Source organism: Clupea harengus, chromosome 13 (assembly GCF_900700415.2).
Source record: "Clupea harengus chromosome 13, Ch_v2.0.2, whole genome shotgun sequence".
Lineage (NCBI taxonomy): Eukaryota > Metazoa > Chordata > Actinopteri > Clupeiformes > Clupeidae > Clupea > Clupea harengus.
Window position 1 is genome coordinate 3,705,985 of NC_045164.1, and position 235,314 is coordinate 3,941,298.

The 235,314-nt window shown below is 42.1% G+C and overlaps 10 protein-coding genes across 24 annotated transcripts in view; 8 read left to right on the forward strand and 2 right to left on the reverse strand.

Annotated features, from left to right (window-relative positions):
- The window catches only part of LOC105890924 (sorbin and SH3 domain-containing protein 1), a 58,162-nt gene extending 35,330 nt beyond the window's left edge, over window positions 1–22,832 (forward strand). Inside the window, exons 15-28 of the mRNA XM_042709484.1 lie at window positions 41–90; window positions 3,847–4,022; window positions 6,789–8,321; window positions 10,061–10,146; window positions 10,545–10,712; window positions 12,281–12,327; window positions 12,699–12,813; window positions 13,442–13,567; window positions 13,868–14,062; window positions 14,373–14,927; window positions 16,036–16,134; window positions 16,869–17,008; window positions 17,738–17,877; window positions 18,505–22,832. Coding sequence (XP_042565418.1) covers window positions 41–90; window positions 3,847–4,022; window positions 6,789–8,321; window positions 10,061–10,146; window positions 10,545–10,712; window positions 12,281–12,327; window positions 12,699–12,813; window positions 13,442–13,567; window positions 13,868–14,062; window positions 14,373–14,927; window positions 16,036–16,134; window positions 16,869–17,008; window positions 17,738–17,877; window positions 18,505–18,572 — 3,498 coding nt within the window. The 3' untranslated portion in view covers window positions 18,573–22,832. The remainder of the gene's footprint in view (window positions 1–40; window positions 91–3,846; window positions 4,023–6,788; window positions 8,322–10,060; window positions 10,147–10,544; window positions 10,713–12,280; window positions 12,328–12,698; window positions 12,814–13,441; window positions 13,568–13,867; window positions 14,063–14,372; window positions 14,928–16,035; window positions 16,135–16,868; window positions 17,009–17,737; window positions 17,878–18,504) is intronic.
- Window positions 22,833–23,279: 447 nt separating this feature from the next.
- pdlim1 (PDZ and LIM domain 1 (elfin)) lies at window positions 23,280–32,584 on the forward strand. The gene is made up of 7 exons (XM_012816966.3): window positions 23,280–23,494; window positions 24,200–24,351; window positions 25,058–25,142; window positions 27,075–27,259; window positions 27,767–27,909; window positions 28,488–28,605; window positions 31,784–32,584. The coding sequence occupies exons 1-7, from the start codon at window positions 23,402–23,404 to the stop codon at window positions 31,968–31,970; spliced, it is 963 nt and encodes a 320-aa protein (XP_012672420.1). The 5' UTR covers window positions 23,280–23,401; the 3' UTR covers window positions 31,971–32,584.
- Window positions 32,585–41,465: 8,881 nt separating this feature from the next.
- Window positions 41,466–53,927, forward strand: sgpl1 (sphingosine-1-phosphate lyase 1). Of its 4 annotated transcripts, XM_031578959.2 has the most exons (15): window positions 41,466–41,707; window positions 42,514–42,603; window positions 44,965–45,130; window positions 46,010–46,077; window positions 46,734–46,881; window positions 47,330–47,409; window positions 47,729–47,857; window positions 48,287–48,375; window positions 48,612–48,720; window positions 49,007–49,105; window positions 49,669–49,815; window positions 50,119–50,357; window positions 50,902–51,048; window positions 51,201–51,321; window positions 51,706–53,927. In XM_031578959.2, the coding sequence occupies exons 1-15, from the start codon at window positions 41,696–41,698 to the stop codon at window positions 51,841–51,843; spliced, it is 1,782 nt and encodes a 593-aa protein (XP_031434819.1). In that variant the 5' UTR covers window positions 41,466–41,695; the 3' UTR covers window positions 51,844–53,927. The 4 variants fall into 4 exon arrangements, with proteins under 4 accessions (XP_031434819.1, XP_012672557.1, XP_031434820.1 ...); XM_012817103.3 differs by lacking the exon at window positions 42,514–42,603 and having other exon boundaries at window positions 41,467–41,707; XM_031578960.2 differs by lacking the exons at window positions 41,466–41,707; window positions 42,514–42,603 and adding an exon at window positions 44,278–44,804.
- Window positions 53,928–54,329: 402 nt separating this feature from the next.
- On the reverse strand, window positions 54,330–57,875 carry pcbd1 (pterin-4 alpha-carbinolamine dehydratase/dimerization cofactor of hepatocyte nuclear factor 1 alpha). The gene is made up of 4 exons (XM_012816981.3): window positions 57,742–57,875; window positions 55,832–55,963; window positions 55,451–55,531; window positions 54,330–55,186 (listed from the first exon to the last, which is right to left on the reverse strand). Exons 1-4 carry the CDS (start codon window positions 57,742–57,744, stop codon window positions 55,094–55,096), a joined length of 309 nt encoding a protein of 102 aa, XP_012672435.1. The 5' UTR covers window positions 57,745–57,875; the 3' UTR covers window positions 54,330–55,093.
- Window positions 57,876–59,162: 1,287 nt separating this feature from the next.
- Window positions 59,163–92,404, forward strand: si:dkey-192p21.6 (uncharacterized protein LOC565246 homolog). Its single transcript, XM_031579009.2, has 18 exons — window positions 59,163–59,318; window positions 61,415–61,509; window positions 61,992–62,113; window positions 63,819–63,937; window positions 66,555–66,624; window positions 66,889–66,955; window positions 67,637–67,707; window positions 72,833–72,909; window positions 74,185–74,215; window positions 75,218–75,378; window positions 78,718–78,830; window positions 79,125–79,246; window positions 81,088–81,211; window positions 81,691–81,777; window positions 83,738–83,815; window positions 88,003–88,073; window positions 91,314–91,426; window positions 91,615–92,404. The coding sequence occupies exons 1-18, from the start codon at window positions 59,234–59,236 to the stop codon at window positions 91,794–91,796; spliced, it is 1,788 nt and encodes a 595-aa protein (XP_031434869.1). The 5' UTR covers window positions 59,163–59,233; the 3' UTR covers window positions 91,797–92,404.
- Window positions 92,405–99,729: 7,325 nt separating this feature from the next.
- On the forward strand, window positions 99,730–125,122 carry ret (ret proto-oncogene receptor tyrosine kinase). The gene is made up of 20 exons (XM_031579202.1): window positions 99,730–99,976; window positions 112,426–112,671; window positions 113,593–113,886; window positions 114,120–114,358; window positions 115,188–115,383; window positions 115,728–115,927; window positions 116,127–116,409; window positions 117,027–117,158; window positions 117,431–117,538; window positions 117,776–117,889; window positions 118,182–118,438; window positions 118,592–118,739; window positions 118,888–118,995; window positions 119,126–119,340; window positions 119,540–119,662; window positions 119,758–119,828; window positions 120,109–120,246; window positions 120,552–120,651; window positions 122,998–123,145; window positions 124,132–125,122. Exons 1-20 carry the CDS (start codon window positions 99,913–99,915, stop codon window positions 124,287–124,289), a joined length of 3,342 nt encoding a protein of 1,113 aa, XP_031435062.1. The 5' UTR covers window positions 99,730–99,912; the 3' UTR covers window positions 124,290–125,122.
- A 4,633-nt stretch (window positions 125,123–129,755) lies between these two features.
- znf451 (zinc finger protein 451) lies at window positions 129,756–136,527 on the forward strand. 9 transcript variants are annotated; one of them, XM_012817086.2, is made up of 14 exons: window positions 130,069–130,094; window positions 130,328–130,388; window positions 130,523–130,606; window positions 130,744–130,857; window positions 130,963–131,074; window positions 132,044–132,197; window positions 132,310–132,436; window positions 132,752–132,911; window positions 133,115–133,262; window positions 133,545–135,115; window positions 135,363–135,437; window positions 135,524–135,601; window positions 135,683–135,712; window positions 136,353–136,527. In XM_012817086.2, the coding sequence occupies exons 1-13, from the start codon at window positions 130,084–130,086 to the stop codon at window positions 135,700–135,702; spliced, it is 2,715 nt and encodes a 904-aa protein (XP_012672540.2). In that variant the 5' UTR covers window positions 130,069–130,083; the 3' UTR covers window positions 135,703–135,712; window positions 136,353–136,527. The 9 variants fall into 9 exon arrangements, with proteins under 9 accessions (XP_012672539.2, XP_031434995.1, XP_031434996.1 ...); XM_031579139.1 differs by having other exon boundaries at window positions 135,683–135,708; window positions 136,353–136,410; XM_012817085.2 differs by lacking the exons at window positions 130,069–130,094; window positions 135,683–135,712 and adding an exon at window positions 129,756–129,844.
- An 87-nt stretch (window positions 136,528–136,614) lies between these two features.
- Window positions 136,615–138,226, forward strand: bag2 (BCL2 associated athanogene 2). Its single transcript, XM_012816983.3, has 3 exons — window positions 136,615–136,923; window positions 137,456–137,565; window positions 137,771–138,226. The coding sequence occupies exons 1-3, from the start codon at window positions 136,799–136,801 to the stop codon at window positions 138,166–138,168; spliced, it is 633 nt and encodes a 210-aa protein (XP_012672437.1). The 5' UTR covers window positions 136,615–136,798; the 3' UTR covers window positions 138,169–138,226.
- Window positions 138,227–142,191: 3,965 nt separating this feature from the next.
- Window positions 142,192–150,599, reverse strand: rab23 (RAB23, member RAS oncogene family). 4 transcript variants are annotated; one of them, XM_031578694.2, is made up of 8 exons: window positions 149,493–149,685; window positions 149,345–149,386; window positions 146,376–146,611; window positions 143,934–144,019; window positions 143,251–143,407; window positions 142,916–142,998; window positions 142,662–142,751; window positions 142,192–142,461 (listed from the first exon to the last, which is right to left on the reverse strand). In XM_031578694.2, exons 3-8 carry the CDS (start codon window positions 146,528–146,530, stop codon window positions 142,322–142,324), a joined length of 711 nt encoding a protein of 236 aa, XP_031434554.1. In that variant the 5' UTR covers window positions 146,531–146,611; window positions 149,345–149,386; window positions 149,493–149,685; the 3' UTR covers window positions 142,192–142,321. The 4 variants fall into 4 exon arrangements, with proteins under 4 accessions (XP_031434554.1, XP_031434556.1, XP_031434555.1 ...); XM_031578696.2 differs by lacking the exons at window positions 149,345–149,386; window positions 149,493–149,685 and adding an exon at window positions 150,540–150,599; XM_031578695.2 differs by lacking the exon at window positions 149,345–149,386 and having other exon boundaries at window positions 149,493–149,686.
- Window positions 150,600–150,726: 127 nt separating this feature from the next.
- Window positions 150,727–212,118, forward strand: prim2 (DNA primase subunit 2). The gene is made up of 14 exons (XM_012817100.3): window positions 150,727–150,991; window positions 151,491–151,640; window positions 151,934–152,046; window positions 152,370–152,464; window positions 152,650–152,770; window positions 154,124–154,219; window positions 154,410–154,547; window positions 175,206–175,273; window positions 177,429–177,501; window positions 178,535–178,720; window positions 202,456–202,582; window positions 203,033–203,115; window positions 208,488–208,556; window positions 211,519–212,118. The coding sequence occupies exons 2-14, from the start codon at window positions 151,499–151,501 to the stop codon at window positions 211,762–211,764; spliced, it is 1,557 nt and encodes a 518-aa protein (XP_012672554.2). The 5' UTR covers window positions 150,727–150,991; window positions 151,491–151,498; the 3' UTR covers window positions 211,765–212,118.
- Window positions 212,119–235,314: the final 23,196 nt, after the last annotated feature.

Consider the following 235,314-nt stretch of genomic DNA (forward strand, 5'->3'; position numbering starts at 1 on the left):
CGGATTTTTATCAATGACTTCTTTGTTTGGTCTGTTGCAGAGTGCCCCTACTTTCACCCCCCTGGAGACACCTTCCGATCTACAGCAATAGTAAGTTCACCTCTCTACTCTTTTATTCCCCATCTTTTCACTGATCATTGTGGACACCCCCCACCCCCATCTTCCGTGTGCGCTGTGTAATGCCTGGCTTTTGTGTTTATTTCTGAAGGTGTATTTTAACCTCAGCAAAAGCTGCCAGACATTTTTTCTGTGAAACAGTCCGTTGAGATTTTTCTCCCCCCTTTTCAGAGGGAGAGGGAGGGTAGGGGGACCCCAGCTTCCTGCAGGGGCTCCTGTGAATGAATGCTAGCAATGGCAAAACAGTCGACCCTCTGTATGTGTCCACATGTGTATGTGTGTGCGTGTCTGTGTGCGTATGGTATGTATGTGGGGGAGTTTACACTAATGTGTGTGTGTGTGTGTGTGTGTTTGCATGTTTGTTTGTGTGTATGGAGGAGTCTACATATGTGTGTGTGTCTGTGTAAGTGTTTGGTGTATGTGTGGGGGAGTTTACGCGTGTGTGTATGTGTGTGTGCTCATGTGTGAGTGTGTGTGTGTGTGTGTGTGTGTGTGTGTGTGTGTGTGTGTGTGTGTGTGTGTGTGTGTGGGCCAGAGGGAGGGGTGGTAATGGAAATGGACGTAAGGGCAGGGACAGCATGCGCTGATATCTTCCATGCCCTTCCCATCTGAAAATAAAACCTGGACGTCTTTCGTGGAACGACAGGCCATGCCAGCGCCTCCCCTCCCCTCCTCTCCCCTCCTTTCCCTCCGCCGCTGGGGCAGTCCCCACTATCAGCACCGGCTATCTCCTCTATCTCTTGCATATGCATGAAGGTGTGAAGACCATTAGTTTTACTGCGGAAACATTCCCGTCCCAGCCAGGGGCGGGGGCTAGGGGGGGATGGCTTGGGGGCTCTTTACTACTCTGTTCTGCCAGACTAAACAGCTTTGAGCCTCTTGTTTACGTCTCTTGCACAGATTTATATTTGGATGAGATGCAAAGGACTCCAGATGAAACCATGCTGTCTTTTTTTCTTGTGGTCTTTTCATGCCTTAGAACTTCCCCCAAAAGTGTTTACATGGTCACTGACTCTTTTTGGACATTTTTAAAAACATGGCATTATCATTCAGTGTTTTCCCCCTGAAAATATTTCCCTCCACTTTGTGTTTGCTGAGCACTCGTGTTGAGTTAGAGGAGGAATCGGAGAATAAACTGATATGCAGATCCTACAGTTGGCCCTGGCTATCCACACCTCCTCCAGCCTCCGCGGGGCTTTTGGAGGGAAGAAAGAGAGAGATGTTTTTCGCAGCTCCACACTTAAGTAAGTCATACGTAGAGGAATCTGGTGAAGAGTTTAAGAGAGCTTTTTTGGGTGGATGAAACTGTCTACGATCCCCCTTTCTCCCCCCCCCCCCCCCCCCCACCTCCAAAAAATGGATGAATGCTCATCTGTTAGATGAGCTGCCAGAGAGAGAGAGAGAGAGAGAGTGACCCTTTAAAGCAGCGTCTCAATAATGCCCATGTCACAATCAAGCGACAAAATTATTCAGTCACATTGCTGCAATTATAAATTGTGACATGATGGTGAAATTAAGTCATTTGACCTTACAGAGACAGGCTATGAAAACAAATGAATGATGAAAGAGTTTTCCCTCTAAAACAGTTTTTTTCTTTTCTTCGGGGATCTTAGGACATCTGTTTGAAGAGGGAGGGGGTCTCAGTTTGTTGGTAGGAAGGATGTTTTGCTTTCAGGGGAGTTCCATTGTTTTTGCAGGACCATATGATTCGCTTTTCCTGCAGCATTCCAAAAGACCCTTGCTGTTTCAAAAAGACGTCTGAAAATGAGCCAGTGGCTTTCCCCCACCCGTGATCTGCCTTTTTTAACAGCAAAGGACATGCCACAGACTGTTTTGATGTTTTGATTGGTGAGGCTGCTCCACATTGTACCCAAAAACGGTAGCCGCACGTCAAAGCACTCTGATAGGTGGGACTAAAATGTCCCTCTCTTCAACTCTCATTTATCCCTTGCTGTTAATGCTAGCTGAATGTAGTCAGTTAGATAATACTGGACAGATCGTTTCCAGTCGTCAAGCTGGGGAGTGGGAGTGGGGGGTGCGGGGCTGTTATGCAACTGCCCATGCAGGACCCCCCCCCCCCAACCCTCGTCTGGGCCACCGGCGTCTATCGCGTGACGTGTTAATATGTCATAAGTGCCTTCTCTAGGGGGATCGTCTGGGATGTTCCAAGGAGTTATGTCACTTATGCCGACTCATATGCAAGCGTTACCGGAATATAAACCCCCCCCCCCTCTCTCTATTCCCCTTGCAAATATCCCCACCCAGTCATCCAATCCCCCCACTCACGTTGAAACAAAGTTGGCCACTGGCGGACTCCATGCAGGACCTTGTTCTGGAAAGCACAAAGCCACCATTGTGGAAGCACGGGAAAAAAAGGAATGCAAGTTGGACAGAACATTTGTCTGGAATTGCTTAAGTATGTATCCTGCCATATAAAAAGGACAGTGTGCTCTATAAATGCTCTCCAAGTGTAGGGCACTGAATTGGCTACTATGGAAGGAGCAGACCTCCAGGAATTTGGGGATTTTCACTTTGACCATTCATAAAACAATGTGCTGAAACTGAAGGTGAAAGCTGGGTTTCTGTCAAGCACAGCATTTCACGAGTCTCACTTACCTTCCACATGTGCACCCTTAAAGGCAAAAAAGCAAATTAAGTCAACTATTACTCAAAGTGTTTTGAACACAACTCATTCACTTCTTTTTGCCTGTGGAAAAGATTTGCAAGCCAACAATTGCTCATTTCACACAAGTTGCTGCATGCATCACATGTGACGTGAGTTTGATCATGTGAAATTAAGATTTAACCGGCAAAATGTGACTTTTATCCACATGTGACCTCCCAACAAGAAACCCCTTGTCTCTATACTATGTATTTCCACCACACATAGTTATGCCTTCTGCGTAAAAAGATCAGAGATAAACACTCTGCCGACAGTCAGGAGGAGTGGATGATATCTACCCTGTGAAGAAGTGCAGGTGCATAACCTCCGGAGCCGCATATGGGAAAGCTTAATATTTTTAGACCGCTTCCAATGTGGACCCTCAGGAATGCACAGATAAGGGGTTAACCTGGCTCGCGCTGTTTACTTCAGCCAAGAAAGTTCCCTATCACCAGGCCTTAGGAGAGATACATAAGCTAATTCCTTTCCAGCACGGCCCAGGACGTAAGACGATGAGAACAGATTCCTTTTCCCGGGGCTGGAAGGGCAAAGGTGAAGCCTCTGCTCTGTATATCTGTGTGTTTACGAGGAAGTATGGCCTCACCAGTATCACTTAAGTCATTGGTTCCTTTTAAGAGGGGAACTCTGGGTAATAAAAACAACACGTGACCTTTCGAAAAAAACTTGGTGTTAATTAACACTGGAGCGAGTTATCCTCTGACAGATTTTTATCCAAACAGATAAAAGTTCTCTCCGCTAATCAGGCTTATGGTCCGAAAGCAGCTTTACTTAATGCAGTGCTGGCATCTCTTTCTCTCCCTCCCTTCCCATTTTCTCTCTCTCCCTTCCTCTCTCTCTCTCACACACACACACACACACTCTTTCTCTCTCTCTCTCTCTCTCCCTCTCTCTCACACACACTCACACACACACACTAACTCTCTCTCTCTCACACACACACTCACACACACACACTAACTCTCTCTCTCTCTCTCTCTCTCTCTCTCTGTCACACACACACACACTCACACACACTTTCACTGGCTCTCTCTCACTCTCTGTCGCAGCTCCTCCTGTAATACAGACCACAGCGATGAGACTGAGAAGGACGGTGGGTCCAGGGACCCAACCGCTCCAGAATGCGACCGGCACATTTACAAGAGTGTCCTGGAGGGCGGAGACATCCCCCTGCAAGGTCTGAGGGCACTCAACAAGCGCCACCCCAGCTCGTCCTCCTCCAAAGGTAAGACCCTCCGACTAGCACACCCAACTAACCTGCAAACCTGCTCACCTTATCTCTGACGCAGTCAGTATCAGTGTCCCTACTCTAGGGCTGTTCTGAGGGACCCAGCGTACCGCTTGCTCTATGGTTTCTCTGTGATTCTTTTTTAGCTAAGCGTAGGTGACTGGAATCCATCAAAAGGCATAATGGTTGCCTGACGAGCTCAGTCAGGAACACGGTCACTCTGGTTCCCAGGAGCATTCCTAGCTAATGGAAAACTAGGAACTTTTCAATTTAGTCTGGGCCTAAAAATAAAGTGTTGCCCCAACCGCAATGCCAGAGCGAGAGATAGATAGAGAAAGAGAGAGAGAGAAGAAAGAAAGAGAGAGAGAGCAGAACCCTTTGAGCCCCATCCGCGTACTTCCTCATTTGCACGTCAGCTTTGCTTTGTTTTGTGTGGCTCTCACGCTATGCCCCCACCCCCCTCATCTCATGCCATTTGTTTTTAATACAGCCCATTAGAAAAGGTAAAAAAAGAAACATGGCTGGTTCATCCCGATTTAGCCACCTGCCCTCCATTGCGAAATTAGGTTGCCTTTGGTTTCCCTTGCGGAAGGCGGGATTAGCTGGAGGTTAGCGCTGCTTGTCTGTCTGTCTGTTGGTCGGTCTGTCTGCCTGTCTGCAGATAAAGTAGCTGAGGCTTTAGGAGCTTTGGGCCACGGCTCCATGGAGAATTCCAGGGGACAGAGGTGGAGATCCAGAGAGGGGACAGTCGCAGAGAGTGGAAAAATGGAGAGGAGAGAGAGCAAGTTAGAGGGACGGAGGGAGGGAGAGAGAGGGAGGGAGAGACATGATTGAGGAGGAGGTCTAGATTTTAGCTGGGCAAGTTAGGGTGCCGGCAGGGGTGAGATAAACAAGCTGGACCCAACACACACACACACACACACACACACACACACACACAGACAGAGACACGCACACACATGTGGGTGGTTAGGCATGAGGAAGTCAGCTGTCAGAGTGAGGTCAGAGGATGGAATGCCAGCACACGACCCCTCTAAAGAGAAATGCTGACCTGCTGGGGGAGGTGTGTGTCGGAGACGGCAGGGGGTTGGGGGGGAAGGAAAAGGTACGGGCTTGAGTGGTTGAGCTGTTTGATGGGAGTGGGGGGGCTGCCACAGGATGGATGACCCCCACAGCCTTACCCTGCCACAAAAGTGAACATTCAGCTTAATGCCTGATAGTGACAAACAAAAGAGAGTGACCCTTGAGGCACCTTTGGTCCTCAGCTGAGGAGACACTATTCTTCTGGCTCTTTACTAGGCCTGCTAATTATAGCAGGGTCTGGTTTGTCCATTAGTGATATCTGGCCCACTTTTTATGGCTCCTGCATTTGTGCACCTCTGACGCAACCATTTCAGTGGAACTCATTGAGATAGATGAACCTGGCTGGATAAATACTAAATACTAAATACTAAAGGAGTTGTACAAAAGTAAAGGGCTTCAAGTTACACAAAGGCTAGATTTATTTATTTATATTTAGGCATTGGTTTCAAATGGACTTAAATATAGAATTTAACCATGAACAGAGACTTACTTCATTTTCTGTAGCCAAGTTTTTAGGAAAGGCTTAAAACAGTACAGCAGTCATGTTTCTCTTCCTTCCAAACTAATGCTGAAATGCCTGGGCACTGGCTGATGAGGAATGCAGAGAAAATAGTTTCAGTCTGTCATCATGAAGTCCGTATCTATTTTACAGACCTGTTAAAAAACACACAGAGGGGAAAAAAAAGAACAGCAAATGCCTAAGCCAGCTGTCTTACATTTCATAGTCTTTTGGACTGTCAGAGGGGAGAGAGAGAGAGAGAGAGAGAGAGAGTTACCTTTGTTTTACATTCCCTTAAGCTCTATTCAATAGCCTTAGAAAAACAAAAAACAAAAAGACAATTAAATATAGCCATGTTGCATTCCATACACAAACTGTGCATGGCTGTTTTATTGGTTTGGATTGCAAAATGACTTTTTAGAACTCACCCTTGGTTTGGGACAGTTTGTCTGGCTAGACAATGCTCGGCCCAGTGCTCTTGTCTGTCTCTGCAGGGATATTGTGGTTTGTTTGTTAGCGACTAGACAGGCTAGTTGTTTTCCTGAGCAGAGAACCTTCAGTGAGAGCACTGTGCTCTAGTCACTTTCATCCCGAGACAGGCTGGTCCAGGGCTGAGTTTCCTATCCCAGTCTCTGCTTTCACCACCGTGGGCCAAACAGGAAAGCACGGGCCCAAGTGCACACGCTCACAGTTGTTTAGAGTCAGACGGAAAGCTAAGGGGTGTGAGAGCCAGGAGAAATGAGCTGAATTAAGTTATTTCGCATCAGTTTATACACATCACAGCATTTTTCATGCCAGTTTATGTTTTGGGTTCTGTGGTATTTGCCTCGGTGACTATAGCTATGAAGTCATTTTGTGGTGAAAATGATGTTGAATGTTTGATTGGCATGTCATTTTAAAAGCAGAAGATATTAGCTTTAATTTAGCCCTTAAAGCTAATCTGTGGAGATCTGTCAGTCCTCTGAGTGTTACTGTTGAACTGAAGTTCTTCTCCATGCTGCTTTCCTGGACGTTTGTACTTGTTGCTGTTGTTTGTGTGAGTCGTGATTGACAAAATGACATGAGAATTTGTGTTGCTTTAATACTCAGGCATTTTGTTGTTGTGATTTTTAGTATGTGCCAATGTGTTGCTGCCGCAATCTAATATCCTGTTTATTCTGTTATCCTGCATGCTTGCCCAGCGGATTATAAAGGTGGGAATGGCTATATAATTTCACCCTGCTCCTCTGTAAATAGTCGGTCAGTTCTTGCCAGTAATGCGCTAGGTCACCCCTGTAAGGGTAAGAAGCCCTTGTCCGCTGCCAAAGTCTGCATCCCCCAAATACTCCCCTCCAAGTTCAAGCCCAAACTGCTGCCACCTACTGGTGAGAGTCAGGAGAGGACTGAGGCCAACGGGCCCCAAAAGACCCCCAGCTGTGAGGGGTCACACAGGGTCACTAACGGGTGTGTGGAGGACGACGAGGAGGAGCTGGAAAAGGAGGAAGCAGCCGGAACCTGCTCGGCGTCAAAGATGAACAGACTGTCAGAGAGCGTGGAGGATCTAAGGAACGATCCGAGTACAGCTGCGAACCGCAGAAGCGCGGCAGAGTTTTCGGCGCTCTACCGGAACATGCACCAGATCCAGCGGCCGTGCTCGCTGGGCTCCAGCCCTCATGGGAGCGTGCGGAGCCTGACCTCGCTCTTCGAGAAGGTGAGCACGACTGCAGGTGGGGGCAGGGGTGAGGGCGAGATGGGCGAGGGGGGCATTGTCTCCCGAAACGCCGTGTCCTACAGGGTGACGGAGTTCGAGCAGATCATCCAGCGATCGGTGCCCTACACAGCCCCCGTTCGCTCTGCCTCCATGCCCACCCTCCACTGCAGCCAGAGTCCCTCCCACAGCCCGGCCCCTGCCTGCTACCTGCCCTCCGCGCTCTCTGCTGAGTCCCTGGTGGTCTCCGGTGAGGCCCAGCGCTTGGCAGGCTGCCTCCTGGTGGAGTCGGAGGCCAATTCACCTGAGGGAGATGACACCTCCTCGTACTCTGACAGCGAGACGGCAGAAGGCCTGTCCTGTTTTGAGCTCCGCAGCACGGCCAGGGCCGCTGCCGGGAGGCCCGGCTCACACTCGGGCACGGAGGAGACAGAGGCAGACACGGACAGCGGCTCCACTGGGAACGCTCCTACCGAGAACTCATCCTCCTGTGAAGAGGCATTGGTGCCGGACTCGCTCCCCCTCCCACACCTACAGCCAAACCACATTCACCATAACCACCACCACAACCACAACAGTCACCACCACCCTAACCTCTCCCCTCTCCACCTTCACCTCAAGCCAAGCAAATGCAAAGGGTCCTGCCCGGCCTCCTACACCCGCTTCACCACCATCCTCCGGCACGAGAGGCAGCAGGCTGGCAGCACCCAGCCCAGCAAGCTGCTCTCCCCTCTGGACAAGAAGCAGCACGCTATGCCTGCTAACCTCCTACTCATGGGGCCCGCACCCTTCCGCCTCCGGAGGTCACAGCAAGGCAAGCGAACAGGCGCCCTGTCGGCCACCAAGGCACTGGAGCCCCAGCCGCTGATCCCCCAGCGACTTTCCTCTCTGGAGGTGCTGGACCGGCTTAGCAACGGGGAGGGGTCGCCCACGGAGGGCGCCGGGGGCAACAGCGGCGACTTTGGTAACGGGGAAAGTTTGGATGGCAACAGGAACCACCTGTCAGCAGAGGCAACTCACCAGCGAGGTGGCTATCTTCAGACTCTGGGCGCCTGTGTCCTGCTCACACACACACACACACACACACACACACACACACACACACACACACACACACACACACACACACACACACACTCACACATGCACACAGACCCACACATATCACCATGTCTGTGGTCACTCACTTTTATTTCCCTTCCCTGACCTTCTTCTTTGGTTCTTCACGCCCTGGTGACTTTGTGAGACTCCCATCTGGGTTTGGTGTGGCATGCGACCCTGTTTGTTGTTTGTGTGCTGCTCTGCGACCGAGTGACTTCATGGCTCATGATTCATGACCCCCCCCCCCCCTCCCTCCTTCTCCATCTCACTCGCCGCTCTCTGTGTGACTTGCCTGAGGTGCCCGCCGGTCCTGCACCGTGTTTTTTTGTTCTTTATGGTGGTTCCTTGTTGTTCACACTGCCATGGTGTGTCATCTTCAGTTCTTCTGTTTTCACACTCAGCAACCCTCTCGCTCGCTTCCGTCAGGAAGTTCAATCACTTGGTGTTTTGAAGCGTTTACCTTTGTGTATTCATCAGCACCTTTCATTAGTCGCAGTGAAACTGGTATGACATCTCATATAAACTGGTATTCATTTCAGTGTATTAGTGCCAGTGTCAACAATATGTTGGAGCTGTGAATAGATCTGAGAGAGTGTCCACACAATGTAGGTCTGTTTCAAAATGGCAAAGGAGTCTAGAACAATCCCTCAAATACATTTTGAATCTATACATGTTCCTTCTTTATGCTGACTCTGTGCTTGGTTTAGTGTTTTGTCTTTTGATATCTTACAACTTGTTCATCTGATTGTTGTCCTGGTTCGGATATTATTTGGAAAAAAGAAATACATGCTGCATTTATTACCATAGACCTACCATTGGTGTTATGTCTTATGTTGTGGAGGGTATGAACTATTTGCCAGTCACACACTGTTAAATTGGGCAGAATAATTGTGTAAAATTCCACTTTGGGTGTGTTTTTCTTCAAGTGTTGTAATTTCTTGGGTGGCTGCCTAAGTATTTATAGCACGTTGTAAAACAATGAAGAATTTAAAAGTTGTTGCAACACCTCCAAGTAGTTGATTGGCACTGCACTGGAATCATATCAACTGTGTTTCTCCTTCATTTATCATACTTGTGTGTGTGTGTTTCCTGTTAGATCATTTAGACACATCATGGCTTTTACTGATGTCTTGTGACAATCATTATATTACAGACTAAATTAGTGAGTTGTTCCTTTCCTGTCTCAGATACTGAAATTACCCATGAGCCATGATGTGTCCATGTTTTGTGTTGCTGTGCCTTAGTTACGTTTGCTCATTTCAGTGTGCCGGTTTCATCACTCACTTTCACAACTGATGTCTTTGTAATGGAGAACATCTGTTTGTGAAGTCCTCGAATGATTCCACGTTCTATCTATGCTTAGTTGCTTAGTTTTTTTCTCAGGCAAAGCACCATTAATCATTCTTTTACAAACCTGGAATCATGACAGGACACAGTTCTGAGTGTATTTGTGTGTGTGTGTGTGTGTTTGTGTGTATGTGTATGTGTGTCTGAATGCGTGTGTGTGTGTGTGTGTGTGTGTGTGTGTGTGTGTGTGTGTGTATGTTGTGAGTCATGGCGCCTACTGTGTGAATGACTTCACGGTTTGGCAAAGTAGTTTCCAGTGAAGTTCAGCAAGGTCTAATGACAGCGCTGAAGAACTTCTGCTGCTTTTCCCCGTCACAGATTCGGACTCCGGTCTCCCGCCGAGTAGGACGGAGTTCGGGGACGAACCCGATGAGGGTGCAAGGAGGAGATACGGAGACAAAGAGGTGAGACGCCCCTCAGCCGCTGCCGTCTGCTCTCCCAGCTCTTTCGTAAGCCTTATGTAACAAGTCAGAGGCTGCCCATCCCACTCTAGGGCACACGTTGCCCAAGGAATGGCTTGGTTTGGGAACCAACAAGTACAGAGTTTCACAGAGTAATGAACAAACCAGACAGGGTGCTCACTAACTAAGACTGAAGACTGACGTTGTTGTACGTCGTTATATACTTATTAGCACAACTGTAAGAATTGAAATTCATTGCTAATGCTTTAAAGATATATAGCAGTACACTGCAGTGATACAATGATGAACTAAATAAGACCACTTCTTCTTTCTTTTTCTTTCTTTCTTTCTTTTCTTTCTTTCTTTTCCTTCCCATGTCTTTGTGCTTGGGGGGGGTGCAGAAAATTCTGGAGGAGCAGAGGAGGTTGAAGCGGGAGCAGGAAGAGGCTGATATCGCATCGCGGCGACACGCAGGCATTGTGCTGACCCACCACCAGTTTATCACCAACGACCGCTTCGGTGACCTGCTCACTATCAACGACTCTGAAAAGAGGAAATCTGGCCCAGAGGTGTGTGTGTGTATGTGTGTGTGTCTTCTGTGTTTGTGTGAGTCTTTGTGCGCATGTATGAGAGAGCTTTCATGCATTTGTGTCCATCAGCAGCGTCCATATCCAAAGCCCAGCCATTCTGGCCTTCATTACATGTGCATGACATGGTATGTGTATGTGAGATTAGTTTAGTGTGAACGTGTAGAATGGGTCTTGAACCAAGAGTAATCCCATAGTGTTTGTGGGATCAGAGTAGACACCGCTCAATACGTTTGCAGCATTCCTTCAGAAAAAAATGTCAGCTATATTTATACATTACGTGTCGGCCATTCAACCAACAGAATGCCAGGATGCTATGTTTACGGTTCTCAAAGTCTGTTACAATTAATCATGTGTCCTAAAGCCAGCTGCTGCTGCAAAGAACCATCCGGAACGGAAAAACTAAGACATGGACGAAAGAAAGAAAGACAGAGATTGAAAGAGAGAGACATAGAGAGAGAGAGAGAAGGACAGAGGGGCAGCGTAGACACGACGGCCGGGACATCCGTCATCCAGCCTGTCCTGTCAGTATCAGATTTTTATGTGTGAGCCCCTACAGTAGCAGGCCTCTGGTCTTACATGAGTGACAGAAGCACGGAATCACATGTTCTTCATTCCTCCCATTGCTGGAATACTCTCAATGGACGTGTGTGACTAAAAGGGCAGCACCCGCTACCGCAGTGAGCTCACATGTTAAATGCAGCGCAGAGACACGCCAACGCGTCGGGTCAGTTGAATGCGGCCTGCACGTTAGCGGTGCGAACTTGATAATGAAATAATACACACCGCCATTCGCATTCTTTGTTGGCCCACCGATGCGGGTTAAGGGGCGAGGAGTGAAAGAAACATCGTCGGCCCACGTGTCGGTAAACTTTTGTATGAAGTTGATTAGGCAAAAGCCATTGGGATGGGACCACCCAGTATGTTCGAAATGGGCAGCTTCAAAGGAAGCCTTTGAAATAGATAGGAGCGCAGGGTTTAAGACCAGGTCCATAATGTTTTTTTTTTTTTTTTAACCCTCTAATGAAGTGGTGGTACATTGGTGGTGGGACAGGGCAGTAAACAATGTAACAGTGTTTGTAGCACTGGATGATATGGTATATGTGGAGATTCAGTCTCTAATGATCAAAGGGGAGATGCACTTGAATGGTATTGAATCTGTAATCTTACAGGGAGTTAAAAGGCTTTAATTCCTCTTTTATCTTAAAGTTGTCATCTCTCTTGATAGAGGTATTCTTTCTAAAAAAAAAACATATGAAAAAGAAGCAAAAGATTAATCAGATCAATCTATCAGTGATGATTACAGAGACTTTGAATGCAATACATTAGCAGCCTTTAATTCGGAGATTAACATGAATCGGTTTTGAATGGATTTACTGGAGTTAGCTTATCTGATCCCTCAAGCTACTTCAAGCTATCTGAAGAAAAAGGTCTTGTAACAGATTTAAGATTCAGTCTGTGTTCAAATGTTTGTGCTGGTTGACCACAGAACCATGAGCGGATTCTATGTGTTTCTTGATCCTCACACTGGTGCCTCTGATTCTCTGCAGAGAACTCCTGCCTTGGCCAAATTTGACTTTAAAGCTGAAACCCTAAAGTAAGTCCAAACTTGTTGATGTTTTCTTCATTGAATTGCATACATCACTAAAACTACCTTTAGAGTTGAATGAACTGTAACAACTGAGACTACTGTTATCTAGGAAAGAAAATTATCATGGTAATATCGTAGTTGATAGTAGTTGATATTAATTTATAATATATTAATTTATAGTATTATAGTAATGTATTGTTATCCCTAATAACTTTTCATCAGTAACTTAATACCTTGATGGTACACTATCAATCTGCACAGGAATCCTATGCACTCACACTGGACTGGATTTCATGTCTGATTGTCACATTAGAACATGCAGTGTTTAGTTTGAGGTAGGATTGTAACTAAGTGAATTTCCTTCTCCTGGGCCTCAGGGAGCTCCCGTTTCAGAAAGGAGACATTGTGTACATCTACCGGCAGGTGGATCAGAACTGGTTTGAGGGTGAGCACCACGGTCGAGTCGGTATTTTCCCCAGGAGCTACATCGAGGTAAAACAGCCATTCTCTCTCTCTCTCTCTCTCTCTCTCTCTCTCTCTCTCTCTACCTCTACCTCTACCTCACTCTCTCTCTCTCTCTCTCTCTTTCTCTCTCTCTCTACCCCTCTCTCTGTTTTCTCTCTCTCTCTCTGTCCTCTCTCTCTTCCTCCATTCAGATAGGAGTAAAAGTTACACTTGGGTGCCCTCAGCTTATCAGAGCACACAGACAGACCAGAAATGATTCTGCAGGGCGCAGTGGGTGGTATGATGAGGGTAAACAATTCATTTCCATGCAGTCTTATCAGAAGATACACATGGGCTGCTGCTCTTCCTATTGAAAAAATCCTTCCTGTAGTTATCTGTAGTGAATATGTTAGGCTATAGAGAGTGAATGTTCGAGGGAGGGAGCATTCTATTGCACACCCAAAGCAGACTACAAAGTCCTTTGTGTGTTTTTTTCTGGTTTGTGAATCTTCAGAATTCATATCTAACATGAGTGGACATTAGTGGATATAATTTACATTAATTCATGTATTCTTTTCTGCTAACCTGTCTGCTAACCTCTTCTCTCTTTTAATATTCCCTCCTCTCCTCATCTGTTCTTTTCTCTCCTCTTCTTGTTCTTCTCTCCTCTCTTCAGATTCTTCCTCCCACTGAAAAAGCCCAGCCACAGAAAAGCGCTCCTGTTCAGGTGCTGGAGTATGGAGAGGCCTTCGCCCGCTTCAATTTTAATGGCGACACTCCCGTTGAGATGTCCTTCAGAAAGGCAAGGATGTCTAAGTGAACCTCACCATTAAATCCAGCACCAGTGTAAAGTTAGGACACACTTTTCTGAAACTAGATTAAGGTGCTTTCTCTTTTTGTCAGGGTACTCTGGACTTTTAAGATACATTTTACTGAACGTGTCTAAATTAATACCTGAAATAGTATAAAAATGTTTCTAGCTTGTGTTCTATTTTCTAATTGCTTTCTTGCTATTATCATGAATCACCCTGATGGCCAGCTAGTACAGCAGTGGCTGGTATGTGTGCTACTCTAACAGTGCTGTTCCTGGGTTGCCCTGCAGGGGGAGCGCATCATACTCATTCGCAGGGTGGACGAGAACTGGTACGAGGGCAAAATCGCCGGCACCAACCGCCAAGGCATCTTCCCCGTCACCTACGTGGAGGTGCACAGGCGACCCCGCGTCAAAAATGGAGTTGATTACCCCGACCCGCCCATCAGTCACTCGCCCCACCGTAGCACCAACGCCTCACCCCTGGTAAGCACACACACAGCTGTCTTACCACTGAGGTTCCTCCACAGAAACAGCTCAGGAGTCCCCGAGGGAATGAAAATCTGTGAATGTGTGTCTCATTATCTCTCTTTCTTTCTCTTTCATCTTTATCATTTTATTCTGTCTTTTCTAGAAGTGGTTTGTTTTCATAGATGCTTGTTTTTCACCCGTCCTTTTCTTGTGTCAATCTCTTATTCCTTATTTTTTCTCTTCTCCACTCTCCAACACTGCCTCCATCTCTCTCTCTCTCTCTCCCTCTCTCTCTTTATGGTCGGTTCTGGTTGGCTCCCTTTAGCCGATCCGTAACCGGCTCACCACCGCACCACTCCCTCTCCCGCGCTCCCCCGCGCGCTCCGTCTCCCCCGAGGTCCAGACCATCTCCAACGAGTGGATCTCCCTCACCATGGGGGCGGCAGGCCCCCCGACAGCCCCCACACCGCCGCTGCCCCCCCCACCCTCAGCCTCCTACCGCTGGGGCGAGTACCTGCCCCCATCCTACTCCGGCAGCCCAGTGCCCCCCGTGCCCCCCGTGCCTCTCATCAGTCACTACTGCATCTCCCCCATGGGCTCTCCGTCTGCCTCCCCCCTGCCCCCTCCCTACCCGCCCCGTCCCAGCTCCGCCACGCCCTTCCTCACCTTCACCCCGCCCACGGGCGAGGACTTCCTCCTCTCCCCTCCCTCCCCACGTCTCTCCCGGAGCCTGAGCCCATGCGGGGGAGCCGGCCTAGAGGGCTGGCTGACCGGGGTGAGCCCTCTGGAGAGGGAGCTCCACGACAGGGAGGGCCCAGAGGGTGGTCGATCTTGCCCCCCACGCGGGGGCCAGGGCAGCTGGGCCAATAGCCCTGCAGAGGTACCTCATGCATGGTGTGCGGTTGCTGCATCTCAGTGCTGTAAGGTTGGGGAGCTTGGAGGTCTGGGCTGTGTTGAAGCCGCAGCGATTTCTCCTCCTTGTAGCTCAGCCTCCCACAGAGGCGGTTTGAAATGGAATGACAGACTCTGTGAGCAGATGCGTGTTGTGATTGATGGCCGTGCTTTCACTTGAGAAACAGGAGGTGGCAGATTCCACAGTGCAAAAGCAAAGGCAATCATCCAAATGCAGTAAAAATTTCACCAAGTGGCACTGTATGACAATTCAAGAAATGATTAATTGATTTTGCGACATTTTGATAAACTAAATTTGTTTTTGTTTTTTCTGCCAAGATTGGGTATTTTATTCATGTTGCCTTTGCTTTTGCAAAACAGTTTGAAGGGAAAAAATGCTCCTGCTAATTTACAGTCTTTCAAACCATGAATTTTTGCAGACTTACGTGTGCTCACAATTAACTTGCACCATTTTTCAAAGTCCCCCGGAGGTGTCTTGTTTGTGAGAAGGAATGTTTTATTGCTTGTTCCTAACAACAGGAGTGAACTTGCATGGTGTGCATAAAGTTTCGCCGTAATCTCAAGTGCAGCTGTCCAATTATATGAAACCCAGTCTGTTTGGAGTGATCTTTGCACTTTTTAAAATTTTTATGCCAGGATGGATTCCAGTAAAGACAAAAGAAACGCTTGTATTTTGCCGATGAAGAAGTCAAGCACTAACGAGTGTTCAGTCCTGTGACTTTGTGTGGCAGGTTCAAGCTTAAGCATTTTATGGAAATGCAAGTAAACACGGTGATATTTATACGAATTTTCCTAAGGTTTAAAAAGTACCACAGGGGCATAGATGTTATTGCAGTATGTTGGAATGTGTGTGTAATATCTTTTTTTCCTGATATCTTTCATGTACCAAAAACATATTCTACCCAGATCTGAAATACTCTCCAAGCCCTGAAACGAGGGTTGAATTTGCCGTTACTAACAGCACATTTACTCCGTGTTTTCCGCATCCTAACAGGAATGTTTCCACCACGTCTACATGACTGTATGTTGCCCCTCAGCTCCTGACTCTGTGCTCCCCTCCCCCCTCTCTCCCTCAGCCTCTGAGAAATGAGAGTGACTACCACGGCCGCTCTTCCAGGAGTCCAGTCATGCTCTTCGACATCCAGGACAGCAACATGAACGCAAACTCATTCACGGTAAAACATTCCCCCGTAATCCTCTAACTACTGAAAATAATTCTCAAAGTTAGGTCCGTTAAAACCTTCTTCTGGGGAAATCATTTGAGGATTTTTAAGGGAAATGCAGAAAAGTACAATGATTTTACTCCTTACATTTGAAGTTTAAAAAATGTGCGTAATACATATAAACATGGTGAATGCAGAGGATAAAAAGTGTTCATGATCTCACAATCAGGCGTGCTCCCCTTAACCCACTGCTCTCCTTCATGTAACTGCCATCCTGTTCTGTCAGATAACCTTTACCTTATGACTAATCATATGACCACTTTAACATGCACGGTATACTCTCTGTTGTCTGTGCCCTTGTCAATGAGCATCATGTCTTCCTCCAGTGATTTCCACACTAATCGTTCTCTCTGTCTGTACATGCCCTCATTCTGGTGTCTCTGCCTCTACCATGCTTACCCACGGGACTCCATCCACCAACCTCTCCTGGTTTTCCTGCTGTTCCTCCTGGTGCTAACGGATTCCCATTTTCCCACCTCTTACTTACACGGATCCTCCTCTTCCTCCTCCTCCTCCTCCTCCTCCTCTTCTTCCCCTACTTCTTCCTCCACTTATCTGCAACTCCATCTTCTGCTAATTCCTTCTGCAACTGTCCCTGAACCTCCAACTCTTGCCCCTGACTGACTGACTGCTGCTGGGTGCCTGGTTGGGGGTTCGGTGGTGCACCTGGTCCTCCTTTCCACTAGGAGGCGGTGTGTAATGAGATCATGAATATAGCCGAGACCTCTGTGAGGTACTGCAGCACACTGTCTCGGCCCCTTGACTCTAGGCACAAGATGCCGCCTCATCCCAGTAAACACTCTCTCATCGTTTCCCAGCAACCACAGTCCCACAGCAGCAGTCCTGAACCTGGACGACTCAGCTGCGGAATGTGAGTACAGCATGCACACACACACACAGACACACAAATGCACACCCTACATACACCATGTGGTCATGTAGTCATTCATATCTGTATGTATTAGTGATGCAGTTGGCCAGAAACATACCATAGTTTTGTTTGATTGGTTTCCTTTCCATATGAACTCTGTTAGCATGAGGTAGATAATCCCGTAATTGAAACCAGACTGTGCTATTGATTTGAAGTATGAATGCCTGGTTGCTATTAACCCTGGGTGCAATCCTTATTATTATTATCATGGAAAGACCCTTTACAGTGTAGTGAAACTTCTATGATGGTGACATAATTTGTGGTAATTTCCGTGTATCTTTTCTTTATCTTTCCGTGTATCCGTGCAGCTTGTGGAACACATTGTTATCGCTCTATTATTCATAACTCAAAACACATAACTCCATTATTAATCTCTCAGACCATCTGAGAGGGAAGTTACAGATGTTGGTTAAAATATAAGTTGACAGTTTCTCGAAATTTCAGCATCCGTAAAAACAAAACAAAGCTGAGGTCAGATTCAGCTCCTATCAAAACTGACGCCATCTCTTTAGTACACGTTTAGTATATATAGTTAGTGATATACGTTTAGTATATATATTTAGAGATACGTAAGTGTAAGATGGTTAAATGCCATCTCTTAGAGTACGTTAGGTAAGACAATAGAATGAATGTAACTAGTATAACTCCTCTCTCCAGTTTCCAGGCCCTGTACAGCTATGTGCCACAGAACGAGGATGAGCTGGAGCTCCAGGAGGGAGACCTTGTCAGTGTCATGGAAAAGTGTGATGACGGCTGGTTCGTTGGTATGTGTCACATATCACTTGATAGATTTCCCACAGATAGCCAAATGTAGCATATGTGTCGGGGTGCATATCCCTATACTGTTACAATTGAATTACAGCCCATGTGTCCAGTGCCTATGTATATGGGTGTATATAGGAACCCATATATAAACACATCTTAATTTATATGAGGGTATTTTAAAGCTTTGGTATCAATTGCCATCACGCAGAAGCATTGCTGAGTTGGATTACAGGTACTGTAAACTACCTTTTGATTAGTTTGCAGACCTGTTGTTTGCTAGCTTAATTTCTGTTGAGCTATTTATGTGCATGCAGCATATGAATAGACAAGGTTCCCTTTTTTTTCACCTTCCTGGATACTACTTAACACAACAGTTTGTATAGCAGGCATTTCAGAATTCTCCCAAAATATACATTTTATTACACACCGATAGTCTATTGGAAAGATTACTTTTGTATTGACATTGGCTTACTAAACACAGCAGCCTCTCAAATGTCTGGAAAGTTATTGAGCTTATCATCACTGTTTTAAGTGCATAGGGCTTTCAAACAAGCCATTGTCATCGCTTCCTGACAGACTTCCTGTTTCTGATACCTCTTTTCTCTCTCTCTGTGTGTGTGTTACAGGTACCTCCAAGAGGACGAAACAGTTTGGCACTTTTCCAGGGAATTATGTGAAGGCCGTCAATGTGTAAAGTGTACAATTGTATAGTTTACCTGAGGTGATTCTAGAAGGATACCATGAATGCCTGTTTAGCTTGGGATGTCATTACCAACACGCTTGAGTTTAAAAAAAAATCTTGAACTATTCTTTTGTTTTACTTTCTTGAGGATTGTTTCCTAGCCAGGTGAATATAGTTGTCTGTGTATGTGATCAGTAAGGTTTGAGGTATGTCAGACAAGCACACTAGAGAGTCTATTTTCACATTCAAATGCATGGCACATACTTGCATAGAATCCTGTCACACATTGGCCTCAGCTATTACATTTATTTGCCTACATTTAGCATTTTCTGCTAAATATAGCACCATTAAATGTTCTACTAAGCTTAATCCAAGAATGACTCTACTGCCAACACTAACACAGGAGCAGTAAACGTTTCATTCTTCTTCTCCACACCCATACCATTTATCAGTCATAACAGGTTATCATCACGTAAGCAATGACACCAATTATTTACTCCAATTATTCATAATATTCTGATTGGGTAACCTGTGTCTGCATTTGCAGTCTGAAAATAGACCCTAAATGAATCAAGTGGGAGGTGTTGAAATGGAACATTTTAACCCTAACAGCCCGAGCGAAACCATGGCGTACTTCAGTACCTCTACTGTGTTGCACACCTGACTAAATCACATTGTAATCTAACTAGCTACATGGAATAGTGTGGTTTTAGTGATTTCTGAACGCCCCTCACAACTATACAGTGTATTCTTGCGCACAACAATAGCCTTGCCATATCATTGGAGGTATTACAGTAGATGTTGAAGTATGTCTTAGGCACATGAAAGACTGTAGGAGGCTTTTGTGGCGATATACAAGAGAACATTGATTGGAGTGGTCAAGACGACCTCAAGAGGAACCATGGAATCTGCCCAGAGTGGCCCTAGAGAATTCAGCAGTTCGTTATTCTTTGTTTCTTTATTACTTTTGCAAGATACCTGCTTTGATTTAGTCATGCGTTCCAACAACAATAACGAACTATACTTTCTTTTAAATTTACTAAATCAGAGTTAACCAAGTCCACTTAAGTGACTTGGCAGAATTGATAACGTATTTCCAAAGGAAAACCAGTAGCTGGTGGAGAGTAGTCAGGTTCACCGACAGACATCACACAGCATGTGGTGGCACATACTTGATGCTTGTCCAACAGACTATATTCCATGGTTTTGAATTTCAAAACTCATTGACCTCAAGTTGAACCATACTAACGTATGTGAACTTACAGGGACGCCTAAGTTTTAAAAAGTCATGCTATGGTTACATTCAAGGTGTGAGAGGAGTGTAAAATCCCGGTATAAATCTGTTCCATTTGGGTTTAAAAGTTTATAAGGTTACACTAAACATAAAAATCAAACAATTACCTCAGAGAAGTCCCTAAAAATTCCCAGTAACAGTTGACATATGGTCTTTGTCATTCTTACAAATACAATCTTGCAGACAACAAGTGCCGCACTAGTTCCATTGTGCCTAATAAATATGAAAGCCACAATCCTCATCATAATATCAGTCTACTCACTGATCCCACATCTGGTCTGGGTATACAAGGACACTGCCAGCTTGGCAGCTTAGTTCAGGCATTTTGTACAAATGATTCTCATTGTGAATGGTCAGATAAGCAATGCTTTACAACACAAAGTTGGAGGGCTAGTGTTAGCTGACACGCTAATGTTGTGACTAATCTGAGGGTTGCTGCAGCATGTTCCAACGCCTTGTGAGTTAATTTAACACGCCTAAATAGCTAGATTCAAATTCAGATTCTAACTTCCTGATCTAATTTCAGTGTCTGGACTCTGTCCACATCAGTTTTATAAGTAGGTGGACTGATAGACATAGCTACAGCGAGAATGTCGTTTTACCCATTCATTTGCTGGCAGTACATAGTACATTGGAATTTCATGGTACTCTGATAGCATTTCTTTAACAGCTGTAACAATCGTGTAATTGATTGTCCTCATTTAAAAGTTTCCCTGCTCCCTATTTGATAGCCTGCAGTGAAACCACAAAAATATATATATATTGGAAAGGAACGTATCACTGATCAAAGCACTTCTTTTCAACTGTACTCACATTTCCTGTTGATGTAGGTCAGAATGTATTCAATAGATCCATTGACTGGAGTAAATTAATGCGATAAGGGTTGATTTGTGGACACTGACTGGCATAATAACAAGCCCTTGTGCAGAATGTGTGTTTTTTTTTTTCATTATACAGCACTTCATGCAGTTGTTGGTTTGTCTTTTGCTGCCCACACCAAAGAGAGACAGGCAGGAATACCTTAAGAATTGCCATACGGATTCACTGAATTTATTTACATTGTTTAGCTGTGATATGGATACTGTAACATCACTTGTTTACATGGTCAGATAATATAGCTAACTTATGTGTGCATTTAAAAAACTACAGTTCCCCTCATGGTTAGAAATTGGTTGCCTAACAGAGATAGGTGGTTCTTGTGACAGCAAGAGTGTCAAAAGTTTAGTAACATAAGGGTTTTGACTTACAAAAGAATGGAAGCAAAGAAGGCACATCTGTGTTATTGTATGTATGTCTTTCTGACAACTTGTCAAACAAGTGGACAGTTACATTACGTTGTTATTTAACCATGTGAATTTGACTGTTGTTTTACACTACCAGATCAGTGTTTTTTCTTAATACATTAACATCCACTGCATTGGACCGTCCAGTGATATGATCTCTGTGAGAATGTTTTTATTTTAACTGCTCAAAATCCAGTTTTGCGTCTGTTCTTGGATCGGTTTGGGGCTATTATTGCACCATAACCACGCATCATTGTTCCATTATCACTTTAGAATGAATTGTGTAGGCCTTTGAATCTCACCGTTCCCATCAATAGTATCCCTTCACATCTGTTTTTATTAGCTTCTCTTCACGTCCACCTCAACAATCACTTTACAAAAAGTTTATTTCAGCTGACTGTAGTGTGACCCTGCTTACATTGCAGCTATCTATAACTGCCAAGCTGTGAAGGGCATGGGATTAGATCTTTCGAATAGTGTAACACAGAAAATGTAGATCATGACAAACATTTCACTCAGGAGGCCTTTCTTGACTATCTGGAGACATTGTGGGTACAGGAAGTTGGGTCACTGTGCATCAACACAATGATGCAATGCCTGTCTTTGGGCTGCACTAGCTCAAATCAAGTTTGAATGGCCATTTGAAGGCCTATGAAGACATACATCAATACATTTAATAAATGTTACAGCAAAGGGCGTAGGTAAGGTAATAGCCATTATAATACACTTTACGGACATAATTGTCAAGGACTTGCATGACTAATCATGTCACACCTTTGGCAGAATGTTGCGAATGACTCAAAACGAAAGAAAGAGTTACCCTAGTCCAACAATCTTGAAGTCCGTTCTGTCACAGACCACATATTACTGTCATACGGCGGGAGGGGATATTGATACTATTTTTTTGAGAGGGAAAAATGGCAGTGGACACCCAGCGAGTAATTTTACAGCGTAGAAATGGAAGGCATAACATTTATTTCTTTTTCTTTTGTTTTGGCTCCACAAAGCATCGGCTGATGTATGAATGTATTTATGTGGGGTTACAAACAGTGTCCTTGTATGTCAAACTGATCAGTACCTATTTCGGAGCATGAACTGATTCATGAAACCATTCATGAGCTTGTCCAATGAAATGTAAATATGTATTATATAAAAAAAAAGATGAGAATGCAAGTGATTCAAAGTCACACTAAAGCTCTATGAATATACCAGTTTATTTACAGGACCTAGAAGGATTTGTTTTATTTTTGGCAAAGCACAGAGTGAGAATTGTTGAGCACAGTCTGAAGCATATTTAACATTATGCTCACCATTGTCTATGGACTTATAACGCCTTATGTCACTTATGTGGTTTATTCAATTGTGCCTCATTTTCAGCTATCTTCCCAACTTCACAATAGCGCAGTGGGCCATGCCATGTTGAAGGATACTTTATTTGTCTTTATCACAGGTTTTAGCTTTCATGGAAGGAGAAAACGTTTACCAAGTACCATAGAGAGTGACAACACAGAGATGTTTATCATTGCCTCTATACATGATTCTTATAATTATGTGAACCTTTGAGGAGACGCACATTGCAGATTTTCTTTTGTTTGCTTATTTGCGGTGCTGTTACAATATTGAAAGAAAAACAATATTTACTGCTGTGATTTTCGGTATTATTATGCAATATTTAATAAACTACATTAAACTGCACAGTTGTCAGTTGTGATCTTTCATAGTTTATACCACACTTCTGATTCTTGTTGTACTCAGGCCATACTTCTCACCTTTTATGACTATAAACATATATATTAGTGAATGTCTAAAATCCCAAGAGTCTCTTTGTTAACAATAAGGCTCGACCTATGAAATTAACAACGAGAAAACTCCGGGTCGAGAATGTGACCCACAGTCTGCAACGGACATGTTTGGGTTTGCCTTGAGAGAATAGTCCCTGCCGCTTGCTGCCAGGAATCCAAAATTTGGGAGCGGCGCATTCCACATCCTGGGATTTGGCTCTACCATAAATGGTAAGCTTGCATCTAATCTAGTGACGTAACGTTACTCCCCTAAACAAACATTGGAGCCACATTCTTATCAGAGCACACTTCTGAGCAAACTATTCGCTGAATTCTCTTGAAGCACCGCCCCTTCCTACTGTGTTTTTTAGAACACAAGAGCAGCTCCCGGTTTCACAGTGGAGTTTATTGAAATCCCCTGCTTCAGAAAGTTGGCTTTATTTTTTTTGCAGTCCAGGAGATATTCAGTAAAGTTTTCAAATCATGCCCCTGCGGGTTGTTATGGAAGGTCCTGGGCCTTGGGGATTCCGTCTGGTTGGTGGGAAGGATTTTGAACAACCACTGACCGTCTCACGTGTAAGTGTCTCTTAACATGCTTGTTATTTTTTTAACAAGTTAGGCAGAGTCGAATTGTCTACCAGTTGAACTTGGCCTTGTGTGTGAGACGGCTAGTCCTGTACCGCGGGAAGCGTATTCACACACAACAGTCGTCTTTCTCTGTGTAACCGTATCACCCCCACCATTTAGTTTCGTGCTATGATGTTTAGAAAAGTCTTGTTTTAAAATTTCTAATGTGAATCTTGAATGACAAAAGAAGTTACGCTTTCTTACGATTTAACACAATCTCGCTAACTTTTCTGTAATTTACTGTAGTGCACTGAACAAAGATTTCGTGCCACTCCCCTGTAACATATGGATTAAAGCCTTCCGATAGAGTGCAACAACATCACGATTTCTCACATTCTTTGAGGAAATCGTTTCGTAAGAACTGTATTAAACTGTACATCCCGTTTATATAGTCAATCTTTGTAACGAAGAGGACCGACATATGTTTCTTTGGAAAGTGAAAATAAATCGTTAGCTTTGTATTGTTACATGGCCTTTTTTCAAATAAGGTGATCTGGGATAAAAAGGTTCAACGTAATGAGATGTCAGAAGTAGTTTGGAATAAAATAACTAATGCAAAAAGAGTTATTGTAATGATGTTGCCCTTGCAGATGATGATGATGATGATGATCGTGTTGTTGATGATGATGATGATGGTTCACCACGATTTACTAGGTTACCCTTGGGAGTAAAGCGGCCCTGGCCAACCTCTGTATTGGAGACACGATCCTGGCCATAGGTGGGGAGCCAACTGAGGGCATGACTCACCTGGAGGCTCAGAACAAGATCAAAGGCTGCTCGGAGGAAATGGCCCTCTCCATTGATCGGTATGGCATTACTAATGGCCTGATGGCTTGCACAGGCTTGCATGATTTCTTGTGTAGTCACTGTTGTAATGTATGTATTCTTTTCACAAGGGGTAAATGTTGTTATCAGTATGATATCACTGTACATTTGCATTCAAGTCATGCGATAACTTGCTAATGTATGTCCAAGCATTTGTTTTCAAGTGACGTTTTTCACTGAATTCAATGAGTGAGAAGAACTTAGAACTCAGTAACCACATTTCCTCTGCTTTCAAAAAAGTACGAGGATGATGCTGTAGCGGAACCCATTGGGTGTGTGTGTGGTTACAGCTCAGCAGTTCTGTAGGCCTATGTTTGCATAAGGTGGGAGAAGCTGGTAGCCAATGGTGAAGTAGACTGGTTGTTGAGGGCTTTGTACTCCCACTTCAGTTAATGGCTTTTGACGTTCTTTGTGTTGCTCCTGTGTTTTCTGATAAGACTTTCTCTACTATGCTTCAGCGCTTAGCAACTTTTTTCTGAGTAATGTGTGCTGTTAATGCTCTGTGCGAATTTCAACCTGGTTGTCGTAAATATAAATTTGACTCAACCTGCTGACGTGGGAACTGTGGAAACAGCCTGAAGTACATGAAGCTTTCAGTGTTTACAGTGTTCTGCTTTGGCACGAGTGCTGTGAATGGCGTGTTAGATGACGCTGTTAACGAGCACAGATATGCCTCTTTTATTGAAGGTCAGAATCCAAAATGTGGTCCCCGCTAACAACGGATGAAGGCAAGACCAACCCTTACAAGATGAACCTGGCGTCGGAACCACAGGTACACACCTCCTTTGTTAAGAAGACTGTTTCCTCAGTCATGCTCCCACTTTCACTGAGTCCCACAAACTGTCATCTCCCCTATTAGCACAGAGCTGTGCTCTGCCTCAACTGTATGTGGACATTAAGCAAATGCTTGTGTGGCCATGTACCCAGCGCTGATGTCACTGTTTGTGTCCTAACAAGAAATCTCCTAGGAGACCAGAAGGTCTATCACTCGCACCATGACGCAACAGGCCGCCGCTGCAAGCCAGAAAGGAAGTGGGAGGTCAAAGGCAGGGAGTGAATGTGTAGACGAGGGGGAGTTCAGGAAGTGTGTTCGGTCACATACTAGAGGGGAGGGAGGGAGAGAGAGAGGTGGGGCAGAGGAGGGAGGATTTTTGCTTTTCTATGGGGTAGTGCTTACACTAGAGGGCGAAAGGTAAAAGTGTTAATCAGCAGTTTGGTTATAGCTTGGCCGCAGCTCTCTGTAAAGATATGATTATGTGTCTTGCACTACACGGTTAATGTCATGTAATGCTAAAAAATGGTCAGTGGTTACATATCTTTTTTTTGGTCCTTTCTTGTGCGCCTCCAGTTACGCATGTTCTCCCCTACGCGCTCCGATCACGTCCACAGCACTTAACTTCAGAATGAAGGCGGGCTTGTGAAGGAGGCGTATTTAAAATAGAAGTTAATTCTGTCACAACCTCGTTTATTTTGGCTGTCGGGAAAACGTGGGGCATGGACTTTCGTATTTACCTTGTGAATGTCATTAAAATCCATGGAAAACATAAACCAGTATTACGAATAAGGTCGGACACTCATGGCCACTCGTGACAAGTGCTTTTCCATCTTTAATTGAACATTTTATTGAACTAACTATTTACCAGGTTTGTTGATAAGATCATGTGATTTTCCGTTTAGCAATGAAAAATACCCTAGACCTAATATGTTACCTTACATTACATTGTTAATAGAAATAATCTACTGCTATTTCACTAGATGAAAATCTAAATTTGACACACAAATATTGGGTTTTTGTACCTTTTTGTACTGGTACATGTACAATAATGTTACAAATGTGCCTACTGCTGTCATAAAAGGCAATATGGTATTTCGCCCTGTAGTGGTGCGTGACTAAAGCCCTCAGAAGCAGGTAGCTGAAAAGCGCATAGGTCAAGAGCAGCATACACATAAAAGGTGTTTACATAAGAAACACTCAGATTTTGAGTTTGCTCTTCCTTCATGGCTGCAAATCACAGACTTTAGGCAAGTGGAGAGTACGCGTAGGCTCTAGAGTGCGTAGCCGCACCCTTTTTTTTTTTTTTTACTTGCGCACATCAGAGAATCATGCTCATACTCACTAATGGCTTCCTTAGTCTTAGTGTAGCAAAATGGATGTATGCTTCAGGCAGGCTCTGTGAAGATGTATTACCCACCATGTGAGTTCATAATCATGCAGCTGTCTTGTCCTAAGGGGCCTGTGTTGTTAGAGAGCCTCTATTTAAGCCTCTTCTTCAGTTCTTTTGTGTACACTTTTCATAGACCGACAAGTTTTGTCAAGCCTCTGCAACAGCAGCAAAGCACAACAGCTTTTATTTTGTCTATCAGCTCATTTTGTGTTCAGCTGACAATACAGCACCTACCAGCATCAAGTAACAAAGCACAAAGACGTGGTCTTTAGTACATTTTGTGTCGTTTCCTCAAACCCCTTGTGTCAACCATCTGTTATTGTGTCTACTCGTCTTATTAATGTAAAGTTTTTGGTCCAATCACATGGTCCAATCTCCCTTGTACTAAGCTTTGGACAAAAGCGTCTGCTAAATGACTAAATGTATATATTTTTAACCAGGAGGCCAGGATTGGTTGAGAACATCTGGGATCTTGGTTAGTAAAAATGTGTGCAGTCAAACTCGCAGACTTTCATTTGTTTTGCCCAATCCTCTCTCAGGAGGTGAAACCCATAGGCGCTGCCCACAATAGGAGTGCCATGCCCTTCTCCCCAGCCGGCTCCAAGGTGGTCACCAGCCAGTACAACAACCCGGCTGGCCTGTATTCTTCTGAGAACATCAAGAGCTTCAACACTGCTGTGGATGATGTCCAGACGGTTGCCACCTCCAACGAATCTGGCAATGTGTAAGAACTTATACCTCTGTAATTGCTTTTTCTGTTTGCATTGTCCTAACTCTACAAGTAAGCTGTTTTGTATTTAGGGATAGACTTGTGTTGGCAGTTTGTAACAATTGTAAATGTCGAGCGCTTTCTCCTTGCTTGTTGTCCTCTTCAATACTAGCAGTGACTTTCATTTTTAGACATAGTTTGTGGTCCTATCTGTCCCTAAGACGAATGTTCTGGTAATTAGGGATGGACTGAGGGTGCTCGTTTTAAACATGAGTGTTTACTTGTTAGGTTAGTGGTCTGCTATTGACGTCATCAGCCAGAACTTATTTATCAATACTTTTACTGTAGTCCTCCCTTTTTTGACATTTCACATGGACCAAGGGGCTCTTAGAAAAGATAGAAAAGGCATAAGCACCGTCCTTATCCTTCATCAAGGAATGCTTGGGTATGTTCGGTATGTCTGGGTCGGTCAGGCTTATTTTCCCTCTTGAACTGAGCGGACTCCTCTGCCTTTTGCTGCAGGCCAGATTCCACCAAGGCTGCCGGGAAGCCTGGGATTCCCGCTGACTCGGAAGTGTACAAAATGCTTCAGGAGAACCAGGAATCCAACGAGCCGCCCCGACAGTCTGCATCTTTCATGGTGCTGCAGGAAATTCTTGAAACAGGTGTGCCACTTGGCTCTGTGAATTCAGCGATTGTTTGGATCTGGGTTTCAAATGCATTTCTGTATTTCAGGGTCCCTTAGGATAGATATGTTAGATTTTCAGTATCAGTCTCAATCATGAATAGTGATATGGAATAATGCTTTAACAATTATGAAGTGCTACCACTCCATTGCATATTGACATTAATCAAATCAGACTCTGATCTGTGGCATTTGCAGATCACACACTGGTTGGTTCAGCTTGTTCTTGTTTGTGTTGCAACATCAAAACTGCTTCAGCAAGTTTTTAACTGTATGAAATGAGACTACAGCACATGTTGATGTGTTTACAGTTGACACATTAGGCATGTATACTTCGCATTGAAAATGTATTTGTCAGGATCATTCTTATTCACCACAGGAGCTTTTTAAGAAGTAAGACTTTTGTGTGTGCTGTAATCTGAAAAGCCCTTTTCAACTGTGTAAAAACTGTACTTTCTGTACCAGAAAACAAGAACTCCAGCTAGAATAAGTCATTCACAGCAGTCTTGCAGCCACAGTGGTGCCATTTAGTCTGATGATGTCGTCTTATCACAACAGGAGACCCCGAAAAACCCTCAGGCTTCAGAAGTGTGAAGGCTCCCTCCAACAAAATGGGTGTCTCTGTGGGGAGAGCAGACAAACTGCCCATCTGTGACAAATGCGGCTCAGGAATTGTGTAAGTATCGCTCACCTGTGTATTGCTTATGGGCTGTCTACCTGTGAACTTCGAACTAGCCAACCGTGCAGGGTTTAGAGCGCACTATTGAAAAATAACTGAAACCTTTATTTACAAAGGTAAAGAGAACTGAAACCGTACTGACTTAGTGGTTGGACTAAGTTGTAGCTGTAGATTCATTGTAACACTGCAGAAGTGTACCCTTTTGGATTATCATTGTTACCATTAAAAAAAAAAAACACAGTACAGATGATTTCTTTATTGCACTAATTTTTGAGCCTTATTTGCTCATTTGTCGCCACCTTGTGGCTGCTCAGAAAGCTTTCAGCTGGTGTCAAGCATTCTTATGTTTGGTTGATATACTACCCTATTGGTGGAGGGAGGGTTGATATGAAGTGTTTCTGCCAATAGCTGCCTTCCTGGAGTGTTGATAACCCCATCTTATGAGGTGTTAAGGCTTAAGAGGCACCTTAAAGCTGTTCATATATGTCTGCTCAGAGACTCCCAGACCAGATTGTATGACAGTTGTGTCCCTCGTTACCAGTCTGGGTCCAGGATCAAATTCTCTGAACATCGTGGCAAGGTCACTGTATTCCTCACAGTCCCAACTCTCTGCCCAGTTTTAAATTTACCAGCAGCATAAAATTCACACCCTTGTTAGAATGTTCAGGGTTCCCACGGTCATGGAAATCCTGGAAAAGTCATGGAGTTTAAAATCCCATTTCCCCAGCCTGGAAAAGTAATGGAATTCAGTAAATGAATGAAAATACTAGGAAAAGTCTTCAAATTTGATTATGTTGTATGTACAGTGGGGAAAATAAGTATTTGAACCCCTGCCGATTTCGCAAGTTTGGCCACTTGCAAAGAAATGTGTGATCTATAATTCTAATGATAGGTGTATTTTAACAGTGAGAAATAGAATATCAACAAACAAATCCAGAAAACTGCATTTTATAACATTTATGACTTTATTTGTATTTGATGCAGAAAATAAGTATTTGAACCCCCAAGCAAACAGCAAGAATTCTGGCTCCCAATGACCAGTTATGTGCCCAAGAAGCACACAGATTAGTCCTCATTAGGCCTAACAAGGTACACCTGATCTCAACTGGTGACGTGTATAAAAGAAACCTGTCCAAAGAATCATACTTCACACCTTCAACCTCACCGCCATGGGCAAGACCAAAGAGTTGACCAAGGACGTCAGAGATAAGATTGTAGACCTGCACAAGGCTGGAATGGGTTACAAAACCATTGGCAAGCACCTTGGTGAGAAGCAGACAACTATTGGTGATTGATTATTCGTAAATGGAAGCAACACCAAACAACTGTCAATCGCTCTAGGTCTGGGGCTCCATGCAAGATATCCCCTTGTGCGGTATCGGTGATCATCCGAAAGGTGCAGAATAACCCCAGAACTACACAGGGGGAGCTTGTGAATGATCTCAAGACAGCTGGGACCACAGTCACCAAGAAAACCATTGGCAACACACTACGCCGTAATGGTTTTAAGTACTGCAGCACTCGCAAGGTCCCCATGCTCAAGGAAGCACATGTACAGGGCCGTCTGAAGTTTGCCAATGAACACTTGAATGATTCTAAGGAGGATTGGGAGACAGGATGTGGTCAGATGAGACCAAAATCAAGCTCTTTGGCATCAACCTGACTTGCTGCGTTTGGAGGGGGAAGAATGCTGAATATGACCCCAAGAACACCATCCCCACCGTCAAGCATGAAGGTGGAAACATTATGCTTTGGGGCTGTTTCTCTGCCAAGGGTGCAGGACGACTCCACTGCATCGAGGGGACTATGGATGGGGCCATGTAACATGGAATATTGGGCTTGAACCTCATTCCCTCATTCCCTCCCATTGAAAACGCAACCTTAAGGATTTGGAGAGGATCTGCAAAGAGGAGTGGACCAAAATCCCTCCTGAGATTGGTGTAAACCTGGTGACCAACTACAAGAAAAGTCTGACGTCTGTGCTTGCCAACAAGGGTTATTCCACCAAGTACTAAGTCATGTTTTGCTAGGGGTTCAAATACTTATTTTCTGCATCAAATGCAAATTAAGTCATAAATGTTATAAAATGCAGTTTTTTGGATTGTTTTGTTGATATTCTGTTTCTCACTGTTAAAATACACATACCATTACAATTGTAGATCACACATTTCTTTGCAAGTGGCCAAACTTGCGAAATCGGCAGGGGTTCAAATACTTATTTTCCCCACTGTAGGTCTAATGAAATGAAATGTAATGGTATTGTATTTTGCCATGGAGAATGTTTCAGTGTGTCTCTAGCCTATTAGAAAATGAATGGAAAAGGTTGTTGTTTAATTTTCATTCAATAATTAGGCCCAACCTGTGGAGTAAAGTACATGCACTTGTCGATGAAGGTCTTTGAAAAGAAATGGTGACGATGAAAAAGGTTGGGAACCCTGAATGTTGCTTTATGTCCCCTTGGTGTGATGAGCTGTTCGCTGACTGTCCTTCTGATCTATAACAAATCTAGTGTAGATCTGTGGAATGCACAGTAACTGATTGTCCTTATTCTGATGGCTGTTAATATCATGAAAGGGACAAACAAGACAACGTTTGTTTGCATGCCAGATCCATTTCAGTGGAGTTTTAGAATATTCAGGAATAAAATACAGTTTTAATCTGTAGGAACTAAAACAGCTTAAATGAACCACATATGGACCATCTGTCAGATTTAAATAACATGTTTCTCAGACGATGTAGTACATGTTAGTCTAAACCAAAGTACTCAGTTAGCACTCAAGTATGTTTTCCAAGTGATTTCAGGATACTTAAGACAAAGTGGTGTTCTCAGTGCAGGTTTAGAATCAGACAGTGCGGATCTCCCCGGTGCGGGGGGTGTTGATAGAGGGAGTAGTAAAGGGGCCGATCCATCTGGGACCGCCCAAACCACTTGACTCGAGTTGTGGCATGTAACTGTTTTATCTTGACAATGGAAAGCAAGTGAAAGTTGGCCTCAGGTCGAAAATGGAAGTGGTAACTATTTTTAAGCACTTAATTGCTCACCTTTGTGAAGTGAGATTGTTTACAGTCAAAATCTGTCATAAATCTTGTTAGATGAGTAAGTGGTGTGCTGCAACCATTCTGTTTGTTGATGGATGAGAAGTGTCTAGCAATTTCTTTTGTTTCCAAATTGCAGGGGGATGGTTGTGAAGCTGCGAGACAAGTTCCGCCACCCAGAGTGCTACACCTGCTCAGACTGCGATGTCAACCTCAAGCAGAAGGGCCACTTTTTTGTGGAGGACAAGATCTACTGCGAGAAGCATGCACGTGAACGGGTCACCCCGCCCGAGGGCTACGATGTGGTCACGGTCTTCCCAAAGTAAAGTGCCAATATGACTTCCCGGATATCCAACCTGGAAACGAGACTGGAGGAAATATCACAGGAATTACCTGAAAACATTCCAGAAAATGTAATGAGTTCCGTAAATGGAAGTGGTTGACGGCACATGGCATTGTCAGAGTGATCAGATTGGTGTCACCAGTCTTACGTATGACAGGATTATGATGTGTATTAATGCTGCCATTTAGTATGTAAAATGTTTGCACATATACTTTTGGAAAATGTATAAGTATAGAAGTCCACGGATAAGGCTTTCAGAAGGGTGCCACAGAAAGAAAATGGTTCAAACTTTGTGTATAGCACACATGCTAAATCAGAATATCCTTCAAGCAAATATGCCAAAAACTGCCTCAAATTAAGCCAAATCTGTGTTTGTACTTTTTTATATGATGAATTTGTAAATACGTCCAGGGTGTAAAAACACTGAACCAGTGTATGTCTCAGATTTTAAACCAGCATCAAGACAGGCTCAACCATCGCTTTATTTGATATAATAACTTTCTACGCCCTTCATGATGGGTTTATATGAATCACCAAAAACAACAGACTCTTGCAATACATGTAACTAAATAAATAAATAAACATGTTTTTACTTGAGTTGGTCTTTGCTGTTGCTAACTACTCAGGACTGTTCCACTTGTTTGCTAAGTGACCACTGATATAACTAAGAGAGTGGTCAAAATTATGACCTAATTTAATGATGGTAGTTGTTCATCGACGGAAATGCATCCCAGAACATACAGTGCCCTCCACAATTATTGGCACCCCTAGTGAATATGAGCAAAACAGGCTATAAAAAAATATGTCTTTGCTGTTTATCCTCTTGGTCTTTCACTCAAAATATTCACAAAAATCTTACCTTTTCATTGAAGTAAAATTATTGAAAGAAAAAAAAACTGTTGACATTAAATAAATATTTTTCCCCAAAACATGTGTGCCACAATTATTGGCACCCCTTAATTTAATGTTTTGTGCAGCCTCCCTTTGCCAAGATAACAGCTCTGAGTCTTCTCCTATAATGCGTGATGAGGTTGGTGAACACATGGCACGGGATCTGAGACCATTCCTACATGCAGTATCTCTCCAGATCCTTCAGACCACGCAGTTTCAGTTCACTGGTAATAAGCATTTTCATCATGTCATACGCACAACAACATCGCGCCATAAGCACATTATCTTAGGAACAATCTTTAAATGATACCTTTTAGTTCGTAAATGTCCACTTATTACAAAATACACAAGACACACAAAATGAAAATTAAACGTAATGTAACTGATTATCTTACTCAGAGTCATTCACTCATCAGAAAGATGAATTTGTTGCACGTGATTAGGTTATGAGTGACACATTTTATTAGTTTTTAAGTTATTTGGAAATGACAGTTCTCCACTAGATGGTGTCAGTGCCCAGAATGAATGGGTCATTCCTTTTTAAAAGAGGTATTCAAAGCCAGTAAAACTTTCTTTGTCATCTCCGCTATATATCTGCTATAATGATCCTCTGCTATAATGACCCTGATGACATGTTGCAAAAAAAGTAGCAAAATACATAGGGAACTATGTTCCGTATCTCCAACCATTTGCAGAACCCACCACACCTGTACTTTCATGGTCGCCCTCTCTGCTGGTCTGACCTTTGAAGAGTGTCTGTCAGATAACAACCGCCTATAACCGCCATCCCTGCAGTCTTCACTTATGGTACAAGGTGCATACCCTCAATGCTATGCTGAGCAACATCTATCAGTCTGAAACTGTCAGTGTTAAGACATGCGAAGCTGTGTGCTTAGAGTCCTTAATACATTATTTTAAAGCCAGAATTGTGCTGTTACTGAGCGCACAGAACTCCACAGTTTTAGGCCTCTGGATTATCAATCCTATGTTCCAAAGTTCATAATAGATGGACAGAGCTGTCTATCCAGACAGTGTATTATTTTATATATATATATATATTTAGTTTTAGTTTCTGTCCACAACTCACTGAAAAGAGCCCAGTTGTCTAGGCTAGAACTACTATTACTGATGAATGTTAAAGTCTGGAGCTGTACATTTTTAACTTTCTGAGCCATTGTATGGCTGATTCGGGTCTTGCAAGTTTTATTTGATGATATGATATGGTCGTCAATTGTTTGGTCAGTGAAGTCTTTAGAAATAGTATTCGATTCAACTATTTCCATGTGCCATAATTGCATTCTTTGTAAAAACCGTATTCAACGTTTGGATGTTGGACAGTCCAAGCATCTCTTTCAGGGACCATTCATTTTCATATGTTGACACCTCTGATGACTGCTGTTGTGGGATGTATCAGGGATGGACAGGAGGGTGAGTACAGGAGCCTGGTGGACAACTTTGTGCAGTGGTGCAGACACAACCACCTGCAGCTGAACACCTCTAAGACCAAGGAGATGGTGGTGGACTTTAGGAGGTCTCAGCCTCCTCTGCTACCAGTCTCCATCGAGGGGGTCAGTGTGGAGGTGGTCAACACTTACAAATACCTAGGAGTGCATCTGGACAATAAACTGGACTGGTCAGCCAACATTGATGCAATCTACAAGAAGGGGCAGAGCCGTCTCTACTTCCTGAGGAGATTGAGGTCCTTCAATGTCTGCAACAAACTCCTGCGCATGTTTTACCAGTCGGTGGTTGCCAGCGTCCTCTTTTATGCTGTGGTGTGCTGGGGAGGCAGCATTAAGAAGAGGGATGCGGGGCGACTGGACAGGCTGGTGAGGAAGGCGGGAGCTGTTGTGGGCACCGAACTGGACTGCCTCACAACGGTGGCGGAGAGAAGGACCCTGAGTAGGTTGCTGACTATCTTGGACAATGTCCACCACCCACTACACAGTACTGTCAACAGACAGAAGAGCATATTCAGTGGCAGACTCCTGTCACTGTCATGCTCATCGGACAGGCTGAGGAAGTCCTTTGTCCCTAGGGCCATTCAGCTTTTCAACGCCGCGCAGAAGGGGAGGGGGAGGGAGATGGACTTCTCTGCATGAGTCTACCTCAGTCTGCCCTCCCCTGCTCATCTCATCTCATCTCAGCCCCATGCACAGACTTTACCACCTACATATTCTGCACTATCACTTTGCTCTTTGCACTTTCCAAACACACACACACACACAAGCACAAGACCACTATCTTGCACTACCCATCCTCACAAGCACAAGAACATTATATATATTTTTGCACTCTCCACACCAGCAGCACAAGATCACTTTTCACTTTTCACTTTCCTCCTGGACACCGACTCTGTCAAAATCATTGCACTCTGCACAATAGGGTCAGACCCTTTCATGTACCTGGAAACACACTATGTTCTCCCTATGTGTATGTATATGTGATTTATGTATGTATGTCGGTGAGGTGTATAAGTGTATAAGTGTATTTGTGTATGTGTATAAGCTACTGGATGACCTAAATTTCCCTCGGGATTAATAAAGTATCCATCTATCTATCTATCTATCTATCTCCTTTTGGGCTCCATTGTACGACCTGTTTTCTATCCGCTATTTTGACCATGGGGGTTGAGAGGTCACTGTGTTAATTAATACAGGCTGGGTCACTAGCCTCTGTCGCTATAGCGACCTATACATAAAGGCTACTTCACGGCTTTTGTGGTATTTTGGCACTCAGTCAGTCAAGACACAGCATGATGGCAGAGTTTTGGTCAGAGGTGAGACAGAGAACTACTCAATTTGAAGAATACCAGTGTCTGTACAACATCAGTCAGGGAGCATATGTTAACAAAGTAGCACGAATTTACGCAATTCGACTGACTGTTGGCTGGTAAGCCACGTTAAGTTTGCTGACTAACTAACCCGCTAGCTAGTTCATGGCCACTCACACTCCCGGGAATGCACCAACCTCACAGAAAACATCACATATGTTCCAGTACGGTCCAATACAGAATTTACAATCAACTCTGCTTCTGTCGTATCAGAGTATTAAAAAATAACTGGTACATCTCGTGACATCATGCAATGAGTACACTTCACTAGTGAATCAGCCAAATGATAAAACCGATCTAATATTTAATATCTAATCATTTGATAATTTAGAATGTAATAATTTATATCTAATTACTACCTAGGAACCTCAATCAAAACATCATTACTGAAATTGCAAAAAAAACATAAGCCTATACAGCCATCAATGGTGTATAATTTGGCTAGGCAGTCTACATCTCTTGCAAATGTAACACGAAAGTATGAGTTTATTATGAAAACATACAAGGGAGGAAAATACAAGTTATTCAAGAGTAAATACAATGTATAAACTTTAAATCAATGACAGAATCAGTCCAGAACTTGTAAGGTGCTGACCAGTGACGATGGTCTTGGCATCAGTGACCTGACTGTGAAATTACAGTCCAAATACATTTGCAGGTACAGATCAGCGGTGCAGAAAGAGCAGGTAAGTCTATAATTTCAGAGCTGCGATCGTTGAAATCACCAGTTTTGATTTACTCTAAAAGCTGATGGCCCTGGGAAAGCACCGGTACCTGTCATGTCCAAAACATTTCCCAGAGCTTCAGAATTATGAATGTCACGGCAACCAAACTCCTCAAACAGCATACAGGTAGATTGCCCTCCAGCATCTTGCCAGCAAGGCGATGGCATGGGGGAAGTCCATCTGGAAGAACATGTGGTTGATTGGCTGCTATATTCATTGGCGCAATAGTCTGGAGACATTAGGTGAGTTTGGTATGCCTCGATGGTCAAAGTATGTCCCATATAATCTCCCATTCTGAGGGTTTCCGTCAATGCCCATATATAGTTGTGCGCAAACCTTAATGTCTCTATTTTAGTTAATTTGGCATCATCCGGCAAGGCTGGTAGGACATCTCTAAGTGCATCCAGCGCTGAGTTGAGATTGTGCATGCGGTCCCTCTCTCTGCCATTCGCCTTAATACGTCGACTCACTCGCCGTTTGATCCAGTGATGGTTAGGTTTGGATCGGAACCTCCCAATTTTTTTATTCTCATCAATACAAATCCGTTGGTCCTTGGAACTGCTTGAATCTGCCATTATCACACTGCTCCTTGACGCAAAGATGAGTTGCTGATTTTTGCTCCTATTGCGTCCAGAAAGTTGGGTTGACTGTTCATTGACGTCAGATTTACACACCGTAGGTCTGTCGGTGGACTGGCACGCCGATTTGGGAGACATCCTTTTAAAACATGTCTGGAGTTATTAAACAGTCAAATAATTTTACAGTTTGCAATAAAATCAATGAAATGTGTATTTGTTGCGTCACACACATGCTTCACAAAAAGCGTCAGAAAATTGGTAAAAGTAATAAAAACAAACAAATATTTGAATGTTAAAGTTTCATACGGATGCTCACCTGTTCCAGTTGCGCTTCACCAGATTAATTGAATGACAGAGTCCTTAATGTAATGGTTGTCAGGTCTCAGAGTAAGGCAGGTATTTCCGTGGAAGCAGCAAAGTCTGAAGTCGTCGTGCCTTTTTCAGTTTCAATGACGCATTGATATTCGGCTTGGTAATTTATGTATCTTTTACCTTATCAGTGCGCAAGGAGCGTGCCTAGAGCATATAGGGCTGGGAAGTGGCCAATCACCTTCTAGAGAGGTCTTTGAGAGGTCTCTTCCCAGTCAATACTTGAGTTTCAATCCCCAAGTGCAACAAAAGACAGCATGATCGTGAAGAGGGCCGTGTGGAAATTGGTAAACAACTCGTTTACGCAGACATTTGAACTGAGCCCCGCACACCTTTCATGCCAAATACTTCACCCTTGTTCACTCTCTCTTTTAAATTGGTTATCTGTCTTAAACAATTCAGCTGGACGTAATTATTTATTACTAAAGTTTAGCTTCCAAGAAAATAACTGCGTAACCCACAATGGAACTAGAGCGCACGCCGTGTAAATTGTTATTGGCCTATATAGCCTACAATGAAAAAGAGTTACGCATTGAGGACTAAAAGCGTATACTAATTGATTTTTCTTAATTTACTCTTGGAGAATTGGCATTCATCCTAAAAAAGTAATTAATAAGTTACATCCCCAACGACACTATAATAGTATTATATATTGCGCTTTATGCACTCCAAAACGAGCTTTCAGAGTAAAATTAAATAGTTTAGCGACTGGCTATTACAAAAAAATGATTTGGCCAAGCCTGGGTTAAACTGGGACACATTTGGAATTATCTGCTGTGTTCTCAAGACAACGCCAACGATATACATGTATTTGTTGTATATCAATACATGTTAACTCGTTTATTGAAATAATACGCATTTCCAAATTGAGACAGTTCAGTTGTGATTTACGCCGTGGATTATTTCGATGAAGAACTCCGAAAAAAGGAAAACAGATTTAGTTGAAATGCAACTAAGGCACGGTTATTTCGTTCAATTCTGTTATTAGTTTGTACAAATAAAATACAAAATATTTAACCGACCGTGGCTATTACGTGCGCCCTGGCGTCACCTGTTTGGAGCTATCATTGAAGCAAGAGTGTGTACTTTATATATTATTTTTACGAATGATCTGGAAAGCTTTACAAAACAAAGGGGCACACATGTTCACTTTCTTCTTTACGTACCTTGTATCTTAATCTTTTGGCGTTTATGAGACAAACTTAGTTTAACATTGGATGTTTGCCATTGTCCGCGCAGTGCCCAGATAGGTACTTCTCGACATTCTAACTAAATATGTATTTTGGGGGGCATCTGATAACCATATGCTTTCAATAAAATGGACAAATACTCCTAAGAGATAGGGGATGTTGTCATGCTGTTATAAAAGGCTCCAAATAGTACCGCTTTACAAATAACCATTCATGCCAAAACCATATTCGCGTATCGCGGACAGGTGTGAGTTTGAATCTCTCAGTTTTGTCTCCTGATTTTTTATCAGTGTCTTGTAATATCCTGCTTGTTATGCAAAGCATGGGCAAACATTTGCCACCAGTTGCTGTGGAAATCGCAGATATCGTCTGAGTTGGTCCGAAAGTGATTTAACAATATTTAACAATAACCCATACTAACTGGAGAGCAGGTGATAGGTGCCCCAAGTCTCATGATTAATACTTCCGTTACTACTTCACTTTACAGTCTGTTGCAATTATTTATTAAACGAAATCTATTTATTATTATTTTAGCAAACAGAAGTACCAGGTGGGGCTTTATTTTCATCCACAGCCTTTGTTTGAAGGACATTTGAAGAGGGCAATCAAAGACCAAAAACTCGCTGACCAGATTGTTGCCATCCATTTGTTCCAAACTCGCAAGCAAGCCATTGAATTCTTCCCCCTTGTTCAGCCACGGGAAAGGAACTGCGTACAAAGACGAAAAGGGAAACTTCACTCAGAAGAAAAAAACAACTTCAGAACATTCAATTACAAACCGTATGCCATATGTACACGTCTTCTAAAAACTCCAACAAAGCCATTGCTTTTATTTAGTACAGCGTGCGTCTTTGGAGATGTGCGCATTTGGAGAGGTGCGCGCGTCGTAACCAGAATGACCCCCAATTACACTTTACACAAAAGTAATGCAGTTTTAATGTGCTGGAGAGGTTCCCTTTGAAAATCCACGTATTGTGTCCCTGTGCATATGCTTTTGATGACCAAATAAACCAATTACAATTGAATAGAAGGTGGCCTCCCCATGAAACGTCTGTTTTCTTTGTGCTGTTGGGGTCATCCAAGTGAATCCGTTACTTTAGCATGTTAAATACAAGTTCAGTAAAACGTGTTTAGAGCTCATCTGAACTGGACCTTTTTTTTTGCAGAAAAGAAACACGAAACTCCTTGGAAAGAAGGTATTTTGCGAAACGTCAAATGTAAACCTAGGAACGAAGAGAATAGACACAGACAAAGAAAATAGACTATGTCTATTGTATAGGGCTATGTATAATATATCATAAAGCATATATCATGTTTCGACAGATCTATATGTTTGTGTATGACCCATAGCTTATAAGACACTTTGTTAAATATAAAGATATAGGCTACTGTTCATTAATCGTTTTATGCATATTTTTGGCCTGCCTATAATTCCAGTAGGCCTACCCCGAGAACCATCCAAATCTGTAAAGTGGAGTTAACCTACTTGATTAATTTTGTCTTAATATGCACTATTTGAAGATCACTCCGGATTTGTGTTTGGATGAAAAGTGTATTTTGGAAAATACAAATGGAAACACCTCGCATGAAACTAAAGACTTGTTAAACTACAAAGGCTGCATTGCCATAGTGGATGTACTGGGTAACACTAAAACATTTTATTGTCATGTTCAAATTTGCTTATGTTTGTTCACAGTTTTGACCGATTGTTGTTCTATTTTAGTTTCTTACCATGGGTACCAAAATGTAACTGTAAATGACAATAAAGTCTCAATTAACGATGTTACAAATCTTGAGAGTTTTAATTGCAACCATTAGCCAACTACTTTAATTAAAACAAGAACAAAAGAAAAAGTGGTAAATCTCATGGTCAATGTAAAAAATAAATAAATAAATAAAATCAAAAAAACATGGGAAGAGAAAACGCGTTGGGACGTTATTGCTGTAGTTACTAATTTGTTCTTGACTGGTCAAAGTTAAAATATATTTAAAAATTGAACATTATCTGCCTGTAATGGAGACGTGTTGCTCCCCCATGTGGCCATTCAGAATAGTTCCATTTTGATTAGTGGATTTTAGTTACTAAATATTATAGTCTAGGCTGTGGCCATGTGATGTCAAACGTATGTGCAAACGAACGTGAAGAATATTTCAGTTTTCAAGTTATAATGCAGCCTCATCTGGTCGTCTATAAATACCCTTTGAACGACCATGATGCCCTTTAAATAAAACAAATAAGAACAGTAGGCCTACACTAACGTCCATTTCTCTTTTGCCTGGTAGCCTAAATTCTGATAAAGCAAATTGCTAGGCCTAGTTTGACGAAACTTGCCATAAATTGTATCTAACATTAGCCTATGCTTGCCAATACCATCAAATTATATAGGCTAGGTCATATTACTGTCGTGTTGCTTGATTAAACAAGTAGACCTATCGTGCGCATCACAAGTTTTGAATACATTCACTCACAATTGGGTGATGGCCCTACCCTATGCTGGGCCTATAAGTTTATTTTTGCATTTTTCAAATATAGATAGCTTACAATTGATGAACACAACATGCTATAGATGTGCAGTTTTTATTACTTAACATACCAAATACTTCTCGTTTACTTATCAGTGATTTATATCACCACAGCCATGTCAAGGCTATGTCCTGTCAACACACTAGTGGCTGAGGAGAGCAAAATCATCCTTTTTCAACAAACATATTCTAAGCAATTCTTCCGGTAAAACGTCATAATGATGTGCGACGAAATCGCTTTGGTAACAGCTATGCTCATGGGTATGTAAACTGTGCGGACTGCCGCAGTTTCCCTGGAGGAAGTCTGTTTTTCCTCCAGATACATCTTGGACAGCAAAGCAGAAAGGAAATCCACATGATATAGAAAACCGGGCATGCGCAAACTCCACATCGGCTACACGTTTGCGAACAGCGATAGGTTGCTTTTTAGTTTCCAGTCACTTCCTGATACAAGGTTGTGTCTATGATTGTATCATGACAATAAGATCCCAGACACCAAGCAGGTCAAACAACGATCTTAAGAATACACTTTCTAAATATACTGAACTTCGTAAAAGACCTTTATCATATCTGCTTACGGATTGTGCTCAGTGAAGAACATGGACTACTGGGTAAGTGAATCAAATGTCAGCTCAAGAGCAAAGTGTTCTTTTTTAAACACCAGGCTTCAAAGAGGAACCTGCTAATAGATAATTTATCAAGGTCAGCGAACACTTAGCTAATTGATATGCGTATACAGTAAAGGATAGCTTGGGATATACAAGAGGCGACGATACTTGCTCAGTTCGTCAGTTAGATATAAAACCCGCTGTGAGCTCACGATACATTCGACCTTTTCTATTAAAGGCAAGTCTGTTTCACGAAGAAATGTTGTAATAACTTTGCACGATGTAGCTTGCGAGGCGGCAAACTTCCACAGACAAACATTGCAACATTACTGATGCGACCTAAAGTGAAGGAGCATGGGATACGGTCAGACAATTTTTTGGACAGACGAATCATGAGCCAGACAGTCTGATTAATACCTTCAGCCTATGCACAGATATTGAGAGATATAGCTTCTACGTTTTACGTTGTTCTGTGTCGTTCTTTCATTGTGTGCTGCATCATGTCTCTATCAATAGACTTCCTCTGATACATCACTCAGGGGAAGTAGCCCTCTGTTACAGCTGTAGTAACACGCAATGGGAAGGAGTGGGTTGACATGACTGCCTTAGAACTTGGCTGTAAGCCACATAAGGTCTAGTAGCTTTGTTTTGCTCTTCGCGAAGGTTTACATTCACATTTATTCATCTCCAGACAACATTGCGGGTAGTTAAGCATGTAACAACAACCTCAACATTTTCGCAGACAAGTTGTTGTGGAACGCTCCGCAGGCCACTTCTTCAGCTTACCATCTGTTGTTTGTGTTCTACAGTTCGTGTGGGCACTCGTTTGCATTTTAGGAACAACGATGAGACTCTTCTACCCTTCAGAATCAGAATCAGAATCAGGTTTTATTGGCCAAGTAAGTTTGCACAAACAAGGAATTTGACTTAGTAAAGTGGCTGTCAGTGTGCTTACACAAAATATACATTACAACACAATACAAAACAAACAGTGCAACGGTCTAAGAAGTTTAAGAAAGTATATTCAAGGCAGAATGGCTATATACAGTAGCTGTGAAATGTTACACAACAATAGTGCAAAGAAGAAGTGGAGAGTGCAAGAAGTGCATGGATAAATATGCTATATATGCTACAGTGGGTTAGCTGTTCAGTAGTGAGACGGCAAGGGGGAAGAAACTGTTTTTGTGTCTGGAGGTTTTGGCGAACAGTGATCTGTAGCGTCTACCGGAGGGGAGGAGTTTGAATAGTTTGTGTCCGGGGTGTGAGGGGTCTGCAGTGATTTTTCCTGCCGTGTGTAGAACATGATCAGCAGCTCCTGAGGCAAGTTGTACTTCCTAAGCTGGCGCAGGAAGTACATCCTCTGCTGGGCCTTCTTGATGACTGTGTTGATGTTGGGTTCCCACTTCAGGTTCCGGGAGATTGTGAATCCCAGAAACCTGAAGGATTCCACAGCCAACACAGTACTGTTGAGTATGGTGAGAGGGGGCAGTAAAGCAAAAAGACATACCTAAGCAAATCCGATCCTAATTAGGATGCAAACTGAGACCTAGACTTTAGTTTTGCCCCTCAACTCACTTGAATGGTTTCTATGCACACATATACTTCCAAAAGGGAAACATGACCTTCCTTGAGACAACAAAGGCCTCCTCACACAGCCCAGCTTGCTTTGGAAAAAGGCAGAGGCGCCTGCTCAACAATGGGGGGCAAGAAGAAAACAAGTGTTTACAGGCCACATCTCATGTGACATGAGACCTGACACTTCTTTTTTTATATTCCCTCCTTGTTTCCTCCCAATTCTTCTCACAGCCATAATCTGGCTCCCTGAATGCCTTCCCCATGGGGTGGGGGTTCTCACCAACGCACAGAGCTTCTTTCTTAAAGGCAAACAAATCAAACTGAGCTGTCACCCATGTGAAAAACATGTATTTGATAACTTTGCTGACCTCCTTGTTACAACACATTTGTGCCTTTCGCCCTATGTTAAGATAAAATATTTTAATCTCATCGCTTTATGGCAGAGGTAAAGAGATGCCGGAGGCGATGCAGATTCAGATAGCTGTGCTCAGGTTTTTTTGCAATGTAGTTTCCTGACGTCTGCATCAGGAGCTGTAGTAGTGGAACAGCGAGACTGGGTCTTCCCGACCCTGTTGAGAGTTATATTCTTACATAGTTTGTTTGCCCAGTTTCGCTGATCCACTTAGCTAACCCTGCCAAACCTGTCTAAGGTCTTGTCGTAAGCCAGCAGCTGTTGATGGGGGGATGTTTTTTTCACACTGAGCAGCCACATCCAGTCAGGCCTATTCATCTCCGCCCGTCAATCTGTCAATGAAGACATTTATCACCTACAGTGGCACCCTCAAGGGAAAGTTTGTATGATTTAACCAGAAGAACATGTTTGTTGAAAGGAGCTTAATCATCAGGTTGTAAAATAGCAGTTGTAGTTGTTGTTGCCAGGTCACTAAGTTTAATTTTTGTATTGGTTATTCAACACTTAAGTCACGTCAGCTGCTCGTATTATCATGGTTACTTAAGAAAGGGTTATGTGACGAGAAGTTTTCGTCATTACAAATGGTGTTTTTTTTTCACTATATGGCCCTTCAGCTTTTCTCTCTGATAACAGGAATGATTGTACCATCAATGCAGTCACCCCTGCCTCAAGTCATAAAACATACTGATAGATGTGTGCTAAAGCATATTATATATTGGACTGACTTTGTTAAATAATTGAAAAGGAATTATGCGTTTCAGGATAGACTAATCATGGTTGTATGCTTATACCAGTCAACGATCTGTTCTTTTGTTTAAGTTGCTTTAGACAAAACTAAAAGGTGTTCAGAGGTGGTTTCTTGTGTACTCCAACCAATAAGACTTCAGTCTATCCTTAGATAAAGACAGCAGCTATTTCATTGGTTAAAAATCCATTGATAAGCAGTAAGGTGGGGCCAGGAAGATCTCCTGTACAGACTTGGTTTCCTACTACTTTCACTCACTTGAATGTCAGACAGGAACTATTCAAGATTTGACTTGGCTTAGGTGACGTAAATCGTTGCTGTTTGGAGCAGAATCACCCAAATCTTCCGAAATGAGTCAGACTTCAAGTGTAAGTAATTTGAATGACTGTTCTACAGGGACATATGTTTGCTGTCTGCTCTACATGGAAAGAAAACACAAATTTGAGACGCTCTAAGTGGAGTTGGGTTAAGATGTGTGATACTGAAATTAGGACAGAATTCCCATTTTTGGTGTACTTATTTCCTCAGAGTGCCTTGGAGGTGTACAGGGAGATGATTCTTCTGTATGCAGAGGAGGGTCGTAAGCAGGTGAACTTGACGTGTGCTGACCTGGAGCCATGGCAGATCATTGCTGCCACCATACTCTCCACCCTAGGAGTGGTGTGGGTCAAAGGCTTTGTCTTTCAACAAGAGAGTAAGTTTTAATCTTACAACTCCAATATACAATATAGCACACCGTGTCTATAAATCTTAGTGATATTAGGTAAATGTATGCAAATAACGCTTTCTATTCTGACCATACCTGAAGTTATTTGCATTTCATGCCAACGTATTTTACATGAAAAGCACCATCACTGGCTGTAGTTAAAAATGTGGTGTTGTTTAGGGTCTTGCTAAATGAGATTTACACACACATCCAGATGGAACCGGACTCGGAACCTTGAGATTCCCAGATGTTTGCTCTACATTCTGTTTCTGTGTATCCATTCTTAATACTAAACTCCGTAGCCATGCTGAACATTGTGTATGAGACATATCTGAGTGCCCTGAGTGCCCCTAGATACTCTGTCATTTGCTGTGACTCAAAAGCATTATGTCAAAATTGCTGACGGAGTCATGATTAAAACGCAGCTTTGAAGACTTTAAAGACAAAGCTTCAACTTGTTGTTCTCCTTGTGATTGGCAGCTGATGCTTGATGGCAGTAGTTGCTCAAGTAATCGCAATATTTCTTGGTTTTGAATGCGATGCAGCCCACAATTTAATGTGTTGTGGCATTCACCCTGTTCTATATTAAGAACAGGTCTTACTAGTACCCCAAAGTTATGTTATCATTGCAAGCTCCTTGTTGACTGACGCTAAAGTCAACATGTGTGAACATGGAAGAAAATCAGGCTAATAAACCCTTATTAAGAAATAGCCATGCTATGCATGTCGATATAGAGAGACACAGGACAGTTTGGAAGGTTTTTGGTCACTTGAAAGTCTGTACTTCCCCCTGGTTCAAAAGGCTTTTTTAGTGCACTGGATGTGATGTGTTAACTGCTGTCTGTACTTTGATCTTGTGATCTACAGGTCTGATGTCACGAATGAAGAAGCAGTTCTTTCGCATTATCAGAAAAATACCCTTTGTTGGCACGACAGTAAGTGTACTGTGAGGGCAGTTCCCTTTCTTCAAACGAAGGCCTCATTGAGTAACAGAAGAGTCAGACAGTCACAAGCTATGAGGGAGTCTGTACCTTTGACCCAGTTCATCATTGCGACAAGATAATGACAGGGTTTACCCAAGGTCATTGATACCTGCTGTCTGGATTGAACCAACGGTTTGGTTTGTGTGTGGTTTTGTGCTCCGTCAACAGTTTAATGAAGGCAAATACATTTGACAAAATGTAATAAATAATGTAACCGTTTTAATGACTTTATCAAAGTAATGTCACTTATTACTTTTGATTACTTTTTGATTGGCAGACGAGAGGCAGTGCAAATTCTAACAGGAGAACCAAGGAAAAAGCTCTGTTAGATATAACTAGTTACTCCCCAACCCTGATCATAACAATATCATTTACATACTACAAGGTCTGTTAGAGTTATTTGAATACACCAGAGGTATCTCTGCCCACTGATATTATCATTCAAATTACCACAAAGTGTCTAATGCATTTCATGAGGTACTTATCATAGGGCTATTACATTGTGGAAACTCTACTAATAATAAGAACACTAGTAATCATTCCACTACAGTACACTAGTCATTTCAACAATGCTGATTACAATACACCTGCACCATTTTACCTTCCAGATTCAGGGCCAGCTAAACAAGGCCCTGGATGACATGTCTCAGAGCCTGTGCACCCTGAAGGACGGCATGTCCTACATCCAAAAGCTACCAGCACAGGGACTCACCGAGGAGCAAGTCCTGCAGCGCATCCGAGAGTACCAGACTCTGAGTGAGTGAACACCAACCTGGGCTAACTGAATATATTTGTCAGAAAAGGTTAAACTTGTACATGCATTAGCTTCAAATCTCATTGTTTTCAGCAGTTTCAGTCTGACAGTCAGAGGATTGTTGAAGCCATATTTAGTGACAACATTTAGTAACAATGCAGGATAGGGTCCTTGTCTGAAAGGTTATGAGGATGTTGAATGTACTATATTACACTAGAAGAGTATCCCTGGGTCAGCCATGAACCTACCGAGTTTGCAAAGAATGAAATGACTGAAATTCAGTTTTTATTAAATGAGAGATAGCAGCGAGCCCTCTTGTAACAGAGCTACAAAAATAACTGAAGGTACATTAGGTGGTTAAACACCAGATGGTGTCTTTCCACCCATTGTCAGAAATGGCTGATGATTAACCGTCAAACTCCTCTCTTGTTTCATTGCTTTGCTTTGCAGATGAGGTGCAGTGGAAGAATGGCAAGGTGTCCGGTGCTGTGTACTGGGGAGATGAGACGCTGACCAAGCTCCTGGTGCAGGTATACTCACATTTAAGACTCAGGCCCTTCTGAAAGACATCCTATTTGTCAGTTTAATGTAGGTCTTATATTTACACAATCTTTAGTTTGGGGCAGTATATCTGAATGCACTGTTCAGGAGACACTGGTAGAACATGTTTAGCATTTTACATCTACTCAAAAAGTGTGAAAACCCATCCGTTGTTCCAAATGTAACTTTTTCTTTAGCCATTCCTGTTCCATATGCTTGAAGTTCCTGAGCATATAATCTATATAACAGCTGTCAAAGCCTTACTAACCATTTAGTCACACAGTCTTTTTATGTGTTGTTGTTTTGCAGGTGTACGGGGACTTTGCCTGGAGCAACCCCCTCCACCCAGACATCTTCCCAGGGGTGAGGAAAATGGAGGCTGAGGTGGTGCGCATGGCCTGTGACCTTTTCAATGGTGGATCGGACTCCTGTGGCGCAGTAAGCCCTCATCCTGCCCAGTCTTCTCTCTCTCTCTCTTTCCTTTATCTATACATATATTCACACACACACACAAACACACACACATATTCTTTGAATGCCATTTTTCACATCCCATTCACTCCTGTCTAGTTTCAAAAACACACTTAAGACATGCTATCGCTGTTCAGACCACAGAGTTCCCTTCAGTGGCCCTGTAGGGCCCTCCCTTGGGTGCCATTGGCAGCCCTACCTCATAAGAGCCAAAAACGTTTTTGTTTTGTTTTGTTTGTCTACGCCCTAAAGCGGCTGAGTACCTAGATACAAAATTAAAGTACTATTATTATTATTATTATTATTATTATTATAATGTGATGTACCAAAGCTTTGGCTTTGTGATGCTGTTTTGCTGCTTGTTAAACTGAGTTTAATTTGTTTGTAAATCCTCAGGTTACGTCTGGAGGGACTGAGAGTATCCTCATGGCCTGTAAGGCCTACAGGGATATGGCCTATGAACGTGGGGTCAAGCACCCAGAAATGTAAGTCTCTGGCATAATTACCCCTATCTCTGCAAATGATGATCGAGTGGTTCACTATAGGGGTGATGTTTACACTGATTACAATTATAATTGTGCTGGAAATGCAATGAACGTGTGTAATAAACCAAGGTTTTAGCGGATAACATGGTGACTTAATGCTGCATTAATGATGTAATGAAGTTTCCCCAGCATTACTGTTAATCCTCTGTGTTTCTTCACCTCTCTTCTGGTCGTAGCCTTGCTCCAGTCAGTGTCCACGCTGCCTTTGACAAAGCTGCTCATTACTTTGGCATGAAGCTCGTCCACATACCTCTGGACAACAAGACCATGCAAGTGGACGTGAAGGTGCATATTCGGTTTTTAATTGAGGATGCCCCTACATTAGAGAATTACAAACGTTATAATTAGCAATACATCAGAACATTGTTCTACTGAAAATTCTTGGAAACACAAATGTGTTTTTAAAAACGTATGTAATTATAGATAGATACTCAGTGCTCTTGAAATGACCCCAATTCAGTTGTTTGTTTGTGTTGACGGTCATTCATTGTTTGTTCCTGTTGATTTATGGTTGTTGTTGATTGTGTGTCAGCCTTCCTAATGGTACTTTTGGTCTGGTTCTGCTCTGCAGGCCATGAAGAGTGCCATCTCTAAGAACACAGCCATGCTGGTGTGCTCTGCCCCTCAGTTCCCTCATGGAGTCATAGACCCCATAGAGGAGGTTGCGAAGGTAAGGCTTACACACACACACACACACACACACACTCTCACACATTCTCACACACTCTCACACTCACACACATACACATACTTGCTCGTTCACTCACTCACTCACTCACACACACACACACACACACACACACACACACACACACACACACACACACTCTTTCACACACTCTCACACACATACACACACATACACATACTCACTCACTCACTCACTCACTCACTCACTCACTCACTCACTCACTCACTCACTCACTCACTCACACACACACACACACACACACACACTCTCACACACACACACAGAGCTCTAGCTAGTGTTTCAGACAAGGATCACTCTTGGGCTGCCCTTTTGCTTTCGCCAATCTCCATTCAAAATGCTATTTAGTCGTGGTGCACTTCCCGTCTGCCAAACGTCCAAAATTGCCCTCATGAATCTGTGTTGCCTGTAGTCATGTTTTTTTTTTTAAGCATCCAGGAGGGAGACAAGAAATGAAGAATGAAACAATAAAACAAAAGACTGTAGCTTTAGTAACAAGTGGTATCTCTTGTCGATTTTTACAGCTGGCTTTACGGTATAAGATCCCTCTCCATGTGGATGCCTGTTTGGGAGGGTTTCTCATTACCTTCATGTACAAATGTGGCTTCCCTCTAGCACCATTTGACTTCCGGGTCAAAGGGGTGACCAGCATCTCTGCAGATACACACAAGGTAAGTTGCACAGAAGCAAGTGTCCAGAGGTTTGTGTGGACGGGATACATTATGTTATGTGACATAACTGTTATCTTGTACTCAGGGGTCAAAAAGAATGAGGATAGTTGCAAAATTGCGTAGATGTAATCATTTTGTATCTTATTTCATTTACAGGCCTTGATATTGTTCAAAGGATCTTGCTAGGTGTAACAAATCCTGATATGTGTACAGTTGTAGAAATTGATCAAAAAGAGAACGGTGTCATTTGCCAGAGCTCCCATGACCTAAAGCTAACTGATTGCCATGTCCCTCTCCTGGCAGTATGGCTACGCCCCCAAAGGCTCCTCAGTGGTGCTCTACAGCAGTAAGGAGTACCGCCACTACCAGTACTTCGTGGCCCCAGACTGGCAGGGTGGCATCTACGCCTCTCCCTCGATCGCTGGCTCCAGGCCGGGAGGCATCATCGCGGCGTGCTGGGCCACCATGATGTACATGGGGGAGAAGGGTTACGTGGACGCCACCAGGAAGGTGATCACGACGACCCGCACTATTGACGAAGAGTGAGTAGACGGCATTTGAATCTTGGGACCATAATGCAAAGGGCTTGAGTTCTCTCCAGTGCTCTTGCATAACAGGAATGAACACTTCTCTCTTAAAGGTGGACTCTGCTTTTTTTTAATCCAGTACACTTTTACTCAAATTCAGCAAACATCTCCTCATGGTCTTCTAGCCATCCGTTCTGTGTGTCTACTAGAATAAAATAAAGGGGTTTGTACACACACTGTAACTGGGAGAGAGAGTGGCTCAGGCAAAGCCATATACTATTCCAGCCAACACGTTTCAGGAGCACAGAAAGGAGGGGTGTCATTTGATTGGCTGTTGAGCTCAAATATCAACAACTTTTCACCAGTATCATGGATTGTGCCTTTAATCCTCACTTAAATCAGGAAAGGGGAGAGTAAATGACCACATGTGATTATTTTTTCCTTCTTGTAGTTTCAATTCAGGGCCTGGTATTCATTGGAATACAACATGATGTGTTTGTGCTACTAATCTATTTTGAGGTAGGAAGACCTAATTTGTTTGTGTATTCAATTTTGGCAGACTGCGTCAAATAGACGGAATATTTGTTTTCGGGAAACCCGAGGTGTCCGTTGTGGCGATAGGGTCGGATGTCTTTGACATCTTCCGCTTGTCCAACGCTCTCACGACCAAGGGTTGGAATCTCAACACACTGCAGTTTCCTTCTAGGTGAGTTCCAAGTTTGACCTGGTTGGCAATCACAGATCATTTTACAAGCCATATTGTGATTATAGAATAAATGCCAGCGCTCACATCAAAGGGTTAATATCATTGACATAATAGACTTGATATAGATGATAAGACTGTTTGTTCCTCCACAGCATCCATATTTGTGTCACAGTGTTGCACACGCAGCCTGGCGTGGCTGACGAGTTCATCAGTGACGTCCGGGAGCAGGTTGACGTCATCATGAAGAACCCGAAGGAGAAGACCACAGGAATGGTGAGATCACATGTTTACTCATCTGACTGTTGATCACATGTTTACTCATCTGACTGTTGTTCTTCAACACAGGCTGGTTTAACAGACTTCAGTTGTACAAACATAGAAATGACATGTTTGAACAGAGCACAAATCAATCAGTGGTTGAATCCTGCTCACGATCCTGCTCAGTGTTTTTTCTAAAAAATCTAAAAGCAGTTGCAGTTATATAAAAAACAGATCAAGGGCTATTTGGAAGAATATTTGTGTTTTCATTCTCAATCTAATTTCTACACTAAATGTCAAAAATGATAAAAAAAAAAAAAAAAATGCTAATCTAGGGGCTTCATTACTATAAAATCACAACGTAACTTTTTCAAAATCTTTTTTTGTCGTTATTTTTAGGGAGCTATTTATGGTATGGCGCAGTCCATCCCAGACCGATCAATGGTGACGGAGATTTCTCACGGGTTTTTGGACTGCCTCTTCAGCACAGAAGACCCCAAAGCCAAGAACAACCACATGAATGGCAAAGCCCACTGAGTGCTTCAGCGGTGGATCCTCGTCCACTCACTCGCTGCCTTACGCCTTTCTTCTATTAATCCGCTCTCTCCTAATGGCCAGTGTCTCTTTCAAGCACAAAATAGCAATAAGTGAGGTTCATTTTTTTTCTTTTCTTTGTGCACTCAGTGTGGGTTACCAAAAGACTGTCGTACAAATGTGAGTGCGAACGTCGGAAAGTGTTTCCAACCTGGATGTTTGTGGTGGAGTTGGGGTTGTGTACATAACGGTGCACCCTCATCAAGTGGAGCCTCCTGATTTGTTTGTCAACGATGACCTCTTAAATGGCTTGCTTTCTAGGATTATGATTATCATTCAGTTGTCTTTGACAAAACTACTAGATAGGAGATAGGATAACTACTAGGTTTGAGTCTATAAAGCGCCTTGCTCTACCTTGCTCTAAGTCCTGATTATGGTTGACAAAGAGGTGCAAAATTGTCATAGATATCATTCACTGATATAATTCAAGTATATTATTCTGTAATAACATTAATTAAACCACTCCTTTCATTATATGAAATATATGCAGCAGATGCTGTAAACATAACGTACATCTCTTATACAAATCAGAGACAATAACATTATTAAATACATTAACAGTAAGAAGCCCATACACAGGTCAGGCATTGATGTCCCCAGATGCCAATAGCCGTTTTACTCAAGAATAGGGGTCCATTTTCATAAACGGTTGTATTCTGTGTTTCTGTACTGACCAAACCAATGTGCTACTTGAATCCCTGTTTTCTGCCCCAAAGTCAGTTTATACTGTATCTCTCAAGCACAACACTTTTTGAAGCACTTATTCAACTGATGGAGTACATTTATTTGCTTTCAAACTGTAATACTTTCTCTACCTGAGGCCAAAGCGGACCCTTTGGCAACTGTTATGATATGAAAGGTTCCTCTGGGTTTTTGATTTTTTAAATTAATTAATTTGAGGGCTGTAGCCCAGAATGTATGGAGACCCAGACACGTTTCAGCATATGGTAATTGATCACTTTTAATTGATGAGGCTTGGACATCTCAACGTCCTGACTTAAAAACGTCCTTTAAAAAAATGCATCTTATGTGACTTTATACTCCACTGTAATCCGCTTTTATATCTACCTCAGTTAGTAACTCAATAGTATTAATTATTCATGTATTAGTCATTATTCATTCCAAATTAGTTTCCCCCTTAGTTTTTATTTCAGAAAGACTTTGACAGTCTGTCTCACTGTACTGTCAGATTCCCTATCTACATAACGTGTAGTGACAAACTAGTTCTTGGTTGCAAAAGCGGAGAATGGTTCTCCCCCTAATCCTTTAATTCATGCTTTGGCCTGTCAGCTGTTATCATTGTCCTTTCCTTTTAAACTTTTTTTTTTTTACTGTGCAATGAGTGATTGAGTCGTCATCGTTCCTTAGAGTTGCCCAAAGGGAAAAATCTTTTGCATCTCAAGCAGGGATGAAATGGCACAATAGAGTGGCAATATGGTACCATTGAATTGTAACACTAGGCCTCTTTAGCGGTATTTTATCTGAAGCCTTCATGATGTTTTGTGACCACTGTGTGTGTTTTACATAATATTATTAATCACTAACAACATGTCTTATTTCAATTTTTGTATAATTATTTGTCCATGTTGTGTTACTGTAACAGTTTTTGGTTTTTGTTTGGGGCACAATGGTGTGTGGATTCATCCCCCCCCCCTTGAAAACAGTACCACTATATGGAGAAAAAAATCAGGGTCATTTTGAAAATCTTTCCTGAATGTCATCATCCCCTATGCAATAATCGAGTGTTTGCTTCCTGAAATTATAGATGAGCTATCTGTCTGATTGTAACCATCCCTCGTATGAGTTCAGGCTGTGCAAAAGCACAATAGTAACCGTGATGCCGCATTCACCTGTATGCCTTCTAGTCAGTGTGTGCTTTAGGGCTAAAGACATGGGCACAGATCCACCTCAGGGATAGGGCTGTACCACACCACACCACACCACACCAGGAGACCAATTCAGTGCTCTTTTATATGTAATTGTTGTTCCTTTTAAAATCATTAAAGGTTTCATTTTTTCGAAACTCAGGTGTTTGTCTATGTACAGTCTTTTCACTCTAGACCAGATAACCAAGGGTGCAGGGGTAAGGGTAAGGGTTTTCCAGGGGAAACACCTTGTAAATCAATACATTCAGTCTCTGGTAAGCCTTAACAAATTAAACAATCGGCCCAGGAATACCCGGTGTCCACACAGGAAGCCAGGCCCAGCAGCACCGGCCTGATTAGGCCTTAAATGATGACATGATTACTGTCCAAAATAACACCATATTCTTCTTGACAACAGCTGCACTTCAAATTTGACCAAGAATGACATCAGAGGGGAAGTGGCGAATGTTGCATATTGTTGTAGTTCAGCCAGCTCGCTTATAATTTTAGAACCTAAAGCCTCCACTAAAGAATACCGAACAAGGACAACCAAACGCTTGCAAGTGGGTTAGGACATTTCCAATTTTATTTTGCTTCTGTTCACAAAAGGATCTACAAGGAAAGTTACAACATGGCCCCTACACATCACAAGTGAAAATTTCACAGGGGAAGGCACAACATTTCTGCAATAAAAAAAATGGACCCACAATAATACGTTTCAGTAAACCTTCATAAACTGCTATCCATCATTCAAATTCTTGGTCTCAGTGCCCTTTTAGCAAACTGTTTGGCACTCTTGGCAAGGTAAAGATTTGATCAGGAGTTTGATAGATTGCTTTTTCTTACAAGAAGGATCCCCATTCCCTTAGTTTGTTGGTTATATTTAAGTCCCGGGAATGTATTATCATTGTATTCCGGTCTGTGCCGACAACAACAAACACAGTTTTTTAGTATTATTTATTTATTTAGCTGAAAATGTATGACCACGCATTTGAACATGAGATGATGTTAGGAGTCTTTTGTGATAGTGATTTGCACTGTTATGAACCACGAGCCTGGACATATTGCCTTATAACTAGTGGTCCGTTTGGGGAGTAGTCACCATTTTGGGCAGGTCACTGAAATGGAGGTGAAGGCAGGAATGTCTTTGATCCCACAAATGAAATATCTTTTTTTCCCCTGTGGTAAAACAGTCACTTTGTTAACACCAGTCAATTATTTTGAGAATTCCACTGTTCAACAGACAATAACAGGCCTCTGAAAGTCGCTGCTGCGCCTCTTAGTCCCACAGATGGACGTTTGTCTGACATGCTTGTTTTGGCGGCTCCTCAGAGGACCGAGGCCTGGTCGATGAAGGTAGCTAGCGTGATGTCATGCTGTGACAGCCCTCCGCAGTCATGTGTGCTCAGTGTAATCTGGACCTGTGGAACAGTAGGAAGCAAGGAGCTGACAGACCTTAGTGTGTTGTATACACAAATAAGATTTGATATTAATTGACTATATGGAAAAGTCAAAGTATAAAAAAAGTTAGCCATCGGGACAGAACATCAACTTTAAGCAATGCAATCTGTGGATTATGATGGGCCTGCATGCCAAACCAAAAGCTTTTATCAAAATTGCGTGTGCTGAGATACTTGTTTATCTGGATGGAAACTTAGGAGAATTGGAGAAGGAGGATGTCATACCTTATTATAGACATTGAACCACTCTGGGTGATGGTCCATCTTTTCAGCCTGCAGTGCTACTCGTGACATGAAGCCAAAAGCCTATCACAGAGTGGACGGGAATTCATTTAGCTAGATAATTTAGTTCAAACAGGAGATTGGTCCTCAAAGAGATCAATTTACCCTCTGCTTTGTTTATTACACATTAGTGCACATAAACATTTCTTCAATAGAGTGAATAATATTTTCTTGTCACTAAGATATTTAGATTTCAAAGGTTATCTAAGTGCATGACGATAAATGGATAAAAATGACATGCTAATATGTAGGTTCATTTGTTCTATTGTTGATGGGAGTTGTGTCCTTATCATTCTATGGGAGGAAAGGTTTTAAAAAGTCTACCTGGTTAAAGTCTTTAAAGACGAACTCCTTGTAGATGGCATCCCTTCCCACCACCTCCACCCACTGTGCGTTCCGTAGTAGAGGGAGCAAATGATCTCTCTCCTCTGCCGTCAGGGACTGAATCTTACCTGCCTAGAAATCAGCAAATCCAAATGCCGTTTGATTAGGTTAAGATGAAACAGCTTGGTGTGATAGACATTTGTTTTGTGACATACATAAAGGAAAACATCAAATCAGTTGAAATGTTGATATTAGTGGGTTTGTAATTAAATCTAATTGCATCCATGATATCACATAAAGTTAAGCTGAAAGAGTAAAAATGTCCATTATGTAAGTATAGCACTGCCTACTGTTAATTAATTAATATTATGCATTCAGGTATATTTCATGCATTTGCACGTCAGAATATCTAAGGAACAGAGTTACTGTGACTGAATTACAAAATACTACAGTTGGACCTGCATTCTGTTAGATCATATTAATTGCACGGCTTATCAGTTGCATTCTTTACATTTTGCAAGCTTAACAACGCTATGCTTAAGGTGTTGGTGTGCTGTAAAAAATGCAGATCCTTCGGCAGAGAATAGCACTGGTAGCTAGGTTCAATGGCCAGATATCCGGCAGTGTCTTTATACAGGCAGTCTGAAGAGGGGCAGCTTCCCAAATAACAACTGTGATTGGTTACAAAGACCTCCATCTGGAAACAATGATGACTTGCATTCCCTGAACTTTCTGTTGCTGGTCACATAAAAGGCATTCCAGCCCCCCCTCCCCCTCCCAACACAGACAGCATCACATGGGACTCACAAGTGCAAAAAAAATCAGATTCTACATCTTTAAAAATCTTGTGAGACATAAGTCAATGCTTGTCGGGAATTATAGCGAAAACCTTTGAATATTGTGATTGTTACTGAACTGTTAGTAAGTTACATTCCATATTCATATACATGAGCAATACACAAAGTGGGCACAATCATTGTGCTTAATACAATAAAGTACATTCCCCATACAGACACATTTGTAGATTTAACAGATGCAAAACACACCAGTTGAATTTAAATAATAAAACCAAACCGAAAATCATTGTATTCAACAAGCAAGACCTTCTATAGCCTTTTAACATTTATGGGAGGGAAAGCTTGCTCGTAACAAAAGCATATTACTGATAGTATTTTATTATCTTAGTATTTTCAGTCCTTCTGTCCCCGCTTGAGCTAGTATCTCTGTTTCGACATCAGCACAAAGCAAACAGATGTCACAATGAAGCCCACTGTGCTGATAACGATGAATGACTTCAACGGGTATCATAGCAACCAGCTAATCTGCTCCACATTCACTAATGCCTGATAGGCTTTAGAGAAGAGCAGTGGTGACTGAGACAAGAGTGGGCTTGAACCTTCATTCACTGAATTAAACCTCACACATGTCTACATGCTTGAATAGACAAAGAGACTCTACAATGGGCAACACAAATAGAAGGATAACAACTGAGTGTATGTGGTGTATAGGTATATAGAAAGAAAACAATAATCAAACAACACAGCATGCATTATAACACTAGTTCTGCAGTGTAGAGCAGCAAAAGAGAGTCAGGTCAGTAATAATCATCAGAACACGATCCCTGCTTTTAAATGTCAAGTACTCCCATTTATATAATCAAGATTGCCACTGTACCTTATTTACTTAAGTGAGCACACTAAGACGTCTAGCTATTGTATGTCCCGTTCCTTTTAACTGTCCACCTGTGCATTGTAATAGGCATTTGCTATGCACATTTGCATAAAGCAACAGGTACACAAGCCAGAGCAGGTAGTAGAGTATGCAGCATGCATCTGTACTGTGTTTTGTCGTGTATCTTGTTATTTCTTCTGCTGTAGTATGCAAGAGTGAAGCCATTAAAGCAGTCTTACCATGCTGGTTGTTTTCAGTGAGGCAGCGCTGCTTGCTGGTTCAGCCGCGCTCAGACTAAGTCGCTCTGACAGCACAGGCAGCTGCAATCATGGGGCTGGAATTCATCTCAAGGCCCTGACAAAGGCTGCCCCGGCAGAAGCCTGAATGAAAATGTCAGCAGCTGAGAGGCAAGCCATCACCTGGAGGTAAATAGACGCCAGTTGAACCATGTGGGGGGTTTTTACTGGAAGAAAATCCAAAGGGTCATGAAATCAAAGAAGCCATGATAGATTTGAGCTGAAGGTAAATGCTAATTTCAAAATGCATTTACATGTAGCTTCTGTTGTGCACACATGTCCACAAATATAGTCACATACTCATATGTTCATATATATAATTTAAACATCCGAATAAACCTATAACACTGGCATTTCCTGTGTAAACAGAGATGCCTTTAAAGCTGTAACACAGAAGTGGAGCTTTTAACCAACCCCATTAAATCTGTGGTTACACATTATGTGCAGCAAGTTAATTAGTTTTTTTCCCTGCATGGGTAACAAACTGGCTGTGAATCAGGGAGTAGAAGGAGGATGGGTAAGCTTGGTCAGTCATCAGTGCACTCCAGGAAATAGAACTGATTCACAAAGGGGAGGAAGAGGAAGTGCTCAACAATAATTAAACTCAGGGGAAGAATGTAGTTCAACTATATGTTCCTTAAAGTTTCACTTTCATTAAAAAAATATTGTAGCCTTTACTTTAAATCTGTCTTAGTTGCAAGTATGGATGGTTTAATTTAGCCTTTTTGGATAATTTATCTTAGGCAGAAGTCACAACTGAATATATAAAGTATTGTGTTGTCATATTTTCACATTAGAGAGAAGACAATGGCCATATTTCATATCAGTACCAGGGGTGTGTGTGAACAGTGCTGCAAACAATAGCATTATTCCATGAGTGTTTTAACAACTACTGTCAATAGTCATAACCATTCTCATCATCATTACCATCATCATCATCATCGCCACTGTCCTGAACGTTTATGGTAGCTATAAGTCTTGGACACTACATGCTTCTCCTGGCTTTTTCATGCATTATAACATTAGCATTTTATTAATGTGTTCAGATTTGCCAACCTCAAACCTCTTATAGACGGTGAACATGCGTCTAAGTGATCCTGCACCAGACATGTGTCTGGAACACAGTGCACTCGTGATTGGAATTCATGTAGGCGCCATGTTATGTAACTTACTCATAAGAAGGCACTACAGTGTATCAAGTATATGACTGCTGTTTCGTGTCTGTGGCATAATGGACCACCGATGAGATTAATCTGATATATTTCTAGATATAAAGGTTTTGATATTTTATCCAATCATGCGTCAGTGTCCAAAGCACGTGCAATAAAAACACACAGTGCTCTTTGAACTCTGTTTATATTCATCTGAGTCATAAATTCTACGTGGGACCATTCTCATAGAGTGCTGGGAGACCAATCTGACAAGGCGATTAGAAATGAGAGACGTTAGAGGAATACTAACTAAGGCCCTATTGGCCGTCATTTTCTCAAATGGACTTTGCAAAGGATCGTCAGAAAGGGGTAAGTAGATTTATGTGGATGTGTGTGTGTGAGTAAATTACTGGACTACAGGTTGCGTAGTATTGAGTCACAGCACCCTACAATTTCATCTTTTCCCCTGTTTGCGCAGGCCTTTATTATTGAACTGAGCAGAGGGTACTACTTCATTTAGGGTGCTATTTTTAGATATGACCAATGATGTTCAAATGAATATGAATTCTCATGATATGGGAGAAGAACTCTGTCTGTCCAGTGGCAGGACCACTTTCTATGAATCAAGTGTCTATTGTAGTGTATTCTACCCAGTATGATGTGATCTGTTAATTACATGACATTACACAAGAACCTCTTAAATGTGTTAGTTTATCATGTATGTATTATTATGCATAATGTTACCTTTACTCTCATGCAATGTTATCAATTATTTACTTATGTCAAACATTCTAAGGTATTATGAATACCTAGCTTTATGTAAATCTTGTGGTCACTTATAATGCATTTTGTATGTTTGAGTCAATGTAAATTCAGTTACATTTTCTTTTGATTGTGGTTTCACTAACTGTCTGCCACTATTTCAAGCACTTTATCAGATTGTATATTTCAGCACTTTATTTTAGTAAAATCATTCCACACTGTTTGGGTTTACCCCCTGTCATTGCCACTAGCTAGGCTTGCAGTCCAGTTCTTCAGAAACAGGACAGGGGGCAGTTCCTCTCTGTCTATCGCTCCTTGACTAAACACCATCTAAACCTGAGAGGGCTGTCAGTCACAGTTTGCATTGCTCTCCTCTCACTTGGAATATTAAATATCGGCTTTCCATCCTCTTAGATTTTGGGGGAATTCAGGCATTGCTTTATACAGAGCAAATCATTCAGAATGCACTGATTGCACCATATTACATATAGCAAATATTTGTTCAATCTTTTGGGCAAGCTGCACAGAAAACATCCTGTGCTGGATGCACCTTGAACTCCATTCAAACTGGCAGCTTTAGTTGAAACCTTTCACCTTCTTTAGCCCAAAGGAAATTTTGGGGTTTTGCCTCAGGCAGGTGTTGCAGATGTTGTTGATATGGATGATATTCATAGCACCCCTGGGGTATAAACCCAGTCCCGGAGGGGAGAGGGCCAGTTTTAACATACAGTGTGTTTCTGAGGTTTTGATACAACCCTATGCAGTTTTGAATGACAACATGACGTGAGCTGTTGTGGACGTGCATGAACATGTTAGCCTAGAGCTCCCTTTATATTCGGCCACTCAATGCATCTTGTCCCATGACTGTCAGGACATCTACATGTTCTGGTCCTATGAAAGTTTTGGTCTTCTGAGTGAGTAGATCGGTGTTAGTTCATGTTTAAAGAGCAGTGTGTGGTTGTCAAGTGTTGCCCACATTCTATCATGAACATCTGATCTTCTCACCTGCAATGAATGCCCAGGGAAGGCTCAGATGACCTTCATAGAGCATATTTCTCTTCACTGACATTTACATTGGGGAGGTCATGTCTCATAGTCTCCAGTTCACATATTAGTGTGAAAAACAGAATGGCATTGTAAACAGGGGCAGCAGGAGCTATCAACAGCTATCAGATATAGGCAGTCTTTCGGATGGGCAGTAGGGGCTATCAACAGCTGTCAGATATAGGCAGTCTTTCGGATGGGCAGTAGGCGTCAAATTCTTACATAAAGCATAGCCAGGGTCAAATCTCATTATTCATGTATTCTAAATGTGTCCACTATCACCATCAGCCCATAATGCACTGTGGAAGGCCTAGCACATCAAATATATTGATTATTGTCCCAAGAAACATCACTAGTCAAATATATTGATTACTGTCCTAAGAAAACTATGGCTGGTTACAAATATACAGACTGTTTCCATGGTATTCAAATATGCATGTTAATTAGATCAGTAAAAATATTATATTATGGACATTCACAATGTCCTTAACCAAGTTCAGTCGGTAATGTTAATAATTATCATTTTGTGGTCCTCTGTAAAGAAGATAATGTTCATGCTGACTTTTAAAATCTTATCTGTGATGGATCTGAAACAGGTAATAAGGAACCCCATATAAAATGTTGTAATCTTATGTGGCATCTGCTGTCCCCACATGTAGAACATGTCTTGAAAATGGATGAAGCCTTGCTAACAGTCCACAACCAACTGCCAGAGGGCATCACCCTTCTCTTTGTCTCAGACTACTGCTACAAGGTATTCTTTAGGTATCTCAGCCTTCTGTGTAATAGTCACATACATTTTCATATTTAGAAAAATATCTGATGATTATTTCTTTCTTTATTTCGTTCTAGCTTATTCATATTAAACAGCATGGGATTTAAAAAGTAATATCACTCCATTATGATGAAAGTTGTAACAGAAATACACTATTTTCAAAACACTTCCTGTTTTCACCACATCCCATATGTCTGTAATGTGTTGCATAAAGTGCAGTTTTAGACGGGGCAGATAGCTCTACGGTGTCCAGAAGACAACTTGCAGATTATTGAACACACAAAGATGGCTCACCTTTGGCTCTTGGCTCCAGACCGCTGCTTGCTTGCAGCTACATTTATCAATCACTGTTTAAATGTAAAATTCTTGCTAGGTGCTTTTCATATGCTAACCTGATGGTCGTAGAAATACGATAGAATAAGCCTCCTGCAAAGACTGACATGCTGACTCTCATCCTGCAGTGTCTGTACCAGCCACTGGTCAGTGTTAGTGGAGGACAAAGCAATACGTCTGTAGTTGTGAGCACACTCTTCGCCCTCACTTTAATGGTGGAGCAGGACCCTGGAAACCGGACCTTATGCAGGTAAAGAATTCTACAGTTGTGAACAGCGTTAGCCGCTAAAGCGTCTCAAAGAACTATATGCACACTTCACTGGAGCTACACTGAGGCAGTCATAAATACTGTAGTCATTGATTTAATATCAATGGCAAATATACCTATTTGTTTTTATGTGGAAACAACCATTCGTACAATACATCATCAATACAATAGAATATCAAATATTTGAAATACATCTGATCATTGGTTTGGTAAGGCAATGTGCAAAAACAAGGGTGGTATTTTGGTGTAGGTATATGGGTAAGTGGACCATAAATCAATTAATTCGTTCATTTGTTCATTCATTCATTCATCCATTCACTTATGTAGCTTCAGTATGTATCTCTTAATCTATCCAGCTATCCATCTTTGTATTTACATGTATTTATCTATGCATGTGCACATCCAGTGATACCTTTGCTTCCAATCTGATAAAAAACCTTTTTGCCAGACATTGATCACGTCAGTGGACTACCCAAAGAGCCTTGACCCTGTGCAAAAAATACGGCCTGGGGGCCACATGCTAACCCCTCGGACTATTTACCACGACGTGGGGCGCTATGGTGACCTGGCCTCCGGGTCCTAAGAGCAGGCCCTTCAGGGGAGGCTTCTCTTAAGTATCGATTCCCATGCCCTTTTCGGGTTAATACAAGCTGACACTCCAATAATGATGAAAAGAGCCATTAAGGCTTCAGAGCCATGGTTTCACTCAGATCTCTTGTCGGGGATATTGGACTGGCTACTATCGTGGTGGATGGATGTGTTTATACCACACACAATACAATACAAACTGAATTTGAGACGGTGGGGGCAGCCATTTTGGGGACATACTTAAATGCCCAGTTGGGCAAGACAAGGTTCTCTTTTTTCCTCTTTCCTTCCTTTCATCCTTCCGCTAACTGGGGTCTCTTCATTGGCCTGCCTCAGGAGATCAATGGTGAGGTTTCTAACCAAACCGAGCCGATATCGATTTTCCCTCCCCCTTAAAACACGCGGGCCAGTATGTCATCCTGAGGTGGATCAATGCCGGCTTGTGATTGCACATTTTGGGGATGAAACTGGAGATGCAGGCTGCCCTTCCCGTGAGCTGCCACTAGGTGTCCTCCATGGGCTTCTTCATGTCTTACATGGATGCTGGGCTGAGTGCAGACCAGACATGCCCACCAGCTGAATATCCCCTTGCTTTTCAATGGCATCTCTGCCAGGACGGAGATATACCAGGAGGAGAGATATGGTCGACCAAAAGATGAAATATGATGTGACTGTCTCACACTGAAAGGAAGTGTTTCAGAGAGCTGCCCTCTGCAGTCTTCTAACCTTAAGAGAGAAATTCATCTGGTTTCTGCACATTCTGGTTCCCTTCAGTCCAGATATCATGAGCAATTTCAAAGTATAATGTATAATAATTTTATTGTGACCCCTGAAACAGAGTGACTTGATGGGTGTGTTGTAAATATCCGAATGCAATAAAAGCTTTCATCCATTACCAGAGTTCAGATGACAAAATCCCATTTGCAAAACAGAAATTACATTATCAGGTCGAAGCAAAGTCAAGAAAAGCATGAGGAAATTAGCATGCACGGTCACATCGAACAGTCTGTGTATTTTCCTCATCTTTTGAATGGGAACAAACACTTTGGCCTGGTGTATGCTCGAGTGTTGATTGGGTCATGTTTGCCATTGCCCCTAGGAGGATGGAGACTTTTGAGGAGGCAGGACATTACTCCCTCTGGGTCAGAGAGTCTGAGACACCGAGCGATGTGACCTGCTTTCTGTCTGTGGACAAGAATCCAAGCAACAGCTACCTACGTGAGTATCTGATCCCATAGAACATCTTAGTTATTTCTTGTGCAAGCACACATACACACGTTACACATTTATGGTGATTTATTAACAGTATACATCCTTCGTATCATTGTAGGTGTGAATTAAAGGCTGTATCATCATAATTTCAGATATGAACATCCTTACGTCATCTAATAAACTGTTTAATAATCAAAATCAATATATTTTTGAGGATCCATTATAACGTGCATAAAGGCAAAATCAGTCAAGTAGCTACTGTCTCAAAGAGTGAAGCCGACATAGAATGATGACATGACATTTTCAGTAAAATATACATAAAATGGCCACTGAATGTTATTCAATTACACCTAACAGTCCCTTTAATCTCACAGTCCTCTAAATTGAGTCAGCGAAGAAAGGAAATGTCTTGTGCTGTCAACTTCCACTGCAAAATGCTTCTCTCATCCCAAGGGTCAGATGCGCACTGTATTGATCAGATAAGCTGCACTTTTCTTCAAAACAGCTCCAAAAAGAAAAAAGCCCCCCCCCCCCCCCCCCTCCCATGTTTGTTGTCAAGGCTCCCCATGAGGAGCACACGGCTGGAAACACATTAAGGGAGTGCAGAGGATTAGGAGACATAATGGGCCTTTGAAAGCACCTCTCCATAATGTAGAGTCAGATTTACAACAGCGGAGATTATGTTGTAGATCGGACTTTTAAGGCCAAGTAGCTATTATCTGTTAGACACATGGGCAGTGTGACTAAAACTCCCTGCCTTATGATGATTCTCCATTAGTCGTCCAGTCTGGTGCTTATGGAGGGGTTCCATAGGGCTTTCACAAGGAAAGTAATGAGTCTGGTAATCAGGGAAGGCCCCCTAGGTGAGGATACAACAGGGAATTTACCTTTTAAGCTGACTGTAGGTAGCAAGGTGTGTACATAGACCATGTTTCTGTCACAGATTTACTTACAGTGAAGGGAGAGTGGGCTCTTGACCTCCTTTTCTATAATCCCGAGGCTGGTTTTAAGCGAAGTGGCCGGAGCTGTTCATAGTGTTAGCAGGCACAGGTGCCCATGACAATCATGACAGTCATGTTTCTTTCATCAGGGTGCCGAACCTCTACAGACGCCAGATAACATTAGAGGATGGTTCCGTCCTAAGAGGGGCCCTAAAGCCCACTCTGTAAAAGGCATTCGGCTCAAATCACGACGGGAATTATATTTCATCTGAAAGATTTCTTGACAATTTTCATGAAAATAACATTAGTACTTTAGATGATGATCATAGCTCATGACCAGTGTTAGAAACTAAATTAAAAACGGAATGGCCAATGGATAATATGATAAAATGATAATCAATAAAATAGATACAAAATTAAATGAAGAACAGAGAAGACACCAATGTCAGGTTCTCCCTTTTAATTCATTGAAATGAAACCCACGTAACTGAAGATGACACCATCTTTAACAACTATTCGCTGGTATTTCTCTGCAAACATAAATGTATTTTATCAGCTGTCCGTAATGAAGTCGATTTGGGTGAAAAACACTTAATGAAAAACAGACTAGCACTGTACATCCTTTTCATGCCATGCTGCATTCTCACCCCGCTGATTGAATGGACATTTCCTTGTTTGTTTTTCCACCCAACGCGTCCACCTGTCCCCTGCGGCACGGATGAGTCCAGATGGTAGCGAGGGGGGAAAATCCAGAATATAAGAGCTTTTAGCGTACAGCTCGGAGTTTCTCTCACATTGAAATGAGATTTATGTACGGTAAATACAGACTTGTCCTCTCCTCCCTCATTCATCTCATATCTTGTTATAGTCTATGCCCTCCTTCTCTCTTTTAACAGTGAATGATGCATTCCTTGGAGATAATTAAAATTGATTTGATCGTACAAGCCGAGCATTTAAACATCAATGCTGAGCGAGATCCAATATGCACATTTTCCCCGTGTTATTATCAGTTCTCCAGACAGTAATAGCAATAGACAAATATCTCTGAAAACAAAACTGAGTTTTCATACCTCAAACATCACCTCTGACACTGCATCACGCTAGGACCGACCTCAAAGGTTAAATGGCCTGAGACCTGACTGCAGTCCTTATGACCCCAAGACCGCAAGGGCATAACGTTTCCCTCCATGCATCCTGTAATGTTTCTCTCCGGACAGGCCAATCAAACTCCGGCATGATGCTCTCTGGCTCTCTGGTGAAAATATGGCCTGGGAGAACGTTGCTTATGGCCGGCCATATAGGTTTGAATTTCACAGATTGATTGCTTGCCTATGGATTGGTTTTGAGTTGCACAAGAGGGCACCATAGGCTCCTTGAGAGCTCCCCAGTGACGTGGCACGGCTGAGGGAGAGACACACGGCACAGTCGGGGGAAGAGGGTGGGGTAGCATAGACAACATGACGGCAGCACTAACACCGGGCCCTGGTTTTTACAACATGGTTGTTCCGAAACAACACGGTTGATTTTTGGCTCACTTCCATTTTCTCCTTGTGTAAAGTCACATGATGTGTACTCATACACAAAGACGTTGGTGATGAGGTGACTAGTCACACACATTTACACTTGCGGCTGAAATGCTTTGTGAGTGACTGGGAGTGTCCTTGTGTTCTTGTCTTGTCCAGCTCTCCTGGCTGCAGCTGTCCTTCTGTCCTTTCTGTCTCTCCTCTGGACAGCGGCGCCGTACATCTACAGGTACAGCTGTGTACATCTGCAAAGTTCCCGAAACACATAAGCCTTTTCCAAGCAGTAGAAAAACAAGAACGTATAACAGCAACTCTAGTATCCCTCAAGCAATTTTATGTTCTTTAATTGCTACGCAAATATTAAAGGTAGCTATGGATAAAGGACTCAGTAATCAAGGCTAACATAAAAAAAAAAAAAAAAACATTTGAAATTATGCTTACAGAAACAGCCATCTGCAGAGTACCTTTAAACGTGGCTATCTGTCTTCAACAGATGGAAGTGTACTTCAAAGATCATCAATTTAATTTCCTGCCGGCGCCCTCAATTATCTACAGAAAATGTAAGTATCAAGTACAGCTACATAAGCTGCCACGGGACAAAGTCTACAAAAGAAGAGGCTCCCATTGATTATTTTTCAATCATCACGAGTGGGGAAACACTAATGGGCCTTGATGGCTGAAAAGCAAGAGAGGAGGCAGCTCCCGTCTAAACTTTAGTTGTCTGCGTCAGGAGGTCTAAGATCAATCGTTGTCTTTTGCTGACAATGTGGATGGTTTCAGAGAGCACACACGACTCTGAAAAGCCTGAAAAGTGTCTCTGTGAGAGGACCTCTCTCATTTCCCAGTGGACGAGCGCTCTCGTCTCCCATATGCCTCCATGATGGCAGAGATATCCATCATGGAGAATTAGAGCAGGCATCTTCCTGCTCTGGCTCCTCTGAAAACTATGCGGGGCTACTGCCCAGGGTAATCAAACTAGGACTTGCAATCCTGGGTGATCTAGTCTGCCCCACAGAGACACTAGAACCCCATTCTAAGCCTCAAGAAAGTCGTAAACTCAGTTAGCAGAGCGGCCAATTTGTGTAGAGACGTAATTCGGAAGACGAAAAATTAGCAAATGCTCTGTTTAAGGGTTCTAGCGACTTAGACATCTGATTGTGGTGTGTTGCATGGCGTGGATCATGCTTGAAGTGTCATTCTTTCCATGTATTCCTGATTCCTCCTATATGTTTTATGTGCAGGAAGGTCCATCCATTGAATCTGGTAGCCAGCCAAGATCATCGCGGCTAAAATCACTGGACACCTTTCGAGGGTACGACATAAAACTCCATGCTCATCTATAGTTAATATTGTGTTCAAAACTATTGTTTATCTGACTAGCCTTATTAACTGATACGATTTGAGAATTACTGCTGTGCTCCTTATACGATACGTATCATATAGCTGGAAATAAGAGGGATGGGTGGGGTGGGGGCGTTGGGGTCAATGTCTGGTTGCATGGTTACTTGAGCCCTTGTTATCTGGCGCAAGCCTCGGGCAATAATTCTAATATCTTTTGCGTTCATGGCTAAAAACAAGGGATTGCTGTTGAACAGGAGTGATGTGATTTAATCTGGTATCCCAGCACCCCTTAATTGAGACTCGGGGGCAGACACAAAGCACGCGTCTCGGGAAACAGGAAGCTGGTGTGGCTTTGACCTCCCACTTACCGAATAATTGATGTAACAGCACAACCAACATATCAGCACATGTCCAGAAGGCACTGGATCTGGAGGCTCTGTGAGAGAGAGCAGAGAAGGGCTCTGGGGCTGGGGCTGGGGCTGGGGCTGGCTATCAGGCTGTGTGGTGTGTGGAGATGGCTCTGATGCCATAGCTCGTTTATTGAGCTGATATATGGATGGCGATAAAAGTGCATAATGGGAAAAAAGCCGGTCATGCAGAAAAGGTGGCACGCAATAAAACACTGAGAGCATTTTTCCCTATTTCTGTCCTCAAATCATTACGAACCATAATATACGAGAGCACTCACACAAAGAACACTATTTCAAAATAAAACCTCCACGCAGAGACGCAAGCACAGGATTCATTATTCGGAATCGTGACTTGATTTGCATACGGGTTGTTCTGTGGCGATCATCATTACGAAACCAGACGCTCAGCACACACCAGCATTGTTTGCCTTCTAGTCGCCTCGTTGGGATTCGTCAGTCCACTTCCTCTTTACATGTAATGGCTCTATCATTACGCTGAATCAGTGTCTCTGTCTCCAGGAGCCCACCCCCCCACCCCACCCCCCCACAAACTGCTGTCAAAACCTACTTATGAGCGGTCAACACACACTGAGATGTACAGAATTATTGTGATGGATACTGTGTAGCATATGTAGTTGCAGATACAGCATTTACAGCAGATGCATCGGTGAAGGCGCATTAGAGAGGCAATGTGATTCTCCAAATTTCGTTATATGCAAATGCAATGACAATAAAGGCTTTGGTATTTCTATTCTATTCATTTCTACGTGTATTAAAGCGCATTAACATCGTGAACAATTTAAATGGTCTGTATACCGTTTACCTGTATACCGAGTCCATTTTCCAATGCGAAATATCGTATCTACAAGCATCTACATGTCTACTTGAGATATGTAAAATGTAAAGAAAAGTCTTGTGGCAAAACCTATGGTGATACCAAAGTCGGTGTCCTCAAATGTTCATTCACTCTCCATTCAGTCTCTCCAAAAGTGCTCTCATGTGTTTCTGCTCCACTCATAACAGCTGGGTTGCCAAATAGGTGAAGTAAGGACATTGAGAAATATTCCCCCATAAATAATAACGGCGGAAAGTAGCTCCCGTACTCAGTCATACTCTGAGGATATCAGACTCCCTCATATTGATGTCCCCTCAATTAATTGCATTATTGTTGAGGTGGAATCAAAAATTGTACGGCAGCTCCTTGCTAGAGCCTCCGACTGAGCTAATGCAAGTGTGTGAAATATGTGCCCTCGGCTAATAAGTTAAAGTTTTCTGCGGTGGACACGAGCATCTGTCAACTGCCAACCAGGCCCCATGAAATTTCTGAGGAGCCCGCTCCTTGCCTTTCTGCTGCAAAGCTCTGCCATCTATTTGTCAGACGTCATTTGTGTGATATATATACGGTACACCACTGTAGACTTTGCATTTTAATTTCTTAAAAAGGATCTTGGTTTCAATCTTGTTGGAGCTTGCTGTTCCTGGTTCCATATCAGTGACAGCATTTCTTGAATCTTGTGGTGTAGAACTGATGATGCAATGATAGAAAAGGAAAGTTATTGTTGTGGAAAACCTATTCTTCACGTGGTAGGTATCATAAAAATTTACTAAAAATCAGTACTTAGTTCAGATTTGTTTAGTGTTGAAACTAGTTAATTCATTTTTATATAAAGAATAAGAATAACGGTAAGAACAAATTGATCATTAGTGAAATGTATTTGTTAAAAACAAAGGGATCCTATCACCATTTAACATTTAGTGCAGGTCTTATTTGTCAACAGTTTGGCCAAGGTTCACACACTTCATTAAAGTAATTATATACTTGTCCAGTGGCAGTCTATCACAGGTGTTTACATGAATTGGAGTTATGGCAGGTTCTTGAATCATGTCCATAGCTAGTAACAGCAAAATTTGGACAGACAGTGTGCTGAAATGAGACATTTGCAGCATTACACAATGGATCAAAACTTCATCAAAAAAACTTCAGAGACTGACGTAAGTCATTAAAACTGCTAAGGTAGCGTACCTTAGGCAGGGCACTGAGGGCAAAAGCAATGAAGGTCTTATAACATGAGAGCACATTTTCTCTCAAAGACAATCCTTATGTCCATTCATATCCACACATGTTTAGTAGTGCCATGTTAGATGTCTTTAAAGTGGATGTGTAGGGGCCGCTGCTTTGACCTGATTCCAAAATATTATATATAAATAATATATATCAATAATATATATACCACATACTGTAGATATTAGTCAACACATTGGATTAGCTAATATACTGCTCAAATAGTATTTACAAATCATTTAAATAGGATTATGAATTTACAAGTACGGGAACAATTTTGTTTTATTTGATTGAAAAGACTGGTAATTAGTTGCTTCATTGGACAATTTGCACAGATATGATTAAGAGAGTGTCTTTCTCTTTGTTTTTACAGTTACTAATGAATACAGTCTGAAAAGTGTGTGTGTATGTGTGTGTGTGTATGTGTATGTGAGGGCTCCTCTGGCTTCGCCCAGCCCTAATAGTCCTTTTGAGATGATAGCATGTGATTAAAATCTTGTATCAGCAGGTTAGGTCTAAAAAGGAGCAGTAATGGCTTCTGTTGTATCTCTTAATTACATTATGTTTGACAAACAAGGGAAGCATGGGTGCACACAGAGAGCTCTCTCTGAATGTCTATTTTGGGGACTGATTCTCTTCGTTGCACTTAAGTAACATATCACTTCTGAGCTGAGCCATCCTTAGTTTATTCGCAAATAAAAACAGCTTGAATGAGTGACATGACATTTAAAACAGATGTACAGGTGTTGGATGAAATGAATGGATGTGTGCTACTTCACATTCATCTCTTCTCCTCCACCAGATTTATGTGGCGTAAAACTGGTAAACCTTCCATGTCACACACACCGAATATATATGCCTGTGGCAGTCACTGTGTCAACGCATGGTATCATTCCATCAAGTGCGAAATCCATCCTCCCTCTGGCTGATGTGAAGTGAAGTTATACACTCCTAGTAAATTACACGGAGAGAGCTTTAGTCAGCGTTTCTGCATGAGGAGATCCAGAGGACAAGCGCTCATTTCCTGAGTGATTCATAATGCTTAGGCTGCATTACCTTATACACACCAGTTCTGAGGCGATATATATATTATTATATATATATATTATTATATATCCATGGCCCTTTGATCTTAAATATTAGCATCTACTAGAGGCATTGCTACTGATGCCACACCTGACAGCTGAGTGTTACCCCTCTAAACACACAATGAGGATTGATGATGGGTGTCAAGATGATGTATTTGCGTGCAAGAACGTGTTGCGATACATATTCCCCTCAGCTTTGGGAACAGCATGCTTAGCTCCCCTAGCCTGGTAGGTAACAGTGTATAAAAGCAAAGGGTATAATGTTTCGAGTGTGAAGTCGAGCAGACTACACAATATTCTGAAAGGTCTCAGTGACACCTAGTCTGGCATATGTCAGGAGAAGCCCGGAGGATATCCAGTCACAAGCGAACCCATCACAACAAGAATTAAGGGGAACAAGGGGACAGGACATGTTATGCCGCCTCAGATGAGGTCATAGACTTCCTGCCAGGAAGTCTGGAATTTGGAGTCGAGCAGGAACTGAAAGACAGAAAGCATCATTTTAGCAGATTGAGTTTTTCTAATTTTCATGGTTGGTGTTTTTCTATTCATATATACTCTGTTGATACTTACAAATGTGTGGATATGTTCACTAAGCCACACTGACACATGCTACAAACAACCTATGTTTGATCGATTCATTATTTAGTTACAGTACAATCTAAATGAATAACAATTTCCAATGGTCAACATGCAGAAGTCAATGGACCCATTTTAGAAAGATGCCTGTGTATAATTTTTGATTTACATCTACAGCTTGAATAGATCATGAAGGCGCCTCATGAAGACACCTAAGTGTCTGTTTCAGCAATGGCTTGTCTACCTCACATATACTCAAATTCACTAGAACTAGTGAGATATGGACACTGGGCAACTGGGCATTGCCATTTGACAACTCTGCCTCTCTGTGATAACTGATACCAAATGTTAACAGTCTCTCACAAGCATACAGAGTACAGAGCCTTGGTTTCTAATACAAAAGGGAAAGGAAACACACGCACAGTAGCTTTAAGAATAGGGGTAAGTCTGTGAATGACTTATAAACACAAGTCTCATGAGACTCTCTGGCTGTCAAGCCTGCTAATTTGGATAATTTTGTGCTGCACTTTTGAACCTCGCCCTGAACAGGATGCGCTGAATATGATGCAGGGGGTGAGTGAGAGAGAAATCCTTAGACAGGTTCTCGGAAAAAAAGAGAAGACTTTTGTGTACATTTTGTTTCGTTTACTTGACTCATATCGTCACATTTCAATACCACATTGTCCATCTGAATTACTTCTTTCTCAGGGGCACAAATATGAATAAAATATTATACCTTATAGCTCTGTTTCTTCTGGGAGATTATGCACAGGTTTTCAGGACTAATGTTTTCTTTCCAGGAACCTCAGAGTCATTCATACATTTCTACAATTGATTAATCTCTTGGACAAGAAGCATTTTGTAATTAACTGAGTAAGCTAAGAAATGTGAGGGTAGATACTAAGAGGGTAGGCTCTCTGATTCATCCCCCACTTTTGTGTTTTGTGACTTGGTCAGGTTCTCTCTGACTATCATGGTGTTTGTGAACTACGGAGGAGGAGGCTACTGGTTCTTTCAGCATGCTCCATGGAATGGTGATGTACACAGCTCCACACATTCACGTTTGAACCTGATATATGCGCTGCATGCAATATATGCGCTGTAATAGATCAGAATCGCACATTTTGGAAATTGACAGTAACTCTAATGGTGGTGGTAACAAAATAGAAACAAAAGAGAAGGCTCTGAAACAGTGGGTGGTTGGAAATGCTGTCTAAAATAAATAGCATTAGAAATAAATAGTATTAATGCATAGAAACTGATCATTTAACATCTACATGAGGCGTATCATTGAGGCAACAATATTTGGTTGAAGTGAGTCACAAAACAAACAGAAACATCTACATGACGTATATCATTGAGCCAACAGTATTTATTAAATGAGTCACAAAACAAACAGAAACTCTTGATGCGGTCCCTTGAACTGCTATAGAAAACCTGTTTTTCTGAACCATGCCTCAAAGCTGTAAGCAGACCTTTAGATTACAATGTAATGCAGAGGCTACACTCTCCACCTACACAACTGTAAGAGATTACATATATATTATCATCTTGTTGGGTAGTTCTACAGAGGTAGAGCTCTCATCTCACATCAAATGTACAGAAAATGTACAGTATGAGATGCTTGGGCCTAAATATTGAACAGAGAAAACAGTATGATTTCTTTACCTAAACCAAATTAAGCATCCATCTCCGAGATCAATATCACTAATAATCTCCAGGCGAGTCAGATAAGAAGGAGGTGGCATGTTAAAATTTAATGGGAGCTATTACAAAGTGCATCTCCTGGAGTATTTAAAGATGAACTCAATTTAAGCTTTATAATAGGCTCTTCATCACATCAGCAGAATTGTATTGATCAGAGAGGAAAAGCTGATGGATTTTCATCTTATTTCTAGGGCTCCACTGGCACAGATGTAGGCCCGTTTATAAATCACTCACTGTCTGAAAATCGAAGGATAATAAGAAAACAACGTTTTAGGGGCATTCCTAGTAGTTCCATAATGATGCTCACAAGTTTTTGCTTGTGTCATTTGTGTGCCTTTATCGTAAGTCTTCATTATCTGTGGTTTACACATGGTTAAACCGGGTAATTGTAGAATTACCATGAAAAAAAGAATGTGTTGGCCTGCCTGCCACCATCATGCATCTGTCCACCTGTCTTTGTTTATCAATGAAACCTTTCAAGTTTGGTTTCCGTCTTCAGGCTTTTGTCTCTTACACTAGGAATGGCAATATAAATATGTGTGTGAGTAGCCTGTGTGACTGACTTGTGTGTCTCTGTGTGTATTTGTCATGATGTCTAACAGGTCTGACGGTGGGTGATCTGGTGATGCCTTGGTGAGCTGCCAACATGTACTTAAAGTAACACTATGCAACAATTTGACACTTTTTGAGGTATGGTTTTATAGGCAACTAGTTTTGGTACCATCCTCAAACTAATTTTGATAGCATATGGCCATGTGAAGGACAGAGAAACACCTTTGTCTTTCCCACTAGCCATCCAAGATATGCCCTATGTAGTTCTGTGTAACGGGCTGGAACCCCTTGCAAAAATGGAAGAAAAGCTTTCACACGCAAGACATTGCCAGCTATACTGCCAAAAGACACCAGTTAGTGTGTTGGCAAGCTTCTATCAGTGTCAGCTGGGCTGTTGGTGGTGTTTGCAAGGTTTTTGCATGCCTTTTAGGTAGTTAGCTTACTAGTTTTGGAACAGAACTCCGTATTGCTGCTTTAATCAATCAATATGAAATTATGACTTTCTCTCTTTTAGAAATGCAAAGGAATAGAACACAGGCTTAGATGACTTCAGTCTATTCCCACTCACGTGACCTTTCTGATTGACCCAGAGTGCAAATTCAAAATATTACGTGACAGTTTGTCTTTGACTATAAACCGAATCTATGTCAAATGTAATGTACACCAGTACTTGCAGACATGTATTCGGTTTTGAAATAAAGGCAATATTTCCTGGGTCATCATATCTGGTGCTGTAATGACAACCACATTAAAGACAGCCTGGCCTGCATAATTATACATTAGGCATATTATTAAGTAATGAGGGCTTAATTTGAGAGGAAATATTAACGTGGGCTGTTTTACATTAATTTCTCTGTTGTTAATTAATCTGTAATTATAACTACATGTTCCAGAAATCGTACTAAAAGGCTGACATAGATTACTTGCCTGATACATCTGAAATAATTCACATTAAGTTAAAGATATTAAATACACAACATATTCAAAATTAAATATCAATGTTATACATTAAGTGAGTACCATCACACTCAAGGCATTCTCATGTCGGGAGCATGTTTCTATGATTCTGTGTTCTTACCACAGGTTTGTGTTCATCATCGGTACGTCTGTGGTGCTGGCGTTCAGCTCCATGCGCAGAAGAGGGGTGGGCCGCCTGCAGCTGCTGAGGAAGCTGTCCTGGAGAACGGCGGTACTGATGCTGATCGGCTTCTGCTTCATCAACTACAGCCCCAAAGATGGACTGTGTATGTATGGTTTGTCTGTTTTTTTTTTGTTTTTTTTTTTAATTTGCTGTGTCAAGAATCAGAAGGAAACGGCACTCTGTGTGTGACACTCTGGTGCAGTTGTTACACCAACTGAGGACCAACGGCCTTAAGGATAGGAATTTAGTTTTTCTACGGGAGACTGTTAAAGTTCTACATCGCCACATACATAACTATCGTCACAATGTAGTGTAAAGCAAACTATTCATATCCTGAAAATCAGTGAGATTACCAGCATCCATGGCATCACCTCTTACTCCTCTTGATCAGAGGAACACAACTCACCCTCAGAAACACCCTCAGCCGCTGACACCCACTACTGGAATCCGGGACACATGGAAGATATGCTTACGTCCGCATTCTCGAGGTTTATATCCACTCAATTAATTGAAGGCTGCCTCTGTTCAGGCCATAGATTCTGAGCTTTGCTGGCCCACCCCTTAGTTACCCTGTCAAACTGCCAAGACCCTGCTTGAAATATGGATGGCTCTCAACAGAAACCTCAACAGACATGTTATGCCATGCGAGCCTGTTGTTGTGAAGCCACAGAGAATGTGACTGGATGGTTGCCACAAGCTGAGAAAATCTGATACTTGATGTCTGGTTGGTAGTGTCATAAAACAAGGTGAAGTTCAATGCCTTAGATAGGTATGATTTCTTTAAATCCAATGGGACGCATTATTTAAATGTTTTAAACACGACAAGGGCCAAATCTTAAATTAGTTATTAACATCCAGATGGCATTATGTAATGTTACGTTATGCAATGTATTGAGACAGACAAACACACAGACGGATAGCTTAATTCATTCACTGAATAACAGGTAGGTTCATAAATTACAGATAGAGCAAAAAATGCTGATATATCATCTCACCTGGACAGCCATGGCTAATCCTGACTAAAAAGGGATTCTTCTAATGTAAAATGGTAAATGCGTTGGAAGCATATGGACCTTATATTTATTTCCAATTAAAATTTCCAATCTCAACAGCCTGATGTAGAAATGCTAGACATGCAGAGCACTTCAGAGTCTGTGTCAAGATAAATCATGCAATATATAATGAAAAGAAGCTCATCGTTTAAGAAAAGGTCAGCCATTTCTTAGAGGCAGCCACTCATGCTGAGCTGATTGAAGAAGCCTGTTCAATTTCACACTCCATGCTAATACAACTGTCAGTGTAATTGTGCCAAAGGTTGGGAAGGTTGACATCTACCACAAGGCCACTCACCCATTTCTTTGTTTGCATATCAGAAGACCCTTCCCTTTCTAACTGAGAAATATTCCTCCTTTCCCCCCATATCTGTAGAGTCTGGAGGTGACCGAGCCTCCTAAGCTAATAGCAGAGTCAATTACCATTAGCCTCCGATGAGGAACAAGAGAACAAGCTGATCTCAACATAATGACATCCGGTGGCACTTCACTGAAGATGCGACAGAGTGAAGTGTGGGAAGGGTTGATAGGGTTTCCTGTGGAGATACAGCTGTCTGAAGGGAGGGAATGGGTGTCCCTCCATCGCTAGCTTTTTCCGGAAGGTAGATGCTAATGCACTAGCTTGACTGTTTAACCAGGTTAGCGCAAATATTGTGATACTGTATAGCTCCAGTGGCAAATATCCTGAGGGGTGTTGAAGAGAGGTCAGGTTTGGGAACAACAAACGCTACTGTAATGGACAATTACTGCAGATAGAGTTTCGTTGTCATGGCTCCAGCAGAGCAGTAGATTTTCATATAATGGAATCAGGGGGCTTTTACCATAAACCGCTGAATTTTCTACCACTTTTTTCAGTGTGGGCACTTTGTTAATTCCCCTGTGATGGTAACACCCTACTGTCTACCTCCAAACTGTGGTCAGGGTTAGTTGTGTGGTGTATTTGTTTCCCTTTGTCATTTCCACCCCACCAATCTATCACTGTTTCAAAGAGAAGTAGCCTCAACATTAGATATGTGGCGATGATGGTTTGTGTCTCTGTGTGTCAGTACATGTCTGTGAGTGTTTGTGTATATGCAGTGCAGGAGCCAAAGCAGGTGAGGCCATTACTTTCTCTGGCTGTTAATTCAATTCAATAGGAGGTGGGAGTACAAGCTGTCTAATGTGCCAGGCACTGTAACAGCCAAGTGTGTGTTAATGGAGTTGCTTACAGTCCCACATATCCTAGCCAGATGGATCCATGGTCAAGGCTAAAGAGTGTCTGATCCATTGGTCTGTCAGTAAGGGATAAATTGTTGATTGTCTTGCCCTTAAGCAAACATAGACCACATCACATACAAGTGTATGATTCATTTACTTCTGTTTATGTTTTTTTCATGGTGGAGGGGTAAGTGAAAGTCATGTTATCTAAATTCTAACAAGTATTTTATGTCGTAAAAAGATTTATTGATTTCTTGATCTGATCTTTGATTCTCAGAGTTGTGAGTGATGGGGTGGGTCCCGCTTAAGAAGCACAACATGCGCTTTAAAACGACAGATGCCATTACTCATTAAAACCTCCTTCCTGCTCTTCCTGGGGAGCGAGGCGACGTTTCCTCTTTTTATTTGATTTGTTGGATCAATAATCAGGATTATATTGTTTCTCTCACTCTTACTGTACAGAACGTGCCACAAAGAGGTTTTCAATTAACTAATGTGTAGATTACCATCAATCTCTCCGCCTTCTAGCACACACGCGCACACACGCACACACACACACGCACACACACACACACACACACACACACACACACGAACACACACACACACACACACACACACACACGCAAAGGCCATCTCTGTCCAGCTTCCTTTCCTGATATCACAGGACCCGCGATTCATCTTCAGCTGCCCAGGAGTGAAGGACTGAAGGAGTGGCAGAGTCCTCATCCTGCCCCTCTGCGTCAGCATCTTATCCTCAGATCGCCTTTCAGTGGGGCTAACTGCTATTTTAGAGACCATTTTAGACAACACATCCTTTTTGCTCAATAGGGCAACAATGTTACACAACCTGTACCATTTTCTTGTACTGGTACAAATGTACTAGCACTGCTTGTTATTTTTTCTGAATGTAGATTTGAGGGCTGTTTAAAAACCTTTTAACACATTCTTCAGAAAAGCCAACTGAATAATGCTCCTGTCACAGCCAAGTTAAATCAAGTCAGGTTTATTAGTTATTATGTTCGGTTATATCTGGCCGTGGACAAATTTAGAAGTAAAAATAGGTTAACAAATGAACATTTAGTTGCAGTGTATTGCATATATGTGTGTGTGTGTTAGGGCATTTGTGTACATGCTTGGGTTCTTCAATGGGTGCGTTCCTCTGTGTGTATCTTTGTGTTTACATGTTCCAGTGTCGTGGTCATGGTTACGGATTCCTGGAGTTTTGCAGCGTTTGGGCTTCACCTACTTTGCTTTGGCCTTGATGCAGACCTTCACAGCCCAGACAGATGTCCCACTAAAACAGGTGGGACACCCTCTCACAGGCTCCAAACTACTCACTCAAACACTCAAAAGTGGTTCTTCAAGAAAAAAGTACAGGACAAAACCTCAAGGTTGTATGAGTTGACAAGTCATTGTTGATCATGCCAGTTTGAATTCATTTGCTGTGAGATCCAATTAAAGGACTTGCATATGTAAATATGATGGAGATGAAGTCAAACATTCCAAAAGAGGTGCAGACTGTACATAACTTTCATATGATCGGAGCACAATCTTTAAACTCATTTCTACTTTTTCACTTGAACTGGATATTTTGCAGCATCATTGGTGGAACCCTATTCAGGATTTGGTTTTGTATTGGCCAGAGTGGATCTTCATCATCATTCTGGAAACTGTGTGGTTGTGTGTCACCTTCCTCCTCCCTGTCCCGGACTGCCCCACGTAAGTCAGTGACTGGCCTCAGGCTTGCAGCAAACACCTTCACCTTGTAGACGCGAGGTGGTGCTTCATTCTGACACTCTTGGCATACATTTGGTAGGAATGGGCGGGGAGCTGCATTCATCAAAGGCTGTATGAGTAGAACTTCAGACAAAGGGCTGAATTCATTAAACTATGTTGGCATGTACAAGCGGTTCCTACTCAAGGGGCTGTAGATGTCAAAGTCCGTAATCGAATTTGCTCTGAAGTGACACAGCTCTGTGACAGCTCTGAAAGTGATCAAAAATAGACTGCAGCGGCATAAGATGTTTTGTTGCTGAATGTTTCATTCTCGAAACAATTAAGCGATTGACAACGTTCAGGGTGTCTGTTTCTTTTTTGTAATGTGGGAAATGCTAGTGGGTGAGAAGTGTTTTCTAATGCCCTCAAAGGGAGCTGTTGTAAATGGACTTTTTGTAGCTGTTTCTTTCACTGTTTCTTTCTTTTTTTCTTTCTCTCGCTCTCTCTGTCTCTCGCTCTCTCTTTCTCTGTGTCTCTGTGTGTGTGTGTGTGTGTGTGTGTGTGTGTTGGTGTTTAAATGAGTCTGTATTAGGCACATTAGTGTATATGTGTGTACATACAGTGCATGTAGACATGCGCATATGCACAAATGTGGGTATGTATCAGCTTATATATGTTAGGGTGCATAAGTGCAAGTGTATGCATGATTCAGGTCGAGGATTAGTGTGTGACTCTATGCACAAACCTCTCTGTATACCTTTGTATATGTGTCTGTGTTTTTCTGTATTTCTGTTGGTGTGTGTGTGTATGTAAGTGTCTGTGTGCCATTGTGTGTGTGTGTGTGTGTGTGTGTGTGTGTGTGTGTGTGTGTGTGGGATAGGGGGGGTCTAGTGCGCATGTGTGCGTGTCTCTGTATGTGTCTCTCTATGTGTATGTTGCGGAGGTCTTTAGAGCCCCACACAATGATTTATGAGTCAGTGGCACACGCTAGAGAGGAGATAATTAGCAAATCTCAGTCTGTCATGTGCAATAAGAGGAGGATGGGGCAGAGGATCCATCTTCGCCTATCCCTCCGTCTCGCCTTTCTGCCGTGCCCCATCCCTTCATTCATGCTCTCTTTCCTCGACTTTGCAGCCTGGCTATACCTGGGCTGGTGTCGGCACGTGATGCTCTCCACTTGATTAATGAGCTGAACTTTTTAGCACTGCCTCCAAAATGCAGTTATACTCACACTGTTCCCAAGTCTGCATTGGCCGTGTGTAGTGAGGATACATTACTGGATTTTTAGAGACAGAGCTCCGGTTTCATTTTTCATTCTTCTTTTTTTACAACATTATCAGATGATGGACAGGAAATTCTGATTCGTTTTAACCACCCCCCCCCCCCCCCCCCCCATATATATATATATATACAGACAGGCACACACACACACGCACACACAAACACACACACACACATACGCGTACACGCACATGCACACACACACAAACAATACGCAAAAACACACTAAAAATAAGTATACCATGCACATTTAGTTCTGGATGCTCTATAGATACTCTATAGATACCACAAAACATTATATTGTAAAATACTCCACAGTATGTGGATTCGTTTTTCCAAAGTGACTGACAGTTGACTAGTGTGCAGTAACATTATGGCCTAGTAATGGGATGATGACAGTATTTGCATCCATACTGTCATACTGATATGAAAATATGTATCGGTTCACTTAACAATTTCAGTGCACTTTCTTCAAAAAGTCTCAAAATGGTTGTGAAGCTAACGGCATAATTTACCTGTTGTGCTGTCTGTCTTGTTTGAAAACCAATCCCTGCATTGAAAAGCGGCTACTTGGGGCCCGGAGGTATTGGAGATGAAGGCCTGTTTCCAAACTGCACTGGAGGAGCAGCTGCATACGTAGACAAGTGGTTGTTAGGAGACAACATATACTGGCATCCAACATGCAAGGTCGGTGCTATCCTTTGAGTTATTTGAGTTATTGTGGATATATTGCAATAAAAAAGAATGTGACCTGTTTCCCACCCCCGTTGTGGTCTGGTCTGGGGAAGTATGTAGACTAAGTATACCCAAGACCTCATGAATTGCTGTATGCCTTTCTGTGCCATTTTCTTCATTGTTCATTGTTCACATCAAACTTCCTCTATCACAATCTTGTCTGAGCTAAAGGCATCTCTCTATGACTGCATCAGTCTTTGAATGAAAATTCTTTGGTGTTTGGTAAAGTATTGATGCAAGCACTAAACTATGTGCTCCATGTTGAAATGATAGCAATAGAGACATGTGGTTTCGTTGAGTAGCATAGAACCTCTATGGTGACTTGGATGGAGGGAAATAGAACATAAACAATCATGGATGCGCTGTAGGTCTAATGCTGGTCTATGTGGATTACAGAGGGCTTCACTGACAGTTCTGATGTCTTTGTGCAGGCCCTATATCGTACAACACAGCCCTTTGACCCTGAGGGAGTTCTAGGGACGATCAACTCTGTGGTCATGGGATTCATGGGGATGCAGGTAAAGTTAGTACGTTTATGTATGTATGTATGTATGTATATATATACTGTATGTATAAATGTATCTATATACTGTATGTGTGAATGAATGTTGGGAATAATGTACTGTAAACTGACACTGTTTAAAGGCAGTGCTGATTTACCTTTTTTTATTCAGTCTAATGTAATTCTAATGCAGTACACCTTTTTGTCAAATTCAGCAAATTGCCCCTCACGGGCTCTGGTTGTTTGTTCTGTGTGTGCCCTCGAAAAAACTCTGATATCTTCTAATCTGTTAACTTTACATTCCACTCCATGTGCTCAAAGTGGCCAAGTCATGGCAGGATCTGTGAGACCAGCGAGGGCAGTCTGATGATCTCATTTAATGAGCACAGTCAGAGTAGTGCAGGGCAGGCTCCAACCATCAACTGCCAATTACAATTACAAGATGTAATTCTGCATTGGACTTCATAACTCATGACTATGAATTTAATAGCATCCTATTATTCCTATCAAACTCTTCTCCAAATGACTCTTCTCCGATTTTATCACAACACGTCTCTATTCATATTCTGAAGTGATGATGGGATGTTAGCTGACATAATGGACGCAGTGCCTTAGCTTGTAAGCACATTTTACTCTTAATTTAGTCTTTCTTAATTACTTTTTGTAATTTCTAAAAGTAGAGCAAATTGACATGAATGGAATAGTACTCCTCTTTGATATATCCTAAAAACATGGTTGTGGTTTAGATTGTTTCCTTAGAGAAATACTGTTTAAACTGGTTATCAGCTTCATTTTGTAGCACACTGAAATACACTCTCACACACACACATACACACACACAAACACACACACGCACAGCTGCACTCAGTCAATTGAGAGGACCAGAACAGAGAGGACAGAAACAGATGTGGGTGTGTGGTGTGTGTGTGTGTGTGTCTGTCTGTATGTGTGTGTGTGTGTGTTTGTCCCCATGCCTTTGATGGTAGTCCTTGAGCGTGTGTGTCTTTGGCGGGAGACTGTTTAAGAGGTTCGGTTCACACACTCTCCTCAGTGACATTGCCACGGCACCAGCCCAGCCCCAGCCTCAGATGAGCGTTTTGCACGCATTCATGAACTCCCCCATGGGCACCCGGAGAAAAAACAGTTAGTGGTGAGCTCTTCAATCAGCACGGCTTAGAGGACACGCCAGGTGTCTGCCACCCTGTCTGCATGGGCCGGGGCTAATGTCCTCTGCTGCGACGTGTTCGTCATCGCTGACTTAATCAGCCCGCGCGGCGGACGACCCAAGTGGCACATCTGGTGCAGAGAGCTCCAGGAAACATGAGCCTTGTCAGGGACACTCCCTCTCGACACATCCGCTGCCAACCAATTACTGTACCTACACATCACATGGCAAACGTCTTACCTCTAAACCTCTGTGAGGCTCTTCCGGACAGTGTTAACTACAAGAGGTTGACAGTAGAATATTTCTGTGCAAAGAATCATCATAACTCAAAACAGATAGGTGCAGTGATATGCATGTGATAATGGAGTTATTAGTAAAAGTGTGATATTGGTGAACATTGTTTTTTGTCTGATTGTGCTGTAACACACCAAATACCATATAGCGTAGCTGGATGTGACTAGGCAATGTGATAAAAGATAGAAAGTTAGATTTACATTAACGACCAAACTATCTTAAATTTCACTGTACATGAAACACATTTTGGCTCTGCTCTGTGCCGTGCGTGCAATTACATATGGAAAAGATTTCAAAATTACACAGTTGTTGAACGAGAAGATAGAGACAAATAAGGGAATTGTGATTCAGTGAATGGACTTGAAAAAAGAAACATCAATGCACTGCTTTAATTTTCTGGACTAAGATTCTTCTGTGGGACTATTGGTCACCTTTATCCCATTCAGACAAATCGGTCTCAAATAGTGACATCTCCTGTATGTGCTTCAACGCTAACGCCAAAATGGTCTTTTTACAGGCTGGGAAAATTCTCCTGTTCTTTCGCCCGAAGACTCACGAGGTGTTGACCCGCTTTCTTGTTTGGGCCGTTCTCCTGGTATGTTGATCCTCTCCACCACTCTGCATGACTACATGTAGACCTCTCCTGCCACACAGGTCATGGTCCCTTGACCTGAAAATGTACAGCAATCAATATAGAATATTCTCTCTTTTTTGGCATGTTCTCTTGAAGCTGCTCTCCAAGGGTTGTAGTTAATCACAGTCGTCACTGCTTGAGATGTCTGTCTCAGTGCAGTGCATTTCTCCTTGAACCTGTATTTGTAGTAATAACTAGTTTATAAAAAGTCCAAGGTGATAGCAGTACTGTGGGATCAGGTATGTTCTTTTTATTGTGAAAGGAATTTGCCACACTGTCAATCTGATATTTATGCTGGCTCTTTGTAATTGAACCAAATAATGCAATTACAATACAAAGGGGAAAAATCTATAATTATTAGTTCATTACACACATTTGACTAAATATGCACTAGTTATCTGTGCATTTGTGTGTGTGTGTGTGTGTGTGTGTGTGTGTGTGTGTGTGTGTGTGTGTGTGTGTGTGTGTGTGTGTGTGTGTGTGTTTGTGTGTATTCTGCATGTTTGCATGATTAAGGATTTGGTTCCAGGCAGAGAAACATACAAAACCTCCTGTGGGACCCAACCGGATGGATCTCATGGCTTCCGTGTTCCTAATGGTTTCCCTATCCTCTACTCCAATATGAATACACACAGTGATTCACAGTACGCATAGACTAGAAGATCATATTCTTGTCTCCCCTTACCAGAACTGTCTTCTGTCCCTGGCTCGATTATGTAGTGGTAAATAACCTCCACTCATAACTGCTCACAGTTTTGAAATAGGCAACTTGGGATTACTGTATCAAATAAATAACTTTCCTGGGTCTTCAGAGTGATTTGCTGATTAGATTTGTTACCATCAAACAATAGTGAAGACTGGAGGCTGTAGATGAGTGCTCAATTTGTGTGGTCCAAACAACTAAGAGAGTAGTGGCTGATAGGGGTGGGGGTGGGGTAAGTGGTGTAGGGACTGCATGGGGTCCTCAAGTGTCTTTCCCTGGAGAGTTCACCATGTTTTACCCAAATTGCCTTTCTTGACAACGAGTCTTCGTAATCCGCCTTCCAAGATGTCTTGTAAAACTGAAATAACAAATATGCCCCCATTTCAGAGATCTAGCAGTTTTCCAAGACTGTGTGCTTTGCTATGTAGTCAGTAGGTCATACGCTATTGTCTGAGAACCCTCAGCATCACCCCCTGCTGCGGCTGTTTTTGTCCCGGTTGTTTTGGGTTCCCAGCAATCCTGGAATGTTGTGTCCCACGACCGCTGGTGATGATGGAGCACTTTTGTCTGTAGGACCGCATGGCCTTCTCACTAAGAGAGTGAAACATAACAATTAGAGCTAGTACCACATGGCCTTTTCACTAAGAGAGAGAAACACAACAATCGGAGCTAGTACCACATGGCCTTTTCACTATGATTGAGAAATATAATAATCAGAGCTAAGATCGTATGGCTCCTTCACTAGGAGAATGAAATATAACAATCAGAGCTAAGACCGTATGGCTCCTTCACTAAGAGAGAGACATATAACAATCAGAGCTAAGATCGTATGGCTCCTTCACTAAGAGAGAGACATATAACAGTCTCTAACTCAGGTCTACAGCAGTGCACCATTATACACAATCAGGAAGTTTTCTCATATTGTGTTGCAGTTATAAAGATGCTGTGACACTTTCAGTACTGAAAAAAGCTTATGGCACTAATTTAATTAGCAACAGGCAACGAGCAAAGTCTGTCGCACATGAACTATCGTGTGATGTGTGGGAGCATTGAACTGACCCACCCATGTTTGCGCTTAGGATCTTGCTCATGGTATTAAATTAGCAAAATGATTTTGCCAAGTTATTAAATTAACTTTAGTTCACGCACAGCAGACTCTGCTTGTTGCCCGTTGCCCGTTGCCCGTTGCCCATCAATAATATCAGGGCCCCATATCTCAGTTTTGAACTTTGAGTTACTTATTAGACAATATAAAACCGAAACACGTCAGTGTCTTCCCCTAATATTTAGTGGTGGTGAAAAAAATTATTTGTGAAAAAGGTTAACAACAAACCCATGATTGATTACCAAATTGGATTATTAATTAAGTTGTTTAATAAAGCAAAATGTATAACAGGATGTTTGATGAAGTCAATGAGCTGGGGTCTTATTTTGCCTGGGGATATTTTCATCAGTCAGTGTCCTTCAAGCTTCAAGCGCTGTGCCCTTAATTGTTCACTCTACCCAAGGTTAATTGGGCTTTTGTGCCTTGTCAGACATATTTCCCAGACGAAATATTTTTAGTTTGGTGTCTTATAAGAAGGACATGCTTGTCAAACCAAATTTTGGTCACACGGTGTGTTTCCATGTCTGTCAACATGAACATTAATGTTACATGATTCGTTAGCATTGATCATTTAATATGGGATTGATAACTAACTTTACCACAGACAGAAAAAGAGAACAGAAGCGATGGAGTGATGCTTTTGAGTATTTGTGCCTGTATGTACGGTATGTGTGTATGTGTGTCTGTGCCATCTTCGCTGTGTGTTTTTGGATGTGCTTGTGTGTGTGTGTGTGTGTGTGCCTTTTTGTGAAACAGGGACCTTATATTAACAGAGGCTTGAGCCCAAGTCCTTTGAATTTCATTATCCTTAACTCCTATGACAAATCGGTCCATTATATTGCTATATTGAATCATATTGCCCATTATGGTGGGGGCATTGGAGAGCAGAGTGCTAAAATATATTATAGTAGATCTATTCCACTTTACCTAGGGGCTCATGGTGATGAAATAAAGCAGCCAGAACAACACATTATGTCTCCTCTCTCTTTTCACACAGAGAAAAACTCATTTTGGTTAATTGAATATATTTTATTCCAAATATCTTGTTTTGTCAGCCCATCTACTAATGCAGGGAGTTCACCGGTCCACTCCTGTACATACGCTGCCATTGGGCATAAACTGTGTATTCATCTTAGCAATAGTTTATGCATTTTCATTTAATTTCATTATTTCCATTTCTCTCTTGTAATTAAAATTTCTGGTTCAGAACTAATTCTGTGTTGGTGGTAAACATCCTCGCTCACTCATCTCGCAGACAGTCACATGTACTCTTGAAGCAAACCTTGACCCATGGCACGGTCAGATCTTTCCAAGATGATCACGGCTAAGATTTGTCAATGTGAACAACAATCAATTATGGCCGTCTCTCCCTGGAGAGATGTGGCATTTCGAGGGAAGGTTTTGAAGCAGCGCTTGAACAGCCACTTGTTTCGCTAATGTGCTCTTGACACGAGAGGTTACCCATAGTGCTGTGCAAGGAGTTAACAGCCTCCGAGCGCAGAGACACGAGTGCTGAAACCACACTGATGGAGAGAGAAAAAAACACGCACACAACATTTATACCTACTTCCTATGGCTGCATATATTTTAGATATATTTTTTTGTAGTGAAATGTTTCCTTGGGAGTCTGTGTCTCTCCCCATCCCAATAAACAAGGCTTAGAGATAATTAAAGTTCAACGATCAGTGTGCAGCAGTGAGAGATTGGAATTGAGCGACTGGCCCACATACCGTACCAGTGATTGTCCCACATCCTGCTTGCGTAGCCTGGAGACTCAATCTAGGCCCAGCCAGGCTATTTCCACATCATTGATTCTGTCATCTATACAAGTGATGGATATTCCTCTAACTAGTGTGTTTGGATACTGATCTGCCTTCTTCCTCGAAAATGAGAAATGCCTCCCTTTTTTTTCCCCCAAGTAAAAAACAAATGACTGGATGCACAGTAGATGTGTAATGTAATATTTGATTCGGATAAAGGAATACAATCTTTATGATTGCAGCTGTGTGTGGGGGTGTCTGCATCTTTGTGTGTGTGTGTGTGTGTGTGTGTGTGTGTGTGTGTGTGCATACATGTACAAATCCAGTGTGTTTGGCAGAAAGTTTGGAGTATGTGGCTTTTTTATTCAAGAGAGAACACTTATTAGGTTTTAGAAAGTTATTCTGTTGACTTTGTTTCTGTCCCAGATCAATGATGCTTGACATGCTCCAAGGCCTTGACATCCACTTACTCTCCTGAACTCTTGGATGTGGGAGGTCTGGATTTTCTCGTAGCATCTCCGTGGTGTTTACTTTATTGCTCGGGAATTGATTTCGAAATCTGTTTCATTTCAACCCTCAGGGAACCTGCGCAGCCATCCTTTCTAAGTGCACGCGAGACGAAGGATTTATACCTGTCAATAAAAATCTTTGGTAAGTGCTTCCTGACCCTCTGAATCCAGCCACTTTCCTCACAAAAGAAAAGGATGAGTTTTCAAAAGGCACAAATCACCGCCCGCTAAAACACGCATTTACTTCTCCCCTAACGACAGCACCCCCTGTAAATAATCACCAGCAACTGTCGGGACAGTAGAGCTGGCAGGGAGATACATCCTCTGACCAGATCACTCTTCTTAACAGCCAAGAGAGAGAGAGAGAGAGAGAGAGAGAGACGGAGACCTTTTATATGCCTTGTCCCCACATCATGTCAAGAGTTCTCACCATCACAAACTTGCTGTAAAAAAAAACAGCGAAAAAAAAAAAAAGCATGTTGGTGTGAAGCTCTAACGCCTGCCAAACTTAAACACGATCCCATGTGGATATTTAGGTCATTTGTTTAAATTAAGCCAGCCAGACACGGTGATATGTAATAAATACCACAAGAGTAATCCCCCATAATTCAAGACACTGTAATTCATTTAGTCTTCGGTATGAGTATATTGTCTTGGATTAAGATCCGTTTCTTTCGTGCTATGTTCCATTAAAAGGTATTAGCAACAAATCTGTGTCTCAAATCACACAAATCCCAAATTCTCGGTTGACTGACTTGGAGTGGGTTACCCAATTTATTAAAGGCAGCACCATTTGTGCATTCCGACCATTCATTTACAATAATCAAGAATGATGTCATACCATTTTAATGTGCGATACTATACTAATATACAAATGGTAACTATTTTCCAGTATGAATTATATGAGGTCAACCAAACATGCTGCCTATCTCTTTCCATATAGTTTGTAGCTTGCACTCTTTGCCAGAAAGATTCCCATGTTTGAGAGCTCATCCTGACCCATTACCTGCCCAGGTTTAATGGACAGTCCATCATGCACAGGTTATTGAGCTCTCAAGTTTGAGTGGCTGCCTCCATCCCTAAAAGTAATTAACTCCCAGCCAAAGACTGCTCCCTGGCCCGGCTTCAGATTAAATAAAAGATGCCTGCTGCATGGAGGACAGCCCCCAGCTCTGGGATGCCGCCATTTTACATTAGGTAATATTACATTAAACATTCTTGCACTTAGGAACAGACAGGGACAAGGCTCGCTGGCACGGCCTCCTGCAGCAGGTGCCAGGGATTCACTTTCAGCGCTAATGCTCCTTACGGACTACCGCTAGGATCATGAGTGCTATAGTATAATCTAGCATATTATTTATTTATCTGCATCACACCCCCTCCCCCCAAACATGTGCCTCCGCTGTTTGGTGATTATGATATTCTTCATTAATGTAACATGTTTCAGACGTCGTGATATTGAATGGGCAGTAAAATGGCTCATCTGTGACCAGTTGTTGTTAGAATCTCAGGTCATGACCCCATTCAAGTTTATAAGCATCAGTTATTGAAAGGAGTGACTAATTGGAAATATGAATATTCATCTCCATCTTTAGTGTGCCAGATGGCCAGACATCAACACTATCAACAGTCTTATAAGGGCTTCAAAAAATGTCTAAAGCTTAAAAATCTGTTACTTCAGTTTGTGAAATATAAACATATTGACAGCACAACAGGGCACTTCTGAAGAAGAAAAGGAAACTGTGATGATGAATGTTTGAGTGAAATGAAAGCGGGTTGCATATGAATGGCCTGGGAAAGCTAGCTTGCTAATTTGTGAGCCTACGATTCTGGACTTGGTTTTACATTTTAACGTCACATTTTAAGACTTGGAAAGTAGGCCTTTCTAAAGTTTTTTCTAAAAACCTCTCTAAAGTGTTTCCCAAACCATCTCTGAAGAGAATAATTCCCCTAAGAGAAATCTTCATACGTATACCGTAAGAGACTGAATCCATGTTTCTGGCATCATGTCATGCAAGTTATAATTTAAAAAAGCTCCCAAATAAGGACAGCTGTAGGCTAGATCTTACTTACAGATTTGTATCCGCAAAGGATTAAACATTTATTTATATTATTCATGTATTTAATGAAGCACAAAATGTAATGCAACACATGGTCTTACATGATCTTACGTCACAGTCTTACTTTGCAGTCTTGGTTTTACATTGCAGTCGGTGCAGACACACACACATTTCATGTCCAGACACATTTTTGGGCCCTAAAACATTTGTCTGATAATTGTGTTAAGGTATAGCTAAGAGTGGCCCAGACCAACCTTACAAAAGTAGCTTTTACAGGATATTCTGTGAAATACCTCGAAGCCCTCTGCTTACAGCTGCCCATTCCCACCAAACTATTAATCACAAATTCTCCTCTGCTTATGATGCATGTATATACTGTGTGCCAGCTTATTTACCCCTAATACTAATGACAGTTTTCTGCTTCATTGCTCTGCTTATCCTTATAATACCAACCTTATGAGGACACTTTATACCAACAAAGCTGTTTTACAACCGATACTTTGAATGCTGGCTCTCTCAATTTTATCGACTGTTAATTTTGCATCTATCATGAATATACTTTCTATTTCTATTTTTATTTCATGGAATCATGTATGTATCATGTACACTGATTTGTTTCATCCTGCATCGTGCATGAAACCATCTGCTTGCTTCTGATTCTCTCTTCTCCTTCTCTCCTCCCTTCATTTAGGGGGGTTCAGGTTCTGTTTCCATTGTTATTGAAGCTTTATAAATAAAATTTAATTAAACTGAATTTAAACGTTAGGGTATAGCTTAAGGTGTAACTTATGAATGACATAGCATTAAAAAGGCTTTGGGAAAACCTACCCCTGTTCAAGAACTACAAAAACAAACAGGGACCTCTTCTTTTTTTTTAAAATGTTTTGCTTTGTTTGCTGCCATTAGAAATGCCATAGAATTCACACCGTATTGTAGCCATATGCCATGCTGTCAGTCAGATTCTGTTGCTTGATTGACAGGACACACTGACCACCTTGAAAATCCCATTTTCCGCTACAATAACAATGTCTGGTATTTGTACTCGCTGTCAGAGGTTGTCAGTCAATCTGGTGGTTTGTTTAACATTTCTTGTGGAAAAAAAGTGTATAAATTGTGACTTTAAGTAGACCCAAAACTTACAACAACAAAAAAAACTTGCTTTGAAAATAAACTTAAAGCCCATCAAACAAATTCAACATCCCTCAATGTATTAAATGCGATTGAACACCTAAAACAAGATTATGCCTTATTGCAATGCTCCATCCAGGCGTAAGCCCGACAGCTCCCAGCGCTAACCTGCTCACATGTGTCTCTCTCCTCAGGTCTCTGTCTTATGTGACCTGCATGGGCTTTATGTCCTTCCTCCTGCTCGGATTGATGTACTTCATTATAGACATCAAAGGCTGGTGGGGTGGGCAGCCTTTCATATACCCAGGTATGTCAATCAATAGGAGACCAGTATCATTCAGAATTAAATGTAGAACTTATACACTGTCTCTTGGTGCCATGTCACCTACAACACATGCAGACAATTCAGCACGTTTGTTTGCCTAAATGACACAGCGCTCTATCATTCTCCTCGTCCGCATTATCCTAATGGCATTATTATAACGTTGTCTGCAGGCATGAACTCCATCTTCGTGTACGTGGGCCACTCTCTCCTGGGTTTCTATTTCCCATTCAGCTGGGAGATGCGCTTCCAAGATAGCCACTGGGAGTGGCTCTTCAAGAGCCTATGGGGCACCTTCCTCTGGGTGCTAATCGCCTACCTCCTCTACAGGAAGAAATTCTTCCTCAAAATCTGATGGCCCACCAGCTGAAGACTGAGCCAGCCCCCCCACTTTGACCACGCCGGACCATAAAATCAAATTAGGAATATTTTGTGGGCTTAATTAGCAAATAGCTATGCGTGTAAAAACCCTGGGAGGCCAGATTTATGGGTGACCGCAGACACCTGCGATGTTTTATTTGGTGTCTGCTCTGTTAGGACCAAATGTGGCGATTAAATCAAATATACTGAAGTGGTACTTAACAAATTAGAAGGAGCGATTCCTCCACTCCAGGATAGCCATTATCAATCGGTTGCCATGGCCGCACCCCAGTGTTCTAGGGGGGAAGAGGGGGAACCATCTGCTCCTCAAGTGACAGTGCCTTAATAGGGGTCAAGCTGGACGGCTCAGTAAGGAGTGTGTGTGTGTAATAAGGCCAGCCCCCCTCTCCTGCTCACACTAATGGGGAGTCAGAGATAGCACATGTCCACAGCCCACCCTCGCCCACACCACACTGCAGCAGAAACAAAACACTGAGATCTCTCTTTGGCTTGATATCACTTCTTCACTCGTTCTTTTGTATCTCTCTGTTGTTGTAGTTGCTGTGCATAGGGAGGACTAAGAATAAAATATTTTTGGTCTTGCTTACTGTTGTTGTCCTTCTTACTCTGGATTTAACAAGATCCCTTGTCATCCTCTCTTTCTCTTCATAAAGATGTAGCATTTAGGGCACATCAAGTCCATTGTTTAGTGTGTACATAAAGAGATCAGCGGATGGGATCTGGTCGCAGGCTCAGATTAAATCACCATTTCTGTAACGAGTTTGAAAGAACGGAAATGGACCGCCTCTAAACTGTCCTCGCTCATTAGAGCTCAATGAGTGCAGCCCAGAAAAAAACGGAATCACTTTGGCCACTGAAACACACCTTCACAGTCTCTCTTTATCATTCACAGTAATAACATCCAACAGAACATAGCAGTTTAGTTGTGACTGCGAAAAGACGGTGTGTGTATTTTCATCTTCAACATCTTAAACCTCTCTAATCGAGACAAGAAAAAAATCCAGTGCAGTCATTCAGGCTCAACTCCAGTAAAGAAGCCAGTCTTTCTGTCAAAGGCAACTTATTGTGAGCACAAGGTTGGAAATGATAAGAGAGGAAGCAAATGGGAGAAATGGCTTGAGGATTTAACAGTAAAAAAAGCCTAGTGTTACATCCTCTGTTGTCCCGTGAGGACCTCCACAGCATATCAATTTGTTTAAAAGCTTGCAGTAAAGGACAAAACTATACGATATGGATCACAAAAGCCGCACAGACGCATTTTCACTTGATCTGGTTAGGATGGCACGTCTGTCTGGCTGTGGGGGCAGGGAAAAGGCAGAGAAAGATCCAGCTGTGTGGTCACACTTGTCATAGATCTGACACTGCATCGGCTTGTCTCTATTGATTTCAACTGTCCATATGTCTCAAAATGCCATCGGGTCACCCATATAGGGAAACGTGATCTCTGGTGTTATGCATCTTTCAGACAAGGGCCTGTGCTCTTCATGTTTAGCTATGTAAATAAAAACCTCAGAGGGCCACGCTCAGGGAGACGCTACACATTAAAGTACAGAGAGAGTGACTATGAATCTGGGCTAAGGTGACCAGGTGTCCCGCTTTTGTGCTGCACTGCACAGCATTATGACCCTTTGTCCCGCATCCCACATCTTAAGATGTTGTCCTGCATTTTCATTGGTCGTTTGGTTTGTAGTTGTAGTCAGAAATAAGAACACGTGGATGTGTTCTTTTGCCCGCCCGGCACATGAACCGATTATGCCATTGCGGTATAGTTTCTACTCTATATAATAGAGCTACAGCTACGACACAAGCGGCAACCTGGGTCAAATGCAACATAGGCAAAAGCTACGGCTTTCATCAAGAGGCTGTGAAGGCCATCAATCAAACTGTGCAGACATGGCGCTGGTGAACTCCTCTACTACTTCACAAAAAACTAAATTGCACAAACTTTGCAGGTAAGTAATAGCTATCTTTTTTTATATCTTCCATCCAGGAAAAGCTGTAGCCTGTATCTTTTATGGGCTAACTGATGTGCTGTGGAATCAACTAGAGGACAAAGTACAGGTGTTTATGAGCTGGAAGACGTAATACAAATGTTTGTAATTCAGTTAGATAGACATTATATCAACATTTTAGGTTGCCTCTCAGTATTCAGAACATGTCCCTCATTGTCCCACACAAGCTTACTACTCTTCCCACATGTGTGCATTTGGTCACCCTAATTTGGATCATTCCCATCTGCCAAACATCTTTGCACATGACAGTTTCACATAACCCAATGTGTTGTGTGCTTGAAAAAGAACTATATATTCGGTGGCTCTGGCCTCTCCTCCAGGAGCTACATTATATGTTTTTTTTTCACTCTTGAGACCATTAGACATTGCCCATAGGCTGTCTTGGAGCATGGCATGTGGTGACATGTCCTCTAGTCATTTGCAAGAGGCTTCCAGCATACGTAGGTGCAATCATATACAATCAGATATCCCATGGCGTGCTGCCCATATGCTGGGGGGACAACAGTTGTGGTGCATCCTCTGAAATGTTACCTTGTTTCTATTTATGCCACAGCCACAGTCTCGTAAGAATACATCATTAAGCACCGAGTGAGAGATTTGAAGTTTGCGGGTCCACCAAAAAATATGTGGCTCTGTTGGCTATTTCCTCTCTGTTAGGCACTCGGCTCTTGAGACAATGATTGGAGTGATTGTGGCATGATGGACTGGTGGCTCGAGCCGGGAGCGAGGTAATGGATCAGGCCTGGCACCCGGCACTGAAACCCAGGCGATCAGCCCAGACGTGGACCTGGCCTCAGACAGCCATCAATGTCAGGGCCAAGGCAGACTTAGCCAGAGACTCAGATGTGCTGTGCATGGTGCAGCTATTTGAGACCATCGTAGGCCAGTGCTCAATCAAATGCCCACTGAAATACAAAGCGTTGTATGACTCACAATGGGATTAAATGTGGAGTAAAATGTCAAATGCTGAATGAGAAAATGATAAGGTGTCTTATATGGCCTAACAGTCATTCAGTACAGAAATATACCTCTATAGAGGAGAGTTTCAAAATGAGGGTTCACTGCAAATATGGGAAATATGGGTGATGGCAAAGGCTAGATGGCCTGTTTAAAATTATAGAATCAATCTTCAGTCTTCTTCAATCAATGACAGTGAGAACCCAAGAAACATGGTCTTGTAGCACTTTTCATGATGATTGACTTTTCATGATGATCAAGACTCCTGTCTGGATCTTCTGTGTGCACATGTCCATGTGGAAATTGAAGGTTAATCATACTGTATATACAACATTGAATAGATAGTGTAGCACTAAACATCTCTTTTGTGAAAAGTGCCATGACAATCGTGAGCTTTGTGGAGCTGAATATGCCATTGGTAGACCTGGTAATGTCAAGGCAGGAGATGCATAAAGATATAAACCGAGTAATTAAACCAGATAAAACACTTACACTGTACACGTCAGAAGAAGATTTCACCAGCCAACACCTTCAGCCTCTGACAGCTTTCCCCCAGTTGTTTGTCTAAAGGGAAAATCACAGGCGCTGCCACTTTATAATGGGTTGGCACTTGGTGACTGCACATCTCACGCAAGCATTGTGCATGTTCTAACCTGTTAGCAAGGGCACTGAAATGAAAATCATCAGGCTCTGCCACTTTATAATGGGTTGGCACTTGGGTTGGTCTGTGAGCCTAGCTGAACTCTGCCCAAAATACAACATCTCCGATAAGAGACAACCACAGATTCAACCACGTCTTGACACAGACTCACAACACACCCAAAATGTCATTGCCCTTATCAATAGCTCACACCCAGCCCATTATTGAAGAGGCTCAATAACAAAGCTGGTAAAAGGGTATAAACATCATATGACAGGCACAGTGACAGCACAGGTCACTTCCTCTTAACTTCTGACACGGGGGTCAAACTGAATTATGAAGATTAATGGAGACCCAAGGACTGCCAACCACAGATTCATTCAGAGCATTTGTAAAACCGCGCGAGCACAGACCACCAAGGGGTTTTATGTAGTAAATGATGTAATGTGTCTATGAGATGGTTCGATTTTAATGCATATTAAAGTGACAAACATTCACAGTTGGTGATCAGACACTGATACTCAGATCTTTTAGCAAGTAGAACCCAGCTGTGATGTTATGACATTAATTCTTTAACGAGTACAAGATATCACTTAATACTCTTGTTCTCCAATTCATTAATTGCCAGGGTTCTACACGCAGTGTAATTGCTCATTCCAACGGCCGGGGCTACCGGCAGCTCCATGTTTCAGTCAATCAGCCCAGTACACGGTCAGATTGTGAGGAAATCAACCAAATTCTGGCATTCATGAAAGTTTTCTCATCTGGGTTTCGTTCTTAAGGCTAAATAGCAGTCGTAAATCGGCCAGATTGGAGTCCACCCATGTTCTTAAGGGCTGAATTTGTAAGAAATCGTTGGTGATTGCGTTCACATCAATTCTACGACATCCTTGGATTTAAATAATAATAATAATAATACAAATTAAATACGAGAATATTTGTATCATAAACAAGTATGTTTCACATTTATATAGTCATCATTCTACGAGGCATCGATGTCCAAACATAAATAAAAGCACTACACGAACACTGCAAATGTCAGTGAATAAATAAATAAGCACTAAACTCAAGTGGATATTGTCATAGTGGAATAGTATGGACACATCTACAATCTGCAACAGTACCTCCACCTCTGCACCGGTGAAGTTAGGTCTTTGTTTACTGACCTCTGCACCACCGGTGTTTGCTTTCCGCTTTGATATGACTTTCGATTGTGTTGCTTTCGAGTTGCTTTCGCGTGGATTCTGACTGCACACGGCACTACGGTTGCGTGTCCTTATAAGGAGCTGGCGGGGCGTGAATGTATGCAAATTCAGGTGCACGAGAACAAGCATTAAATGTAAAATAATCCTCATTCGGGGGAGCACATCTAAGAACACTTCGGCCGGTTAAGAACCCATTTCCAGGTGTTCATGAATCCGGCAGAGATCTTTTCTTAGGTTGGTCTTTCGAAGTTCGGAAAAAGGTATTTAAGAAAACACTTAAGTAAATGTTCGAGAATGAGGTCCATTGTCTAGGTAATGAACTTGCAGCAGCATAAGGCTGCTTTTAGATCAAAAAGGGGGATGAGCGTCAGAGTGTGTTGCAAATCAAAACAATCATAACAACAGTTGCAGGATTTGCAAAAGGGTTATCCTACCACTAATTAATATCTGCAGAATGTGCTTTATCAAAACAGGTCTTAGCCCGGCTGAACTTATTCTTGAAAGAAATCTGACTTTACCAAATGATCCAAGGGCGCAGAATTTATCATGAAGAACAAAAAGGAATGCTCAAAAGGCTGGCTATCACGGGCCCCTCCCCTTCTTATATTTCTGTCATGTCTGTGCGATATAGCCCAAACCTCGAAACTGCAGTGAAAGACGCCAATTATGTAATGTTGGTGGTATAATGTCAACATGACTATCAAAACATCTTTTTACTGAGGTTATCTCACGTGTAACAAATAGCCGCCACACTGAAACTCAACTCGATATGACTGCACATCTCACGCAAGCATTGTGCATGTTCTAACCTGTTAGCAAGGGCACTGAAGTGAAAATCAACAGGTAACGCAGCCACCACACACACGCAACGCAGGCAGTGTAAAACGGGCCTTAATGTGCCATAGTATCTGAACAGCTTCACATGCAGGTCTGTCAATGTCTGTGGAGTGTCTGCAGGTCTGTGAAATGGTTGGGGCTCATGTTGTGACTGAGGTTGGTTCTCCTGTTGAGGTCTCCGGTCCATAGCCAAAGACAGTGCTGAGGGTGTCCTGATGCGGATGTTTGACGGTAACAATCTCTGTAGTCACAGACTGGTGGATTGACAGTCTCTGATGGAGACAGTGTTGGGAGTAAAGCAGGCCCTTCCTCTGCAATCCGTCTGCAATCTCTGTTACTGATGTCTTTAGAACACTGGAGGAGGCAGCCAGTTCTAGGGCAGGGAATCACCCGCTGCTAATACACGACTCGGCATCAGCTTCTCCAGAAGCTACAAATAAAAAGACAGGCCAATAATGGTCACTTCTTATTAAGTGTTTAAACAATAAAGACAGTGATCAAAGATTATCTCACTGAGTCGCATTCACATTACAATCACACTGAAGCCTCAAAATAGCAAAAAAAGCTAAAAGTTTTTAACATTTGCAATTCAATGTATGCAGAGAGAGTAAGACAAAGGACAATGAAGGCAAATATGAAGGAGAGGGAGGTGTGTTAAGACTGATAAGTTGAAAGATAGAGAGAAGAGGAGAAAGAATGAAACAGTGTGGAGACTGAGAGGGTTGTGGGATCATTTTGTGTTTTACAAATGTTTGTGCTTAGTTGAGGTAGGTTTTCTTATTCCTATGTGTAAGTTTGATGGACTTTGTTTGCTGTGTGTTTTCACGGAAGCCAAACATTCCTGGTGCATCCTCTGCACACCCACAGGATATTTTATCTCTTTCACTGTGGTGGTCGACCGATATGCCTCCACACAAACAGACACAACATTTTTCGAGATCAGATTTAAAATAAATGTTAAAATCAGCGAAATCACAAACCAACACTTGCACAGACACACATACTCATTCACACATACACTAGGCATATGCACAGACACACATACTCATTCACACATACCCATTCACACATACACTAGGCATATGCACACACACATACTCATTCACACATACTCATTCACACATACACTAGGCATATGCACAGACACACATACTCATTCACACATACACTAGGCATATGCACAGACACACATACTCATTTACACATACTCATTCACACATACACTAGGCATATGCACAGACACACATGCTCATTCACACATACACTAGGCATATGCACAGACACAGACACACATGTCTAGTCCTGCAAGGTAGCAAACGCAGTATGAGGACAGCATAGAGGGCGATAAGGCCAGACAGCAATTTTTGTGGGTGCCCCCCCAGGAATTACTCTCTGAAATTTTACTGTGTATTGTCCCCGCCTACAATGAAATGGGATCTCCGCCCCAGCACATGATCATGTTGTTCTTCCCTGCTAAAACACTGTGCACTTAATGGTACATCAAATTAATTTGGGTCAGTTGGACATTGTCCTCTGACACTGTCTGTATCATGGAAAGCTATAATTAATTTGTTCACATCATTAAGCTTTCCATGTAATGGTTACAATTGGGTTATGTTTGCCTTTGAAAAATGTCATGATATGCAAATACAATTTGTTTTCTGAGTGGGCTGCAGATTCTCAAGTGGTAGAAACACATTCTGTGATTGAGGGCTAAACAAATTGGGATGTGAAATAAATACATAATGAATGATACAAAAAAAAGAACACTCAAATCAATGTTGCCTGCTGTAGCAAAGTTTTACTCTGCCTTGCTATCTCCCTTTGTGCCTTATATTGCTGACGCATGGTCTCAGCGAATTGCTGTAAGTGGCAGCATTTAGAACGCATAGACAGCCAAGGCACTAACATTTTCCCAATGCCATTAATTGACAAACTTCTTTCACTACGATTACAGTTTTCTAACCAGTTGTTTAAATACCCTCAAAACGCTCTATTCAGACAGTATCCGTGATATTTTCACTAGAACGCCCCAAAAACTTAAAATGTAAAAACTTCTACCTTATGTGATTTTTGCTTTGCTTTTAAACTCAGCATTGGTGATCCACCAAATAATTGTAAATTAACGTAAACGCTTTCTCGGCTTTGGTTTTGGTGGAGATGGTCTCGCTCTAGCTCTCCCTCTCTCTCCCCTTTTGCTCTCCTCCGCCAGGCAGCATATTAGCTTGACGTGAACCTCCTCCCCCCTGCACTGCCTGCCTCAGACGTCCAGCTGCCCAGCCTGCAGTGACCAACCCATCTATGGGATACCGGGACTTAGGACTTTGGCTGTTTGACTGCCAAACACATTTTCTGATCTGAAAGCTACAGAAGACCCTTCAATAGAATACACTGCTGAACAAGTTCTTTTGGGAATTTTTTCACCTATGGTTACTAAGTATGGAAACAACGCGTGGCATATTTTGGGGAGAAATCGTACTGGTACTCCTTTCCGTCTGTAAAGGTAAGAGTTGACCTCAATTAGCCTTGTAAGGACATCGCAGTTTAAAGATGTGAACAATCCTGACATTTGACTGTGAATGCATTAATTTAACTTTATGATAGTCCAGACTGTTCACAACTACGATTGCGGCCACCGCAGATTAACTTCATTACATTTTACGAACTGGTGTTTCTCACGGACAACTCATTGTTAATCACGAAAGGTAATTGAACCAGGCAAATTACTCACGATATCTTAACAACTAGAAACAAAGTCGACGCTATGGTTTTTATTGTTTAAGTAAGAAGGCCGACAGTGTATTTAAGGGAATCCAGACGTGCACTTGTACCCGCGCTGTTTTGGCTCCGGACCTTTCAGATACGGTTGGAACGTTTGGGAGAAGGCTACACCAAGTTTACGCCAACTTTGCGCTCTTTTAGCATCGCCAGCTGTTCCCTGATGCTGCAGAATGGTTCATAATGTAGTCCCATAGCCCAGTATAGAATCTTGCTCTTTTACTAACAGCGGGGGTTGATAAGCCACAGTAATGAGCACCAATGGGAATATGTTTAATTAAGCCAAATGTTATGAATATTTGAAACGTCCATTTGTGGAAATCGGGCAGCGGTATCAGACATCTGCTTCTTTACTTACTGACCAACCCTGGCTGGGTCATTTAGGCTACATCGGCGCGCATTTTTCGTAAAAGGCTACATTTCCACATGATTCGTGCATGCTATAGTGCATTAGATAATTTAGACATGTTGTTACCTGGACACGGTGATTGGCTGTTAGAACAAACATAGGTGTTCCAAATAATAAAAGGAATACTGAGGTGATAGACATGACGGAAAGAAAAAAAAATCCAAGCCAAACCCTTGTCTGGTTGGTGTCCTTCACAGGGGGAAATATAAGTCCACTAAGCTTGATAATTTTTGGAGTTGGCTGAACTGTCTTAACTCTCAGTCACATAGTCTAACTCGGTCTTTTAAAATATCGACTCGACATTCTTGTCAAGCATCAAAGTAGGAAGATATTGCTGTGAGGTATAAATACCTCCCTCGAAATTGTAACGCTCCGCCACATGGTGCCGACTAGGAAAATGCATAGAGCTATATATCATAATATTATAATCCCTCGTAAAACCCCACTGTCCAACTGTACTAACACTTGCTCCTGTCCCTGTGACTATATTTATAGTTTAACTCATGGCGAAAGAGTTTGCTAATCTCATTGTGTGGCCAGTCGTATTCAAATGGGACGGTCATTGTGGCACAGTTCGTTTACAGCGCATACCAGAGACTTTGCAGGTCTTTCGCTGAGCCTACTTTCTTATGCGTTTTTAATACTATGTTCAATACTAATACCATGGGCGTCGGTGTACTTAACTACATTTTCCACTCAAGAAATAAGAGATTTTTTAAAGGAAAATGCTTTATGAAGCAGTTCCTTCCATTTTGTAACCTAAAATAAATATAAGGCCTAGTAGTTCAGATGCAGTACTGTAAGTTTAAATATACTGTTTGAATGCACTGTTTTATTGATTCATTGATGAATATCAATGCAACAACTATTACCACACCAATGCTGATATTAGTTATAAATGCTTTCCAGACCAAAAAGTCCTCAGTTTTATGGCTGCATGACGTAGAACAAACATCTTCTCCTCCCAGACTGTACCGTGCTTGAATTTGCACTCTTTCAATCATGGTTAAAAAGTATCCACTAAATTGCACCCCCAAGGGTGTGAACTGTTCACATGAGACATTTTAATGCCTCAACATCTTGCTCCTGTTGCTGATAAATTCCTCCCATATTGCTTATTTATTGGCTGAGCTGTTTGTTTGTTTACCTGATGTAACTCTCATAAGAAGCTCTTGGGTTCAAGTACCCAAAGAACATTTTCAAGCCTAGGAGCATCATAAAAGCAAAATAACAAATCTGAAAGCCACCAGCAGAAACACCTGTGATGCCACATGCATGTCTTCAAGAGCATGTTTTTTTTTGTGAGGAGAAGGGAGACGTGGAGGACATTTTCTCTGTCTGGGGCTTGAAGAGTGTCCTCTTGTTGAAACTTCACGCGGTGACTCATTGTGTGAAGGACCCACGCAGCAGCCTGCCATGTTGAAAAAAAACAAAAACAAAAGGCACACACACACGCACACACTCAGAGCGGCCATCCCAAGGGCAGGTGTGCAGCAGGTGCTGCGAGCTCTGGACAAACAGAGTGTGTTTGTCTTCTGGGCGGAAAACACTGCCTGTAAAATAATAGAGAGCGCACCGCTCACCGATAACAGATGAGGCTCTAAAACCCTCATTAAAGACACAGGACGGGTGACTGCCCCCACTGCAAAATGGATCTCATATATTTGATGACAGCCCTTTGTGCTCAAAATGGATGTTGGGGAGGGATTTGGGTGGGGGTGTGGATGTGGATGGATGCAATAGCACTTTTTCCATACTATGAAGAGGAAGGAAGGTTTTTTTTCTCTGCTTTGCTACCTTTTGCGCGTTTTTCATCAGAAAGCTGGCTGCTTCATCAAGCACTTCGTTTTGCGAGCCCCTGGTCTTTGTTTTTCTATTTTACTATTCCTCAGCGCACGGGCTCACATTTGTTTTTGTTATACACAGAGGCAATCTTCTGTCTCACCTCTCCACTTATTAAAACCTGTGCTACATGGGTGCAAGCCCAATTGATATTCAGATAGGGGAGAACTTGGGCTAATGGACTGAATATACTTGGAGGGCTCCTGAAGGATGGGGAGGAGGCTGGTAAACAGAGTGTGATGTTTCAGGTGATGAGCCTCTCTCCCTGGGAAGGACATTTGTCTGTGTCTGTGTCTGTGTCTGTGTCTTTGTCTCTGTCTGCACGCAGCTCTTGAAATGACAATTTACGGAAAGCAAAGCCATCAAAATGAGATATGTTAAGGACTGTCAATGACAGCAGATTTTAGAGTCACTCACTCACGTTGCGTCCCCTGAAGAAGGGCACAAGCACTTTACATGTTTTTCAGAACCAGTAGATGCTCAAAGAAATCATGTCAAGTGTCCTGTTCTACACATATACCTATATACGTATGTATATTCTTAAATTGAAGCATTTAGATCAACATTCTGTCAGTGAGAAAATCTTTGAACAAAATCTCATAGAATATCTGAAGTTAAGTTCTACAAAAACTTTTCTCGATATCTACATTTACTTGGGTTATTCATAACATGTCTATTTTTATCCATATGCCTGCCTTGCTACTCTCAAGACAGTCGACTCTGTTTTGACACAGGAATGATTATTTCATTTCAAGCTTGTACATGATTGGCTGATGAGATTGGGGCAGGCTTTAGTTCGAGCAGAGTTAAAACATTCTCTGCAAAATGATCAGGCAAGGGGAGCCAAAGTCATTGGCCATATTCCCTATTGTGGATGGGTTAATTGACTGGAGGAAATAGGATATTAGTGATAACTATCAGTAGTGTAATGAAAAGATGGGTTGTTTGGAAATTGGTGGTAAAATGGTTTGCTGTAGAAAAACGTCAGGGCCTTCGTAATAGCTCCCAAACCAATGATGATATATGGGGAAGATTTATCTTGACAGCTGACAGCTGCTTGATAAGAGTTGTAAAAATGAACAGAGAGTAATTGATCACAAACCTTTCTTCCTCCCTACCACAAGAAGGGAAATTGTCTCTGGTGATTTGTTTTGTTTTTCGGTCTCAGTTCAAGCTCAAAAAACAATGTTTGTATTTCAGTGTAACTGAGTTTTGATTGCTTATAACTGATGAATCCTTTTAACATTGGGCACAGTACAGTACAGTATGCTACATATCTAGCACATGCTGACCACTCAGTCTGTATGGAAAGAGGTTTCAAACACCTGCACCCATGTTTGCAGTGACAGGATTGCAAGGATGAGGTTGCTTTTGAACCCAACCTCAGAAGCAGAGTTCTCAGATGGCCACCAGGGTTAAGTGAGTTTCAGCAGATACGCGTTGAGCATAATACATCTTAAGTATCTTCTGACACACCACAATGGAGAGGAGGAACATACTGAATATGGGCTTTGTTTTGGTTGTGAGATGCACATTTCCTCACAAACAGCGAATAGCCAAGTGCTTTTTTTCAGACAATCACTAACCCACATCTTAATGAATGATGTACATGATGTTTTATTGATAATATCTCGTTTATGTTTCGAAAAAGCCTCTCAATGACCCCCATCACCTCTGTAGTCTATTGTTCTTCATCACTGTAGATGCTGCTGCTCCACCCAGAGAGTTAAAAGCCATGCATGTTTTGGGTGCAACACATTGATTTATGCATCAGCAGACCTGACCCTTGGCTACCTTATCTATGGCTGCGTTGGTGACCGCTGACCTGGGGAAGCCTCGGCTGAGTGCTAATCTGCTTCCATCGCCCTGCAGGAGTCTGCCACTGGGTCGCTGGTCCGGCTCCACTTCCTCCATGCATTTGCGCAATCATTTTCATCAGAGGGCCAATGGCTTATGAGACAGACCAGACCAATATATCTCATTTGATACATGGTGCTATTTGATTTAGCTACCCATATTACATTATATGATTTAGTTTAGCTTGTGTCTCGAATTGCTTGTGGAGAGATCGTAAATCTTCTCAATTTGGTCCCATTATCATCACCGGCTTTCTTTTATTATAATGGAATCTTTTGTGTGGTGTGTTGTGTGTGTATGTGTGCCTGTATATAAGTGTGTGGTGTGTGTGTGTGTGTGTGTGTGTGTGTGTGTTTGTTTTGATCATTTGAGAGTATTTCCCTTTTTGCTTTGTGCTTAGTCCATCTTGTAAGTCCATTGTTGTAAGGGACATGCAAAATACACTCTTTTGTTTTGTAAAGTAAGGTAAAAACAAGGTGTACGGTCTTGCAAAAAACAAAACAAATCTAAATGAATTGAATTTGGGTAAAGGTAAGTATATTTTTCTTTGTTTGTGATCGTTAGTTGTGAAGCAGAATTAGTTTAGGTTGCTGTTCTTTAATAGTTAATTAATTCCACTAATTACATTAGTGATTTAATGTCCTTGACTGCATTAGTACAGAAGTGATACAATTTTCAATTCTTTAGTCCTTGTTGATCCATCTTTTTTTTTTAACCAGTTTCCATCCTTGTCCATATGGCAGCACTTAATTAGCCATTCCTTAGCACTCATAACCATGTTGGTGCTATCGATTAATACAAAAAGTCAATACCTCAGTTTCAATTGGATTTTGGAGGCTACGTCTTTGGCAAATGATAAATTGCACTGTAAAGTCTTTCATACAAAACATAACTTTCGGTTCTGAGGGCACCTTTGGCTGTCCTTAAATCAGTGGAGTGCCCACCAGAATGACTCTCAGACTCTACAGTATATGGGATGGCTGCTTCTGCTGTGCTCTAGCAATGGCCAATCTGCATCTCTCTCTCTGTCAACTAAGGGTCACATTTCTATTAGCATCCTCGGCGGAATCTAATTTGCCTCAGCGAGGGGGGACAAGAAGACATTGATTGAAATAGGGTCCCAAGGGCATTTGGAGTTCTCGTTTTCCTACACGGGTCTTTACACGTTACGTTGCAGTGGTCAGTGATGCATGATGTGTTTGACCGATCATTTACAACAATGCACAATGCCAAAGCCTGGCCTGGGCTTGGCTGGACTGCGACTGTTTTAGGGCTCTGTTATGGGGAAGTGGGGGAGATAGAAATGGTGGCCAGATTGGATACACAGTTGCCACATTGGGATGACATTTTTGCCATAAGAGTTAATGATTTACAAGGTTAGTTTGTTGCCTTGTAAAGTGTAGTATTGCCAATGTGTGAAGGATCTTTTTTTTTCCGGTCTGATAGTCATTGCACACAAACAAAGACACACTAATGGCCATTTCAAAGGCCTGTGAGGGCATTGCAGGATGTGATGACATTTCAAAGTTAAACACAAAACATATAATTAAAAAAGGGTATCAAAACTCCATACTTTTCAGCAACAAAAGCGTAGTGTATGGAGAATACTGTTGTAAATGTAGAGTAGAAAGGAAGCTGACCCATGTCATTTCCCAAGCGCTTGAACATAAAGGAAATGCCAGTGCCCGATGCAATTCTCAAACCCAGTGGTCCGTGTAATATCAACTGCTAGCCTATTGCAGCCGGGTAGGCAGGAAGTGAGAAGCTCAGCAGGTGCTGAATCCAAAAGCCACAGGCAGTCAGCAGACTGATAATGTGTGGGAGAAAACACACAACGAAACAACAGCACAAATGAATGCAATTAGTGCACTGGATGGTAAAGTCAGCAAATGTTGGTAAGTTAATTGTCAGAGCACTTTTTGTTTTCATTGGGATGTTTCCCCAAGAGGTCTGCTCTTAATGTGTTGCTGTTAATCGGGAAAAAAAGGTGAATAGGGTAGAGCACTTACAATAGAAACCAGGGTAAATGTGGCCTATATATGCCAGGGAATGCTGTTTTGATTTCAAACACAGAACCACAAGTATAGTTCCCTACTCTCGTTGACAATGCATCATCTGCTTTAGTGTTTACTGAAGGCTGCTTTCCCATACACCCCATTTCCACCGAATATAAATGATAACAAGCCTGACAATAATGGCTTCAAACTGCCTCCATTGTTTAATGGAGCCTCAGCCATGTCTCGTGATGTGCCATCCAGCCCCAGGGACAGCCTAAAACCCAATTCTGATGTAGCGGCCGATCCCAAAGGAGATCATAAAATCTAATTTCTCGATGACTGATGAACATTGCGGGAGGTTTTGGGGGCTTTGTTCAGACGGATGGAAGATTTGATTGCGCTCATGATGACTGATTGATCTGTGCGTCATGCCATTATGGCCATGTCTATACCTGTGTCATGAGGCAATTACACTATATCTAGGGCTAGATACTTATCTCAACCAGGGGAGTGGTGGTTTCAACATGTAAACAGGCTCCTCAATGCCTAATTGGCCATTAACATGCCTTTAAAAAGAAGGCTGTTCTAATTAAGCTTTTTAGAGGGTTGGTGTGTATCCTGCTTCTTGTCCTCCCCGTAAATGAGCTAATAGTTACCACAGGTCCTATGCTGCATAATATTGTAAGCAAAATATGCTACATATAATTTGTGTAATGAATCAATTAATAATGTCACCTCAACCCAAAAAACTGGCCATACTAGGATTATAGGGTTTCTTGGTGAAATACATGAAACACTGACAAAATGGATAAAGGTGTTTTCAGTTTCCTGTGCAGTTATTCTGGTAACACATGTAGGAGAGCTGAGTCTAGACATTTGGGATAGACCATCAGGCACCTGTCACCTGACCCTAAGTCTCTATCTATCTGTGAATTGTTTCCTCCTGTCTATCATGTCTACTCGTGTCAGACTCATACAAACCTTTAGCTAGCTCTAAACCCCAACATTAAGTCTCAACTGGTATTACTCACTGTCCCCAGTGCCAAAAGATAGTTTGATATGATGGGTTCCACCTCTTTTTTCACCTTTGTCCATTTTGTCCTTCACTCTGTTGAATCTGACCGGACTGCTTATATGCAAACCACATTGATGGAATTTGAAAAATTATGATCAATAATATTACCTCTTCTCCCTTGACCACAGTGGCCATAACTGTTAGTCTGTCAGCTAATTAAAACCCTGCTCGATGCCACAGTAATGACTCCCAGGATTGTGTGGTATCTAGTGGGCTGGTGTATTACAGTGGGAGGATGTTCAGTCTGGTCTTATGGAGTCACTGTCAGTTGTGTAGACAAACCAGTGGCACCTCCACGTGTCTGTTGTGTAGAAAACCAGTGGCACCTCCACGTGACAGTTGCTTATTATGCTGTACACCTGGTTCAGAAGATAAACTTGAGCAATGATTTGAGCAATACCAAAAATCATTAATTAAAATCCTGAAAGGCAAAGGCAGGTGAAATAAATCTTGCAATGATAAATCATGAAACTGTACTCAGTAGGAGATGTTTCTTTCCCAGTGATAACACAAAACTAAACTCCATTTCTCTACCCCATATCATAGTATCACAGAGTGTTTTCTCAATAATTGTATCCATGAAGTTAGCTGTATTGGTATTGATTTGTACCATGTAGCTACTGCATGAGTGGTCTGAAACGGTTTGCCTTCTGTGCCAGCATGCGGCCCTGCACATGCTCTGTCCCCAGGATCAGTTAAAACCATTCGCTTGCTTGTTGATTAGAATTGCAATTGATTAGCCAGCTGTTGGTTACTTGACTCCCCAGCAGATCATTTTTGCAGGCAAACGCGTTGAATGTTGACCTTGGTTGAAAGGGCAAGGGGCTTCCTTTTTTTGGCAACAGATCAGTATAGCTTGTGTACATTTATATAACTTATATAATACTTATAATATTATCAACAAATCAGTGTAGCTTGTATACATTTATATAACCGTTAAAAATGTAGCCTAGAGGAAAACTATTGGCTTAATGCACTAAAGCAACGCCAGCAAATGCCTTCCGTCAAAATGATGATTGCTGTTACAGATCGGCCAGTGGGCGCTGTGTAATAGCTAGTGAAAGGACCTGCTATTGTTTAATCCAGGCAGTCACTGCGGATATAAAGCACCATAAAGTCTTTTGATACAGTATCAGCCATCCATCGGCCAGGTTTCAGGTCAGCGGTATGCTGGAACAGCAAGCTCTTGAGCTCCACCATCACATGATCTCATAGATGGTAAATCTCCCAGGCAGCGCATGTGTTGAGCTAATCGAGTTCCTGTCTTTGTCCCTGGCCAGTTTGCATGGCATCTCCGTAGCCTTGCCTCTCACATTCCTGCAGAGCTCTGTGCTGCCAACTAGGCTTTATTTATACTGTGTTAAACTGAGGGCATGGGCCTTTTTGACCTGGATGAAAGCACCAAAAATAAAGATATCTGTCGCTAAAAGAGCTTGATGCACTAAATGACTTTATTCCTCACAGCTTTTTTCTATAGCACTCTGTTGTTCTCTTCCACCCCCCCCCCTCTCTCTCTCTCGCTCTCTCTGTCTCTTTCTCTCTCTTTCTCTCTCTCTCTCCCCCCTCTCTCTCTCTGCCATGATTCTCTGACTAACCCAGGTTACTGTAAACCCTCATTGTTGAGTTGAGTTCTCAATATGCCCGCGAGGTGAAATCAATATGTTCAGATTGTATTATTGTGTTTACTGTCGTAATCCATTCGCCAGTTGTGTGAGGTCAGAGCGCCTGGCGTCTCTGATGAACCGAGTTTCTATTACAGCGAGGAACCACACGTTCATAGTCATCATCGTATGGCATTTAGGAACACTTTAGGGGAAAATTTTCCTGATTTTGCAAAACAGGCAGTCTCTCTGCCTGCAAGGCCTGTTTGATGCATTCACCTAATTACCTCTGACTGCTTCCCTTTTTTCTTGGCTTCCGTCCTGGAAATAAATTGAATTTTGAATGATATAAACCAATTGGAAAGCCTGTGGTTCACTGTTGGCTTACTCATGCTATGGCTAAATTCTTACAAGTGAATTCTAGTTTAAATAATGAATCAACTTATTCTTTAATCCTGATGTGCCACTGTAGAGACACACACACACACAAACACAGACATACACACACTTACAGAATATATAAAGAGAATATATAAGATTTTATGTTAAATTCATTATTTGTAAGCTTTAATATTAAAGGTTGAGTCAGTCTTTACACATGCTTGCACACAATTACACACACACACACACACACACACACACACACACACACACACACACACACACACACACACACACACACACACACACACACACACAAACACACAAACACATATCAAACTACAACTCACACTCTAGTCACTCATTCAGTCATCTCTTCAATAGTTTAACATAACAAACTATTTAACTTGAATTTATGTGTTTCGTGATGAGACAAGCTAATCGATACTTTAAATTAGGCCTCAGAGAACCAAGAGCAGTTTATCTTTGTAACTTACAGGTGCTTAAAAAAGGTTAAGCCTCCACAAGGTCCAAGATAATTGCACTGCCATCAGATGCTCAGTAACTCTACCTGAGTTCATCTGTACTATCAGTGATATCAGGGAATCTATGGTGTTGCTGGGAAAAAAACATTTGGATTAATCCAAACAGGCAACTCAGTGTCGAGAAACAGGCACTTTTATTCATTGGTCAGTTTCAGACCAAATCCCAAGGCTCAGAGGCTTAAGCCTCCTATTAAACCATGCTAATTACATATAATTTGCATGACTTCACATTGCTATAGTGGCCTACATGTGAACCGTCATACACAGGTCTCAAACCGGTCTAACATCAACCCACACGTGCAGATACTATGTCTGCTTCTGTGTTGTTGTGTGTTGTGTATCATCAACAACAGTACATTTGTCCTGGTGCAAGTAAACAAAAAAAATTGCTACTGAATGTGTTCAAAAGAAAACTATTTCATACACAGTCTACCTTGTTAGCTTATCGAGATAACTGTCTAGTTTTATCTTGATAACTGGCCAGAAAACAGGAGTGTTTTTAAAGAAGGTACAAAAATGCTGAAGTGCTGAAACAGAGCCCTGGACCTAAGCACTTCCAGTCAGTAGTGGTGCTTTTATGTCGGAGCACAGATAGTCGTCTCTGCCAAGCCTCTGAAGGAGGAGAGCAGAGGTGAATCCTGTTAGAGGCCCAGCTCAAACCTCCATGATGTGCCGTAGTGCCGCCTCAGGCTTGGCATCACAGACTAGGCTCAGACCACTGGCCGGGGTCCAAGCAGTAGTAGAGATGGCACGCTTCCCCCAATGCCATCGGCCTGCAGTAACACCCACTGTCAGCCAGGTCTATAAAAGTGTTGCAGGGATCCAGTTAAACAGCACTTTTCTCCACCCCACTGCTGGTTGTGAAAAAAAGGTGGGAGCTGACAACAGAAGCATCAACAGAAGTCTCCAAGAGGGCTAACAAAGTTGAAGTGATTGAGAGTGTTTAGAAGCTTCAAATTCAGAAGAGGTAATGTAGTTATAGCTGTGATCAATGAGCTGTGGAGTTATGTTAAACTCAGAAATACATGTGGCCTTGGAATCAGCTTGCAGTGTTGTTGGAGTCAGGCGTATAGGCTTCAACACCTTTAAGCAAAAGGAATATGTCTACATCTGGTGGTCAGAAACAGGAGAAGCAACATCTCTACTTTACATCTGTGCTTTGGAAAATAGCATGGGAATGTCAAATGCCAGATCAGTTTATACTGCCGTTTGCCTTCATATTCTAAAATGTGAAATCTGATACAGTCCTGTTCTTTTGAAATATCACGAAATCCTCCATGTGGCACCAGCCGTATCAGTGGATCATTTAACAAGGTACACTTAGTCCTTGTGTTTGTTTTGGTCTCGACAAGGCATTTAATAAAGGGTCTTGTAGCTGGCCTGAGTGTATCTCCATCCTTCAGGAGGGCTGGCCACATTTTATCCATCAATCCGACCTCCTGTCATCCAAGCGCAGCAAAATTAAATCAGCGTCTGAAACCAGAGCCAAGGCCTAAACTGCACCAACAGAAATAGCAAATCAAGTTTCACTGTCTGCTAATGACATTAGTGCGTTCCCTAAATGGCCGCCCACCGTCGTCGAACAGGAGCACAATGGGGGATATAATTACAGGGCAAACACTCGCATCTCCATTTTCCGGTAAAACACACGAGGACCGTTATGGTGTTTTATAGATTATCCCTCTCTCTCTCTCTATTTCTCCTCTCATGTGCTCTCTCTCTTTCTCCCTCTCTCATGTCATCCTCTCCACATAGGTCCTAGCAGGTAGTGATTCATTTCTTGGCCGTATTATGTTATCCCCTCTAATTAAACTTCCCAAGGTGAACCCAAGGAGAAGCGGAAACCACATCGTATTGACCATGTGAGAAATTCATTAGAGGAGCAGTGTCGCTGAGTCACATGATCTTCCCTTTCAATTTCCGTTGATTTAAGAGCAAAGGGGACATTTTCAGTGTGACTGCTGACCTCCTCTAGGCATTTGTAATAAGCAGATCCCCTTTGGTTTGTAGTCTTTGTCACTTTTGTTCGGCTGTTGAATAGAATGAAATAGATCATGTCTTTCTCTTGAGGAGCACAATGTCCTGTCAGATGTAGATTGATATGATGCCACAGTGACAAATTGTTGGGTTCCTGTTACAGGAGGAGGGGGGGGTTACTGTGCAAAGGGGCTGAGTAGCTTGCACAAAACCAATATCCCGGCCTGTTATTGGCAAAAGACTAATAGCACGGGCAATAGCGGGTCTGGTTATTGGTTTGGCTTATAGTGTGTACCTGCACCTGGCCTCTGGCGAGTCACATCTGTCTTGAGCCTGAAGTTTGGTGCTGACACATAGCTTTGCCGGCTCTGCAGAAGACATTCATTTTTGAAGGCATTTACTCACTGAGCTGGATAATTACTTGGAGTAACGTTACTCGTTTTATTTCACCTGTGTGATGAATGATAACGCACGTGTGTGTGATTTACAGGTGCTTCAGGCCTGTACTTCCCGCAGAGTGATTACTCCGAGAGCATTTACATCGGGCAGCCTGCTGGGTCGCCCGTGCTTCAGGTCTTCGCCATGCGGGACAAGGACTCCGAGAGGCCCCACTTCTACCTGTGCTGGCAGAACCCTTCAAGAGCTCCGCACTACGCATCCTGGTTCCACATGGATGAGGCCACAGGAATGATCAGCATGAATAAAACACTGGAGTGGGACGACTTCGGCTCTGTGTGTGAGTTGCACTTCCACACCGTCGGCTGCCCTAATAAGCTTGACAAAGGCAACTCATGAGTCCCTACCTTAGGCCATGACACTGGTCACAGTGATTATGTTGAAATAACCTCAATGAGCAGCATACATTAGATATTTTACATATCATAACACTGTCATTGTCAATTGTACAGTTGTATCATAAAACTATAATGAAGTGACATCACTCTGACAGCACGTTTGTACATGACTTATATTTGAAGCTTATATTTTTTTGTGATATGTTTCACATTTTCAGAATATTTTCATATTAAATACACAAATCAGAAGCAACCTTTTGTTTCTTCCTAATGGCACTTTTTTGTATGGTAGCTCTCCTCTTTCTGCATCCTGGACCTTAGCAGTGGAACTGCTTCTCCAGAGCATGCAGAGGAGTGTGCATTAAGTGCATATGAGAGTTATGAGGTCAGAGGGGCTTAGACATGCTCCTATATCTTTCCGCTGCTGCGGGAATTAGTCCATCATTAGGCCACTTTACTGCAAGTCTTACGACATTCCATGCTGTCATACTGACTCATAACTTTATCAGCCTTCCATCAGTGTGAATGTGCTAAAGAGATGGGTTAAGGGTGTGTTTCCATGATTCTAATAACAGCAACAGGATACAAATGAACTTCCATCCTGTTTACAGCTTAAGGGGTCGTAGTATATTTTCAGTAATTTAATATTACCTTAATTAATAGAACCAAGTGAAAACATACCCAGATTGGTATGATTAATATGCAGTTATGACTATAAAAGATGTCAGGGCCACCAATGCAAATAGCGAAGAAAACAAACCACATTCTACACCTTCATTCATTCTTCTCTTCACTCTTATGATGTTCAGTAAATCAGAACTAGTTTATTTTTTTCTTACTTGTGGTTATCTCCATGATTCAAGATCCAAGCTCCATGATGTCCTTCAAGAAGCTCAGCCTGAAGGCTATATTCGCCATTGGACCAGTGCAGAGAGCCAGCTGCCACCTCCGGAACACAGTGGGGATCAACCTCATCTTCATCAACGCCACAGCGCCCCCTTGTGACGAGATCACGCTGGAGAAGCTCTGTTTCCCCGACAAGGAAGTGACCCCTCACATCACAGAGAACCGTATGCCTGGGCCGCTGTACCAGCTGAGGAGGCTGACCAGATCCCACCTGTGCCTCAACTACACCATCAGCTATGGTGTTGATGCAGGTACTTAAACCAGGTCTTCTGTGTTGTATTCTTTTCACTTTTTATTGCACATCGTTTTGCCTGGTAATGACACACATTAGTGAGAGATCATAGCTCTGTTGGGTGAGGCATTTAGTAACTAAGTGTCTAAGCTGTGATTGCGTTGATACATATGTAAAATAAAAATAGCTAACATAAAATAATTGAACACATTGTTCAACTCTTTGGCTCCACTCTTTGGCTCCACTCTGTAGACGATCCAGTGCCATTCGAGGTGAACGACACCACCTCTGAACTGCTGGTGACGAGGCCTGTGGACCGGGAGGAGAGGGAGATGTACCGCATGCAGATCGTCTGCAAAGTGGAGACGGGGGAGACCATCAACAAACTGTTCCTCCCTATGCACGTGAACATCTACGACGAGAACGACAACCCGCCATACGTCAACGGCACAGACACCGAGGATGTGGTGGTGGAGTTCAATCGAATGAAAGTGAGTACCCCCTTCTGTTTGTTTCTCAACACTTTTTCAATATTAAGTAATAAAAGTGCTGATAGATAATGATCAATAATTACCTTGATTAACACCTGTCCACACTTTTTTTTTATCTTGAAAGAGATAAGAACAAGAACACACTCACAGTCCTACATTCCAGTCCTAAGACCAAGACCTGATATAATAGGACAGGGAGTGTTTTGTGTTTTCAAAAACACAAAATGGCGGAAAGAACTTAAAGATTTTTTTTTTTATCTCAGGCTCAGTGTCACTTACAAGCATTAAGACTGCATTATGCTATTTTAGAAATGCCAGCAGTTCATTCCCTCTGTGGCCAAAACTTGCTTGAATAAGCAGTTCTACAGCTCCCCCATTAATATATGGACTAATCTTCTGCCTATAATTAGCAAGTGTTTATGTCAATGGGATATTCAGTGTCTCCAACAATGGTATCAAGTAGCTTGTTGCCCTAAGTAAATTGATGCCAAAGGATATCTTGGCTTTGATGATTGGAAATGTTGACAGCACCATTTATCAGAAACGGTTCATTGACATCATACAATGACGAGCAGAATGACAAGTGTAATATGTAATGCTGTAGGTACATTGGCTTTGTCCTCTCACGGACGGCACCAAAATAATGTCAGTACAGTAGCTCTGTGGATGGGTGCCAAATAAATGTTTTCACAGTAAAAGGGCAGTTTAAATGAAAATATTGAACTAACTAATGCCTAACATTTGTTCAAAACGCATCAGCACATAGTGTCACCCATTACGTCTGGATGCAGTGGCAGTCATTAACATGGCAACCCCCTTTTTTTTGCAGGGGGCTGTTTTTGGAAACTTGTCTGTTTATGACAGGGACACCACACCAATCTACCCGAAAGATCACCCTCAGAACAAGCTTACTGGTACCATGATCACAAATGACACCTGGACCAAAAACATGTTTATCGTGGACCACTCATTCCGAGAAGAAAAGGCCATTTTTGGGAATGTGCGGGGCACCATCCATGAGTACAGTAAGTCCAGCAAATACTGTTGCTGATACTGAACCCCTTTACTATTAGTTGGGGAGAGGGATTGAAATTGTTTTGTCATTGCAAAAATGCCTGGTGTCATTGAGACAGTAGTGTCTTGAAATGAAGCCAGAGTTTGTTATTCATATGAAAATGTTAATGTACGTTAATCATGTAAGAAGTTTTATACAAAGGGACCACAAAGTTGTTTTCATCCCTCATCTGACTGCTCACAGATTATACAGTATTGCAATCATCCAGTGCAGTAGTCAACTCAGTCAACTGAGTGCATGCTTTGTTTCGTTCTGACTGACTGATTCATTCTGCCCATGTCACTGTGCTTCCAGAACTGATCCTCAATAAGAACCTGTCCATCCTGGAGAACAGATCCTTTCAAATGGACTATCTGTTAAAGGACTTATCATACGAAGGGGGGGACGTGAACGTGATGCTGCACTTCAACATCACCATTCTGCCCGTGCCCATTCGCTTCACCAACGTCAGCTATGTGTTCACCGTCTCAAGAAAATCCACTATGTTCTCAAAGGTTTGTGATGAGTTTTTAGTTACGTTCCTGATGGTCTTAACATCAAACTTCACATTAAATGGGTTGACGCTCATAATTCCTTTTGTAGGTCTACTAGCCTCTACAAGGGCAAGATTCGTAATAGCTGTTGACAGACACATATATCCAGACAGTAAAAGAAGTGCATATGTACTTAATCATCTGTTGTGTTATATTTCAGATTGGAAGGGTCTGTGTGGACAACTGCCAGAAATTTCAGGGCATTGACGTGGAATACCAGCTGGAGATTGTCGACAGGAACACGTCAGTAGACTTGCAGTCCTGCTTCTCAGCGGTGGGCATTGGCCGCAGCCTGAGGGACGTTTCAGGGATGTTGTACGTGAACGACACTGAGGTGCTTCGTCGGGCCGAATGCCAAGAACTTCAATATGTTGTGGTCGCAACGGAGCAGCAGCTGCAACTGCAGGCCAGGACCCAGCTGCTTGTCATCTTTGAAGATGAATGTAAATCTCTCTCTTTCTCTCTCTTTCTCTGTCTAGACGTATTGTATGTTTTACAATAACATTTGACACTTTCTAAAAGATGACATTTATTGGTTATTTTGGTGTAGTCTTTCATTCAATATTATAAGATTTGAGAGTGGAGCAGACTTAAAAGTGAGTAGAACGTTAGGGTTTGAAGGTAGTGACAGTGTGGGTGACTTATAAAGTGCTGTGGAAAAGAATTATCCATGCCGCACAGAAGCATGCAATGCCTGCTGAAAAAAGCTGGTTTGCTGGTGCACTTTGGTTTTGCTGGACAGTGCTTGAATATGCTCAGAGGACAGAATATCTTTTCAGATATATATTCTGTTCTGTTGTGAGCATACTTGGGCACAGACTCTTTATCATGATGGTCGCGTTCTGGCCACTGATTTTGATGCTACTGATATTGCCACTCATTCCGTGTGTACGATTTGCAGAGGCAAAGCAGCTTCCAATGTCTCATACATATCACTCTCAGCAGTATCACACTATTAATTACAAGACATTTTTTCCATGCACATGTACTTGCCAAATGGTATTCTTCTTCTTGGAATGAAACTGAGTGGTCTCTCAACCATTGGAATTGTTATGTGTAGATGCTCAGGAGGAGTTTGTGGACCAGCGCATGTTGTCATGTGCGGAGAAGAGGAAACGAGGGGAATGTGAAGCATTCCGGGGACTGGGAACGCCAACAGGGAGATGCCAGTGGAGACAAAGCACAGATAAAGGTTCAGTTCCCCGACACTCTGACTTCACTCGAAACCTCTCCCACACTCTCCATCTGATCTGCACAGAATTGTTGGCAGACACTGCTCTCATTACAAAATATATACATAATATGACATACGTATATAATATATATATATTATATGAATTATGCATCCAGCTGTGTTACTTTCCTCTTTTAATGTTAGCTCAACTTTTTTTAATACTTTTTCTGACAAACCACTCATTTGAAGACTGTGGAACTACTTTGTAATTCCATATCTTTCCACCACAGGCATATCGCAGAATTACTCCACCTGCTCTCCAGACCTGCGAACCTGCCCTGATGGTTTCTGTGATGTAGTGGAAAGAAAAGATACAATATGTCCTCAGGACTGCACAAGTGAGCAACATTGCTGACCTAACTAATGAAGAATATTTGTGGTTTCACCAACATTATTGTGATCATGCAATTGGTTTTATTTTGTTTCTGCCATTGTTTAGATGCATTCCTGTGCAGTTAATATGCTTACTTACTTAATGGGGCCTATAATGCCTCCATGTCTACTTACTGACATGTATTTATTGCAGCTTAGGATAAAGGAATGGCTTTGCTCACTTTCCCCTTGTACTTGTGTAGGGAACACTATTATTGGGGGACACGAGGCAGGCCTGATGTTTGGAATCAAAGCTGGCTATGGAACCTGCTACTGCTTCTCAGAGAAATGCTTCTGTGAAAAGGATGACATAGAGGGTGAGAGTGACATTAGCACAGAAGTGTGACAAACCTCCTAAATGTCCTCAGATTGTAGGTTTTGATGTCCAGGTCTACAAAAGGGCACCGCAGATATATTAAATTGCTCTTTACAAATAATTCATAACATGCTAGCATGGAAACTATTTACTTGTTGGCAGTTCATAAACTTGCAAAAGGCTCACGTCTATTATGCCAACTCCATCAGAATGGGATACAAATGGGGCAAATTTTGAAAAGCTGGTATAGCTGTTTTTTCATCGCCTTGTCTCTTGACTGTGCTCTGCTCCAGAGGCCATGTGTGACGATGTCTGCAAGACCATCATCGCCACGGCCGTGCTCCTCTCCTTCGTCGTCTCCATCCTCCTCTCCTCCTACTACATCCACCGCTACCACAAGAACACGCCCAAGCCGCCCATCGCCTCTGCGGAGATGACCTTCCGCCGGCCCGCCCAGTCCTACCCCATCAGCTACTCGGCCAATAACATGCGGCGAGGCTCTCTGGACTCCATGGAGAACCAAGTGGCCATCGACAACTTCAAAATACCGGTACGAGATGCTAGGCCAGTTGCTCTCCTTAATGTATTGTTGTGATATGTGTCATGCACATTCTGCCCTGAAAAGTACCAGTAAGGGATTCTGGGACAGTTTTTGAACATTAGGGTGTAGTACATTTCCTTCCTTTGTGTGGTCTGCTAACAGGAGGATCCAAAATGGGAGTTCCCACGTAAGAATCTGGTGTTGGGTAAGACTCTCGGAGAGGGAGAGTTCGGAAAGGTGGTGAAGGCAACAGCATTCCGACTGAAGGGGAAAGCTGGATACACCACTGTTGCTGTTAAAATGTTGAAAGGTAAGAACACTTTACTTTTATCAACACACAATAAGTATCCCATCAGAAACAATAGTTATGTTTCTGGTATGTTTGGGTTTACAGCAGCTTGTTAAAAATATTATATCAGAATGATTGACACAGTATGTCATTCCTCTATTTCCCACAGAAAATGCCTCTCACAGTGAACTTCGTGACCTCATGTCTGAGTTCACCCTGTTGAAGCAGGTCAACCATCCACATGTCATAAAGATGTATGGAGCCTGCACCCAAGATGGTAAGACCCTCTTGTGTTTTCATCAACCTCTTTCATTCTCTTCTCCTGCCCCTGGATGGTGATCAAATATTTTAGACTATTGTTTGGCTCAAATCTGTATGCTGGGCTTCTGTTCCTGCTTTTCCTCCAGGTCCACTGTATCTGATCGTGGAGTATGCCAAGTATGGGTCTCTGCGTAACTTCCTGCGAGAGAGCCGGAAGGTGGGGCCCAGCTACATGAGCAACGATGGCAACCGTAACTCTAGCTACCTGGAGAACCCAGACGAGAGGGCACTCACCCAGGGCGACCTGATCTCCTTCGCTTGGCAGATTTCAAGAGGCATGCAGTACCTGGCAGAAATGAAGGTACATATCGAGCCATTAGCTGACCAGACAGAGTTGTTTTAATAGGAGACATGGACATTGTATTGTTTTAGTGAGATGAAACATGATTTAATCAGAGAGTCAAATTGGTTTGACTTGAGAATGCATCTGGAATATAAAGAAGCTCTCTCTTTTTTTTAAGTGACAAATTGTATTTGATCTGTTGTCCTTTGCTTTACAGCTTGTTCACAGAGACCTTGCTGCAAGAAATGTTTTGGTTGCTGAAGGACGGAAGATGAAGATTTCAGACTTTGGCTTGTCACGAGACGTGTATGAGGAAGACTCCTATGTTAAGCGAAGCAAGGTAACATTCCTTAAGCTCTGAGGCATAATTATTAGCATGAACACAGCAATAAAACTTTAAAATGTAATTTTCCCGTATATTTTTCTTTTCATCAGGGTCGCATTCCTGTGAAATGGATGGCAATAGAGTCTCTGTTTGATCACATCTACACAACCCAAAGTGATGTGTGAGTACAAATTCATACTGTCAATGAGGTTAACAATACATAAACAAAAATGCGTAATCAAAAATATACACACGTTGTATCTACAGTATATCTGACTATATGAATACCTTTTGGTCAAAATGAAAAACACAAACCTAAATATGAATAAAATTGTGAAGATTAAGTGGCATTACTGCCATTGGTCAATTTGCAATATCATCAGATAAGAAGAACTAATACACTGTATCCCAACAGTTCAGCTGATCGTCTGTTAACAGAATATTGTTATCCTCCCCACTAGCTGGTCATTTGGTGTTCTTCTGTGGGAGATCATGACTCTTGGAGGAAATCCCTACCCAGGCATCGCACCTGAGAGGCTCTTCAACCTTCTGAAGACAGGCTACCGCATGGAAAAACCAGAGAACTGCTCTGAAGAAATGTATGCTCACTGTCCAATATCATTTAATACATTTATCACGTATGCTGTCACATTATCACATTATCATTTAATACATTCATACTGCCACATAAACTTTCACATATACACATGACATTGTGCATTCTTTTTCAAATATCTCTATATTTTACACAATTCTTATACTGTACATTATTATCCAAATCAAGTGAACAATTAAGTTTTCCTGTGTCTCATGTCATCATTCTGCTGTGTTGTGGCAGATGCTAACGTGATATTTTTCTTTCTTTCTTTCTTTCTTTCTTTCTTTCTTTTCTTTTTTCCAAAAGGTACAATCTGATGCTTCGATGCTGGAAACAGGAATCCGACAAACGATCAACATTCACAGAGATCAGCAAGGAGTTGGAGAAGATGATGGTGAAAAGTCGAGTAAGGGCAGAAAAAAACATTCTCTCTCTTGCTCTTTACACCCCACCTCCCCTCCTACACGCACACAGAGAACCTAGTCAAAAATGAATTACTAATTTCAAATCAATTTTGCCTCAGGAACACCATTTTGCATAGCATACATTTTCTTTGCACTTGTGCTCTTGACCTTTCCCTTTCAGTCGATTCACTTACAGTACAACACATAGAATGGGATATCATGCCCTCGCTTGTCTGTCTTAAGACACCTCTAGTCACACCTAAAAGGCAGATGACGCGTGGCGACATAGAGACGCCACGCCTGCCTACATAAGCCAGGTCACCACTGTCTACTACTCAGTTCAGCCGCTCTTTGGCTCACTGTGAACACCTCAACCTTGCACCGCCTGTCTAGCTCGCTAGCTGGTTTTGATTGTAGCAAGTTAGCTATTTCTCTCGTAGCAGTAAAAATGCTCCAAGCAGGATTTGTTAAACAACATCCTCTATTGGTGCGTTGAACTTCCACAGGATGCTGTTTTTGAGTTATTTTCATCAGGTTTGAAGTGTATCAAGTGGACGATTGCAAGGATATTTTCAACCTGGGCATGGACGAGCATGGCCTGTCCAATAGGACTGTCATTCTTGGTTCCCGGATATGTATAGTTCCTGGACAACGACAGAGCTGAGAAGTCGGAGCTGTTGCACCCCACTCCGATTGAGCCGTCTCTCGCCTCTTACCTGGCCCCCTCTCACAACCAGAGGATTACGGGCCCAGCAAATTCTTCCGTCAAAATAAAAATTGCCAGTTTTCTTTTTCACAACTGGAGAATATTTACCACACACTGGCTTCCACGGCTCCATACCTCCTACAGACCTATCAGGCTTGGCCGAGCTTGATAACCCTTGACTGCTAGATGAAATTCAGGTAGCCTCAGACTACATTCTCTTGTCGCTACCAACTGTTGTTGCTCTGCAAGCTCAGGGCATACGACCTGGCAATAATCTTTCATTTAAGGGAACAAGCAGAATATAAGTCATAGTGCTGTCACATATTCAGACGTGCTTTTCAGTAAATCCCGACTAGTTCTCTCGATTGGTGTCCAGGGGGCCAGATAATTCATCCCTGCCCAGAGCTGTGGCCCCTACAGGCGTACCTACTGAACGCTCAGGTTTAGTGGCTAAGGGATTGCCTCCTAATGTGATTGACACTATTCAAAGTGCTAGGGCCTCTTCTGTTGGAGAAGTGTGCATTCGAGCACTCGAGTCCAGGGGCCTCATTCTTTTTCAGTGTGTGTCGCCTGAAGCCCATTACTAGATCGGTTGTGCCATCTTGGGACCTGCCTCTGTGCTGTTCTCCTTTTGAACCATTAGAGGCTGTTGACATAAAGTTCTTATCCCACAAGACTGGTCTTTTTCTCGCTTTGGCTACAGCGAAGCGTACGTCTGATATTCAGGCCTTATCTGTACATCCTTTGTGCACCCAGTTTGCACCTGGTGACACAAACTTCACTTTGCACCCTATTGCTGCTTATGCACCTGAGGTGTTGCCCATGTCTTATATGACTATGGCTTTTAATTTATTTGCCGTCTCTCCTCCTCCTTTTAACTCTGAGGAGCAGAGGAGGCTGCGGTCGTTGGGCACATATATTTTTCTGCACCCAGGAGTTTCGGTCACGTGACCAGCTATTTGTCTGTCTTGCTAATTCAGCCCGTGGCAAGGTGCTGTCTAAAGAGCAGCTCTCCCACTGGATTGCGGTGGCTATCTCCCTGGATTATAACAGGAAGGCCGTGCCTTTGCCTGAGGATGTGGGCACTGTTCAGGGGTGTGTCAGTGGAGGAGATGTGTTCTGCTGCGTCATGGGCATCCTCCCACACCTTTGTACACTTCTACCGCTTGGACATGGAGGCCCCATCAGTATCAGCTTCCACTGCCCTCTTTACTGTATCAGTTGGGTGCTAATATTCTCTTCAGCCTCAGCCTCAGCCTCAGCCTCAGCCTCAGCCTCAGCCTCAGCCTCAGCTGCGTGATTATAGGTCCCATACTATTTACGTGTACCGGGTGAATCGACTGAGAGGGAATGCAAGGTTATGCATACAACCACGGTTCCCTGAAGGAGATAGTGTTGGGTGAAGAGCTCTGGATTAAACTGAGGAGTGTCCTGGCTTATCTAGGCAGGTGTGGCCTCCCTACGTCACTAGGTGTCATCTGCATTTTAGTGATATCCCATACTGTCTGTATTGTACCTCTTTCCTCTCCTTCAGGGAACAGTGGTTTTATGTATAACCTTACGTTTTTCACCTCTACAACCACAACAATCAGCCTCAACCTCCCAGAGGTGAACTGTAACCAAGTTCCTCTCTCCCTGTTAGGATTACCTGGACCTGGCGGCTTCCACGCCAGCCGACGCCCTCCTCTACGATGACGCCCTCTCTGAAGAGGACACACCACTAGTGGACTGTAATAACGCCCCACTCCCTCGAAACCTCCCCTCCACTTGGATTGAAAACAAGCTCTATGGTAGAATTTCCAATGCATTTACTCGATTCTAGTGACAGAAAAAAACACGAGTTGTCTTTTTTCTGGCAATTTGTGCTTGGCTATGGAGTGGGTAGTCGTGGTAGTGGCATGCTAACAGGTGATCTCAGTCTTTAGTGGCAAACTTTTTGATTGTCTTTAATATGTTAAGGGGGGGATCGGCTGTCTAATTTTAACACGGACCTGCTTCTGATGTACACGAAGCTTAATAAAGTAACAGTGAGAAACCTTTTGGAAACTGTACAATTTTGATTATTTGCACTGGTTAAATGGACTGTTGCTTTCAATTATTATCACTTAATATTGATTTTGTATTTGCACGATAGTAGCAATACCTTTATGACATCCACCATTATATGTAATGTTTTATTTTAATTTTAGATTACTTTACAGCATTATAAATAGGAATACATTCGAAACAGGTCCTAGCTAAGTCAGTTGTGTATTTGGTTTGGATTACAAACTGTCCTATGATTTCTGTACTTTTTTGTACATAGTGATAAAATGTATATATGGATTCTGAATTGCTGAACAGAGGAACAGTAAGGCTTTTCAACTGAACTCTTCTGAACATGAACATAAACCTCACTGTTAAACAAATTAATAAAAAACAATCAATACAATCAGTCGTAAGCCCTTAAATGTATTTAGCAATAATATCAGAGAAACAATTCTTGTGAATAGTCTTCCACTATAAGGCTCATTTAAAAGGAAAGAGCTTTATTGCGCATGTTGAAAACAGAACATAATGGAAGATAATTTAATTTACATACTGTTCACAACATCTACTACTGACATCTCTTTTGCCCACATGCGGAGATTCTAATCATGTCAGGTCATTCACCATTTTTGTCCAATTCTCCTGACCCTGAGTCCACTTTATAAGAGATTTTGTTGAGAGCCTTACTGTCTGTACTCTACATTACCCTCACCCTCCCTGCAGACAAATGATGTGTTCTCGTTTTTAGGCATGTCATACCCGAACTGGCCAGAGAGGAGCCCGGTACAGCTCAACAGACTTGATGGCACTAACCCTGTCTTTTCAAGATATGCCAATGATAGTGTTTATGCAAACTGGATTGCTTTGCCTACGTCTGCAAAAATTGTGGACAAGCTTGACAGTTAAAAGCAAAAACAGTTTATGGAAAAGACTCAAACAACTGGACAGATGTGTATATTTATAAATATATATATATATATTGGAAGAAATGATGTGTACATATTCCCTGATGCTAAAGGTGGTTCCCTTTTATTTCTGTTGCACGAGCAATTCAAAATGGAGATGAAGGTTACAGTGCACAGCCGAATGGCTGGAACCTCCTATACTGTGCCATGCTTCAAGCAGCACCTTGGTATGTCATTCGTTACCTCAAGGTCCTGTCGGCCATCTTGTATTATTGCATGACTGTGTACACGGTTCAATGTCCATGTTAATGTCTTTCAAGTGCCTGTGCAGCTTCTATTATATCCTCCAGTTTAAACAATAAAACTGTTTAGGCCTAAGAAGATCTAGTTGCCAGTCCAGGAATGAAAGGGAGCGTCTTTTCCATCATTTACTTTTCAAAGTTGTGTGTGGATGAGGGTAGAGAAGAAATGACGCAGCATTCATCTGGGGAAGGTGCAAAAAAACAAAAAATAAAAAAATGAAATGACAGGATATTGAAGGGAAATTATTTATTTTTCTTATTTTTTTAAGTTCCTTTAAAAAATATTCCAGATGGGATTTGCCAAAGATATTTGTTTTCAATAATTTCCTCAACTTGTCAAAAAGCAGTTATTACATGCTCTGTGAAGGATGTCTCGACCATTATGGTTATGTCCAGGTAGTATCATGTTATGATTTACTGTTGACTTCCCTGTGCAGTTTCTTTGTGCAACAGATGTGAATGAGTGGGATTACCAATTATGTTGTTAATAACATGATAACGTCACCATCAATAAAAATGTTAAGGTATGTTGCTTTGGTTTTGTGTGGAGCTTTTTAAATCACAATGTTTCCCCAATATGAATTAGTGTAACATAGCATACAACTGTAAAACAACTTGCTCCTGGTTGTCAGCTTTGTCATTGTTGTTGACGCATAATGTAGGATCAGTTTTACATTTTACTTATTACCCTGAAGACAAACATTTTCTCAGCTTTGTCAGCTCGTTGGACACAGAATTTGTGGTGTTGCTACATTCACATTTGAAATGCAGGTAGGAGTAAATTACTTTAGCATTGGTGGTATGCTTTACCAAGCCTGAAAGTGATCCAGGGAGTGGTGATTGCTAGGACCACGTCCAGTATGGGCTGTCCTGTGTTATTTGCAATGGCTAACTCGATTGATCATGAAAAAGTAAGTGTTAAAGGCTTCGTAAATATGTCCTATTTTTATCAATAAAGAATCGTTATAAGTGCGCTTTCAACAGAGATTGCAGCTGAAATAATTGTTAGAATTAAGTTATCCTTAAGACTGTCATTATATCCATACATTTGGCCTCGGTGGTAGACCTTACTTCAGTAACAGTAAGTAACGGCTCAATTTGAGCTATTGTCTTTACATAATACAAAATAAGCAGCATAGCGTATGCTATGACAACAAAACGGTTTCAAACTAGAATATGCATTTCCTGAAGGAAATACCAGTGCATGCAATGCAAAAGTTAAGAATTAAAAAAAAAATCCTGAAGGAAATACCAGTATCAGTACCAAAGGAAAAGTAGAAGTGGTTGCAAGGTTGTTGCTAGGGTAATTGATGTGGTTGCTAGGGTAGTCATGTTGGTTGAAAGTAAGTCAGAAAAAGCTGACATAAAAATTTGAAAAAAGAGTAGGAATTGATGGACAGAGTGAAGGGCATAAGAAGAAAGGAAAGAAGAGTGAGCAGGAGTGGCAATGGGATTTCATGCACTGTAATAAGACGCCTAGGAATAACAATACAGGGCATTGAATGCACTGTAATAACAATACAGGGCATTTCATGCACTGTAATTACGAATTAACTCTGAAAACAATGCACAAGCCTCCCCGGCCTTTTTGGCCTCCATAGTGTTAAGGTTTATTTAAACTCTTTATACGCACGAATTGTTCAAGTGCATTCCTCCGCTGAAAAAAAGGAGTCCGCGAGCCATTGTTCATTAACTGGGTCTGCGTTGCCCCATTTATTCCAGTTACTCCAGTTATCACCAAGTCAACCGACAGGTTAATCACCATCCTAGTATCAGCAATTTAGGCAATCATACTTTATCAACCCTGACTTCCCTTGCTGACCCCGAGTTAAATATGAGCCGCGAAAAAGGTCGTTTTACGGAAGCCCTTTATTACACCGGATAGTCATGTGACCATACACACGCTTGGCTGCCTAAATAGAGACTGATAGGTAATCTCTTCATTATCGGCCTAGACAATGAGCAGACTGCAAGCAGAGGTTGTCACGTTCACACACGAACATGTTGTTTAATTCAATCGAAGCTTTTTGCGGTTATTTAATTGGGTTTGGATTAATTGTGCAGCACTACCTCGTGGCGAGGACAGCAAGATGAAAGATTACTTTTTTTAAATGTTATTTCATCAACCTTGTTACCTTACAATACTACTTCTTTCTATTGCCTAAAGGAACAGTCCATTTTACATATTAAACGTATCTCTTTCTTCTCCAAGCTCGCCATGATTGACATGTTGGGCAAATACATACAAAAGCTAATAACGTATGTTAATAGGGATTTAAATGAACACTAATTTGTCTCTTAGAGTGAAACCAGGACTAAGCACTCCATTAGAAAAGTTTTAATTATCTTGGTACCATGTCAGTGGTAGAAAATGGCTTACCTAAAATAAAGCACAGCCTAACTTACTTAAGACATTGGAAACTTAAATCAGAACACTTAGCCTCCATGACCAGTCATGATTTATTGCCTTCCAAGTATAGTGTCACAATAGAGAGGAGCATCCAGAATGTTTAGTCTTGCCTCGCTTCTGTAATTTTTTTTCTTGACTGAGGGACCGGGCGGTCACCCCACGTTGTTTTGGGAGAGGTCGCGACTGGACTTGGTGGTGTAGTTGGGAAGAAGGGTGCAGGAGATGGTGGCTTTCTTATAAAAATATATTTCTCTTTTATTAACCGGGGGAATTCTGTACATCAACCCCAAACCATTGCACACAAAATAAACAAACATCAATCAGAGACAAAATGCACTCACAGTGCTTCATTTAACTAGGCACAATTCACTTAGCAGAATCCAGCTATGCACAATTAACAACGCAGACTTAATTAGGCACAATTCACTACGTAGACTTAAACTAGGCACAATTCACTATGCCAAGCTAAATTAGGTACCATTCACTACGCAGACTTAAATGAGACACAAATTCACTACGCAGACTCACACTAGGCACAATTCACTACGCATATGTTAACTATAGTCACAGATTCTACCTGAGCACAATTATTAATTAGCACAGTTTAGCAGAGCACACATAATCAGGCACAAGGTGTCCACACAGCTAGACACAGCTTCCCGCTCCACCTCACAACAGGTAAGGGTTGCTCACAAATGCCTTCTCAATGCTTTCTGTTCAAATGCTTTCTGTTCAAAAGCTCTCTGCAAAGTTCTCTCATGGCCATCTCCAGTACATAGAGATTTTGGAGCAACATATGCTGCCTTCAAGACGACATCCTTTCCTTAAGACTTGTTTGCAGGAAGAATGGGACAAAGTTACACCTAAATCATTTGGTGTTTTCAGTCCCTAAACATCTTTAGTGTTGTGAAAAGGAATGGCAACATTACAAAGTGGTAAATGCTTTACCGTCCCAACTTTTTTTTAAATATGTTGCAAGAATCGAATTTAAATTAAGTGTTTATTTTGAAAGAAAACATCAGATTCATGAGGTAAAACTCCCTCCATGAACATGAGGCGCCCTTTAAATAGGGGCCGCCAGCTGAGTTCAATTGAAGCAATTTGGCCTCCCGGGTCCAGCCACTATGGTGGGGGAGCCCGGATCAAACCATTGTGGCGGGGAAGTCCACCCCACACCAGGGCCAAACTCCTCATGAGACAGTGAGAAGGGGAAGAAAATTTCACTTTCTCACATTGACCTTTAACGATTTAGCTGACGCTTTTATCCATTACGGGCTCAGTGTGTTAAGACATACTGGGTCCATGTGAAAACAGTGCAGGTTGCTCACAATGGGCCACTATAGGCAGGCCCATAGTATGCCTGTTTGGGATGTGTGTGGGCTGTGTTCACCTACACTTTATACAAAATATGGGGCCCACACAGGCATATTTGGTGGGTATTAGTATTATCCTACATTTGAAACGGATTGTAATACAATATCGTTGACCCTGGCAATATTACAACCCCAAATCAGAAAAAGTTGGGACGGTATGTTAAACTAAAATTAAAACTGAAAATAGTGATTTGTATATTCTCTTTGACCTGTATTAGATTGAAAACAACAGCACATTATTTGATGTTTTACCTCATGAATCTGATGTTTTCTTTCAAAATAAACACTTAATTTAAATTCGATTCTTGCAACATATTTAAAAAAAAGTTGGGACGATAAAGCATTTACCACTTTGTAATGTTGCCATTCCTTTTCACAACACTAAAGATGTTTAGGGACTGAAAACACCAAATGATGTAGGTGTAACTTTGTCCCATTCTTCCTGCAAACAAGTCTTAAGGAAAGGATGTCGTCTTGAAGGCAGCATATGTTGCTCCAAAATCTCTATGTACTTTTCGGCATTAATGGTGGCATCACAGAAGTGTAAGTTACCTTTGCCAAGGGCAATGACACCCCCATACCATGACAGACCCTGGCTTTTGGACTTGTTGCTGGTAACAGTTTGCACACGGCGTCCATTTCTTCCAAAAAAGACCTTAATGGTCTTTATGTTATGCACCGTGGAGGGTGAAATGTCCAAATCCCTTCCTATCTTTCTTTGAGAAACATTGGGCTTCGTTCAGAAGAAATTCCTTCTTAAATTCTTCTCAACTGCGTTCGAGAATGAGGCCCATTGTTTTTAAACATTTAAATAAATTGCTCACGCATTTGTTGGCAAACTGCGATCCAGGCCTTTTCTGGATGCTGCTTTTGTACCAAATTATGATTACAATGACCTGTTGACATCACTAGTTTCAAATCATTATTTCATTATTCCACCTCATTATTACCCCTAAATTGGAATGTTGCAGGCCTGAATGGCAGGAATGGATGTATATTTACAAATCAAATGAAGTTGACCAGACAAAACATGAAATATCTTGTGTTAATACTGTCTGCAATGAATTATAATTTTTAAATCACTGCTTTCTTTTTTTTTTCATTTTCCATACCATCCCAACTTTTTCTGATTTGGGGTTGTATTATAGCCACTGTAGGCCTAGACATATTTAATGTAAATCTCATTTGTAGCATTTCCCACCTCTCCTCATTTTATGTGGGTTGGAAATGACCACACAGCGCTGATGGGCAGAAAGACAATACAAGTCATATTAAAATTTGTATCAAACAGTACATTAACTGAGTTGCTGAAATTTTCTGGAGCTATTCATAGATCAATGATCTCCGCATTTGGTCTTGTAGGAACACATTCTTTCGGAGGGTGGCAGTAACGCTCTAAATATTTGGTAGAAAACCAAAACACTCGACAGAAGAAGGAAGGACGAGAAGAAGGGATTTGACCAACGTAACTGCAAGTATATGTTGCAATTTGCAAGTGTGTTTTTCTGTCTTTTGTTCTGTGTGGTCACCGTGTGGTCATTGTGCTATTATTTTATTAATTTGACAGTATATATATATCTTAAAACAGTTACTAGGCTACTTGGTCCTATCCAGTTGAATAGCAGGCTTGGAGTGCTAGGATAACTAGCTAGCAGGAAGCTACCAAATTTCTTCAAGTTAGCAGTCCAAACGTATTGTACGTAATCGTTTATGTTTGTGCGGTGAGGACCTGTCATAGTATATTAACATGGAATTTACAAATGGTAAATAGTAATACAAATCACGTGCCAGTGTAGTGGCGACTCTTTTAGAAGACCTATTCCAGATGAGTTCTTTCTCTGGTTCTGTTATTTTCAGTATGTTATTTGTGTAACCTCTCTAGTGAGTCCACTGTCCACTGGTCAATCTTGCGTAACTGAGTAAAGTTAACTTTATCTGTTTTTTCACATGGCAGGTTGAAACACATGTCTTCGGATGTGGTAGATGTTGATGACGAGGATGTGGAGTTTGTATCCGTAAGTGATTTTCTGTTTTCATAATAATGAAGAAGCCTTTTCTGCTAGTCTAGCTCGCAATCCAAACCTGTGTATACTTGACCTAAGGCAGCCAAAACAAACCACCAATGATGCACGACCTGTTTAAAATCTAGGAGGGTCCTCTCAGGCCAGTGGTGGACTTCATTGACCTATCCAGTGATGATGATGGTGATGATAACAAAACACCTCCCGAGACTGTGAGTATTTTAATTTGACCTGTGAGTGTTTGAGCTGTGTATATATTGGTATATATTGGAATTTTATGTCATGACTGAATCCATCGCCGCTCTGCCCCTTGTTCATTTGGATTTCTCGTCTCCTTTTCATTTCAAAGACGGAGGATGAGGTTGACAAGCACAAAGCTCAGGTCACTTCGACTTTGGACAGACTTGCCCGGCAAGTTGCTGCAGAAAAACAAGAGAGAGCTGACAAGTGCAAGGCCTTCAAGGTTATTCCTTTCTTAAAGTGTGTTTTTACTAGGCAGCATAGGAGTTGCAACCAAATGCATCATTACACTAATGTTTATTGATTATTGTGTGTTTCTCACAAACAGAGAAAGGTGATCTCACAGCAGGCCCATGGCAGACAAGAACTGGCAGTCAGTCACAATAATGGAGAGACTTACGATGCCAAGCGTTGTGTGGATATGTGGTTAAAGATGCCAGGTAATATCTGATCAGCTGCTTACTTTCCTAAATGTAGGACTTGTATAATACACGTTTTTGTAGAATTCAGGGAATTGCTCCTCATGGTCTTCTAGCTGTCTGTGCTGTGTGTATGTACTAAAAAAAAACATATAAACAAAAAAAAACTGGTACACAGCACTGATTCTGTAATTGGGAAACAAACATAGCTGCTCAGACCAGGCCATAAACAATACCAGCCAATCAGCACTTTGCCCCAGGACAGTCTTTGATTGGCTGTTGAGCTCAAATATCAACAACCTTTCATCTGAATGCAGACTACATCTTAACTTAATTTGTGTGTTTACAGTTTGTTGAGCAGCTAAGGAATGTAGCAAAGACATGTGGTAAATTGAACAATTTCAATTTATTCTATCCATTAACATAAACATGCCCGCATTTTTTTGTGGTAAATCAGTAAATATTAAATATATTGACACTTACAATGCCAGCAAATACATCTATTTGAGAGTAGAGGAAGGGTGGATCTTAAGTGTTACCCCCCCTTGGCGGTTTAGGGTTATTTCAAGGATGTGGTTTAGTGACAAACCTGGGTAAATGAACTCGGACTAAGTGATAAGCTTCCTAATATAAGAGCCCCATGTCTTCATTCACCTTGCAAGACAAAGCCACAGGGCTCTTCTTTTAGGAGCTTTACCATTTACTCCGTGGTTTATTTACCCAGGTTTGTCACTGAACCACAAGCCTACTTGGAATACTCCCATGGTCCGCAGTGAGCATGGCAAGGTACTGTACAGTGACAAGCAGCTGAGACACAACAGGAGTCCTTTGAAAAGTATTCTGCTCAAGGGCTGAGATGGATGTGCCTCACTGGAGATTATAAACTATAACTTGGATATTAAAGAGTAGAAATGAAATAACACTGAGGCAGAAAAGTGCTTAAGTGGTGCTGGATATGAATCAGTTTATTTGCCTTGACGTTTGGTGCAGGAGTAAAGCCTGGAGTTATTAACAGTGGTACCGGCTGGAGAAGACAGTCTGCAGCCTCAGCTGCAATGTTCAAGTCCAGTCCTCAGACCTGCCCCGTAGTCAACTGTGGCCGTGTGTACGAGAACAAAGCTCTTCTGGAGGGACACCTCATAAGGTTGGAGCTTTAAGATGTGTTACTCGGTACTGATTGTTTTACCATAACACAGAAACATGGGTGAGTTTTGACTAGTTAGTTGAATGATGTTATCTTCTGCGTTTTTGTCCAGGTTTGACCACTCTCCGTGTGACCCCAACATCTCGCTAAAGGGGCACCCCTCAGTTCTGTATGCTTGTGTTGCCTGTGGTTGGCATTTTGACACCAAAGATTCGTGGAGGGCGCATCAGCTGTCTAAGGTATGTGTGTCCATCCACATATGTTTAGTAGGTTTTACTATTTTATCATGACATTTAACAAGCTATTTGATTAGATATAAGTTAATGCACAGTAATTTGTATAGATTTATTACTGAGAAGATGCGATTAGGTACTTAAACTCTCCGCCGATTCGATACCTTCTATCCTTCTAACAGTCTGTAGGAATTAGGTGGTGTTGAAAGAAAAACATTACATTTGTTTTGTGAGTTGAATTAGTGAGTCAGAATGCATTGAATTATTTAGTGATTGTTTGTATGTTTGTTTGTGTGTGTGTGTTTGCTCTGATTTCTACAGATGACCTCTTCTAATCCCGGGAGTCATGGAAGCTCTCAGACCTGTCAGCAAATTGTGTGCTTTGCTTGTCCATCTTGCTGCCTCCTCTTCAACATCAGGGATGAGTGCCTTCAGCATATGGCGGAGAAAGACCACTTCTCGGAGTGCATTAAAGGCTTTGGTGAGCGCACATGGTTTACCATCTCCAGAGGACCCTTTGCTCATATTACTTTACCCCATAGCCTTTGTAAGAGTAAGCTACTGTAAGACTGCTGGTGTAGTTGAACTGAAAGAGAAAAGCAGTCAGAGATTCAGTTCAGATCTACCTAGATACATTGATCTTGATTAACCTAGTCTTTTTTGGTACTGTTCCTTGGAGTGCAGCTTCAAAAAGTGTAGCCACACCAATACCTGTCCCCCGCTACGCCAAGAACCGCCTCATAGCCCTGTGCAAAGAGGTGGGTTTCAGTGTCCGATGCTCAGGTTGCCAAAAACGTCTGCCTTCACACATGGAGGCCCGTGCACATTTCAAGTAAGTGGCCCACCCCACCCCTATCCATACACAAAACACACACACACACACACACACACACACACACACACACACACACACTCATACCTATTTGTACATACCACGTGTATACACATTGAATAAAGCTGTCAACTGTCATTTACCTGTCATTGTTTTAAGGCAACACATTTTCTGTCTCAGAAATGAATTCAAATTCTGTTACAAAGGTGTTAACTGAGGTTGTGTGGTTGTCTCTCTGTCTCTCTGTTGTCTCTGTGCTCTGCCTTTCTCTGGGTTTTCTAGTGTGAATTGCAGAAATGCGACAGCTGTAGCGGTAGCAGAACAGAATGTAGCCGAGGTGATGCAGCTGCTTATCATGCAAGGCCGCTGCACCATCTGCCCCACGATCTTCCACAACCAAGATCAGATTGAGGAGCATAAGCAGCAGACTCAACACACGGTGGAGCTGACTGGCAGCATGGAGAAGGCCATCCTGCATTACAGCGATTTCCAGGAGAGACAGATATCCAACAGGGCACCAGCTGCAACATCATCACCAGGACCCTCCAAACGAGCCTTGGGGCAAACAGACTCTCCCCGGCTGAGAGGCAGCCAGTTCTCTATTGGCTCCCCCGCCAAGAGGAAGAGGCCGGGTACCATTCATGACAATGGCAAATCTGGTTGTGGCATGACTACGGTGTGGTACTGCGAGTGCAGCCTGCGCTTCCCTGCTGAGGCGCTAGCGAGCAAACACCTGCTGGCAGCCAACCAGATCTTTCACAAGTGCGGCGTGTGTGGCAAGTTGATGGGGGAGTCGTCCATTACACGACTGCACATGAGTCGCTTCCACGGCGGCGCCCACCTCTCCAACTTCCTGCTGCACTGCCGGAAGTGCCGGGTCGACATGCCTCGCATGGAGGACATCATGGCTCACGTCGGCACCACACACCAGGGTCACACTTTTTACCAGGAGAAGGAGGAGGAAGTGACGGCCAGTGCACCCAGTGCAGACCCGTCGGCTAAAGCGTCCACCAGCACAGGGGGACCGGGGACAGGACCGGGACCAAGGCAAGCGTCTCCCAAAAAGCAGAAGTGGTTGTGCCGGATGTGCGAGGACCTGTTCGACTCTGAGGCAGCGGCGGCCGAGCATTGCGGGGACCTGACGGCTCACAGCTTCCAGAAGTTCGCCTGCGCCCACTGCCCCCAGAAGTTCTTCAAGGAGGCCACGCTGCGCCGCCACTGCCACATGGAGCACGAGGGCCAGGAGGCCACCACGCGCTTCTTCTGCGGCCTCTGCGACAGCATGCTTTACGACACCGAGCACGATTTCCTCCAGCACTACAACAGCATCCACAGCAAGGACTACTACTGTCTGGAGGCAGCCCAGCCCAGCACATCCACCGCAAGTCAGCAGGCCTCAGATCAGCTGGTCACCACCGAGACGGACGCGAACCCTGACCTCGACCGGCTATGTCCCTGCATGAGCGCTGACTTGCCCAAAGACCAGGCGAAAGCCACTTACACAAAGTGCATGAAGCAGCTAGCAAACGCCCAGGAGTGCAGTTACTCCTGCAGCCTGTGTGACGAGCAGGTGCTGTCCTACGCGCAGATCAAGACACACGTGCACACGAAGCATGGCGTGCTGAAGCAGGCGAAGGCCTTTATGGTAGTGTGCGGGGCATGCTCGGAGAAACATGAAGCTGTACCTGCCTTCCACAGCCACTACCACTCTCAACACTGCCCCCTGGAGCCCTGTGTGAGCTCCCGCAGCTGTGACCAGAGGGCCGAGGCCTCAACCAGCACCAAGATACTGCATGCTGAGGAGATCTGCCCAGAAAAGCATGGCAAGTGTCTTTCAACAACTGACATCCACAGTAAGGGCTTTGTTGATCACTAAAGCATGTACAAAAGCCATGGTAAATAATGACAGCCTGGTGTGTAGTTCTAGAGAGGGATGAAGTGCGGTTTGTGTTTGTGTTCGTGGATGGTTGGTTATATTATTATGATTATATGATTATATTACCTCACCTTAAATGCAGTCCAGTAGGAACTTAGTCATTTTGCACATACATATGAATATGTATGAACACATAAGTAATGTTTGTTTGACCTTTGTTCTAGTGGAAGAATGTGAAGACGTGAAGCAGGTCATGTCAATGGTGTCGTCTGTAAAAGAAGACAAGAAATCGGAAGAGGGTGTGTACCTGACATTGATTTTTTACCCCCACCATATACCATGTCTTTTGTAGGGGGTATTTTGAAGCCTGTCCCTGTCTTTACAGATGAGTCCGATGAGGACCTGAAACGTGCCCTGGCCTTAAGTGAGGAGGAATCAAAGAAGCCCACAGTCTTTGATAATGGTTGGTGTCCACCCCACATATTATTTGATCATTTTTGTTAGTCCCTGCTGTGTGGCTGATATTGGCATCTTTTTCTGACAGACGTGCACGCGACAGTCTGACCTCATGTAGGTATGTTTAAATAGATCACTTTAGGGTGCGTTCACTGCGTCTTCAGAGGTTGGTGTGGTGTCAAGGCCTTTTTTGCCACAACTCCATTCTAGGGGGGTAGTCTGTGTGTATTGACCTGGTGAGATGTATGGACTTTGATCTGGCCAGGCCTTGATATAAGGAAGTAATCTTCACATTTGTATTTGTGCACAAAGGAATTTTAGAATCATGGTGAGAAATTAGATTTAGACAATATGAGAAGGATCAACCTTGGAAAACCTAACAGTTTTCCCGGCATGGTATCCCACCCCAGTTTCATTTTTTTAATGGGCTTGCTTTTATTTGACCAAGACTCGCAGTGCACCACCCTTGACTAAGAAGTGTTTTAGATTCAAATACAAATGTTCCACAAATGACTTATTTTAAACTGGAGTCCTCCTAGTATAAACTGTAGTATTACCTAATTTGGCGTGTCATCTCAGGTTCTGGAGGGCATACATACACAATCACACAAGTGTGTGTAAATAATTAGAGCTCTAGTGTAAAAGCTATAATACACCATACGATGAGTACAAGCCCATTCATTAATTGCACTGGTTTCTTACATACACAATTTATGTATCTGTGTCCAATGTATGTATTTATGGCTTTTATTCCACAGAAATGGAGGAAGCTTTAAGAAGAAGTCTGGAAGAGTTCTAATATTGCGAGGACCCCACATGATTTATTTTTTGTTGTTCTTTATATTTGTTGTTGTCTGAAACATACACACAGGTATGTGTATGGGTTATGTTTGGTTGTATGTAAGTTATTTTGAATAAAACAGGAATGCTTTACATGTGGTCCTCTGTGAATTGTTCATGCAATGAGATCACTCACTAGGCTGTGCCGTTGATGAAATCACACCCTCCCCCAATCACTCCCTGAAGTCTTTACTCGAGTAGTCTGCTGGACAACGGAGGAAGCTTCCACCCATGTTTGGAAATGTTTACTGTGGTCGCCGTCCGTCAAGGAAACCGCTAGAACGTGCTCTAGGGAATATTTGCTCCCCCGGCTGTCCTTAATAGTTGTGACTCCTTTCAGCAGCAACTTTATTGTTTATTCGGTATGGCTCACGCTAAGATCCAGGCGAAAATGAACGAAGCCGCAAAAGGAAATATGTTCAGTAGATCTATGTCAATGGCCGATCGTTCTTCGCGACTTCTAGACAATTTGGACCAACTTGAGACGAGGTATAGTTAAATCAACAAGCATGACAGTTTTAATTCAGAGTTTATAGTTCACTTTTGAATATGTCCGAAGAGTGTAATAACGAGTGAACGGCATTTTTCCTCACGTGAATAATTGCAATGCAATTGCAAACTTGCCGCACGAGTTGCATAAATGTTGGCAACCACATTTTACTGGCGTAGCCTATGAATTAGTTAGGCCTACACCTTCATGTATTGAACAACAACGCAGTTTTATAAAGCAATCTGACTTTGACAGCCTGAGTTTTGGTGCCGTGGTCCAGGCTGTGCATTATGTATCTATAGCTGAATTCATCTGTATATTGGCAGTGTTGACCAATAGATTTGTATGTATTCCACTTCCATCGGATATTATAAGGTAGGCTATTGCGAAGGCCAACAAATGCCCATATGCAATACACTGCGTTCCCTTCATTCGTTCTTAGAGATTAGCGTAACATAAACTCACATTTCAAACACGCTCTCTACCAGACTTTAAGAGGCTAACAGTTTCTTCTGATTCATATTTTTTTAGGGTGGAGGCATTGAGAGACACAGCCACCGCAATGGAGCAAGAAAGGGAGTGCTTGTTGGAGATGATTCAGTCCCTACAGAACAGCCAAGAAATGCGCAGCATCTGTGACGGTAGGTTTGGGTGGTAGGCTTATAAAATGTTTGTGTTACCTCCCTGATGAGAAATGAGAAAATGGGCCTTTACTCAAACCAGGCCGTGCCGAATCAGCCACATGTAAAAGATGACTGTGTGACAGCTGTCAATGAACTCCACGTGGGTGATCTTGTGCAAGGGCTCTCCAAGTGACCTTTCACTGTGTTTAACATTTTGCCATAGGTGAAAGAGAGGAGCTTACGCTGACAGCCGACCGTCTCATGGGAAGGACACTGACGGTCAACGTTTCTGTGGATACAATTCGCAACCCTGAGCAGGAGGACGCTCTACAAAAAGCTATGGCGCTCATCGATGTCATCGCCGCCAAGGTGCTCGACGACATGGAGGACGCAAGGAAGAGGCTGATGGCTCTGCACGCAGCTTGCGTGACAGAGGCGCCGCCCGTGCCTATCGATCAGAAATTCCAGATGATTGTGATTAGCTGCGCTTTGGAGGACCAAAAGAAGATAAAGAGGCGGCTGGAAACTCTCATCAGAAACGTGGACAATGCCGAACGAAACATCAAAATCATGGATAATCAGAAGGTGGAGTCAGAAAAATCAAAGTCGAATGGCAAATAGATGTACAATAAGCATCATAATTATGATTAATAAAGATTTCAAGTTTTTTTAATCATAATGCCAATGCCTCTCGTTTACTTCACTGTCATAGAATCTAGTTGTAATTGTCAGGCCCTCTATAAATAAGATTATGGTTACGAAGAATTGTAAAAACATTCCACTAGACTTAGTACGCAACGGACGCAGTCAAAATATCACTGGTCTGTTTATAGGTTACTCCATCCTCAAACTGTGACCAGGACTGGTTCAATTAGAGGCTGGGTGCAGGAATGAAAATGGATGTGTAGACTTTTCTCACGGAGGCACGAAGTGGCGCAGTCAAACAGGCCAAACTAATGAAAATATGTCCGAACCTGCTTTGGAGACTATTCTAACCGCTAGCTGCCTCTGTTTTAACACTTTTCAGTTATGCACAATGCTTTAAAATAGATCAAATGTTTTTTTTTTTTTTCAAAAGAGAAAACGTATTCGCCTTAACACATGTTGCCGTGTAGCAAAGGTGGAACTTATTAGTGTAAGGATTCCCTTGATAAAGATGCGCGAAAAGGCTGTATAATACAACACGCCTCTACTGTGCTAAAATGTATGCCTGCTTATAGTCAACATTTCCAACAACAGGCAACAAAGTTGCATTTTGTTTATTTCCAGCCAGGTATGGTGGTAAATATTAAAATATATACAGTATGGTGTGGATTACTGTCAGTACTATATGTGGGGTATTGAGCTCCATTGAGCTCTCACCTACATACATTTTTATTAAATAATCTCTCTAGCAGAGATTTTTCTTTTACAATTACTTCTACTGGAGACAGTTTAGACAGTCTATTTCACGGCCACCTGATTAGCTTTGTAGTAGTTTGGGGACCGTACTTAAGGGCAAACAAGGATGGTGCATTGGTGGGTGGTGACCGATTGTAGTGGGCCGTGTGGGCCAGAAATGCCAGGACCAATGTTTTGTCCCAGTCCAGGCCTGCATGTAATAATTTATTTATGTGGCACGCAGATTGATGGGTTGAACTGATATGCTGGTCAAACTGAGCCATGAACTTGAAAGTCATGAGAAAGGGAGGCTTTCATATTAATCATGAGCTTCATAACTCCTTAGGCATTAGGGAGGACTCGGTGGGTTGAGCTCAGTGGGAGTCTACTTTCATATGATAAAATCCTTCTGTCCTCTCTCAAACGAATGATGCAATCACAAGAGAATGGACATTACGTTCTATGGGCATGCCTTGAGAAAGTAACGTGCACCCCCTAACAAAGCTGCGCCAACAATGTTAAACATGAAATTGGGTTTAGAATAAAAGAAAAAGAAATCCCAAGAAATTACAGCTGTAAATGAATTTACTGCCCTTTTTGAGGCCATTTACAGCGTATTCAACACAGTTGTGATCAAGGATGCCATTCCAGTTGGCAGAATACGCAGAATGCTTAGTTGAAATGATGAGTATGTATATGGCATGTCACTATTATAAATGTGCACTTAATGATTTAACTTGTATTCATTTAGGATACTAGATATGCTCAAAGGGCTTCCAAAGCAATCAGGGAACAGAATTGTTCCTTATTTTAAACAAAGAGGCAGAAAACACTGGAAACAAATATGTAGATGTTTTCCATTATGTCTTTTATTGTTCAATTAATCTCGACATGGTCTCAATTATGAAGTTAATGAAATAGCACATGATGAAAAATTTCACTAGGAACTGAAATGGGGCAAAAAAGAAAAAGAAAACAAAACAAAAAGTGCTTAAAAAAACTGAAATTACACAGCCACACTTCAATTATAAGATGTAAACATACATTACATAAGAAATGTGTTGTAGGCATAAGATGTACGGCAGGCATGCAATGGTTTAAGACAATTAGGTCATTCATGTTAAAATAAACAGTTATGTCAAACATACATGAACTAAAACAAGTAAAACCCAGACTAGGGTTTACGAGGAATTATACAACAGGCACATGATGAAACTGCATTCTCTCTGTGCTCGTAGTGATCTGATATTTAATGCAGAAATGCTTCATGACCTAAACAATTCATAAAATCACTCCATAATCGGAAATCCTCAATTCATGATTCATGATTTTGTACATGTGCTTTTATTCTAATCAGATAATTGCATTCAAGGCAATTCATCGTAAAAATGAACAAATGCGATCCATAGTTGTACATTTCTAGTTATTTGCTATGGGTCACAATTAGTGTTAAGAAAAACATGACAAATTGTAACAGTGTACAACTATAAAAACAACAACCCACTTTGACAACATGAGCTGTAGTGTTGTAAGTATAATTGAGAGAATCTCCACTGACCTTAAAATGTAAGAGACTAAAACACAAATAATGGTATGGATAGGCATGATTTCATCTCCAACACATCTTAAGTAACATACATTAATATACACTAATAGGTCTTTAAAAAAGTGTCAGGAATTTAAACATTTGTTTTACTCTTTGAACAATCAACTTGTCAAAATAATTTCCAAATACAGGATACATGTAAACCGTTTGGGTAACAGAACAATCCACAATATTTCTGGACATGAAAAGTGATTGTACTTTGTAATTTCCTGTTTGAGCGTAGTGAGGACGGCAAGGTTTTTTTTTAGTGTTGCTTTCGGGTGACCTCAGAAGTAAACACTAGCACCAATGCCTCTCAGTTTTGTATCGGCTCAATTCTTTATCAGACGTTACTCTGCCGGAGGTCAAACTTTTGTGGACTTGACATGCTTTCCGTCCTGAAGTTACATTGTGCAACAGGTCCTCACACCTCAGGTGGTCATTTAAGCCCTACTCAATGCACACTTCCCTTCACCTTCCAATTTTTTTTCTATTTCTATATAATTATGGATTTGCCTGTCATTTATATTGTAATTATTTAAAATATATACAATTTATTAAACAGTTAGAATCGTTTCAAAACTATTTGGCACTAAATTTCCCGCCGAAGTGTCAGGCCATTCATGGTCTGCCGATATTTCTGCAACACCAACAACATTCATATAAAAATACCTTTTGGAGCAAAGTGACCTGATGACTCCTCATCAGGTGGCTCTCGTCCATGATATGTACCATATATGACTATCAAACATTTACATTTTTAGTAAAAGCAAACAAAATACTATGGAGTTGGAGTGTCTGAGTGGGCTAACAGCAATACACTTAGAGGAAGAATTTAGCAGGAGACTGATCCCTTTCCGTTTCTCCTTCTCGTTTGGAGACCTCCTCTCCAGTGACTCAGTCAAATGGATCAGTTTCTTTCAGGAGTCTTTTTGGATAGACTGGATTCAATCTAGAGGACCCGATCAGTCATTGGTCCCCGAGTTAATGACGCTGATAACACAGCATGCAGAATCGACTACTCTTCTAGGGAAATGCTAAACTCTAAAAGACCTTTGGATCTCTAGTATTTGAATAAGGCACAGTCGTATGCTAACGTCCTGCTCAAAGTTTATGGCCATTAGCCTAGTATACCTACCAGTACAAACATATTGCACAGATGAGCAGTCAAATGCACATAGGTCATTTGTTTTTAAAAAAAGAAAAGAAAACTAAATTAAAGAAAAACAGCAGAATTTACATACATGTAGTTATGTCCCACTGATGTATAAGAATGATACCCTGGTCTACACCATAAGTAAAGCGCAATTAGGATTACTTCCTATCAGAACTGTGCACTTCATTAAGTACCATCACGGACAGGCCCTGCTTATTTTCTGAAATGCAGTACCAACTGCAAACACCAGGTGGAGACAGAATCCCAACCTGTTACCAAGACAAAAGTTTGAAGACCAGACTCTCTTGCTGCTCATCCACAAAGATCAAAAGAGGTGGAACATTGTGAGATACGTGCAGTAGGTTAGCAGCAATGCTAGGAAGCAGACTACAGTCAATGCTATCTGAACTAGATTAAATACGTTCAAATGGAAAGTGATTACCCCCCCAGTTATTTTTGATCTATGTGAAGGCCCTCACCACTTCCGGTTTTGTAAAGTGAGATGTATGTCTCCACTTTCATTGCATTCTTTATAGCTGGTCAGGTCAGGAAATACACTAGTCTCTACAGATAAACCACACTCAGTTAAGACTTCCATCTCTCTGACCTAGCAGCCAAGACGGGATTTTTTGTTATTAAATGATGGAATCCTGTTAAATCAGCCTGCAGCCACCAAAAGGGTTTTTACTTTTCTTGGTCCTCTGCTTGTTCGGTCGCAGGTTGATGACCTCACGTCCGTTCAGGCTGCTGGAGTTCTGGCTTAATTGTCCACCGCTTGTCGTGTTGAAAACGCCTGCAATAAAAATATCAGGGCAATTAACTGGGTTATCCAGGTACCGATATTCAAACTATGTTTTCCAACAATGCTATCCAAAAATAACCATTATTAATAACCATTAGATTAAGTACTTTAATAATGCATAAGAAATAGAAGTTACTATTTTCTCCTTCTTTCATAAAAGGTGTCTGACACTTGAATAAGAGGAACCTTACCAATTTTATTGCTTGTGGAGTGAATCTCAGGCTCCTCAGCAGTCTGTTGCTTGAGTCTCTGGAGATATTTTTCAGCCAGGTATTTGAAAACTACAAGAAAAGTCGGGCAGATTCAGAAAAGGCTTGTTGTACTGCATGTACACTTCTATCACACCTCATGCACATGTGCCATTCAACATGAACACACACACACTCCAATACATACATATACACATACACATTAATCAATAATCAACAAAAGTCCCGTCAGTCACCTTCATTGACATTGAGGTCCTCCTTCACAGAGGCCCGGTAAAATCTCAACTTGAGCTTCTTGGCAAGTCCCTCTGCCTCCTCACTGCAGGTACAAGACAAATTAAACAGATAAGATAATACGTAACAATAGAGCCTCATCAACTACCAGGCCGACAGCCAAGTAGACAGCTGTAGTGTTTAAACCACCCCTCAAAAGGCCAAGAATCTAAGTGTACCACAGAAAGGCATTTTATTTATTCTTCACCATCCTCGTCTCCAGCATGTGGGCTAAACATCTGGCCAGGTGTTTGCTCTAGACCAGGTTTATGGTTCATGGAGGAAAACAGTTTCTTACTTCTTTATCACCGTGTCGTCCAAGAGGTCAATTTTGTTCTGCACCAGGACAGTAGGGATGTCTCCCACCTCAATCTCAACCTTCTCTCTCCAGCTGCTGATGGCCTCAAAGGACTCTCTGTCCGTGGTGGAGAAGACCAGCACGCACGCCTGTGCCCCTGAAAAGCACACACACACCTGTGACACCAGCCACATGTCCCCTGTCCACCTACCAGCCTTCGGATTAGGGGCAACAGATTAGGAGCTCAAATAATCAATAGGTCATGACATATTTATGATTATTATATCTATATTGATACAAATATAGATGTTTTTTATTTTTGTTTTCATTTTCTGTGCAGATTTCCATTCCAAAAAAATTAAAGTAGGAAATAAACAAACACAACCATAGCAAGGTAGAGACTAGCCCACAGGTCTCCCACAGGTTTTTATGGAAAGTGCCCCATTCATTATTTTTAATTAATGATCTACTTTCAAACAACACATACTGTACAACCAACCAGCAATGTGAAAAATAAAGACCTAACAACAGCTGTCAAACCTCCATCTCTGTTATTTCTCGCACAACTCTTTCCAGGACAGACTAAGCTCTTAGGCCAAGTTCTCACCAACCAAATAGGGTCCTGTCTGGCAAACTTGACTAATTAAACTATCAACTGTGTGCCAGCATCTGAAGAGTCTCACCTCTGTAGTAGGCCTTTGTGATGGCGTCAAACTCCTCCTGTCCGGCTGTGTCCCACAACATCAGTCGCACGTCCTCATCGTTGACTCTGGGAGAGGGGAAAAATGAGCAAGCAGACGTGTAAGACTTCTGCAGTCGAAACAACGTAGGTCCTGAACCAAGGCACTCTTGTTCTTCTGAGCGAACCTGCTACTTCTAGGCTGGATTGTTAAAAGCACTATGGAATTAACTCTCCCAGCTGTCGTAAGGGACGGTTGAGCTACTTTAATGTGTTCCAGAACCACCTCTATAATAAACAACATTTACAGCTCTAGGTACAGCGGCTGGGGTCATGCCGGGCACACACTCAGGATGTTGCCCTTTTTATTCACACTTCCTCATCATCCTAACTATTTATATTGTAATATATTATAATTTATACTGCAATATGTCCTCACTTTTTAAGGAAATCTGCTTAAAAAAAGCTGAGCTGAGAGCTGCCTGTTTAAATGTACTGATGGGAGGGATTTACATCTGAGGGGTGTATAAATGCCTGAAAGGTAAGATAGATGTGGGAAAACATTAACGTTGTTTTGGAGTGGTCAGTCTGCTTAACGAGCGGATAAAGTAAAAAACAGGGTCACTGTTCTTATTGTGTGAGCAAGTGTTTCATCAGATGATGTCAACACATTTTTCATGTTTCCTCAACCAGGATTTTTTTTTTTTTCGGGATTCTCCACCAGTTCCGGCTCTAAGCGACAGTAAATCTCCTGAGAAAGCTTTCACCAACAAACGTAACCGCCGCCTCTGGACAGCATTCCTCTCACATCTGTTTGGCATACAAGTGCCTCACTCCGACGACCTCAACCTCCGCGCAAGCCGCAGGAAGGGACTGGGAGCACATTTTCCAAATAACTCGGCAGAGCTCTGGGGTGGGAGCTTCACAGAGCAAAGAACCATCTGTCTGCCAGTGTGAGGATGAGATCAGGAATCTCATTTAAAAAAATCACGGTGACAACAGAGAAGAAGAAAAAATAGGGAAAGTAGCAATCTGAGATTCATTATGCAAGAGATAATCCATGGCTAGGTGTGCATAGAAAATTATTTCAACACTTCACCACACACACACACTTCTCTCTGTACTTGCAAGTCAGGATTGTTCTTTTCGACTCAGTAGGACTGAGTGTGGGTGTACAACAGGGGGAAGGTGCCTTTAAAATCAAATTCAATTTAATAGCATTTTAATGAAAATACAGGGATATCTCGCTCATCTTACTCGTTGTTCTATGTTGTATTTCAATTTTGACAATCCTGGTCTAGTGTTTCTGAAGTGAAAATGTCTTCTTCCTGTTGCTGCTGCCTGTTGCTTGTGACCTTGAGCTATATAATAAGAGGTGAATGCTTGCTTGGAAGGTCTTACAAACAGAATTCAAATGGGGCAGCAGCCTTGTACAAATTTCAAGCTGCCTTTCCATTCCGGCACGGCAAGAGAAGTTGGATGTGCCTCCCAAGTACACAAAACATTTCTGTTTTTCTCGAAGGAATCCTGAAATGTGTGACTACAAGATCAAACATCAAACTGAGATGGTGCTATATCACGATTGCACAATATATTTCTGGAAAGGCGCAGCCAAAGAAGTCTTAAGTGTGCTGGCCTTCAAATTCATGTTTTTTTGGTAAATGTCAGGACAGGGAATTTATTTAAATGTTCCTAAATCCCACCCTAGTCTCTGAATTGACATACCATCTGTTTCCCAAATTGCACTGTACGCTAACTTTATTTTCAACTTAATTATTTTCAGCTCTTATGACATGTTTTTATAGGTAGAGTTTTCCACAGTTAAGACGAAGGTGAAATGCAGCGACATTTGTGTTCTATTTTAAATGCTAATGAAACCAGTGTTGTCACAAGGTGGCCAAAGAGAATAATGTGCACTATAGCCTATGCAGAAAGGGTTTCCCCATGGAAAAGAGAAGGTGCAATTACATTAGCATTTTCTTTCTTCTGCACAGGCCTTACCTTTTGTTAATCTACTGTCTCTACAGCTAGACCTTCTTTGATCTAGAAGATGGCAAGTTACATTACAATCATAAACCAAAATGATAATTATAACACTAGTAATAATTAGCTTTATATGTGTCCAGTGTTGATGAACAGGTGCATCAATCATGTGGTGTATTTAACACATCACTGACACATTTTCCTCTGTTTCAACAGTTACATAACGTCCATTTTATGAAAAACTCCCTTGTGTGCTTGGACATCACAATAAACTATAACCTTGTCTCAGTGTCTCATTTATTCTGTGTAAGACAAATGAATGTAATGAGTGTAACCATAAAACTGCCCCCCACAAAAGTGCACAAGTTTACAGTGGTGGAAAACTGGGAGAGAGAAAGAAGGAAGAGAACAAACATATAAAGATTTGTCATCGTGGAAAACAATGGGAAAATCCCCTCCTTACACAATCTGGCGCTCCAGGAAGTCTACTCCGATGGTCTTCTTGTAGTCCTTGGTGAAGATGCCCTTGCAGTAGCGCTGGATCATGCTGGACTTCCCCACGGCCCCGTTGCCCACCACCACCACCTTGATGGCCACCTCCATGTCCTCCTCCAACATGGCTGCCACCTTCCTCCGCTCCCCTTATAGTGCGCTTGGGTCCTCCTTCTGATTGCTTTGTGAGGTCACCGTTGGATTACTCTGTTGAGGCATTAAGGACATCAGACAAACATGCACGTAAAAAAGTTAATTCATCATTGAGGACACTTTCCATTTACAATGCTGTTTATACTTGTAATGGGCATCCCTCTAAAGACAGAGAACCCTGATGCACTTAACAACTTATTAAAGCAAACAGTGATGCTTTTTTATTGCCACAGCAGTTGCTCTCTTGTTGCTCTCTTGTGTACTTTGAACCAGGCTGGTTTTCCACTTCATCCATAAATTCTACCATTGCTAAGTGTTCATAATGTGGCAGCAGGGTGAAGGCCTGAGCCTGAAGCATCCAAGTATCAATGCAAAACAAAGACGCAGTGAAGCCTCATTTCATGTCCCCCGAGCGTGATATTCTAGCTTGGTCTAGGGTCATCTGTTTTTCAGTACGAAGGAGGTTGCTGGTGATCTGTGTTGTTGGTGTGGTTCAAATGGCACAAGTTCAGCAAAAGAATAGATTCCAAGGTTGAGGTCATAACATTCCAAGGGGTTACGGATGAGCCACGGAACTTTGCCACGTGAAGCCAAATTCCGCCTCCAAACTACAAGCTGGGCGTAGCAGATTTTATCACTATGTCAGTGTGATCTGATACAAGGCAGAAACAAACTAAACTTCACTGATTCTTGAATCATGCAGCTGTCTATTTCTGTTTCCCCCAGCCACTGATGGGAAGTGGCAGCTGATCTCACAGCAGGGCAAATGTGAGTGGCCCAGGGCTGTTTGAGAATGTCGAAGAGTAATGTATGGAGAGGTGCAGCTGTATACCATTTTAGTTGTACAAGAGGTGTTGTGGGGATTTAAAGCTATAGGATAAGACAAATCTTTGCTAGTCTCTCCTCAATCACAGACACAACATAACATTATCTGTAAATGATCTGCACCATTATAGAAACTATAATCCCAAATAGTCTTAACCCCATAATGTCAAAACACAATCTAAGAGACAAATTCTAGAATCAAACAATTCTGATTCACACCTTCCTTAAAATGTACACCTGACCAAGACCAACACCACCAAATACCTATCAGGTAGATGACAACCCTGAGACTCTGTGAAACCAGATTGGGTTACAGTATGCGGAGGCTCCCCTTAAACCATCCCTACGAGAGGTAACTGAATACAGTGACACAACCTACCACAACAAAGCTTCCCTACTCAGGGCCACTGGAGTGATATCCATCCTAATAGCCTTTATCTATTGGCAAGAAAAACATGGAGGCCGTATTTCCACTTGCGGGCCAAATCCGAGCAAACTAGTGCGTGCCAAGGCCAGTTGCCTTTGCCAGTTTACCTACACTACACAACAATTTGTCTGAAGCTGAACGTGGATGATGTAGACTTCGAAAGACTTCTCAATTTACAAACAATCTCACAGCGAACTGGATCTAGGCCCTAATGCTATCAATAATAATCATATGACCGTAACAGTAATTGAAATTCAGGTGACTGTCATACCATACCAGGGATGAAAATGAGTATGGCTTTGAATCTGACCTCCTGCATCATTTCATTGAACTTTTTGGCTGTCAACAGTGCAACTTGGCTCTTTAGAATTGGCGATCCACAAGCTTGTGATTTTTGTTTAAACCAGATGGTTCTGTCACAGCTAAACTTAAAGCTGTGACAGTTATAGGACTCATAACAATTATGTAACTCTGACAGCATTTTAAGTAACCAGTGTGCACTTTCATTATCTGTTTCAGCCCTTCAGCCATGCCTGGGCCCACTAAATTGTCATCTTTCAGACATGTCATTAATATAGGTCTGGAAGCATTTCAATTTTCTCACAACAAAAACTATTGACCTCAGATTTAAACAACAATGAGTTATTAAACACAATAGAGACCAGGTCTCGTTAAGTGTTGGCATGGGATTTGCCATTTTAAGAACACAGCTCTCCAGACATCACTTGACCACTGTAACCAATACATACTCCAAATACAGTGTGGGGGAGGGTGACATGCTGGCTATAAGGACACTGACACTATACAAAGAAAACCCCATCAAAGTCTAACCCCATCACAGTGGAGATACTGAAGTGAATCAGTGAAAACTGAACTGATATAGCATATCTGTATTTAGACAATTTTCTAGTTTCTTTGCAGAAGGCATTTCTGCAACTTCTTACAAGCCACTGGTGGACAATAATGAGCTAATAATCTTTCCCCTAACAATCCTCTGAATTTGGTTACCTCTTCATAGCAAAACATCTTCTTAATTCATTTAGCAGGAAAGCGAAAATTTGCAGCCTACACTCCATCAGTAATTCGAAAACAAAACTACTGATGCCAAATTAATTTACTGACATTAATGAACCGTCATTTTGTTGACCATGAGCCACTGATTTAGCCATTGAAGATATGAGATTTCTTGCGCAGATAAATCCAAGCAATCAATTAGCTACCTAGTCTAGCTAACGTTAGCTGCCACTTGTTGTAAGCATAGCTTACGTAGCAAGGTTGTAGGAAAGCTACGTGAACTAGCTATATCTCTCTCAGCGGCCGTACTAGCTGCATAGCCGAGACCAGGCTAATGATATTTGCAAACGACTAAATTGCAGTCTCGAGATCTCCATATACAAATACATTGCTGTTTAATTGTCTGAACGAAATCATTACTGTTAACGGTAGCAGACAAAAATGTGTGCAAAAAAATCTTAAGTGTAACGGTGATGTCAGCGCCAATGCTCGCCTGACAACGTCAAAGTATTGCATCTTACCTGCATTACTAGCTAGGTCTGGATCCGATGAAACTTGGGCTACTACGAGAATTCGAAATGGAAAGTTGCTCAATGAGGCTGCAGATCTGTCACATAGATTTGTATGTGAGAACTGAAATCGAGAGGTGTATATATTTTGCCACGTTACCTAGAGTTGGCTTTCTATCCACAACTGGGATCACTGCGATTTCTACAGAAGAGATATACGGCCTCACGATATCTGGCCCTTTCGCTTACGTTACTAACGTTACTGCTACTGCTTCAGTTTTTAGCTAACGGTATCCCTGCAAAGCTGGCTAGCTCATTGTGGATTCAATCCTGCTCACAACTCTTTTGGGCTTCCTGAATGGCAGCAATGCAGTAACAGTTCACTTGGCAATAGTCACTTTCACAAAATATAACATCTAACAATTTAAACTAATGTACAGAGTAAGGTGTAATCTGTGATTACTCGCTTTTTTATTCTTAAGACTAAAGCTTGTAATAATGGACATTTAAATGTAAAAATCACCGAATTAATGTAGAATCAACACAAAGGAAGTGTATTTAAATTCAAATACTGTTGTTTAATAGCACCCTTTTAAACTTTGAACACATATTTTCTCCCGTGAACAACAGATTTCCAATAAAACCATCAAGACCATTAAAATTGACTGTCAGCTTGAAAGGCGTATTGTTATGTATAGCACGTAAAATGTGAAAGGACTTTTATTTCGAAACAGGGATTGAGACGAAGACGCGGAGAAGCAGAGAAGAAGAGAGATGGAATTTGGGAGACTGGGAGTAGACAGGCTCTGGAGATCATATACTTTGGATGTTTATGGTCTTCTCTACATGGCTCTGGAGGGAGCGCACGACTAGATCAACCGGTCGGTTGTTAAACTGTGGTGTGAAGACATTTCAACCTCCGTAGAATGCCCCCAGATATTTGAAGAGTTAATTATGTTCAAACTAAAATAAATAAATTAAATAAAATACCAGCCAGTGCAGTGCGAAATGGAAAACGTTTTCCATTTTGCACTACACTAGCTGGTATTTTATTTTGTTTTTAAAAATAGTGATCTTATTCTAATTCTAGGCTAAACTGTAAAATGTTGTAGCGCTGTGGTATTTACCTTCAATGACATGAAGCTTTCAAAATAGCTTAAGATGCTATAAACATTGAAAGATGGCAGCAAACTTTGAGCCACTTTACCTTTTAGTCGAGAAGATCGGATCAGATGCTTCATGTATATACATGTATTTCTTAAGCTATAGCTAAATTGCTCTAGCTAAATTAGTGTTGATTAAAAAAAGAAAACTGGTCAAATGCTATTATATCTTTGTTTGTCTATGTTCGCTAAATCGCAGTTCTTCCATAATATCCCTGGCCATGTTCTTTTTTTTTTTTTTTTTTTTTTACAAATGCAAAGCAACAATCTTCAAGTTTTGTACATGACGGGTACAAGATTGGGCATAGCCAGAGAATCTAGCCCACACCCCACAGTTTGCCGACAATTGGAAACTCGCTCAACCAACGCGATTGGTCTGCCAGTCTGACGTCATTCTCCCGCGCTTTGCTGGGATTGGCAAATTGGCGCGGGACATTCAGTCAAAGAGGAAGGAAGCAACATTGTTGGAGCCTTACTGTTTGCATCAATTTTAGTGGTAATTACCTAATTCGTAATTTATATGTACATCTTTTCTCAGCCTTATGCTATAATCAGATTTTTTAATACGATGTAATATGAGTTATTAGTGGGACTAATTCACGGTAACCTTTTAATACACGGTGTCAAGCTAGGTTATGCTAAAAACAAAAAGCCTGACCACAAATATTAGCTGTCAGCTAGCTAACTAACGTTAATGTGAACTTATTCCTTTAACAATATCTAGCTAGCTAGGGAGCAACGAAATAATTTACTTAAACTAACTTGTCTTTGCTACTGTTGTAACTGATACACTACGTACCATAGTCTATAACCAGAGTAATGTGTTTTACTAAGTGCATATGTCACCACCACTACTTCAGTAAAAGTTAACAGGTGGAGATAGTCTGCCGTCTACAGCAAAACATTTGTCCAAAACTAACCTGTCATTTGGCAAACCTACGTGATGTGTTCGAGTGAGATAGTCTGCTGACCTGTGTAATGCCAATGTTTTGCAGGTGTGACCATGCAGTTTTCCAGGAAAAAAAAGCTCTTAAGCAATCCGCAAAATGAGCTGTACGGTCACTGTCTCCAGTTCTACAGTCAACCTCCAACTGAAAATATGTCGCTTTCCGAGTTTGAGACCTTTGCAGTGGAGAGATTAAAACGTACTTTAAGAGTTATAATTTTCCCCTTTCATTCAAATAACCAGTTCCCATTAGCGACTGAAATGGCAGTGTGCATTTGGGATTGAAATATAAATGAGAAATTAGATATTCATTATAAATGAATTTGTAGTACATGGCCCTGGATTGTATTTTGTCAGTAAAATCCAGCAAAACATTGAAGTTCTCTTAAGACCGTAATACTACAGCTGGGTTGGTAGTTTTGTTTCATTAAACTGAACAGTGTTCCCATGTGTCTGTAAAGCTCATTTAACAAAACTGGATTTATCCTGTAGTGCTAAAGACAGTGGAAAACCTTGGTGTGAGCTATGTGAAGACTTCAGATCCATACCATAAGAAGCTGTATGCTGAGCTCACCAATTTGAACTTCCCTCATAAAACAGAGGCTGTAAGTATTCAAAGCATCATATCATCCATAAGATTTTTTTTATTTTATTCAGGCTGCATGATCATTTATCTTAATTGGTGATACACAGAACGTACAGGTATGAGCATTGTCTTTGTAGACAGTTGGATGAAGCTGAGAGCCTCTGATGTATGCTTTGGGGTCAGAGTTCAATAATGATATTTAGCCCGCATAATTTTATCCCAAATTCCTCTCAGTCTAACACAGTTTTTCAGTCTCACTGAAAAATTAGCCATCAAGTTGTTTTGACATGACTTTGCATTGCTGTTAGAGGAGTGATGTGTTTTTAATGTCCTGCATGACAGGATGACCGTAAAGATCAAACTGGACTGACAGAGTTTGAGAAGCGGAGAAAGGACCACATCTCCCATTTCATTCTTCGTCTTGCCTACTGTCAAACGTATGTACAATATCTGCATGTGTTCCTTAAGATAACTCTCTTGCACCAGTGCTATGAATTGTTTTTAAAGATGAATTGGGATAAATCATCCTGAAAGTTGAAAGTTGGAAATGTTTTTAATAGTGGTTGATCCTGAACAGAGTTTTAGAGCATCGCTAATAATGTAATGTAATGCACTTTTGCAGAGAGGACCTCCGGCGCTGGTTCATCCAGCAGGAAATGGATCTGTTTCGGTACCGCTTCAGTGACCTGCCTGCCAGGTACAAGACAGAGTTTCTGCACCGTAACAATCTGCAGTATGACACGGTGAGAGCATTTTCATTTTATACAATAATATGCAATCACTTAATAATTATCCTGAATTTGGATTTCAGGCAAAGGTATTTTGTTTTGTTTACAGGTTGTTTTTTCACAATTCAGTTAATATTATGGCCGGATATATCTTGAGATTCAAACGCTATTGACATTTAAGACTATTTATCCACGTCTCTCATCACCCCCACATACATACGCACATTTTCATAAATGAAATGGCGAACACATTTTTTCAGGGGTATACAGCTTTACTAGCACTGTCAGATATATATATATATTGTCCTTCCACTTACACAGAAATAATCAGTCATCTGTGTGGACAGCAGTAGGACATGTCTTTATGTGCCTCCACTAGGGGGCAGTGTAAGCACACTTAATCCAGTGTGGTTCTTTATATGAGTAGTGATGAAGTCTTTGTAGATATGCAGATATTCGGGTATATTTTTACACATTAGTACTTATCGTTAACAGTGTTTCAAAAGTAGAACAAAATTCTGCAACAATTTTGAAATATCCACTTTGTGCTTGTGCTTTGTGTTTAATAAAATATGTGATGTGTATCTTTTCCAGTGCTGTCTCTTCTGCCAATCAAAATATTTCCCACAGTCTAGCCTAGCAGAAAACAGTCACTATAAATGGGCAGTTTTCTTCACTTACAGTAGGGGGTGAACTGTAAAGGCGTATTGGGCCTCATCATTATTCTAACATCGTACCACACAGAGCCCTCCTTATGAGGGAAGTAGCATGATGCATGGTTTGATATTGTTCATCGTTCTCCCCTAAGGCAAAGAGCGAATGGAGGATCTGCATTTGGATGGAATGTATATAAATATTTGAGCACTGTGCCTGTGATGTGTCTAGTTTTTCCTCAGGTGAAACATAGCAGGCACAGTGGAGGGCGCCGACCCTAAACTCAAAGACCTGGCTACTAGTCTCTCACTGCTGTCAGAGTAGTCCCTCTGAGGATACGCTCTCACAGCCAGCTGTTTAAATTGCTAATGACTAAGACTGCATGAAGAAGAACAGTTGATGACTAAAGAGGGCTCTATAGATGAAATCATTTCCTAATAAATTCCTCCTTCAAATGGCTGTATGTTTAGAGGCTAATAAGTGTAACAATTTAAAAAAAATATTTTGGCAAAAAAAGGAGGATGCCCAATTGGAAGGGATTACAGTTTACAGAATTAATTTTGATAACGAAATGCTGTCAGGAGAACCTAGATAGCTTAAGTCACTTCTGTGCAAAGTTTATTTTGCACCGATCTCTAATGAGCAGCTGTTACTTTGATCAGTGGTATTTCTGAAAAAGTCACACACAAATTATTTTTTTCCCCCCACATGTAGCTCAGTGTGGAGGAAAAGAGAAAGCTGGCAGTGAAACTCATTAACTCCAGCTATGGAGTCAGTGGAGCCACGGTCGAAGAGCAGGACTTCTATAAGGTGAGTGGTCGAGCAGGGTTGCACAAGCTCTACCATCAGGTTGGTAAGGGTCTGTGTAAAGATATTCAAAGTGTTTTGGAGTGCCAACATAAACCTTTACTGACAGTGGAAAACAACATGCAATCCAATACAGCTAAATAAAAAAAGGATGTGTGGTGTGTGTAATTTTTTTTGTCCTGTGCATTCTTAGGTGCCTTTCCAAGATGCACTAGATCTGGTACGGACCAGGAAGGTGTTCCTGCAAGGGGGCTACGCCTACATCCCCCACCAGGACATCATATCCATAGTCCTCAATGACTTCCGCACAAGGCTCTCCAAAGCGCTCGCGGTAAGCCACTTTCTAATCCCATTAACCTGGGAATCCGGAAGGTGTCACATTTCCTGAAGAGTAGTTTATGAATATAGAGAACACCTCCACATCCACATAAACGTGTATACACACACACACACACACACACACACACACACACACACACACACACACACACACACACACACACACAAACAACCACATGCTTGAACAGAATGCTTCTCTTGGGGCTAGTGAATGAACATTTGTTTACAAGTATGGCTCAGAGGTATTAGTGCGCCACACAATTTGTAAAATCAACACATTCTGTTAGATGGATGCGTCTGCCTCGGCCTAATCATTTATTCATTAGTATTTGCATGTGACAAACTGTAATTCTCATTCTCCTGCCTGCAGGCCATCCGTCATGGCTCAAGCACACCGCAGGCTTTTCTCTCACTGGCCCTGATAGAGGGGGTTATCTAAGATTAATGTGCAAATCAATACCAATAATAATGCAGTAAATTAAACATGGCGTTGGTCTTGTCAATACACAAATTGCTCAAAGATCTCAGTCCACTAAGGCCATCTCGGGGAGGTAATTCAATTGCAATACACAGCCTAATCCAAGTCTTGGATCTTATTCTTGAAACCTGTGAATTGAGGTGTCATTTTGAAAGGGAATTGCATCATTATCAACTTTTGATTGTCCATTAAGTCCACATAAACACATTGTTAAAATGTGAGGTTTGCTGTACCATCTAGTCACCAAACAGCACCAATTGAAACATCTTCAGCACATAACAGTTCGCCCTCAGTGTGAATAATGGCCCGCTCAGATGTCTGGCATCACAGCAAGTCTAGTTTTCTCTCGGGGAGAATCCAGCGCGGGTGGCTCAGTGATGAAAAGAGCGCAGGCCTCTCTTTCTTGTGAGGGGGATGGCGATAGCGATGGTGATGAGGGACTCTGTGTAGGTTGCCGAGTCTCGTTTTGAGATTGGATGGCCTGTTGACAGAGACCCACTCCTTTTCACGGCTTTTTGATGGGCGTGGGTGGGGAAATAAGAGATGATGGGGGTTTTGTAAAAACAGTTTGTTGAGCACACTTGGAAGTCATCGGTCATTCCTGCCTGACCACGGCCCTTAACTGCCCCCTCATATCACAAGCCTGCATGGCCAAAGCCAAGAGTCGTGCTCAGCATTGTAAAAGCAGGACGGCTTCTAATGCTGCAGCACAGGCCTGAGCAACCGGGTGAATACAGAAAACACACTGAGCCATTGCTTGGTTACTCGGTCACATGATCTTTCTTCTTTCATGCCGTCAAGATCACCTTTCATGAACAGCTGTGTCGATCGTAGTTTTCCCCAGCAAGGTTATTTTCATTAGGCAAGGTAACGGGGCATATTTGTACACATTTCACACATTTCACACATTTCACACGCGCTGAATTGATGGCAAGAGCAATGCATTGACGTGTTTAATGAGTGTGTTGATGAAGAATACCATATTGGCAGTTCAGATGGTGCCTTGCAGTGGGAATAAACAAAAGGAAAGAAAGAAAAGTGTGAAGAGGCAAGACAATGCCGAAAGGACCTCAAGGTTAGGGATAATTGGAAATGTCATACCTGACTTTTCACTGCATCAGCAGGATCTCACGGTCTCCACCTTTTTCTGTCGGTAAATCAGCTTGTAGTTGCTAGGCAACATCTGAATATTTGTTATTTTTTGTGATTTGAGTACCGGCAAGCTTGTGGTTTGGACATTTTCATTTGTAACTGTTAAGTAGTGATGTGTCCTTGTTTTACCATCATGGTACAAGTCATAAAAAAATGTGCCCTTGTGTGTAGCCATCAGCTTTTCACATGACACGATGACATTAAAGGCTTGGCCCATGTGAGGCCAGCTGTAGTTATGTGTTGCACGGTGAACAGAAATTGATTTAGTTGGAATCCAAATGGAACCGTGCTTGTTGAAATAGGCAAACAACAAAAATGGAAAGCTGCTGTATGACTTTACCCTTCTCTGTGTATGAGTGTTCTTCATGCCTATGACCAGATTGGAGACTTGCACAGCAGGACAACAGTACTTTTGGTGTGAAACACCATGCAGAAATAATGAATATGCTGGGGGAACTATGTTAGAATTATTTTTAATTTAACCAGTTGTCTGCTTTTTGTGGCCCCATGTGGCGTCTTTGAAATACCTCTTCACATTTTATCACCAGTGTTTTAATGTAGCGCTTTTTAAAACACTTTTATGTTTTCTTTTTTAAAAAGGAACCTGCTTCCACTCTTGAGTCTGAAATATCAATACCACCCCATTTCTCTCCACCAATGTGCCCTCTTCTCCAAACCTTCTTCTCCCTCTTTTTTCTTGAGATGACCCTCCTCTGGGACCCAGTGATTGGAATGCCTCATTCCAAGCGCCTCATTCCCGAGCACTCCCATTATTATTAGAGCCCAATGGGCCGTTTAGTGGGGAAGTGACCATAAAAAGCATATTGTAAGGAGTGTCTCTGTCTCCTATGATGTAGTGGAATTATTCATGCATGGACAGGGCTTCTGGTTCTATTATCGCCGCCTCCTTTTGTTGTCGGGGAGATGAGCGCCGCGCTGGCTTTGTTCATAGGAAAACAAAAGGGAGCTGCCAGTTTAGTTAGCTGTTAGAGGTGAGGGTCTGCCCGGAGCCTATTTGCCTGCTTTGGTGATGCTGATCTTTCATGCAGGCTCTGCAGGGGCTACAGGTGCAAGGAGAGACAGGGAATTGGTTGGAAGTGCTTTCGTTTGCTCTGCCTCGGATACAATGTTTAGACAGAACTATATGGTACTTCAAAATGACACCAGTGGGGGAAATCCATTTATTTTGCCGATCTGTAATATCTTTATGTGAAACTTTGTGCTGGATAAACTTCAATGGGGGGCCTCTTTTTTTTTTTTCTCTCTCTCAATGCAACTAATCGCATTTTAATGATTGCACATATGAATTACACACTTTCCTGAATAGGTTGACTGAAACACATTAAGTTTGTTTAGTGGAAGGGAATGTGAATAATCTTTATGGTAATAGCAGACTTCCGTCAGCTTGGGCCTCCTGACCTCTAAAATTCAAATTTGAAACCCGGTCATAGTAAACAAAGTGGAAGCGTATTTAATTGCGGCTATAACTAGAGGTATTAAACGCAGAGCATGAGCATGGAGGGTAATAATAAGTCTGACAGCTCCGGGAATGGAAACCGCTTTAGAGCTACCCAAAGCTTGATTGAGCATTTTAATTAAATTTTAGCAGAAAACCATAAGAAGTTTGCCTCTCAAGTCACGCATACAAAAGAAAGCTATCGCCAAGGACAAACTGTGTACTGGTTTGCATTCCCCCGCCCCACCTCCTTTTCTATCTCTGAATGGGTTTCTGTTTGAATATCTCAGTCTTGCTCACACTCTCTTCACACACACACACACAGAAGTTTTTATAGCATGTGCAGAATGCTAAGAGAATTGTATTTGCAGAAATTGTAGGGCCCTGCATTCATCCCCAAGGCTCAGGTGAAATTCAGAATGGTTTAATCAGAGATTCCCATTCGCTCATATGCAAGTGTGTCCTTTTAAGTTCTATGAAGTCTATTGAAACTGACTTGATTTAACAGGCAGATATGAAGGAGCTGTCCGGAGCTGATTGTAAATTCAACAGCTGATTCCAGCTCCCCTGTGACATGAGGTACTCTCAGATGTGTGCCAAGGGATCATCCTTGGCACACGACACTACTTGGGGCTCAAACTGTGATGCCAGCTTTAGGTTAAAGAGTGCTTTTGCTCTCAAATGTCAGGGCTCTTCTGGTTTCCTTCAGTGCAGAAGTTGCTCACGCTGTGAATGCCCAACGAGTTCGCAGACATTCATCTTCATTCATCTTTTCCATCTTATTCCAATTTGTTGAAAAAGTTGACACTCCAGACAGGTTCTGAAAATATATAAAATTAATAAAGCCTATGCTTATCTTCGGTGGAAGGCTGTTATTTTGAGCTCTTTTTTTTTTTTTTTTGGGTGCCTTCCACCCGTTTCAGCCATTGTGCCATGGGGTTCCTGGCCATGTTTGAGTCCCAGCCAGATGAGATGAGACAGCCAGGGGATGGATTTTTGTCGCGGCTGAATTTTTTCCGTCTCTCAAAGCCCACATTTGAATTATTATTTTGTAAACCCATGTCCGTCAGAGACGGAACAGACAATAGCAGTCAAGGAGTGCCACTTTCGCCAATGTAAAAGGCGCCCGAGGGCTGCCTGTATTAATCCATCGCTGCAAATGAAAACATATGCTGTCCACACATTTCCCCGGCGATGGGGCCCAGACTATCAAGCAGCGGGGAGAAAATGAAATGTGTCAATCTTCATATGCTGCCACTCTGCCGTGTACGGGGGCCCACGCGGAGATTTTTTTATGAGACTCAAAATAGTTTCCTGGGAGTGATGCTCAAATCAATTGCCAATGTGGAAATCTCGCCAGACACTTGAGATGAGGGATTTTATTTATTTATTTTGTCTGGAAATTATATTTGAAGTGTAGCCAGTGAGCCTGTTCATGTGTCACAACACTGCTAAGTGCAGTCATAAAGTTAGACGGCAGGACTTTTTAATATAAAGTCAATGCATTTAACATCTCAAACAAATATATGATTTCATAAGATAGGTTTGATGTATGAAATGGTTTATAATGAGATTAACAGCAATACAGTGGAACAACAAATGGCTGTTGGAGATTGGAGACAACATGAAGACTATTCTCATTCCTGCAAAGTTGCAATAGAATGTACTGTGACTCATGGGTACAGGACATGTTCATGGTCTATGCTAAGAATTTACATATATGCAATCTAATTCCAGTAATCATTCCACATGGTCTTTCATTTTCTGACAGGCTTTATTTTTAGCTTTAGATGATGTTCTGAAATGCCCCTTTAAGCTTTAGCAAATGTTGAGACCAGTTAATAGAAGCACTTCTACATCTTGTTCTCGAAGTCTTCTGTTCTCTTTTTTTCTGTCTTTTATCTTGAAACCCTCAATAAAGCAGTCCATTAGTTGAATGCTGCAATAACACCACTTCAACATAACAATCCTGTCAGCTGTGGAACAAATTGACTAATTGGAAAATAAAACCTCATTACAGAACCAATAGAATTTTTCCCCAGTTGCCATTGTAAATTGTCCACAGTGTCATTAAAACACAACTCTAGCCATCGCGTAACACTCCTGACCAGGCCTTTTCATCAAAAAGCAAAATTATTGCTCAGAATGTCCCCCTCTTCTCCCCCTCAGACGAGAGAAGAATGGGCAGACAACAGAGGCTTCTGAGAAGGATGAACTCTTATCACGGCCTACTGTTTAGACCTCAGACATATGTCTGGACTCATGCGGTCCTCCCGAGGCATGACTCACTTTCCCTCTCTCCCCCGCCATGTTCCCCACGTTCTGGAACGGCATCACTTCAGGCCTCTAGTCCTCCACACAGGGCCCAGACAAATCATTCACGGTTCATTTGATGCTCTACACTTAAGCATTGTGAAGTGTGCATCCACAGGCCACCAGCGGGTCCTTGTTGAGTAAAATGGAACAGCCTCTGCACAGGCTTCGGCTGCCATGGCGTGCAGACAACACTGGATGTATTTTTTTCGCTGAAACTCCATGCATTTTAAGTGGCTCTGAGTATTTCCACCTTTTGTGGTTCGTTTGGTAAACGGTCGCTGCTTGTTTATACAAGCAGTTTGGTGGATTTATTTATGATTCACCGGTTCACATTTGCATTACTTTTATTGGAGATTTTATGCATGACCTTGGAAATAGATTTACCTACGTACAGCATACAAACCATATTGTACACGTACAGCATACAAACCATACTTTTTCTTCATAACATTCAATTACACTCAAAGCCCTGTTTGGTAACGGTTTGTGCCAAGCTGAAGGGTGTATAGAAATGCATTCTCACTCTGATTCCACAGTATGATGTGTTGGGGTGCTAGTATTCTAAGGAGGTACATGTCTGAAAAGCTTCAGCCAAGTATTTTGAATTGCTTTGCTTTTGTCTATATCTAATATAAGCCTATTTCCCATCCATGGAAATTGTGCAAAATAACTTGCCAAACGGTCATGAGACGACAAGCTGCAAGGCTTTGGTAAACATTATTCATCACATATCAGTATCACTCCACCACTATCATATCGCATACGTTTTACATCGTTCACTTCATGATCGATTCCTATTTCCTTTTTTGTGACTGTATACTACTACTGCCCTTTATAGATGTTTTCCCTTGAGCTTAAATTGGGCCGAAGAGTCATGTTCACAAAATGTCAGTTTGTATTAAACTGGTGGATGTACTTGCTGTAGTGTTCAGGTAAAGAAAGTGATGGTATGTCCTCTGCAGTAGACTAGTTGTGTCTCCTTCAATGACTTAATATAAATCTAGCTGAGGTAAAAGCTCTATATTTGGTCATAGATGTTCTGTAAGTATGTAGAGAAAGTATATTCCGCAGAAACGGGTAGATCTTAGCTTTTGTATTGAAAACTGATCATACCTCTATCAGATCTGTTGGTAACATTGGAAGTCTGTTCCCATCTCATGCCTCATTGATATCTTGGCTTTTAGTAATTCATTAAAAAAAATTATTAAAAAAAACTTAAGTCATTGGCTTGGTGCCATTAAGCAATTTTGAAACCCCAGAACTGATTAATGTAGCTACCAGTGTGAAGGTTTTATAATGAATTCCGTAAAATAGCTCCATTTCTGTATGGCTTGGCTTGGTTGAGGAAAGAGCATGGCTTTTGGGGGGGGGATTAATGTCCAACTGAAATTCTCTTATTTCATTCTTCGCATAGTTTTGGTATTACTTCACTTTTTATTCCTGCTTAGCATAGCTTGCTTTCCCCATCAGCTCTCTCCCTTGCTGTCCACTTACTTCCCCCATGCTGAGAAGTGTGGCTTATTTGTCTGGCCTCTCTGCATATTATTTAAGATGAGGTAATGTCCAGGGCTAGTACATGTGGAACTCATAACAGTACAGACACATTATAGGGAGATGTTTATTTTTCACCAACAACTTGGTTTGTCGCAGGTTTTTCAAATGCGTTCTGATAAATACTGTGATTGTCAGGTTTTTGTTTGGAAATGGGTGTTCTCCTGCAGTCTCTTATTAAGTTGTTGGCACATTGTTGTGAAGATGGTCTTTGCCAAGTGTAGCACGCAGGGAATTGCATGGCGTACGCACCTTGCCTATTTCTTTGCTAAACTGTTAAATTGAAAGTGCATTTTGCAAGCATCTGAGAACCCAGTCTGATTGTGTTGGTCCATAATGAAAGCCCCAAATGGCACATACAAATAGACAAAAGGGAAATATCTTGAAATGTCTTCAATTCAGACCCCGGGAAAGGAGTTGAGCGTTCTGTCTGCTCTTTGTTTACTGGTTGTTAGAAAACATACTGTTGCATGTCCTGAGGTGTTAACAGAGTTTCATAGAATGTCACCAAGCAAAGGAAGAGATAGGAAAAAAGAAACACTCACACAGACACAAACACACACACAAACACACACAAGCACTTTCGTTTAAACTGACAGCAATCCAATTGAAGCTGTCAGTCTTAGGTGTTTTCCAAGCGCAAGGTGCTCGGAGGGATACGTTGATGTCTCTGGCTGTGGCCACAGTGGCTGGCTGGATGGATGGCTGCCTGTTGAGGAAGATGGCAGAAGTGAATACTCAATCACTGTTGGCTCGCCCCTTAACTGAAAGGCCATCTTGAAAAGTTGAAGGTTTATTTTGCACCCTGTCTGGCGGTTTGATTAATGAGCGTCTGTGACGCGAGGCGAGGCGACACCAGCCAGGCCCAGTCATCGGCGTGGTGGAGTAGGGGTTCAGGTGTGTGTGTGTGTGATGTGATGTGATGTGATGTGATGTGACTGGGAGGCGGTGGTGGGTGGAGGGCTCTTTATCAGATTGATACACCAGTGCTTGGGTGGACAGCCTGGATCAACAGTGTTTTCGGATGAGGGGGCTGGGCAGCAAGGAGGCCAGATGAGGATGGTCAACAGAATTAGTTTGCTGGGGGAAGTGCCCTGACAGCATGGCTGCTGTTTGTAGCGTGATTGTCTGCTAGAGGGCTGAATAATGGCAAGCATGAAATAAATATACTACACTATTTCAGTCAAGTCTGTTGAATGTGACATAAGAGACAGGTCTGGGAGAGCACTAGGTTACCTGTACAGATATGATGCTCAGACCATTTGTCCCTTGTCAGAATTTTTTTTTATAGATAGAAATTTGGCAGTTTGGAATAGATTGCTAAATTGAGATTGAAACTGTATACCTGCACATGTGTGTGTGTGGGTTTAGGGATGCAACGGTACACAGTATTATGTTGAACCGTTCGGTACACCCCCTACAGTTCAATACGCACATGTGAACTGTGGTATTACGAAATGTCTAATTTTCCTTTAATTTCCCAAACTTGCTTATTGTGCTGCGGACTGTATGCACGTTGTATATTCGAATCCACAGAGCATGTATGCAAATAGGAGCATGAGAAGAAAGGAGAAACTAAAAAACAAATGATCTCTCTCCAACTTGACAATGGCGAATGCTAGCTAGACAGAGACGAGCAAATTTGGAGAGGCACCACAGTCAAATCCACTGTGTGGGTACATTTTGGATTCAGCAATGAAGACTGTGAACAAAGTAGAGTCTGCAAGCATTGCTTTGCCATTGTTGGCTACTCGGACTCTTGTAACATTATGTCTAATTGACGTCGCCATCACTCGGCCGTATCCCAGGTAGAGCAAGGAGAGTCCACTTGTTGGCGAAGACACAACAAACTCTCACTGTTGCCTTCCAACAACAATTTATGATGAATTAAAAAAAAAACAAGCAAAGAAACTATTGGTGGAGGTAATAATGAAAGCAGTAGGAGTATTTATAGCCAAAGATTTGCAGCCCTATGCAGTGGTTACGGACAAACATGCGTTACAATGTCCCCTCCCGTACACATTCCAGCAGTAAAACTCTGACACATCACAGAGAGAAATTGAAAAATAATTGGCAGTCACCCTTTCTAGCTCTCTCCACTGATAGTTGGACCTCCAGAGCAAGTGAAGGCTACCTCACTGCAGTAGAGACAGAAACCAGGCCTAGTCAGTCATGCTGCCATTTTTCTGAAAAGAAAGTTTTATTTGTCTTGAGGCAAAATAAGTAGTTCATTATTTAAAGGGAATTTTTTTTTCCCTTAAATATAAAGATACCAAAACCAGACTTACCGTGGGCCAAAAATTGTGATTCATACCAATGCGTACCGTGGCCCACTGTACCATTGCATCCTTAGTGTGTGTGTGGGGGATATTAAGCTGAGGAATACAACCTGCTCCTCAGAAAAAAGCAGTTTAATTTTGTAGGCCATTGCAGCTAGTTTCCAGCTAGAGTTGTGAATCTCCCCTGTAAAACTCAGTGTCTGTGACATTAAATAGCTAATAACGTTTTGACCAGTGATTTCATGTGTATTTCCCATGATCAATAGTGTTTGCTGCCAAACAACACCTACCTGCATGTATTAATAGCTGTCAGTATAAAGCATAAATTGTGCGGCTAATAACAAAAGTCTATCTCATAAACTTTGTTTATAGCAAATTACTTCAAATTACATGGACATAATGTTTCTTTGTAGAGTCAAGCCATTACTTAAAGGATGTGCTTGCTCCTTCTAGTTTTACGTTGAGTTATTGAGCTAAATGACCTCTATGCCTTCCAAAGCTAACCGAAGATGATTTATTTGGCGCTCCAGTCGACCAAATCTCGCCAGGGATGTAACAGTTGGACATGTCCAAACATTTATCAAACCCTCTCCTGCTGCGTTCATTACTGTCTCTTCACTCATTGAAATGCGCAACAACAAGCAGTTTGTTTGGAATAATTTGCTTCTGTTGAAGGGAGAGAAAGGGCCTTGGGGATATGGCAGGAGGGAAAATGGCCTTTCAAATAGGTCCCACGATTGCTTTTCACTGGCTGCCGAGTCATCAGTTTTTGCTGGCCACCCCAGAAGGTATGATGCGGCTAACGACCATGGCAGGGGCTTTTGTTTTTCTTCCGTGAGAAAGGTGTCGGACATAATGTGTTAATGTGGTAGCGCTTGCCTTTTAATGGAAGTTTCTGTTTTCGTGAAGGTGGACAAATATTGATGGACAGAAAATACGTGGCTCTAAGGATATCGGGGCACCTTTCTGCCTCTCGTCAGTTTGTATGTGTTTTTGTATGTCTGTTACATCTTGCATGTTTCTTTCTTAAATTGCAGTGTGTGTGGTCATTATTATGAAATGATGGGGCTATTGCGCCTTATGTAGTTTGAATGGGAAATGAATAAGCTTAATGCATCACTAAACTAGTAAAGTAGTACTCCATCACTGAGGCCTTGGTTCAGTGCTGCTTGATGCTCTCAAAGTCTCTGTGGATTTTCTTAAGTGGTAGACAAGAACATTTTTCCTCTTTTTCTGAAAATGAAGTGGACAAAGATGTTTCCTGCTTAATGCAAATACACGCCACATAATGCTATTTCGTGGCTATATGTTTTTATTAATTTAATTTGATAAGTGCTTTCTACTGAAGTGGAGCGCATAATTTACTTTCTAAGTAATGCGTAGAGAGAGAGGAAGAGAAAGGGAGAATAGCCACTCTATAGAAGGATGGCCTGAGCTAGTTTGTAATGGCACATTTTAGGGCTGAACGATTAATTGCATTTGCGATTTAATCGCGATATGATAGAACACGATTTTCTAACCGCAACGTTCGCATTAAAAACGTGATCTTTTTTAGATGGTAAATTTTGCCCAGTGTTTAAAAAGTGCATGCCTTGTGTTTATTCTTACATAAAATTACTTAAATGCACAGTGGCAAAGCCACCGATTTGTTGTTCTTGATTCTGTAATAAGCAGTTAAATAAAAATTTTAATTGTGGGAAATAATATTTTACACTAAATGTATCTAATATTGTGTTGGTCATCATTCATTACGATTTGTTGGGAATTTTTTTTGGATAAAACCAAAAAATCGCATATTAAATCGCAATCGCAATATTTGGGGGAAAAATCGCAATTAGATTATTTCCCCAAATCGTTCAGCCCTAGCACATTTGTATCTTCTACTTACTGTTGATGTTTGAGCTGCAACGCTTATAAGGCCTTGTTTTTTCTCGTCATTGACAGAGTTATAATGCCAGTGTGAAAAGTATCACTTTGCTTCCTGTAATTCCACCCCTCGTCTGTAAAATGTCAATCTTCCCCCTCATCTCCCGCTCCCTTCCTACAGTCGCTGCTCAAATGAGTATTTCACAATTGTAATTGCTTCTCACCTTCACCTCTTGAGGAAGAAAGGGTACCGTTTAGTTACTGTAGATGATTGTCAGTGTTGCTGTTAGCCTACAGTTCCCATACAGCTGTTGTATGGTCCATGAAAGGTTTCCTTGAATTTGTGTTGGGCACAATGACTTGGTAGTAATATCTTGTGACCATGCTTGAAAAGACACAGAGTGAAAACTACTATTATGGATGTTTTAGTTAATTATCTCTCATTTGAAATGCACTCATTGTGTATATAAGAAACGTTCCCAGTTTACAGGAAAGGTTCATTTTTATATGACAAGCTAGAAAGCCAACATATTTTCCTCTTCAGTCCAAGTTTTGGCAGAAAGGGAGACCTGGACCTCTTGGCTTGACCTTCAAAGCCTGAATGGATTTGTCGTCTGGAACAGTATTTCAGAGTTTGTAATGAGACGATATGTTTTTCCCTCTCGGATGGCAACCTTTGTGGATGCCCATTGTACCATACAGAGACACATTGTACAGGTGGCTTCATCATTTTAGTCAAATTAAACTCTGGAAAGGCTACAGCCATGCCAAGTCTGTTGAGTTGATTAGTATCTTAAAAGGGAGTAGAGGTGTTGGCCTACTTTGAAGCAGATGGCTTTGCCAGTCATTAGAGAGCACCCTTTCTCTAGCACTGGGATGGGATAGATTTTTCTCATTCACTTTACGATTTCTGTAGGTGTAAGAGTTGAAAACAGGTTATCAAAAAGTGTTATGAAGTCCTCTATGGGGGTCACAAAAAGTAAGGTATCTGTAAAGTGGTGATACATTGTGGCTTGTGGTTTGTACCCTGCTGCAGATCTATGTGAAGATCTATGTGTTATACAAGTGTCCTCACCTCTACACCTCGTGTCGTTGTTGGCTGCGGTGTCCCTCTCATTTGAGACGGGTGACCTGTGGAATGCTGCCGATCCAGGGGAAAAATTACTTCTGTGATCCCCTGTGACCTTTCGTGTAGAGGCACTCTGGCTGTTCTGCTCCCAAGGCTACGGTGGTCCTTGAAGGGCAGGTTTTTTTGTGTTTGTATGTTACATCTGTACCTTAGGACCACAGGTTTTTGTTTTTGCATGCAGTATCTGCACCTCAGGGCTGCAAGTTTCTTTTTTTTTCGCGTTCTATTTTTGTTTTTGTTTGTTTTTGTGTTTTCCACTCCAGTGCCACTGTGCAAACCCATCATGGCTGAATTGAGTGATATTCCTCCAAACCCAGGCCACTACCGACTGACCTCTGACCTGCAGCTGTTTTCATGAGCATCAGGTGTATTGCTTCACTGCTGCCTTGGAAAAGGCCACCAGATTTCAGAGCACTGATTGAATCACCAATATTGTATCCATGCTAGCTCTAGTTAGGCTGCATATCTTATCAGAACTTCTTGCTACAGTTCCTAAAAAGTCTTGATAAGAGGGTGTTTATTGCAAAACAGCAGAGGAAAATGTGTTTTTTTTGTTGTTTTTTTACCAAAATGGTCAGGCAAGTAGCGATGGAATGTGGGTTTTTTGTTGTTGTTTGTTTGTTGCCAAATACTTTCTCCTAGGTCCAGCGTCTTGCATAAATTGAGCACAGTCATCCACCTACTCGCTCTGCCAAGTATAAATGCCAACTCTGCACTACTGACCTGGTCCCTGAGCACCCGTAAATTTGCATCAAATGACATTTTGCTGCAGCGCTAACACGACAGCCTGTGTATTCAATCAATCAGCTCTTGAAAGGCTCTCCCTTTGGACGTCAACAAAGAGGTTCGGTTGCAGACCTAAGAAGACATTATTGTGCTTATGCTGCATACATGCGGTGGGTTACCCCCCCCGCCCCCCAACCCCCCCGCATGAATCATCAAATTTAGCTTTTGTTCAACCATATGGATCTAACCTAAGACCGAAATAGCGTCATTAGTTATTATGTCCCTAAGCTGTCATTTAGTTCTTGTCCTGTTGTTTGATTCACTCCTGTAGAATGACTGCGTAGACCTTCATTATTAAACGAAAGTTCACTTTACTGTAGAGCAGCTGATTGCATCGAGCAGATGGCGAATTACACATGGGGTTTTAAATAATTGGTCACACTTCTTTGTCAGAGATCAAAACCGCAAGACTTATTTTCCCGCTTATCCAGTCACTTTTGTTTTAGTGCTCACAGAGTGAACGCTCCAACTCATTCACTTGTCTGTGTTGAGATGCGCCGGACAGGATGGAGTGTTTCTTAGCAACCAGTGTCTAGTGCACCTGTCACTCGAGCCTTTAAGGCTTTTAATTTTCACAACAGGAGCAGGGCCAGAGCTAGATCTTTAACCAGAGGGATTTATCACCCCTCTCTCGCGCTTAGGCTTGCATCCTTGAAAGGGTTTGTTCTTATCTGATGATGATAAAATGTTAAACAATAAATATATGCCACAGATAAGAACACATCATAACGTAACACGACACATCATAACATTACCGTTATTAAGGCTGCTATTATTTAACGTACACTGTTTGACCTTGGACAGCTATTTTAAGTGTAACTTAAGAGGTTTCTTCTGTGGACTTTTGAAGGATATTCCTGAGATGGAAATTTGTCAGTGCAAACCAAAAATGGAATTACTCTCCTGAAATAATGGAACTGTGAAGTCATGAATATCAAAGGTGTAATGTCATTTGATTCTAGTTTCTGATAGTCAAAGTAATATTTGAAATGTGCTCGCAAAGCAAACAGGCAATTTGGCAGAGCTACACTAAGAAGCTTGCTCTCCCCCATGTTTTTAATCGGCACACACAAACAGAATTAATGTGTTTGCCGCTAATCTCCTGCATTGGCCAATGCATCTCACCTTGTCTTGGCCTCCTTCTCATATCTTTGCTAGCCAGATACCCCTCAGTGGTTCCAGATAGTTAATCTTGTCAAGTCAATTGTGGTATTTCCGATTGCTTATCGGGGATGCCAACGTCTGTCAACAGGGTGAAGATGACTTTTCAGCTTACTCTCCAACCATGCTAAGTGAATGGTCAATGCTTAGCCTGTGGGATTTGCAGCTGCTGGCATGGTTTGTAGCTTTTCGCTGAAATATCTTGGCCCAGTGGATGAGACTGTGTTCAATCAAGTTAACAAGTCGATCCCCTATTTTCTGGAGCAATAAATGTTGAAGGAGGCAAACTGCTACCCTGCACACTGCTTTAAGCACACTGCATTGGTTGTGCAGCATGGTTTAGCCAAACATCATCTCAGAACTTCCCTTTTACCTTCCGGAGGCGCGTAGAAACAACACCCTTACTTGCTGACTTTTTCAGTCATCCCAAGGTCTTTGAAAACCCTGATGAATGTATGGCGTGAGTCACAGGGCAGGTGGACGTGGCTTTGGCCTTGCACTCAAAACGTCTGTGCTGTCAAACCTCCCTGAGCGGTCCTCCTTCTCTGCCTCATGTGTCCAGCAATTGCAGTCTGTGGAAGAAGTCTTCTGACCCTCTGTCCTTTTTAAGGGCTCTGGACTATTTGTGTGCCTTTCTTTTTTTAATTTCTTTTAGCCGTCAAAGTTACGTTTTTTTGAGTTGCTTTGTACTCACTGTACAACGGTGAATGATGAGGAGCCAGTTTAACTAGCTTTACTTTACCATTTCATTCAGAATGAGGGACTAAGTTGTTTGGATGTCACATTCACCCTTTGAAGTTGTTTTTCATAAGAATCTTGGTGCTGTGTAATAATATCTGTTTATTCATCACGTCTGTCCTGGGAATACAGCATCTGCACTTGAAATGGATCAGTGGTAGCTGTGTGGATTGATTGATTGATTGATTGATTCTGTGATGCTAGTAACCATTCTGAATGTAGGCCTGTGTCTGCCAAAAAGAGCAGTTCATTCAATTTGAACAGCAATAAAGACTTTGTGTTGAGAACCATATTAATGCGTTTGCTTTGAACTGCTGCCGGGATCCTATAAAAAAAAGGCACATTATGATGAGGGCCTAGACACACAGATATCTTATAATCTTACAGCCAATCCGAGCCCTGCAAGTTTAGGTTGTCTCATCTGTTTGGTCTGTTTGCCTTCCTTTGAACAACCCAGCATTTACATTTTTTTATTTTTTTTATTTTAAGCTTTCATCCAAAATGGTTAGTTTACTCAGTAGGTCTGTGCTACTGAATCTATATCTCTGGTAATCCAAATTTCAAAATCCAAACCTGAATTCACCTGAATTTACTGGGTCTGTATGTCTTTTCATGGCAATGTTGTTCATGTATATCATGTGACCACTCATTGCCTCTCTTTTTATTTACTTTTCTCTGGACTACCAGGTTGTCAAACTTGTGGGAGATCTTACAAAGTGCAAAAAGACCCAACATTAAGTCATGACTTCTCAAAACATGTGTACCCAGAGAACTATAGCCTGGAGGTATTTCCTTCAGCAATAATGTGAGAAAATGAATCACATTCAGGTATTCACATTCATCAGACGGCATGGGGGAGCCCATTAATTAACATAACTGTAGCCCCCAAGGCACCACTTGCTACTCTCAAGAAGTACACCTACCCTTGACTTTTGCCCTGTAACAATCATTGCTTTAAAATGTTATGTGGAAAGATTTTCTATAAATAGCGTGATATTGCAGGCTCGGATTTGTGTGTGTGTGTGTGTGTGTGTGTGTGTGTGTGTGTGTGTGTGTGTGTGTGTGTGTGTGTGTGTGTGTGTGTGTGTGTATGCCTGTGTGTGTGCCTGTGTGTGTGCCTGCTTATTTATTTGACTCATTTGAACCAGATGGTGGAGCTGTCCTGTCACTGAGAGCTGTACTGTGTCTCTCTGCCTGAGTGAGTGTATTGTCTCAAATTCCAGCTCGTTTGAGTAATTTAAACTCAGATAAGGAATGCAATTATTAAGAGTACATACACACTTAATAATTTAAAAGAGGGCACTTTAGATGAATGCATAGTTTAGGGCCAGTCATTGATTCTTTGCTTCTATTATTGGAGTGTTTGGATTTATGAATACCAGAAATAGTCCTTCTTGGAGTTTAAAGACAGCTAGAATTGTTCTTTTACAAAGGTGGTTTCTCCACTGTTGCCTGGGTCTTCGCTCGTTGTGTCAAATGTAAGATGATGAAAACAGTCTAATTATCAGCGGTGTGAAAAGCGCCCAAGGAACTATTGATCAGTTTCTCCTCTTGTAAATTGAAGCTTTTGTGTTTCCTCTGTGGCCTCATACAGTGGTATCACACAAATGGATCCGGAGTCCCATAGCCAGGGCCAGACAGATGGCAATCTGTTAGTCAATACACCTGTGAATAGGACAGTGTTTCTGTTAAGCACAGGCCTCTCTTGCCGCTTCTCGTGTGTGTGTGTGTGTGTGTGTGTGTGTGTGTGTGTGGCTCTTCGTGTAATTCTGTACCAGGAAGTCATGACCTTGTGCAGTACCATTCGGTATCCATGGGTGATGGAGCTCCACTACAGAAACATTTTATTCCCAGGGAAATGAGAGGGACGAGGTTGGAAGCTTTATATGTCTATGTGCAACACATCGGGGGACTCACAGCTGAAGTCTAACAATGCAGAATCCTTGCTTTATTATTAATTTATTTACTTCATTTTTACTAGCATCTTCAACTTCTAGTTACTTCATCTTCATATTGTCGCACCTGCAGGAACTCTTGACATATTATTGATTTCCACGGCTTCCTTTAAACTACGATCAGGTTCCCTCCGAGCTCTCAGTGATGCTAGAATCATACAAGCCTTTTTCTTGTGTGAACTCCATGTAACTTGAGGTAGTGAATCATTTCTTATTAAATAAACAGGTGCTCATATGATGAGAACAGAACTTGTCTGTAGAACTAGTCAGAACAAAAGCTAATTGCACCCAAATTTAGCTGTACCTGCTATGCACTAGCCCTGAAAAAATGATATTGCCATTAGCATTTCACAGAAGGGGGAATTTAATTAGGATGCTCTTGAAAAGTAAGTAGCCATGCAAATGTTTTTTTTTTTTTTTACCAACGTTGGGTATTTGCATAAAAAATTCAGCTATGTTCAGGCCTAACATATTTAAAGCTCAATTATAAGAATTGTGAATGGTGTGCATACATAGTAAAATCCACAGAACTAATGTTAACATAGAGGTGTAATGTCCTAGAAACCCCTCTCCTCCAATTTGCAGTCTTTCTTTAATTGGAAAAAAAACATTGAACAGTGATGCTCATTATGCTCTCCGGTGGAAATGTTATGATTGACAAATTATTGTAATTTCATACTTGCATGCACATCTATGGGAACATGCAGTAGAACAGAATAAATGGAAATTACTTAAGTTAGCCCAGCTAGCCTAGCTATCCAGCATCAACCCCCCCCCCCATACTGTGTTGGAATGATGGTGAACATCATTGGCACATTGGTAACCCAAAGGTCACTGGGTCCTATACATTGTTCTCTATGTATTGAATAACTGAATTCATAACTTGTTATAGCTTGTCACTGGTGTTGTGTATCCACATAACTGTGGTAGACATGAAAGACACAAGATTCTCTAAAATGTTCTTGGCCACTACACTCTTCAAGGGTTTCACTGTGCGGTTTCCATGGGCACCAGCATTCACCTGTGGTACACGTTTGTCTTACTCCCCACCAGAATAGTTGGCTCTAATATTTTTATACTGAAATTCACTAATAGCAGGTGTGACAGCTGAAACCTCACATGACCACTGCAAAAATTATCATCTTAAAGGACTGTTGCTTAAATCAGGGGTGCAAACTCGTCACGTTTCGGCGAAATTCGCCGTTTTTGATCCAAAATAGGTCATTTGTGTGATTTGTGTAGATCTGCAATAAAAATCTTTTTAGGGGGGGGGGGTCCTCCAAGTAATCTGCGAACGCAAGCTGATTTTTTTTCACAATTTTGTCACAATGACAGGCACGCTTTTTATTTCGGGTCTGTTCGAAATGGAAGGTAGCTGCCTCGATGCCGTAATAGACAGGTGTATTACAAGTGTATTACATGTCTTTCGGGTGAAAGTGTTGGTTTCGAGCTGCCTTTTTAAGATGGCAATTACGGTAACGTGTGACGTTGGTACGCTGCAAGAACGTTATACTATCTAACGTAGGCTAACGTGCTAATGTCAGACAGTTGTGACGTAATGTGCTTTGGTGGACTGGAGTGGGTGGTCGGGAGGGTATTGGGGTGGGTGGTTGGGTTGGCCTGTGCCCGTGCAACATTCAACACAGGAATGTTTATGATGAAACTGTTACCAGAGCACAAAATTGTTTACAACAGCACAAAGTTTTTCATAGATCTAGCCTCATCATTTTGTTGTCAAAGTGCACCAGATTGATGCATTGAACTTTAAAATGTGCAAAATGTTCTTGTATATAAAATATATTCCCCGGGGAGCATGCCCCGGACCCTCCTAGGGGTTTCGCATCGTTGTCACCTTTTTCATCCCTGATGAGTTTGCACCCCTGTAAATGCACGTAAGCTGTTCTTACGAAGAGCTCTCTAGCCAGCACATCCTTTGAATGTGTAACAAAGCCAGGCCGTGTCAGGTGCGGAGTAATATAGAGAGTGCACACCTGGATCAGGTCAGGAGGTGAGATTCCTCCCCTCCCCAGTGACTGTGTTCCCACCCCGAGCGAGGTGGTGGACTATGACGGCTGCCCGTGCCTGACTTCCATTTCCTGGCAATTATCCGGATCACAAACGTAGCTGAAAGTGAAAGCATTGACTGCCTCCTCCCAGCTCCGTTAGCGGCCCATTGTGCCTGAGCCGTGCCATTATACTCGTGAGAGGACAGAGGGAGGACATCACAGAGTGTTTCATTAAATGAGCGTGAAATTGAAAGCTGCTAGCCATCTGACTGCATTTCTTTTGCTGAACTTTTGTCTGTCTCTGATCTCTCTGTGTGTGTGTGTGTGTGTGAGTGTGAGTGCGCACGTGTGAGTGTGTCGGTGTATGCATGCTTGTATGGCATTCAGATACTTTGAGTAGGCTTTGAAGAGGGCAATTATTTTATTTTTTTAGCATGACATTTAAAATACCTAAAATACCTAATAATGGTCTTTTTAAAATGATAGACTTTAGCAGAACATAAAAAAAAAGTAAAAAGGCATAAATATATGAAATTGTTTTTCGCCTTGGCACAGCAGGTTAATAAATGATCGCTTCAGTGTGTTAATGCATTCATAACAGCATCTAAATTTCCGCTAATTAGTATCATCATTATTATAGCCATGTTAGTGAAAATACCTCTGATGATTCTTGTAGATAGCCAATGCTTTCCCAGCCAGAGCAGGTTTTGGTAGGCAAACCTTTCAAGTTACCTGAGAAATGCAGCCATCCTCCTCCTCCTCCTCCTCCTCCTCCTCTCTCCGTGTGCTGGAGGGACTGTTCGACCAGAAGGGTTGCTGCCAACTGCAGGCAGTCTCTAATGTGATACCGCTGCAGCAGTTTGGCCACTCTCGCAAAACAGTCCTTCTTCACTGTCGGGAATATCTGTTAAGCAAGGCAAAACGCAGAGTTCAAGCCACAGAACTGATGGATGACTTTTAGGTGAAAACGCGCATCGACTTAATTTTTCCCCACCGTCTTCAGAAAGCCTTGACTACGCTTTAATTTTCCTCAATGGTCATCACTACTGAATAAGTGATGGGACGGAAATGTGGGAATGGTCTGTTCATCTTCATTTGCACTTTCAGGTTTTTAATGATTTCTCCCCGCCCTTGTTTTTCTTTCTTGCATTCTTTCTTGACTGCATTTTAAGCGGATTTTTAATGATGATGTAGCCTCATGAGTAGGGTGATGGAAAGTTTTCCTGACGTGGGAGCCTCTTGTCTAAAGAAACGTAGTGAGATGGAGATATTATTGTGGAGACAACAAAGCATGAATTATGACTCGATCGATCTTTGGCAGTGGCAGCTCAATAGTGAAAACGTGCTTAGTAGACATTTTTAATGAACGATTTTCTTCCTCCTTTTAACCCTGTGTCAATCACAAATGCTAGGCTCTCGAACTCTCTGGAGAATTAGTGAACGGGCTGGTGTTTTAACCTACCTTTTTACATTTTTTTGCACCAATTTGTTTGCTGATTAAAATACGTGATTGACCCGAAGTTGACACCCTCAACTATAACAGTCTTCACCTGATTACCCTTTAAAAGGCTCCTCAATGGTGTATTCACATTCACATCAGCTCTCTGTAATGCTGAAGTATTAAGATGTGAAAATATAAACAATACTCAAGTATTCCCATAAAACATAAACAATAGTCAATATAAAATATGTAGTACAGTATAAAATACGCACCATAGTACAGTATTTTGTGTCAACAATATTTCTCTCTGTTTTGATTGGTTGTCTCATTTGACAGCTGACGGCAAGATCCCTGCCAGCGGTACAGTCTGACGAGCGACTCCAGCCTCTCCTCAGCCACCTCAGGTAAGTGATCTCAGAGACAGCATTACTACTGCATTGCTTCACTCGGGCCTATGACTCATTACGGGGGTGCCCTTCTGACAGCACTGACAGCGAGCTGATGGCTGCTCTTAAACCAGTGGGTTTTAGGAGACGCTTTCCCTTTTATTAGAGCGCGGCTTCCAAACAAAGCCAATGCACTTGGCAAACAATTGTGTTTAGAGTCTTTTCATCCGGCGGATCCTCCGGTAGATGACAACACCCACTTTCCTTTGATAATGGAGTTACAGCTTTTATCTCCCTCTCTCTCTCTCTCTCTCTCTCTCTCACTCTCTCACTGTTTCTCCCTCTCTCTCACTGTTTCTCCCTCTCTTTCTCTTGCTCTCACTGTCTCTCTTTCTTTCTTTCTTTCTTTCTTTCTTTCTTTATATTTGTCTTTCTTTCTCACTCATTTTCTCTCCCTCCCTCCCTCCTTGTGTCTCTCTCTCCGTCTCTCCCATTATCTCTCGTTCCCATACACCGTCTCAGTGTCACTCTCAACCTGTCCTCTGGGGCGGCTCCTTCTGCAGTGATCCACTCCAGGCCCTACAGGTGTAAGCACAGCCTGGCTTACCGCACGTTTGGGAGTCTCGGCTGAGATTAAACCACACACTTTCTCATACACACACACACACACACACACACACACACACACACACACACACACAGCTGTGCTTCTTATGCTCATTCAGTGCAGGTACTCTGTAGCTGGCAGTGGGTTGGATGGTTTAGGCAGGATTTATGCCCTGTGTTTGCAAACCAGCTGTAAACTAAGAGGGCCGAGCTAATTGTTAGAGTCTAAACCAATTACTGGAAAGGGACATAAAACAAAAACACCACTACTCTTTCCTTGTAAATGTTCTGTGTAATACAGGACCCACATTCTGAGTGGGGATAATACGTATTGAAGTTTAATAAAAGCTGAATTCGGTTTAGCCTCTTTGGCTATGAAGCCTCTTGCATGGATGTTGTATCATTGTAAGTGGCTGGAGTAAATTCCCTGCTTGTATTTCAAATAAAGTACAAAGGAAACCAGATCAGCTTTTTATTGATCTGCTTCTTTTTTTTTTCTAAGACCTTTTGTTAAATAGCACTGTAAAGTTTAGTGCTTGGAAATGATTTGAAAAGCATATGTCTGGAATACTGATATTGATTGGGTCTGAGGAGCCACATTTTTTGCCTTGGTGTTTCAGACCAAATGTTTGTTTAGTGGTTTGTGTGGAATGGAACAGAATTTTAAGCACTCAAATCCATCCTTTTGAAAGTGTACTGTGACAACACTTGTATTGTTAGCAGGTCAGTAAAATGAAAACTAGTGCATTAATACAGACAAAACACATGTACTTATATACAAGTCATTTTCGGTGTACATAAACAATGCTCCTAACCAAAACAAATCCCTGGCAAGGCTGTTAATGACTCACTGAATACAGTGAACGTCTGTGGTCTGAAAATGACAACATATCAGATTGATGCATTGTTGGTGGAACCGTATCATTAGCAGATACCGTCAGTCGACCAATTCTGAACTCAGGTTTTACACCATAGAGCTGCTGATCATTTCTTTTTTTTAAAGAAAAACAATATTCTGATGGACAGTGATGGACATATGGGAAATAGTGAGTACTTCATACAGTTTTAGACAGCTGTCATTTCACCCTATCTCACTTTTCCAAGCGGCAGTCAGAGCACCCTTAAAACCCGGAAAATTGGCTCCGTGTGTGGCGCTTGAGTGCAAAAATATCATCTTAGAGTGACACTTCCTGTGACCCCATCAGCCTGAAAGCCCAGATTTTGTTTGTCACTTTTTTTTCTTTCTTTCTTTCCTGTTTTTTTTTTGTTGTTGGCGGGGTAGAGAGTTTGCATAATGATTTGGAGGAAGCTGTGGCCTTTAGGTCGTCACTAAATGCAGCAAGAGTGCTCCTCAGCTGTCTTTCCCCCATCCACCTCCCAAAAAGCCTTTTGGAGCTTCTCATCAAAAGACAGCAAATATTGTTTTCCCTATCCCTCTCCCTCTCCCTCCCCCCCTCTCTCTCTTTGTCTCGTTGTTGTCTTGCTTTTTGTTTGTTTTTCCTTGAAAAAAAATTAACTGCTCGGTTCTTTGATCATTCCATTTTTCTGTTTGCTCTTGATTTTGCAGTCATGCCTACGTGGGTCAGGATTACAGTATTCAGAAGAACATTGGGAAAATATCTTTGGAACAGATTGATCCAGTAAGCACACACACACACACAGAGACACACACACACACCCACACACAGACACAAACACCCACGCACACTGCTATAAAATATTCCGTTGAAGAGTGTAAGCTCAATAAGCATGCACAGAGGGAAGCCGGGTTGCGTAGCTTAGGTTAAAATGCCCGAAGACTTCTGACACATTGACATGCATTTCTATTTCCTTTCCCTTCCAAAGCGTTCATGTACTAGGAGATGAATTGAGCCATAGAGAAAATCATGCTGTCTGGTTAGGTATTCAGAACATGCTAAATCCTTTGACTTCATCACTGTGTTGATACTGCAGAAATGAGTGTAGAAGATCAGTCTTCAGGTCAGGTCTGGCTGTCAAACCAGTTAACGTTTGCAGCTCCCAGTGCGAAGCTCCAGTTGTTTCCCCCTGTATGTAGAGCTGACCACTAGTCATTTGCAGCTATCGGACGTATGGCTTGCCTTCTTCCAGGAAATGGGAGATGTTGAATCAGCAGTATTACAGAAATACATATGTAAATACATAAAAAAAACTGTTTGACTGTGTCCAATTAATCAGAGCCTTACGTTATGTATCTTATGTATGGAGTCTTCACTTGTCTCCTGAGATCAGACATTTATTTCCAAGATTTAGAACCAGGCGTGCTACTATGGTAAAGCAGAGATTGATTATGTGAGGAATGAGGAATGAGAAGGTCCCCTTGAGTAATTATTCAGTCTCACTTGCCTCCTTCTTCTTGTTTGGTCTCATGTAACACAGGCTTTTCTGACTATTTAGAGAGCATTACGTTTTCTGTTAAATCTGTGAAAACTTTCTATTAAAGTTGTTCAAATGTGAGAAAAGTGTTGTTTGGTGGCACGAGGCCAAAACAAGTCGAGCCACAACTGTGGTCACTCACGCCAAAAGCCAGCAAATGACACGGCTGTTAGTCTACGAAAATTTGTTTGTGTTCCAACGCGTGATTATTGGCCTCCATTACTTTATCTCCCATGGTGCATCCCCTTCACCTGCTGGTTCCTCTGTCCCCCACCGCAGCTCTCCGCCAAGTCCTTCCCCCTGTGCATGAGACAGCTCCACAAGTCGCTGAGGGACAACCACCACCTGCGCCACGGCGGGCGCATGCAGTACGGCCTCTTCCTCAAGGGCGTCGGGCTCACGCTAGACCAGGCCCTGCAGTTCTGGAGGTCCGAATTTGTCAAAGGCAAAGTGGATGCAGACAAGGTATGTTTATCAGCGGTGGCACACGGTTGAGTTATGATATGAAATTGAAACTGGTTCTGGAATTGCTAGTAAACATTTAGCATAAAAAAAAGGATGACCAAGTCTTTAAAATAAGATTTTATTTGATTGACAATGCTTTTTCAGTCAGGTGATTGATCATCAGGATGTGTGAAAAAAACAACTGAAGATAGATTGGTCATCTGTAGATGTAAATCTTAGCGTAGCCACCCAGAATTGAGACCTCTGAATGTACAGGCTATGAAATGATGAAGAAAGGTGCTTAGTCTACAGGACTGGAAGCTCTAACCACAATTATTTGCATTTTCTAAACATACACCTCTGTGATCTCCTCTGGGGTTACTGCCTGCCATCACGCCTCAGTGTCATTTAGAGGGTGACTGGTTTGATAATGATGTTCCCTCTGCAGAAATCTCTGTTTTAAGCACACACACACACACCCCTTCCACCACCCTATTCATTTTGCCATTTCTTCAGCACCCCGTCCTTTCCTCTCTCTCTCTCTCTCTCTCTCTCTTTCCCTTCCCCTCCCCTCCCCCTCCCCTCAGAGATATCACATGATTATTGTTATGGATTTGGATGATATGATTTTCTCGTTTCACCCTCCAATAAGTCTTATATTTTAAGAAACAACTAAATGAATAGATATGAGGTGTTTAGAGGAGAGGCAGACTTTAGGCAGGCCTGATACGCTCAGCCCTCAGCTGTCCATCTGTAGTATTTGTATTGATGTGGGAGATAATTGGGCGCCCTTCCTCCTTGTCCGTAATTACACATTTCTGGAGGAGCGATCAGCATACTGCTTTATGCGATTTTATTTTTTACTTTTATGGTACATTTAACAGGAAAATTAGGCTCCCCAGCTGAGAGTTCTGATTCCCTGTTGTTGTTTTTTGTTTGTTTTCTTTTTTTTTTTTCCCCTCTATCAGACGAATGCTTATTTTCAGCTGATCCAAAGTCAGGGATATTACATAGGATTGTTGTCCATTTCCTGAGACATACAAATATAATCACCATTGCCTCTGGGTCTCAAATATTCCCATTTCAAGCACCAGTGATTTTTCTCAAGAGGTTTTTAGAATGATGGCACGTTATTTTGCTCTCAGAATTTCAGTCAAGCATGCACAGTATCTTGTCTTTTTTGTCAAGAGCATCTAGACGGAGCCGGCATGATAGTGTAGTTTAATCAAAGAGTAGTGCAGGAGAATGTTATTGTCTGCCAAGTTTATGCCACTTTACTGTGTTAGTCAAGGAATCAAGTATTTTGGGATGCCTAAATTAGTGCGCATTCTAGATGTGAGACTGTCCTCCACTGACAGTGTTTTGACAGAATGGGGAGTGTGTCCGTTGAAGAGCCTTGCGCTAGTCTGTTGTTGGTCTGCATTTATTTTCAAGCCCCGTTTGATCAGAGATGACAAAACATTGCATAGTTGTACAATCAGTGCCGACATTATGATGCACAACAGATGCAACGTCGGATAGCAAAAAATAACCACAGACCATTATCATCAGTTCAGGAGAACAACATTAGTTGGAGTCACACCAGAGAATATTTCATACGGATCGAGGTGTGCATTTTTGTTCTAGACTATTCCGTTGTGATGGACTGTTTGTCACGTCCCTTCTGTTCTAGCTCTTTCTAAAAGCTCAGTCTTTTTAGTTTATTGTTGCAAGGTGCGTTCAAACTTACAGCCTAAAGTATTCCACGAATAACTTCCAGTATTGCAGCTGCGCTCACTACCACACACTCACGGAAAGAGTATGTTCATCAAAGATGCAGCGAAAACAAGGTGGTTTGGCAGAAGCTTTCAAATACCTGTGTGAAAAAATGATTCCTGTTACTTCTATATTCTCATAGTTCTGGTCTTAATCTGGTGTCAAGTTTTAATTGTCTAGTGTCAGTTTTCCTGTGATTTCAACTCTGGTCCACATTCTTGCATATCCTCATCCAGCAATATTTCCTCAAAAAACTGCAAGTGTGAATAGAGCTCCAGGTTTGCTAGTGTACTATTCTAATAAAGTCTGGTCCACACCTTAACCTGGCCAAGGGCTACTTACTGTGAATGGGAGGGGCCTGTTTGGGAGGGGAAAATCGACCAAAAACCAATGCTTTTCAGTTGCAAATTCTAAAATTGTTTTAGTAACAAATAAATCTGTAAAAATAATATATTTTCATCTGTAGTCTGACATTCACAGTGGCTCAGTAAGTGTGTAGGAAATGTTAGGCCTCCAACAACCCAAAGACCAACTTTAAAACACACTTATTTAGGTCAGTTAAGTGATTGCAGAGAATTAACATTCATGGAGATGTACTTATTTTCTCTGTGACATGAAAATGCCCTTTTGGCTTTATTTCTTTACATTGACATGAAAATACATTAGGAGGACAGGCACATAGTTGCTGTGTGAAAGGACTAATTTATCTATGGTACTCTTATTCATTTTGTGTTTTGCCCTTTAATATTGTTGAGCCTGAATAATTTATGGATTAAGGGTGCATTTGGTTACACCCTTATAGTAAAGGCAAACAAATACCCCAGGGAGGCTCTTGTTTATTTCACTGAGCTGTTTTATCTTGCGGTGGTGGTTAGTATCCACTCAAATGCATTATGCATGCTTTCATATACATCTTCTGCAGGGTGCTATTGAATGGCAGGAGTAGCTTCCTTTGAGCGAGGAATGAGGGAGTGACTGTCTGCATCACAAATAATCTGAAAACAAAACACAACAGCTCTCCACCTGTGTGTGTGTGTGTGTGTGTGTGTGTGTGTGTGTGTGTGTGTGTGTGTGTGTGTGTGTGTCTGCACAGATATCTCTCTTCCATTGCTGCCATAGCTCCCCCTCCCCCCTTTTCTGTGAGAATAAATTCGCTGGACAATGGAAGTGCTGTTAGTGTCCCCATTCTATCTAGAAAGACTTCACAATTTGCTGGAAATGTCATTTTGCCCTCTGGAAATGTTAAATTAAGATCACAAAGACCAAGGGGTTGAAGGATGTCAGTTTTCTTTTTCCTCAGTCATAGAAAGCAGATGAAACGTGAGCAAACAACGTGAACTAGAGAGGGAAAAAGCCTTTACCTCACTGATTGACGGGCTTTAACATCCACCGGCTTTTCACGTCAGGTGATGTTGAATGAGGGATGAGAGAAGATGGATGTATTTGTGTCGTCTGGTGTGTTCCACCTGTTTCACTCTCTGAGCTATCAAAGCCTGGCAGTCAGATGCCGTTGTTATGGATGGGAGTGCTACACGGTACATGACTTGACATGAACAGTATTGACAATAGAGCTGTTTTTAAACATCGTAATTGAATAAAAGTAGCCAGCAGGTACAGTGCTGTGCAGTGAGTAAACCTCACTACTCTGCACCTTAAGAGACGTGCTTGTGACAGACGCTAGCACCCATGGGTTTGGGCCTCCATGCTAGCACGTCAGTTTCCCATGTCTGAGGTTGCGATTTCAAGTCTGGTGTGGGACTGCACTTGTCTACACAATGCAGGTTGCATATGCATATTCATTCAAACCCATTTCACTGCAATGTGCAGTTGTATGGAGCCCAGGAGTGGACAAAACGTACTAAAACGTGTGCATGAGCTAAAAATAAAACAATAAATTGTCCCCTCTCAGGCTCCGTTAAGTTGTAATGATGAATGAAAAGTTACTTTACAAATGTGTAACGTTACACATTTCTTAGGCTCTTGTGACGCTAGCCAAATACAGTTAATGTAAACAAATATTTCCACTGCGACAGCCATAGATATCTGTCAAGGTTACCCCATGTACACGATCCATTGGGACTTATGATGTTAGCCAGGTACAGTTACACAATGCATTTTAACGCAGTTGTGCTGTCATCACATCAGTGACTGAACACAGCTTTAATATCGCTTTGCCACCTAGCTTAGCTTAATGCTAGTAGCCCACCTCCTTTGGTGTCATATTAGTCAAATACAGTCCACGGTTCTTTTTAATAGGTTTTTCACGTATTTACCATGATACATATGAATTTCTGTTTAATAAAATCAAACATGATTATCCATATCACAAAGTAATAGAGACAGCTGTTTTTACATTGTGTTTTTGTTTTAAAGAACAGTAACTGAATTATCCTGTAGGCCTAAATTCTTTTAATGTGAAAGCAATTACATTTTTCTAGAAGTTGTATCTACAGTGCAGTAGGCTACACAGTATTTAGTATTTAAAGACAGGCCTACTGCTGGGTAATCTTCTTTGAAAAAGGAGTCCGTTTTTATGTGATGTGAGGTCCTCATCTTTTAAAAAAAGCTTTTCAATAAAACGTTTAAAGGGGAAAATTAAATCTGAGTGCTTGTATTTATTAATTAAAAAAACATGAAAGCCAAGGTGCAACGTGACCCATCGAGAATCAATGTAATCAAATCGCTACCCTTTGAATCGTAATCGAACAGTGAGGCGGTGAGTATTCACACCTCTAATTGACAGGTTGAGGAGATCTTGATCTGGATACGTATCTGTCTGGTGTGGCTTATAATGGGCAGAAATGTGACAAGTCTCCCCACCTTGGGCATGTTCCAATTTCCAAGGCATGTAAAGTCATGGATGGCTACACAGGGAGCACACAGAAAACCCACTCCGTCAGGGCCCTGGCGCTCACACAACAGTGTTTGTTTAACCACTGGCCAATAAGATGTTGGTGGTCCAAATGCAAGCAAGTGTAAAGACGTGTGTGTGTGTGTGTGTGTGTGTGTGTGTGACACCCGGGTTCCACATTGAACTTGCCTTTAGCATTGACAAGTGGTTGAAAGGTACTGGCCGAGGATTTTGAAAGTTCAGGGAAAAAATATTTGCCTTGATAAAGATGGCTTCTCATGTGCCATTCACCTTTTGATTGCGTTTGCTGTCTTTACCCATTTCAAATTAAGGTCCTTGTCTGCTAATTGAGGTAACCAGCTACAAACAAAGAAGTGGCTACATATTGTTTACTCATTTCTGGTTCAGTTAGATTATGAATTTGGCAGTGTTCATTTATATTCAACTTAACTGTCGTGCAAGCTGTTTGCTTATCGTTATAACATTAATTTGCAAGTCACTCTTGACTTCCTAGTGATGTCCTTAAAGATAGCTAGAATGTAGCTTGATATCTAAAGAAGGATGAAGCCCTGTGATTAAGCAGTTGCATGAGCTGATGCCCTCTAAAGCTAATACAACTAATCCTCATGAAGTTTGAAGGTTTCAGTACTTTGATTCTGTGGTGCATGGAACACTTTAAGAGACGATTCAAGTATGTGGGTGACTCAATACATTTTTGTGTTACAGCTGTTTGCATGAATACTGTCCCAATTGAAGCGCTTTTAGATTGCGAAGTACACACAGTTTGTAGCGCAGTCTAGCCCCTCTCCTCAGAGACCTCTGTAGCACTCTTAAGCAGTAAACATTTGCCATGCCACACTGACTCAATAGGAACAAGATGCAGTTCAAAGAGGCCCTTTTGCTTTGACTACCGCTAACCCACTTTCACAGACTCAAAATGAATTGGACTGCTGCGCAGTTCTTCCCTGCACCCCCTCCTCCCCCTCCACACTCTCCACCCGCGAAACCATTCCTCACATTTAAGATACTTACCCGCACGACAAACACATTCCCCAGTGGTCACGCACCGCCACTTGCCAAAGTGCCCTATTTCCAGGGCAACTGAGCCCCCTCTGTCTGCCCGCTCAGATGTGACGCGGCCGGGCAGGGCGCTCCAAGCACAGCCGGTGTTCCGTGGCGCAGCTAGCGGGAGAAAGCGCCGCGTTTGGCAGCGCGGCTGGCTGGCTGGCTGGCTGGCTGGCGGCTCCGAGGGTGATGTATGCGTGGTGTCAGAGATGGCAGTGCACGGTGCCACCACACGGCCCTTTCTATTAGCATTCCACGACATGAGAGAGAGAGAGAGAGAGAGAGAGAGAGAGAGATGAATGGAGGAGGGAGAAGGAGAGAAAAGGATGAAGGGAGGGGGGGTAAAGGTGGAGAGAAAATGAGGGATGAATAAACTCATAGAAATGGAAGGTGAGAACAAGGGGGAAGGAAAAGAAGGCAGGATGTAGATGAAGGAGAGAGTGATTGTAAAGAATGAGAGAAGGAAATGAAGACAGAATGGAGGTAGCTGTTGGAAGACTGAGCAACACAAAAAGGATAAAGCAGTGAGATAAGGCTCACAAGCACAGGCAGATCTGTATAGATTGGTCGAGTTGTGTTGGTGTGTATTTTTTTTTTTTGAAAGAATCTTCACCTTTTTCTCAGGAAGGGATGTCTTTTTTTTTTTTTGCTGTTCACTAGCCCAGCTAAGCCATTCTTAAGCTCCTTAACATAGTTTTTGCCGGATTTTAATCTGCCAATGAGTTTGTCGGACCCACTCTTTTGGAGTCCATGGAGGACTCCTCAGTCCATTGGAGGACTCCTCAGATACCAGTGGGAATTGGCTCTACTCTGCTCATTGGTTGAAGGCTGGTCAATTCACTTCATATTTAAACCAGGTTAACGCCTTTTACCAGCACCACGAATAAAAAACAGAGCCCAACTGAGCTTTGCTAAAAAATGAACATGGTCGAAGGTAGTGAATGTGTGTCCGACTGTGCCAGGATGACTGTTCCCAGTACTGGGGGATTAGTTAACCTTTTCCATATTTGAGATTTTATTGTCTGAATGACAGCATCAAGAGCCATAACATAAATACATTCCATCATAAAGGCGTCATAAAAAACTTAATCAGGAATATCATATGAAATGTATGAATATTCTAATGAAATACATATTCAGTATGAAATGTAACAAAAACAGTCTGCCTCAGTAACTTGTCTTAACAAATGTCTGAATGCTACATCATTGAGTCTGGTGATTTTGGGTTTGAATAAACGATGGGACACCCTTTGGCCTATACAGTGCCTCTAGGATACAACTCCCTTTGAAACCTCTCATCAATATTGCATCATCCGGTCTTGGTTTGGAGACACATGTGTCCCTAAATGTCTGCGCCTTCGGTGCTGTCTCCTGTAGGCCAGGGACTGCTGGGTCGTCATGTCACTGGCCCCTCACTGTTCACCCATACTAAGAGGACATTGTTGACACTTTTTTTTTGTTTATTAGCGCGATTGTTGTCTGCAATGTTGAGGCGCTACGGGGTGAAGCTCATTAGACTTGCTGTGGAGATAATGCCTCACTGCCTGCCAAGGAGAGGTCCACACTCTCATTACCAACTCTCATGTCAAGAGGGAAGACAAAGACAGGTGGGGATGTATTACTACCGCAATCTGGATCCTGTCAGGGTCACAGATGCTTGGTGACTTGTGTCATGGACAAATTGGGAGACGTGAGGAAGATGTCCTTATAGGGTCTCGTAGGGACAACAGGCTTGTGGGAATGTAAACACCAGGAGAGACAGAGAGAGAGACGTATGCAGGAATGTTTTTTCTTTTTCTTTAAGGACATCAACTTGTAGCGAATACACATCCAGAAATGTGTGCCGTGACAGTTTTAAGTTTAACTGACACAGGTACCAAAAAGTGCCATAATCCATGTTTCTGTCGTCATTTCCTCCAAAGTTAATCTGTGATTTGTTCCGAAATTCCTGACCTTTAATGGAAGCTCTAATCGTTTTTTGCTTGGATTCTGAAATGATTTTGTAACATGCCAGAGATTCTAGAATGGAGAATTGTCTGTTCTGTGTTGCAGTATCCCTTTATGCAGAGGTTTAAGTAGGCCACCATTAAGTGACAGAGGCAGGACAAATTAAGGCCGTCGTTTTTTCAAATGAAGGTCGATTTAATACACATTTAAGGATATTGTATGGTTCCAGGGGAGGCTGAGAACTGTTCTTTAAAAACATAGGGAGGATGGAGAATGATACAAAAAGCTCTGAAGCTTCAAAATCGAGCAATCAGACAAGTGCAGTTGTCAGACAAAACAATCGACAAAACGGCAATCTACAACGCTTAGAGAGCTGATGTGAGAGAAACTGTCCAGACATCAATAATCTCTCCAGCCCTCCACAAAACTTGAGAACTCTCCAGAAGAGAGACTTGATGTTGGCTATTCTTAGAATTGGCCTGCCTCTAGTCAAAGCCCCACAACCCTTTTGGATGGCGATTCTGGCCTGTTGAGCAATCAAGCTGTATAGCCTGAGAGCAAATGCATTACATTTGGTGCAGAGTGGAAATCTTATCCAAAAGCCACCCAAGTCCCTTCCCCACCCTTGAGAATGCTAGTGGCAGCAGTCATCCTCTTTGGACAGTTTTTGTTAGCCTTGTAAGCAACATGCTTCGGTTCCACCTGTGTTTTTAGCAGTGATGTCTGGCTTTGTTTAGAGATGAATATAAATCTTAGGAGTATGACGTGACGGGGGGGAAGTAAGCACTCAGACCAACACAAACATAATTTTTCACCTTTTTAATTGCTGAGTGTTTGGTGGATACATTTAGCTGAAGTCACAAGTGTTGTATGCAGTTGAGATTAAGCAAGGAGGTTGTGTTTTCACCCCTCGTCCGTTGGTTGGTTGGTTGGTTTGTTTGTTTGTTAGCAAGATTACACAAAAACTACGGGCCTAATTTTCATGAAACTTGGTGGAGCACCGACCAAGGAAGAACCTATTACATTTTGACCCAAGGGGCCCCAGCATGAATTTAGTTTCGCTTTCGCTAACGTTGCAAGATACGGGAAGCTTGCATGAATTTAGTTTCGCTTTCGATAATGTCGCAAGATATGGCATTTGCCCTTGGCAGAGGTATGCGCTCTACTGAATGCCATTCTAATTTTCTAGTGTTTTATTCATGTTGTATATGCAAAGCTTTATGTAGCCTGTTGTCTGTTCTCTGTGAAATTGTTCTTGTACACCTCATACTTTCCTGTGTCCTGTGCTTCAGCTGTCCTCACAGAGAGCAGTGCTGATGATTCGGTTCCCATATAATATTCATTCTCCCCTTTCCCTTCTTCCACCCATTTCCCAATGTCAGAAAGACAGGCTCAGTGGGCACAATCATTTCGACACACACACACACACGCACACACACTCTCACACACACACACACACACTCTCACAAAGACATGACACACTTCCACATCCACAGGCAACACGCACAGTTATCCACCCACACTGTTCCGTCTCTCTCTCTCTCTCTCTCTCTCTCCCTCAGCTGCATGAACACACAAACAATCAATCACACACACACCCTCTCGTTCACACACCTCTTGTTTGTAGGCCTGTACTGGTCTTCCCCTCACCAGCTGGCTGTTTAATTAGAGCAGCCCAGACTCCAGGGACTCCAGATTCCTGAGCAGCGTCACGTAAAGGAGTGAAGCCTCTTCCATCACGCTGCAGCTCCCACCCACACGCACACACACAGCTGTTTATATATTCCACAACTTCAAAAACATACACCCACACACACACACCTTTTTATATATATTCTGCACCTCCATACAGACACACACACACACACACACACACACACATATATATATATATATATATATACACACACACAGACGTGGACAAAATTGTTGGTACCCTTCCGTTAAAGGAAGAAAAAGCCAAAATGGTCACTGAAATAACTTGAAACTGACAAAAGTAATAATAAATTAAAAAAAATACTGAAAATTAACTAATGAAAATCAGACATTGCTTTTGAATTGTGGTTCAACAGAATAATTATTTAAAAAAAAAAACGAATTAAACTGGCCTGGACAAAAATTATGGTACCCCTAGAAAAGATTTAAAATATTTGACCATAGGGACATGTTAAACTAAGGTGTGTCCTCTAATTAGCATTACAGGCTTCTTCAAACTTTTAATCAGTCAGTCTGCCTATTTAACGGGTGAAAAGTAGTCACTGTGGTGTTTTGCTATCATGGTGTGTACCACACTGAACATGGACCACAGAAAGCTAAGGACAGAGTTGTCTCAGGAGATTAGAAAGAAAATTATTGACAAGCATGTTAACGGTAAAGGCTATAAGACCATCTCCAAGCAGCTTGATATTCCTGTGACTACAGTTGCACATATTATTCAGAAGTTTAGGGTCCAGGGGACTGTAGCCAACCTCCCTGGACGTGGCTGCAAGAGGAAAATTGATGACAAATTGAAGAGACGGATAATACAAATGGTAACCAAAGTGCCCAGAACAACTTCCAAAGAGATTAGAGGTGAACTCCAAGGTCAAGGTACATCAGTGCCAGATCGCACCATCAGTCGCTGTTTGAGCCAAAGTCGACCGAGGAGGACACCACTGTTGAAAGCAAATCATATATAAGTGAAACTGGAATTTGCCAAAATGCATATTGACAAGCCACAGGGCTTCTGGGAGAATGTCCTTTGGACAGACGAGACAAAACTGGAGCTTGTCAGTTTCAAGGTATTTCAGTGACAATTGTGGGTTTTTCCTTCTTTAAATGAAGGGTACCGTAATTTCCGGACTATTGAACGCACCTGGATATAAGCCTCACCCACTGAATTTTTATAAAATAAATAAAAGCCGCACATGTCTATAAGCCGCAGGCGCCTACATTGAAACAAATTAACTTTACACAGGCTAAAATGAATACCAAAAGTAATACAATAGTGATGCATATTATTAGTTTGCCAGTTACGATAAGTGCACTGTTGCTTTAAGAGAGCACAGTTGCAAGAGTCAATCAGAAGCTAGAACGTTAGATTGAAGACAGCGAGATAGAAGAAAGACGCTAGTTTGAAACCAGTAAGCTAAAGAACTTGAAAAGACTGGATTTGTATTGTTGTAAACTTTTTTTACATTTTCTAAAGTGTTTTGAGTTGTGTTCTGTCTACGCCGGTAGACTGTGGTTATTTTGACATTAGTTAAGTTATTGAGAGATACTGAGAAATCGCGTGGAGCTAAGCATCTATGCGGCTGCATCCATGCTAGCATCCTAGCTCCACAAAGCCACCGTAAACACAAAGCCACCGTATACAGTCACAGGTATCATAATCCATAAATTAGCCGCTTCATTGTTTAAGCCGCGAGGTTCAAAGCGTGGGAAAAAAGTAGCGGCTTATAGTCCGGAAATTACGGTACCAACAATTTTGTCCATGTCTGTGTGTATACATATTAGGGCTGTGAAATGATAAAAAAAATGTAATCAAATTAATCACAGGTTTTTGTGGATTAATCATGATTAATCACATATTACCGGTATATTTTTGTGAGAACAAAAAGATTTATGACAAAAGACAGATATATACATTTAACATGTTTTCTTTTTTTATTCATAAAAAAAACAATGGTGCTGCAACTCAGCAGTTCTTTAGCAGTTTTCTTTGCTATTCCATATGGAACATTAATATAATCTTCATCCTAAACAGAATTTGGGCTTCTTAGCCATTGTATGGTTGAATAAAAAAAAATTATTTTCTTTTTAAATCAAACAGAAATTATTTGGGCTTCTTAGCCATTGTTTTTATAGGATGGTTGAAAATGTTTCTCTTTTTTGTCAAACAACCATTAACCACACCATGACACAATCTAATGCCTCTAAATGCCCTTTTACAGTAGTCTAGCGGCGTCTATCATATTACGTGCACTGTCTGTCCCTATAGTGGTCGTTTTGTCTTCAATTGCCCAGTTGCTTGCAACAGTTTGGAACTGTTGTGCACATGCCTCTGCAAAGTGGCGCTCTTCTGTTTTCATGCACGTTAGTGTAAACGACTTTAACTTCCATTCGTCTGTGATTAGATATGCAGTTAAACCAGGTAGTTATCGTTACTCACAGAAGTCCAGTGATCCCCTGTCAGCGCCTGATGTTTCGTAGCAGCCAAGTCATTTTCCTTTTTTTTATTTTCAGCTTCATACAGCTCGTGGATTTTTGTCATTATTGTGCGTTTTTGCTGTGTTTTGATGCTCGAGTCCCCCGTTGCCACTTGCAAAACTCCGGTGAACCCCTCCTCAACAATATTAATCGATCTACAGCTTTTTGCAATCCATTTGGCAACTGTGCTAGTCAACTTGTCACAGGCAGACTTAATGAGGGGCCTACGTTGTTCAGTGAGGGTGGTTTGGCGCATTCCACTTTAACTCTCCTCGCCGACCAACGCATGCATCGCGTTGAGGTGGTACTTAAGGCTGGTATTGCTACGGTGAAACGATAACGTCTTCCCGCAGAGTGTGCATATCACTTTGATTTTATTGAATGTTCCATCTTTGTTTTTTTTAAACACGAACTTCCCATTACAACGGCACCTAATGCAGAATGGGCGGAATTGTGCGTATAGTGGAAGCTCATTTTGCGCATGCGTTAAATGCGTAAAAAAAATTAACTAATTAATCCTGTAATTTAATCATAACGCGTTAACGCGTTATTTTTCACAGCTCTAATATATATATATATATATATATATATGGTTTGGCGCATTCCACTTTAACTCTCCTCGCCGACCAACGCATGCATCGCGTTGAGGTGTATATATTATTAATAATATATATTAGGGATGCACGATAATATCGGCACGACATCGGTATCTGCAGATAAAAGCTTCAAAACGTAATTATCGGCATCTGCAGATATGAAAATTTCTGCCGATGTACCTGGCCGATAAAGTGACGTTCAAATTATGCGCACGTGAAGCAAATGTTTTGGTTACTATGAGCGCCAACAACGTAATTCAACACGTCGGCTGTGTGGCAGTACTTCACAGTATCAGAGGATGTTGACATGCTATTTGTCAGGAAACTTTTCAGGAGATGGAAGAGGAGACGACAGCTTGGCCGTAACGTAGGTTACATGCATAGATGCAGACCACCCGCGTGCAACGCTTTGCAACATTACCTGTTGCGCGCTAATAGTTAATAAGTTGCTAGTTAGCTAGACAACACTAGCTAGTTAGCTTGCATGCTACGTGACACCAGCGAAGTTGATGATCTCATTTGAAGGGATGTGAAACGTTATGTCACGAGCCCACGCTATCTGTACATGGCTTACTTTTGCATATATGGAATTTATATAGCTAACTTGGCAATAACTTTACATAGATTAGTCTAGAAATCCTAGAAGGGATGTTATTAAACTGTAAGTCAGTTAACCAACGTTAGCTTTCCAAGTTAGCCAAGTTGCATTTCCAGAGTGTAGTTGTTCAAGTTGGTACTGTTCAAGTATGAAAATTGTGACGTGAAAATATAAATAAATCTGCCATATTTGAAATCATTTCAATAGTTTCATGAGTGAATGTCTATTTCTAAAATGATACAAATCAAGTTTTTAAATATCCTGTATCTACAGCAATACCCTATCATAATAACAGATTATTCTAGTACATGAGAGACTTTTCAATAATTAAAAAGCAGAGGTGTATATATCGGTATCGGCAATCGGCCAAAATGAGCTTGTAAATATCGGCATATCGGATATTGGCTAAAATTCAATATCGTGCATCCCTTATATATATATATATATATATTAGAGATGCTCCGATCAGCATTTTTGGGGCCGATTACCGATCACCAAAATCATGATCGGCCGATTGCTGATCACTGCCGATCACAGAATGGCAGGGGAATGGTAATCTTTTATCTATAATCTAGCAGAGTTCGCACTATTCAAAAGGCTGCCGCTATCAACCAGCGGTTAGTCCGTTTCATGTCAACAGTATATAGTATAGATATTAGTTCATGTAGGGTTTTAATCATTCACTGTTTCATTATTGTTTACATCATTTAGTTATTCCGCTATTTCAAATGGTTACCGTTGTTAACGGGTAAATGGAATGTTCACCATAACGCAGCACGGAGTTAAAGGGACAAATCCACCTTCATGTTATAGCCGTAATATTCTTCATATGTGTAAATATTTGTTGTAGGCTACTGTATATATAATTGATCATATCTGTATGTCTTGATATTTATCATTCCTGTAGAAACCACGGTCATCAGTCATTCATATTCATCCTACCAATTCATGTCTTGCGAGTGTGTGTGTGGAAAATACTTACTTACTTACTTCATCATTGGAACTTTGACATTATCTGTTCTTACCGGACAGTCTGTGGCGATTGGCACCTATTTCATAACCTTCATACAGATCCTTTTGGGATTCAATCAGCTAAATATCCCCCAATTTTATATGCACAATTTGTAGAAGTTAAACTAACTAACTAAAACTTCCAGACGGGAGAACGCATGTTGCTTGCCACTGCCAAGCTCCGCTCTGCTGTTGAGTGCCCGTTTGCCGCGCATGCAGTAGGAAAAAGTTGTGCAATTAATTAACGTCACGTGATCGGCTTTTTTGATCTGCGCTTTTGGCCGATCGCCGATCAAGCCATTTTTACCAATATCGGCCGATCAATCGTAGCATCACTAATATATATATATATATATATATATTATATATGCACAACAATCAGCTATTAAAATCACTGAAAGGTTTAGTGATCATTGATTATTTGGTTACAACGGCACCTATCAATGGTTGGGATATATTATGCAGCAAGTGAACAGTCAGTTCTTGAAGTTGATGTGTTGGAAGCAGGAAAAATGGACAAGCGTAAGGATCTCCGAGACTTTGACAAGGGCCATTTTGGGATGGCTAGTCGACTAGGTAAGAGCATCTCCAAAACAGTAGGTGTTGTGGGGTGTTTCTAGTATGCAGTGGTTAGTACCCATCAAAAGGGAGGATAACCAGTGAACCAGCGGACCTTCCTACTTGAGGGAGGAGTTCAAGTAGGGCCAATGATTTTCCGCGATAACGGAAAACGGACGGAATTCGCGGAATTTACCTTTTGAAACGGAATTGCAACTTTCAAACGGAAACACCATTTTGTGCATCAAAATCGCCCAAATTCCCCTGTATTTTGTCCTGCAAGACTGTATTTATTTCAAATAAGCACAAGAACGATTGCAAGGATGAACAAACATTAATTAAAAAAAATAAAAACATTGAGAAAATGTCACGTCTGTGTTGAACTCCGCTCCGGCCACGCCCCCCTGTTCAACGGTTGACGCTACAGCCTGTCACATTAATTCGCTCATCTTCCCAATCGCCTGCAAATAATGTTTTTTTTAGTCTTCTGTTCTGTTGATGGCTGGCAAACAACAATCTTAGAAGGTTTGGGTCACTTGTGGCACATATTATTTACTCATTTTAAGCTATCAATCTACCTCAAGGCGAACAAAATGAGCCGAAACGGAAAAAAACGGAATTCACCAAATGTGAAACGGGAAACTCATTTTTTTTCATCATCATTGGCCCTATTCAAGGTGTTGACTTGGCCTTCAAATTCCCTAGATCTCAAACGGATCGAGCATCTGTGGGATGTGCTGGAAAAACAAGTTCGATCAATGGAGGCCCCGCCTCGCAACTTACAGGGCTTAAAGTATCTGCTGCAAACGTCTTGGTGCCGGATACCACAGGACACCTCCAGAGGTCTTGTGGAGGCCATGCCTCAACAGATCAGAGTTGTTTTGGCGGCACGAGGGGGACCTACACAATATTAGGCAGGCGGTTTAATGTTGTGGCTGGTCGGTGTATACCCAGGGATGGATTAACGAACGGGCCCAGGGGCCCATGAGCTCAGGGGGCCCATGGTTTCCTAATCCGTCCATGTGTATACCCACAGCTGTTTATACATTCCACAACCTCCACACAGAGACATCAGGCACTTACCTTATGATGCCCTCACTCACACCATGCACGGCACTGGTTTAGGTTGCATTGTATAGGGAGTCTCCTAGCCGTTCACTCACCGGGGCTAATTGACAGGCCAAAGAGTGTCTCAGTCTCAGCAGTCTCAGCAGTCTCAGCCTTGGAGTGTGGGCAGGCTGCTTTGATGTGAGGCTGTTGTGTAGCTTGGCAGGACACAGCCTCTGTCCTTGAGCTTGTGGTCTGCCCATGTCATTCTTTTGAAATATACACTTTTTGGTGTCAGCATTTTATGATGAGGTCTATGTGTGAGAGGATCAGGAACAGATATGATTTTTTTTGGATGGTCTCGACCCTGGGTTGATTGATTGATCGATTGAAGAATTGATTAATGTAATGAGTGCAGACCGTGTCTGTTTTAAACATTTATCATGTTTCAGACAATGGAATCAATATTGGTTTGCGGTAACAGAAGAATAAGTATGTGTGGAATGCTAGTATGATTTGTGTCCCTGGGTTTTAATTCAGTTGTCCTGACTACTGCGCATTCCTGCTCTCAAACCACCCAATCAGATGGCGACACAGGCCTCCCCAAAGTGTGCACCATGTTTTCTGTTTCACACAACATGATTAGCAACAATTGTCCTCTGCTAATTTTCTGTGTTTGATAGAGCTTTGTTTTCATAATTATATCCTACAGCGAGCAGATGCTTTCATTATAATTGCGTTTCTCACACCAACACTCCTCTAGAATCTTCCTGCTGTTTTATTCAGCGCTGTCGCTCTAAGTTTTCCCCCCTCGTGTTGTTCTTGATTGCAAACTGGCTAATTAAATAATTGACCCCAAAGTGCCTCTTGGTTGCGTATAACAACTGCATGACTGGGTTAGTGAGAAGGGTGGGATGTGTTTATGCCTCTTTGTCATAATTTCCACCAAGTGCGAGTGAGGAAATTGTGATAGTCCTGCACTATTCACACCCGTAGTCCGTCTTTGCCCAGTTATCTGTCTGAGGGAGAGGGAGACTAAATAATGACTGTGCCAATCTCGGTCTCGACTAGGCAAGAAACAGACTGTGTGTTGGGGGGGGGGGGGGCAAATGAAGGAATGCACAAAAAGGAATAGATGAATTGACTTCACCCCTTTTTCATAACATCACCTTATTCACTAAGAGGTGAATGGTTTGTGGTGAATGGTTGTAGTTTGTGTACCGTCATTGAAATTCGTAACCCTAGTTGGGCAGCTTGCTTGCCTTTTGAGGGGGAAAAATGTTCATTGATGGATACTGTCACTCTGCATCCAAATTAAGTCAGAGAGATTATTTGTGCGCAATCATTTGCACACTCACCTGTCTTCACGTTACATGTTAATTTGTACATTCCTTTTACTCCATGTTTTCCCTTTCCTGACTCAAACACTGTGAAATGTAATTTTCAGTGCCTACTGTGTTGCACTCTGCCTTTGAATGAATGAAATGTTGACGTCGTACAATGCAGTGGTTAAAGTATATCAGACGTGTGAGTGATTAAGCAAGTGAATTAACGGTTTTATTGTTGTTCTTAACTGCCTGCATTCAAAGATGCTTTGTGAAGGGCCTTGCAACGGTGTTTTAAAATGGAAAGCGTTTTAATGGCATCACACTTAAGATGGATTGGAGCCAGTGCCACATCTGTCACAATGGACTGTCAGGCAGGAGGCCTTGCCAAGATTCTGCCTGCGTGGGAATACACACAATCACACACCAACAAGATGCACCCACATACACACTTACAAACATACACACACTACAATAGGCACTGAGATACACACACCCACACACACACACACACACACACACACACACGTAAGCATAGACACACACACCACCCATATGCACTCATACACACGCACACACACTTACACTCAAGGGCTAAACTCATGAGTATTGACTCATGGAGACACGTTTCTCTCTGCTTTGCGTCAGCAGTGGTTCAGTGGCATACGGCAGGCGTGTAAAGAGGAGATTGTCAGTCCAGCTTTACATGCTACCCCTCATCCTCCACTAACTCTCCCTGCCATGCTTGCCATGGATTGGGACTGTGTTTATGCTCCCCAGCTTTTTGTTGTTGTTGTGGAAACTGTAACACTGGCTTTCTCCCCCTCTCCTTTTTATTTTTCTTCTTCTTCTTCTTCTTCTTCTTCTTCTTCTTCTTCTTCTTCTTCTTCTTCTTCTTCTTCTTCTTCTTCTTCTTCTTCTTCTTCTTCTTCTTCTTCTTCTTCTTCTTCTTCTTCTTCTTCTTCTTCTTCTTCTTCTTCTTCTTCTTCTTCTTCTTCTTCTTCTTCTTCTTCTTCTTCTTCTTTCTTCTTCTTCTTCTTCTTCTTCTTCTTCTTCGTATTCAGAAGTGGTATGCCTGGCAATTCTCTGTAGTCACCCCATTCCTGCAGTTTTCTGGAAGGCTGTAGTTGTTGACGAGGGATTGGTGGTGAATAGGTGCACTGTGTTTGGAATCGATAGGCCTTCAAAGAGCAGTGAGTACAGAAGGAAAGGCAGTCATTTCCCCTGCAGGACAGCTTGAATAGGAGTGTGTGGGAAATTATGACTGCCCTGACAACTCTTTTATTGCCTGTACCTCATTAAAGGTTTGCAAAAGTCACTCTGGTTTTTCTTGATTGAATGCTAGAAGCAGTGAGTAGTTTTATCCCGCAAAAGTAAGAATGTTTTGAATCCTCTGAAACAAAAATGTTTGACGATTCAAGCCTCAGACTTGCCTTCATATGGAGCTACATGAAGGCCATTCACAGCTGCTGCTGCGCTACTGACTGGGGAACATGCGTTGCCTCACATCCATATTTGCATACATTATGGCAAAGGCGGTTGACGTTAATGTGGTAATTAATGGCATGTTAAGAAGATGAGCTTGTGCTGTAAGTGGGGCTGGCACTACATGATGAAGCTTTTGACTAATATCTCAGGTCTGAGGGAAATTAATATTTACCTTCCATTTCAAACAGTAGCCATCAGAATAGCCCCTTTAAGAATGCAGGACTGAATCGTTTTGCAGACTATGAATCAGTTCTGTCATTTAAATACCTGTGAATGATTTGATTCAGTACGGTTGATCTTTTTTGTATCAGAAATATTGCAGAGTATTGGAAAGGACTCTACTAAGTCTGCCTTTATGTCACTTGATGAAAGATGAATCGTGGACAAAGCTACATCAAAGTTATTGCAACAAGAGTATTCTTAAAAAAAGTATTGCTAATAAGCAGCTGCCTCATAGAAGTTGCTAGAAAAAAATTGGGCCTCTCCTGAAAAGGTATTATGTCAGCCAAACCTAGCAGTAAGGTTTACATTGAGGATGATATAATAGCTCTACCTCATCTGTGAGAACAGACTGCAGGCAGAGGTACTCCCCTTCTTTTTTCATTTCCAGGGTCAACAGGGTGCCAGCTCGATAACTGCTCTCAGACTGGTAGAAACTCAGCTCAGACTTCCTTTTAAATGAAAACGGCAAATTCAGGTGCATTTCATTTATCAGAGAATGACTAGACAGCTAGAGCTGCTCGACTTGAGTATTGGGGTGCTTGTGGATCAGTTTGATATGAGATGTATCGCACATTTTCAGCTCTGATGAATGCCGCATGCGTTCCACCCATGCGCTGAACTCAGAGAATGTATTTTTTATAGGCGTTTTCTATTAGTTGCATTGAACAGATGGATACATTGTTACATCCCTGTTGGCATGGTATGTTGTACTTTCATGAAACACCCCGTTCCTAAAGCCCATCAAGTGACAAATGGAGATGGTGGGAATTTATGCAGACCGTGGATACATCAGTAATATTTAAGCAATATGAGTGAGAGTAGGGCTGGTAACGGATATCTTCATGGCTGTGATTCGGCCGTAGGTAATCGGAACAGGTGTGACATTGATTTTATACAACTACCGACTAATTGAAATAAGAATTGAGTCTTTAGTTTATTTCAATTTAGTTTATTCATTCTTCATTGCCCCCAAAAAATAGTTCCAACCGGCGTCAGGACTTGCCAAGAGAAAAAGAAAGTCTCTCTGCAGCCAAGTTGAGTCAGAGAGACTGTTTGTGCACATTAATTTGGACACTCATCTGTCTTCACGTTGCATGTTAATTAGTACGTTACCTCTACTCCATTTGCTCCCTTTCCTCACTTATAAACTGTAAAATGCTTTACAAAATCCAGGCCTGCCATTCTGCTCTCTTGCTTTGAATGAATGGAATGTTGAAGTGGAACAATTCAACGGTTAAAGTATATCAAACGTGTGAGAGGATATTCCACTCATGAAATGCCTGTTATTCAATCTGAAAGTAATAAATCGTTCGCCCGGATCTAACTGTTGTGTATATAGTCATATATATATTTTTTCTTTTAAGCAGAAGTAACCACACAACTAATAACAACAGCTGCATACCACAACAGTGTACCTTTTCAGGCAAGAGCACAGTGCTTCCAGATGGCACAATAACATAAATATCTGTAGTGACATGCAAAATTGCAAAATTAATCAAACCTATTGAGAGAGAAGTAATCCCAATAGCGCTGTAGGGCTAGTGGACAACAAACAAAACGGTAATAGAAATGTGTGTCTTATTTCTGGACCCTAGGAGTTCTTCCCATGGCCTCAGTGCTGTTTTTACTGCTGCTGATAATCTACAGTGCCCTCCACAATTATTGGCACCCCTAGTGAATATGAGCAAAACAGGCTATAAAAAAATATGTCTTTGCTGTTTATCCTCTTGGTCTTTCACTCAAAATATTCACAAAAATCTTACCTTTTCATTAAAGCAAAATTATTGAAAAAAAAAAAATTGTTGACATTAAATAAATATTTTTCCCCAAAACATGTGTGCCACAATTATTGGCACCCCTAGACAAATCGTATAATTAAAATCTAACTGAAGTATATTTCCAGTCATGTTTTACATTTTTAAGTTCACCTGTTTGATAAGGAACTCTTAAGAGGTCAATCATGACTTCCTGTTCCACTGGCTTACAAATATGAGGTGACAGGCCAAATTCCAAGACCCAAGAACACAGTGACGATGTGCGACGGAAAGTTGTGGAGCTGCACAAATAAGGAAATGGACACAAGAAAATCTCTAAACAGTTGAAAATACCCATTTCCACTATCATGGAAATAATTAAGAAGTTTAAAGCGACAGGAGATGTTAAGAATCAGCCTGGAAGAGGACGTGTGTGTACATTGACCCCACGCATTGACCCCACACCGGCCGCAGAATAAAGGTTTTGCCATGGCCATCACAGTCCCCCGACCTAAACCCCATAGAAAATCTGTGGGATGAGCTGAAGCCGAGTCTACAAACGTTGACCTCAGAATCTGAAGGATCTGGAGAGATACTGCATGTAGGAATGGTCTCAGATCCCGTGCCATGTGTTCACCAACCTCATCACGCATTATAGGAGAAGACTCAGAGCTGTTATCCTGGCAAAGGGAGGCTGCACAAAACATTAAATTAAGGGGTGCCAATAATTGTGGCACACATGTTTTGGGGAAAAATATTTATTTAATGTCAACAGTTTTTTTTTTGTTTCAATAGTTTTACTTCAATGAAAAGGTAAGATTTTTGTGAATATTTTGAGTGAAAAACCAAGAGGATAAACAGCAAAGACATATTTTTTTTATAGCCTGTTTTGCTCAAATTCACTAGGGGTGCCAATAATTGTGGAGGGCACTGTATACTCGTAATCAGGCCTGGAATTTCTTCATTTTAAGGGCAAGGCCACTTTTTGAAGGCACTAAGGCCATATGCAAGGGCATCAAGGCGGTAAAATAAAAAAAGAACATGATTTGTATTTCACTCAATTCGACTTATTCTACAGAATGGTATGCTCTGTGAAAAGAAAAAAAAATTAGCCTGTGAAGTGGACAAAATGTCAACATTCCACAACATAACTCTCTCTCTCTCTCTCTCTCTCTCTCTCTCTCTGTGTGTTCAAGAGAGTGTAGTGTACAATCTGACAATGACGTAGACACACCTTTCATTTTTCTCTGATGATCAGTTCAAACTTATTGAGCAGAAACTTGGAGAAGTAACCTTACACGTTATGTTTCAGTCGAGAACTTTGCATTACAGAAGTGAATAGAAGTCATCTGGCTAGATTATTCTACACGTAAAGAATATTTGGTAAGCGTCTTTGAAACATTAACCATATTCTAGGTGTACATAGACATAGCCTAATTCTGTATTTTTAGCTAATTCCAAAGCTTCCAGTAAATTATAGCTCATCAAAGTGAACAACTGATACATTTAGAATGGCATCGTCGCTAACATTAGTATATTCAGAATAAATAAATAAATGAAGGCAGCTCATGCAGGGCACCAAGGCCACAGTGGCCGATGAACATTTCAATATTCGCAATGGCCTTGTTGTGCTGACGCAAATTCCTGCCCTGCTTGTAATAGCGTAGCAAGATTCTCAAAGCCCACGTTTTGTTTGTTTGGCTTTCGGTGCCACAGCTCTGAACAGCTATTTTATTTGTCTGTCTGTTCCAGTGAGAGATCTTTAAGCTTTTACCCCCTTCACTCTCACAGTAGCAGGTCTGTGTGCCTTGAGCCCATTAGCATGCATACCAACAGCAGTGAAATTTAAAAGCATAGGGCACTCCTCAGGATAAATAATCTCTGCATCACCACGGCGACAATCGCCCAGTTTTTAATGTAGTAGGTTGTGATCTTTAAACTTGAAATGGCTTCCTAAATCCTTAGAACTACCGCATAATTAATGTAAGTCAGTTTTTATCACTTAAATATATATTTTTATTGCGACTATGCAGATAGTCACCTTGTCAAGTTCAGAGGGTTTTACGAGCTCTTTTAATGGGTGTAGAATGGGGGAGGGTATTGCGAGTTCTGATGAATAGGACACACGTGCATGCACACGCATCTTGATTTAAGCTCCTTGCCAAGCTGTATTTCCTCATTGAATGGTCAGCCGTGTGTGTATGATTGGTATATTGGGTTTGTCTTCGTGGAGATTGAACGTACTGACCCCCAACGAATGCAAACACTGTAATGTTTTTTTTTTTAAGCATGAGTTGTATTTCTGCAGTCTGAGGGAAGCACTCATTCAGCAGTGTGTAAAGCAGTCTCTCTCTCTCTCTCCCTCCCTCTCCAATTCCTGCTCTCTCTCTCTCTCTGTTTGTGTGTGTAGGTCTTAAATCTATTGATTTTTATTGTTAGTATTGTTACTTTGTTTTGTTAGACATAGCAGTGCTCGATTTGTGACTTCCAGTATGCAACTTGATCAGCACTTCGCAGCCACTAGCCGTAAAGTGAGCATTTATTACGAGGCAGGAGGAAAGAAATAAAACAAGTCGTATTTTCTGTCTCATCATTTAATCTTATTATCACAAAGTGTTGGATGTGATTTGCAATACTCTAAAGCGCAAAAGAAGATCAGAGAGTAGATGTATGGGGAACGAGAGAGGGGGAGACATGGGGAAAACAGCCACATTATCCATAATCCAGTCACAGCTGTCTGCAGTTGGGCGCCACCTCTACAGCAGGCTTGTGCTAATAGCTCTATATTTCATGGCGGAAAACACCCTGCCACATCCAACATGATGTACGACAACATTCCTGTTTCCTGCCCCCACCTCACCTCACCACACCACACCCTACCCAGACCCCTACCGACACCCCTTCCCCACTCTCTCTCTCTCTCTCTCTCTCTCTCTCTCTCTCTCTCTCTCTCATTCTCTTAGTCTTTCTCTCACTCACCTCTCCCTGTCACTCACTTCCTCTCTCACACTCATATTCTTGCTCTCTTTCTCACCATATCTCTTTCTCTCTCTCTCTCTCTTTCTTTCTTTCTTTCTTTCTTTCTTTCTTTCTTTCTCTCTCTCCTTTTCGCTCTCACTCACTCCCTCTTCCTTAATGCACATGTTCTTTCTCCCATGTCTTTCTACACATGTGCACTTGCTCACTACCTGTTTCTGTCTCCCTTCATTACACACACACACACACACACACACACACACACTCCCCTCACAGACACACACACACACTCCCTCCCTCTCATCCCCCAAACTCACACACCCCACCACACACACACTTGCTCATGTGTCTCTCTCTCTCTCTCTCTCTCCTCAGTTTGACAAACAGTATGCCTACAACGTGCGCCACATGTTCGGGAAGGAAGGCAAGCGCACAGACTACACTCCCTACAGCTGCATGAAGGTGATTTTGTCAAACGCACCCAGCCAAGGCGACTACCACGGTGAGTTCCACCTGCTGAAATTTACCACAGTCATATGTAATAAACCTTGGGCTTTGCCTGGCGTAGAATAACACATAGATGGTCATAAGACGCCTTTAAAAAAAAAAAAGGCAAAAAACAAATAGACTTGAGATGATTTCTGCTGCTCCCAGAGGCCCTCAGTTAATTAAGTGATTTGTTTTATGCTCTTCAGCCCCTGAACTTCCCAAGCTCTGATGCCAGATTTATGTGAATTGGGCCTTGATCTGAAGTGCTTATTAGTTCTCATTGTGCACACAGCTCCATTAAGTGTATCCATCCCTGTTTCTGCCTCATGCTATATTCTGTCTTTGCCATATTCCCTCCTTCCATTCACTCTCTCTCTCTGTCCCCCTCTCCTCTTTCCTCTCCTTCCCCCTCTGCCCTCTCTCTCTCTCTCTGCCCCCCCCTCTCATTACCTTGTCCTTGCAGGGTGTCCATTCCGGCACAGTGACCCAGAGCTGCTGAAACAGAAGCTGCAGTCCTATAAGCTGTCCCCCAGCGGGATCTCTCAGGTGAGTCCAGACCGGAGGAACCGCAGGCCCACTGGTGCCATGTAAACATAAGCACACACAAAGCAGGCCGACGGCCCCCAGTTTGCTTATTTACTCCCCAGCTGGATGGAGGCTATTTTAACAGGCAGCTAACCTGTCAAAGCCCAGTAAGACAACGGTCTGCCCACTGATTAATGCCAGAATTCTCTGAAGCTAAAATGAGAAAAAATAATTGTAATAGTGTCCTGTATCGCAACCTTTTGTCAGTTTTTATATTCTTCTCACTTCAGAGACTTTAGAGCATATGTGTATCCGTAAATGTTGATTACAAATATTTAGAGGACCCCAGGAGTTTTAATGTAGCAATTGCCTGGAGCAAGCACTGTGGTGGCCATGTTCGGCAAATCCAACAGAGTAGTGCAGGTCATAAGAGTCGCTCCACTTTCCTGTTATATTATGAATCGAAGGCTTTGACCTCTCTGAATACATGGCTTCACATTAAAGTCCGATCACCTCATAAAGTCCGCTTTCCGGCACTTTCAGAGCGATTTCTCAACACATTACAGGCGATTCAATGGCGCAGGTAATGAAATTAAGATGGTAAGGTCTCAAAATTAATGTTCTAATGCAGTTATGAAGCTCCAGGCTCACATGTAATTAATGGCCTGCTTTTAATTAGGCCATAAAGGTTCAGTGTTCAATGCCTGTTAAGGAGAACCTATACATGAAGTCTAATATCCCCAGCATAATCACAAGTATAACATACTGGCAAGGATTGAAATTGAAAGTGTCTGTTAAACAATTACTAATAACCAAGGCTGACTGGAATTGATGGGAAGGTCGACACTGATGATTTTTGTGGGCTCAGCAATAACACTTGACAGAGCACAACATCAAAATGCCTGTCCGTGCATTTGATTTCTTCATTTCTTTTATCAAGATCAAGCAGAAAGATGGGCTTGTTTTGACAAATCTGACATTTAGCAGATATTAATAAACACAGTGACAGTGTTGGGCCAGCCTTGTTGAAGCTATTTTGTCATTTGTAAACAAAGGGCTTTGGTAGTGAGACAAACAAGCTGTTCAATTACTAGCCCGGAGCTGCAGTTTAATTGGTCCATAATTGGCATTAGGCAGGGGAGCCGTATAGATTTCTAATTTGTTGCGTATATTATTTTTATGCATAATGTTTATATGATATATTTGATGCCCTAACCACTAGAGCGTTGTACTGGAGCAATCTGAAGATGATTAAAAATTCTGAAATTCAATATAATTGAATAAATTAATTATATAATTCAGCAAACTCTGTACCGCTCAGAGTTCTCGGGCCAACATAAGCATCCTCTAAATCCCAGTTCCGCCTCTGCTTCCACCCAAGGCCACCCATTGAGTGGAGCAGTGAGTGGCTGAGCAGCCAGGGTGAACTGGTGACTCCATACTGTCTGCTTGAGTGATAGCTCCTCAATGTCTAGTGCTAGTTTGAGTGAAAAACTGTAGTCCTCTCCTCCAGTCATTAACGATCAAATTAGGGCTCTTTCTGGCCACACTGCTTGTTGAACAGTTTCATATATTACAAATAGCTTTTTTTGTGTGTCAAAATGTATTTTCAAGCATCCAACAAGGACACAATACAAATGTGATATTTAAAATCACATGATGCATTAAAGCATTTTCCAAAGACTCATCTGCATAGAATGTATTTAGTATGAAATTAATAAATTAGGTAAGCAAGGCTGCTGTCACAAGTATCTCATTGTATAAAGTGAATGTCTAAAGGCTTGCTAGTACTTTAACATTTCCTGCAAACATGGATCTTACTATTCAAATGCCAAACACACCCCAAAAGCCTCAATCTCTTGCGCCCTAAATACATATCCTTTTACAAGGTGGACTAGCTCCCTCCGTCGAGGTCACCGCAAGTGATATTGTGCAGGGTTTGAGCAGCGCAGCTGTGCACTCAGGCGTACAACTCAGCTCCACTTTCATGATTGGAGAGGAGCCTCTTCCCCCGAGCCCCAAGTTTCGGCTGTTTCTAACCACAGGTGTTCATACGCTGGGGCCACTTGTCCGTCACGATCCACGTCGCCGCTTCGAGCTCCGAGGCAAGATCGAGCTAACGCAGTGGGACAGCCACCCTAAAGGACGAGAAGCCTTCCGCTCATCAAATGAAATGCCTTTTTTTTTTTTTTTTGTCCCGGTCATGCTGCCAGCGGTAGCAGAGCCAGTCGGAGAACAGCAGCCAGTCCCGTAGGCGGGCTTGGGCACTGTGGCACTGCGAGGAAGCTTCAACCCCCTGGAGCTGCAGTTCCTTAGCATTCAATTAAAGAGTGCTCTGAGTGGCGGGGGGGGTGAAGGCCGTAATTATCATGCTCCAGACGTCAGGCCTCTCTCTGTCGCCGTCAGTCCTCTCTCCGTCGCCCTGCTCGTTCCGGAGAGGTAGACAGCGGGAAGAACAGGTAACCCCAGAGGCCAGAGAGGCCAAATGTCAGACGAGAGGAGGGGAGAGTGCAGGGGAGAGCGAGAGCTTCCTCGTCTCGCCACCTGCACCACTTTCACAGCTGAAGTTTGGGGTAAAATTAGAAGTGGTAGAATTGATTGCTGACATTTCAACAAGAGTTTTGCCATTTTACTAGATCATTGCCATAAGCCTGGGTCGTCCGCTAACTTTTAAATGCACAAGAGCTTGTTAAAGGCGCATGATTGTATTTCTACTGCGTAGAACATGACTAAAATCAACACCATATTTACTTAACATTCAGTACAGACAGACAAATAGTAAGAAATAAGCAGCATATTTGATCAAATCTAAGCAGAGAGAACCTGTGTAGTTTTTCTTCTGTCATTCACCTGGCAGAGGGAGAAAGAGAACAAAGACAAGCTGACACTGGGGGCCAGAAGTCAAACAAACAAAGAAGAATGCCAGGCGGCGCAAGAGCTCATCTCCCATGCAGAGAGCACCCCTGCCACTCACCTTTCATAGCCCGCGGTGGTGCCTAGTTAAAGCCTAACCTCTTGTGCCAGCAGTTCAGTGCATTTAAACCGAGCTGAGTCTGTGAATTATAGGAGCTTAATGAGTTATTAATGCAAACTGCGCAGAACGATATAGATGTAATTTCGCCAATCTATAAACCACTGCCATTTTGCCTTTGACATGATGGAGCAGTAATGGTTTGACTTGAATGCCCCTGCTGCCTATACCCACAGTCCCACACATATATACATACACACACTGGCTCTCTCTCTCACACGCATACACACACTATCTGTCTCTCTTTCTCTCACACACACACACACACACACACACACACATCTCATAGCCTGTAAGAGTGGTTCAGGTCCACCGAGGCTAAGGTGTTGACCCATATGTTCCATGTATAATGCATATCTGTATCTTGTCTATATGTGGGAGGGGTTTTAGAGTTGTGAGTTTTAGACAGGACCCTGAGGGAACATCTTCTCTAGACTCAGGTATGTGCATATTGTATGCATGTCCATATACCCACTTGAACAAACACACACACACACACACTCTGGCTCTCTCTCTTTCTCTTACACACTGGCTCGCTTGTTCTCTCTCTCTCTCGCCCTCTCTCTTTCCCTCACACACTCACACACGCGCGCGCACACACACACACACACACTGGATACACTATCAAAGCTAGAGGCTAGTTAGTTTAGAAGTTTCTTTAAACATACAAACGTATGCTGCCTGCTGAGACAATCTCAATCTCAGTAAGATCACTACCAGAGAGCCCTTTGTCGTTGCAGAAAGATGAAGATCAGTTGTAGAAATAACTCCTGGATGGCTTGTCATTCACATCTAAATTCATGTATTTCAGTCAACATGCCCCTACTGTTTGGTGTAGACGTTTCCTGGGGTCTGGCCTGGTTAAGATACAATGAGGATCCGAATGTGCACTCATGCTCTAAAGTTTGTTGTGCATGTGTATAGTTTGTGAGACTGTTTACACACAGTCACAGACACACTCACAAACACACAGCCATATTTTTTTTTCTAGAGTTGAATTGTTCTCAAATTGGGAAAACAGAAATCTACATGTCAGAGGCACTTCCTGGAGGAAGCGAGACTGCTTCTGCAGAACTTGAGTTCTCGTGCAGCGACTGTGTCAGACTTATAAGCTCAGTGCTCTGCATGTGCTGTCACACTCACTGTTCCATCATGCATAAAATCTGACTAATCAAACGGGGAATAGGGGGAACCGCTGGCTGTAATTAAATAAGCACTGATCATTTCTGGGTAGTAAGGATGTGATATTGAGAATAACATTCACCATAATCTAATGCTCTGTAGATAGTCTGCAAGATAAACCCTGTAAAAACTCACACTCCGGAAGTGGTGGGGTTTAACTTAAACCAACCTGCTAAAATACCCAAATTGTGAAACCTGTGCCTACAAATGCATGTCTGTCATCCCTTAATAAAGAGTATGCTTGTGAACATTCACCTAAAACCGATATTATTCACCTAAAACACATCATTCACCAGAAATCGGACTTGTCCCACTCATGTCTCTCCTTTCTCGTGTTTGTATCTGCTTATGCAGTGAAAAATGGTGCTAATAGCTGTAACTGACGTAGTAGTGGTTGTAACCTAGATGCTGTCGTCGTGACCTACTTGGTATTTAGTCTGGAACAGATAGAATACTTTAAGAGTTGTTAGAGAGATGTTCCAAAAACACATTTTATTCTCCCTCTGTCTGAAACGCTCTATTAGAGCATAGAAAAGTATTGTTGTGGGAGAGAGTTACTCCCTCTGGAATGTACTGTGGGCTTTGTAACTTTGCACACCATTTCAATGTACAAAAAGCTATAACATACTACACACTACATTTCGTTTTCTCTTGTCTTATTTTGTGATGTTTAGGTTCAATCAGGTTAAGAACTAAAAGCAAAGAAAATGAAGCTGGTCCGATTTAAGATAATAGTAATGTTATGGTGGTTTTGTGACCATTTCTAATGTGTAATACTATGAACCAAATTATAGTGACCTTTCAGGTCTTTTCGCTACTGAAATGCTGGGGCTGGATTTAGACAGGTTTGCTAGCAGGCCGCCTGTCTCCTTCCTAACTTTTACAACCAGTTGAAATTAGAGCCACAGCAAGGTATTTTTGGTGTACGAGCAGTGAGCTAACTACCTATAAGGCCAAACTAACTACCCAAAACACAGTGCTAACACCAGAAGCAGCACAGTTGGCACTTATAGATGCTGGTCAGCATGCTGACTGGTGGTGTTTGGCGATATAGTTGATGATGTGCGGTGAAAGCTACATTCTTACAATTTTCCGTAAGTAAGTAATTCAGTATATGTGTGTTAGAGTGTTGCTTCAAAGTTATGACACTGTGACCCCGACCCCCCCTTCTCTTTTGCAGATCTTGGACTTAGTCAAGGGAATGCACTATCAGCTGGCCTGCCAGAAGTACTTCGAGTTTACACATGGGGTAAGTTCGCAGCCGGATATAATTGAGGCTTGCCTCTCTCTGCTCTGCTCTCCTCTCGTCTCTCGTCAGCTTAGCTTGGGGATGGCTGCCACAACTCAAGCACGAAGACTCTGCATCAACCAGGCACCCGACTCGCATCCATCATTAGCTGTCATTGCCGTTTAATTTTTATGGGTTTATTATAGCACTTTAGATTAATTCCCCCCCCTCCCCCTCTCATGAATATTTAAATGATTTGATCTACTGCTTTTTAGCAGAGACCTTTCAGATCAGCACTTTCAGTCACTTGTCCCATGTTATTAATATTCAATCCCTATTTAGATGGGGGAAGAAGGGACTGTGGAATGAGCCATTGTAAACTTCTCCCGGAGTACGATAAATCTCTCTGCCCGTTGAGGATTCATTATGGGACTGTGCTGTACCGTTCAGCCATCCAGCTCTCACACCTCTTTGTAGGGTCTGGTAATGCACTGTGTTGCGGAGGGCATGAAAGCGGAGAGTTTTTGTGGGGCTGAGTGCTCAGAAAGCCCAAATTAGGGAGCCTTCATGTGTCAACAGCTTCTGTGAGAGCAGTTATTTATTTTATTTCATTTAGTTATTTATTTATTTGTTTGTTTGTTTATCCCCCCTGCCTCTGCACTGCAGTATTTCTCATACTTGTGTTGGATGCCACAGCACTGTATTTGCGTGTGTGTGTTTTTTTTTTTTTCCTTCTCTCGCTCCAAGGAAGTCATAATCCAAAGTGATGTCACTCTGGATTAACTCCTTGACATGTGCCAAGGCGGTCAGTCACTTTCAAAGCAGCGGAGATGACACATTGGGGATGGAAATGTGCGCTCATAGTGTGCCGATGCACACACTGCCTTATCTGCGAGGTGACAGGTCAATTTGAAATGTAGGAAAACAGTTCATCTGAAAGAGAGAGGCGAGCACTTCAAACGTTTGTCGTCTCCGTGCAAACAAGTTTCTGAACTGATGGGAAATCGTTTGCGACTCGGATTTTTGGCAGAGTCTGTCAAAGAATTTGTTTTCAAGGTTTACCCAAATTCAAAATGATTTGTATTTTAATTTTCAAAATCAAATGCTCTCATACATCTACCCTGAAAAACATTTTCCTTTAGCTGGCTAGTGGACAGGTTCTCAGCTGTCCTTATCCCCAGTGCCTTGTTATCCTTTGCAATTATCAGAGGTGTGTGTGTGCTCTGTGTCCATATAAATGTAATTGGATCAGATAACACATTACTGCATTGTTTGCTCTGGCTCTTTAATAGCGCCACAATGGAGATGTTTCACGAGGCCAGTATACCAAGTTTGGGAAAGGCCATAAAATGGCCCACAGTCTGATGCATCACGTGCCACCAATAACCAGCCCCTGATAATTGGCCTTCTTTCCGCTCCTCTGTCCCTCTCCCCGTAATGTTGCACTGCTCTCAAGGAGTCCTTGATGGGGCCATAATGGTTTTTAGTGTTCTCCTTTTGAAATCGCTGTGTCTTTACATTCCAAGGACAGCCCAGCACACACTGACACTGTAGGGATGTGGGGAAAAGGGGCGGGGTGTCCTAAAGAACGTTAAGAGCGTGACTAATTGCCTGAAGGCATGCAGTCAAACCAATCCGTAGCCCTCAAAAGAAAATGAATTGGAAAAAGCATGCTAGGTTAGCCACAATGATCCAAAAACCATCAAACGATAATCTGGCCATCCCTATATGGAATTGTCTTTAAAAAAGACATCAGTCTCCACCAAGAATATAGACCTGTGTTGGTACAGGTGTATTCCCCCTCTCCTCTCTGTCCACCTTGCCTGCCCCCCCCAACACACACACACACACACACACACACACACACACAGGCGCAGGCACACACACAGGCGCAGGAGTCCCTCTCCGCACAGTGGGCTGCAGCGGCTCACTTGTATGCCCATGCCTGAGAGACTTTAATCACTACCATATGTCCCCCCTGGTTCCAGATCTGTGAGTTAGAACAGATAGATCACTGCTGATCCTCCCTCCCTTCTCTGCTGCATTTATTAAAGGTCAAAATGTAATACTTCACTGATGAAATATTTACACAAGGGCAATAAATCAAACAATAGGAAGAATAATGAAATGGCACCCCCCCAGAGGGGGCGGGTGGTGTTCAGCCTTGGCGGACAGTATGGGCCTGAAGGACTGGGGGTTGACTTGAGAATGGGGGGGCGGATGCCGGCGTGGGGGAATTAGTGTGCTACTAACAGAACAATTCTGGATTGATTTGATTTTTTTTCTTTTTTTCTGAGGCGCCTCTTGGTTTAATTTCATGTTCATGCATTTTTCATTTGTCACCCGAGAGAACGGTCAGAGTTGCCTCTCTTTTCCGACGCGGAATGCGGTTAAGTGCTGAGAGAGATTTGCGAATAATGGATCGCGGCGATCTCCCACCTCAGGGATTTGGATTGTTTTTTCCCCCTCCCGCACATCCGATGGGCAGAGACCTTTGATTTATTTACGGCTAGGTGATCGGGGTGCTGAACCCACCGCTGCTCGGCCGGGGAGGAGCAGCTTAACAGTCAGCCATCGTTTGCTGAGAAAAAGGAGGGAAAAGGACGATGATCTGCCAAGCAGTGATGGATCACTGGGCCTCTAAAACAGATTCACTTTTCTCAGCAAAGACATCGGGCAAGGGAGGAGTACAGGGAATAAGTTGTTACCAAAAGAGGTTATAAGGATATCGTGTGTGTTGGTATCGAGCATAAATACCCCCAAAACTTTTGTGTGTGTTTTTTTTTAAATTTATGTTGCTGTTTGCTTGTATTTTACTTGTTTGATTTTGGCTCTCAATCATCACTGGGGTGACCGTTGTGGGGACTTTCATCGTGGTCTAGTACACTGTTCTGTGTGTGAAACAAATAAACGTCTCTTTTGAAGCGCATTTGTGCATTTCACCAAAAACTGAACTCCGTCCCTCCCATTTCTGTCCCACTAGATCGAGGACTCTGGCTTCTCACTCAACCACCCCAACCAATACTTCATTGAGAGCCAGAAGCTGCTTGGAGGAGGAGGAGGAGGAGGAGGAGGAAGTAAGGAGGTAAAGAGTGAACCGGAGATGCCCCAGAAAGGCCAGAACATGGCTGCTAAGACGCCCAGCACCCCCCACCCCCAAACCCAAGCACTCTCCAAGCAAGACGCTGCCGAAATGGAAGATCTCGACTCTCTCTTCAAGGACGAATAGCAGCCCTGTGAGAGTATTGGCCTTGTTGGTAAAGAGTGTTATTTCGAGGGCTCTCTGAACTTTTGGAGCTCTCTTGGTCTCTGAACAGTTTTTGCTGACTCTTCCGAAAGGGGCACCAGGCATCCAAACCCTAATATCTCTTAACTGTCAAGCCTTTTATGTCTGGTTGTATTCTGCCTATTCAAAATGTTTTGATGAAGTTTTCTGCTTGTCCTTGTCCTACTTTTTTGTAATGTCAGTCTGCTATAGTTGCTACATTTTTATTGATATCTTTCGTCCTAGTGGCTGAATTTAAAACCATATCGACTATCACTGCCTTTCACAATAAGAAAATAAAATGAATGAGAAATGCTATTCTTTGAATTCTCTGTTTTGTTAAGCCTTGCCCTATAAAGTAAGCACAATCACTCTGTTATCTTTTGTTATCACAAACCATCTGTCTTGGAACAGCCCGCAGGTTCTGTGGGGTTATGTATTCCATTTGCCACGGTTTGAACAGCGGTGGCTTATCGCCAGTGTCCAACACCAGAGTGAGGATTTGCCTGCCTACCCGGCTGTGACCAGGATATTTCTCAGCTGCCTTCAACAGGGGCCTTTTTACCACGGCTGCTTCCTCAGTCCGATGGCCTGGAGCAAACACAATTTCCACTGTTGTATCCCTTTGCCCAGAACAGTGTTCAGTGCTATTTAGCTTAAGCCAACTCCATCTGGGCGTATTTGTACGTTTGTTCGGGTTTGTTCGTTTGTCCTCGGGAGGCGAATTAAACCATTTCTAGATCTCGTTAAATTTAAGATTGCCATCCCCCCCACACACACACACACACAACTCAAACACACACACACACACACACACACACACACACACACACACACACATCTGTAGGGAAAAGCTAAGTGAAATTAATATAGAGCTGTTTATTTGGATTTATGGGTGAGTGCTTGAAGGGAATACTGAGGGCCAGTTAGAGTGTTTATTTTGTATTCGTGCATGGGCCAAGTTGATATGGCCTGAATACTAAGCATGATGTGGCTTTCTTCGTTTTGGATACCTGCAGCTCTAATCTCTCTCGATATACTCTTCTCCATGGTGGAGGAGCACATAACTCCTTTAATGGGACGCTACTGAGTGGATGGAGGAGGGATTTGAGCACACTAGGTGTGCTATTTATTCCAGATTGTCTTAGTGATGTTCTCTAAACTCCAGCCCTCCAAAGCATCTTTGGGCTTTGCCTTGAAGACATTTTCTTCTTAAGTCTCGTTGACATTTCAGACCTTTTCTACATCGTGATAAGGCATAATGAATACATTAGCACTAATTAGATATTATTCTCCCCTCGCCCAACGCGCACACACATCTTTTTGCCTTCAGTAAACTTATCCCATGGACAGATAAGACCCTAATGTGAATTTCTCCACAGTTAGTTTTCTCCGTGCATTGAATAATGACCCTGCCCATTTCAATATGTCCCCAACATGCCCCGTCCCCTTTACCCTTCGGTCCTCCCAATACATTTGTCTATAATGGCCCTGTGCGCCCATCTTTCCTTTCACCCTCCTTTACATCCTGAACAAGCCCGGGATGCTAAATTTAGATGCAATTAGGAGCACAGTGGAGTTGGGACCTGCATTGTGAATGCAAATGGGTCCCTTGGTAAGGCAAAGGCAAGTAATGGTGCCATTATGGGCCAAATTGAATGAACGTTCTCCCCCTAGAGTGGGTGCTGTGAGGCCTTTCTGTGAGACCCAGTGTTGTGTCCAGTATTTCCAACACCGTTATTACTGATTAAATGTCTAATCTGGAGTGGATGAGGTCCCTCTTGTCCTAGTTGCAAGTCTTTCTTTTTAATTGAGACAATTTGTAGTTTTCTAAACGTGCTAAACAGAGTTCTTGAAAAGTGATAGAGAAATTAACTCTGTAGAAATTGTAAACTTCAGAGATGCTTTTTTTCAGAGAGGTTTTTTTTAACCCCAAGATGTGTAATAGCTTCCACAGGCCTGAGTTCTCAAATACAGACCAAGTTGAAGTTTAATTGATAATGTGACCGATTTAAAGCCGTGCAGTTTGTCTTGCTTATAAACTAATAAGCTGAACCGGTGGATTCCTGACCCATAACCTTTCGCTTCTTCTGTGCAGAGAATTTGTTTCTCTGTGGGATTGCGCTAGTTGCACCTCCTGCCATTTTGATTTATTAACTCAATGAAAGTGAGTAGAGAACTGCAGCTGATGTTTACACATGGGGTAGTCCCTGGAACATTTAGCTCTGGTTCAGAGATTGCTCAAGAGTCGTAGACACATTAGACTCTTAGATCTGAACGGTTTACCTCCGTTTGTGCTTCACCATCTGGGTTTGCTAATGAACACAAGTGTGTCAGGTCAGGCTAGTAAAGTGTGATCAGTCCGCGCTGTGCCAGAATTGGAACAAAACCACACTGCTCGCGAGGTTCTTCTTAATATGAACTCTCCTGTCTCTGCATTGCAGTAAACTCTAAACAAGGACTTCCAGCCATGTGCTGTCTCCACATCTCTTGATATGGCGACTGTCCTTAAAATCCTCATTGACTGTCTGGTCAACAGATGCCTCCTAATTAAAACTCCCCATGACCCCTCAGGCTTTCTCATCTGCCCCCTTTGTTGGCCATTTAAGGTGGCACAGTGATGGGGGTACAGGGCCTTGGCTGACAGCGATCCCATCCCTTTCCCACATAGCCAGACTGAAATTACTTTTTTAAATTGAACCTGTGGAGCCCCACTCAGAGGGGAATTTGCTCTAAGTAATAACGGAGCTAGTTGGTAAGTGCGTGGCCAGATGCTTACCAGTGAGAGAGACCTTGATGTAATATCTGGCGTCACTCGCCTGTGTTGGACAAAAACTGTTGTCCTCTCTATCCTCCATGGCTTTGCGTCAGTTCAGCAAGGCAGCATTCACCTTGACAAATAGATTCACAATTATAAACCCCATTATAGGCTCCAGTGCCAATGCCGAAGCATTCCCCCCCCCCCCCCTTTCCTTTGCTGATTACTTGGGTCCAGGGCCTGTTTGGGTTGGAACATCTCATGGGGGGAAATGTGTAATGAATTCTGAGCAGAGCCATGGTACTTGAAAGGCATAAGGTGCCTTTTTTCTTTTTTTTAAGACTCCCTCCTCGTGTGTGACGGTATTGTTTTTCCATTTATCTTGAGGGAGGTACAGTGAAAGGCTGTGAATCATTTACATGTGTTTACTGTGCTCTGTGGTGAGCGAAATGAAAATTTCTTTAACGTCCTGGCGCCATCACGTCATCTACCGCCTGCGTATTTATTATTTAGTCCTGGCACCTGTGCCAATTTAGACAATTGGGGGACTGCCATTCGTCATGCGCTTCTTGTACATGCCCATGCATAGAGTGCACGATCAACGTATTCAAACTCGTCACCATTTCAGGATCACGCCCTGCAGCTCCATAGGAATGGTGATGCTTGAGGAATAAAATGACCTTGATGTAATGCCCCATTTCTCGAACGCATTTGATGAAATGCCCCATGCCGAACGCATTTACCGTCTCTGAGCGTCATGAGCGCGCACTCACAAGTCTCAAGCCTCCTGTTGGTAATTAGGTCCATTTGTCAGACTTCCTTGAGGTTAATATGACCGCATGGACGTGTATGCAAGAGAGGTGGGGAACACAAGGTAATGTACTCCTTTAACAGCCATTATGCGCCCTTGACAACTAATTTCACCCACAGACGGCGTTTTTATAATGAACGGTGGGTGTGATGTTAATCCACATCACTGGTTAGCGTGTCAAGGGTGGAAAAGAGAGTTTGCTATGCTTCTGTCATACTGTGAAAAGAAGACAACCATTGCCTGGCCTGTTTGTGATATAGGCAAAGTTGTGCTTGTTTTAGTCGGTGGCTGCATCAGTATTTTAAGTAAAACTTCCATCTCTGAGTCAAGGTAGAGGGCCGTCGTTATCTTGATGTAGTGGTCCCATGTGCAGAATTGTATTCACTGGTGGTATAATTTTCCCCTAATCTTGCAGAAACTACAGAAGAAATGTCATAAATAAGCACTTTTTGGCTGCTGTGCCGGCTCCTCTGGGGATAATTCGAGGCTCTCAGGCTCTCTACCTTTGTGAAAGGAGCGCTAGCATTGAAATATAAAGGGAGCCATTCATCTTTCAGAAGTGTTTTGATTAGTGTTAATTTAAGGCATGGGTCAAAGCAACCTTTCTAGATTCTCCTGTAAGGGTTTGTGTCGACAAAGTGAGATGTATGAATAATATACAAGCTCGTGTAAATGGTTACGTTCAAACTTTTGCCTCCTGCAACCAATGGGAGTAAACAAACCCTCAGTTGCTTTTATAGGATGCTGACATTATTAGAATTTTGGAGTCTCAGTTTTGTATTACTGTTACATTTTTCATACCCATAAGTTATTCCTAGTCACAGTTCCCATTATAAGCATTTTTCATGTTTTGTGTCTCTTGACAATGGAATTATGATTAGATATGCATGTTTAGATATATGCATTTGGTGAATCAATCACATAATCCTTTAATGTGGTCAGAAATAGACGACCAATAGAAGTAATGTATTGTTGCGATGCAATGATGAATAATGTTGGTTGTTTGACTTATTAAAATGTGTTCAGGTTTTAGTTTCCACTACCTGGCACATACAAGTCTGGCCTAGGGACACATACCCATACTTCAGCATTCTGCCATGCACTTAATCGCTCCTGACTTTGAATAATTACCGTGGACCAAGTGTGTGTGTGTGTGTGTGTGTGTGTGTGTCTTTGTGTGTGTGTGTGTGTGTGTGTCTTTGTGTGTGTGTGTGTGTGTGTCTTTGTGTGTGTGTGTGTGTGTGTGTGTGTGTGTGTGTGTGTGTGTGTGTGTGTGTCTTTTTGTGTGTGTGTGTGTGTGTGTGTGTGTGTGTGTGTCTTTGTGTGTGTGTGTGTGTGTGTGTGTGTGTGTGTGTCTTTGTGTGTGTGTGTGTGTGTGTGTGTGTGTGTGTGTGTGTGCGTGCGTGCGTGCGCCTGTATGCATGTCTCTCTGTATGCCCGCGGAGCCAGAGCGCAGTCATCTCATATAGCCTGTTTTTTTGGATATACCATATTTCCATTTTCCTTCCTCAGTTCCCAGCATCCCACTGCAACTGTTGTTCTGAATCTTGAATCCAAGCATTCCATTAGAGGAGGGCGGGTGAGAGGGTGGTGGTGGTGGCGGTAGCAGCAGCACTCATTACCAGCGTGCTCTCAGACAGGCTCGCCTCTTGCCATCTGCAGGATTGGGGCCCAAGCAGGGGGTCCGGGTCCGGGGCAGGCGACGCGAGGCGCCACGTCACAACGCATTTGATCACTCCACGGCGACAGAAACAACAACAGCAGCGGCGAACCAAAGTCGCGAAGCGATGGCGCTGCCTGTGGGAGAGAGAAAGCAGACCGGCAGGAGGCAACGAGCGAGTGGTGGTCCTGCTAATTTCATCTGGCATGCGTGAGGTCTTCATCTACGCTCAAGTGCCTCGGAGGGCGAGAGGTGGTCGCCTGGTACTGAACAGACACACGCTGGAATGTAATGTTCATCTCTATAGGGAAAGCCCGGCCTTTCGTCCTGTGGCGAGATGTCAGCTGACTCTATGCATTAATGCACGTCTTAATGACCTCCATTAGCATATACAGTAGGTACAGAGGGTGTCTCTTTCTTTCATCCTTTTCATTTCCGTCTGCACATGTGGTCCTCCCCAGTCCCCATACATACTGAGTGAGGGGGTTTTCCCACTTTATGTTTCGCTTTCTCTTGGTGTTGACCCATGCTGTTATTATCATGAAACAATATCCTTGGACAATATCCTTGGACATGGCTGAACTGCACAGTCCTTCACTTTCTTTCAGGTTCCTAGTGCAGGATACATATCCAAGCCATGACACCTGCTTCACACCCATCCCCTTATTTTCTTTTTGTCCCTCACAGACATTGGGCTCTACCTGCTCTCTCTGTCCTGGACAAGGCATCAATCACTTCATACACAGGTAATGGTAAGCTACAGTTGAACAGGGAGGAAACATGGATAACAAGCTCTGTGTTGCACGTTTAGCACTAATTTGTCCCCTCCCCCATCTTGGATGATTTCTCTTTCTTGCTCTCTAGCAATTTAATCCCCAAGTGCATATAATAATATGAGAAAACAAATGCATTTGGACAGAACATCCATTATTTTGATGAAGCATTGCAGCGAATATCTGAATCGTGGATTTTCTTTTCTTTTTCTTTTTTTTCTTTTTTTTTTTCCTTCATGGGTATTAGGAGTGTGTGTTTGTTATCATCACTGTTTGTTGTTGTTATCATCATTGTTATCGCTGTTTGATATCATCACTGTCCGAGGAACCACTTACCGTTTTATTCAGCTCAATCTTTTCTCGCTCCTCGGCGAGCCTGCCCCCATCTTGTCAGCGAATGACTGTGCGACAGAGCAATTTTTATGATACAAAAATCTTCTTACAAAGCAGAAGCCCACATGATATCACCAATCATTTGACGTGTGAGATAAGCTGGGGAAAGAAATCAAATCGGGTGGGCCCCTTCTCGGGTTGAATGACAAAAACCTTCAGCTGCACCAGTCCTTCTTTGTGGCTCACGCCCCGGTCTAGATCAGCCTCCGCCTTCTGCAAGTCTCATATCTTTTCATATGGCACGTGTTAATATTAAACCGTTTTCGGTCATTTTCAAAAGGCGAAGAGCATCAGACTGCAAACCAAGATGAAGATCAGGAGTTAGAGCTATCTGGATTATACAGCCTCCCTTTTGGACATGTGGGGAGATAGGATGCTAGTATATTAACACATTTTCATGTAATCTTTTTTTGTGAAATATAATATAAATCTAGCATAAAAAATGTAATAAAATGCATAAAAATGTATTGATTTAAACAAAAAAATCAATACTATATAGGCCCCTGGCTAAATGGACATGCAAGGAGTTGCCTCCAATTCAAACATATTAAATGCAAACCTCCAGTGGTCTCCTTAACGCTCTCTCCTTCAGACAATGTTGACTTTCCTTGTCTTATGTACCATCGCTCTGGGACACAGTGTTTTAAAACGGTTCAAAAAGTCTGCATGGAGTGATCAGGTCTCTCAAAAGCATAGAGCTCGAGCCATCCTCGCTCCATAAATCATCCAGTCTTGCTCTAATGTGACTTCGTCCCCCTGGACCCTCACAGGAAGGTCTCTTGTGAGGGGGCAAAAAAGCTCAAATGCACTGTCGCCCCAATTAATTATTTTTGGAAGACTACAGCCCCCTTCACTGCCCCCCCCCCCCCCCAAATCCTAGCAGGACTCAGTGAACAAAACACAGCCCCATTTTTGTCATAGAGGATTTAGACACATATTTAGGACCTGACCAGAGACTGGAAATACGTTTCTGACCTTGTCAGACATTAGCATGTTCCCCTCACACTTACAACAGCACTGATAGATTATGCCTCGGCTTGCCAAGAACAGTGTTTCCTATTTTTTTGGAAGGGCAAATGTGTTGCCAATAACTTCACTTTCCCCTGACTTCTGTGGTCTTTGCACAATATCATACAAAAGTTTAGAGAGGGATTTGGAATTGGCCTCAGAAAAAGAGCTGAATCCCTCATGAATGCACTCAGTCTTTGGTAGCTGTCATGTTGGTATTGTGTGTTGTTGTGCGAATGTTGCCTCTCTCTTGAAGCTCCTCCTTAGAGATTACATTCTGGTCATGGTGATAATTTGTTTTGGGGTTGATGCAGGGGCTTGCGGTGGTTTAAAAAAAAAAAAAAGGGCTTTCCAAAAATATACGGATTTACTTGACCCTGGAAATATTCTGTGGCAATACAAAACACAAGACAAAGCACTGCACCGGGGAACATAGCTAGATGCGCTATTGCAATTTAACAATGGAAAAGGCTTCCATTTATTTAAAATTATGGCGGAAAGAAAGCTAAATTAGCCCTGTGCATGCATATCTATCCACACATAGAATAACATAGGAAAAAAAGGAAGCCATTTCCAACAGTGACAGAGACAGTGATTTTTCCTGACTTCACTAAACACCTGCTCTGCGAAGTTGACTTCGTGCCAGGCTGGGTGAACAGGAAGTAGGCCACAATGGCGGGCAGCATATTTTCGGTGACAATCTGAGTAGCCGGTGGGAGTTAAAGGGCCCCTTCTAACGCTTCCCCTCACTGACGTGTGCCAGTGTCCATACCTGCTCCTTCAGATGTGTGCTGGGAGACTCAGAGTCCATGCACACACGCACACACACACACACACACACACACACACACACACACACATGCCACCAGCACCTTCCCTGTACCATCCACACACACCTTTGCATTCCTCCTGCTCTTCCTCCTCATCTTTTCCCGCCCATGATACTCATGCACAATTGTTTCACGATACCCACAAGACAAGTGCGTTTTATTGCTATGTAATTAGCATGTAGCCTCTAAGGATATTATCCATACATCGTTATATATTTGTATTTCATAAAAAATATTAATGCCTAAAAAGGGTTATTTTGTGCTTACAATATTTTCCTCCTTTGGTAATATGTAACTTTGGTAACAGGTAAATTACTGAGTGTTTTATTACCATTAAATCATTAATACAGTGCTATTTATATTTAACCTTACTAGTTGACTTACCCTTAAGGATATTTTGCGTAATATAGCAGTCTCCTATATTCAAATTGCCTAGTTTTAAGGCAAATTTAAGGCAAATTATCACAGATATTTCATTGTTGTGGTTGTTGATGCTGTGCCTGAACCACAAGTATGACTTGTCCTAAAGTCTGGACAGCCTTGTTGGCTGACCTTTATTTGTTGTTGATGTTATGGTAATGGCAGAATTATTCCCTGAATCACCTGGACTACCGTGTGCGCATGGTCACCCACCCTGAGAAAATAAGATTAAACAGCTTGCCATCATATAATGCAAATAAACAGTTGACAGTTAATCGCATCTCCCATAAATAGATTGATCAAATCAGTGTCTTGCAGAGGCACAGGACCAGATGGCTTCAGCTGGAATCTCCATAAAGAAAGTACTGTTCATTAAACTCAAATAAATTGTATCCTTTAATGACAAAGAAATGAATGTCCTGCTTCAAATAGGAGATTCTGTCTCCCACTGGTTGTCATGGATATTTAGATTATTGTTCGATTTGCAGTCAGAAATCACCATTCCTGTGTTGTCCTAGAGGTGAGCACATTGGCTGTCATCCTGTAGTGACTTAACACAAATGGAGTACATCATTTGGGCACAAGTTATGCCATCAGGCAGGCAAACAAACCGCAATATGCCTCTCTCTCTCCTTCTCTCTCTCTCTCGCTCTTCCCTCATTCTTCCAAGTGCAGCCATCCAGACTTTGTCCACAATCTCGAATGGAGAGAAATCTTGTGTATGTGGCAGGGCTAACATCATTATCCATCAGTATGGCTCAAATAACTCTAATAAGTTGGTGTTGCTGTGTGCCGGTGTCACAGGGTGAGCGCACAGCGGGAGGACGGGTGCGCTGGAAGGCGGACGAATCCCCCCACGGTGGCTTCCATTGCACCCGGGAGTCAGGAAACAAATGAGCCACGTGGCGCTTCCTCATTCATCAGGAGCAGAGACACACTACTCCCAGGCGGCCTGACTTCCCTCTCCTCTCCTCTCCTCTCCTCACCTTTTCTTTCTTTCTTTCTTTCTTTCTCTCTCTCTCCCTCTATCTCTCTCTTTCTCTCTCTCTGGTGCACACACACACCACCTCATCGTGACACCCACTCAGCGCAGACAAGACGAGAAATTTTATCCTGTCAGAGATCCACAAAAAAGAGGACTCTTCACCAGCCCCCCAAAAAACTGTTGTCTAAGTAGGCCTGTATGTTTCCCATCAGAGTCAGAGTTCTGCTCCTGCTGGCTGAAAAAAAAAACCAAGAAAAATGTGTCTCCATCAAAGTGATTTTCAATTAGCCATTTAAAAGTCATTTTACTCTGAAGTGTACTATGGCTCAGAGAAAGCATGTCTATGCAGGGGAACTGGAAGGCTGATTGCCACAGTATGTTTAAAATACATTTCCACTGAGTACCTCCTTAGCGCATGAGGGTGGTGTTCTGCTGCATGTGTAAATCTGATGGTATGAGTGGGTGTGCGCGAGCAGTTTGATTAAAAAGTGGAAATCAAAACTGCAAGAGAAATCATCGGCAGCCAGATTTTAATCAAATCTGCTTCCACAAATCACTCGCTGCCGTGGATGACTTGCCATCCCAGGAAAAAAAGGTTAATTATCTGTGCCCCCAGTTTGATGTTCAAAAATACACTCCTTCGTGCAGATTGATTTGGGTAGGATTTTATCTTCTGATAATCATCTCTGTGCAACCCTTATTACTTGTGAGATGGTGAGTGATTTTGTGATAGGGATGTGTGCCACATCAGTAGGAACAACTGGATCCTGTCAACCACAGACCTCACGTGAAACAAGCCAAACCTGAGTGTGTAAGTGCAAAACAATTAGAGTAACATTTTCTGAAAATCCACAACTTCTGGCCCTCCGTCATGACTTATTTTCTGTCTCAGTTGCAAACAGAGGGTTTGTAGCTCATCCCCTTAGTGGGAGAGGAATCACTTTCACCTCTGCACAGTCATCAGGTCAGGACTAGAACAGAGCTGTCTAATAAAGATTCACTGGATTTGATTGCAAGCCTCCATCTGAGTCAGGAGGGAAGCTCTTACAAGAAGTTTCTCAGGAAGAAGCTGACACAACCGTGTTTTGGAGTTCGAAAAGTTCCCCAGTTCTTGTCAGCGCTGTATGTTGTGGTTATTCCACTTGTTTACCGATTAATATTCTGCTCCGAATTTAAGCACATGTACCGCGTCTTATTCTTTCTGTGAAGTTTGCACAAGGTTACCAGATCCGAGAGCATCCACTGACAGCAGACAACAAACCAAAAAAATATATATTTTTAGACACTGCAGATAGTTTTGACCAGAAATAAATATAAGGGTTGCCAGGGGAAAAAAAGTCCTCCCCCTCTGCGCCATAAAATTCATCCGGCTTCAGAACTGACCCCAATATTTCATCCGTGGTGATGCGTCTCAATGATCCAGAATAAGTAGAGTGCCATATAAAATACTGAATCGGGGGAACAATCACAGTGAGCTGCAGGAGGGATTTACAGTGTCTCCTCATCCCCTGCTCACTTCTAGACACTGCGCTAGGCCGCAAGGGAAGGCCATCGCAATTGATGGGAGTGATTTAGGACAACAGCTTGGAGCGTATGATTAAAGCTCATAATTCAGTGGTATTTATGGAAAAAAAAAAAAACACGGAAGATGAAGCCTTGCTGGTCTTCCCTTCCAAGTGTGGACCAAGAAAATATCCAGAGATTTCACTGATGGGTTGTGACTGAACTAGGAGGCCTGTCCACAAAACTCATTTATTAGTGGTTTCTGAGGAAGCACGCAATATTGTAGTGCATGAAAAAATTTAACCAGCAAATAAACAGTGTAGTGTTTGGGAAACTTACCAAGTGGATAAAATATGAACCACATCTGGTGATGCTTTACAGAAATGCCTTTAAATAATGAAAACTATGAAACAGTATTGCCTGCACTATTGATAAATATTTAGTAAGGTTAAATACTGATCTAAGGTTTGCTTATTTTAACTAATGGGTTACCAACCATCCCTTAACCAACATCACTTAATTCATTGGTTTTCATGATTGAACCAATAGCTTCGACAAAAACCATTAGTAATTAATTCTTTATTAATGTTTCCCTCTGCACTGAATCAATGTTGATGAATGGAAATGCAATGTAAAGCACTATTATACATTATAAATAAGTGACTCACTCATACCTCAGGAGGATGATAGGTGAGTGTTAAGGGTAGATGTAATCTATGCACTATAGTGACTGACTGAATCACTACCTAGTGATTCTCTGTGCACTCACAGGGGTGATTGGTGAGGTCCTGTTGTCACCAGTGCTCTGATGGTGTGGAGGCCAGCACACTGGATGACACTGAGCAGCAATTTGGATGTTGTCAGGTATCCTTCATGTTTCTCTTTCAAGTCAGTCCACAAATCCACAGAAGGTCGGAGGTTTGTATAAAGGTCACAACCACAACCTTTTAAAGGTCTAAGTCATTAATTATTAGTTTCATCATATTACTAAGGTTATGAGCATATCATGGGATACAGGCATGCAATGATAATAATGCAAACAGTAAATTAATGAAAGTAATGAGCAGTTAATGGAAAGACGTTCTTGTGTACCTTGTTGAAATTGTGTCTTGATCAAGATTCACATTCTGTAAGCAGTATGGTTTTCTGCTCCTCACTATGAGGTGTGCGTCCTACCCGTGACACACACTGGTTCCCTCTTTCTGTCTACAGTGCCATCTTCCACGCCTGGAAACGCCTGGTGTGTGTGATATTCCCACATGGTTATTGTGTGCTCTATATCTGAATTGTTCATCCATCCATCCGTCCATCCATCAGAATAGAGCACTCAAATGTACAGTATAACATATCCATTGTTGGTTTGAGTCTAAAACTCCACAACAAAATGTCTTAAGTTTTTATAAATTGAAGACCATTAGCTACTTGCCTTTTGTCACGTTTTGTCAAGTATTGGGGGTACGCTGTAGTCATGTAATGTATAATTCATATAAAAGAGAATGATAATACATGCGCCCTTGTGTTATATTATAGAAATGCAGAGGAATGATGAGTGAATGAAAGGAATTTCTGAAAGATTTTCTGAAAGATTCAAGCCCTTGGATGAAAAAAACATGACTTGCTTTTTGTGTTTTGTACACTTGTATGTATGTGTTATTCAGTGCTAGGTATTGGTGATATCTGACAGACTATATATCAACTGATCCATTGTTTTTCAATATCTTAAATATTTATAAAGCAGCATTTGAAGGGTTTTGTAGCAAAAATACAGTCATTTGGTGCACAACTTTTCCCCCTCTAATTTTTATGTTTTCAGCATACAGTTAACACTTACGTAACTACATTGTTGGCCAATGTTCCCTTTATTTGCTATACTAGCCTCCAGTACAAAAGTAAATAAGGAGAAGTTTGAATCTAATCTAGGGCATTACTGGTGAATGGAATAAGGCCGGTGGACTGAGGTTTCTCTTTTTCTAATTGAGAACTTGCTTTTGTGCCCTGTAGCCAACCATACCAATGGGATTGTTTATAAATTGCTGTTTGGCTATATTTGAGAGAAGAGGGAGTAAATGTATTTTGTTTTTATTAATGAATTCATTAATTTATGTTATTCCTTTTATGCTTTAAGATTCTTTTTAGATTACACCATTTCTGAAACTGTAACATTATTTTAATAAGGTCTTATTATGGTCAATAAAGCACGTTTATATTCAGATTTGTGTGTAAATTATACCTTTAATATGCATCTTCAACCTCATTATGAGCTCCAAGTACCCTGAGTCTCCTAACTTCAATTACTTTTCCTGCAGCTTAGCTGTTGTTCCTACTAGCATCCGCCTTGCTGCATTCCCACTGGCAGTCCGCGCCCCACTGCTATGAATGGCACCTGCCGGGTTGTTGTTTTGAACTGACACCGTAATTGCCTTACCACACAGGTGACCACGCCTCACCTGTCTTACTCTGTGGTCGTTAGCCCGCCACCTATGAGGAAATCTCTGAGGGGAGGCAACTTCCAGAGTCTACATCAAAGAGAACAAACTGGCATTTAGCATCAAAGTCGTCTCTCTGTGATGAAATTAGCGAGGGCTGCGTAACATGCTAAAAACCCTGCTGGTTGTAAAATTGGAAACTGGCTTCCTGAGGCAGTGTGCAAACCTCTCATTATTCTGTTGCTGTTTAGTTCATTAACCCCACAGACACGTGACCCCCGTCTGCATATTTGATTAATGTCACATCCTTATCTCTCTCTTCCTCCCTCTCCCTCTCTTTCTCTCTTTCTCCCTCTCCCTCTCTCTCACTTTCTTTCTTGTTCTCTCTCTGTTTCTCTCTCTCTTTATTTCACTCTCACCCTAATCTTTTACTTTTGTCTTTCTACCTCTCTGTCTCTATTTCTCTCTCTTTTTCATTCTCTTGATCTGTCTTTCATTCCCTGTCTTTCACTCTCCCTCTCGCTCATTCTCTCTCCCTCCACCCATCCCTCCCTCTCTCTCTCTCTCTCTCTCTCACTGTAAGCCCCACCTGCAGCCACACTGTCATAAGTGATTACATGTTAAGTTGGAGACAACCTCTTGAAAAAGATTTTGATTTTGCACGCAACAGATGTTATAAAATAGATCACGCTCCAGCATGTCACAGAAGGCTCTTTGGAGGAGCATGCTGGCTAGCTGGCCTTACCTCGCTGTTTAATGATATTGTAACTCACTGGATATCCTAACTAAATTTCCTCCAGTCTCCTGATGATTTGGAAGTTAGCCTTTGAAAAATCCCTGTGATCTAAGATAATGTCTGGAGGCCGTGGTAGAAGTGTTGAGTTCAGAAAGATTGAAGTGTTACTTTTACACATAAGAAGAATTGTAGACACAAGAAACTTCTCAAATTGCAAAGTTGTAAGAGGGCATTTGGAAGATGGCTACATTACGTCTGAATATTATTCATTATGATGTGAATGGGCATACAGGGCTTGTCATTAATTTTAATTGGATATTAAGTTACAAAGGCAGACAGAAATAGCAATGAAAAAGCTGGAGCTGTGGCTCGCCCGATTGGCTCAAACACCCCAGATTCACCCCGTGCTCATGAGTTATTCAATCACAGATCTTTTTTTTTGTTTTGTTTTATCTTGTCTCACTTCCCCTGAAATGTATGCCCCTACATTCCGAAGAAGCATCGCTTTTCTGGAAAGTGGTCATCGGGGGGCTTCTCACAGCTCAAGGAAAATAAGTCTCTCCTCCTCGTGCTCCTCTTCATGTCGTTAAGTGGATCCTGTCACACGTATTAAAAAACAAGTCCATATCATAGTGGCACACATCAAAGGGAAAATGGAAACCCACAAACCCTCTTGTTAATGGAGTGAATTGCGAGCGACTGGGGTCCTTGGAAAATGCGGGGGGACATAATGGCACTGGCAATCAACTGCCTGAGTGGATGTCTTTGTGTCCGTCCGGTTCTTTTTGCCCCCTTTTTTTTTTGTCAGCGGACGGAACGCAGGTATCAAGGCGGCGGGAGAGTCGAAACGCCGGGCGGCGATAAGAACCGGGTGAGAGATGTGAGGAAAGTTGCCGTGGAGTAATCCTTGGGGAGCCTGTTGACGTTGACAGATTAAAAAATAAATAAAGAAATAACAATAAAAGCAGCCACACATACTTCAGTACTTGGTGTTGACAAGGCTCCCTCTCTCAGACAAACACATCGAGATAAGCCTCTGATGGCTGAATGACTTAGAAAAAAGAAATCAATCTCATTGCAAGAAGACACTTGTCACCGAGGTCTGCAGGGTGAAAGTGAAAACGCCCGTCCCTGATACCATTTTGTCTGTGTGCATCTTAAGTAAAGTAAACAATACAACTTCCCCTATAACAGACTGACAGACATCTCAAAAGCAAAAGCGATTTTTGACTAACAGGCCACATGCGGATTTCTACTGCTGCAAGTGAGATAAATCTTAATGGCACACATAGTGAGAACGATGTCTCAAAGGACCCTCTTCTCCGAAGGACATTTAGTTCCTCCTAGGTAGTGATTATATGGCCTTGGTTTTGCTTTTGATGTGCCTTTCAACACAAGCTTCTGGGGCCACTGTCCTATTCACAATTGTAATCAAATCAAACTGCAAAATGCATGAAATTATTTAGTCATACTTCAAGCGGACAGTATACATACCAGTCAAAATATTCTTTTCACATGATATGTGCAACATCACAAAATGTGTTATAAGACCATTGTTAGGCTCTTAATAAGTGTCCTTTTCTTTCAAAATATCCTCTAAAAGATAAAGCCACAAAGCTTTCGACAGTTCTGCACAACTGAATGAGACTTTGTAAAAGTTGTACCCAGGAAGGAGTTCAATGTTATCTTGCAGTAAGCTCTCAAGTCTTTGTATATAATGGGGAGGGGCCTCTGCAGATTTGCATGGGAGACGGGAAGTGCAAGTGGCGAGAATGAACATGCTAAAAATACCCTCCGATTCCGAGGCACCACTGCTGCTGGGAGGCGGTTTAGTGAAGAACCTCCAGCCCAGATACAATGGCAGAGAATGGGCTGCTAGCCAGCCTAAAAAAGGCTATGGCACAGATTCAGAGCCAGCACCTTCTCTGACATTCATGTCTGCAATACATCATTAGTGTGATCCTAATGCCTTGTGATTTACTGAACTGTCAAGTGAATAAATCTATATTTATCTAAATGTTGTTCAAACATAATGGTGTATAACTGTTAAAGGTGTGTCACTGATAGTGTAGTTATGTTCTACATTGTGGGTTGGTTAGTGAGCCCAATCCATAAAGGCTTGGCAGGTGTGGAGGCACTAGTTTCAGCACCATGGACAGCGCAAAGCAGGATCAGCAGCTGGTTTCAGGACCATGGCCAGCCCCACGCTCCCTCTGCAGTGGAGTAGAGTGGGCAGTGATCCACCTCTCTGTTGTTTTCCACAGCTTTTCACTCTGCAGTGGTGACTGGCACTTACTTTACCTGAGCTGCACTCCCTCAACAGCTAGGGCCTTTGAAATCCCAGGCCTGTCTATCAGGAGTTAGTGTTGTCACTCTTATGTGATGGCAGCAACAAAGCCAAAGCCAAAGCCCCTCCTGTCCAAAACCTGCTCTCAATTTCCTAATCAGATTTGCAGGAGATGAGTGCCTTGAGCACCACCACACTAGTCCATTCAGCACCCTTGTGACACGCCCTTCTTTGTGAAAAGCAGAGTCTGCATAATCTAACTGTAACTCCGTACACATTCCCTAGTATGTTAGCAACAGCGTTACAAAATGAAAATACAATATGAAAATATCTTGGTGAGATCAATCTAATGTGTCTCTGCACTAATTCACTTTTTTTGTTCTGCTTTGTATTTTCCATAAGCATACTGATTCGGGGGCACTGAGTGGCTCATCTGACTGCATGCCCACCCAGTAGCTATTTGAGTCTCGCACTCTGACCTGACCGCGCCGCCTGAACGCAGTTAATTCATCTTCCCTGTGTTAAGAGTCCTTTACCGAAGCCAATTAAAAGGCCTCTTTTTAGATGGTGCAGTTGAGTGCAAAATGCTTAAATTAGCCGAAGAAATAACAGCTTACACACAGCACACTGATGGTGTTCCTCCCATATATTACAATGAACAGAGGCCAGCTAGCAGGTGTTATCAGGGTTGTAAGAGGTGTATCAGTGGGTTGAATTTCATATTGGGTATGGTAGCGTTTTCTTTGTCAGTGGAAACATAAAGATGAATTCATAAGCATGAACGATGGCTGCTAAGTAATTGGTTCTGAGGTTCAAACATATAAATCTCTGTTTGTCCCTGTTTATTTTAAGAATAGAATTCTGATCAAATCATTTTGGCCATTTCCCTGTTAGACTTTGTCTACATTGTCAGTTAAGGGAAGAGCTAACACAGAAGCTTTTAAAAATCTTACTTTTGTAACATTTAATTACTACAACCATAAGCTGTGCCTATAAGATCAAATATTGATTGTGCAAGGTGGAACCCTCTGCTTCTCTGCATCAATAATCCCCACTACATTTCTATTGTGTGTGTGTGTGTGTGTGTGTGTGTGTGTGTGTGTGTGTGTGTGTGTCTGTCTGTGTGTGTGTGTCTTTGTGTGTGTGTGTGTCTGTCTCTGTGTGTGTGTGTGTGTGTGTGTGTGTGTGTGTGTGTGCGTGTGCGTGTGCGTGTGCGTGTGCGTGTGCGTGTGCGTGTGCGTGTGCGTGTGTGTGTGTGTGTGAAACTGACCTAGAAAAGTCAATTCAGCAACATACAACATTATGGCTGACAGCGGAATTGAAAGGCCTCACAGTTGAAACATTTCTCATAGCCTGAATGCCATCTTTTCATATGTCCACATATGTAAACAAATGCAAAAACCATCTGTTTGACATGGCCGTTTCATTGATTTCTATTTGAGATCACAGACGTTTGTCAGCCTTCCATGCCTTTGTTGCGGGTAGACCAGGGCTGCTGTGTCTCTCAGGGAATTCTGGGATTTGTAAGCATTGACTCCAGGGAGTCCTCGACGCCGCAGATTACAACGAGCAGCTCAGGAACAAGCCGAGCCCTCACTCTCACACCGAACCCTTTTGTTCTCTCGTATTTGAAGTCTACACTGCACGGGCCTCCAATACGTGTGCATTTGGACCAGCCCCTACTGCGGGAGCAGAGAACAAATGGCTGAACAGGCAGAATACAAATCTGAACTCCTCCTCTGGTTTCTCTAGCTATCCTCTGGATAGCTTTATCTCTAAAGCCAGACGCTATCAGGTCAGCTGGTCAATGGCCCTTGCCATTATATTTAATTAACACAACATTGTACTCCAGGCTTTTGGCTTGTTCCCAATGTATCACATCTGCAGCAAAAGAAAAGAAAATCATGTAGGCCGTTGCCTTCACATGGTTCGGTCATTCATTTTTGGTCATCCAGAGCTTCAGAGGAGCTTCCAATAATGAGAATCATGCCATTAGCATCAGGCCTAGTCTATATGCCCCACATGGCTTTACGATTAATTAAAGGAATGTTAATTATATTGTTTTGAAAAGAGTCTTGAAGAGGTGTAGTTTTTCAGTCGTCATTAGAGAGAAATAAAGAGTTTCACAAGTTCTGTGAGGTTGAGGTCAGTCGTTCTTCACTTTTTGAGATTTGCAGGGCAGAGAGGCAGACAATTAGTATAACTTTTCACACAGCTCAGTTGTCTCTTGGCAGTAATTGTCTCCTTGACATTGTGGAACAAGAAAAAAATCGTTTAGAGCGCTCACAACACTGTGTATGAACAGTTTAGCAATCAATTGAAATTCAACTCCTTCCTGTAAATTGAATTTGTTCATTCTTCTCCGTGGTCAAGCTCGACATAACTCTGGGCATCGCAGTGCTGCTTGAAGTTTTCCCAAAGGGACTAATTGTTCATCTCAGCTGGTGTCCTTGCTTCTCTCAAGGAGATAAAAAAACTCACATCACATATTCAATTTCAGAGACAATAATGGGGAGTGGAGATTGACAAATGAACTATCTCTCAACTCTGTTACATATTCCACGGATTGAGTGATGGATTGAGTGACGTACTGAGTGACGTGGATACTATTTAAGACACACCGGTCGCACCAGCCACGCCTTGATTGGTGCGACATAGAGCACCTGTGTTTGCGTGGGACTGGTGCTTGATATTGATCGACGCGCGTCTCCAAGCGGCCCTGAGGTGGAGAGATAGTCTGTTCACTCAGGAAACAAAGGTTACAATGTAACCTAACGATTTTCTGTGGTGATAGAGGAGACACGTCTCGCTGGACATTTCTATTACTGGGACAAAGGCACCTGCCTGAAGGATTTACAGTATTTCCAGGGGACTGTCAAAAAACTCACGCCAAGGTTTGCCTTTGTAGGTTTGACATACTGACCAGTAAATGAGGAGATTGGAGGTACATTGTTGTATATCTTCTATTTTTTACACACTGTACTACATACACACACACACACACACACTCCCTCTCACCTCTGTCTCAGTTACACTCTCTTTCACCACACCGAAAGCTAAAGAGAGATAGAGAGAATTGCTGCTCGGAATCAAAGAACATCTGTCAGTTTCAGAGGTTGAAACTCACTTGACACACCAATGGCTATTAACAAAGCAAATGGTGCAAGAGAAAAATCCACTGAGCCCACACCTTCTCAGCCAATCGGACGGCTTCCCCAACTTCCTGTCAATGGTTCATGTGTACACTGGGCTTCCTATATACAGTATGTGTGCAGGCAGTGCAGGTGGAGAAGGTGAAAAATCTGATTGGTCAACTGTAACATCACTGCTGTGCTTGCTATGCTATGCATTACACACCCTGAGAGCTTAGATGGCCACAAACTGTGAACAGGGAAGAGAAAAAAAACACTCACTGCGACCAGCGCGTATCACTCTAGGTGCTTTCTGAGAAAAAAAAAAAAAAATTAAACCAGTTTCTGTGGCAGGCTGAGGCTCTGTACTCTGTACAGGCGATTTCCCTCCTTCGCAAATCCTCATCTACCTGCTCGTCAATCATTTTGGCATGTGCAGCACGGTGTATAATAAGTGCTTACTGAGAGAGGGTAGAGGAGGTAGCAGGGATGGGGATTTGGACAGAGATCTGAAGGTAAGTGGGTAAGTTCTTTTTTAAGTTTTTAAGGGCGGTAAGCTTTTTAGTTCCATCAAGAATAGCACTCTGTTGCTTTAAGAGACAAGCAACAGACTTATTACCATGACAAAATTGTATTTCCTAAACAGAGATAGCCTTATCAGTTATTAACCCAGCAGCTGCATTCTGATTACTCCACCACAGCTTCCTGGCCTTTTCCCCTCCAATCTTATTTTTCCTCGAATGATGCCTTTGTGACACATTGTAACCTGCTTGTGTGTCCTTGTCCATGGGAGGGAACTCTGAGGATTAAGCTCCTCCACTAGTTTTCTCTTTTTATGTCTGGACCTTTAGAAACCAGCCTTGTGCGCGTGTGGACTTTAGAGCCTGACAGAGAGATATGAGGAGAGGTCAAAGGGCATGTATTTCTGCAGCACAACCGGTAGTGCAAAGCGCTAACAAAAACAAGGTTGTGGACCTGATTCTGTAGGCACAATCACGCTAATGAAATGTTTTCAGTTTGGATACATGCATCTGTCAAAGGAATAAAGGCTGAAGATATCTGGAGATTTTGTGATGATTTCTTTCCAAACTGGCTTTCAACAAAAGAGATTCAATTGATGACGATTTTTTTTCAAACGTGGTTTGAATTCACACAAAAAAAAAATGTCAGTGAGAGAGAAAGCGCCAAGAACAGACGGGGTTATTTAACAATGAAAGAACATTTCAAAATGTCACCAGCGCTCTGTTTGCAGTTCCCAGAGACTCCTTTTGTTTTTCTGGAGAAAATGAGGTGCAAATACAGCTCTGGGGCTTGCCACATTGATAAGGTGAGGTCAACGCAAGCTCGTAATCTACTTCAACAGCTTACAGCCTCTGCCCCGAGGGAATCTTCACATCGCTACAAATGGTGCCACACACAGGAAGTAATAATCCACTGGTGTGTGTGGACTGGGGCTCCAGGGTTCCAATGTGGATGCCTTCTAGCAGGAAGCAGTCAGAGAAAAAGAAGGGGCTGAAGAGAGTTGAAGGGTGAATTATCATGCTGTATCATTGCCAGAATATGTGGAATTTATCATGTTTTATCACCAGAATATGTGGAAATGATCACGCTGTGTCGCCATAATATCTTGTGTGAAATCCTGATGGATTTTAGAATGCAGAATAGGTTTTCTTCCCCCCTAAACAATTTCCAGCTGTGATTGTGGGGCTGCGGTGATGAAAATGAGTTCTGACAAAGGTATTCAAACCAGTCGTGTGATTTTTGGCTTGTGCATTTTATGGCAGCGTGATTAGAGGCAGCATTGCTTGAAAGCCATATATCAAAGGCACCCGTTTTTTTATGACGCTTCCACAAGGCGATGAACTCATGGAAATGGGTCAGTCACCAAACTAATGATGTCCTTGTATGCTAAAGCCCTCTGTAGGTACTGAGGACTGCTGGAAATTAAGGATATGCTCCACTGGAGTAGAACAAACCCTCACAATCCCTTTAAACATTGTGCAAGATATATTTTATTCAGTAATACAGTATGTATTTCTATTCATTCATATCACTGTATATTGAGATTCATTTCATTATTAGAACATATATTTGTATTGCTGTGGTTTAACTTGGTCTTTGATGGTAGAATTGTGTGTGTCTCCTGGCTCAACTCAAAGTTTGTGTTGAATTATGTATATTGTATACAGATGTAAGTATTGGACAGTTACATTCAATTTTTTATGTTTTTTTTTAGGGTGAATCAATAAGACTGAGACAATAGCCCAGGGACATGGATTGCTGCACAGAGACAAAGACATCATCCATTTTTATGCTCCTACAAAACCAACCCATTCACGTTTTCCTGATTTTTGAAATAAGGCTACCACACTCCTAGACTTAGAAAAAGACAAGTACCCTTAAGAAAGGTTTGTTCCTTCATGAATGTTAACATTACAAACACAAAAGAAATGATAAACAAACTGCCAGGAACAACTTGAGAGCAATTATTTGATTTTTTAAACACAATAAAATGTGTTTGATGATGAATTCTTACTATAATAGCTTGGAACTGTTTCAGACAAAGATCTTGAAAAGAAGGCATTGTCTCATACGTTCAATTAACATCCTGTTTTTGATTTTTCTTCTTTGATAAATGAAATGACATGGCACAGAGTATAAAGCCTTGACTGACCCATAAACAACACACTGGACAAAGAAGACTTCACAGATAACTCCCTCAAAGGGTACTCCTGACACAATAGAATACAGGTAGCTAAATAAATTATAACCAAACAGAGGAAAATTAAGCACCATGAATAGGTCTGTGAGGCACATAACACACATACACACCTTCAAGCAGTCTGACAGCTCACAGAAGAGGTAAGATGATGAAACAAGCCAGTTTGAAACACTGACACTGGGCAACTGGCAACGAGCAATGTCCACCACACATGAACTAAAGCTAATTTAATAACTTGGCAAAATCATTTGCTATTTTAATACCATGAGCAAGATCCTTTAATACCATGAGCAAGATCCATGATCCACAAACATGGGTGGGTCAGCACAATGCTCCCACACACCACACGATAGCTTTAGTAGATGCGTTATGGACAGTGCCCATTGCTTGTTGCCTGCCAATGAAGTTAGGGCCCTTTACCTTTGAAGTTATACACTGCATAAGAGATTTCTTCAACTTTAACTGTATTTGCTTGCATTTATGTTGTATTTAAGTTCTAAAGTGGATATATTATATAGACCTACTGTACATCTGTGTATTATGTCCTTTGTCTGAATATGTAGTCTGTGGCCAACACCCATATCCAGCACCAGCAGATGGAGGATAAAGTCCGGCAGCCACAGAATATAGACAGAGGAAGTCTGAGATCTAAGTGGACACTCAAAGTAAAAACCCGTCTGACAGTAAGTACATCGAAATGATGACCTTTAGAAGTGTCTCAAAGAGACAGGAATAGCTTTTGGAAACACTTTGTGGACTCCTTGTAGGTTTTAGCTTCAGTCTGGGCTGCAGTGAGGTGAGGGCTGAACTGTTGTGTGTTTCGGAATGAGTGAGAAAGTGAATAATGCCAACATTATTTGCAAAAGACATTTGAAATGGGTTTACCGGAGAAAAATAATTGTGAATACGTCATACTTCTCTTTGAACTGAGATATCATTGTGATTTATCGGGTTCTGCCCTTAGCTTGGCCCAAGCAATAGACCAGTACATCATGTCGACTAATGTTCTGTTGCCACTGTTGTACAGCTAACACATGTGTCTGGGAAGCTTAAGGCAAGGCTCCAGGGCTA

Coding starts and splice junctions, on each gene's coding strand:
- rab23 (XM_031578696.2), bottom strand. CDS start 146,530: ATGTTGGAGGAGGACATGGAGGTGGCCATCAAGGTGGTGGTGGTGGGC. Junction 144,020..146,375: donor TTCCTGGAGCGCCAGATTGT/GTAAGGAGGGGA, acceptor CCCCTCTCCCAG/AGTCAACGATGAGGACGTGC. Junction 142,999..143,250: donor GACGACACGGTGATAAAGAA/GTAAGAAACTGT, acceptor TTGTACCTGCAG/TGAGGAGGCAGAGGGACTTG.
- bag2 (XM_012816983.3), top strand. CDS start 136,799: ATGGCTCACGCTAAGATCCAGGCGAAAATGAACGAAGCCGCAAAAGGA. Junction 136,924..137,455: donor TTGGACCAACTTGAGACGAG/GTATAGTTAAAT, acceptor ATATTTTTTTAG/GGTGGAGGCATTGAGAGACA. Junction 137,566..137,770: donor AATGCGCAGCATCTGTGACG/GTAGGTTTGGGT, acceptor ATTTTGCCATAG/GTGAAAGAGAGGAGCTTACG.
- znf451 (XM_031579133.1), top strand. Junction 130,389..130,522: donor AGGATGTGGAGTTTGTATCC/GTAAGTGATTTT, acceptor TTTAAAATCTAG/GAGGGTCCTCTCAGGCCAGT. Junction 132,198..132,309: donor CTGGAGGGACACCTCATAAG/GTTGGAGCTTTA, acceptor GTTTTTGTCCAG/GTTTGACCACTCTCCGTGTG.
- pdlim1 (XM_012816966.3), top strand. CDS start 23,402: ATGCCCCTGCGGGTTGTTATGGAAGGTCCTGGGCCTTGGGGATTCCGT. Junction 27,910..28,487: donor GCAGGAAATTCTTGAAACAG/GTGTGCCACTTG, acceptor TTATCACAACAG/GAGACCCCGAAAAACCCTCA. Junction 28,606..31,783: donor AAATGCGGCTCAGGAATTGT/GTAAGTATCGCT, acceptor TCCAAATTGCAG/GGGGATGGTTGTGAAGCTGC.
- sgpl1 (XM_031578958.1), top strand. CDS start 44,818: ATGACTGTTCTACAGGGACATATGTTTGCTGTCTGCTCTACATGGAAA. Junction 46,078..46,733: donor TACCCTTTGTTGGCACGACA/GTAAGTGTACTG, acceptor TTTACCTTCCAG/ATTCAGGGCCAGCTAAACAA. Junction 51,049..51,200: donor ACACTGCAGTTTCCTTCTAG/GTGAGTTCCAAG, acceptor GTTCCTCCACAG/CATCCATATTTGTGTCACAG.
- ret (XM_031579202.1), top strand. CDS start 99,913: ATGGAAACAACGCGTGGCATATTTTGGGGAGAAATCGTACTGGTACTC. Junction 112,672..113,592: donor GGACGACTTCGGCTCTGTGT/GTGAGTTGCACT, acceptor CCATGATTCAAG/ATCCAAGCTCCATGATGTCC. Junction 117,539..117,775: donor ATGTCCTCAGGACTGCACAA/GTGAGCAACATT, acceptor GTACTTGTGTAG/GGAACACTATTATTGGGGGA.
- prim2 (XM_012817100.3), top strand. CDS start 151,499: ATGCAGTTTTCCAGGAAAAAAAAGCTCTTAAGCAATCCGCAAAATGAG. Junction 154,220..154,409: donor AAGAGCAGGACTTCTATAAG/GTGAGTGGTCGA, acceptor GTGCATTCTTAG/GTGCCTTTCCAAGATGCACT. Junction 203,116..208,487: donor CCCCCAGCGGGATCTCTCAG/GTGAGTCCAGAC, acceptor TCTCTTTTGCAG/ATCTTGGACTTAGTCAAGGG.
- si:dkey-192p21.6 (XM_031579009.2), top strand. CDS start 59,234: ATGAGAGACGTTAGAGGAATACTAACTAAGGCCCTATTGGCCGTCATT. Junction 61,510..61,991: donor TCTCAGACTACTGCTACAAG/GTATTCTTTAGG, acceptor CTCATCCTGCAG/TGTCTGTACCAGCCACTGGT. Junction 74,216..75,217: donor GGTGATCTGGTGATGCCTTG/GTGAGCTGCCAA, acceptor TTCTTACCACAG/GTTTGTGTTCATCATCGGTA.
- pcbd1 (XM_012816981.3), bottom strand. Junction 55,532..55,831: donor TCTTTAAAGACTTTAACCAG/GTAGACTTTTTA, acceptor ACTCTGTGATAG/GCTTTTGGCTTCATGTCACG. Junction 55,187..55,450: donor GGTTCAATGTCTATAATAAG/GTATGACATCCT, acceptor ACTGTTCCACAG/GTCCAGATTACACTGAGCAC.